The 288,358-nt window shown below is 36.0% G+C and overlaps 10 protein-coding genes and 3 long non-coding RNA genes across 19 annotated transcripts; 7 read left to right on the plus strand and 6 right to left on the minus strand.

Annotated features, from left to right (window-relative positions):
* Window positions 1-5,052: 5,052 nt before the first annotated feature.
* Window positions 5,053-8,112, minus strand: LOC128226625 (uncharacterized). Its single transcript, XR_008259707.1, has 3 exons — window positions 8,044-8,112; window positions 5,651-5,765; window positions 5,053-5,099 (listed from the first exon to the last, which is right to left on the minus strand). It is a non-coding gene; the product is annotated as an uncharacterized LOC128226625 (long non-coding RNA).
* Window positions 8,113-15,120: 7,008 nt separating this feature from the next.
* LOC128228033 (Bardet-Biedl syndrome 7 protein homolog) lies at window positions 15,121-63,026 on the minus strand. 2 transcript variants are annotated; one of them, XM_052939066.1, is made up of 18 exons: window positions 62,935-63,026; window positions 56,954-57,013; window positions 56,026-56,088; window positions 55,493-55,668; window positions 54,809-54,995; window positions 54,479-54,551; window positions 48,544-48,610; window positions 47,287-47,467; window positions 46,861-46,945; window positions 42,697-42,796; window positions 41,894-42,086; window positions 41,329-41,403; window positions 40,642-40,844; window positions 33,738-33,902; window positions 33,296-33,405; window positions 32,826-32,929; window positions 29,795-29,918; window positions 15,121-15,954 (listed from the first exon to the last, which is right to left on the minus strand). In XM_052939066.1, exons 1-18 carry the CDS (start codon window positions 62,971-62,973, stop codon window positions 15,821-15,823), a joined length of 2,139 nt encoding a protein of 712 aa, XP_052795026.1. In that variant the 5' UTR covers window positions 62,974-63,026; the 3' UTR covers window positions 15,121-15,820. The 2 variants fall into 2 exon arrangements, with proteins under 2 accessions (XP_052795026.1, XP_052795027.1); XM_052939067.1 differs by lacking the exon at window positions 42,697-42,796 and adding an exon at window positions 44,645-44,744.
* A 4,866-nt stretch (window positions 63,027-67,892) lies between these two features.
* Window positions 67,893-85,675, plus strand: LOC128226004 (uncharacterized). The gene is made up of 18 exons (XM_052935895.1): window positions 67,893-68,029; window positions 73,519-73,705; window positions 74,451-74,554; window positions 75,017-75,142; window positions 75,655-75,843; window positions 76,096-76,214; window positions 76,720-76,840; window positions 77,602-77,610; window positions 78,131-78,915; window positions 80,131-80,360; window positions 80,541-80,641; window positions 81,185-81,307; window positions 81,651-81,818; window positions 81,997-82,109; window positions 82,367-82,484; window positions 82,763-83,091; window positions 83,291-83,827; window positions 84,515-85,675. Exons 1-18 carry the CDS (start codon window positions 67,933-67,935, stop codon window positions 85,259-85,261), a joined length of 4,203 nt encoding a protein of 1,400 aa, XP_052791855.1. The 5' UTR covers window positions 67,893-67,932; the 3' UTR covers window positions 85,262-85,675.
* On the plus strand, window positions 77,915-79,744 carry LOC128229422 (transcriptional regulator ATRX homolog). The gene has a single exon (XM_052941338.1). The coding sequence runs from the start codon at window positions 78,025-78,027 to the stop codon at window positions 79,273-79,275; it is 1,251 nt and encodes a 416-aa protein (XP_052797298.1). The 5' UTR covers window positions 77,915-78,024; the 3' UTR covers window positions 79,276-79,744.
* Window positions 85,676-85,740: 65 nt separating the features above from the next.
* Window positions 85,741-88,119, plus strand: LOC128229423 (uncharacterized). Its single transcript, XM_052941339.1, has 3 exons — window positions 85,741-86,044; window positions 86,335-86,421; window positions 87,484-88,119. Exons 1-3 carry the CDS (start codon window positions 85,895-85,897, stop codon window positions 88,024-88,026), a joined length of 780 nt encoding a protein of 259 aa, XP_052797299.1. The 5' UTR covers window positions 85,741-85,894; the 3' UTR covers window positions 88,027-88,119.
* A 1,248-nt stretch (window positions 88,120-89,367) lies between these two features.
* On the minus strand, window positions 89,368-150,257 carry LOC128228051 (translation factor Guf1, mitochondrial-like). Of its 2 annotated transcripts, none has more exons than XM_052939094.1 (18): window positions 149,978-150,257; window positions 144,852-144,963; window positions 141,833-141,947; window positions 141,297-141,328; window positions 140,861-140,941; window positions 138,988-139,149; window positions 133,749-133,813; window positions 129,007-129,119; window positions 114,945-115,035; window positions 113,141-113,270; window positions 106,767-106,876; window positions 106,308-106,435; window positions 105,709-105,779; window positions 104,632-104,733; window positions 97,386-97,519; window positions 95,950-95,995; window positions 93,412-93,624; window positions 89,368-89,554 (listed from the first exon to the last, which is right to left on the minus strand). In XM_052939094.1, the coding sequence occupies exons 1-18, from the start codon at window positions 150,031-150,033 to the stop codon at window positions 89,429-89,431; spliced, it is 1,887 nt and encodes a 628-aa protein (XP_052795054.1). In that variant the 5' UTR covers window positions 150,034-150,257; the 3' UTR covers window positions 89,368-89,428. The 2 variants fall into 2 exon arrangements, with proteins under 2 accessions (XP_052795054.1, XP_052795053.1); XM_052939093.1 differs by having other exon boundaries at window positions 141,180-141,328; window positions 149,978-150,256.
* Window positions 150,258-156,521: 6,264 nt separating this feature from the next.
* LOC128226005 (uncharacterized) lies at window positions 156,522-165,473 on the plus strand. The gene is made up of 2 exons (XM_052935896.1): window positions 156,522-156,619; window positions 165,237-165,473. The coding sequence occupies exons 1-2, from the start codon at window positions 156,539-156,541 to the stop codon at window positions 165,471-165,473; spliced, it is 318 nt and encodes a 105-aa protein (XP_052791856.1). The 5' UTR covers window positions 156,522-156,538.
* On the minus strand, window positions 158,304-159,246 carry LOC128228052 (uncharacterized). Its single transcript, XR_008259883.1, has 3 exons — window positions 159,205-159,246; window positions 158,925-158,993; window positions 158,304-158,392 (listed from the first exon to the last, which is right to left on the minus strand). It is a non-coding gene; the product is annotated as an uncharacterized LOC128228052 (long non-coding RNA).
* Window positions 165,474-175,837: 10,364 nt separating the features above from the next.
* On the minus strand, window positions 175,838-183,927 carry LOC128227360 (uncharacterized). Its single transcript, XM_052937809.1, has 9 exons — window positions 183,439-183,927; window positions 180,554-180,851; window positions 180,232-180,340; window positions 179,947-180,068; window positions 179,555-179,652; window positions 178,959-179,093; window positions 177,180-178,749; window positions 176,846-177,027; window positions 175,838-176,699 (listed from the first exon to the last, which is right to left on the minus strand). Exons 1-9 carry the CDS (start codon window positions 183,538-183,540, stop codon window positions 176,412-176,414), a joined length of 2,904 nt encoding a protein of 967 aa, XP_052793769.1. The 5' UTR covers window positions 183,541-183,927; the 3' UTR covers window positions 175,838-176,411.
* Window positions 183,928-184,075: 148 nt separating this feature from the next.
* On the plus strand, window positions 184,076-199,021 carry LOC128227361 (heat shock 70 kDa protein 12A-like). 5 transcript variants are annotated; one of them, XM_052937812.1, is made up of 7 exons: window positions 184,076-184,209; window positions 184,450-185,233; window positions 195,037-195,258; window positions 195,646-195,805; window positions 196,046-196,208; window positions 196,543-196,695; window positions 196,991-199,021. In XM_052937812.1, the coding sequence occupies exons 2-7, from the start codon at window positions 184,898-184,900 to the stop codon at window positions 197,739-197,741; spliced, it is 1,785 nt and encodes a 594-aa protein (XP_052793772.1). In that variant the 5' UTR covers window positions 184,076-184,209; window positions 184,450-184,897; the 3' UTR covers window positions 197,742-199,021. The 5 variants fall into 5 exon arrangements, with proteins under 5 accessions (XP_052793772.1, XP_052793774.1, XP_052793773.1 ...); XM_052937814.1 differs by having other exon boundaries at window positions 184,099-184,209; window positions 184,869-185,233; XM_052937813.1 differs by lacking the exon at window positions 184,076-184,209 and having other exon boundaries at window positions 184,252-184,557; window positions 184,838-185,233.
* Window positions 188,909-194,347, minus strand: LOC128227363 (uncharacterized). Its single transcript, XR_008259802.1, has 3 exons — window positions 193,915-194,347; window positions 191,742-191,815; window positions 188,909-190,458 (listed from the first exon to the last, which is right to left on the minus strand). It is a non-coding gene; the product is annotated as an uncharacterized LOC128227363 (long non-coding RNA).
* Window positions 199,022-271,640: 72,619 nt separating the features above from the next.
* On the plus strand, window positions 271,641-272,174 carry LOC128226007 (saposin-like protein 11). The gene has a single exon (XM_052935902.1). It carries the CDS (start codon window positions 271,641-271,643, stop codon window positions 272,172-272,174), a length of 534 nt encoding a protein of 177 aa, XP_052791862.1.
* Window positions 272,175-278,443: 6,269 nt separating this feature from the next.
* On the plus strand, window positions 278,444-279,184 carry LOC128226008 (uncharacterized). The gene has a single exon (XM_052935903.1). The coding sequence runs from the start codon at window positions 278,444-278,446 to the stop codon at window positions 279,182-279,184; it is 741 nt and encodes a 246-aa protein (XP_052791863.1).
* The last annotated feature ends 9,174 nt before the right edge of the window (window positions 279,185-288,358 follow it).

Here is a 288,358-nt window from a genome sequence, read left to right on the forward strand (position 1 = left end):
AAATAATCAAGTTTAATTTTTCTACGCTAGTTTTCGTGTTTTTGTAAAGGGAAGTTACCGATGCGTAGAGTTTTTATACTGTATATAGATCGGTTTAGCGTGGGTTTCATAAATTCAATCAAAATGGCCGCTTCCGGTATAAACAATGGCTACCAGACAAATCGGCCCCTTACCAAATCGGCCCCTAGCTCAAACGGTTACTTTTTCGGCCCCTTACCAAATCGTCCCCATCCCGTAGACGTTTCGGCCCCTGATTACCGATTTTTTTTTATTTCTAAATATAAGTAAAAAAACATGTCATTTCATTTTTTTATTTTAATAGATAGAAGCTATATACATACATACATACAAAGGTATAGATAAAAATAGATTTAAAGAAAATATCTGTACACTTGAAAACATGCAAAGATTTATTCATGAGATATTTTTATAAAACGAAATAGAGTTGAAGAAAAAAAATTAAACTTCCTTTTTTTTTTTTAAATAATCTTTAAATATTATACATGTTGCTAATATTATGTATAATGACATGTCCATTGTCTAACATCAGTCTTGACCAAACACCTATCGCCCGCCGTAGATGGCAAAAAACATTTTTCAGGAACTCCTCGCAGGTGACATCATGCGAATCGTATGAGTCCCACTCATCCATGATCCTGGCGTCTAGAGCGGATACCTCATTTGAAGTTTCATCAAGGCACGATTCCGCAGTGGCGAACTGCGAAACATCTGAATTGATGGATAATGATTTATGAAAAGAACTAATATACAGTACATCTTCTTATTAACTACAATTTAATAATAAATAAACAAACACATGGTAAGACATAAGTTATACATTTTATGAATTTATATTTTAAATCAGGTAAGGATGAAAAAAAAAACTATTATTAATCTTATATTAAATACGTATGCAAAACCATACTGGCTGAAAAGGTGTTTTTAGACAGACGGTCTTATGGCGAATTGTCACATTCCACAGGGGTATCAGGCGTTGGAATTATGACACTTTGTGTCTACAAGCTTATAAATACGTGTACAAGGTTTGTTCCGACTTTCCCAACCGCTAATTCTCACACTTACAGAATAAAACCAATTATCTCTTCGCACCTCAAACAGAATATTATTATTTTATTACGGATATATTGTTTTACTCTTTTTAAAATGCATATTTGTTGTAGAATATCTGTAGAACTATCAAGTTGTCACTTGTTTGCAAGTCATATCTATAAAAACAAACATTATTTCCTAATTATGTATAGATAAAACACTAATTGTCAAAAACAATAATTTATAATTATTCTGGAGCAATAGTATACCACATACATAACAAATTAATGGTTGAAACGTAAAGGCATTTTTAAAAACCTTGCTTAATAACATAATGTTCTATTCTATCATAAGTTTGATAAAAAATATTGTGAGAATGTTATCGATATTAAGGTATAATATGAAAAGGTAATGATTTCGGTGATATACATACCGCAAGGTATATACAACACAAAAGAAACAAGAATATGTACATCGCGTATGTCCTAAGGATCTACAGAATTATGTTTAAACACTACCGTTTTTGATACAATAAACATAACAAAGAAACATAGCAAAAAAATTATACTAGGGAATCACAAGTCAGACACGCGTGTAATCAGGAATGATTGCAAAATAAAAATCAAAGCGCTGAAAGCGCTGCAAGACTGTCGGTGACGTAACTGAAGCAAGCAAACACTACCGCAAAGTTCTTTCAAATGAAACGTGATCAAATGAATTCATACAAATGATGAACACTCTTTAAGGTAGATGAAGAAGGATAAATGTGATTATAATAAGCTCAAATATATTGGCCCTACTTAATCATGTTTCCAATGGCCTACAAGATTCTTAATTCAAATTTCCTAATTTTGAACCGCTTTAAATTAGTTAAATGCATATTCATTATGTTAAAATTGCTTCAATTTATGACGTCGCTTATAACAGTTTCAGTAAGCAATTACATTCCTTCATTTCATTAAAATAAATATATCAACCTGCCCTAAAATTTTAACCTAAGTTCCATAGTCAATCAGGGGCCATTATGTGAATAAAATATGATATGGAGTTATCTTACCTAATTATGTGATGGCACTGACATTGGACTTATTAGTGAAAATCCCAACTTGTTCTAAAACTTTAACCTGCCCTAAACCTTTAACCTAAGTCAATCAGGGGCTATAACTTGTATTGAGGATAATACAGAGTTATGTAACCTCATTGTGTGATGGTCCTGAACAAATGTGTCAAGTATTAAGTTAAATGAACGAATGGTAGAGAAGTTATTAATAAATATCCCAACCTGCCCTAAAACTTTAACCTAAGTTTGATAGTCAATCAGGGGCCATAACTTGTATAAAGGAGTTATCTATTCCCATTATATTATTATTATTATTATTATTATTATCATTATATACCATATTTCTATAGCACTCTTTTCATACATAAAGTATGTTCAAAAGTGCTTTACAATGTAATATAAAACAATAGACAAACTAAAATGCTTATAACAATATTAAAGCTAGTCAATTAAAACAAAGTGTTTATGCATAGTACATATGTACAAAATTAATATAATATAAAATGTTTGAAATAACTATAAAATAATAGAATAATAATTTCAGAGTTAGTGAAAACCAATAAAATTTAAAGATAAAGTAACAACAAGCAGTTAAATCCCGAATAGATCCATGCACTCGTCCATAATACTGTATAAAATAGTGGGTTTTCAGAGCCTTCTTAAAACTTTGCAAGGTGTTACAGTCTCTGATGTCAGTTGGGAGGGTATTCCATAACTTAGCTGATGCTGACTGGAAACTTCTGTCACCATAACGCGCCGTCCGACATTTAGGCACAACTAACGTCAGTGACTTATTTTTCGACCTCAGATTTCTGGATGCTCTGTATATTTCTAACATGTCCACAATGTACGCAGGCGATTGGTCATGGAGCGCTTTAAATGTGTGTGTTAGAATTTTGTACTCTACTCTGCATTGCACAGGGAGCCAATGTAGTTCCTGTAGCATGGCCCTGAACAACTGTGTGAGGTATTAAGTCAATTGAATGAAGGGTATTGGACTTATAAGTGAAAATCCCAACTTGCCCTAAAACTTGAACCGGACACCGACACCAGAGCGAATAGTATAGCCCACCTTATTCTTAAAATAGTCGAGCTAAAAAACACAAATGTGATAATATATTTATAACATGTGTTTTCTCTTCAAAAACAGTGAAACAAGGTTATGACATCACCACAAAATATATGTATCACTTTATCGAAAATACTTAAGGCTTGCTATTTCATCGATGTTATGAATCAAGACTCATTTTCCTTTTTTTAGCCAAAATAACCTTGACATTGATCTTACCTACACTACACACAATATGTATAACTTTAACAAATACTCTTTTATTATGTTCAAATATTCAAGAATAATTTAGGTTACTGATCATACAACTTGTATTTCTATATTCTTGACCAGTGGTTGTGTACAATTTTGATCAGATTCAACATACCGGTCAGGTTGCGAGAAAAACAAATTGCCTTGTGTTGACTTGATGTATTGTCAACTAAAGCATTGAGGCAGGTTGTTTCGTTAAGAATCAATTGGTCTTTTCACGCTTGCAATGACAAGTTTTCCATTTTCAAACTTTCCTCTAGCGTTTATAGGGAAGAGCACTGTGAGGTAGAAGTGAAGTGCAGGATCGTCACCGATTGTTTTCAGTTCAGGTATTGTGATGAGGAGTAACTCAACTGTTGAAGATCAAGTTGGAACAGTTTCCGCATTTCATACCTACTGCTGCATTTGATAACAACCTCAGCTGTGCAAAAGTAGGCCACTTGTGTAAGGGACTGGCTCTAACATAGAGGACATTTGTCAAGGTCCATTAACTTGTTGCCACACTCAAAAGATATGAAAGGAGTGTGTTATGATATCATGATAAGTGAATGTAGCACTGAAGACCTGGCCCTGATTTCTCGAAACTTCTTAAGCCCCTTATAACAGGATTAAGCTAAGCTCACTTTTTTTGGTTTTCAATAATTTGCGTAATGTTAACTTCTTTAAATGTTTTTACCCTTGAGATGGGAATTATAATCATGATTATCAGAATAAACAATTATTCATTTATCAAAATTCTCTTTAAGTATGTATTTTGGCTAGTTGAAATTAGCTACTTAAGCCTGTTAAGCTTAAGAAGTTTTGAGAAATTTGGGCCAGATAACATGAAACACGAGAAATAAAATAACTCTAAACATTAAACTGAGGTGAATTTGTTAGGTTTCAAGGTTGATTTCATAAGCTTTATTCGAAATGTGAATTGACAGGTAATTTGCAATTTGATGTCAATTCTGAATCAGGTTAAATACAAATCAAACATTGATGCATGAATTGCAGAATAATAATTAAGATTAAGTATTTATATACAAGTAATGATTTCATTCCTTTATTCAGCTATTGAGTTAAGCAATTTTGTTAGAAAAAGTGAAAAAATGTTATTAATTTTTAGGAAGGCTTGTTTATAGGTCATGTATTTTCTATTTTGTGCGAAATAAATATCAAAATGATGTCTAAAAAAAGATTATATTGTGAAATAATGTAAGCTTGTAGAGTTATTTTTTTTTAAACATTATATGAAATTGTGAATAATTGTAAATACATTCAATTATTTATTGAAATGCATTGAAACATCCATATGTTTTTGTTTTATTAAAGGTTGAATGTTAATACCAAAAGCAATGCTATTTAAAGTTGCAGTTAAAAACTTAGCAAAATATTTGCCTAGCTTTAGTTGTGTTACATAACAACATAAAATGCAGAAGGTTTGGGATTTCATTTTTAATATGAATGCTGGCTATTGTTCTGAAACCATAAAGTTAACAGGAAACTAAGAAAGAGAACAAACCTGGTTTTGGGCAGCGGGGCAGCACTGATATTTGTGGACTGAAGATAACTCATTTCTTGGAACTCCTCAGTCCTGGCCCATTATTGTTGGTGGCCATTTTTTGCAGTTTTCATCTTGAAGATGAAGCCCTTTGTGTTCAATATTTACAACTCTTGTGGTAGAAACTGGAATGTAGGATGATAAATATACATTTTATTGAGACAGAATCCCGTAATTGAGACACAATCCTGTAAAACATGTTTATTATTTTAAACTAATGCACCAGTCAATTGTAACCACGACCCCAAAGGTCCGGGGGTATACCGGGGATAGCCGGGGAAATGGACCATGTTTTTAACTTTCAGGTGGCCCTGCATTGCCGGGTGAATGGAATGGTTATGTCTCGCTTTAAATATAGCAGGGAATGGGCCTTACCTAGGGCCCCTGGGGTGCGGGGGCATTTGGCGAGATTAAACAATCTGTTCATCCCCGCAGGACGTGATTTTAGCCAAGATTGGCTGGACCTATGGTCAGGGTCCTCGCTATTCTCCTGACCGGGGGGGGGGGCGTGGTTTCAATTGACTGATGCATTAGTCTAAAATAATAACTGGTGCATAATGAAAACGATGCAAAATTGAATTACTACGAAAAAAATCACCTTAAACTCGTTACATACAGACTGACATGCAAACTTTGCGCATGCATTACGAAGAAGGGCTTGAAATATCATCCCTACCATTATGACTCATTCAGTTAGACACGTTAATGTCCAAATCGAACGTTTTTGTTGCGGTATTTCACTTCGAATCACCCTCTCGCAATTTTGACCTTGACCGCACACTCGCCTATATCTGAAATGCAAGAAGCGTTTTCATTGGACGGCTATCATTTCTGGTTTTAATGACGCAATTTGGAAAAGCCTTCAAATGTTGTCCAAAATGAAAGTAGGAATACCGCAAAAAAACCGTGCTACTGTTTAAATCGAAAGACACGAAACCTGCTTTTAAAATGATAAATATAAAATAACAATAGTTTTTCAGTTCACTACGTAAAAAGAAAATGAAAATACCTTCCCCAACCGCCAGCGTGTTGACCTCGATATCCCTAGTGTACTGGACGCTTGCATCTGACCCGTACGTGTCATAACCGGGTAATCAGATAATAGACTGGTTTACCGATTTTCTAAGATTATTGTAAGATACATTCTGCGCATTCGTGGTTTATTCCTTTATGTAAAAATATTTAAATAAAAAACAGAAGTTTTCTCAACAACTGTGCATTTATGATATTTTTTCTCTAAAAGAGTTATTTAAAAAAATCTCTGGTTTTAATTTGCCTTATATTTTCAAAGCTTCACATATTAGAAGATTACCAATCTTCTATTGCAAAATCGAACAGGAACCAGTCTAATGGCGAACTGCTTCGGAATTATCCGAGAGCGGACGGTAAGAAACGGCGCATGCGCGATCAAAACAATGAAAACGCCGCATGCGCAAGCCCATTGCACCAGGGACACCATTCGGAACTCCTCGGCCATTTTATCGAAAACAACCTCGGATGTATGCAGGTACATCAGTTGAAGTAGTTCGTAAAATTTTGAATTATATCATAAATTAAATGTAGTGTTTTAGAGTTGTATTTATTGATCTAAGTCGAAATTGATTGCCATTGAATTGTATTATTGCAAACATAATTAAGAATCCCATGAGTTAAGTCACAAAGTTTAACTGCTAAATAAAATTACTACGCGATCTACTTGCAGCGGACTTAAACGTACCACTTTTCGAGTATGTAAACCGTCCAAATACATCCGAGGTTGTTTTTGAAAAAAATGGCCGAGGAGTTCCGAATGCAGGGACACTTCTAAAACAATCAATATATGCGCCGGGCGATGCGCCCGCGCAATAATGTTATTTTATATAAATTCCGTAACCAAAAAGTAATATCAAGCAAATAATTATGAGTTTGACGGTTTTTTCTTCCTTTCATTCTGTTAAAACATAACAATATATACATGAAGGGCACCTGCAAGGCTGCAGTTCACAATTTTACAACAATCGGAACATTTCGGCCATCAATTGTAACAACTCGCCATCTTTGGTAAGCTTCGAGATCCGTCAATCCCTGTTGGATACTGGCTGAGGTGTTCAGATTGTTCGGCCAAGGCCGAGTTGTTACGATTGTATTATCTCGAAGCTTGTCGGAGGTGGCCGAATTATTATGATTGGGTCAAGTTGTTCCACTTGGCATAATTGTTGTCTGTGTCAGTCAACTTTCCTTTTAATGGTAAAATATGAATATAAATCTTTACTTTATTATCCATTTCAACCATAAAATACTTCACTTAATACAATTTCAATATTTTTCAAACAACCCCGCTTTTTGCACAAAACCGTTTAGACGTTAGGGATTGGAAGAATCCCGTATAACACGTCTACTATTTCAGACTTATGTACATGTAGCTAAAGATCTTCAGCGAACACGTTATATATTACCTTTTTGGATGTGTTCGCTGAAGAGAACGCCGTATCCAAACCCTACCAGAATTCGTGACATTTTTATGTCACGCTGTTATTTCACTTGTATGCATTGTACAGACAAAATAGCTGTATCCTTAGGTTAATGAAGTAAAATGTAGTTCACAAACTCATTTTCAAAACCAAAAAATGCTTTAAAGATAGTTGATTTAGCATTTTAATACATCCTATTACAAGCATTCCTTATCTAGGTCATAGTTGTGTTCAAATTTAATCACGTAACACCAAGATTTTCAGAAAATACCCATGTGACCTAGTGTTTATTTTGCTGTTATTTTTTCTATTTCGAATAATTAATAAATAACTGATAACAAATTTGGAATAAATAAATTGTTTTTACTTATCAAAAGGTATTTACAGCCTTACTGCAATTGGATTCAACTAAATGAACAATATGAACCGATGCTATAAATAGAATCCATCGACGTCATCATGGTGATGTGATTGCATTGCATCATCACACTCAGTTGATTCTGGTTGACTTTACTATGGGGGGGGGGGGGGGGTACGCCATAACTTTAATGTGTTGTAAACATCAAAAAAATAAATATCAACATTAAAGTTATGGAAGCCAGAACTAATGTACATGTACCTTCGTGTCCGAAATCGATCACTTCCTGGCAGCATTTCTGGATTGTCTCCATCTAAATTTAACATTTTTAGACGCATACATTGATGCCATTTTTGCTTCGATTGATGTTAAAGCAATAGCACTAAATACAGGTCCGTTATTTTGTAGAAGAACGTGTTCGAAGTAACATTCAATTTCATTTCCGCATAATCGCCGCAATATTGTGTATGACTTTAAAAACTACACCCTATAGTCCAAAATAACAATAGGCATACCGTTGACACACTGTGAGAGGTATAATCCAAATAATTTACGCAAACAAATACAATAGTTCGATTGCTGCTGAAAAAAATCATTTGAAACATAAAAGCTATTTCACAAAATATTACATGACATGAACTCTTTAACCGCGTATGATTTATTTCTTAAAAGCTTTCATTCATAAAATAAGTTCTTTGCCGGGGTTTGCCGGGTCAGTCTTGAATGCCGGGATATGTGTGACGTCACACGGGGTGCAAACATGTGGTGTAGCTTACTATTGGATGTAGGGTAAAATGACTTCGTATGTAAATGCTATACTTTCATTATTTTTCATTATTTTGTTCAATAAAACTCACCAAATTGCAACGGTACAACTATACTAAGAGTAACACGCAATGTTTGTCATAAAAAAAGGCAATAACGCGTTAAATACACATAAGCAGGTACTTGACGCCCCACATTCACGTAAGTAGTTCTGTTGCTACGCAGGTGGTGTGTATTAATATATTCATGTTCAATATGTCGTGTCAGGCGACTAGTCGCGTTTCTGAAATACCGCTCTCTAAAGACTGTCGGCTTGCAGCCGACAGTCTAACCACGAAAGCCAGTCCAGTGTCAATGACAACAGCTTTGATATACCTTTGGCGGTACGTGCATTTTAATCTAAATTACGTAAGTTATGGGAGTACTTAGGGGTAAACATAGCCATACCTGGATAGTGTTATACATTTATATACGTTTTTTTTTGTGTCTATAAAACATATTACTTCTACCTACCTGTATCGCAGACTCGATGCTGCCAACGGTCTCACAACCTTATCTCACTCAATACAAAATCCGAATCAGACATTACAATTTTTAACAAAATTCCATTACACAATAAAATAAAAGTAGAACAACAACGCGTTAATGATGTCCAATACACGAAAATTTAACAGTAGCACAGCAACACGTTTAAAACAAATATTTTAGGAACGATTTAATATATATACTTACGGTGTTTATATTACTCAAATCTTCTTTAATCAACTGTAAATAACATTAAAAAAATAAAGACTATTATTCATTCACACGTCTTTGAATGTCTTTTTCACACCCATAACACTTACCGTTTGCCTTGTAAAGAACGCATGGTTCAAAGACACATTTTCTTTGAAGTCTTTAATGATCAATTAATAATTAACAGTTATAACAAATAAACTTTCTTAGATTTTCTAACATTTTATATTAAAAATCAGGGTTAATAGTTATTTAGATTTTAATTATATTTTTTATATCAGTCATATCAATGTTTTTTCATGCATATTTGTAAATTTAAAGATGTTATTTACAACTTATTTACAGATCTCATTTACATTTATAAGACGACCTACAATGTTTTTCTTTATACTCAAGATAAGAAAAAAAATAAAATTAAGGAGCCGAAATGTCTCTGTTGAAATCACTAAGGGGCCGAAACGTCTCGAGTCATTTTAATTAACGGGACGAAATGGCAGGGCCGAAACGTCTTAGGGGCCGATTTGGTAGTAGGCCGATTTGTCTTGCTCCCTAAACAATGTGGCTCGAAGTTTGGAAATTAAATCTTATTTTTGACAATAAATATGTTTTGAGCATGCTTGAAGTCATTGTTGATCGTCTCATGCACTTAAGGATCATTATTTAAAGCAATCATTATGAAATAAAGTATGTATCTGAGACCGGTAGCGATTATATTGTGTAATTAGTGACTCGTTTTGAATGGAAATCGGAATGATCAACTTATAGTCTAAAATAATAGACGTGTTATACGGGATTCTTCCAATCCCTAAGGATTTGCCATATCAAAAATCTAAAAAAAATCCGTCAACGTACAATTATTTGGACTAGATCAACTTAGTACCATTTTATACAAGTCATAATACAAGGGACCAACATCATACCTCGTTACGACGATGCTGAAGATGTCACAGGTCAACTTAACTGGAACATGAGTCATTGTTTGGTCCAAAGCTCATTTTTGATCAAATTCTGACAAAGCAACAGTTTTTGAACACACATCTTTTCACAAAAAGCGATATAAACACTGGTCTGGATATACCTCAACATAAGTAAGCCTAAATTTATCACCTTATATTTTGTTTTTATTTGCAACATAATCCGGGATTGTAATGCACTTGTCAATTGTAACCACTGCCCCGCCCACCCCTCGCCCTTGTTCCAGGGGTATACCAGGGACAGCAGAGGCATATTAAAAATAGTCGGGAATGGGCCTCATATAGGTATTCGGGGTTGCGGGGCCATTTGGCAGGGATTTTACCAGCAGTGTGTCCCTGCAGGTCGGGTATTTTACCCGGGTTTTGAGAGACCGGAAGTCAAAGTCCCCGCTATTCTGGACTTGGGGGGGGGGCATATACAATTGGCTGGTGCATAAAAACATCTAAATAACTAAAATAAGTACTCTGAAAAATACCCTTGTTCTTTTTGTTTCAATAAGCACATGTCATTGCATTTCCTGTGATAATAAAAACAAAATTTAGTCTTATGTTATATGGAGTCTGATGTTTGATGATGCCAGTGTGTAAGTGATCATTTTTTACAAATCCAAAATCAATCCTAAGTTATGTCTAAATACAGTTGCATATTATGTTAAACTGATTCAGGTAGATTTATATAAGTCGTTTCAAACTTTACTAAAAGCAGGGTTATTTATTATTATGAATGATCGTCTTATTAAAGTATGTTTTAATTATAAAAGAAATTAGATTTATCCATATAATGTTTGTACTAAACACGGATGAATAAATAGTTTTCCGACATTTTCCCAATGTCCATTAGAGGCTCAGTTCAAGATGGCATTAAAATGGCTTTAAGGGCAATTATTTTGAACAATCTCAAATTCTTATTTATATTGAATATAAGGAAAAATATATTTTTCGCTCTTCGCTCGCTTCAGTTTTTATGAAAACTGACAAAAAAATTTTTTTTTTTTTTATCCGTCGCTCGCTCCAATTTTTTTTGGCAAAAATCCGAGGAACTAAACATTAATTTGGAGTGGCCTAAATGTGAACAAGTATGCTTGGGATTGAACACTAAGAAAAACATATTTCAATGAAATTAAATGAAGCACAAAATATACAAAAATTGAAACTTTTTAGACTTTCAAAACTTTAACATACTAAATACGGTTACATAAAATGATGAATACATTTGTAGGATTTGATATCCCACTAAATGTAACCGTCGGCTTCGTTCATTCTAAACTTTCTCTCAGTGATAAGGAATAAATTTTATTCACTGCAGTTGTTTTCTAACTTTATGAAAATAAGAACAATGGAAACAATGCATTTACTGTTGATCAGTGCAGATTGTGGGAGGTCATGGTTGATTTCACTGAACCACCAATAAGCCCTGCCGAAATTGGATTCTAATTGGTCAGTCAGGTGTTTTTGGTAGCCATGATTAGTATGAATCTTAATTTTAACCATCATTTATGAACGTTTACCAAATCATTGAATATTGAAATAACAAGCGAAATGTTATTTTGAATGATGAAAGCCATGAAATATGTGAAGTATTAAAAAAGAGACCATTTTCCAGCTTGTGTAAGTATCGAGAAAACTATTAAGTAAACTTATTTATTGTTTATCTGGAAAATGTTGAAATCTCATGTTTAGGCTTGATTGCTATGTTATTGCAATATGTTTTATTCATTGCAATATTTATGTAAAACATTTTTATGTTGACTTAAGTTTGTAGATAAAAATTAATGGTATTGGTGATATGAGAATGATCTCGTTAGTCTTTAAAATCCCTTTTGGTATTGTGAGGATTTTGCTCCAGTCTTGATCAGTTTAGCTTTTGGAGATTTTCAAAGTAACTGCAAAACAAGTCCAGCTGCCTAAAAAGACTATGTCAAACCCTGACCAGATAAAATTTCTAGTGTTTTCAAATTACCACCTTGGCAATGGTTTTATCATAACATAGGATATTAATGCTAGTGATTTTAAAGAAAATGCTAGTGTTTTTGTATTCGGAATGATATATCATAAGTGGCACTAAATTGAACATAATTTATAGTTCTCATTGATAAAACGCATAGCCCCAAGACTTGGGCCAAGTACATGTTGATCTAAGATTTAAGGCTTGGATGGAGTCAGGTCAAGAAAATTGCATGTAACATTGTCAATACATTGTACTTTCCAACGCAAAAACTGTTTGTTTATTCAAGTATATAATGCAATCCCCACACCAAGGAAATGCAGTATTAAACGTGTATATGTGTAAGTACGCTTGCATGCAGGTGCCGGTGCTTTGGTTCACCGACCAGACATGTGTCAAGCTTGTTGTGTCATGTGTATAAATGTACGCTTGCATGCAGGTGCCAGTGCTCTGGTTCACTGGCCTGCCATGTGTCAAGCTAGTTTCCGTGTCAGTCCCAAGACTTGCATGTGGCAGAAAATCGCGTGGTGTTTTTCTGCCCATTCAAAACATGTGTCAAGTCAGGGACGTCTGTTTGTTTTACTGTACGTGTATGCATGGCGAAAAAAAATCACTTTCGATACACATAAGTTGTTCAACTGGCGCCGGGATTTTACGTCACAAGCCACATGACCATTTACGCCACTCTGATGATCTCTTTTCTATATATATGTATATTGCCATGCTATGGACAATCACATTGCTGGTGTTGTTTCGTTTTGTTACATAATAAACAATAAGTTATTGTATGGTTTGTCTGATTTATTCAAATCCATTTAATAATAAAAATTATTTACATATGGAAATAATTTCATTTATTAAGACGGAATAAATTGTTTTCTGTTTATATCTACGATTTCTCGGAAATACTTCCTAGATACGGGTAAACACACGTGGTTGCCCGGAAATCAACATGCGGAACGCTCCGGTCATCCGATTACTTGACCACGTGACTAGCCCATCACGTTCTTTTCTCGCTAACCTTCGAAGGAGTAACACATGGGAAAAGTACCGAAAAAATATTATTTACCCACCCACCACACCCGATTAAAATCTTAATATAATATGAATAATAGTATGGAACATCATATTGTGTACATGTTAATCATTCATAATGCCGTTTCATTCAAAATGCTGCTGGTTAGTTCTTTATAATTGCAGTTTTCGGCAGCTTGCGTTCTGAGAGACAGTACATCACTCGTAGCAACATCAGCAAGCAAGCCATGCCTAATATGTCCTTATAATGTCATATGGCACTCGGTGGTGTGTTATATTTGTTAAATAGATGTTGTGAAATCATTGTTTATCTCCATCGACATTTCCGAGATTGCAATGCCAATTATCAGATGAATTGCATTAAATATTCATAACTAATTATATATTTTAAAAAATATAACAGTATCTTAATACTAGTTTTAAATACAGAACTTCAACTATTCCAAATATGCCCATGTTGAGTGCATTATTATACAGCGTATTGGCTCAGCCTCCACGCTTTGGCTCCAGCTCCCTGTCTTTTGGCTCCAGCTCAACCCAGAAAAGGAGTATAAACATGCTTATTCCGGTAAACAGGCGGTCATTTTTATTCCCGACAAAATAAAAGCACTCGGTAATACTGGTTTTATCTTAAATGTATGCTTCTTGAGTCAAAATCGGCTAAATATTGATGAAAATGTTCTACTTTCGTTTGTAAACATGCATGTGTTTGATGGGAGAACCGGTTTTATAACGCCATAAACAATATGTTTACAAAATAACCGAAATACGTGTGAAGATTAAACATATTTATATGGCACTGCATCCCCCGATTTCTCAAATAAGCCCTCATAATAGTGATATTAGATAAAATAACGAGTCATACTTATGTTTTATGATGATATCCGTTCATTTGCTCTCGCTCGGAAGTGACATTGGCTCTTTTTTATACACAGCTCCTAAAAGAGCTGGAGCCACTGTTTCACAGCCGTGCGGTAGCCACGGCAGCCCCGTTTGCCCGAAACGTATTGCGTCGTGGGATTTTGGCCATTTTTGTCTCCATAAACAAGTTTTGTTAGGTTGTGCTAAGTTTCCTCACGTTTTATCGAGGTAACCGTGACAAGCCGTAGGGGCGAAAAAGTGGTTCGTCCAAGGCGCACTAAGGTCCGGGCGCGGTCTACCAGGGATGCATGAACGTTGCGTCCCGGTCCGATACGTTCTGATAGGATCCCTCACGTTGTTCACGTCTTCATCCAGGTCTGATGCGTTTTCCACGTTTTGTCAAGGCCTCCTATGCATCGAACGCGAACACCACAGAGCTTTGGATTACGTTTGTGTCCACGGTATAAAGAAAATCCCCCAAGCAACAGCAATAACTGTATCAGAATACTTAGTAAACATGAATTCCCAAGGTGAAGAAGATTTTGTGTTTTCACCGCAAATGAAACGTAACGAAACGGCTATCATCCACCCTAGCTTGCCGTGAAAACCGTGACAAAATGAAGCACAACGTGACAAAGCTGGAAAGGAACTTCAGATGCCGGGTATTACATATGATTCCCGCCCCCCTACGAACGATTTATAAGTTGTGTAATGGCCTATTACGTACTGTCACGAACTGTCACGTACTGTCACGTGTCATTGCGTTTACCCCGTTTTACTACGACCTACTAAGTTTCTCATCCACACCGTGGCTGCCGTGGCAATTTTTTTCACAGTTTAAAATTCTGGCCCGGCATGCACGGCAATAACGGTCTGTCACGTTTGCATATCTCGTTCCCCAGCGCTGTCTCACGTTTATCCCGTTTTCTCCACGGTGGTCTGAAACGGGGCTGCCGTGGCCACCAGGAACATAGTGTAAACGTAGCCTAACAAGTTCCCACTGCATTACAATACTGTTTTTCATTCAATGATTTATTCTTGCATCACAGTGTAATCACAATACAACATATATTTCAATATAATGTAATTTAAAGACCTAACTTAAACCTTTTACACAAAGTTAATATTAATAAATAGGTTAGTAGGAAAAATGAATAAACCACAATTTGTTGAACATATTGAAAACTAGTAGATATAATGGTAATGAAATCTTTGAAATATATATATTTTTTTATACAGTGTTGTTAATGATAACATACATTTACGTTAATGTTTATTATCACATTAACAGTAACATCTTACATAAGAGCTTGGGAAGTATTCTCATATAAAATAAATAGGTATGGTAAATAATTATCTTGACCATTCTTTTAAATAATGACAATTCACTCACAACAAAATATTTCCTATGAATTAAGCACTTATAACAAGGACAGAAACTCAAGAAGTACAAGTAAATGTGGATATCATGTTACACTAGAAATAAGTTTTTGAACAGGCTAAGATATTATAATCGAGTAAGTTTGTAATGTTTATTGTTGATGTTTTTTCAAAGTTTTTCCCAAATTTGTATACCATTTACTTACATGTAAACAGAGAGCAAATACAAAACAACTGTAGCATAAGACTTCCAGATAAGACTATGTCATTATTTAGTCTTCCACTATTTCTAGCCTCAAAGAAAGTTTGTTCAAATTCACATCAGAGTGTCCTTTTTCTTTCCCTAGTTCTGCTCAAAGAACTGTACAAGGGTCTGCAGATCATAGTTGTCAAGGACCTCCAGCAGAGCTGGCACACGTCCTTTCATGTTCTGACCCTTGAACTTGAACTTGTCAATAAACAGGTCTGTGATCATTCCTGAAATGGTGATATTTGGTTTCTAAAGTATTTTTAGATGGAAATTCTTTATCTTACAAAATTTTGTTGTATGCATGTTGATCTAACAATATTTTGTTGAACACATGTTGATCTTACGATATTTTGTTGTATGCATGCTGATATTATGATATTTTGTTGTACGCATGCTGATCTTACGATATTTTGTTGTCACATGCTGATATTACGATACTTTGTTGTACGCATGCTGATCTTACGATACTTTGTTGTAAGCATGCTGATATTACGATACTTTGTTGTATGCATGCTGATATTACGATACTTTGTTTTACGCATGCTGATCTTACGATATTTTGTTGTATGCATGCTGATATTACGATACTTTGTTGTACGCATGCTGATATTACGATATTTTGTTGTATGCATGCTGATATTCCGATACTTTGTTGTATGCATGCTGATATTCCGATACATTGTTGTACGCATGCTGATATTACGATACTTTGTTGTAGGCATGCTGATATTACGATACTTTGTTGTATGCATGCTGATATTACGATACTTTGTTGTATGCATGCTGATATTACGATACTTTGTTGTATGCATGCTGATATTACGATACTTTGTTGTATGCATGCTGATATTACGATACTTTGTTGTACGCATGCTGATATTACGATACTTTGTTGTACGCATGCTGATATTACGATACTTTGTTGTACGCATGCTGATATTACGATACTTTGTTGTACGCATGCTGATATTACGATACTTTGTTGTACGCATGTTGATCTTACGATACTTTGTTGTATGCATGTTGATCTTAAAGGGGCTGTCTCACATATGATAAAATAGTGAAAAAAAAAGAAAATTGTCGAAAACTGACATAAACTTGGCATCGATGTGTACAATGCATTGAAACTTACTAACTGAAGTACCACATAGTTTACAATTTATTTAAGTTTAGCAGTTATTTCGTATTTTTCCAATAAAAAAAGATTACTGGGTATGTCTACCAGGTAGAATTCATTCCTTATGCGTGATTGGCTAGTCGGTGTTATCACGTGATATTACCGAGGTAGGTGTATATAGCTTATTTATGTCACCCGATGAGAATAAGTCTTTGTAGCTCAGTGAGTAAGACGTTGGACTATAATTTTGGCGACGTGGGTTTCGAACCCGGTCTCCGACACAATTTTTTTTTACATTTTGGTACTTTTTTACAATTATGATATCAAAGCGTAACATTCTATTAGATAATTGTTCTGAGATTCGTTACAGAAAAAAACTTTTTTTGGTGCCAATCTGTGACACAGTCCCTTTAAGATACTTTGTTGTACGCATGCTGATCTTACGATATGTTGTTGTGCGCATGCTGATCTTACAATACTTTGTTGTAAGCATGTTGATCTTACGATATTTTGTTATACGTTGATTGATCTTACTATATATTGTTGTACGCATGTTGATCTTACAATATATTGTTGTACGCATGTTGACCTTATGATAATTTGTTGCATGCATGTTGAAATTACGCTATTTTGTTGTATGCATGTTGATCTTACGATATTTTGTTGTATGCATGTTGATCTTAAGATATTTTATCTTACGATATTTTGTTGTACGTTTGGTGATCTTAAGATAGATAGTTATTTGCATGTTGATAATACGATATTTTGTTGTACGCATGTCGATCTTATGATATTTCCTTGTACGCATGTGGATCTTATGATATTTCATTATACACATGTCAATTTTAAGTTATTTTGGTGTACACATGTGGATCTTAGATATCTGGTTGTTTACATGTCGTTCTTAGGATATTTTGTTGTTTGCATGTTGTTCTTATGATATTGAGTTGTACACATGTTGATCTTATTATACCCCCGACAAACGAAGTTAGAAGGGGGTATATTGGAGACACCCTGTGGTCGGTCAGTCGGTCGGTCGGTCGGTCCGTTGCAATTTACCTTGTCAGGAGCATAACTTAAAAACTACTCGATGGAATTGGATTAAACTTCATACAATGGTAGAGCATAATGAGAGGAAGTGCAGTGTACAATAACCATAACTCTATTCTTGCTTATTACTGAGTTATTGCCCTTTGTTACTTTTTTTGTCCGGAGTATAACTTGAAAAGTACTGGATGGAATTCATTGGAACTTCATACAATGGTAAAGCACAATGAGAGGAAGTGCAGTGTTCAAGAACCATAACTCTACTTCAGCTAATTACTGAGTTATTGCCCTTTATTTGTTTTTTGCTGTCAATTTTTTTTTCCAGACATTAACTTGCAAACTACTAGATGGAATTTATTGAAACTTCATACAATGGTAAAGCACAATGAGAGGAAGTGCAGTGCACAAGAACCATAACTCTATTTTAGCTAATTACAGAGTTATGGCCATTAATACTTTTTCTTGTCCGGAGCATAACTTGAAAACTATTGGATGGAATATATAAAGCTTCATACAGTGATAGATCATAATGAGTGGAAGTGCATTATACAGGAACCGCGATTCTAATTCAGCTAATTACAAAGTTACTGCCCTTTGTTACTTTTTCTTGTCCGGAGCATAACTTGAAAACTATTGGATGGAATTTAATAAAACATCATACAGTGATAGATTATAATGAGAGGAAGTGCAGCGTACAAGAACCGCAATTCTATTTCAGAAAATTACAGAGTTATTGCCCTTTGTTACTTTTTTCCTGTCGGGAGCATAACTTGAAAAAAAGTAACTTAACTCATTTATAGATGATCATAGGCAATCGTATATTCTGTGCTTTAGAACAACAAATATATCAGTATTAACATCTCAGTATTAGCATCACTGATATTGTTTAAAGCCTTTTTTCTATCTTTTAAAAACATAATCAAAAAATGAATAACTGACGATAGTCCCTAAAATAAAGTTGTCATTTATAGGTTGGCTTTCCTAACAGTTGACTGCAATTTCATATCAGGGTGGCGCTCGGGGGTATTAATCACCTTCAGTGATAGCTCTAATTTACTTTGTTGTACGCATGTTGATCTTATGATATTGGGTAGTACACATGTTGATCTTATTTACTTTGTTGTACACATGTCGATCTTACGATACTTTGTCATACGCTTACTGATCTTACGATACTTTGTTGTATGCATTTTGATCTTATTTAATTTGTTGTATGCATGTTGATCTTTTGATATTGCGTAGTACACATGTTGATCTTATTTACTTAGTTGTACGCATGTTGAACTTATGATACTTTGTTGTACACATGCTGATCTTATGCTATTTTGTTATATGCATGCTTACCTTATGCTATTTTGTTGAATGCATGTTGATTTTACGATATTTTGTTATACGTTAGTTGACCTTACGATATTATGTTGTACGGATGTTGATCTTACAATATATTGTTGTACGCATGTTGATCTTATGATAATTTGTTGTATGCATGTTGATATTACGCTATTTTGTTGTATGCATGTTGATCTTACGATATTTTATCTTACAGTATTTTGTTGTACACTTGTTGATCTCACAGTATTTTGTTGTACGCATGTTGATCTTACGATATTTTGTTGTCACATGCAGATATAACGATACTTTGTTGTAGGCATGCTGATCTTACGATATTTTGTTGTAAGCTTGTTGATCTTACGATATGTTGTTGTACGCATGCTGATCTTACCATACTTTGTTGTAAGCATGTTGATCTTACGATATTTTGTTATAGGTTGGTTGACCTTACGATATTTTGTTGTACGGATGTTGATTTTACAATATATTGTTGTAAGCATGTTGATCTTATGATAATTTGTTGTATGCATGTTGATATTACGCTATTTTGTTGTATGCATGTTGATCTTATGATATTTTATTTAACAGTATTTTGTTGTACACTTGTTGATCTCACAGTATTGTGTTGTACGCATGTTGATCTTACGGTATGTTGTTGTACGCATGCTGATATTACGATATTTTGTTGTATGCATGCTGATCTTACGATACTTTGTTGTATGCATGCTGATATTACGATACTTTGTTGTACGCATGTTGATCTTACGATACTTTGTTGTATGCATGCTGATATTACGATACTTTGTTGTCACATGCTGATATTACCATACTTTGTTGTACGCATGCTGATCTTACGATATTTTGTTGTATGCATGCTGATCTTACGATACTTTGTTGTACGCATGCTGATCTTACAATATTTTGTTGTACGCATGCTGATCTACGATATTTTGTTGTACGCATGCTGATATTATGATATTTTGTTGTACGCATGCTGATCTTACGATATTTTGTTGTATGCATGCTGATCTTATGATACTTTGTTGTATGCATGCTGATATTACGATACTTTGTAGTACGATACTTTGTAGTATGCATGCTGATCTTACCATACTTTGTTGTACGCATGCTGATATTACGATACTTTGTTGTACGCATGCTGATCTTACGATACTTTGTTGTATGCATGCTGATCTTACGATACTTTGTTGTACACATGCTGATCTTACGATATTTTGTTGTACGCATGCTGATCTTACGATATTTTGTTGTACGCATGCTGATATTACGATATTTTGTTGTACGCATGCTGATCTTACGATATTTTGTTGTATGCATGCTGATCTTACGATACTTTGTTGTACGCATGCTGATCTTACAATATTTTGTTGTACGCATGCTGATCTTACGATATTTTGTTGTACGCATGCTGATATTATGATATTTTGTTGTACGCATGCTGATCTTACGATATTTTGTTGTATGCATGCTGATCTTATGATACTTTGTTGTATGCATGCTGATATTAGGATACTTTGTAGTACGCTACTTTGTAGTACGCATGCTGATCTTACCATACTTTGTTGTACGCATGCTGATATTACGATACTTTGTTGTACGCATGCTGATCTTACGATACTTTGTTGTACGCATGCTGATCTTACGATACTTTGTTGTACGCATGCTGATCTTACGATACTTTGTTGTACGCATGCTGATATTACGATATTTTGTTGTACGCATGCTGATATTACGATATTTTGTTGTACGCATGCTGATCTTACGATATTTTGTTGTACGCATGCTGATCTTACGATACTTTGTTGTATGCATGCTGATATTACGATACTTTGTAGTACGCATGCTGATCATACGATACTTTGTTGTATGCATGCTGATATTACGATACTTTGTTGTACGCATGCTGATCTTACGATACTTTGTTGTATGCATGCTGATATTACGATACTTTGTTGTACGCATGTTGATCTTACGATACTTTGTTGTATGCATGCTGATATAACGATACTTTGTTGTATGCATGCTGATCTTACGATACTTTGTTGTATGCATGCTGATATTACGATACTTTGTTGTATGCATGCTGATATTACGATACTTTGTTGTAGGCATGCTGATCTTACCATATTTTGTTGTTTGCATGTTGATCTTAAGATACTTTGTTGTACACATGCTGATCTTACGGTATTTTGTTGTACGCTTGTTGATCTTACGATATGTTGTTGCACGCATGCTGATCTTACGATATTTTGTTGTATGCATGCTGATCTTATGATACTTTGTTGTATGCATGCTGATATTACGATACTTTGTAGTACGATACTTTGTAGAACGCATGCTGATCTTACCATACTTTGTTGTACGCATGCTGATATTACGATACTTTGTTGTACGCATGCTGATCTTACGATACTTTGTTGTATGCATGCTGATCTTACGATACTTTGTTGTACGCATGCTGATCTTACGATATTTTGTTGTACGCATGCTGATCTTACGATATTTTGTTGTACGCATGCTGATATTACGATATTTTGTTGTACGCATGCTGATCTTACGATATTTTGTTGTACGCATGCTGATCTTACGATACTTTGTTGTATGCATGCTGATATTACGATACTTTGTAGTACGCATGCTGATCTTACGATACTTTGTTGTATGCATGCTGATATTACGATACTTTGTTGTACGCATGCTGATCTTACGATATTTTGTTGTATGCATGCTGATATTACGATACTTTGTTGTACGCATGTTGATCTTACGATACTTTGTTGTATGCATGCTGATCTTATGATACTTTGTTGTATGCATGCTGATCTTACGATACTTTGTTGTACGCATGTTGATCTTACGATACTTTGTTGTATGCATGCTGATATTACGATACTTTGTTGTATGCATGCTGATCTTACGATACTTTGTTGTATGCATGCTGATATTACGATACTTTGTTGTATGCATGTTGATCTTACGATACTTTGTTGTACACATGCTGATCTTACGGTATTTTGTTGTACGCTTGTTGATTTTACGATATGTTGTTGCACGCATGCTGATCTTACAATACTTTGTTGTAAGCATGTTGATCTTACGATATTTTATTATACGTTGGTTGACCTTACGATATTTTGTTGTACGCATGTTGATCTTACAATATATTGTTTGAAGTATGTTGATCTTATGATAATTTGTTTTATGCATGTTGATATTACGTAATTTTGTTGTATGCATGTTGATCTTACGATATTTTCTTGTATGCATGTTGATCTTAAGATATTTTATCTTACAATATTTTGTTGTACGTTTGCTGATTTTATGATAGTTTGTTGTTTGCATGTTGATCTTATGATATTTCATTTTACACACATGTCGATCTTACGTTATTTAGGTGTACACATGTCGATCTTGGATATTTGGTTGTTTACATGTCGTTCTTTGGATATTTTGTTTTAAGCATGTTGTTCTTACGATATTTCGTTGTACACATGTCGATCATACGATATTTTCTTGTATGCATGTTGATCTTAAGATATTTTATCTTACAATATTTTGTTGTACGTTTGCTGATTTTATGATAGTTTGTTGTTTGCATGTTGATCTTATGATATTTCATTTTACACACATGTCGATCTTACGTTATTTAGGTGTACACATGTCGATCTTGGATATTTGGTTGTTTACATGTCGTTCTTAGAATATTTTGTTTTAAGCATGTTGTTCTTACGATATTTCGTTGTACACATGTCGATCATACGATATTTTGTTGTGAGCATGTTTATCTGACCATATTTGGTTGTACGCATGTTGATCACAATATTTTGTTGTTTGCATGTTGTTCTTATGATATTGCGTTGTACACATGTTGATGTTATTTACTTTGTTGTACGCATGTTGATCTTATGATATTGGGTAGAACACATGTCGATCTTACGATACTTTGTCGTACGCTTAACTGATCTTACGATACTTTTTTGTATACTTGTTGATCTTATTAACTTTGTTGTACGCATCTTATTCTTATGATATTGCGTAGTACACAATAACAACAGTGCAAGAACGCAATATCTGCTTCTTCTTCTATATGTAGTTATTGAGTTATTGCACTAAGGTGACATCATGTTAATTTTATTTACTTTGTTGTATCCATGATGATCTTACGATACTTTGTTGTATGCATGTTGATCTAACGATACTTTGTTGTACTCATGTTGATTTAATTTACTTTGTTGTATGCATGTTGATCTTATTTACTTTGTTGTACACATGTTGATCTTATTAACTTTGTTGTACACATGTTGAACTTATGAAACTTTGTTGTACAACTGCTAATCTTATGCTATTTTGTTGTTCGCATGCTGACCTTATGCTATTTTGTTGAATGCATGTTGATCTTACAATTTTTTGTTTTAGGCATGTTGATCTTAGGGTATTTTGTTGTATGCATGTTGATTTTATGATATTTTGTTGAACGCTTGTTGATCTCACGATCTTTTATCTTACAATATTTTGTTGTACACTTGTTGATCTCACAGTATTTTGTTGTACCCATGTTGATCTTACGATATGTTGTTGTATGCATGCTGATCTTACAATATTTTGATGTGCGCTTTCTAATCTTACAATTCTTTGTTGTACGCATGCTGCTCTTACAATACTTTTTGGTATGCATGCTAATCTTATGCTATTTGTTGAATGCATGTTTATCTTATGATATTTTGTTGTTTGCATGTTTGTCTTATGCTATTTTGTTCTATGCATGTTGATCTTACGCTATTTTGTTGTACGCATGCTGATCTTATGATTATTTGTTGTACACATGTTGATCTTACGACATTTTGTTGTACGCATGCTGATTTTATGATTCTTTGATGTACGCATGCTGATCTTATTAGTCGGGAGTCCATCAGAGGAAAATGTGACGAGCCATGGCATCGGAGAGTAGAATGTGGCATGCGTGCTATATCTTAACTTTGATATGTTAGCAATCTGAAACTGCCCCATGCCACTCGAGATTTTGCCCTATATGCTCAGAATTAGGTCAAAGGTCAACTGAGTGCACTTTATATACATGGTAATTGAAAAAACACCATATCTTTGTCAATTTTAGGTTTACAATAACCCACATGGTATCAAAATGGAGCTTAGGATTTGGCCTTCATTTACCATTTACTAAATTTTATATACCTTATTTGTATACTTATGAATATTAATGAGAATGTCCGAAAAAAGGGTTTTTTTTTAAGAAAATAATAATTTATGGACACTAGTTTGGCAATATCTTCGTTATTTATGTTATTTATATAGCCAGACTTTACCAAAATAAGGATGAGATATTCCTCTATCAGAAAACATATACTTTTTAATATTTTGATGTATCGTTTACATGCACAATTACTGCTTAAAGTGGGTGGGGTAACTTGACACCAACATCTTGAAAAATCCAAATGTTATAAAATTAAAAATTCAGATGTTGTTTTCTATTAAATATGGTTTATGTTTATAATGTGTATTAATAACCAGTATTTGTACATTGATCAATAACAATTAAATAGGTCAAAGGTCATTCAAGTGCAATAATAAGTAAATTTAAGTCATTTATTAAAGTATGCATGTATTAATGCAAAGACATACATAAAACACTAGCAGTCATAACTATTATGTTTTGCACTGTTAACCAAACTAAGTTAACAATGTTTAGTGTGTTATTAATGATTTTTCTACACAGAAATGCCCTTATCGCCACATTTGTAATGACTGTTAAAATCACAGTAGAAGATGAATCGTTTGCTTAATTGTTTCGAGCAAAATCTGTATTTGCTGAAATGATTTCAATACACTTAAAACAGGTCTATGTTAACATATTTTTCATCAGACACTTTCCTTATCGGCAAATCTTGATTGTGTTAAAATGAACATGTTAACATTTTACAATTTTCTACGAAGGCTTTTGTAAGAATGATCCACAAGTTAAACTCAAATGAAAACTATGAATATATTGGCATTACAAATTATTTGTTTTCTTATTTATTGAAACCATTTAAGGATATAGAGCGTTTGCTCGAGCAATCATTTATGTCCTACAATGTTTTCAATGTTATCCAATGTTGAGGCATTAATAGACGGCGCTTCTGTGTGAGAAAGCTCTATAACATATTACTGGTACAATCTTAATGCGTCTGATATGACGCGGCATAGGATTAAACATGTAGCCACTAACATTCCCTTTTTTCATCAGATACTTTCATTGTTGGTAAGTCTGAACATAGCTCGTCGAGGAAATGTTTAGTGTTTAACCATTTACTCATCAAGCTATGCTTAGACCTATCTGTGATGAAAAACTCAAATAAAAATACTAACAGTTAGGCAACTGAAACTTCATTTCTTGTTTACTGTAATTAAATCATTTTAAGAAATGAAGCGTTTGCTCGCAACTAGCAAATGCTTCATATCATACAATGTTGTCAATACATGTAGTCTCAAATATAATGGCACTTTACAGTACTTATTTGGAAGAAATACCTTTTAGATATTACTGTTAGCATATTAATGCATCTTTACTGAGATGCGGCCATTAGTTCAATACTCATCCACACTCATTATTCTTTATCAGATGATTTCCTTGTTGGTAAATCTAAACATAGCTTGCCGAGGATAGTATGAACAGTTAATGTATTGCCCACAATCTATGTAAAGAGTATCCACTAGGAAAACTTGATAAAAATCAAGGCAAAATATAATTTCCTTGTTTAATTGCATTGCAATCACTGTTGGAAATTGAGCATTTGCTTGTCAAGAGCAGTTGATTCATTCCCTACAATGCTGTCAATAGGCGTTGACTACAATTGCCTATGTGTAGGACATGTGTAAATTCAAATGCATATGCAGAGTTTTCCAACTTCTTACTTAAAGGTGCATAGTTAATAGACTCAAGTGTCAATTGGATTAGCGCAATTGATGCCATCACACCCACATGCTGGTGTACATTTCAATGACGCTTTAAAGCATTTGCAGCGGATAGATTTGCACTTGGTTTTACACCCACAACTTGTCAGTTCAATACAAGCATCAGGTACTGTTGGTAATCGTTTCCAGACAACTTCTAATCCATCAGGACCATCTTGCCATGCCTTAGTATCTACAGATCTGATCTCTGTATCAACAATTGGTACATCAGCTGTGATCCAAATTGCTGCTTGATAATTTGCTCTTGCAATGTGCAATTCAAGAGCATCAGTTGTTGGTGGGAGCATTTCAAGCGTTTTCTTAGCTTTAACAAATAGCGAATGCCTTGCATTATCAACAGAGGTTTCATTGGTCCCATAAAGCAAGCATACAAACTTCTCTGCCTTATCTGACTTTCTGTCTCTTCCAACATCCGAAAGTAGGTCAGGACAAGTAACATAAGTCTTCCAACAGGTCTTCTTACTAATGCCACTAAAGGCCGAAGTTGTGTCGCATCCAGTCAACGCATGAAATCCCAAAATGTTAAGGTGCACATCTCTGGGTATTTTCTGAGCGATACTATGCACGGGGTATAGTTTGGTTTTCTTTGAAGTCCCAGCCATCATCCATATTTCGATGTTTAGATACCCAAGATGGTATATCAGTAGGAGCAGTACATCTGTATCTTGACATTTGACCACTATTCTCTCATAACCTTCTCTTACAGCATCTAAGGCATGTATAATGATCCTCGTGTCTGCCTCTTCCTGGTTCGATGACAGTTGTGGTACTTCACGTCTGTTGGATGTAGCTTTGAGTACATTTTGGTAACCTCCTCCTGTTACAAGCTCTTGATCTCTCGGTAACGAGTCTGCCCTTGTTGCCAAATTCTCGGAAAGAAACCTCGCAATATCTGCTTTGTTCTCATCCATTGCTAGGAAGGTATCCCATGACTGCGGCAGTGGTACATCTGGACCAGTAATCATTCTACGAATACCAAACAGCATAACAAAGGCAAATAATTCTTGATAACACATAGATGTTGTTTTATTTCCTAATTTCCGTGTTTGACCTCGAAAGTACATTGACCTTGACCTTATTTGACTTTAAAAGTTGGCCTCACAAAAGCTATATGTTCATAGAACTGATATATATTTTTAATAAAAAAAACATATTTTATTAAATAAAACAGATATAAGATATGCAAAACATAAGTCATTGAATCAGCAAACCTGGGCAATGTTTTGTGCTTTGTTGGTAACCATAGTAACCGACATCATTCTAGTGCCCAATTTTGCTGAAACCAAAGATTATACAATGGGCTGTTTTGTATTACCTTTAAACACCAATATAAAGATGCATAAAGCTAAATAAAAAGAAAACATATTATGTATACTAAAATTTTCGAGTATGTTTCGCTTGTTGACCTTTAAATGACCTTAACCCTACCTTTTGGAAACATTGTTGGAGAATTTACTAGAAAGCTATATATACAATGATAATATAGAACAAAATATAAGTTGATAAATATAAGCGTTTTAAAGTTAAACGACATCGAGTAAGACAGGTAGAGTTTCAATAAATTTTGCACTTACTTGACCCTTGACCTAGTTTCTCACCTTCACATTCGATTTTGTCAGTGGCATTGTGTGGAGTCACACACAGCTGATATTGGGCAATACGATTATGGAATTGAATCAGTTATACTCTATGATGCCATGGGCCGTCAAAAATGAGCGACTTTTCCGCTTATGGTCTCCCGACGTAACACATTGACTTGAATTGACTTATTATTGCACTTGAATGACCTTTGACCTATATAATTGTTATTGATCCATGTACAAATACTGGTAATTAATACACATTATATACATAAACCATATGTAAAAGAAAACAACATCGGATTTTTTTAATTTTACAACATTTGGATTTTTCAAGATTTTGGTGTCAAGTTACCCCACCCACTTTAAGCAGTAATTGTGCATGTAAATGATGCATCAAAATATTAAAAAGTATATATTTACTGATAGAGGAATATCTCATCCTTATTTTGGTAAAGTCTGACTGTATAAATAACATAAATAACGAAGATATTGCAAAACTATTGTCCATAAATTATTATATTTTTTAAAAAATCACCCTTTTTTGGACATTCTCATTAATATTCATGAGTATACAAATTAGGTATATAAAATTTAGTAAGTGGCAAATAAAGGCCAAAGCCTAAGCTTCATTTTGATACCAGTTGGGTTATTGTAAACCTAAAACTGACAAAGATATGATGTTTTTTTCAATTACCATGTACATAAAGTGCACTCAGTTGACCTTTGACCTAATTCTGAGCATATAGGGCCAAATCTCGGATGGCATGGGGCAGTTTCAGATTACTAACATATCAAAGTTAAGATATAGCATGCATGCCAAATTCTACTCTCCGATGCCATGGACCGTCAAAAATAAGCGACTTTTCCCCTTATGGACTCCCGACTATATGCTATTTTGTTGTATGCATGCTGATCTTACGATACTTTGTTCAACCCATGCAGATCTCATGCTATTTTGTTGTACGCATGTTGATCTTACGATATCTTGTTGTACGCATGCTGACCTTACGATATTTTGTTGTACGCATGTTGATCTTATGATATTTTGTTGTTCGCATGCTAATCTTTCGATAGTTTATTGTTTGCATGTTGATCTTACTATATTTTGTTGTTTGCATGCTGATCTTACGATATTTTGTTATTTGCATGTTGATCTTACTATATTTTGTTGTTTGCATGTTGATCTTATGTTATTTTGTTGTACGCATGTTGATCTTACGATATTTTGTTGTTTGCATGTTGATCTTACGATATTTTGTTGTTTGCCTGTTGATTTTGTTATTTGCATGTTGATCTTACGATATTTTGTTGTAGGCATGTTGATCTTACAATATGTTGTTGTTTGCATGTTGATTTTACAATATTTTGTTGTACGCATGTGGATCTTATAATATTTTGTTGTTTGCATGTTGATCTTACGATATTTTGTTGAACGCATGTCAATCTTAAGATACTTTGTTGTATGCATGTTGATCTTACGATATTGTTGTTTGCATGTTGTTCTTACGATTTTTTGTTGTATTCATGCTGATCTTATGCTATTTTGTTGTAGGCTTGTAGATAAGGTGGCTCCTTACTGTTTATGTTAATGTTTTTACCAAAGGGTTGCTGGGCGAATTCTGACTGAAAAAACTTCTGACAAAAAACAACAGCCAACAGTCATTCACTGATAATATGAAGTTGTTCACTTAGCATTTTATGAGTGAATAATGGCCGGTATAGAGATGTTAGCATCAACACTAAAAAAGCTTTACAAATGTTACACTTACTGAGTGGTTAAGTAAAGCATTTACAATACATGTACCAACAATTGTTCAAATACAGGTAACATGGATGGTGTTTATATACTAGCTTGAGCTGTGTACCATACAGTCATCTACCATATAGCCTTTCCAAGTGACACAGCTGGTGTTTAAAAAATAGCTTGAGCTGGTACATATTCAACAAGATCTGCCTGTGCTATGTCTTACATTAATTTCTCTAATCATAGTCACATACCATAGAGTCTTTCCAAGTGACAGGGCTGGCGCTTATATTCTAGTTTAAGTTGGTCTGAGTCTGATAGGATCTGACGATACTCCGGTGACAAGAAATCTGTACTGTTCTCATGTACACTAAGCTCCTGTAATAAAACATGTAAAACCATGTTTCTCACTCTAGTATCAACAATAGGGACGACACTGTAAGCTTTCTTGAATGTTAAACCACCATTATCATTGGACATCATTATTAATTGCATTGTTACAAAATGTCCTCACAATACAAGAAATATTTTGCAATTTGGTCATTACTCTAACTTGCTGTTTGTTCATTACTCTACCTTGCTATTTGTTCATTACTCTAACTTGCTATTCATTCATTACTCTAACTTACTCTTTGTTCATTACTATAACTTGCTATTTGTTCATTACTCTCATATGCTATTCATTCATTTCTCTTTCTTGCTATTTATTCATTACTCTTACTTGCTATTTGTTCATTACCGTAATTCACCTAAGAGTTCAGACACTCTAAATATTCGGACACCCATAATTATTTTCCAAAATAATTTATTTTGCGTACCTAATTTTCGGACACCCAAAGGACATCAATAATAACTTTCACAGTTACCAAGTTTCACAGACGAAGATTATTGATTTGGCTAGATTACCTAACCGTTAACACCACTGTGACAAGTTAATTAGTTACTACCCATCCTAAACGATTTATTGCCTGTTGAAAAGGATGTGTGATATATTTATTGGAGGATTAAAGAAACAACAAGGGCAATCAAGGGATTAAGAAAACATAGACATGACATGTTTGTAAAACGATCTGCCAATAAACTTTCAAACTTGTACCACATTAATAGACTGTATGAAGCAATAATCGTACAGTTATACATTAATCCTGCATAGCAATGTCCATGCTCTCCACAGATCCTTGTGGGTATAACTGTAAGTTATGTGACTCTTTGATCTGAAGCCGATAGAATGTGTTTATTCAGTTCAATGCATGTATAAAATGGTGTTTTAATTAACTTGATGAAGGATTTACACTTATAGGCGTAATAAATAAGTTTATGACCATTGTTTACTACGGATAAATTAATAAGTGGTAAAATGCAAACATGAAGAAAAAGGCGGGTTAAACAAACATTTAAATAAAATGTAAAAATGGCAATTTTCTATGTATTCGGACAGCGAAAAAAATAATTAATTTAAGGTGTCCGATCTCTTAGGTGAATTACGGTACTCTAACTTACTATTTGTTCATTACTCTAATATGCTATTCATTCATTACTCTAATTTGGTATTTGTTCATTACTCTTACTTGCTATTTGTTCATTACTCTAACTTGCTATTTATTCATTACTCTAACTTACTATTTGTTCATTATTCTAACTTGCTATTTATTCATTACTCTTATATGCTATTTGTTCATTACTCTAACTTGCTATTCATTCATTACTCTAACTTGCTATTTGTTCATTACTCTAACTTGCTATCCGTTCATTACTCTAACATAACTATAACTTCTTTCTCATTACCCTAACTTGCTATTGGGTCATTACTCTAACTTACTATTTGTTCATTAGTATAACTTACTATTTGTTCATTACTCTTATATGCTATTCATTCATTACTCTTACTTGCAATGTGTTCATTACTATAACTTACTATTCGTTCATTACTCTAATATGTTATTCATTAATTACTCTTACTTGCTATTTGTTCATTACTCTACATTGCTATTTGTTTATTACTCTAATATGCTATTCAGTCATAACTCTAACTTGCTTTTGTGTCATTACTTTAACTTGCTATCCGTAACTATAACTTCCTTCTCATTACCCTAACTTGCTACAATGTATAGGGTCATATGTATACATTTAATATAATTGTTTCTGACTTTTTGTTACTATTTTCATGTTCTGCTTATTGCCAACATTAAGTTTTTTTATGGCATCAACACCAAGGCTGTAACAATACCTTAACTATTTTTTCTTTGAATAAGAGTCGTCAAAGGAATGTGACACATGACCCTAAATTTGCCCTGTCAGTGTGATAGCTAATTGACCTCCAAGTGTAACCTTGACCTTTGAGGCAAGAGCATGATTGCTATGCCTGACATATTCCCATGTAGCTGAACTTTTCTGTGAAGTTGGCTCAAATTTTGCATGAAACTGAGACATGATTTTAAAGGACGTACAAACAGACTGCAATCGTGGACATAAAAACAGACAAGCTAACACCATCACCTTGCACATTTTATCACTACAGATACCATCATGAGTACCATAAATGACTGGTTATAAGACACACTTTTTTCCCTCAGATTTCAATGTAAAAAATGCCTGCGTCTTACAAAAACTAACAAGCTTTTGACATTTTTTTCTAATATCGATTTCCGGTCAAAATTGGCTCTTCAGAGAAATAAATGGTGAAACAAAAACTAGTTTGTTTGGATTTTTGTAAAAAGGGATGTCGCTCACATCATCTCGATGTAGTTTATATGGGTTAAAACGGCTGTTGAAGATAGGAATACGTTGTATCTTTAGACGTTTATTATTTTAATTTTTCATTATTGTACGAATAAAATTATTCAATATTATTTTTAAAAAAACAACAATTATTAAACATGCATATAAAGAAGCAATTAGCTGTGCACTGTCGAAATATTTGTTGTCAGTGGTATAATTAGGTGTGAAAAAACTCCCACTGCCTTTAAGCAGTTAAACATACCAAAAGTACAAACTGTTGTGATAATAGTCTTGTTTTTTCGCACTTTGTCACATTCTTTATACTTTCCTGTAGGTGTTGACATTTTGAAAACAAACACGTACAATATAAGGTTTTTGCTTTACAAAACTTCATTCTCAACAAGTTATCATTCAAGATACACCGTCAGAAAGAATATTTTGCTTTGAATTAGTATTGCATGGTTTAAAATAACCATCGCCATTTTCACGGATTTTTTGCCTGCTTCTTATAATCACTATCGTCTTATAACCAGTAATTTACGATATATTAATCCTCCTCCATATTACCTTGAGAGCATCAATGAGCTGGACCTTCTTGGCCAGGAGAAGCTGGTACTCCAGTTTGGGATGAATCAGGTTCAGAGTGTAGGGAATAGAGTCATCATTTACTTCTGTAAATAATGATCATATTATAATATGTGTAAGTAAGACCAAGGTTAGCTCAGTCAGTAAAGCTTCTTCATTGGTTCAAGTTTTGATTGACCCAGTAAGTATCATTCAAATTACTTTATAATTAACTCATTTAATTTTACAACAATTCTGAAACAAGATGCTACAACATCATATTAATCATGTTGGCATTGTTATCGGAATACCCAGTGGTAACCCACTTTTTTGGTTTGGTGACTACCAACCAAACTCACATACTCCCAGGCTGTGACACAAACCAAGGGCACTTTGGTGAGAAGCTAGTGCGCTAACCAATTTGCTAACCTGGTACAACCAGTCCTCCAATTCAAATTGTCATAATATCTTACCATAAGTGATGTCAAGCCTGACTTTCTTCTTAGTAGCCTCCTTGGTGAGGACATCTTTCAGGATGGAGATAGTGGAGATGTTGTCAGACCGGAACTTTGCCAAACCCTTACTGGAGGCGTGAATCAAAGCAATTATAAATAATGACATTGATAGGAAAGATACATGTTCTTACATGAACTTGTATATTTAATGTTGTCAAATCTGAGTTATTGGTAATATTAAGTACAAAGTTGATAATGTACAGATAGTGATGTTTGTGGCAACTTTCTTAAATTGCTTACGACATCAAGAAAACATATCAGTACAATGTATGTATGAAGTTCAATTGCAATACAAGTACTTACAGCACAATTTTTTTAAATTGCTGAAAACAAACATGTCTTTCAAAAAGCCCATTTCATTCCACATACAGTACAATAATATTTAACTCCATCAAATCACCTGTAAGAGCATTCCAGCTGTGTGTCAAGGAACGTAGATGTAAAGTGAAACTGAACCTCATCACCAGGCGGCGTTTTCTCTGGGAGCTCTGGGAGACAGAAGCACACCCAGGAATGCATCTCTGCTTGGCTGAACTGACCTGTCAATGTCAGCGTGTTGTGGGGCCTGAAATGGGATAATGGTGGACATATAATTTCGCAGATTTTTGGCATTGGTTTTATTTCATCAAAAAGGTAAACACATCAGTACAAATACTATATATGAAGCTGTGAGAGCCTACAAAACATGAAATATAAAACATACATCTACTACATTGTTTTTCTCATTAATATCTGAGTCATATCGTGTAGACAGGAAACAAATAAATAAATGAAATTAACTTTTACCAGTTGACAAATCTATTTTATCTGTTAAACTTTGTCATTTTGCAACACAATGAAACTCACAACTTTTACAGAATGTTTGAGTAACAACACTACTTGTCTCAATATCAAAAAACATACTTAAGGCCTTATTTAGATATTTAACACTAGTTTTCACTAGAGTTTATATTTCCTTTCCTTCTACATTTTAAACATGACTTAAATATAGTTGAGATAAGACTTAATTTTTTCATGTTATTGGAGCCTGCAGCCTTATTCACAAAGAATCTAAGTAAAAAATTAAACTTAGTACAAAACAGCATTTTTAACCATGTTTTCAACGAATCGTGTGTGTCACAAGGCTGCAGGCAGTCGGGTGGGTGGTTGTCAAACCAGGGGTTTCCCCTGTAAATAACTTTAGTTTTGTTCATCATATGGACACCAAACTTGGTGTAAGAACAGTAAGAACATGTGGAGAGCTCACTTGGCATTGCTTTTCGGTCTGTTCTGTCCAAGGTCAAGGTCACCATTACAAAAAATAGAAATTTAGTTTCTCTCAATTAATTTGAGTTTGGTTCATCATATGGATAACAAACTTGGTGTATAGTAAGAACATGTGGAGAGCTTTTTTGGGATTGCTTTTGGGTCTGTTCCGTCAAATATCAAGTTCACTGTAATTAAATATAGAAATTTTCTTTCCAGCAAAAACTACTGTTGCCTTTATCATATGGACAGAAAACTTGGGTGTATAGTAAAAACATGTGGAGAGCTTGCTTGGGATTTTTTCGGGCTCTGTTCTGTTGAAGTCAAGGTCACTGTTTACAAAGATTTTGTGCCACTTACGGCACCTTTGCAGCTTTGATAATCATCATGTATTCATTTTACAAATACAGTCTTGGTTTTATTAAACTTATACAGCTATATACAGCTAACCATAGGAAATTATTCTAGACTTTTTAAGTTTAGAGATATACAAGACTAAAATTAAAAACTAGAAGCGCCGCAATGCGACGAAAAAAGGTTTTTGTTATGGGCAATCAGAAATTATAGCCAATGAATTTGTTGTATGACTTTATCTTTACTTTTATCAAAAAGAGACGTAACTGAAAATTACTGTTGGCGGAAACCATTTTTCTATTTTTAGTAATAGTGACCTTGACCTTAGCCCCTCCCAACTCAAAAGCAATTCAAACCTAGCTCTTCACATAAGCTACCTACACACTAAGTTTCATCAATATCTATCAATGCTAACTTATGTTATTGGGCAGAAACCATTTTTCTATTTTTAGTAACAGGCGACCTTGACCTTAGCCCCACCCCCCTCAAAAGCAATCCCAAGCTAGCTCTGTACATAAGCTACCTACACACCAAGTTTCATCGATATCGGTCAATGCTAACTAAAGTTATTGGGAAGAAACCATTTTTCTATTTTAAGTTACAGTGACCTTGACCATTTTTCTATTTTAAGTAATAGTGACCTTGACCTTAGCCCCTCCCCGCTCAAAAGCAATCCCAAGCTAGCTCTTCACATAAGCAACTTACACACCAAGTTTCATCAATATCGGTCAATGCTAACTAAAGTTATTGGGCAAAAACATTTTTCTATTTTAAGTAACAGTGACCTTGACCATAGCCCCTCCCCCCTCAATAGCAATCCCAAGCTAGCTCTTCACATAAGCTACCTACACACCAACTTTCGTCAATATCTATCAGTCCTAACTGAAGTTATTGGGCAGAAACCATTTTTCTATTTTTAGTAACAGGCGACCTTGACCTTAGCCCCTCCCAACTCAAAAGCAATCCCAAGCTAGCTCTGTACATAAGCTACCTTCACACCAAGTTTCATCGATATCGGTCAATGCTAACTAAAGTTATTGGGCAGAAACCATTTTTCTATTTTAAGTTACAGTGACCTTGACCATTTTTATATTTTAAGTAATAGTGACCTTGACCTTAGCCCCTCCCCGCTCAAAAGCAATCCCAAGCTAGCTCTTCACATAAGCAACTTACACACCAAGTTTCATCAATATCGGTCAATGCTAACTAAAGTTATTGGGCAGAAAACATTTTTCTATTTAAAGTAACAGTGACCTTGACCATAGCCCCTCCCCCCTCAATAGCAATCCCAAGCTAGCTCTTCACATAAGCTACCTACACACCAACTTTCGTCAATATCTATCAGTCCTAACTAAAGTTATTGGGCAGAAACCATTTTTCTATTTTTTAGTAACAGGCGACCTTGAACTTAGCCCCACCCCCCTCAAAAGCAATCCCAAGCTAGCTCTTCACATAAGCTACCTACACAGCAAGTTTCATCAATATCTGTCAATGCTAACTAAAGTTATTGGGCAGAAACCATTTTTCTATTTTAAGTAACAGTGACCTTGACCATTTTTCTATTTTAAGTAATAGTGACCTTGACCTTAGTCCCTCCCCACTCAAAAGCAATCCCAACCTAGCTCTTCACATAAGCAACTTACACACCAAGTTTCGTCAATATCTATCAATGCTAACTAAAGTTATTGGGCAGAAACCATTTTTCTATTTTTAGTAACAGTGACCTTGACCTTAGCCCCACCCCCCTCAAAAGCAATCCCAAGCTAGCTCTTCCCATAAGCTACCTACACACCAAGTTTCATCAATATCTATCAATGCTAACTTAAGTTATTGAACAGAAACCAATGTTTGACGCCCGCCCGCCCAACGACAACCTCAATCTAATAACCCGGTTTTCGTTGAAAACCTGGTTAATAAAGTCATCCTCCATGCTGCAAGTAGACTCTGACTACTTTAGGCGGTGCTGGAAACTAAACCACTTGACTGAAGCCTTGGGGCCACTAGGGTCAAGGTAAAGGTCACTTTTACTCAAAATAAAACAAGAGCTGTCAAAGAGACGGCGGCCACTTTTAGTTAAAGGATTGCAAAGTTTAGTGAAACGTGCATGGATCACTGCAAAATTAGATTAAATGCAAAACCTTAACCAGAATTTCTAAGACAAAAAATAAAGAGGCAACATTTGCATATTATATGCAAGATAGATTTACCATACTTGATTGATTAAAGTTTCAATAAAGCATCATGTATTTACTGAATTATTGACTTGTATGTGCTTACATGCAAAACCTTAACTAGAATTTCTAAGTTGAATAGTAAAGGGGCAGGATTTAAATAACATGCAAAATAGAGTTATTTTACTTTATTAAATAAGAAGTTTGAATGGTTGGGAGCCTGTGTATAAAGACTTCTGAGACCCCTCTTCCACCATACCGCTTTTCCATTGAAATCTACCTATTGAACGCTTTTTTTAAAAACTCAAAATTATATCAAATTGGCCTTAAAATTTCTTTTAAAAATCTCAAAATCCTATCAACCACGCTAAAATCCCTTTTAATCTGTCACTTTAAAGAACATGGTGCAATAAACAACTTGTCAAATCACTTTACACTTCGGCCGAGGTCATTGCTAAGTTACCAGTATGGTACAAAAAAACACTAATCAGCATTCTTTGTTTGATAAGGTGATTAGTTTCATCAAACACTTTGACAAACCTGTTTCCAAAATAATGTTTTGTCAGTGCTCTGTCAGACTGCCCTATTGTGAAAAGGTTTGTCGAAATGTTTGAAGAAACTAAACTCTAAATCAAACTCTGGTTAAAGACCGAAGGCAGGGCTCCATAAGAGGCATAGACTGTGCTATGTTTCATCTAAAATGGTGAAGAAATAGTGAAGTTATCTTTGTTTTAAGTCTTCATTCGAAGCAAAATATTGTCTTCCGACTTAGCATTTATGACGCAATTTATCACGTGGTATACACACTGATTATTTTGGCGGGAAAATTAACATACACAATTCTGCAGTCGTCTGCATTTACACTCCAACCTGTTTTGACAGTCTTATTTGATTTATTAGCAGCTCTGTTGAATATAAACAAGATTTTACAAGTCAGAGGTAATATTCCTTCTGTTTCTCAACAAAAACACAGACATTTGACAAAACTCTTAACCATGACATATTTTATGCATATTTTCGGAAAATCAAAAATAGTAACAAATATCAAGTTTTTGTTTACATTGTTTCCATCATTGTTTTTGACTGAAAATTAAAGGAATAAGAAATTCTACCACTTTTGAACTTAATCTACAGCTTTTGAGCCCTAAATCTACCTCTCTGTCATTGCCAAAGGTTCACATGTCTGCAAAATCTTAACTAGAATCGCTAAGTGCAAAATACATTTTTCTTACTTGGTTATTCAAGTAGGTTGGGTGGTTGAGTACCATTGTATAAAGTCTCAATGCAAAACAACAAAAAGTTGCTGAGACATAAACCTTATTGTGCTTACATGCAAAGCCTTAACCAGAATGTCTATCTTCTACAACAAATAGCAATTGTTTGCATTATATGCATGATAGAGTTATCTAACTTGATTAATTAGGGAAGTTGGATAGTTGGGAACACATGTCTAAAGTTTCAATGTTGACTTAAATGTGGTTACTTGCAAAATCTAACCAGAAATTATACGTCAAATAATCAAGGGCCATTATTTGCATTTAATGAAAAATAGAGTTATCTCACTTGGTTATTTGGGTAGTTGGACGGTTGAGTACCATTGTATAAAGTCTCAAAGCAATACATCAAGTAGTTGCTGAGATTTTAACCTATATGTGCTTAAAACAGTCAAAGAAGAAAGGCCCATAATTTGCATTATTTTCAAATTAGTGTTATCTTACATTAATTAAGTAGGCTCGATAGTTGGAAATTCATATGTTAGGCTTCAAGATTATGTATTTGGTGAGATAATGACTTGAAGGTGCTTACATGCAAAACCTTAACCAAGATGTGACCCCCCCCCCCCCCCCCCCCCCCCCGACGCTAAGGTGAGAAGTAAAGTTCTCCTTTTTCTTCAAGCAGTTGAGATAAAAACAGTTGAAACTGAATCTCACAACGATTGGCTCAAGTTTTTCAGTCAATCATTGAAAACCTGTTTTTGTCACATTGCAGTGTTTCTTGTTTCTTTTTAGTTAAATTTAATGAAAACTGACACAATTTGTACATCAAATTTATGAAATATAAGCAAGAAAATGCTCTTAAAGATAATTGCATATAAATATATTTTATGAAAATTAGAGTGTTTTTAAAATAATGGTTGTGAAAAATTTGTACATTTTCATTTAGTTGAAATTTTTCACAAAGAAACTTTATGAATATGTCCCCTGAGGTATTCATTAAACATCTTTAGTCATTCCTAACTGAAGTATCTTAAATACTTTATATTTTCATTTATTATATGTAATATACATTTTTTTATATTAGAAACACTTGTACTTTTCTTTAAATTTGATAATGATCATTTTAGGAAATCAACACTAGCTATATGTTTTATGATTAAGTCACTTTCCTAATTTACATACCGTAAATGACTGGGTATAAGACGATAGGGAGTATTAGACGCAGGCAAAAAAATCCGTGAAAATCTGAGAAAAAAACTTTTAATCTATGTTTTGGGTTAAAGGACGCATAGAAAAATGTCAAAATCGTCTGCCAATTCGGCCACCATGTTTGTTGACAGTGAAGAATTTTTTTTTTTCGTGAAAATGGCGATGGTTATCTTTAAAACCATACAATGATAATGCAAAATATGTTTCATTTTAATTCGTTTCATGTCAGGATAGGCACTGAAAAGTACTGAGTGTGACAATTTGTTTCTGGATGGCACTGAGAAGTACCTTTTATGACAATTTGTAAGATTTCTTTCTGACAGTATATCGTAAACGATAACCTGTCGAGAATGAAAAGTTAAGTCATGCAAAAACCTTATATTGTACGGGTTTGTTCTCAAAATGTCAACACCTACAGAAAAGAATAAAGAACGCGGAAAAGTGCGAAAAAACAAAACCATTATCGCATCAGTTTGTAGTATTGGTATGTTAAACAGGTCTTAGGCAGTGCAAGTTTTTCACACCTTATCGTACAACTGAAAAAAATTATTTTGACAGTGCCCAACATTGCTTTTTTATATGCATGTTTAATTATTGTTATATTCAAAATAATATTTAATAATTTTAATCGTACAACATTTTTTTTTTTTATTATAAACGTCTTACAATATACCGTATCCCGATCTTCAACTGCCGCTTTAACCCAAATATACTCGATCGATATGACGTGAGTAACATCCCTTTCTACATAAATCTAAACAAACTCTCAGCCTGACATCGACTTCAGAAAAAAAGTTTAAAAGCTTGTTACTGGTTATTAGACACAGGCATTTTTTTACATTGAAATCTGAGGGAAAAAAGTGCGTCTAATACCCAATCATTAATGGTATCTCATCGGTCATATGATATAAAAACTTCATGATTTCTGAAAAACATTACTTTTATTAATCATTTTGATAAAAAACATTCTTTCATGTTAAAAGAGTTTTACCTTCTTTTAATTTGAATATGCATATTTTAAGAAATCAACTTGAATTAGGAAATGACTTAAGATAGTTTATGAATATGGTCCCTGGTCTATTTTACACATCTTTAGCAAACCACAAACCTCTGGTCATCAAACACATGTGTTCGTTGGTGGAGAGACAGTGGTTTGATCTGGTATTGCTCAGCTTTGCATGTTTTTGGTTGGACGCGGGGAGTCACATAGGCCTGTATGGTCCCGTATTGGCCCTCGATAGAGCGGATCTTAAGTTCTAGCCGAGTTGTGTTGGCCTGGCAACGGTATGTTGCTAACAGGAAGTTCCCTTCCTGAATATGTACATACATTACAAAAATTTGTAATGTCATGAAGCATAATGTTAAAATATCTTTATACATTCAAATATACAAAAAATATATGTCATACAGATTTAATGACAAAAAAAACACAATTACTGCAACAAAAATAGAGTTATCTAAATAAGTTACACTTAATCAAAGACTTCTCATAATATTCTTACACTCCAAGAGCTTATGTTTATTAACATGGCCAAACTACCCGTATATAAATATTTATAACAGTTTCTGTGAAACCTAAGGATAGATTTATTGTCATGTGATAACCTTGACAAACAATTATACATGGACTTGCATTCAATAGATTCTTTTGTTAAACAAAGTAGTTAATTAATGAAAGCGGTCTTACCTTGCTTACCTGTTACATCAATTCAACACAACACAACTGTGTTGTAAGACTAATGAAATAACCCTCTCAATATTTATAAATACAGTTAACTTAGTTAATACAACTCACCTCAGGGGAGCATGCACTGTAGCTGACCACAGCAGAGTTCTTTTCCACATCCAGTAGATCAATGGGTACATCACTCTGTGGTGAGCACACAGTTGACATTATTATTAAATTGTTATTGAAGTTGAACCGTAACAACGCTTCTGTTCAAATTATAATAAAATATGGAATATAAACAACTCTTCCTTTCAAATAACATTAAAATACAAAAATAGTAATAATACTACTTCTTTTCAGATTACATCAAAATATGGAATATTAAAAACACTTGTTTTTCAGATTACATTGAAAACTAGTAACACTTTATTTAGAAATTAGAATATATTAAAATATGGAAATATGGAGAGCAGAGATAATCGTTGTGCCTAGTGTAAAATCTGCTGAAGTGAGTTTATATGAGCTTTTGAAAGGTATATGACCATTTTAGTTATATGAAGAAAATTTTAATTATTAATTAATGAAATGACAAATAAACAAGACTACCAATCATTTTCTTAGTAGGAGTTAAAAGCATAACACATCATTCTAACTTTGTTCAGCCTATTATCAAATAAGAGGTCATTCAAACCTGCAGAAGGACATTATCAATCGGCATCTGCAACTCAAGACTAAGTGTGTAGCTTGCGTCCTCCCGATTGAGTACAAACTTGTCATTTATATTGAAAGTCGGTACTGCGGATATTGCAGTGTTACTCTGAGCCGTGTGTTGGTATTTCTCTCGTTCCTCCATAACCTTGTTTTGTAGTTGCTCTAGGTCTGTCCTGTTGGGGTTGGGGAAAATATATCGAGGGTTTATTATAAGTAGAGGTTGGGTTAGGATTGAAACAGCATCTAAGTAAGTTTGCTTATTTATGAAATTGTTATAGTAAATTAATGATAGTATTCAAGAATCAATAAAAGTTTAATCTTATAGCAAATATATTTATGGGAGTTCAGAAAAATAAGACTAAGAGCTCTAGTTACATTAATCTTTGTTTCAATGTTACATATTCACTGCAGAATTTACATTTAATTTAGTTTTAAGCCAGCACTGAATACTTGTTAGATTTACATGCATCAGATGGCAAATCCAGAACAAACATTGTTTATGACCTTAAAAAGGTTAAAAAATCTTCTATATATAACTTATTTTATACATATATATATAATCTTATTATCAAATACAATTCAAACAAAAGTATAAAGAAAAACATACATGGGTGCATGAAGAAGATATATCATTACTTAAATAGTGTTTACAATGTCATCAGAAATATTAGTAAATGCATGTACAATTGAACATGGACTTTTATTGCATAATGCAAACATGAAATCATGCATGCACTTATTGAGTCATGACAATATAACACATATATTTAAGCCGTGACCTACTTGAGCCCTGAGATTTTCTGAACGGCTACCGCAGATGTGATCACCTCGGTTGGTCCCATTGCCTTTGTAAGCTGCTCTGTCGTCAGCCCAAGTACCCAACCTGGCCCGAAAACATGACACATGGTCACTGTATGGCCCTAAACATGTAACGATATAGCCCCCAAACATGGCTCATGGTCACTGTACGACCCCAGAACATGGCTTAGTCATTAGTTGCTATGTTATGCCTCTAATTATGGACCAGAGTCAGCATTTATGGCATAGATAAGTAAGTCACAATAAATGACGTAGTTTCACAATATATATGACTCCAAACATGGCTCAAGGGCCATTATATATGGGCATAAAAAAATGGCCCCAAGCAGGGCAAACAGACACGCTATATATGACCCAAAAAATGGTGAAACAAGGCAGGTGGTGTGTAAGTTTATTTATACTCCCACTCGGGTTTTGCTTATTCCGGTAAGATTGTTAGTCATTTTAGTTTTTTGGAGCATAGTGCACAGACAAAGTGTAACCCTGGTTAGAGCTGTAACCCTGGTTCTTTAACATGCACTAGTGTATAACACTGTTGTACGGGACCCTCATTAAACATTCCTCCCAGAAGACAATTAGTATTATTTCAGTGTTGTGGTGGGATTTGAACCTTGACACCTGGGTTGACAGTCAAGTTTGTTACAACTAGACCACGGATCCATATATACCCCCAAAACAAGGAACAGAGGCACTTTCAATACCTCAATCATTGCTTATTGTCACCTTGACCTGAGTAAGGCAAAGTGATAACTTTGCTGTAAATCAACCGCTTTATAATACCCCCAACCCTTTGAAAAAGGAACTGTGTCACTGACAGTCAATCTGCAACCACCTGTATGATATGAACTTTATTACCCAAATCATGCAACAAGGGCACTATTCTCATGCAAATAAAAGTAAGAATACCAACACCAAGTATTTCAATCTTATTCTGGGAAAACAAAAATGCAAAGCTATACTTGGAGTTTGACAATCAAATTCTATGGATGCAAAGTCTGGGACTTCGAAAACATTGAACTGTTTGTGTGACTTCAATGTATTTTTTTTAAACTGACCTGACTACCTCCAAGTCCTCATTTACATTAATTAAATGTGCATGCTTATTTGGTAATACATGGGTTAATATATACATGTATGTATATACCTAGGGTAGGAATATATATCTAATAGTATCATAAGTGCAATGGTGATTGGCAGAAAAATGTATATGAAAGTTGAAAGGGAATAAAATTAGTGTGCAAAAAAGGCAGAAAATTGTGATCAGATTAAGTTCATGAAAATTAGTTTCAAAGTTCGAAAACTCTAATCCTTGGTGGAATAATATTTCCATAAAAAATGGAAGTATCTCAAGAAACCAATCACCACATCAATAAATAACATGACTAAAGCCTTTATACAAGATACATGGATGGCCCAATTTCATTCTTTGTAAGACCTGGCAACTGCTGTTTTGAAGTACAAAAATTTAGCATCAAACCATGATATGATAAATATGACTCATTCATTTGATAGAAGCATTAACTCTTAATATGACAGTCAACTAAGAGTCATGGGAAGATAAGCTCATTTTTTCTTTTCAAGGCCTCAAGAACCCCAATATCTGGAACAACCTTAAGTCCCTTGGACAGGATCAAGCTAAGCTTACTATCTTTGTTTTGGTATAAATTGTGTGAATTTATACTTTTAAAGACAATCATGATAAACTATGAATTGGTTCATAAAATCAAGTTTCAGCAAGTAACGAAAAATATGGTACTTAAACATGTTATGCTTAAGATATTTTGAGGCCCATACAAAATCAAGGGGACCAATGAGTCTTGAACACAATTTTAAAATCCTGTTGCCAAGTCTTTTTAAAAGGAAAAACTACCAAAGCCTTTGAGTAGGTTATTAGGGCCAGCATAGGGGCTACCTCATGGCAATGATCTTCTGTTTGCCGTTGGCTGTTAGAATGGTGGAGTCCGGACCAACTTGTTTCTGCTTACTCTCCGAGGTCAGACCAAATACCCAGCCTTTACAGAGTGGTAATAATGTTTTCAATGAAGTTCTTATATATGGGTGTCTATATATTTGTCTCTTAAATGGACCTGTTCACATTATAAATTTGAGTATTTAAGTGAAATATATTTTTTCTTTTCCAAAATGTTGTAAGGCAAATTGTTTGAAGTGTTAAATCCAAGTTATTGACAGCTTGCAATCTTACCTTTGAAATTGTTGTTTTTAAAAAATATTATTGACACAATTGGAATAAAAATAAAATGAGATATATATATACAGGGCTTCTAAAAACCGGCAATTTGCCGGTCTGGACCGAATTTGGCCAAGCCAGACCGATTTCAGTTTCAAAAAGTGTAAAAAAAATCGGTCCGAAATTTTCTCTTTTTTTTAATTTCGGTCCTAAACGACTAAGTCAGTAAAAATTGTAGAAATTGTGATACACAAACATTTTTGGGTCATTCACACATTCAAAATAACCCCCAATAAAAGTGTGCTAGTTACCATCGGACCGATGCTACCAGCTGCTTTTCCGCTACGCTGAACATTCGGTATCTGTTAATTAGCAGGTGCTTGCAATCAGTCCAATCACGTGTATTGGTAGGTCGCGGAAGACACAATTAAACAAATTATGTGTTAATTATGTGCTTGCAGCTATCCTGATTAAGTGTTAAAACCGGTCCATATTTTCACATGGCAATATGCTATGTCGTCGTCGATCATTACATGATATATCCGTTTGTTGATTAATACCAAACTGTTAAATTTTAATTGTAATAAAGAAGCAATGCTGGTTAAAAACGGTTTTAAAGATAAATGCAATTGACATTGTTAATCCGCGAAAGCATTAAAATTCCGAATTAATTAACTTAATGCACCAGTCAATTGTAACCACGCCCCCCCCCCAGGTCCGGCTAATAGCGGGGACTTTGACTTTTGGTCCAGCTAACCCCGGGTAAATATATGGTAAAATCCCCGCCAAATGACCCCACACCCCATGGACCCTAGGTAAGGCCCATTTCCCGCTATATTTTGCGCGAAGACAAAACCACCGCATTCACCCGGCACTGCGGGGCCACCTGAAAGGTAAAAACATAGCCCATTTCCCTGGCTATCCCCGGTATACCCCCGGACCTGGGGGGCCGTGGTTACAATTGACTAGTGCATAATCATATAGGATATCAACAGCGACATGCTTGATTAACTACAGAGTCTGATAGCTGAGTGCGCCGCTTACGTCATTTAATCCACAGTAATGAAAAATTTGTTGTTGATATCAAACTTATAGCTTGAAGCCCCGATTATAAATCTGGATATATATTATTATTCAAGATTATCAGTTGAATGTTGACCCACTGTAGAAGCATTAAGCAAATAAATCATAATACTGTTTCACTTGTTTGTCATCTGACAGCTTCCCGCAGGCCGCAGTTAATTACGATCGCAGTCGTTCTTGTTAGAAACGCTGCAGAACTCGATGAGAATCTCATTTGAATTAAGCTTGTTTCAATGACTATCTAAATCGGTTTTGATGGTTCAAGAACCCTCTTACGAATTGCCACATCGCGAAAAAATATTGACAGAATACACGTCGCGAAAATGTGTGACATTTCTATATAATCAGACTTTTTAACAGGCCTTTTTTTTAAGGGGGGGGGGGGGGGGGTGGATTTTTTTTTGGGGGGGGGGTGGGGGGTTGTTGCCGGGTTCGGACTGGGATCGGATTGGCGTTCCAAACTTTTAGAAGCCCTGTATATATATATTAGGGATGGCAATGAGTAGTAAAATTGGTACTCGAGTGATCGGACAATCTTCCGATCAAGCACTCGGGTACTCGATTACTCGGATAACTGCTGTCGAAGTTTGATAGGCCAAGAGAACGTGGTGAGTATCAAACCCAAGACCTCTTGCATTAGAAACCTATACATGTACATGATCATCTAGTACAACTATAACTGCATCCAAAGCAGACATGGAGAATTTGTTTCTGCCTGAACATCACCAGTTCAAACAATAAACAAGCAAAACAGGTTACTCATAAATCTTAACTCCTTTATACAAATTTAAAGGTGTATCCAACAAATGACAATTTTCGCAACATTTGTGTGTTTTTACAGCAGCAATTATCCCTACCTGCATACGTGGTGCAGACTATCTCGTCATATCCGGCACTACCCAGGATGCCTCCCTGTACAGATGTGACACTCTCTGAACAGGTCTAAAGTATAAACAATTCATAGGAATTATTCTATGATATTATCAAGGTATAAAATAGAAATTAACTTAAAGCTTATTTTTAAGCAATCAGACTGAATGTTCAGATAATTAAAGCAAGAGTTCTAGGCAACATTGAAAATAGAAGCACTAAGAGCCCTTTTCTGTTTTAATAATATATAATAAATTATGGTTAAATGAAAAAATATGTTTTTGACATGTCATAGTTTCGAATATGTTGAGCAGTTTTGACTTAATGGACTTTAATGAAAGTTTCAAGCATATAAATCTGATAAGGAATTGTTAAAAAACTATATTAATATACACAATAAAAGTAAACCATACATGTGTGTGTCTGTGTATTGGCTCATCTGAGTCATCATAGCTGTAAACTTCGACAAGACCATCGTCCCGACCTACGATGAGGTCAAGGACACCATCCGCAGTAATGTCATAGTTGTCAATACACAGAACCCCTCCATTGCGTTTCTCGTTGGGAAGTTCCCAGCGGTGAGAGGGGCAATCCCTGAATGTAAAGGAAAACATGTACCAATCAATATGAAACGCAACAAGTAGAAGTGGGTCTAGAGGAAATTATGACAACAGTAGGGAATATGACATAGTTTTCATGGACTAGAAATTGAATGGCGATGCTCAATGCGTGACATGTGTTAAATGTCCATGGTGATTAATGGGTAGCTTAGATTTTTATAAATAAAATGTTTGATGATGAAAATGAACTGATATTTAAACTAAAATTGTGTCCATAGAACACAGATACCTCCACTTGCCACATGTGACACCAGGAAAGGTTCACACCAGTTCAAATTTATTTCCAATCAAAATGAAAGTTTATAAAACATGTTAATAGAACTGTCAATACCACCAATTGCAAGGACCATAAATCTCTCCTAACTATGTGCAGCTGCAAACAACAACCCAGGTGCACAACTTATTTATCTTGATTGAGGGACCCACAGACGAACAAGGGTAAATCTATATGCCTCATCCTCCAATATCTGAGGGCATTAAAATGTTCAACAAGGTTGATTTTAGCTATTTGTGGTCCATTATAATCATCAAAAATACTAGTGCCGGATCTGTACACCAAAACAGCAATAAATATTTTAACATAAATTGATTTGGTCAGCTTCAAAACTATGTCCAATTAACCAAAATTTAAAATCAATATGAAAAAGTTACGTAAATTTATAACTTGAGCTTGATAAGATTCTAATGGTTCAAAATCTCTTATCACAGTGTGTGAAACTATCCATAGCCCAATTGCAAATGGCAATGAAAATGGGTAAAAATAATTTCCCACAGCCTGATTGGCTATAAAGTAATTTTGGAGGTTTTTCATATTGTTTTAATTGAGTATATTTTAGTATTTTTTAAGTATTTTCTCTAAATAATGCAATTCATTACTGGTAAATCAATGGGCGTTTCAATTATTGATAGTGTTGTTTATGCAAAACATTTTGCGGCAATGAAACTTTTGCGGTGACTATGAAAAATATAAAGCCCAGGCAAGTGAAGCACGATATGCTATGGCATTGCTAAGAATAATTTTGCCTACTCCTATCAGTCTCAATATCTCACCTTCCAATCTGGACTAATCCCACTCGTCCATCTGATGTCCCAAACAGCAGCTCAGTTCCATCCTCACCTGAAGTTTACATTGGAACTTTCCTTATGAATAGTTTGTGTGGCCTTACCAGACCCTCATTCTGGTAGGTACCCTTCATATTCTTACTTCTTATTTCTTTAATAGAAAAAAATGCAACGGCTTTAAAGAAAGAAATTGGGTCAATGGTGAGTCGGTTGGTTTAGGCAAAAAAAAACCCAACTATTTATTTACTGGAAATTTATGCTTGTGCAGCATATAAGGCCATACCAATATATGAATATATAATTATTTAATGTCAGGTTTCTATTTCAAAATCCACCTACCCAACAAAGTGCCATAGAAACAACAAATATTGTTATTTTTGAACAAATTTTTATACAAAATGAATTTTGAGGTTTTTTTTCAATTTTTCTTTGCTTTTAGATTTTGGATTTTTTTATTTATTCTGAAGGCTATAAACTTACCCATCCGATGACATTATACATAAGATCAATTGGTCGTGGCCCAATCACATAGGACGAACTTACTGACCTCAGTATAAATATGTACATGTTCATTTGAAACATTCATGCAAGGTGCAAACACACAATTTTAAGATTTCAGTTAAAAATTAAAAAAACAGTTTCACCCATATAAATACGTTTTTTTCCTATGAAAAAACACAATTTTTTCTGTAGTTAAATCACATATATTGAAAACCTTTAACACCAATGCTCATCTGTTGTTTTTCAGTCTAAAAGGGGGCATAACTCATCAGTTTGTAATTGTGTGTACTATCTTTGGCAACATGTCTACCAAGATTCATTTGAATATCTTCAAACAAGTCTAAGGTAAATGATTTTGCAATGATGTGAAGGATAGGACAATACGTGGACTCTTTTCTTCGAATTACAGATAAGCTTTACCCATTTCATTTGGAAAAATATGCCCTGAATTGAGCATATTCGCCGAAATTCAGGATGAGTCAACCAGATAAAAATATTCAGTTTTACAAAACGAAAATTGTCTTAGAGATTTCAATAAAATATTTCTTGCGCAATTGACATCTCGATGAGTTTTGTATTCACACTTCACACACTGAAATGTCTTGTTACCACCGAGTCCCTTATTGTTTTTTCCGCAGTGTCCGCAATATTTGGAAGTATTTTCCTCATTCTGAAGGACATAAATTCTGTTGGTATCAGTGGCTCTTATTTTAATTCTCTTGCGAAAGTAAGAATGTCGCCAAACCAGAAGGTCATTTTTAGCTTTTTTTTATGATTCCTTTCCCTTTCTCTTTTTGGCAACACACTGAGTCACGTTCAAGTAAGGCAATGCGATATATTGGTAATTTTGAATGAGATGGGAGCTCAATTTTAAGTAGGGATGGCAACGAGTAGTAAAATTAATACTCGAGTACTCGGACGATCGTTCGATCGAGTACTCGGGTACTCGATTACTCGGAAAAATTGAATATGTGTTCGTGAAGACAAGATTGTGTATACATGTATCGTTAATGGCGTATATTGTGCGTTGGTCATTTTCACCTTTAAAGTAAACTTTCATTACGTATTTTAACAAAAAATGAAATTCAAAGAACGGAAATTAATAGCATACATAAAAAAGTGACCGAAATTCAGTATGAAGTTCAGTTTGTTAGTTGTTTACTCTACAGATTATCTTTTTCAAATGATAGTTTTTCGTACTGTGTAATTGTTGTTTACCTCATTAATATTCATAATTCTTGATTTAAAATATCAACCAATCAATTGTGATAATCATTGCAAAAATAATTAAAATACGCCCATCAATTCTCGTAACGGTCGATACTCTTTCGCTCGTTAGCGTCCATTGTTTGTTGAAAGGTCTCTAATTGGTATTTGGTTGTCCGGTTAGCGCAGTGGTTAGCGCACTAACTTCTCACCAAGGCGACCCGGGTACGATTCCCGGCCTGGGCGCATGTGAGTTTGGTTAGTGGTCACCAAGCCGGACAAGTGGGTTTTCTCCGGTTACTCCGGTTTCCCCCACAACACAAGGCCACACTCTCGCGCAACATCGTGCCAACGAGAGTGACTCAGTACAAGCTATCATAGCTTTCTTCACAATCGTTGTAAAATATATAATGTTTAAACTAATTGGTATACAATAGAATTGTGTAGATGAAAGTACCGCTATCAAAACTTCGCTAATTGATATCAGTGCTAATTTGAAATAGGGGTCCTTTGTTGACAGTTTGCAACTATCACAACAACTGTCAACTAATTGATTGAGGTCAATTGTATACACAGCGAGTATTAGAGGGACCGTACATTGTCCTTTTGGCAACTAACCAGATCTGATATTTTGTCTGTAAATCGTGTATTTGGTGATTTTTATAGATTTTTTTTTCGAGTACTCGAGTAGTGGTTTGGTACTCGAGTACTCGGACGTTCGATCGAGTACTCGAATACTCGTTGCCATCCCTAATTTTAAGTGAATATCGTCAATAAATGTTTTTTTGGCGTGCTGAAGTTGGGCAATCTGATTGTGTCTTTCCCACTGTGGCTTTATTGTGTTTGCTGACCAGAGATCTTACATTCTTGATTTTATCATTGATCTTGTGAATGTCATATCGTTTGTCTTCTTGTTAGCCTACTTGGAAAACTGAAAGGTTTGTTAGGTCATATACAGTGGCAAATGTTCTTCCTCCTGGATCAACACTGCATATGGCTTCGGTGTCTTTCAGTGGACGCTGTGTATATTTAGGATCACATGGAATTTGCAAAACAAATTTTCCATTCCCTCTCTTTGTGATCTTTACGGCATGTTTACTATTGGTGGTAGCTTATGTACAGGTTTTGATATTTTGATAAAGCGCTCTCGTTTTCGGTCTTTCTGTGCATTTGGTAGATTTCTTGTGAATGCATAATCCATGAACGTAAGACAACTCCGTAAAATTTTAGCATTTTGTGTATCCTTAACTTCTAACGGTCTAACTTTTTTTAACTTGAAAGCTTCCTTCATGAGAATATAGCTTGTCTTTTAATTTGACATTTCCACGTCTTTGGTTGCTGCGCGTTGTCTTATGCATCCCAGAATACTGTATACATGAGTTATAATGCCTTTATTATACTCATTTTGCTTGCAAAGTACCAGTCATCAGAGGGCATTCTCATTTCAATAGGAACCTTTTCTGGCTTATACATTGCGACATACTTCTGCAACTTACGGTGTAAATGTTTAAAGTTTCTTTCTCTGACAAGAAAATTGCAATAGTTGTAAGCATGATTGCTCACTTTAAACATATGGTTAAGTGTAGATTTTTGTTGTTTTTTCAGCTTTATACCAACCATATAAGTACCGATAGTCAAAAACTTGGCTGCTGATTCTGTTCTCTCGTGTTTGTGAGATTCATTAATTCCTGGGAATGTGGTCTTTTCAACAAAGTCCATATTATTACTTTGTAAATCTGTTCTTCTAATACTCTGCCACCAATGCCACATAGTTTTATGATTGGTAACATTAGCGGCAACCAAAAGGGTGAATGTATCATCTCGTTTTCCTTTCATTGTTACTGGTGTTATCTTTTTGCGTTATCTTATAATTATACTTTTTTGTTTTCCATATGCTCAAACTTTTATAATACTCCAAAAAGTGTTTCCCTAATGAAAAGGGTTCAAATACCTTCTGCCTTTGCATGTCACCAGATCAAATAAATGTGTGTAAACAATACCTGAAAAAAACTTTTTCTCTGAAACAATATTGGCAAAACATGCTCGTCAATCATTAAAACAAAAAAACGTTTTCAATACCATTATATTTATAAACTAGAAGCACCACAATGCGACGAAACCAGGTTTTTGTTATGGGCAATCAGAAATTATAGCCAATTAATTTGTTGTATGAGCAAGTTCAATCTGCAGCTTCATATAAGCTATATTCACACTAAGATTCATCACTATCCATCAATTCTAACTAAGTTGTTGGGCAGAAAAACATTTTTCTATTTTTAGGAACAGTGACCTTGACCCCACCTCCCAAGCTAGCTCTTCACATAAGCTACCTTCGCTCTAAGTTTCATCAATATCTATCAATGCTAACTAAAGTTATTGGGCAGAAACCATTTTTCTATTTTTAGTAGCAGTGACCTTGACCCCACCCCCCTCAAAAGAAATTCCAAGCTTGCTCTTCACATAAGCTACTACAGTGGAAACTCACTAAACCGGATCTCCACAAAACCGGAATCCTCGGGATACCGGACTTTTTTCAGAGTCCCGGTTTTCCCCTTCTATTTTCAATGTAAAAAAATCCCTACAAAACCGGAACCCCGGAATTCCGGATACCGGACAAAAAAATCGAGAAATTTGTTAGTTGTCAACGTAATTTTACCTCACAAAACCGGACGTTTATTTGTTCAAACATGTCAAAATAATTTTGTGTATTAGGAATTCGCGAATCACGTGTCAGTTTGTTTTGACAGTCGGTGCGTCGTTAAATATAACTCCTGTGATGTTGTGTTAACTCGATAATCGATATAATGATGATTGCGCTGTGGACTGACTGTCGTGTGATAATCAAACTTGTGAAAAGAAAATTGATTGAAACATTAATTTGTTTGTTGCAGAAAATAAAGAACTAGAAACGGTTATTTAGTGATCATTTTGGAGGGTTGTTTTATCTAAAGACTTCTATGATTGAATCAAATTAGAGCGGTGCGTTAATTAAACTATCAAACATACTAAACAAGCATTAAATTACAAGAGTTGTTTTATTTCAAGACTTGGAAAAAAGATGATTATAAAAACGCAGAAATTTTAAATTATGCTTATCACTTTTGCAAGTGCTTTAATCATGTCTCAACCTCCGCCTAAACGTCGGAGAATTGAACTGTCCCTAGAGGACAAAAGCCTTTAAAGGTTAACTCAGTTAATATTTTGTGTAAATTTATTCCGTACATCAAATCCTCACTAAACCGGAATCCTCACTAAACCGGAAATTTTGCCCAGTCCGGACCTTGTCCGGTTTAGTGAGTTTCCACTGTAGTACCTATACACAAAATTTCGTCAATATCTATCAATCCAAACTAAAGTTATTGGGCAGAAACCATTTTTCTATTTTAAGTAACAGTGACCTTGACCTTAGCCCCTCCCCCCTCAATAGTAATCCCAAGCTAGCTCTTCACATAAGCTACCTACACACCAACTTTCGTCAATATCTATCAATCCTAACTAAAGTTATTGAACAGAAACCAATGTTTGACGCCCGCCCGCCCGCCTGACCGCCCGCCCGCCCGTTCGCCCGCCCAACGACAACCTCATTCTAATAACCCGGTTTTGTTTGGAAACCTGTTTAAAAATGCACTACAGAGAAAGCCAATAAGTATTGCCTCAAAGGCGTCTTTTGAAAGTTATTTTAAACTCTTCAAAGAGTTTGTTTGTGACCTGATTGTTCAAACAAGAAAAATGGAAGGCTACGATGTAATTGGCTTGTTAATATAATTCAATGCAAAATTGTACTTGTATGGATTTTGCGGGATAATGACACCGCCTCTTCAGTAGTAAGTTCCACATGAAACGTACAAGAATACACCAGATTGCTGGTTGAATTTTTTTCTTTGATAAGTGTTCAAAGTTCATTGACATGTCGTAGATGTAGCTCTTGTTTCAAATTTCACTTGGTGGTTATGGGCGGAACAAAAACCATGATCTCATGATTCAATACTTTGCATTGCTTTATATGTGTATGTTCATATTGTCTCTGGCATTGACATGTGTAGCAAGTTTAATATGCACAATTTTTTAATCGTTGCCAAGTTTAAAGTTAATTTGCACAACAATTACACCAACAATAACAAAAATGCTAAGACAATATCTGGACATTTTCACATTGAAAAAATGACCTTAAACAGTACATTTCTGTTTTATACAGCATTCCATTTTTTTAACCCACCAGCATCATTTCCATACAGTGACAGAGTGACAGGGGGACCTGGGACCTCAACCTCGTATAACAACTCGGAATCCTGAAATTGGACAAAATGTAAAACCTGTCAACAAAATAGACTTTTGGATGAACAATTGACAATCCTTGCTATATGAAATGATTAAAATACTTGGTTGCTGCTCAATCAACCTTTATCATAATTTATATTCAGATAACAAATAAATACCAGCTAACCCTGAGAACATGTAGGACCCTATTTTTGCATGCTATAACAGGGATGAGGGTGGACACTTGCTGACTGGTAAGACATATGGTGTCATTAAACTAGTAGTTTACCTGGAGAACACGAAGAACCCTATCTTGGCATGCCAGAACAGGTGTTAGTGGGGACACTAGCAGACTGGGCAAACAGATGACATCATTCACTTGGTCTCCACTCAAGAAGAAGTTTGTATCCTTACAGTCATGGTAGTGGTTGTACATAAACTTCCCGCAACAGAATAGGTCTGCTCCCTCCACATAACTGCAACAGAAAAATAGCTTTACAGTGTATCACAAATTTATTTTGTTTATAGTAGCCCATTGAGTAGCTACAAGATTTACGGGCTTGCCACAACTTACATCTTCAGATCCAGGACTACCAATCTTTAATTTAGCACAAGCCCAGGCAATGAAAAAAGTAGACAAAATTTCAATAGCCTGAAAACTGAGCATCAGTAATATGTGAGCATGTCTGCTCAATATCTATAATTCTGTACATGTGTATGGGCTTGTTACGATGATGAAAACTGTAAAGTAAGTATTCAGGCTCCAAATTACTTATACTGACAAAACAAATTTGTATTGCTGTGGTTAAAAAAGACAAATGAGAATGTTAAGATACATCAGTGGCATTCCTCTTTTTAAATGGAATCTGTCATGGAACATGAATCATAACATTCCTAAGCCATTGAGTAAAACAAAATTATTTAAACACTGAAAATGGTGTTTAATTAAACTGAAAAATCAAATGTAACTAACATGGACTCAATTCCCTCTGACATGTTTGAGTCAAACGTGAGAAAGTTTTTCCCTTTCTTGGTATATCCCTTCACCTCTGGTCCAGAAGCTGTGAAGATCCTCTCCCTGACCCCATCCACTGGCCCTCCTAGCTCCAAACGGCTTATCTTCAGTCCAGGGTTGGTCTTGAATACTTGCTGAAATCAAGCATATTATTCTTTTTATAAAGCTGTGATAGAAGGTGAGGTTGAGTAAACTGTAATGCAAGAACATATTAATTTACAAAGCCTTAAGTGCCTCAAGCCTGGAAATGGATTAAAAAGCAGGAGAAATGCGTGAAATAATAAAGAAGAACTGTTGATTTCAGTGCAATATCATATTTCATAACACTCATGGTCATAAAACAAAATCTTTGGTCACATACGAAATAAATTATGATCTTACACTGAAAGCAAGATATATCCTAGATATATAAGGCTCAATAGTATTTACCGTAGTGTATGTTATGTAGGAAATATTTTGTAGGAAACCTTGAGAAAAAATAATCAGTGTACTTGCACTTCTCCTTTTCGCACACCAAACAGCTGCAACACTCCTTTGTGGTCGGCAACAGCTGCCTATAATTAAATAGAAGTAGTATTTTTATTCGTGCCATGATGTCAATATGTCATAAATAGAACAGTACATGTTACATCAATACAACAAATATCAGCTTGTACTTCAAACAAACACCTAAAAAAAAGTTTAACTTTTTAACACATGTATTGAAATGCGTTGTATGTGTCAGCCGCAGATCAAACAGTACACTTTGTGACGTCAGAGCACCAATGGTGTAGAGATTAAAGTCGTATAGCAATGTCTTGTATTAAAACTGGTCATTCCAATACCGTATGGTCCTGTTTAACTCTAGGCTGGTTAACCAACTACCGTGTTTACCATGTTTGCATCTAGGCTGGTAAGAATGTACCATACGATCGCAAATATGTTAATCAATAATCATCAACAGAGATTCTTCAAATCTTGGCCAAAATGTTTGAATTCACTCAACTTATGAATGACATTTGGGTGAACGAAAATAAGGTACACAAAATGAATTAATTTTGAAAATATTTTGTTGGTGTCCAAGTATAAGTTTCCAAACTTTTAGATTTTCTTGTGTGTGTGTGTGTTGGTTTTTTTGGTGGGGGGCATGGGGGGGGGGGGGGGGGGGGGGCATGGGGTGCCTGTTCCATGTGTGCCCGGACCAATTTAGGTTTCAAACTTTTAGAAGCCCTGCATATACATGTATGATATATTTTTTCAACATTTATAGAATTGTAACACATACATCATGTATGATGTTATATTGAATGATGTTTCGGGTGTATTATTATTTGTAAATACTAAAGATAAGCATGGAATTCTTGAATATGAACTCAACAGTTATTAATAATAATTTTAAGAGGGCCATTTGATAACATAAAACATGTAAAGTTCACCTACCTTTTGTGTTTTACCAGCAATTGGAAGAAGGCGCAAACTCTTTCGAGAGGTTACTCCCACCTGTAATTTATAAAGAACTTTTGAGCCATACTGACCAACATACCTGTATCAGGGAGTTTTCACCTTTTTTGCAAGGGGCTGAATTTCGGCTACTTCACAATTGTGGAAAATGGCATTTTTTCCCAATTTACAGATAATTTTTCCTTAAAAGGAGGTTCTAACATCACAAATTTACAATAAAAAAATATTATGTTTGCGAGAAATTTCATTTTAGGATAACATTTAAGGCATTCCTAAAATTTTTGGTCATTTCCGATACTTCTGTTCAATTGATCTTGAGCAGTGTTCATTGATTAGATATTAAAAACATATTTATTTTACAACGATTGTGGAACAAGTTATTACAACATTTTATTTATTGCTCATGTTTGCACGATTTTACACAAGAGTGTGGTCTTGTGTTGATGGGGAAATCGGAGAACCCGGAGAAAACCCACTTGACCACCTTGGTGACCACAAACCAAACTCACAATGCGCCCAAGCTGGGAATCCAACCCAGATCGCCTAGGTAAGAAGCGAGTGCACTAACCACTGCACTAACCAGACAACCAGACATTTATATTTGGCCCCACAGAAAAGGCCAGAAATTGTCTACACGCAATAGGGCATCATTTTTAGGCTTCAGCTTTAGCTCAAGACTTTTGTAATAGACCACAAAAAGTGAGTGAGTGTGTGGGGGCGGCAGATGTGTCGGCATGTTGGGTGTGTGGACAGACAAGCCTGAGAGCTAGCAAGCGAGTGCCATTGTATCATTCATATGATCTTTTTTGTTTACCAAATAGAAGGAATCATCACTCAAGCCCTTCAGCACTATCAGTGCTTTGATTTACATCAGCCTTGACCTTGTTAATGAAATGCTGTCTAGAAATGGTAAATATTATGTGAAATCACTTAACCCTTTAGCACATAGACAAGTGGCCAGATTGCACCTCCCAGTCAATAGCCAACTTACTGATAAGCAGTCCTTATCTGCATAGGTACTTTTCATAATATTTGAAAATGAGAAAATGAATACAGCAGTATGACCTTAAAATCAATATAAATAATTGTTTCTAAATCTTTTTTATGTGAATACATTTTTATAGATAATTAAATTATCTAATAAATGGTGTCAATAATGAAATATAAAATCATTTTATTTCATCTGTAAATGCATTTCCAAGATGGAATTGTAACATTTCTTTGAAATGTCATAATTGCATTAAATCAAAGGGTAATAAAATGCTGGGATCGATCTAAATTTTATTACCCCTATCATAAAAAAGACCCATATGGATTAAAAAGCCGACAATTGATGTTCTTGTGTATAATACACAGAAATGTGGCAGGAATATCCGGTGTCATCCAGCTGAGAGATCCAGTCCAGAGTGTCTGTTTAACTAAATTATTACCCCCTCATAAAATTCTTTACAAAAAGAAATCCCGAGAAATGTTTTCAAAGTAATGAATAAAAAGATCTAGATCATGAAACGCTTGCACAAATGTGTTTACTTGACCTATTTTACAACCGGAACCATGCTGGCCATCGATTAGCTCAGCAGAAAATTTACTCATCATTTTCTCGGCTACTTATTGTTTCTATTGTTTGTAACACAACATATTATCTTCAAATAATAATAATCTTTATTGATTTCAATGGTTAATTCAACTGACATAATATATTCAATGATTTATGCATCAATGTTTTTGGGGAAATTCCATACTGTACAGTACTGCTATTCCTCGAGGTTTTATTACGTCACATTGGGATCTCACACCTGTGATTGGCAGTATAAATAATAACCTTCAAGTTTTAGCAGACAACATTTTCGATGGAAAATCAATACACAAAAGGTTAAGCTTTAGCTTTATAAACATCCGGGATATTGTTTACAAAAAGAAAGATGCAAAATTGAAGTATTGAAATGACCCTATTGAAATATGCGGGAGATGCGTATACATCCAGTAGTGGATAGGGTCGGCCAGATGCGTTTACATCTGCTAATGAGTTATGTCGGCCTATCTCGTATACATGCGCTAAAGGGTTAAAGGAAAGGCACTGCAATAACAATCATTGTCTGATTGTGGGGAAGTGAAAAAATCAAGTTTGAACTTTTGAAGAATACTTGTCAAAAAGTTTTCCTGGATGTACCAACTACCGGTGTATTAAGAAACTATCCAATGAAATTTTGGCCAGGTTACATGCAAGCTTCTTTAAATTACACTCATATTTAAGAAAAATCATTTTGCCATCAGTATCAGTAAGTTTTGTATACCAGAGAACACCATTAACAATTTCTAGTTTCCTTTTGTTTACCGACCGTGGCCGCCATTTTGGATTTTTCAGTTACCAATTACCGGTGGAATCATGGGAAATGTAGCTACTGCATTAAACTTCCAGTCAGTAAGCTAAAATTATTACGTCAGCAATGTTGGCAGGTCTGGGTATAAAATTGTAGTACACCTTGCAAAAATAAAGTGTATATTAAACAAAATATTCCCTTAAATATTTTATTAGAAGCATAGACCACTTTATCTAATCGTTATCTAATGTAGCAATACAGTGCCATTCATGAGAATTTCGATGGGTAAATTAAATAAAAACTATGGATAAAAAGTTAACAATAAATAAATTATGCTATTATTTCCCCCATTTTTACCAAATACAATGTTATTTTACCCTTATCAAAGGAGCCCACCAGCATTTTCTGGAATTCAATTTTGGCATCTTTATTTAACATTAAAAAGTCAGAAGTTTAGTCGAGTAGCAGTGCTCCGAAAAAGCACATGCTCAGTGATGACGTAATCAACAGGATGGATGCCGACTGTCATTTTTTTTGTGTGAATTATTCAAAATTTATTCATTGATTGGAACATATATCAATAGAAAAAGTTCAAAAATTGTTTCCAATGAACTTTGATATAATAAAAGTGGTTTTTTTTACCCTTAAAATCTACATATTTATTGAAACTTTCATTTTGACATATACCAAGAGATATTGTAAACAAAAGATACCGGAAGGGCCTTTCATACGTTGGCGATATTAAACCAATTTTATTTGTTTGATAATGTTGTAATACTTGTTTATAGATACAATATGCTTTAAAGCGGAATCCCGATCGGAATAACTACCCACTTTTGGTAAAAAAACTATTTTGAACGTGAAGGATTTGCCATATCAAAAATCGTAAAAAAAATCCGTCAAAGGCCAATTCAGGTACTCTTGCGTTTTACTTCTGATACTAGTCTAGAATAATAGACGTGTTATACGGGATTCTTCCAATCCCTAATGTCTAAATGGGTTTGTGCAAAAACCAGGGGTGTTTGAAAAATATTGAAGTTGTATAAAGTGAAGTATTTTATGGCTGAAATTGATCATAAAGGTTTATATTCATATTTTACCATCTAAGTGAAAAGTTATTTTGCACACAACAAGCATTTAATGCATTAAAACACATTGTTTACCTTTCCAATAAAACGAAAGTTGACTGACACACTCTGACAGCAATTATGCCAAGCGGAACAACTTGATCCAATCGTAATAACTCAGCCACGTCTGACAAGCTTCCAGATAGACCTCGTAAATACAACCGTAACAACTTGGCCATGGCCGAAATGTTCCGATTGTTTTAAAAGTGTGCTCTGAAGCCTTGCAGGTGCCCTTCATGTATATATCGTTATGTTTTGACAGAATGAAAAGAAGAAAACCTGTCAATCTCATAATTATTCGTTGGATATTAATTTTTTTGTGTACGGAACTAATATAAAATAACATTATCTAGTATTATATTTCTTGTTTATATGATATTTTATAGACGCAATATGCTTTAACCCGATCGGAATAACTACCCACTTTTCGTACAAAACAATTTGTATGTGAAGCATTTGCCATATCAAAAATCGTAAAAAAAATCCGTCAACGTATGGTATGACTTAAATACAAAAATAGGCTATTTTTGCGAAAATAGCTTTTTTGACTAAAATATCAAAATAAGGTTATTTTTTATGAAAATAAGTTATTTTCGCGAAAATAACATTTTTGACAAAAATTTAGTTAGTTTTTGGATAAAATATATATATATTTTTTGGGGGGGAATAAGTTTTGGTAAAACTCTGAAAATAGGGTAAGTTTTGGCGAAAATAACATTTCGGAAAAAAATGTAGTTAGTTTTTGGATAAAATAAAGTTATTTCTTCCCGGAAATAAGTTTTGGTAAAAATCTGAAAATAAGGTTAGTTTTGGCGAAAATAACATCATTGACATTCATGTAGTTAGTTTATGGCTAAAATAAGGTATTTTCACGAAAATAAGATTTTGGTAAAAATCTGGAAAGTTTTGGCGAAAATAACATTTTTTTGAAAATTATGTACTTAGTTTGGGCTAAAATAAGTTATTTTCGCGAAAATAAGATTTTGATAAAAATCTGGTAAGTTTTGGCGAAAATACCATTTTTGACAAAAATCATCTGAAAATAGGGTTAGTTTGGGCGAGAATAACATTTTGGACATGTCGGCATCCCCTTTAATATTTATGCAAAAAGCAACAGAAACAAGCTCAGTAGCAAAAGTTTAAACATAAACCTGGTTTAGTGGCACTGGGCAAACGCTAAAGAACACAATATCACAAACAAGAAACATAGTACAGCACAAAACTCTACAAACTTGGTATGTTTATCAAGAATAAATAGCATCATTGTACTAAAACTGGGAACAAATAAAGAAAAACATTATTAAAAATAAAAGCGACTTGTATTTGCTAATCTAAATGATTTGAAAATGTAAAAGATTTGAAGAAAATGAAGTCACATGCCAAAACACTTGGAGTCAGCCAAATGTTCGCCAAATACGGTTTTAAAGATAACATGCACATTTCGGACGGAGGTGTGATCAACAGAAACATGTCAAAATACTATCAATAATCATTGTTCAATTTTCTTAAAAACACAATGCACCTGTCATATGTGTTATGTAGACCGAATAATTTTTTTTTAATATTTTGGATAAAAAATTGTCATTTACGGTAACAGAAGAAGATATTTTTCCCATTTTTTTTAAAAATCTTATTTTCGCGAATAGAACTTTATTTTTGCCGAAAACTTACTATATTTTGGTCAAAAATGTTATTTTCGCCAAAACTAACTCTAATTTCATATTTCGCGAAAATAACTTTTTTTCATCAAAAATAACCTTATTTTCGTATTTTAGTCAAAAAAGCTATCTTCGCGAAAATAGCTTATTTTCGTATTTTAGTCATACCGTCCACAGGGGCAGGTTGCATTGTTTTGACACACCACGCCCCCTCTATGGGATGATATTTGACTTCCATTTCACCTGTATCGTGATAGATATATTGTTTCTCTTAAGCACACGTGTTGAATTTATGATGTCCGGGATAATGCATTTTAGTCTGGAAAATTTCGGTGAAATTTGCGGGTAGTTGGTTCGTCGAGTAACATGTTTTAGGAAATTCGGGTTTGAAATTGCATTTGTTTTCGTTAAAACTGTACATTTTCTTAAAGATTGACACTAACTCTACAAGGAAAGTCCAAAAATGTAGAGTTTGGTTAAGATTTGATAAAGTTATGGCCTCTTAAACAGGGTCATGTCGGCAAATACATGGAAATTCAGGGTCAAGTCGTCACCCTTTACAAAGATAATAAAATAAAGAATTTAAAAAAATATTTTTTTGCCAATTTTCACAAGTTACAGTTACCACATCATATTCTTACTAAAATTTGATAAAAAAAAAATTGATAAAAAAAAAACAACAACAAAAAAACGGACGGGGGCGTGGTATGTCAAAACAACGCAACCTGCCCCTGTGATACCGTCAACGTACAATTATTTGGACTTCTTCTGATACCAGTTAATTAAACCTGTGAGAAAAAGGATTGCTGTATAAGGAAAAAACAGTATTAATGAACACATTATATGCAGTTTACCTGAGTATAGTCAACACGAGTAAGGTTTATTTCCATCATCTTTGCAAATTTTTCGTGTTGACAGAAACCGGAAATCAACCAAAAATGCACGGCAGGACCGCAGTGAATCTCGGTGATAATTACTTCGCGGCTCCTCAATATCCGTCAGTCAAAACCGGTAATTCACTCCCTTACGCAGTGGTCTCCCCTAACAAATATCGAGGAGCTGCTGTGACAAACATTTCGTCGACATTTTCATGAACTATGCCTTCTCTGTATTTCATTAACAAATGGTGCATTTTTATATCTGAATGTAGAAAAGGTGAGAAAAATAATCAGCATTTGTGTAATTATTTCTTACTGTAAACCTGGGACCAATAATACAATGTAATCTTACTCCCAGTGTATACACGTATAATTTTATTTACTATTGTTTATTTATGAAAAATATCTGAATGTAAAAAAATAAAATAAAATAATATAATCGACATTTGTGTCATAATTTCTTACTGTATACACGTATTATTTTTCATTTGTAAGATAATTATTATAACACTATGCACCATAGTAATATTCTGATTTCAAAAAGACTGCAATTACTAAAGGACTTCTTAAGAAACCCATTTACCTTTTAGAAGTAACCGAGCTACTGTTGGTCCCAGCTACTATGCAGTGTCATGACAACACATATATACGTTACACCTAGAATAGTTTCCTCACTATGACAAATACATATAACAACTGCCTTCGTTCAAATGTCTTATTTTATGATAAATTTTCCATGTCCCTGTTGTTTCATTTCCATGCGTCATACCGCGGGAAAGGTTTGCATCTTTTATTGAAATGGCTGAACGAAAGTAGTTATCACTGTATTTATATAATACTATTATAAGAATATCATATATTTTGCAAAACACAAAGAATATAAAATTAGAAAGCTCTGTACTGTTGTTACAGAATAAAGAAGTGAAATTAGTTGTTTACAACATGTACATTTTAAGTGAACACTATTTCTTTTATTCATTAACTTATAATGTCACAACAGTCTGCTAATTCATGATACCCCTGACTTTTTGAAAATGGCATTCACTCTTGGGAATTCGCTTGTTGCCATCTCTAAGAGCCGCCGCTCGTACGTGTGGTCGTCCATGGTTCGAGGTACGTCTTTTCAACTCTGTAGTTGTTGTATCAATGTCTTTAAGTTACGTTTTGTATAGAAATATATTAAAGTGCTAGCACGGCATTCATTTTTGAAATCCCAATGTCCAATGTCGTGCCAGCAGGACATTCATTTTCGAAATCCCAACGTCCAATGTCGTGCTGGCACGACATTCATTTTTTGAATGTCCAATGTACAATGTCGTGCCAGCACGACTTTCACTTTTTAATGTCCAATGTCCAATGTCGTGCCAACACAACGTTCGATTTTGAATGTACAATGTCCAATGTCGTGCCAGCACGGCATTCGATTTTGAATGTCCAATATCCAATGTCGTGCTAGCACGACATTCATTTTTTAAATCCCAATGTCCAATGTCGTGCTGGCACGACACTCATTTTTGAATGTCCAATGTCCAATGTCGTGCCAGCACGACTTTCAATTTTGAATGTCCAATGTCATGCCAGCACAACATTCGATTTTGAATGTCCAATGTCGTGCCAGCACAACATTCACGACATTCATTTTTGAATGTCCAATGTCCAATTCGTGCCAGCACGACTTTCACTTTTGAATCTCCAATGTCCAATGTCGTGCCAGCACAACATTCGATTTTGAAGGTCCAATGTCCAATGTCGTGCCAGCACAGCATTCCATTTTGAATGTCAAATGTCGTGCTAGCACGACATTCATTTTTGAAACCCCAATGTCCAATGTCGTGCCAGCACGACATTCATTTTCGAAATCCCAATGTCCAATGTCGTGCTGGCACGACATTCATTTTTGAATGTCCAATGTACAACGTCGTGCCAGCACGACTTTCACTTTTTAATGTCCAATGTCCAATGTCGTGCCAACACAACGTTCGATTTTGAATGTACAATGTCCAATGTCGTGCCAGCACGGCATTCGATTTTGAATGTCCAATATCCAATGTCGTGCGATTTTTTATATCCCAATGTCCAATGTCGTGCTGGCACGACATTCATTTTTGAATGTCCAATGTCCAATGTCGTGCCAGCACGACTTTCAATTTTGAATGTCAATTGTCGTGCCAGCACAACATTCGATTTTGAATGTCCAATGTCCTATGTCGTGCCAGCACAACATTCGATTTTGAATGTCCAATGTCCAATGTCGTGCCAGCACAGCATTCGATTTTGAATGTCCAATGTCCAAAAGTGATTGCCAATGTTACTTTATTTTAGCTGCACGGGACTGTATGTATGAACGACAAGATTGTTAATAAACAGTTGATATTAATATAACGGGTGAGAGAACGAACGTATTTTAGAACACGCAGAAACATTATATTCGTTTATAAAAACATGATTAAGCATTCAAAGTAATGCTAAATAGACTTGTGCACGGTTGCATTTTGGCTGTCCAATTTGCAGCAATCCAAGTCCCATCCTAAATACCGCCCTGCTTGGAAGATCGAGTCCTTCAGTCAGATTGAGAATTGACATGGCGCCTTCATTTTTGTAAAATCCCTTCCAATTACATATCTAAAGTCACGATTCTGCCAAGGAAATGGTATCACTTGGTATCACGTGCTGTATATACATTTTGAAATTTTATGATAGGTTTCGATTATCCAGGCAAAACGTTTTTATTATGAATAAATATGATTTCATTTGAAAGGCCCTGATTGTTTAAGAGTATGGATTGGTTACTGATTTTTTATCGCCATACTTCTACACTTTATATACATTTTTCACATGATAAAAATTTGGCAATGATGCACTTTTTGACGTTATCTACGTCACTCTATCATTGCTTAAGAGTGCTTGATAACAGCAGAAAGGGTTGATTGAAGGTATTTTCAACACATGTATATCTGCTTTCTGATAAGAACTTGGCACACTCCATACATACAATGAGTTGAAAACCAGGCCGAATTTAGTTACTTTCGTGCGACCGCTCCTTATTTTTCACAAAAAAACTGAAAGAGTGAAATAATTTTATATAAAAATTGAATATTTCCATAAACTTTCTCTAAAAAGGGTGACTAATGTTGAATAATATATATATAATATTACATAGTGTTAAAATGAATTCGCCTTCGCCCTCTCATTGTTTTTTTAACAAAATGGAAAACAATGAATTTTATTGCGAGCGCTCGGTCCAATTGTTCGCCGCCCAAATCCATCGAACAAGAAAATTAGATTTGTGTTGCCTAAATAGTGCTGTATATTCTTTACGGTTTTGGACGTATTCATCATACAAAATATACACTCTTTTGTGACAAAATGCCAAATAAACTTAGACATTGAAATTGACAAAAAAACAAGTATGTAACAAATTGCCTACAATAAAAGAAACAACTTGGCAGAAAGCAACGGGTAATACGTACGAGCAAATAGTTTTTCACGCTCACGCGCGACGAATTGCTTGATAAAGGAGGCCCTGGAGTATTACTTTTATTACTAAACTTCGTCCACATTTAAGAAAGTAATGTGCAAATAAAAGTGTTTAAATATATATATTGTAGTAAATAAAGTTTTAAAATCACCTGCCATGCTTGAATAGCAATATTTTAGGTAACAACCTTTAACCAATAGTTTCAATCGAAACAGATGAAAGACTCACCATAATCGTTCTGGGTAATTCTTAATTATCTACCATACTTTTAGAATGCCTAAGTCCTAAATTATCTAAATGATGATAATCATGTAATCTTGTTTATACTTTGTATTGATCTGGATTGTTGTATCGTTGATATGCGTAATACATCTTGGTTAAAACAGTCCATGAAATATAACTATACACGTATAAAAAGCGGATTCTATTATAAACTTTTTATTTTGACTGAAATCAAGATGATTTATTACTCCAGTCATTGTATAATTTGAATGGGATTTCTTGTTATGAAATGGGAGTATTTTCTATACAAACACATGTTCTTCACACACACGCACGCACTCACGCACGCACGCCCGCACGCCCGGCGCGCACACACACACACACGCGCGCGAGCACGCACGCACGCAAGCACCCACACACTCGCGCGCGCGCACACACACACGCGCGCACACACACGCGCACACCCATCAGCAAGTTTAAGAATTGTCAATATAAAGTGAGTTCAGTCCAGTCTAATTATATTCATAAAAACCCACAAAAACATGTCATATGTTTATTGGATATAATTGTTTGATTACAAACATTTGCGGAAGAGAGCGTACATTGCTATACATGATTAGTGACATTAACATTGTCAGGTTTAAACAACCCAAAACTATTTTTTAATTAATATATAACAATATGAACTATTTTGATTTATTTTATAATTTATGTAGCTGCTGTTTATGCTTATTCGATATTTGTGCTTATTTGTTTAATTTTGTAATATATAAGCATTGAATCATCTGAAGGTTGAAATACCCTTGACGAGCCTCACATATTTAGACTGCTGATGTTGATTAACTTTATAATCAATTAAGTACAATTAACTCTTTAGATATATAACATTTAAGCTCTCCACTTTCATATTAATACGAACTTGAAACCGTTTAATGTTTTGTTAACGAAACTGATGCTGTAACTATGGGAAGTTTGAATTATTGATGTTTGGACCAGAAACAGACTTATTCTGAATGCGTAATAAGAGTCATTTGTTAGAGCAGAATTTCGTTTGAAAAGGGACAGTATTATTACATAAAAGAAATATAATGAAAAGCTTTACAAGTTTCAGCGAAATAAAAGATTTATGAATGATTTTTGAGACTGTCTTTTGATTGCATCGGGTTCGACGCACAAACGTTTGCGCATTTAAATAATTTCGATACAATAACCCATAGAATGCCGTTTGAGCGCAATGGGTTGAGAAAATAGAGAAGAATTTGTGATGAGTGTTGATGTGTACTATGCTTAGATGTGATCTAAATCGTATCACGATGCGGGGAGGATTAATGCTAGATTATTTGTTTTGTGTCTATGTACTGTTATTACCAGGTAAGTGCACTTTTTGACACTTTTATCTTAGATCAATATGAAAAATGGGCGGACAAAAGGAATACTACTTTTATTGATAAAAGAGGTGTTTATTAAAGATGCCCACATAAATGAGAACTATTTGGAACTTAAATGTGTTTATGTCATAAGCGCGGCAATGGAGCCATTGAAGTGAACAGAACGAAACAGCGTTTGTTTCAACTTACGTTGTTTTATACAATTTTGCATCGTTACATCAATTAGAAACAAATGATATATCATACGTATCATATTCTATAGGCAACAAAAATTGAGTAGACTTGTCGAAATGAGAAAAAAAAAATACTTGTGTAAAAATGTGTTTTTTTTTGTTGTTTTTTTTGTGGAGGTTATGCATAGAAATAGATCACTACACGTGAGGGTAAAATCATTAACTAGGTACATCATACACACACAAATACATAAAAAATAATGCAATCTTGAACTCCACCTCTAAGCTCCCAAAATCTACCTGTCTGCAGACCTAATGCTACCTCTATGGTACCAAAATCTACCTATCTGGAGACTTAAATCTACCTCTATGGAACCATAAATCTACCTCTATGAAAACACAAATCTAAATCTCTAGAGACCCAAATTTACATATATGGAAACCCAATTCTACCTCTATGGAAACCCAATTCTACCTCTATGGAAACCCAAATTTACTTCTATGGTAACTCAAATATACCTATCTGGAAATCTAAATCTACCTCTATGGAAACCCAATTCTACCTCTATGGAAACCCAAATCAACCTCTATGAAAACCCGAATCTACCTCTCTGGAAACCCAGATCTACCTCTATGGAAACTCAAATCTACCTCTATAGAAAATAAAATCTACCTCTCTGGAGACCCAAATGAACCTCTCCGGAACCAAAATCTACCTCTATGGAAACCCAAATCTACCTCTATGGAAAATCAAATCTACCTCTCTGGAGACCGAATTGTACCTCTCTGGGACCCAAATCTACCTTTATGGAAACCAGAATCTACCTCTCTGGAGACCCAAATCTAACTCGCATGGGATCCAAAACTGCCCCTATGGAGACCCAAATGTACCTCTCTGGGACTCAAATCTACCTCTATGGAAACCCAAATCTACCTCTATTGAAACCCAAATTTACTTCTATGGTAACTCAAATATACCTATCTGGAAATCTAAATCTACCTCTATGGAAACCCAATTCTACCTCTATGGAAACCCAAATCAACCTCTATGGAAACCTAAATATACCTCTATGGAAAATCAAAACTACCTCTCTGGAGACCCAATTGAACCTCTCTGGGACCCAATTCTACCTCTATGGAAACCCAAATATACCTCTATGGAAACCCAAATATACCTCTATGGAAAATCAAAACTACCTCTCTGGAGACCCAATTGAACCTCTCTGGGACCCAAATCTACCTCTATGGAAACCCAAATCTACCTGTATGTAAACTCAAATCTACCTCTCTGGAGACCCAAATCTACCTCTCTGGAGACCCAAATCTACCTCTCTTGAGATCCAAAAACTGCCCATATGTAGACTCAAATCTACCTCTATGGGACTCAAATCTACCTCTATGGAAACCCAAATCTACCTTTATGTAAACTCAAATCTACCTCTCTGGAGACCCAAATCTACCTCTATTAAGATCCAAAACTGCCCATATGGAGACTCAAAACTACCTCTCTGGGACTCAAATCTACCTCTATGTAAACTCAAATCTACCTCTCTGGAGACCCAAATCTACCTCTATCAAGATCCAAAACTGCCCATATGGAGACTCAAATCTACCTCTCTGGGACTCAAATCTACTTCTATGAAAACCCAAATCTACCTTTATGGAAAATCAAATCTACCTCTCTGGAGACCCAAATGAACCTCTCTGGAACCCAAATCTACCTCTATGGAAACCCAAATGAACCTCTCTGGAACCCAAATCTACCTCTATGGAAACTCAAATCTACCTCTATGGAAACCCAAATCTACCTCTATGGAAACCCAAATCTACCTCTATGGAAACCGAAATCTACCTCTATGGAAACTCAAATCTACCTCTCTGGAGACCCAAATCTACCTCTCTTGAGATCCAAAACTGCCCCTATGGAGACCCAAATGTACCTCTCTGGGACCCTAATCTACCTCTCTGGCACTATCTGAGGTTAACATGTCTGAAATAACAAATAAATAAAAAAAAAAATTCAATTTTATAATTATGGTATATGTAACGTCAAATAGTTTATTACTAAAACATCTCATTCCATTCATATTGTGTTATTAAGTATGTATTTTTCTCCAATTACACAAGTAACGGAATTGTTAAGAAATATCGATTTTGTTCTCGCTTTAATGCTATTGAAGACTAATATTCTAATGCATCGTTTATTTATGCAAAGCAAACATATAGAGCACAACACAGAAACATCATAGCGACAAATGCTCAGCAAAAAACCCTCATACACGTACTTTTGTTCAAATATAATACATGATCATATAATGATAAATTTGGCATGTAACAATAAAAAATCTGATATCATTAATGCCAAGTCCAGAAAAAAACTCCAAAAAAAGATGTGGTGGGTTTATTGATAGGACCACATTTTGAGTTGAATAATCTATTACTAAATTAGTTTAGAGTAGCCTCAGTTTGACTGGGAATTGGAGTCACTTATAAATTGGGGCATGTACGTCTTATTTACGAAGTCACCCATCGGACAAAGTGAGAGTATCAGTCTTGTTAAGATGTTGGCCATAGTAAGTTCACAGACAGGATGTAACGCTGGTTAGAGATACTCTGGTTCTTTAACGTGCACCAGTGTATAGCACTGCCACACTTGACCCCCACTCCAACGGTTATATAGCTCGTGTCCCTTTTGGCATTTGAAAACACGTACTGTATATAAAGTCGTGATGGGACTCACGGTGGGGTCAAGCCGTTCAACTGTGAAGTGGGCGAGGGCAGATCTTTATAAACTCATAAACAATAACAACAACAACACCATGCTGCGAAAAACCCCACCTCAATGGTCCTGAGTAACCATCCATGACGTTGCTCAAATCTATGAAATGAAAATATGAGAAACTTTAGTTAAAAACAGAAAGATGGATTCGAAACTAAGTAATCGTACTTCGCAACTCGAGGTGCAAGTGAATAATTCCTAGGGGATCGGGGGGGGGGGGGCATCCAGAGCCCCTCTACCACCTCTCCCACCTAAAATCGTTTAAAGTTTACTTTTTATTTCAACATAGAAAAAAAGAGTAATTTAATACGCCCCAAATGCATCATTTCGGACTAGAGATAGCTAAAATATATATTAATGGGGGATTACCCCCAAACACCCCTGGGGCCAACACTTCAAAACATATATTTTTTGGTTCTGGTGGAGCGCGCAAGTCAAAAGGTTACGCCCAAAAGTTACACCCACTCTAAATTCATATCCTGGATCCGACCCCGAAGTGACAGTCATGAACGATGCATAAAAACGTGAGGTTGAAATTTACAAACGTATGTTGTAATCAGCAAGTCGCTGTTCAGTGTTTGTTAAAAGTAGGTAAAATAAATCAATTTTAACAAAGTTTGAAAACGATTGTCGCCAATAAAAAAAACATGTAAACGATTCCTGTTAGAGCAAACAGAATAAAGCTTGTCAGCGTTATCATGTTATCAAGATTCAAAGCTGGATCATATTTCAACTAATGGCAATTGAATAGGACATGAATAATAATTGAAAGTTATAGTGATTTCGGCGGACAATTATTACAAAATGGATGGATGACAAAGGACTGTCACGAACAAAGATGAAATATGGCCACACTTTTCCATTTACGCTATTTTGTCTGTAGAATTATAGCATGAACTTACGAAATAAACATTATATTTAGTCCCCCCTGTCATGCATGTTGATAAATAAAAATCTGAATGTGTTTTAGAATAACTTTTCTATTAATTTACCGTCGTCATTTCCCTATAAATGTTAATCTGAAATATATCGTGTTTCCCTCAGTCATGATTAATGGACAGTTAATGACAACATCTTGAAGTTCGAATCGTTTCTTATGTCCGTAGGTAATCATCTACTACATTTATTCAGAATTCAATAATGGTACTCTTTTAAGGGGCAGATTGTTGAGAACTTTGTTAAAGTTTACAGAGTTGTTAACGTCATCGTTGTTAACTTGCAATTCGTTACTGCCCTGTACACGTGTGTGCCCTGTTCACTTGTGTGCCCTGTTCACTTGTGTGCCCTGTACACTTGTGATCCCCTCTATTTCTATCAAGATTTGAAATAACTGTTTCAGTTGTAAACACATGTGCACATCATCAAATAGCTCATGTTGAAAAGGTAACGACGATGTCGTTAATCACGCTGTTAGCTTTAACGAAGTATTGAACAATCGGCCAAACTGATCAACAAATAACCTTATCCTTTATGCACCCATTATCCCCCCGCCTGTTCATAATTATAGAACGAACGATTTTAAGAGACATTTGCATTCATCATCTTTTTGTTAAAATCAAACAAAGAAAATACATATTTCAACCTATAAGCATTACAGGGCCAGCTCAATTATACAATATACTATTCATTGGTTCCAAATATAAATGAAATTTATTTTATTTGGATTTCAATTTAATCAATGTCTCTTTTAAATGAGATCGTTTTATGTTTCCCTCTTGTATAAATAAGTTGTGCATCTAACACTCAAAATAGTAAGCTATTCTATGGAAGCGTCTATCGTTTATACTGATAATGTGATCATGTATGTATTATTGTCGACTTGGACATAAGACCACTTGACGAGTTATAACATCACACTTGATATGTTGACATATGTTTTATCGAAATATCAGGTTAACTCGTTATGAATATGTCAACTTCGTAAGATATAAAGGTAGTCGACATTGCATTTTCAACTAGTTTTTTTTTTTACAAAAAAACTTACCAACATTTCGATATAACTTTGGCAATATGCCGTGGTATAACTCATCAAGGCGACAAACGTAAATATATACGATATACGCTTCCATACTATTTCTTTCATTTTGGCAATATATCAATACCAATGTTTCAACTTCGTCTATGTTCTTTCATTACAAAAAACGAAATTAAGATTCATGGGACATTTAATCATGTATCAGCTTTAACAGCAGTGATGCCAAAACAAACGAAAACACATACTGTTGCAATATTTGCACATTGGTTCTCTTTCATTAAAGGGTTTTCATGTATTGCGCCTAAATTCAATATGATACGAATGCTATTAGTGTTTAATATTACTAGATATGAAACAATATACATTAAATATGTTAACTTGTTTTCGAAAATTCTTTTTTCCTGTATTTCAAATTTTGATTTGATATTGCTTATGTATAGGGGACACCATCTGAGATGTTTAGGAATACCTTAAAATGTCATATGCACAGTTATGTTGGAAGAGTCACTACTCCATCGAGGAATCGGTGCTCGTTTATTTTCCAGTCCCAGTAATTAGCCAGTGCACATTACCGGCCTCCCTACGCGGTACCTGGGTTAGCTCAGAGCTGGGCGCGCTCAACTACACAGATGACACGATTGTTGCCTACCCCTACGTTATTCCTGGTACGGTCGAATCGCTCGACTTTCAGTGCCAGACACACAACGCCACATCATTCAGATATCTATTGAAGTGAGTATTATACTAAATTATGGTATTTTATCCTTTGTGTTGTATTTCGAAAGCATTCGTTTATCTAGTACCTAGTATTTAATAGAGTAAAGAATGCTAGTTAATCCTTTATATTGTATTATGACAACATTGATATACCTATGTAAGTGAGTATTAGAGTAAATAATGCTTGTTAATCCTTTATGTTGTATTTTGACAACATTCATATATCTATGTAAGTGAGTATAGGTGACATTTTTTTTCCCAATTAACTATAGGAGGAATTTTGCCAACCATTATAGAAAACCTTTTGAACTAGCCTGTGTGTTCAACTAACTAACTAGTCAAAGCCTTAGTTGTGGACTGGAGTCGAGTATTTGTACATAGTTCCTCAAATATTTCAGCAAGACCATTTCGAACCCAAATGAACCGCAACTCAACTAATGCTAAGTCCATGAACCAAAATAATGTCTACCACATCAACATGCCCAAAACTACATTATATCTTATGTTAGAAGCCCCTTATAACCTCACGATTTCAGTCTCAGTATCAAATGTTGGGATGTTAAAGAACATTATTTTAATGATACTCATGATAAACTATGATAACAACTTTAGCAAGTAATTTGGCAAAATGGAATTTTATACTTAAAGCTGTCAGTCTTAAGACGTTTCGAGTAATTGGGATCCGCCAATCAGCTAACATTTAATCAAATAAGAAACAACAATGCAATAATTCTTCCCAAATATCTTCCTATATTCTCAGGGCAACCGAGACATTTGAGACATTCGGCATTACCTTTGACGCGTACCTATGTTTGGAGCTGCACCAGATCTCGAGCTACAAGTTCTGGTATCATCTAGGATCAAGTAAGTGACCCGGGCATACACTGGTAAACAGTTTTGTTGTTTTTAGGCTATTTTTAAAAAAAATTTTTTTTAATTTTAATGTCTTGGGTCAAATCCCCATTGGAAGATGTTAACTACTAGTATATTTTTTTAAATGTTTTAAATAGACAGCTGTTTTAAATGTTTGCAATTGTTTCAACTGCTAGAGCACCGCTAGAACCGAACATGAGTTAGGTAAAGGCTAACATTCACTTACATCAACTAACTTTAGCAAACTGTTTGTTTCGTATCCTTGTCACAGTGCATACTCTACAAGCGGAGAACCGAATTCCAAACGTTAGCAGCAAACAATTTTTCTGAACGCAGGGCAGCTCTTGATTACAATCCGCTTTAAGCTTTTCTAGTGTAGTAGCTCAAATCGCTTCAAGTAACATTTACAGCTTAAGACAACCGTTTACTTGGCAATGTCATTTTTTTCTTTAGAGCACGAGCCAATAGCTAAGAAAAGAGTGCACGTTGTTGCCTCTGGTGGGACGGTGGATCTGGACATCGCGTGCACGAGGGACGAACCATATGCAACTGGAACATTTAACACATTGATTAAAGAAGGTGGGCGTCTTCGTTCACAGTGTAGTCGTCGTAAAACATATTATATCTTAATAATCAAAAGGGCGGATGAGCGGGCCCTTCCTAGCTAATAGCATAATATGTTCTAGCTGTATTACATTTTAACATGTATTCAGCAGGCGGGAAATACAATTATGACGTCATGTTAGTAACATTTCTTAACGATTAAGAGTGGTACTTATTAAAGGTCAAAAGGCGACTTCATCGGCTGGAAATATAGGAAAGAGATTACATTGCCAATCGTGTCATTGAACAGTTTTGCCATTTATTTTAATTTATCTTGTGATCATCTTGTATTTCTGTGCTCCAAAGAAATCAATTTTCAGGTGCAAGATTGATATTTTGGTATGCTGATGGATATTTAAAACTAGTAGTCATTGACACAAGCAATGGTTTTACAAGTCAAAATACCATTAGTGTACATTTTCAAGAAAGCTAGATGACCAGTTGTACACTGCAAATTTATTACAGCCAGTTCTACTTTTACTTTTTAGATGCTATGGACAGCCATCTGGCAGAGGCAACATGCCCTTTCGAGCTGCTTCATGAGTTTGCAAATGGCAGTCTGACGTCGGCAGACGGAACAAAGGCATGCTCTAATAACAGCCTTGACATCTGCACGGATAGAACAGATTTTCGACACGTCTACGACGACTCTTGCGATTCATCGTTGATGATTGCTGGTAAGTAACAGTAAAATACATGTAGTAACTCTTTAATAAAAACATTCAAAGGAATGAAACGAATCTAAAAAATAAAACATATACACAGTTAAAACAACAGTAATGAAATGTATAATTAATAAAACAAGAACTGACATTGCAAAGCAAGATCCAAACAACGGATTCTTCTTATTATATATAATATTCCGTGGCGCTTGGATATACCTCATTGCAGTGTATGTATGATTTCTTCATTATTTCATTTAAATGCAGCGGACGGTAGCAGCACATGTCTGTTATATTTCACCAACGAAACAGCAAAAACAACGTACCTACATGTTTGGAATAACGACGTTACCTTGAAAACCGGCTTTAATAGAATAAACTGTTATGTGAGTCAGATAATACATTTGCATAATGCGTTTATAAAATGCATGATTAAAAAAACAACTCATGGAAGCACAAATGTAACAGAAGTTAAAGCTTGATGGCTGTTGACCAAATATAAGTATGGTTTCGTTTAAACGAGTTTTGATTGCTGAATACTTATATGTAAAAGTAATTGATCGAAAATACAATACATCTAGGGATATTTCATTATGCATTTTTGTTCAAATATTTCAATTAAAATGGTACACCAATTGCCTATTTAGCAATATTTCAAGGCCAAAAAAGGGTGTCTTTCATATTTGTTTTCGGTATAAGTTGTATATATTATTGTACTTAACATAAATGATACCAAACTATTATACACAATTAACATTCACAAAACTAAGTATCGGTCATTTTCGAGTCTATGATTTCATTGATTGCGATGACTTTCTACCAAACTTGAATGAGACACTTCCTTCGTCGAATGAATATGATAGTTTGACTGTTTCCATCCTCTCTATGTAGGCCTATAAAAAGACGGGGGACAATGTCGAAGCCACCGTATATCCCGGGTCTTGTCAGGAGGAACAAACTTCTACAACCATAAGTAGCCCGGGAATTGTGGTAACATACAACTCTATATCAGGTATTATAAATAATATAGGTCCACATTTGAAGTTATGATTAAGACTGTAACACCTGATACAATGTATATATGCCCACCTCGTAAACTCATATTTCACAGAACATCTGTTTATTTATTGACGAAGCTAGTTAATTGATATTGATAGGATTGTATGTATGTATGTATGCACGTACGTACGTACGCACGCACGCACGCACGCACGCACGCACGCACTTATGGTATGTATGTATGTCTATCTGTCTGTCTATCTGTCTGTCTGTCTGCATGCCTGCATGTCTGGTATGTATGTGTGTGTGTGTATGTTTGTGTGTGTGTGTGTGTGTGTGTGTGTGTGTGTGTGTGTGTGTGTGTAATGTGTGTGTGTGTGTGTGTGCGTGCGTGCGTGCGTGCGTGCGTGCGTGCGTGCGTGTGCGTGTGCGCGTGTATGTGTGTGTGTGTATGTGTGTGCGGACGCGCGCGTGTGTGTGTGTGTGTGTGTGTGTGTGTGTCCCTTTATTTCCATTTAATTTGTGATCTAACTCAACACGATTAAATTATTTCGGCTTCTGTACACGTCTCATTGCGGTATATTTATAACATTCAAACTGATCGCATGTATACTTATGTTTTGATTTTATTACTTATCATGTATAAAAGGTTTGTATTTGATACTTTTTCGTAATTTCAATGCTATTCTAGTGTTTTACCTGCTGTATTAAATTCTGATTTAATTACACTGTTTGTTCTAAAATAAGTTTAACTCTACTCCTTTTCCATTTCAGAAACGTGTCGTAAGTACATTTTTTGTGTGTCGTTTACGTACAAAACGGGTTTCCTATCGATATTGGTATCATATGCTTTATGAGTGAGAACATGTTTGTTTAAATATTTTTGCAGTACATTCATGTGTCAGTGTAGATTGTACGAGCGCTCGAAATATGTAAGACGACACATTTTAATTTTTCAAGAGCGGCGATTTGCATAGGAATAGCGCTACTAAAAATATCAGAGCCCTCTTACATAAGCATCAACCTGCTTCAGTACAACACTATCCGGCTAGAAATAGAATAAGTTATCTACATGAAAAGAGCAGGAAAGGTTCAGCCCTTCCTCCAGGTTTTTTTTTATCATGCAGATTTTCTATCCAGCATATCACGATCCGCTAGGCTGAAAAAATCTAGATACGGAGACCTATGTGGTGATCTATGCTGATGTACCGTTTCATAGCATTTGGTTGTATGATGCTCAATAACAAACAGATTAAGCAACGCACCCCAATATCAAATATTTGGTATTATATATTTTTTGCAGAGGATGGGGTGCAATCAGGATCACAGACTATGTTTTTTGTTGCAATTATCCTTGGTGCCCTGGGATTTATAGCGTGCATTATCATTGTCGTCTGCGTGATCCATAAAACACGCTGTCGCTGTTTAAGGCGGACAAAAATCGCCAGTGCAAGTACTGAATCATCCACCGTTACTTTGTCAATCGACGAACTCGAATCTTGCGATGAGAACTACTATCAGAAGAACATTACAAAAGATGGAATACCACTTGTTGTTGACACAAAAGATACACGGCCAACGGGTGGAAAACGCAGTCTGAAGAAAAATATATTGGATAAAAATAATGAAAACGTTATCACAATAGAAGAAAGCGAAGATGATCGTGCTAGAAAATGCAACAAACGGCGAGCAAAGAAGAAATCAAAAGGTGCAAACAACGAAGCAATTGAAGACCAAACTCAGATAAAAGGTAAAGGACACAAGCGTTTACAGAAAGGAGTTTTATCGGTAAATGATGAAGAACAAACTCCGGAGAGTGAGCGGGATGATATCAAAAATGATGGATCTGGAAAAAAGAAAAGTGGTGCAAAAAAGACAGCTGATAACAAACAAAGACAAGGCAAAAGTGTTGCTGCAAAAATGAAAGGTAAAGCGGGGAATGTTGCACGAGAGCAAGGACAGGAAGTGGAAGGTGATAGCGATAGTGGGATGGGTGATTTAACAATCGAAAGCAATACAGGAATAACATCAGACGAGGATGCCAGTAACCGATCAGGTAAAGGTGGTAAGGGAGATGTTAAAGGTTTGGTCAAAAATGGTAAGATATCAAAGTTCGGGTCGTGTTTAAGTAAACAATCACAAGGAAATGTAAAAGACCGAAGTAGCGCGGACTCTGCTTATTTAAGCGGAAATGTTGTAGACAACAATTTGACAAATGCTGAATATATTGGAAAATCTGAAACAAAACCTGATTTCTTAGATCATTCATTCATTGCGAGAAAGCCTAAAATTCTTAAGCACGCTGTTGAACCAATTCTTGAACCTCCAGCTAAAGTAGAACTGTTATATGAAGTGGAACCAAGACCAACGAGTAGTCGATTGATCTTTAATAAGTCGATGTTCTTGAGCAAAGCAAGTCTTCGGGTTGATGAGGTTTTTAGAGAGTGATGTCATGTTCGTGATGCCATATTCGAGGTGCATTGCTCGTTGTTTATGTTCCATTTGTGGTGTTTAATTTTGTTTCTGTGGAGTGTTTTTATCTCTCTCTATATATAAGCCTTTTGTTATTTCGTTGTTTCCGAATTATTCAATTGTTAATTGTTGAACAAATACGTTACTCGATATCAGTAATGCTTTTGTGTTTTTCTCCATATATGAAGGCAATCAGAATTTCACACTCTCAGTGCAAATGGACATGATGCTTTACTAGACCCTTTGTCTTAAATATTTCAGTTTTCACTTTATTGCATTTCTAATTCATAAAGTATAATTATGCAAGTAACGCATGGTATTTGTGTGCCGTTGATACTAAAGTGTGCTGTGATACAATATTTTCTGTAATATCTTCTGAAGACTGCCTGAATTTGCCATGGATATTTTTAGTTCTTGTTGTCGAATAAAACATATTTAAAACCATGTTTGATTGTCCTTGATTTCTTTATCATGTGGTATGCAGTAAAACCAGATATCCATTGTTTGGTGTGATTTATATACCACTTAAAATTGAAAGGATTCATTAATATATATGGTTTAAAGTCCTGGCTAGGCTTTACCTTTGTCTTAATTTAACGCTTCATTTATCATGAGATATGGGTATCGAACGAATATTACTAAAAGGTGTTTAAAAAATTATTCATTGAATTTCTGTAGATGTGTGTTTTAAATAAACAATGGTGTTATAGGAATTTATACAAATTGTCCGTCTTCCAAAATGTAAGAAAGATGTCAGTTAAACTGTAGACAAAACATAGGTATAAATGATGATATTTGAATAACTAATATCACTACTGCAGTATGCTATAGTCAATGATTAAAATGGCTTTTGCGTTGGGGTCATTATGTTGTCTGGCGTTAGTCCATCTGTGCTACGGTGCATGCAACTTTCCGGCGGATCTGTTGGGAGACTGGTACAGCACCAGTTACGGCACGTTGACGTTCAACTCAACGTCGTTTACAGGGTTTACGTCCGGACTATCCATAACGCCTTTGGATTTTACATGCTTTGAATCTTCAGGAAGTCAATATGTAGCTTCGTAAGTACATTTTTTTTTAAATAAAAGATTTAGAACCACTGACTGTTGTCCTGAATTGTAATGGTTTATATTTTTCGCAAAATCTTACACGAGAAGAATATAATTTGTTTCCAATAATTGAATGTTCAATTTTAACTGTTTTTATACGGGTATTTTACTGTTTTCTTCCGATTTGTCTAGGTCCTCTTATGACGTTTTAAGCCAAGTATCAATTACTGTGTATCTATGCATGGATCTTACCAAAATTTCGACGGTGAAATACGTTTTAACGCTGGACGGAAGTAAGTCATTATGTATTGTTTATACGTGTATGCCTCCTGCTCACTGTCGTTTGAGACCATGCCTTGTGTTCGAAACAGGGTCTATTTTTTATTATCAACTTCTTGGCTTGTCCCTGCAGTTTTCACTGTATTAATGATACATGCTATGTTGTTTGTGTAGATAAACTGTAACGGTCCGCTGTAGGCGGCGGATGTGCTGTAACGGTCCGCTGTAGGCGGCGGATGTTCGTTCATAATATAGCATTCCGTTATAGACGGAAGTACGTTCATAGTATGTATGTTTACATGGTTGGTAATATGCAAATTAGCAAAGTCCGGAACCTGTGTAGATTGAGAATTAACTGTATATAAAGACCAGCGGACCCCTTCAAGATCGAGCATGCTTTTCTCTAAAGGGATCTGTTGGTGTTTGTTAACGTCGCACGTTACACTTTGTAACGGTTTTAGGAATACGTTTAATATACAAAAGTTAATATGCATGCACACTAGCCAGCAAAGTCAGAAGATAGTTTTGAATTCCTTTTATATTTTCATATTTCTTAGATCTGGATGAGAATTCTGGGGTGCGAGTTTACAGCAGTGCGGCAAGTACGTTTACTATGGATGAGGTATGCGCACGATCTGACAACAGGTCCAGTGGCGAATACGATCTACTAATCAAAGCAGGTACTGACATGGTAAACAACATGTAATACTCTAACAGAATTTGTATACGAAACTAAATAGGGAAATTCATTTAAAAGAGTCAAGTTGAATAAGTTTTTAAATTACTTAAGTTAATCTGACTTTTGCAATAGTTTCGTTTTTAATAAAAAGAAACGTTACCAACACATAAACTAGGCCTTTTATACACGAAGTTAATTTTAAAAAGCGATAGATGTTCTTCGAAAATAACATTTGACAAACGAAAAATGCTGACCCCAGTAATTTATCAAGGTCGTGTGTTGAGTTTTTTTAAATATCGCAGAATATTACATTTTGACCATTTTCATGTTTAATACTATTTTAGATTCTGTTTCGAGCGCATTCACATCATGTCCAGGAGGTTTGCAATCTCTGTTCAATGTTGACATTGACAGCAGTGCCATTACCAACTGTTCTAACTCTACATTAGATGGACGAACGTCAGCTTGGCTTGTCTTTAACTACTCCTCCTGCGCAAGTGGCATTCTCAATTGTGAGGCTTGACTTCAGTTTATTCTACCTTGTCAGTATTGTTAGTGTACATAAAATGACCAATGCAATTCAGGATAAGTTCAAATAAATCATTAATTATAATAACCAATGCGTGTAAAGAGTGCGAGTTTATGTTTTTTATTTCACAATTTAAGAGTTTCGCTCATTTTATATTTTAGCCGGCGGTTTACTTCAATGTCTGTATTCAACTACGTTGGACTACACCTACGTCACCCTATACAACAACGACACGATTGTGGACGAGATATCAACCTTCAGGTTTACTTGCATGGTAATTATTATAAAGTCCCATTTTAATTGTCGCAGCAATCGATCATTTATTTAAAATAACACGTAATCCAACCCCTAACCTCAGTAGTATCGTTGAAATTTCTTTTTTAAACCTAAACTATGAGAATTCGTTTCGAATTCAATTCGTAAAATATATTTTTCGGCAATACGCACGAACTTTCCGGTAACAACTGCCGACTATTTGAGTAAACTTATATTCCTGTATGTACTTTGATGCAACATCGTTTAAAATGCCAGGTCGTTAGTAAAGATGGGGCTATACTTAAAGCAACAGAATATCCAAAGTCCTGTCATACCTGGCAAACTCCGACGAGTGTAGATCCCCCAGGAGTTACCTACTACATGGAAGACAAATGTAAACATTGCTTTGAGTGTCTGTTAGGCATTAGCATTGTGCCTTTAAACAGTTTTTAAAGCTTTGGCTGCTGGGTTTGTCTCTGTAGTTTCAATTGTATTACTAGAAATACTTTTTATACTATAGAACGCCGTTAAAATTTTCTATGGTTGTTTTTCGAAGTGACTTTAGTGTCCAGCATCGTGTATTAAAGAGTCAATGCTTTTCTGTATGTATAATGCTGCTGTTCTTTTTTTGGTTCAGAAACATCCGAGACACGTATTTGCTCTTCATTGCAGTGTATCAGGAAGAAAAGAAGACCGACTACACATTTGTCATTATCGTAGTTTGCGTGATCATTGGCATACTAATAATCGCCATTATCATCATTATCCTGTACCTCAAAGTTTTCCGAAAGTCTCAAGAGGCACCGAAGGCCAAGAAACGAATAAAAAAGAAACCATCAGTAACAGAGTACACGCCTCGTTCACTAGGCCATGCAAGCTCGGCTGAAAAGGTTGATCACGTGATAAACAAGCAAAGCACTGGTGAGGTACTAACTGGCTTGATGAACGGGAATAAGAACAAGGCAGTAGTTGGAGATATGTACGAGCCACCAAAGAAAGCAGTATGTAGACTATGTTAAGTATCGAGTTCAATTGCTTTACTACGAGAGTGAAAGTGTAAGCTACCGCGACTAAGACTGCTAACGGGAGAAGTTTTAAGGCTTAAGTACATCGTAACTTTTTTTGTTTATTAAGATATGCTCATACCGACACTTAATAAATAATTTAATCAAGTTAATATTTTATTATGCTATTTTAAAGGCCTGGCAGAAGAAGTGGGAAAAATCCCCACGATGGGACGATTCACTGAGCCGCAGCAAGAAATATCCGAGTACAGGCAGTGTTGCCATAGATATCCCTCTAATGGAACTTGACAAAGCATACACACTATCATCTTCACTTCCGGAGAGTATCGACATACCGTTTGCAAGTTCGCCTTGCCCGAGGGCGAACCATAACTTCCCAAAGGATCAAACGGCCGAACAGAGAGAAGACGTCCCTAGTACGCGAGCAAATGTTTTGCCTCGATCTCATGCTTCACCAAAGATACCTGAAAGCACAGGGAAATTTGGAGACAGTCAAACAAGTCCGGTTTCAGTTGAACCACCTTTGCCACTGCTAGAAAAACGGCTTGATACAATTACTGAAAATCCACTATCCAGAGAAAACACCTCATCGCGAATTTCAAACAAAACAGGACATTCAAAACGGTTACAGCTTTATCCTGACTCAAACCGATTGTCGAGTCGTGAAATGTCCGTGTATACTCTACGACCTTTCACCAGAAGCACGGCCTCGGTAGGTGATATTAGGTTACAAAACTCACTGCATAATGTTAGTAGAATTAGTCACCTTAGCGCTTCAAATGCAAGCATATTCGACGATCCAACTTGGTTGGTGGAAAATTTGAAACCTCCCGAGGAAACGTTACAGACATTTAAAAATCTGATTCCGGGATTACCAAAGCAGAAGGATACAAAATGGTTTCTCAAAGCATCAAAAGTGACAAGTGACGCAAGAGAAGACCTGAATTATCTAAAATACAGAGCTAGGCCTATAGGTGTTGGGTTGAACAACACTGATGACTTTGGTGTAACGAAATCAACCAGCTTGGAAATTATAAACCGAGCAAAGAAACAAAGGAGGAAAAAACACAAAAAAGACAAAGTAAAATTAGTACGACCGGCAGAACCTCATTTCGATGATTAATGTGAAATGGTACATAACACAAATCCACGAGTGGCTAAATATATTTTGCAGTGATTTTCGTTCTTTTCTTTTACTATATTGAAACTGTAACATATCTTTTATAATGTCTCACAATTGCTTTGGTGAACGGTTTCTTTGCGTGCAATGCGAACTTGATATTTCCATGGTTTTAGATTGCTTTCTTTTAATAAATTTTGTAATTAGAGAACATAAACATTCATTTACTCGTAGAAAAAACAACGTCTTGCAACAAATTCCATTTATTGTGATTTTCAGGCTTGGCAACAAAAATGGGAGATCACGATGCGACCGAAAACGCCGCCACTATTTGCAACAAGGAAACGTTCCAAATCACCTGTCAAACTGTTTCAAAACACATTCAATTTCTCCATTGATCCTGTTACGCAAAATCCTGAAACACAAGGTATTGCTCATGAAACCCCTAACGAGTCAGACAGTCCTAGGGTCGCTTTATCGGAAATCAAGAAAGAGACAGAAGAAGGTTTGTCAACAGTTCACATTTATGTACAGCCGGGACAGCCCGTATATAATATTGCTGGTGACACAAAACAAGATCGAAAAATAAAGCAAGTCACGATACTTGGAGGGGTCATCCATGACGCAGAAAACAATCGCGGTAATTTCGAAGAAACAGTCCCACTTGATAGTTTAAGCATGAACAGTTACCTGGATGAACGAGTTGTAGAGACCACGTCAAATAAAACTGAACTTTCTCAAGTATCGTATTCGAAGGAAAATGAAAACAGCTTTGAAACTGTCAGTCTTCATTCCCTGTTTTATCCGGAGAACTGGATATATTACGACGAATCTAACGACGATGATATTTGGAGACTAGGTGCGCAATCCGTCATCGGAAAAAGTAAACGCGAGTTGAAACAATTCATGCACATTGAGAATGAAAGTGTTCAGAAAACCGGGATAGCAACGATTAACTATGCAAAAATGGCCCTTAAAGAGAGACGTGGAAAGAGAAAACGTATTTCATACGTTTCAATAAACTAATCATTTCATATTTGTTTTGACTAATAATTTATTTGTGCTATGCGCTGTGTAAGTTATTTTGATACGATTGCGATACAGGTGTTTGATAATTAAAGTGAGTATTTATTGATGTATGTATTTATGAACGCGAAAATAATGCATGACATTACTGTGTATCATTTAAGTACAGAATGAACTATAACAAATGCTCACATTCTTTTTGTTCATTTACTAAAAATGAATAAACGCGTTCAATTTAAATGGTGGTACCTATAAATCAATAAATCAATTGTTTAATCCGAAAGGCATAAGTTTTTGTTACATGTAAGCAATTTTATTTAAATTCACCAGGCAATCAAAAACAAAAGACGCCGTTAAACAATATGTCTGTTGAAACCTAGTCATTAGTAACAAGTATTCCATTATGAAGTGAAAATTGAGACGTACATATATACATGAACATTCACTTGTGAATTGTATTTAAATATCATATCAAAATACACGAAGCATTCTTTTTTCAAGCAAGTTGCTAACATAGAAAATTCATTTAAGCATACATTTCGGTGAGGTTTCTTATTAATTTAATGAAGTGTTTCATATAATAATTCCAAAATCCAATTCCGTATTAAATTAAGGTAAACGTATAAAATAACTATGGGTAACATGATGGGACGGAAAGCAGCTAAGGCTAAGCGGATAAGAACCAGCGGGCATGTGCACGAATATTTACTGGATCCTGTACGAAAACGCCCTCGAACGTCACAGAGCTCACGGGATGCCAGATACATAATGAGTCTTTGTCAAGTAATGTTTATTTAAACATATTGTTTATTTATACATATTGTTTATTTTTACATTTACATCTGTTAAATTTATATAATTTTAAACTGAAACATAATTGTTTCAAAAGTTGTTTAAGAACTTGTATGCTAAAACTTATTGTATTTTATGTAAACACACTATTTGAGAAACCTTAGTATCCTTCCGATATACACAAATATATCACGATATACATGTATCGTATTGATTACGTATGAGATACAACAATCTATTAGATAAACAGTATATTAACCAGAACATATCCGTCTTTACAGCAAGGCCGCAGCGCAACAATGCAGGATTTGAACAAGGCTGGTCAGGAGGAGGAGGAGCCGCCACCCTTTCCAGACGCTCCTTTACCGGTATATAGTTTTCACTGACCGTTCCAAGGCGATAACCCCAACATTTGCTAAGACATACATGTCGATACATATGTGGTATGCCATTATTGTTTGTAAGTGGTATGTCATTGCTGTTTGTAAGTGGTATGTCATTGCTGTTTGTAAGTGGTATGTCATTGTTGTTTGTAAGTGGTATGTCATTGGTGTTTGTAAGTGGTAAGTCATTGGTGCTTGTAAGTAGTTTATCTGGGTTGTTTGTAAGTGAAATGCCTGTATTGTTTGAAATAGGGTGTCTGTGTTGTTTGTAAGTGGTATGTCTGTGTTTTTGTAAGTGGTATGTCTGTGTTGTTTGTTAATGAGATGTCAGTGTTTTTGTAAATATTCTGTCTATGTTAGTTTTAAATAGTATGACTGTTTTGTCTGTCATTTAAGAGTCTGTGTTGTTTGTAAGTGGGATATATCTGTGTTGTTTCTGAGTGGGATATCTGTGTTGATGTAAATAGGATATCTGTCTTGTTTGTAAGTGGGATGTCCGTGTTGTTTGTAAGTGGGATATCTGTGATGTTTGTGAGTGGAATATCTGTGTTGATGTAAATGGGATATCTGTCTTGTTTGTAATTGGGATGTACATGTTGTTTGAAAGTGGAATATGTGTGCTGTTTGTAGGTGGGATATCTGTTGTTTGTCAGTGGGATATCTGTGTTGTTTTGTACGTTTGGTGTATCTTGCTTATTGTATGTTGGGCTTTGACATTGTGCCTTTAAACTGAGTCACCGTAAAATGTTTGGTTACTGGGCTTGCCTCTGTAGTTTTAAATGTTTTATTGATTTGAGGAGTACTAAATACATTCCAGTAATAGTTAATACTGCATGATGTACGAGTAACATAAAAATAAAATATTAATATATATTAATATTATATTTTATTTTTTATTTTGAATGAGTAATTATTGTAACTGTATGTAATTATAACTGTAATTATAACTATTTAGTTTAAATATTTTACTGAGTTCAGTTTTTGCTTATAATCAAATCGTTGAAGTATCTTGCTGTCTTAATGATATTTTCTTTATTATTTCGACAGAGATGGCAGAGCAGATGGGAGGTGGAAATGCGGCCTGACCCGCGAGATGTAACAACAATGTTAAAGAGCAAGACGACGTTGAAACCATGGAAAAGTATGCCCCTTCCCACTACAGAGGAAGCAGCGTCGACGAGGAAAACAACGCCTACGAATTCCAGAAACGTCAGTCGACGTGGTCGTCGCAGGAAGACAAGGAACGATCGAAGAGCGGGTATCGGGTCGGCACGTACATTTTTGACCGATGTAGAGGACTCGGAGAAATTTGAACGCATTAGTGTAACTTCGTGCTCCATAGATGGTTTCAAGATGCTGTACAAAAATGACGCTCGCATGGAGAGCATGTTTGATATGACCTCGAAGCTGTGGCACATAGAGCCGAAAAAGAGAAACATGAAATGGTTTCTTGCTGATACTCATCATATGAAGGAGCAAAACCCGAGCGAAGTCGTTCCTAGAAGTGTCAAACCGTACACTTCAATAATTAAAACTATTGGGCACCATCGACCGACCGCAATACAGCAAACAATCATTGAGGAAGAATAGCTTATTAAAACACTTGAGTGGCAGAGTGAGCGTAATGTGTGTCTTTGATAATTTGTCATGTAATTGAATATCAAAAGGTAACACCAGCATGAACATTGTTGTTTGATTTATCTGAGTCCCAGACCTCAATTGCATATTGACACACGTACGTCCTTCAAAGATGCAGAAATTCATTTAAAATCGTATACCTACCTACCTACCTACCTACCTACCTAAACCTACCTACCTACCTACCTACCTAAACCAACCTACCTACCTACCTAAACCTACCTACCTAAACCTACCTACCTACACCTACCTCTACCTACCTACCTACCTACCTACCTACCTACCTACCTACCTACCTACCTACCTCTACCTACCTACCTACCTCTACCTACCTACCTAAACCTACCTACCTACCTAAACCTACCTACCTACCTACCTACCTAAACCTACCTACCTACCTAAACCTACCTACCTAAACCAACCTACCTACCTAAACCTACCTACCTACCTAAACCTACCTACCTACCTAAACCTACCTACCTACCTACCTACCTACCTAAACCTACCTACCTACCTAAACCTACCTACCTACCTACCTAAACCTACCTAAACCTACCTACCTACCTACCTACCTACCTACCTACCTACCTACCTACCTACCTACCTACCTACCTACCTACCTACCTACCTAAACCTACCTACCTACCTAACTACCTACCTAAACCTACCTACCTACCTACCTACCTAAACCAACCTACCTACCTACCTAAACCTACCTACCTAAACCTACCTACCTCTACCTACCTCTACCTACCTACCTACTTACCTACCTACCTACCTACCTACCTCTACCTACCTACCTACCTCTACCTACCTACCTCTACCTACCTACCTACCTCTACCTCTACCTACCTACCTACCTACCTACCTACCTACCTCTACCTCTACCTCTACCTCTACCTACCTACCTACCTACCTACCTACCTACCTACCTACCTACCTACCTACCTACCTACCTACCTACTCTATTCTGTAAATAGGACGACCCGACTGTTACCGGAAACATTTTTTTTCCAATGACGTCACAATAATGTGGGAAAAGATCAACCACTGGAAATCACTTTTAAACGTAAAACTGAAACACTTTCGGCAACAAAACGTTTCAAATATAATAAATTAGCACTTTCTAAAATGCTGATTTATATTTTACGGGACCTGCTGACACAATACAAACAATAACAAGATCAATAGTTTTCATGTATATTGTTATGCGATGAATTGCGATCCGAAGATGTTGCGTTCATCGATTGATGAACGCAATTGCCGAAAGGCAGTTCATTTAAGGAATCGAAATTGAGGTGTAAATATTTTATTATAAATAACAATAATATTTCAATCACAGACAATTTAGGCCTCATTTCTTTAGGGCATTGATGAAAGCGTCTCTTGGGACCTCCACTTTCCCGATCATGCGCATTTTCTTCTTCCCTGCTGCTTGTTGCTTCAACAACTTGGTCTTTCTTGACACGTCTCCACCATACTTTGTAGGAATGAAAAATATTTTAAATAAAGCCATCACATATTTGAAAAGGGGGGGGGGGTGCAATTTGAAGGCATGTTATTAGGTATATAACAAAGAATCAATTTGTAAATCGTCATATACATGCACTCTTAAGATGATGTTACTTCTACTAAAATTCATGTAGAGATGACACATAATTAATGATATATTTCGTTCAGTAAGATAAAAAAAAAAAAGAGATGTCACAGAAAACATCACAAATGCCCCCAGATGGCCTTGTTGGACATATAGCCATTAGTGTTTTGATATTTCTGTACCGATAGCCTTTGGTATCTAGCATATTTTCATGATGTCATATTATACCTTCCAATGGATATTGTAATATTTATAAATCAAAAAAGGGTCACAGTTGTACTTAAGATCATTTAAAGATTATGAGTAAAAATCCCAACTTGAGCTAAAACTTTAAGCGAAATACAACATGCAGCATTTAATTGGGTGTCTTTTTTTTAATTGTATAAAAATATTCCCAAACAGAGATCTGTAATAACAAGAGCTGTCGTAAGACAGTGCGCTCGACTAAGCCGCTTTGACTTAAAAGTGAATACAATAATGATGCATTATGTGCCTGTCAAAAGCAATAAAACAATCAAATTAAAAAGTGAACAAGAATCGCGATGTGACAAAACCAGGTTTTTAATGATTGGGATTCAGTTTCAACTGCTTTCTTCTATTTTTTGTAACAGTGACCTTGATCCTAAGGGCCCCAAACACAATCCCATGGAAGTCGTCCATAAACTCTTCCTACATATCAAGTTTGGTCACAGTATGTCAACCATACTGAAACAGTAATTTATTTTTAGCAACAGTGACCTTGACCCTAGGGGGCCAAAAGGCAATCCATGAAAGCTCTGCATAAACTTGTCCTATATACCAAGTTTGGTCACACTATGTCAACCCTTACTTGAGTTATTCAGTACTAACCATATTTCTATTTTTAGCAACAGTGACCTTGACCTAGACCATAACTCTCGGGGCCAAAAACACAATTTTAGGAAAGGTCTCTATAAACTTTTACTATATACCAAGTTTGGTCACAATATGTAGACCCTTACTAAGTTATTCAATACCAACCCTTTTTCTATTAAAAGTAACCTTGACCTTGATCATAGGGGCCTCAAATGCATTCCCATAAAAGGTCTCCATAACTCTTCGTATATACCAAGTTTGGTCTCTTTATGTCAAACCTTCGATACATAAGGTGACTTTGACGCTGCCCTCCCACCAGCCTGCCCCAACAATGATGCAAGTCTCTCAATAACTTCTTTTCCCTTTATGAAAATGTGGTTAAGAATATAAAAATGTGCCTTTCAAAAGAAATTAAAAGAAAAATTAAAAAAAAAAATCATTCAAGGGCCAAAATTTGTATTTAGGGTTAAATGTTGTTGTCAATAATGCGAAGTATTAAGTGCATTGAATGAAGGGTATAGAAGTTTTTTTATTAAAATCTCAACTTGGCCAAAAACTTGAACCTGCCCTAAAACTTTAACCTAAGTCAATCAGGGGCCATAACCTGTATTAAGGATAATATGGAGTTATGTAACCTCATTGTGTGATGGTCCTGAACAATTGTGTGCAGTATTAAGTCAATTGAATGAAGGGTATAGAAGTTATCAATAAATATCCCAACCTGCACTAAAACTTTAACCTAAACTCCATAGTCAATCAGGGGCCATAATTTGTACAAAGATAATATGGAGTTATCTAACCTCATTATGTGATGGCCCTGAACAACTGTGTGAAGTATTAAGTCAACTGAATGAAGGGTATTGGACTTATAAGTGAAAATCCCTGCTTGCCCTAAAACTTTAACCTGCCCTAAAACTTTAACCTAAGTCAATCAGGGGCCATAATTTGTATAAAGGATAATATGGAGTTATGTAACCTTATTGTGTGATGGTCCTGAACAACTGTGTAAAGTATTAAGTCAATTGAACAAAGAGTATAGAAGTTATTAATAAATATCCCAACCTGCCCTAAACTTTAACCGAAGTTCCATAGTCAATCAGGGGCCATAATTTGTATAAAGGATAATATGTAGTAATCTTACCTCATTATGTGATGGCCCTGAACAACTGTGTGAAGTATTAAGTCAATTGAATGAAGGGTATTGGACTTATAAGTGAAAATCTCTATTTGCCCTAAAACTTTAACCGGACTCTGACGTCGACGCTGACGCTGGGGCGAGCAGTATAGCCCTCCTTATTCTTTGAAAAGTCCAGCTAAAAATACATAGTCTTATCAGTCAAATAATAAACATATGTTCAAACCATAATCAATATTTGGAAGTCTAGAAATTATGCAAATATGCTGTCAATATGATGAAACAATTTAAATCTTAATTAAATTGATTAATTATTAAAATGATTAATAATTATCAAATAAGAATGATATTTAATTGTATCAAACATTCATTTAAATATACAATTATCATAACAAAATCTAAAATTTACCCAATTTTAGTTACAAAATTTATTAAAAAACTTCCAGGAGTTTTCAACAAAACAATTATATTTCCAAAACTCATCTTATGATTGCATTCACCACTGGAGTATATATTATACATTTATCAGATATGCTATCTCCAAACACCATGAACAGTGGACATGTCAAATTTAAGGAACACCATATTGTTAACTCTTGAATGCATCGGTTCTTTAGCCATCACACCAGCATTCAGTGTTGAAAGATGAATGTTCAATAACGTGATATTGCTTAGTCCCTTTTGAAATGTTTAAAATATTGTAAATTTCTCAGTACAAGGAACAGACTGAACATTAAGTTTTCTGAAATCACATATTCCCAGCTTAAGGTCACCATAACCTTGACCTTTGATTCACTGACCTCAAAATCAATAGTGTTCACCTGCTGGTTATGGCCAACCTATCTACCAAGGTTGAGGTCCCAGAGCTTTTAGTAACAGTGACCCTGACCTTGACCCCACACCCCTCAAAAGCAACCACAATCAAGCTCTTCAAATAAGTTACCTACACAACTTTCATTACCATCTATAAATTCTAACTTAAATTATTGGGTGGAAGCCATTTTCTATTTTTGGTAACAGTGACCTTGACCCCCTCAAAAGCAATCCCATGCTAGCTCTTAACATAAGCTATCTACATACCAAATTACATTACTATCCGTCAATTATTATTTCAGTTATTTAGCGGAAAACATTATTAGTAACAGTGACCTTGACCCAACCTACTCAAAAGCATTCTAAAGCTAGCTCTTCACATAGCTACAAACTCACCAACTCTCATCACAATCAATCATCTCTTACTTAAGTTAATGGATGTAAACCATTTTTCTACTTTTAGTAACAGTGACCTTGACCTTGAGATCACCTCCTCAAAAGCAATCCAAAGCAAGCTCTTCATATAAGCTACCTACACACCAACTTTCATCACTATCCATCAATTCTTACTTAAGTTATTGGATGGAAACCAATTTTCTACTTTTAGTAACAGTGACTTTGACATTGAGAAGACCTCCTTAAAAGCAATCCACACAAGCTCTTCATATACGCTACCTACACACCAATTGTCATCACTAGCCATCAATTCTGATATAAGTTTTTAGTTAAGTTATGTCTATTTTCAGAAACAGTGACCTTGACCTCACTCTCATAAAAAATAATCTCTTCATATCAGCTACCTTCACCTAAGAGAAGCATAAATTTAAAAAAAAATCACTTCATGAGCAACTATTTGCCGTAACCTTGTAAGTTATTAATTTTTAATTGTACATGTTTAAAAAAAAATGGGAACATATATAAATACGCAAGTAATATATACTGGCCGAAATTAACGTACACATTTTGCAGTGACGTCCTTCCTGTAGGGCCTTATGTCCTCCCGGGAAAGTATTTTCTGGCCAACCTTCGCCTGTAACGTTATGAGGAATTGTTGACGTGAAATACTCTCTTTCAGACGGCCAATGACTCGTTCTGCCAATGCTCGAGCCCGACTTCGATGTACTAGCATTACCATCTCTTCCACTGGATTCCCATTGATAAGGAATTCTAACTAGAAATAAAATGCCAATCAGAAATTACTTATTTATTTTCTGTTATGACAGGAAATAAACTTCTTATTACGATGTGGCCTTTATTTTAAATGTTTAATAACGGAAAATGCAATCCGTCAAGATGACTAATAGTCTTGGTTCCAAGGCTGAAAAAAAAGGAAAATTAACTGCACTTCTCTGCTATACAAAATATCTTTATATCATAATTTGTAGGTAAAAGAGTGGCAACTTTGCAGCTCTTGTGAAAAGGAAATATCCAAGATGGTGTGCAAGATGGCCGCCATAAATTGCTATTTCAGTAAAAAAAACTATGTTTGAATATGGCTATTTTTATTGAGTGGATATCACTTCTCTCATAGTGTACTTAAAATTGAGATATTACATTAAGCACTAAAGGTCAAGGTCTTTTCAAGGTCAAAGTTTGAAAAATTCCCCAAAACTTTTTAGCTGTTTACTTTTCTTCTTTTAACATTTATTAATGTTTAGTATGTGTCAAAAGGTGGTGGCAGAATTGAAAATTGTATGTTCCTTTGAATATGCCACAGGTTCATTCAAATACAGCATCCAAGGGTGGTCGCAAGCCTGAAGTATCGTTTTTAAAATCCATCCAGTGTTTTGCCATCCTAAAGTGTTGATATTCTAATACCAAGGAACCAAAAGGTCTAATCTGTGTTTAGCAAACCATGAAGTGTTTCTGTATAAGCCCACCCAGTGCCCGAAAACCCATAAGGGCTCATTGTGTGCCCTTCCATGCACTAAGAAAATTCAACATAGCACTAAAGGTTCTCAACAACTCTCTGAATGATTGCAATAAAGCAACTCTTTTTATCTTTCTTACTATAGAGGGGTTCCTCATAAGCTCTAAAATCCATATAATGGTTACAGCAAACCCCATTTATTATGAAACAAACCCCAGACGGGCTCTACAAAAGCCAAGCCAGGGCTTATTCAACCGCAATTTGGCTGTAACCAACTCAATTCTTCCAGACAGTCAGCACACTCTGGCTCTTCTCAACCATTTTTCTTTTTTAGTCATAGCGACCTTGAACCTACAGGCCCCAAAACGCAATCTCATGAAAGTACTCCATAAACTCTTCATATATACCAAGTTAAGTCACAATACATGCATGTCAACTCTTATTAAAGTTATTCAGTACCAACTGTTTTTCTATTTTTAGTAATACTGACATTGACCTTGACCCTAGGGGCCCAAAACGAAATCTCATGAAAGGTCTCCATAAACTGATCCTATATACTAAGTTTGGTCACTATGTGTCAAACCTAACTAATATAATTTGATAAGTTTAATGCCACCCCACCCACCCCAAGGCAAACCTGTCCACCATAACAATGACATACATCATTCTAATACCGAGGTTTAATATTGTAAAAACCTGGTCAAAAACAACAGTATAACACTCTGGAAAAATCAAATTTCGGGTAAATTTTGTTATTTGCCAAAACATGCTTATTTTTAATCTTGACTGTTTATATGCCATTTTGAATATCTCCATGGTAACAGCATACAAGGTGCATTCTAAATAACTTACAGAATGCTAATATGTAGCACTTCATTTTGGTATATATATATATATATACTGTAAGCTGGAAACACATTATAATTTTGAAATAATAAAAGAAAGAAGCTAATCCGGTAGTGTATATTTCTCAAAATCAACCTTTTGACCTCAAAAATGAGCTTGACCATGAAAATATAAAATGTTTATGAACATGAATCTTAAGATTGTTCAATGTCAATCTTTATTTAAAGGGCTTTTTGGTTTACTAATTACTTTCAAAATATCATTACAGCACATTAATTTATAATTTCTCATATAACAAAATTTGGCGGCCATCTTGGACACCGCCTTGGATGTAGTAAATTTGACATTCTCCTAACACAACAATATTGAAAATAGTTTGGATAAAATTCTGGATATTTTTTTCTCAACAATGAGGACTTAGAAACCAGACTATAAGTGGAAAGGTATGTTAAATCACTCAGTTTAAATTTATTCAGTTCTGCTAGATTGTGATGGAAGCTATCAGCTGATATAATTCACAATTGAGTCCATTTCCTTGGAGGAAACAAATACTGGTGTCCATTTTGAGAAGCAAAGAAAATGTGTCCCATGATATCTTGGGTATCTACGTGTCCTATACAATAAGACAACTCTTGCTTGTTTAGCAAGTTACTCTGGATAAGTAAAACTACACCTATGTGCAGAATGCACTTAAGACTTCATTCTAGAACACTGTAAAACAGATTAATAAGTCTAAATCTTTTTTTCAAATAGTGTACTTTCATTTCACAGACAATTTACCTTGAGAAGATCTGAAGGTTGATACCCAATATCTTCATAATCGAAACTGTGAACAGAAAATAATATCATATTACATATACATGTGAGTATTAAAACAGCAAGGTTTGTAACAAGAGCATATTAAATGGATATCAACGCTTGTCCATTTTTCCTAGGTCGTTGAAAGCCATAACTTATTATTTTAGGTAGAGGCTAGGAGCAATCGCCTTGTTAACCATATACATTTCTATAATTGTATATATGTGTACCAAGTTCCACACTAAATCCTTTAATGCTTGTAGTGATGGCCACTATCTAGGTCCATGGGCTACACTTATGGCCACAACACGAGGCTATCACAATACCTAAACTTTTTTCATCACAAACAGACAAGCTAGAGATAAAACCTTGTTGAAATTATACACAAAGAAAATTCTAGCTGACAAAATGCTTTTGTATAAACAAACACGCACACCAGAGCTATCACATAAGCAATGAATATTCCCAGGCTTCACCCAGGCTTCATCCAGGACACAGCAATTGTATTTTTCAGACTGTTAGTTTTTACTAAATCAAGGACCAAAAATCCTATCCTGTTACAGTTGAACACCGTTAATCCGAAATCGTAGGGACCCAACAAATTACTTCTGAAAAGCGGTGTTTCGGATTAACAATTTTCTGCATATGACAGCGCTCGTGAATTAAAGATGACGTGAAACACCTGCAATGTCGGTTATACAATACCAATACGATACACTCGGTTTGAGTTATCTTTTGTATACAAAAATATTTGTTGATTTACTGTTTTAAAACAAAATGACAGCACATGTATGCATTCGCAAACATAGCACAGTTTATAAAAAGCATGTATAAATAGCACTGAAATTACATGTTGTTTTCTCAGTATCGTTCGGTCTATTTTTTAAAGAATGATGTGATGTTTCACTGAACTCTCATTTTCTGACATCGAGGTTTGTAACATACGCGTGCTCAATGTCATTCTTTAACAAGCCCTAATTGTGCTCCATTGTCACCTCGAGCCGATGCCCGAGTGCATTCGCAATATGGTGTGAAAAACTATGACATGATCTAGTTTGAAATAAGAATTGATAAATAGGTGTGAAATACCATATCAGGACTGTAATTTTTACTTCGGAATAGTGATTATTTCGGAATAGCAATTTCGGATTAAAGACCAAAAATTTGGTTAAGCAAAGAAGGAGTAAAATCCGGACCGAAAAATAATTTAGAAATGGCGATAATTTCGGATAAACGGTGTTCGGAATAGTGGTGTTCAACTGTATAATGATTTATCACACAAACTTTAAAGTTTTATGAGTCTAAGAGCAATTCTTATGGAGCTAAATGCAACATGATTGTTCATGGAAGCAACAGATGCAACTTCTATATAATTATCAGGTTGTAAAGTTTTTCAAAGATTTGCAATAAAAGATAACCTTGCATATCCAGAAGTTATACTCTTGAGCTCATCAAAGAAGTCGACTAGAATCTCGTTAAGCGGTAGGTTAGAGATGCTCATGATTCGTGTATCATCAATGTAGGACTGTTCTGGAACAGTGCCACGTCGACTCTGAAAGAAAGCAAACTTTAATTTATATAATTTAATAAAAGACAAGAACACCACAGGCAAATGCAAACGATAGTCAGTCGTTGTTGGTGTTGTTTCAGTCAAAAATGGGGCATCACTTGGTAATTATCTAAGACAGAGGTATTGGCCTAATGTTATTAATATTTTTAATGTTTTTTTAGTGATGGCTATGGTTTTTGCACAATGATGTGGATGAGGACATCAAGGTTATGGAAATAGTTCGTCTTTCTTTCATCTAAAACAGACAATCAAACAATATTTAAGATAGTCTTGAAAAAGATGTTATTCAGGTATTCGATTATCAATATCAATAATATATCTGTTCCAACAAGTGTTTAATTAATTTTCTTTAAACAGACATATGACCAAAATTTGATTACAATATGTCACCCTTTATAAATGGTTTACTAAACAACATTGCAATATGTCATTTTCATATTAATTTGAAATATATCAGGGGTTTTATTTTCAAACCAGACATATCATCCCATATTCTTCATAAAATTTTCATACATCTTAAGGCCTCCTCACACATAGGCGAATCCTTTAATCCAGTTTGGCGAATAAGGTAAATTTGTCAATTCTGGCGAATTTTGACCGAAACTTTTTCAAAATTTGTTACATAATTTGAAATATAACGAAAGGTAAACGTAGGGGAACTATCTGTTGTTATGTGGTTACGAACGATTATTGTTTTTCGCTAAAGTGCATTGGGTCGCACGAACAAACTTTGTTCTTTCCGTTAGCGATTACGAACGCAAACATGTGAACCAAAGCGCAACTTTGCGCATGCTTCTGAAGCCTCCAAAGCTTTCCGAAAGCGTCTTTTCCGCATCAACCAATTGTCACAGTTCGCTTTAATTTGTCATGAAATTTCAGATGCAGTTAGCTACCACACATTCGCTACATTTCGTACAATTTAGATTCTTCATGGGATCGTCCTCGATCACTTGATATGCAAATTAGCTGATGGCGATCTGATAACATGCAAACTCTAATGCCAGTTGACGAACGCTATGTGAAGACATTCCAAATAACGTATTGAAACAAATTTTAACGAATGATGGACAAAACATTTCATCACCATAAATTTTACAACATGCTCAAAATTTTCCGACGAACAAGACTTATCGCAATAGACGCAAAATCTCACAAACCCATCCATACAAACACCATCAACAATGTACAGCGTATATACATATATTAATGGGAACAAATTTAACTCAAGTCCCATTCGCCAGTACACGCAAGTTGACGTCGGGGTTATTTGCCTATGTGTGATGAGGCTTTTACCAGTAATTCTAAAAAGTAGTCTTGTACATAAAATTTTGTTTTTATCTATGGCAGATTTCACAAAAAAGGCAATTATATGGCCCATTTAATTTCATTTATTGTTATTGCATGTCAACGTCATTTATACAGCAATTGCCTAATAAGGTAAAATAAATATTAATTAATATAATATAAATTAATTGTTAAATAAGGTAAAAATATGCCGATATTTAGGACAAAAAAGACAGAAAATCTTCCCGGTACCAATATACCACTTTTTTGAGGATGCTTTTCAGTAACATCTGGTGAGTATTTTATTCTTGACTGTTGAATAATGTTTGCAAGAAATGCTAATTAAAACAATAATATATCTAAAATGATTGTATTTCGTTCGTAATATACTTAAATTTTCGGTAATTGCGCATGGTGAATACGTTACGGTAATCTGCCCTCCAATTGTTGTGTAACATTAGCAGACATGATCCACTGCTAACTGTTTTAAGCCTAAACACACCTTTATTAAATCACTGAAAACAAAGACTACGTGTCGGATAAAAACAGTATTGCATGTAACAAGAAATTGGTCATTCCCGATCATAAAGTTTTTTAGGTCTAAAAAAGTGTTATTGTTACGCAAAATCGATTCTGTCCCATTTTAGCATGACCATAGCACCTTTTCTATTCGTGAATAATTTAAACCAACTGAGGGTTAGGTAACACACCACCATTGTTAGTCCCTATATAATTCAATGTAAAATTATAATTTTTAGACAACATTTAAAGGCATTTCGAGCGAATGCAGGCCATGATAACCACATATATTCTTAAAGTACAAGCTTTAAATTACCTTTTGAGCCAATAAAAAAGGGGGGTCAAGTTATTCCTAAGAAAACTCACTCCACTTGAAAAACAAACTCTAAAAATTGCACCATCCGCCATGACAGTTCTTCCAAAATGACCTTTCAACTATAGGGCAGCGGTTTATGCTTTAATCTCTACTCTAAATGATAAATCAAGCAAGAATATATACTTAATGTATAAAAGTTTCAGGAATAATGAGATTTTTTATTTACAGTGTATTGAGCATGTGAAAACATGTCTATCAATCATAAGAACATTTTTTTTTATTGAGAATTTTCCACACAACGGAAGTACATAATTTTATGACGTAATGGTGACGTCATTCCTTAACATCCGGGTAGCGATTACTTTCATATTGGACTGGTTCACAGTTGACATTGAAATGATAAAAATAGTGGTGAATACTGTTGATCAAAACTTAATCAAAGTTTGGCTCATTCTGTCCTTCGATGTAACGTTAACATTATGTCACGCTAGCATTAAGACAAGCGCGTAATAAAGCGAGAAAATCGTTGAAATTTGATGACTTTCCCAGAGTCAATTATTCGAACATAACAATGTCATCTGTAAACTATTGTTTGTAAGTATTCATTCATAAGGTACATAGTTTATATTGAATTCATATCGCTTTTGTGTTTGGTATCGTTATTTATTGGACAGAATTAAGAATGCAAACGTAATAAAATGGACAGAAATATAGATGATAACGTGACAAATGGACATAACTGCAAATGTTACATTGGACAGAACCCTTCTTTTTTTTATAAAACACATATTTATGTTTTGTTTTTTGTGATCCATTGTATGCTTTTGCTACAAGCTTAACTGTTTAATACTTAATCTGAATTTGATTAAGTAAACTGAATGCTTATGTTATAATTGGGACAGAAATATGTTTGCTAATGTGACAAAAGGACTTTTCCCCTAATGTTACATAGGACAGAAGCAGAGTTTGACATCAACAAGAGAGAATGCTTGAGATGAAAGTCAATATTTGTATGCTCATTTTGTGATTCATTGTGTTTCTTATAAGACAAATCTTATTTTTGACACAAACTTGTGTTATATATTTTATCTTTACCTTATTTTAGTCACCTGAATGCTTGTGTTACATTTTGGACAGAACAATGTGTGCTATTGCATGACAAAAGGACGTCTCCCCTGGTGTTACTTTGGGATTCCTGATTGACCCCCCCCCCCCCCACCTCCTAGAGCATATACAAGTTGAAGGGAACATTGTTTCTGTGCTTCAAAAACTGTTCAATCTAGTGACTGACTGTTTTTTATTCAATTTTAAACTGTCCCAGATTAAATTAACTGAATGCCAGTGTTATATATATATATATATATATATATATATATATATATATATATATACAATAAAAAATACAATAAATTAGTTAAAGGCCTAGTTTAGGTCCATTTTCATAATAAAACATTGAAAACTGCACAGCAGGTCTTATCAGATTTGAGATCTGATAAGACCTTTTCTATTTTCCCTGAACCCCACCTCTGGAGATCTGATAAGACCTTTTCTATTTTCCCTGAACCCCACCCCTGGACCTAGGGTGTGTGGTTACAATTGACTGGTGCATTATGACCAGTGGTATTGTGGCGCAAGTTGACGAACTAAATGTTGTTCCATGTGGAAGGAGTCTGATGAATAGATTTACAAATAATAAATTGACGTTGTATTCTTGTAGTATTTCAAACAAAACTGTTTTTTGAATGTAGCGAAACAATAAGAAGTGTTAGTAAAAGTAGTATATAAAATGATCTGTTGCTAAAAATTTAAAATGTTTGAATTTATGGCATTTACGTTTGAGTGTTTTGTTTTAGTTTGTAAGATTGTGAAGACAGCTCTGTGAATTTAATCTATCAAATCTGCTCCTTTGGTAGAAAACATTATGTATTGTGTTAGTTTTGTGAGGCACTGAGAAAGTACCCCTGGTGGGGCTCAAACCAAACCCACGACTTCTTGTGTTAGAGGCAGACATATATAACTTAGAACACTCTCATATCTCAACAGAAAGTATGTAATAATTTAATTTCTTTTTTCAGAACCATACCCTTGAAGACAAGAAGATGATGTGTAAATCGTTTGAATTGTTTGACTGTTGCAATTTACTTACATTAAACATTATTTTATAAGAATTGTCTTTGGCTGTGTCGGGTTGGATTCTATGCAAGGTTACTGCAGGTGGAGTGATTCTTGTTACAGGTTTTAAAGTTCTGGATGTTTGTTTGCCATTTTTATGATAAGATCTTTTGATCAGTGTCCATGTCACTGTGTAGGCATATACAGTTCGGGGTAAAGATTTCTGATCAATCTCTTATGACACTGTGAATTTGTACACAACCTCTGTAAATGGATCTTAATCTAATGCACCAGTCAATTGTAACCACGCCCCCCCCCCCCCCCCCCCCCCAGGTCTGGTGAATTTCGGAGCGGGGACATTGACTTTCGGTCCAGCCAACCCGGGTAAAATCTCCGCTCTGCGGGGACGAACTGATGGTAAAACCCCGGCCAAATGCCCCCGCACCCCAGAGACTCTATATAAGTCCATATCTCCGCTAAATTTGGCACTAAGACAAAACCTCCGCACTCATATGGCCCTGCGGGGCCACCTGGAAAGTAAAAACACAGCCCTTTTCCCTGGCTATCCCCAGTATACCCCTGGACCTGGGGGTCGTGGTTACAATTGATTTGTGCATAATTTCCTAATTGTCTTATCAGATCTCTGATCCGAGTATCCTGCTGCGCAGTATGGGATATTTTAAGATAGAAATGGACCCTAAATGGCCCTGAGCCGATAAACCTACCGGTAAACACAGGAAATTGGCCCCTACTGTCAAACCAGTGTGATGAGAAGGAGATGCACAGCAGGGGATTATCATGCCAAATATTCCTTAAACTAGGCCTTAAAAGGGGGAGGGTCACTTTTAAAAGGCTTAAACTAGGTCTTTAAGACACACAACACAGTGTTTCAAGGATTCGTCATTCAGACTGACACCATATAAACTTAGGTCAACAGTGTATATATAAATCAACATGAACAAAACTAGTAGGAACTATATGAGAAGCAATATAATTATATTGAAACAAAAGGTTATTAAAATCTCAAATGAGTAAAACATTAAAACAAAATTTAAACTAAATGAAGAGTCAAAGAAACTATTTTCAACTGTAGAAGCTCATAAAATGTGTACGTCTGTCACACTGCATCTTCGTCAAATCTTGTATGATTATTATGATTTTTATGTGATTATCAATTGACTGTGTTTATCAATCATTTATCAATCATTTATATAGTTTGTTTTATACTGTATCAAGCTCAAAGAGTCTGTGGTAGGTCTGTAGTTTATTCTGTTGTGAAACATTCTGCTAATGTGACATAGTGCTAATGTTACTCATTCTGTCTTGTGGTAACACTAGCACATACTTGCAATTAGCATTTTATAATATATATGTTTAATATCAAAGGTAGTGACAATTGCACCGTACTAGAGACATTTATATCACCACAACAAAACGTTTATGTTTATAGCTTATATCACCACAACAAAACGTTTATGTTTATAGCTTATATCACCACAACAAAACGTTTATGTTTATAGCTTATATCACCACAACAAAACGTTTATGTTTATAGCTTATATCACCACAACAAAACGTTTATGTTTATAGCTTATATCACAACAACAAAACGTTTATGTTTATAGCTTATATCACCACAACAAAACGTTTATGTTTATAGCTTATCTAATCTGATATAAAAAGCAAACCTATGTTTGCAGAAAATATTTTCTGTCTTGTTGTCCAATTTGGGTTTGTTTCAATAAATTTATTTGAGAAAAACAAAACAATCTTTATTTTTTGTCTGTACAATCTGTTTTATAGATAAATGAACCATTTAGTGCAAGGATCAAAATATTAAAAAAAAACAAGTTTTTACCGGCAATATTGTAACACTAGCACAAATGGTATGGTGATACAAAATTCTTTTTTTTATAAAAATGCATGAATAAATCATTGCAAATGTTCTAAAATATGATAGATAAGAAATTGCTGTAAAAGATCATGTTGAAATGACAAATCTGCAATAAATTTTAAAAATCAATATTCGCCGGGAACTTTATGGTCACCCTTTTGTGAAATCTGCCCTATACAAAAGATTCATGTAGAATAGAATGATAAACTAGGACACTGCACACTTGTTGTTTTCAGTTAGAAAAGGGCATTGCATTACAATGATTTTGGAGATGGGCATTGTCATATTTGTGTGTATGTCTCTCCCAACATGTGTTACAAGAATTTTGCTGGAAGCTATGGATGCTTCCCATTCACCCATTTCCTATGAATAGGCAGAAATTGTAATACAATGTGCTGGTAAAGGTGAATGGTTGTAGCATTATTATACACAAGTTGGAAAAATTCATAACATGGAAAGCAGGTTTCAGAATTAATATTTAAAGTAAATATTAAGCAATGCAATTAAAAAGCAGCAATTGAAATTCACAAATATCAGTAGAAGAGGAATGTTGCATGATAGCCTAATGTGGATCTTTTTTTAACATTGAACATTTAATAATGCCATTACCATCTATCTAAATACCAAATTTCATTTCAATCCCTGAAGATAATTCTGAAGATATGGCCTGAACAAGCACCAGTTATGGAAAAATATATTAGGTAATGGGGAGATGACTAAATAAATATGCTGGATACGATTATTATTCTTCTGTACTTTACTTCCTGTCACTCCCATTTATTTCTGTACCAAGTTTCATCTAAACCCCTCGAGTACCTAGACAAGCACCCATATATGCAGGGTAGGATTATGATTCTTGGGTATTACACTTCCTCTTATTTCCATCTATCTACATTCAAAATTTCATTTCAAAGATAACTAAAAACATATGCAGGGCAGGATAAAAGCATTGCCTATAGTTAAACCCACCAAACACAAGTTAAGAATTTGGGTGTGGTACTCTTCTGGTGCAAGAATGGTTCCCTTGACCATAGGTTCTCGATATTCCAAAATCACATTAACGTCCGGAAGCTGCAACAGAATGGAGTCCTTGTTTATTTTAACTACAATGACCTATTATAATACTTTTACAACAAAATAAAGTGTTTATATGCAGATTGATATAAAGTCTTTGTATTTAATTCAATTATCATTACATTGGTATTTATTTTACTCTCTACAAGTCATTTTACTGTCAAAAATGTGTGCCATCTTCTACAGTTCATGTGTTTTGTGTGTTTATCATGTATTCTAGGTATCAAGGGTACAAACAGCCAGACTGGCAAAAAAAATCAAGGAGTTTTCAAGAAGAATTCAAGGACACTTATTCGATTTTCAAGGATAATCTTCATAACAAATATTGACACATATTTTCAAAGACTATCATTAATATCAAACTATGAAAATAACACATATTTGTGACATAGTAACCTGTAGTTTTCTTTAAAGTTTTTTCCTTCTTTACGTAGGATTTCAGTGCAGACTTGCACATTGAACTGATATCAATAACTTTCATGTGTGTGCTTTGTGTTCATTTTTGTGCTTAACCAGCCAAGGAAAAGCTAGTCACTTTTGATGAAAACGCAAGACATTTACAGCATAATGAAACCGGAAATGGAAACTGATGCTCATGTTAATTGTACCGCTGGTCCCAATTTCTCAAAACTTTTTAATGTTATCAGGTGTAAGTAGCTTATTTCAATAAGCCAAAATACATACTTCAATTTGATTCTGATAAATGAAAAATGGTTTATTGTAAATATCATAAAGTTTATTACTTTTTAAAGTCTAAAAAATCTTATAGAAGTAAATATAACCAACAGATATTGAATAGCAAAGAGTTACTAGCGTTTTTAATAACAGACACACCATTTGGAGAAGAACATGGAAATATAAGGATTTAAATAAAAATCTAAGCAGTTTGAAAGAGTTTTTTGCAAATTTAAGGACTTTTCATCTTGCAGCCTAAAATTCAAGTACTTTTCAAATCAAATTACTAACTAGTACCTTTGATGGATTCAAGACTGTTACAATTTCTCCTCCATACTGTTTTATTGCCTTTGTACCCTTAACTGTAACTGAAATAAATATCGTCTTTACAATTATCTACAGTTAATGTATAACAGCGGAAAAAAGGAAATGTGCATGATAATAAATCTATCTTTAATGGTCTGAAAACATCTGATGATTTTATGTAGTTTACTCAGTCCATTTAGCATACCAATGCAACTTTTATACAGTAGGTCATTCTTACTCAGCAACTGCCAGTTTTAAGAATAACCTTCTAATCAAAATTCGTTATTTCTTAAAAGAAACAATTTGGCATGCAGTTACATTAAATATATTTTTGATGAACCCATCCAAATAAAAGAGACTCAAGAATCCTAGAACCTATCCTCTGAAAGATATGATAGAAGCTTTTATATGGCTTACTGATCTCATCTTTTTTTACCACATATAGGCACTTAGTTGCTGTGACTATAGTGGAGAGGAAGAACACCTGGTGAAGGCCTGTTGTAAACACATCCATGAAATCCCAGCACCCAGCCTTTCACAGAATTTGATGATACTACATGGTAATAATTTATGCTTACCAGCCTACTTACCCTGGTAGGGAACGTTAGGTGCAGTGACTATTGTGGAGAGTTGAAACTCTTGATCAAGCCGAGTAATGAACACATCCATGTGAAGTAGACCTAGAAATCCCAGCACCCAGCCCTGACCCAACACTGCACTGGAATTGAAAACCAGAACACTGCAAGCGGATGCCAACATTTGTAATGTTGTTTTCAGTAAATAAGGGGGAATAACTGGGACAGAGTTAGGGGCCTTGTATCAAAAGCGCAAGATGGAACAACATCAAGTGAAACTTAAAAGAACAAATAACATTCTGAATTTGAAGATGAATCCAGAAAATGCTGTATTGAAAGTTGTATTCTTGCATAACTTCTGGAAATTGGTTTATATTTAAACAGGAAACAAATTAAGTTTAGATTTGTGTTTGACATGATGAGCATGGGATAAAACTGTCATCATTTGGACATGATACAGACTGAGTACAGTACCTGGTATTTATATGGACTTCAACACTGCTGTCGTTAAGAGTAAGCTTATCCATGGCAACTTTGAGCAAGGCTAACTGTGACTGGTCTATAGGATACACACCTGCATACACCTTAGGGAAAGATACATTATTGAAGGTTTTTTTCTAGAGTAAAAGTTCACTTTCTTGTATTTATTTAAAGCAAAACAATCTTTGAATTGCATCAAAAGTTGCACACTTAGGCACCATATGATCAAGAAACAAAGTGTATGATTGCTTTTTGAAAAAAAAAAATTCTAAGTAGTAATAAATAATATTCTATTTCAGATAAAATCATTGATTATCAGTTTAAAAAAGTTTATTTGACAAAACGTTAAATGTTCTATTTAAATTATGTTGTTGTCTTAATCATTAACAAACGCTCTTGATATTATGATATTTTGCAAGTACATTTGTTGATAAGAACTTAACTAAGTAAGCCATATTTCCATCTGTTCTGAAATGAGTAAGTATTGACATTCATTTCATCAATGACTACTGCCATTTATTTACAAACTCTAAAAAGAATAATAACAGTAAAACACACACAATTCTTTTGTATTTACCAGTGGTTTTGGCAAGTTCTAAGTTGGGCAATGGTTCCATTTGAAGTCATACCATTGGTTTGGCAGGTTTAAAGTTGAGCAATGGTTCCATTTGAAGTCATACCATTGGTTTGGCAGGTTTAAAGTTGGGCGATGGTTCCATTTGAAGTCATACCATTGGTTTGGCAGGTTTAAAGTTGGGCAATGGTTCCATTTGAAGTCATACCATTGGTTTGGCAGGTTTAAAGTTGGGCAATGGTTCCATTTGAAGTCATACCATTGGTTTGGAAGGTTTAAAGTTGGGCAATGGTTCCATTTGAAGTCATACCATTGGTTTGGCAGGTTTAAAGTTGGGCAATGGTTCCATTTGAAGTCATACCATTGGTTTGGCAGGTTTAAAGTTGGGCAATGGTTCCATTTGAAGTCATACCATTGGTTTGGCAAGTTTAAAGTTGGGCAATGGTTCCATTTGAAGTCATACAATTGGTTTGGCAGGTTTAAAGTTGGGCAATGGTTCCATTTGAAGTCATACCATTGGTTTGGCAGGTTAAAAGTTGGGCAATGGTTCCATTTGAAGTCATACCATTGGTTTGGCAGGTTTAAAGTTGGGCAATGGTTCCATTTGAAGTCATACCATTGGTTTGGCAGGTTTAAAGTTGGGCAATGGTTCCATTTGAAATCATACCATTGGTTTGGCAGGTTTAAAGTTGGGCAATGGTTCCATTTGAAGTCATACCATTGGTTTGGCAGGTTTAAAGTTGGGCAATGGTTCCATTTGAAGTCATACCATTGGTTTGGCAGGTTTAAAGTTGGGCAATGGTTCCATTTGAAATTATACCATTGGTTTGGCAGGTTTAAAGTTGGGCAATGGTTCCATTTGAAGTCATACCATTGGTTTGGCAGGTTTAAAGTTGGGCAATGGTTCCATTTGAAATTATACCATTGGTTTGGCAGGTTTTAAGGTGGGCAATGGTTCCATTTGAAATCATAACATTAATTTGGTAGGTTTAAAGTTGGGCAATGGGTTCTATTTGAAATTATATAATTGGTTTGGCAGGTTTAAAGTTGGGCAATTGTTCCATTTGAAATCATACCATTGGCTTGGCAGGTTTAAAGTTGGGCAATGGTTCCATTTGAATTCATACCATTGGCTTGGCAGGTTTAAAGTTGGGCAATGATTCCATTTGAAATCATACCATTGGCTTGGCAGGTTTGAAGGTGGGCAATGGTTCCATTTGAAATCATAACATTAATTTGGTAGGTTTAAAGTTGGGCAATGGGTACTATTTGAAATTATACCATTGGTTTGGCAGGTTTAAAGTTGGGCAATGGTTCTATTTGAAATCATACCATTGGTTTGGCAGGTTTAAAGTTGGGCAATTGTTCCATTTGAAATCATACCATTGGTTTGGCAGGTTTAAAGTTGGGCAATGGGTTCTATTTGAAATCATACCATTGGTTTGGCAGGTTTTAAGTTGGGCAATGGGTTCTATTTGAAATCATACCATTTGTTTGGCAGGTTTTAAGTTGGGCAATGGTTCTATTTGAAATCATACCATTGGTTTGGCAGATTTTTTAAGTTGGGCAATGGTTCTATTTGAAATCATACCATTGGTTTGGCAGGTTTTAAGTTGGGCAATGGGTTCTATTTGAAATCATACCATTGGTCTGGCAGGTTTAAAGTTGGGCAATGGTTCTATTTGATATCATACCATTAGGTTGGCAGGTTTTAAGTTGGGCAATGGGTTCTATTTGAAATCTTACCATTTGGTTGGCAGGTTTAAAGCCAGGAAAAGGGTTCTATATGTATTTATTACCATTGGTTTGGCAGGTTTAAAGTCTGGGAAGGGTTCTATAAGTATTTACCCTTGGTTTTGCAGGTTTAAAGTTGGGCAATGGTTCCATTTGAAGTCATACCATTGGTTTGGCAGGTTTAAAGTTGGGCAATGGTTCCATTTGAAGTCATACCATTGGTTTGGCAGGTTTAAAGTTGGGCAATGGTTCCATTTGAAGTCATACCATTGGTTTGGCAGGTTTAAAGTTGGGCAATGGTTCCATTTGAAATTATACCATTGGTTTGGCAGGTTTAAAGTTGGGCAATGGTTCCATTTGAAGTCATACCATTGGTTTGGCAGGTTTAAAGTTGGGCAATGGTTCCATTTGAAGTCATACCATTGGTTTGGCAGGTTTAAAGTTGGGCAATGGTTCCATTTGAAGTCATACCATTGGTTTGGCAGGTTTAAAGTTGGGCAATGGTTCCATTTGAAGTCATACCATTGGTTTGGCAGGTTTAAAGTTGGGCAATGGTTCCATTTGAAGTCATACCATTGGTTTGGCAGGTTTAAAGTTGGGCAATGGTTCCATTTGAAGTCATACCATTGGTTTGGCAGGTTTAAAGTTGGGCAATGGTTCCATTTGAAATTATACCATTGGTTTGGCAGGTTTAAAGTTGGGCAATGGTTCCATTTGAAGTCATACCATTGGTTTGGCAGGTTTAAAGTTGGGCAATGGTTCCATTTGAAATTATACCATTGGTTTGGCAGGTTTTAAGGTGGGCAATGGTTCCATTTGAAATCATAACATTAATTTGGTAGGTTTAAAGTTGGGCAATGGGTTCTATTTGAAATTATATAATTGGTTTGGCAGGTTTAAAGTTGGGCAATTGTTCCATTTGAAATCATACCATTGGCTTGGCAGGTTTAAAGTTGGGCAATGGTTCCATTTGAAGTCATACCATTGGCTTGGCAGGTTTAAAGTTGGGCAATGATTCCATTTGAAATCATACCATTGGCTTGGCAGGTTTGAAGGTGGGCAATGGTTCCATTTGAAATCATAACATTAATTTGGTAGGTTTAAAGTTGGGCAATGGGTACTATTTGAAATTATACCATTGGTTTGGCAGGTTTAAAGTTGGGCAATGGTTCTATTTGAAATCATACCATTGGTTTGGCAGGTTTAAAGCTGGGCAATTGTTCCATTTGAAATCATACCATTGGTTTGGCAGGTTTAAAGTTGGGCAATGGGTTCTATTTGAAATCATACCATTGGTTTGGCAGGTTTTAAGTTGGGCAATGGGTTCTATTTGAAATCATACCATTTGTTTGGCAGGTTTTAAGTTGGGCAATGGTTCTATTTGAAATCATACCATTGGTTTGGCAGATTTTTTAAGTTGGGCAATGGTTTTATTTGAAATCATACCATTGGTTTGGCAGGTTTTAAGTTGGGCAATGGGTTCTATTTGAAATCATAACATTGGTCTGGCAGGTTTAAAGTTGGGCAATGGTTCTATCTGATATCATACCATTAGGTTGGCAGGTTTTAAGTTGGGCAATGGGTTCTATTTGAAATCATACCATTGGGTTGGCAGGTTTAAAGCCAGGAAAAGGGTTCTATATGTATTTATTACCATTGGTTTGGCAGGTTTAAAGTCTGGGAAGGGTTCTATAAGTATTTACCCTTGGTTTTGCAGGTTAAAAGTTGGGCAATGGTTCCATTTGAAGTCATACCATTGGTTTGGCAGGTTTAAAGTTGGGCAATGGTTCCATTTGAAGTCATACCATTGGTTTGGCAGGTTTAAAGTTGGGCAATGGTTCCATTTGAAATTATACCATTGGTTTGGCAGGTTTAAAGTTGGGCAATGGTTCCATTTGAAGTCATACCATTGGTTTGGCAGGTTTAAAGTTGGGCAATGATTCCATTTGAAATCATACCATTGGTTTGGCAGGTTTAAAGGTGGGCAATGGTTCCATTTGAAATCATAACATTAATTTGGTAGGTTTAAAGTTGGGCAATGGGTTCTATTTGAAATTATATAATTGGTTTGGCAGGTTTAAAGTTGGGCAATTGTTCCATTTGAAATCATACCATTGGCTTGGCAGGTTTGAAGGTGGGCAATGGTTCCATTTGAAATCATAACATTAATTTGGTAGGTTTAAAGTTGGGCAATGGGTACTATTTGAAATTATACCATTGGTTTGGCAGGTTTAAAGTTGGGCAATGGTTCTATTTGAAATCATACCATTGGTTTGGCAGGTTTAAAGTTGGGCAATTGTTCCATTTGAAATCATACCATTGGTTTGGCAGGTTTAAAGTTGGGCAATGGGTTCTATTTGAAATCATACCATTGGTTTGGCAGGTTTTAAGTTGGGCAATGGGTTCTATTTGAAATCATACCATTTGTTTGGCAGGTTTTAAGTTGGGCAATGGTTCTATTTGAAATCATACCATTGGTTTGGCAGATTTTTTAAGTTGGGCAATGGTTTTATTTGAAATCATACCATTGGTTTGGCAGGTTTTAAGTTGGGCAATGGGTTCTATTTGAAATCATAACATTGGTCTGGCAGGTTTAAAGTTGGGCAATGGTTCTATCTGATATCATACCATTAGGTTGGCAGGTTTTAAGTTGGGCAATGGGTTCTATTTGAAATCATACCATTGGGTTGGCAGGTTTAAAGCCAGGAAAAGGGTTCTATATGTATTTATTACCATTGGTTTGGCAGGTTTAAAGTCTGGGAAGGGTTCTATAAGTATTTACCCTTGGTTTTGCAGGTTAAAAGTTGGGCAATGGTTCCATTTGAAGTCATACCATTGGTTTGGCAGGTTTAAAGTTGGGCAATGGTTCCATTTGAAGTCATACCATTGGTTTGGCAGGTTTAAAGTTGGGCAATGGTTCCATTTGAAATTATACCATTGGTTTGGCAGGTTTAAAGTTGGGCAATGGTTCCATTTGAAGTCATACCATTGGTTTGGCAGGTTTAAAGTTGGGCAATGATTCCATTTGAAATCATACCATTGGTTTGGCAGGTTTAAAGGTGGGCAATGGTTCCATTTGAAATCATAACATTAATTTGGTAGGTTTAAAGTTGGGCAATGGGTTCTATTTGAAATTATATAATTGGTTTGGCAGGTTTAAAGTTGGGCAATTGTTCCATTTGAAATCATACCATTGGCTTGGCAGGTTTAAAGTTGGGCAATGGTTCCATTTGAAGTCATACCATTGGCTTGGCAGGTTTAAAGTTGGGCAATGATTCCATTTGAAATCATACCATTGGCTTGGCTGGTTTGAAGGTGGGCAATGGTTCCATTTGAAATCATAACATTAATTTGGTAGGTTTAAAGTTGGGCAATGGGTACTATTTGAAATTATACCATTGGTTTGGCAGGTTTAAAGTTGGGCAATGGTTCTATTTGAAATCATACCATTGGTTTGGCAGGTTTAAAGTTGGGCAATTGTTCCATTTGAAATCATACCATTGGTTTGGCAGGTTTAAAGTTGGGCAATGGGTTCTATTTGAAATCATACCATTGGTTTGGCGGGTTTTAAGTTGGGCAATGGGTTCTATTTGAAATCATACCATTTGTTTGGCAGGTTTTAAGTTGGGCAATGGTTCTATTTGAAATCATACCATTGGTTTGGCAGATTTTTTAAGTTGGGCAATGGTTCTATTTGAAATCATACCATTGGTTTGGCAGGTTTTAAGTTGGGCAATGGGTTCTATTTGAAATCATACCATTGGTCTGGCAGGTTTAAAGTTGGGCAATGGTTCTATTTGATATCATACCATTAGGTTGGCAGGTTTTAAGTTGGGCAATGGGTTCTATTTGAAATCTTACCATTGGGTTGGCAGGTTTAAAGCCAGGAAAAGGGTTCTATATGTATTTATTACCATTGGTTTGGCAGGTTTAAAGTCTGGGAAGGGTTCTATAAGTATTTACCCTTGGTTTTGCAGGTTTAAAGTTGGGCAAGGGTTCTATATGTATTACCATTGGTTTGGCAGGTTTATGGCCTGGGAAGGGTTCTACATGTATTTACCATTGGTTTGGCAGGTTTAAAGCCGGGCAGAGGCTCTACAGGCTCATTAGCATGATAGATTGTCTCTCCAACCAGGACTTCTTTGATGTTCTTAATGTTCGCTGTCACGTACCCCACCTGGCCCGCATATCTAGAAAAAATAGTATTAAGTTTACCCTGACCCTATCTCTGGAAAATGTTTAAGGGTAAAACGCTTATAAATTCAGCCAAATTACTTACTTAAACTTTACTAACAAGTTAAGTTATTATGCATATTATACCAAAAGCAAAAATGGTATGCTTAGCTTGATCCTGCTACAAGGGACTGTGGATTGTTCATGAAATTGGGGCCAGTAAAGAGAAAATAGCTGAGGGCTTTGACTTAAACATTTCAGTCCATTTCCTTGGTAGAAACCAATCCTTGTTTCCATTTTAAACCAACAAGAGGGTACCGTATTTTCTCGACTATAAGACGGGGAAATTGGGTCCCGATTTTTACCCCCAAAGTAGGGGACCCGTCTTATAAGCGAGTCGATAAAATATTAAAAAAAGATTCAAGTCAAAATCAGTAAAATTTTACATAGGGTATTCGTCTATCCAGTATATCGTCTGCTGATACAAGTATGGGGCAATTAAGTAAACAACAACACGAAATATCTTCACCGCGCGTGCTCTGACGTCACACAGTGTACCGTTATATCTGCATTTTTTCTCATGGCGCGTGTCAGTATAATTAGTTTGACAGATATATCAAATCAATAAATTGGAATCTTAATATGATGTAGGTACCTAACTGTCAATTTGATTAAGCAAACAAATGACAATGCGAATATGAATCCTTTATGTTCGTCGCCAATCAAGGGACAATATTGCCTGAAGCATTATTGCTAAACAAACACCTATTTATGCCGCGGCTTTTCGCAGTTATGTTATTAAAGCCATTTATTTTGCCGAAGAACTTCATTGGTGTCTTCAATAAAAAAACAAAAAAAACATATGTTGTTATTGATTAATTATTACAATTCCGATAAGTAACGACCTGTCCTGCAAACTTATGTACTCATTTTTAACCTACCTCCAAATAGAGAGCTCACAGTTGACTGCCATTTTCTTTGAGGAAAACAAAAACAGTTACCGCGAAAGTCGATAATTGTCCGTTGAGCTTGAACATTTTTACACATTAGGAAGAATTTTAGCATTTTAGATTTGCTTAAAAATTGACCCCGTCTTATAAGCGAGTCGAAACAAAAAGCACCAGATTTCATGGGCAAAGTTAGGGGGCCGTCTTATAAGCGAATCGCCTTATAGTCGAGAAAATACGGTAAGCTACTTAAACCAATGACCTCATGGGTGGGCGCTGGAAACCTCTACAGTCTACCAACGCTTTTATCATAGCAAAAGAGTAACACAAACCATGCATAGCAAATGCTCTTCTGTTGTTTTTCAGTCAAAAAGGGCATTACTCAACAATCATAAAGCCAGAGTTATGGGTCTTGCTGTACATGTGTGTAGTGTCTTTGGCAACTGATGAACCCAGTTTGGTTGTTTTTATGTTATGGCCATGGCTATGGTATTTGCACATCGACGCTAAAGCTATGAGAATTCCTCAAAATAAATTCTCATAAAAACAGACCAGCTTAAAGAGATATACTAAAGACTCCGAATTACTCCACATTTCACTTACAGTACAGCTAACAAAAAATGCCACAATGTGATGAAACCAGGTTTAAATTATTAAGTGAATTGAATGAAGGGTATTGGAGTGAATGTACTAGTTATCTAGTAACCAATAATACTAAATACACTGTCTATCAATTCAACTTACAAGATATCTGTTGGAACTTCAGTTGCCTGCATAATGCCTATTTCCTGCACCTCGTATGTTTTCTGTGTCTGGTGAGGCATAATCTTGTCACCTAAAAACAACATGTAAGAAAACGTGTATAAACGATGCTTCCGAACTCTCTTTTAGTGTACTCATCTGGTAAATACTACTACCTTAAAATTGAATATAGTGTCTTTAAAATAATGAATTTTCTTGTCAGGGGTGATAACAGACTGAAATCTCAAATCTTAAAAAAAAAACAGTTTCATGTAAAATAAGGTTTCAAGCAAAACCATTTAAATATATCCATTTCAAGATACTTCTTACTTTTCTTAATAAAATGTGGAGCTAAAAACAAACTTGACAAATATACCGCAGTCTTTCCTTGAATTCCTTATTCAGAATAAGTCCTCATCTTACTCCTTCCTGATATGGACGTCAGTAGATATTTTTTAGCAAAAGTTTGAAATTTAGACAAATGTTGATGGTTCAGCTCTTTGTGTTTCTATGTGTTTTCATTGAACAAAACCAGTCCTTGCTATACTAACCATACAGGATTTTATGATGAAACAAGTCATTGCAGTACTATGCATGTATAGTATTTCCATAACAACACTAATCATTGCAAGAATACAGGATGTCATGTCAAAACAAGTCATTGCAATACTTAGCAAACAGGATTCTATGACAAACCAGTCATTGCAATACTAAGCATACAGAATGTCATAACAAAACCAGCCATTGAAAGCCATTTAAATGCAATTCTTAGGTACATGTAAAGAGTTTGAAAATCAAAAGCAAAGGGCTATACATCTTTAGCTGACTTACATGTATGGCTAGAGAAAATAATTTCATAGTGTTATCGCTATGTAACTGTATGGAGACCACCCCAACATTATTATAAGGGATGGCACCCTTCTCAAAAAAAATACACTTTTTACCAAAACCCGCTTAAAACGCACTAAAAAGTGTATTTTTCCTGCGTTTTTCTGAAAAAAGAGTATTTTTTCTGCGTATTTTTATGATTAACTGCGTTATAAGTGTATCTTTTCTAAAAAAGTGTATTTTTTCTGCGTCTTTTGTTAACTGAAGTGCGTTTTGTGTGTGAATAAGCGCGTCTTTTCTAACAGAAGTGCGTTAAAGTGTATTTTTTCTGTCAATAAGTGCGCTTTTTATACAGAAGTGCGTTAAAAGTGAATCTTATAGGTTTTCGTTTTCAGCAGAGTGCGTTTTAAGTGGATCTTTTAAGGGAAAAGTGCGTCTTTTATTTTGTTTCTTTTTTTACCACCAATAAGTGCGTTTTAAGTGCGTCTTTTATTTTGATATTTTTCTGACCACCAGTAAGTGCGTTTTAAGTGCGTCTTTTTGTTAAGAAGTGAATCTTTTACTTTTTTTAATGTGAATTATGCCCTTCTCAAAAAAAAAACATTTATGAAATACACACATAAATACAAGAATATGAATGAATGAATAAATCAACCAGTAAATAAGCATTTTATTATTGATCAATATGCCTTCAAAATAAAAAAAATAAAATAATGAAATAAAAAGAAAGATTATTTTAAAAATCAAAAATATATTATCATTTCTTATTTATTGTGTAATCAAAAGAACACATTTTACTTATAGGCAAGAATCAATTGCATGTAATTACAACATTTATAGAATTATTATTCCTTAAGTTTCTTGTTATGACTACCAAATTCTTTGTCATTTCCTTTCCTATTTTACAACATGCATGATAAGCCTGATCTTATCTGATTGTACCAAGGACCAATTAAATCTCAGCATTTAGGGAGCCAATTTCAAATCAAAGCTACTGGTAGCCATTTTGTTGGGATTTCATTAAAAAAATATTGATGATGTTTTAATTAATAAATGGATTTACACCAATTAAAACAAATTAATATTAAAGGGATTAGTGAAGTAAAATAATGATCATTAGATCAGGTGAATATGAACTATTATTATAAACATGACAATACCACTATTGGATGGTTTGTGATAAACTGACATGTGAAAGCACTCAGGTCATGGTATGTATTCTTTATTTCAGTTGTTAATTTAACTGTTATGACACTTGACTACTTGTGGGACTTTTGTTTGTCGACTTTCAATCTAGTGCACATATTTTAATAAATAACAATACTGTTGTAGATAGTAGCTGGAAGTAGGATTATTGGTCCCAGATAGTAAATGTAGTTTTAAAACTCTATAAAGATGCACTTGTTTTATCCTTATATATGTTAATATAATATTAACATACTAAGCTGAAATTGCCATGTTTCCATAAATATGCACACTAGCACCTTTAAAGTTACACAAATGATTACAGTGTTGGTTTTTGGAGGGGTCATAAAACGGTCATCTTCCACATGGCTTACCAGTTATTGGAAACTGGCCAAATTGGGTCAATCAATTTAAGTACTAATAATTAAAAGTCATTACTTATTTAAAATATGATACCCTGTTTTATTCCAGAGCTGTCAGGAATCTCTAGATTTGACAAAAATATAACAAAAGATCCTTGAGACTGTCATTTTCCAATTTGTACCTTACAGTTTCATAATTTTCTATCAATTATTTTTGCCACTGATTAAAAGGTTATTTTATTATTGCTAAATTTGACAAATATGTACTTGTTTGTCTGACTGTAAAAACATTATGTCCAGTTACAAGGTGTCATGTTAACTTAATTATGAGATAATTTTTTTTTTATATATGTAACACAATCTCATGTTTAGGAATGGAAATTTTGGGAGAAGTGACTTCTCCCTTCAGCCAATTTAGGGAGAAGTGGGGAGACTTTAGGGAGAAGTGATACTTTTCGTAACACCTGATACAAAAACTATGCCATACCACTCACCTAAGTTTATATTCACATTAAAATTGATTGCTATAACTATATAAAATGTTCATTACATAATGTATCATTTTTGGCTCAGCAAAAGTGTATTTGTCAATGTCACATAGTTTATCTCAAAAAAGCATCTAAAATGAAACAAACAAAAAAAGACAGCTAAGGTTTTGAAATAATCAAAATGACCTTATAAATGAACTGTCAATATAGTAGTGGAACGAATGTTGTTTTGGTACGTTCGGGATAGGGTACGAATGTCGCATTCAGCTATGCTGTTATTTACTTGTCTCTTGCTAAATAATTTTAAATATACTGACATTTAAAAAAAAAAGACATTTAAATCAGTGTCCTTGATAAAAAAAAATACCAATACATAATGGAAGGGTTGAAAAATTAACTCGGAAAATTGTTTTGACAAAATGGCGATCTCGCCGATTTTTTTTGACATCGTAACTGTGACAGGAGAAAATCACTGTAAGTAAACATTACATAAAGCAAAAAAAATATTTTTTTATGTTTACAAATCAATTTTTATCATGGACATTTCACTAAAACCAATCAAATATTTGGTGATACGTTTGATACGTTGATTTTCTTAGCCTACCGCTTGCCGAGATGGCTATATGACCGTCTGCTTCAAAAGCAACAATGTTTAAATGTCTTGCATTGTTTGTTCAATACATATATTAATTACTTTTTAACTTCATTAATGCTTGACACGATTTTTCATAATTATGTCGCCTTTTTATTATCTCCTTTTAACGAACTTATATCATTTGATCAGGGTCTTCTCAATGTACATTCTTATTGGTTAACTTTCAATAGCTCCGTCTTCTGGCGATGTTTTGGTAATTGGATGACACGGCCCAATTATCGGATTAGGAGATGACCAATTTGTACGAATGACTTAATTATTGTGATGTTTTGACTAATGTGACAGTGGCCAAATACTCGCTGATTGACAGATTTACAATGTGCTAAAATTTTCGGCGAAGTGAATGTCGCTTTGATGATACAAATGGGCGAAGTCTGGGAATTTTAGGCGACCACTTCGCCCAAGTCGCCCCCTCGCGAGATATATATAAACAAATATTTTCTTTTTACCTCCAAAAAGCGCACTAAAAACGCACTATCGCACTAAGAAGTGCGTATTCTTTCTCAAAAAACGCACTTAAATGCGTTTTAACTGTGCTTTTTGGTGGTAAAAAATGCACTTTCAGAAAAGACGCACTCAACTGCGTTTTAAGTGCGCATTTTGGGGTTAAAAACGCAGTTAAACGCACTTCTTTGTGAAGAGGTTTTTTTTCCGCACTTTTAAGTGCGTTTTTTGCACAGAAGTGCGTTTTGAGTGCATTTTTTACCCCAAAAAAACGTGGTTTAAACACACTTAGTGCGTTCTTTTTGTGTAAGTTCGTTTTAAGTGTATTTCTTTGTTAAAAAACGCACTTAAAATACACTCAAGTGCGTTTTTCGAGCGTTTTTTGTAAAAAGCGCATAAAAAACGCTTAGGCCACAACAAATTGATCATTTGTTCGTCGGATTTGCCGCACTTACTATTTGGCCGCGCATATTATTTTTTTTGTTTACTTCTGAATTTCCTCTATTTTCTGAAGTTCTTTTACTAAGAATTTAATCCTTCAACGTCAACTTCGCCTTTTTTGAAGGTATTTCCATGCTTTACATTCTTCGCGAGCAAAATTTCCTCGTGTCAGGACAAAATCAGGTCCGGGTAACCGCAAAACAGCCGATTTTTGTTGACAGTCTTTTTTGTCGGGAATATTTTGCAGGACGCACCGTTGTTATTTATTTCCGGTATCAATTTTCGGGTTACTTTCAGTTTTCGTAATGTAAAATACACGTTTTAAATGAAAATCAGTGTCAAAGTCAATGGATTACAGTCTTTAGTAAACAACAACAGTTTCACAGCGTCGAAGGCAATAATTATCTATGTGTGTTTTAAGTAATTCATTGTTTTGTACTCAAAATTTTGTGTTAAATAATAACTAAATCGGATTTTGAGTGCAAAACTTATATTAAAATACACGGACACACGACTTAACACAATTGAACATGTTTTGGTGAGTTATTTTTTAAATTTTCTAAAATGCATTTCTCAGTTTTCATATAATCATAATCGTTATAAACAGATAAAAATAGTAGGACTTGTAAATGTTTTAGAAACAGCCTGTACATTGAATTTATGAACCAGTCAATCCACGCCCCCTTCCCCCCAGGTCCTGGGGTATACCAGGGATAGTCGGGGAAATGGGCCAAGTTTTTACCTTCAAGGTGGCCCCACAGTGCCGGGTTAATGCAGTGGATATACCCGGGGTTGGCTGGACTGAAAATCAAAGTCCCCGCTATTCCCCGGACCTTGGGGCATGGTTACAATTGACTACTGCATTACATACACATGGAAAGTATAAAAAACATCAGTAAAATCAGAAAATAAAACCTTTTATATGTAAAATGACTGTTTTAATTTTCTCAATTCTTCGTTTTTATCCACTTGTTTTCTTTGATCCATTTGTATAAAATGGCCTGTAATTAAAGTGGCCTGTTTCTTATGGGCATTGAAGCTATGGAGGCCGACATGATATTCTTTTTCAAGGCACGGACCTATAAACCATAGGTTCGGGGTAAAGGCGGGTTCTTTAAAGGGAAATATCTTTATTCCACCACCTGCTCTAATATAATGACTGGTGCCACATTTGCAGATTTGTTTGATACTGCTTCATTTATGTTGTCCCGCAATTTAATCCACAGTGTCTTTTTTAGATATGTTCTCTGTGTTATTTACATTTTCAATCTTCTGAAATGTCAAAGTCACTAGTAGTTGACACCATTTTAATCATGTGCTTCAAGAGGGTCAAATTTAGACCTGACCCAATATTTAGAAATGCTCAAATCATGAATAACTCTTACAAGTCTAAAATGTCATTTTGTAATAGTAAGTTGCGGAATGAATACAATAGTTTTCTTTTTGGTCTTCGAATAAATGTATGTTACTATGAGGAATGTTGTCTTTACAATAAATCCACGTTTAAATTGAAGTTAATAGTAAAGCACTGGACCTTATTGCCATTTGTTAAATATTGAGACAGATTTACATGTCACTGTGATACAATCAAAACCTTATCATTAATAACTGAACATATTTTTGCAATTAAAAAGCATTTCTTGACATAATTGTATGATAAATTTGGTAACAAATATGCTTTTTTTTTTTTTTTAATTTTTCGCCTTGCGCTCGCCTCTGATTTGCCTTAAATTTAAAAAAAAGTATTTTTTTTTTTTTTTCGCTCGCTCGCTCCTACTTTTTTTGGGCAAAATCCGTAGAACAAATGATCAATTTGTTGTGGCCTTAAGTGCGCTTTTCTGTTCAATTTTATTCACTTTTTACGCACTCGGTAAGAAAAATACGCTTAAAACGCAGTGCCAATACCGCTGCGTTTAACGTGCGTTTTCCGAACTTTTTTGAGAAGGGGGTGCACCGAGTACCCGAGTACTCAATCAATCCGCCGAGTACTCGAGTACTTATTCACTTCTCTATTACTCGGAAAAAAATGTTTAAAGTTCATGATATACAGACAATGTAGCAGTACTGGTGTGTTGCCAATAACACAACGTACGGTCCCTGTAATCCCCTCTATGTACACAATTGTCCCTAAAAATTAAATGACAGTTGTTGTGAGAGTATACAAACTGTCAACCAAGGGCCCTTATTTGCAATTGGCGAAGTTTTGAAAGTGGTCTATCTCCTACACAATTATATTGTGCCAATTAGTAACAATCAATTAGTAGTTATCACCAAACAATGCACGTTGACCAGCGAATTAGGAAGGACAGTTATGAGCATTGATTCTTTAAGCAGCGTATTTTTGGGAATTATTAGTGGACACAGCTTTGGGCTTTTTAAGAAAAAATCAGAAACTGGACAAAAAACATTTTTTGACAAGAGGCCCATGAGGGCCTATGATTTACTGGCATTGCTTGTTTGGTCATTTTATATCTTGAGCATGTACATATGGGTAATAGGCAACATAATGATAGGTCACTTGGAACACTTTGTATTAGTAAATGGGCGCTGTAACCATTAAAGTCTTGTTACCTATAGCATGCGATGTGAACATGGAGGCTATATAGACTACTGATATATTGCCAATTTCAAGGGGCCATAGCCCAGTCAAGCATGGGCAGATCTGACTGGTATTCAAAGAATTCAAGGCCTACAATAAATCATCACTGTCAAAGTTTTGTGAAGATTAATTAAAAACTGGAGGCTCTATTCTGTTCGCTCAATTATAGCAATTTTGACAATTTCAAGGGGCCATAACCCAGTCAGGCATGTACTTATCTGGCTGGTTTTTGAAAGAAACCATACTGGCTGAGAAGCAGTTTCCGACAGTTATTGTACGTTTTTATTGAATTATTTATACGTGTTTAAATACCTACTAAAATTGTTCACATTTTAGAAAACTACAGCTCAAGCTGCTATTATCGATATATTGTTCATATGTGTGACGTCACATATAGTGTATCTAATAGGGGCGCAAAGAGGGAACTTACGCTGTTCAGATTAGTTACACCAATTAAAACAAATTAATATTAAAGGGATTAGTGAAGTAAAATAATGATCATTAGATCAGGTGAATATGAACTATTATTATAAACATGACAATACCACTATTGGATGGTTTGTGATAAACTGACATGTGAAAGCACTCAGGTCATGGTATGTATTCTTTATTTCAGTTGTTAATTTAACTGTTATGACACTTGACTACTTGTGGGACTTTTGTTTGTCGACTTTCAATCTAGTGCACATATTTTAATAAATAACAATACTGTTGTAGATAGTAGCTGGAAGTAGGATTATTGGTCCCAGATAGTAAATGTAGTTTTAAAACTCTATAAAGATGCACTTGTTTTATCCTTATATATGTTAATATAATATTAACATACTAAGCTGAAATTGCCATGTTTCCATAAATATGCACACTAGCACCTTTAAAGTTACACAAATGATTACAGTGTTGGTTTTTGGAGGGGTCATAAAACGGTCATCTTCCACATGGCTTACCAGTTATTGGAAACTGGCCAAATTGGGTCAATCAATTTAAGTACTAATAATTAAAAGTCATTACTTATTTAAAATATGATACCCTGTTTTATTCCAGAGCTGTCAGGAATCTCTAGATTTGACAAAAATATAACAAAAGATCCTTGAGACTGTCATTTTCCAATTTGTACCTTACAGTTTCATAATTTTCTATCAATTATTTTTGCCACTGATTAAAAGGTTATTTTATTATTGCTAAATTTGACAAATATGTACTTGTTTGTCTGACTGTAAAAACATTATGTCCAGTTACAAGGTGTCATGTTAACTTAATTATGAGATAATTTTTTTTTTATATATGTAACACAATCTCATGTTTAGGAATGGAAATTTTGGGAGAAGTGACTTCTCCCTTCAGCCAATTTAGGGAGAAGTGGGGAGACTTTAGGGAGAAGTGATACTTTTCGTAACACCTGATACAAAAACTATGCCATACCACTCACCTAAGTTTATATTCACATTAAAATTGATTGCTATAACTATATAAAATGTTCATTACATAATGTATCATTTTTGGCTCAGCAAAAGTGTATTTGTCAATGTCACATAGTTTATCTCAAAAAAGCATCTAAAATGAAACAAACAAAAAAAGACAGCTAAGGTTTTGAAATAATCAAAATGACCTTATAAATGAACTGTCAATATAGTAGTGGAACGAATGTTGTTTTGGTACGTTCGGGATAGGGTACGAATGTCGCATTCAGCTATGCTGTTATTTACTTGTCTCTTGCTAAATAATTTTAAATATACTGACATTTAAAAAAAAAAGACATTTAAATCAGTGTCCTTGATAAAAAAAAATACCAATACATAATGGAAGGGTTGAAAAATTAACTCGGAAAATTGTTTTGACAAAATGGCGATCTCGCCGATTTTTTTTGACATCGTAACTGTGACAGGAGAAAATCACTGTAAGTAAACATTACATAAAGCAAAAAAAATATTTTTTTATGTTTACAAATCAATTTTTATCATGGACATTTCACTAAAACCAATCAAATATTTGGTGATACGTTTGATACGTTGATTTTCTTAGCCTACCGCTTGCCGAGATGGCTATATGACCGTCTGCTTCAAAAGCAACAATGTTTAAATGTCTTGCATTGTTTGTTCAATACATATATTAATTACTTTTTAACTTCATTAATGCTTGACACGATTTTTCATAATTATGTCGCCTTTTTATTATCTCCTTTTAACGAACTTATATCATTTGATCAGGGTCTTCTCAATGTACATTCTTATTGGTTAACTTTCAATAGCTCCGTCTTCTGGCGATGTTTTGGTAATTGGATGACACGGCCCAATTATCGGATTAGGAGATGACCAATTTGTACGAATGACTTAATTATTGTGATGTTTTGACTAATGTGACAGTGGCCAAATACTCGCTGATTGACAGATTTACAATGTGCTAAAATTTTCGGCGAAGTGAATGTCGCTTTGATGATACAAATGGGCGAAGTCTGGGAATTTTAGGCGACCACTTCGCCCAAGTCGCCCCCTCGCGAGATATATATAAACAAATATTTTCTTTTTACCTCCAAAAAGCGCACTAAAAACGCACTATCGCACTAAGAAGTGCGTATTCTTTCTCAAAAAACGCACTTAAATGCGTTTTAACTGTGCTTTTTGGTGGTAAAAAATGCACTTTCAGAAAAGACGCACTCAACTGCGTTTTAAGTGCGCATTTTGGGGTTAAAAACGCAGTTAAACGCACTTCTTTGTGAAGAGGTTTTTTTTCCGCACTTTTAAGTGCGTTTTTGCACAGAAGTGCGTTTTGAGTGCATTTTTTACCCCAAAAAAACGTGGTTTAAACACACTTAGTGCGTTCTTTTTGTGTAAGTTCGTTTTAAGTGTATTTCTTTGTTAAAAAACGCACTTAAAATACACTCAAGTGCGTTTTTCGAGCGTTTTTTGTAAAAAGCGCATAAAAAACGCTTAGGCCACAACAAATTGATCATTTGTTCGTCGGATTTGCCGCACTTACTATTTGGCCGCGCATATTATTTTTTTTGTTTACTTCTGAATTTCCTCTATTTTCTGAAGTTCTTTTACTAAGAATTTAATCCTTCAACGTCAACTTCGCCTTTTTTGAAGGTATTTCCATGCTTTACATTCTTCGCGAGCAAAATTTCCTCGTGTCAGGACAAAATCAGGTCCGGGTAACCGCAAAACAGCCGATTTTTGTTGACAGTCTTTTTTGTCGGGAATATTTTGCAGGACGCACCGTTGTTATTTATTTCCGGTATCAATTTTCGGGTTACTTTCAGTTTTCGTAATGTAAAATACACGTTTTAAATGAAAATCAGTGTCAAAGTCAATGGATTACAGTCTTTAGTAAACAACAACAGTTTCACAGCGTCGAAGGCAATAATTATCTATGTGTGTTTTAAGTAATTCATTGTTTTGTACTCAAAATTTTGTGTTAAATAATAACTAAATCGGATTTTGAGTGCAAAACTTATATTAAAATACACGGACACACGACTTAACACAATTGAACATGTTTTGGTGAGTTATTTTTTAAATTTTCTAAAATGCATTTCTCAGTTTTCATATAATCATAATCGTTATAAACAGATAAAAATAGTAGGACTTGTAAATGTTTTAGAAACAGCCTGTACATTGAATTTATGAACCAGTCAATCCACGCCCCCTTCCCCCCAGGTCCTGGGGTATACCAGGGATAGTCGGGGAAATGGGCCAAGTTTTTACCTTCAAGGTGGCCCCACAGTGCCGGGTTAATGCAGTGGATATACCCGGGGTTGGCTGGACTGAAAATCAAAGTCCCCGCTATTCCCCGGACCTTGGGGCATGGTTACAATTGACTACTGCATTACATACACATGGAAAGTATAAAAAACATCAGTAAAATCAGAAAATAAAACCTTTTATATGTAAAATGACTGTTTTAATTTTCTCAATTCTTCGTTTTTATCCACTTGTTTTCTTTGATCCATTTGTATAAAATGGCCTGTAATTAAAGTGGCCTGTTTCTTATGGGCATTGAAGCTATGGAGGCCGACATGATATTCTTTTTCAAGGCACGGACCTATAAACCATAGGTTCGGGGTAAAGGCGGGTTCTTTAAAGGGAAATATCTTTATTCCACCACCTGCTCTAATATAATGACTGGTGCCACATTTGCAGATTTGTTTGATACTGCTTCATTTATGTTGTCCCGCAATTTAATCCACAGTGTCTTTTTTAGATATGTTCTCTGTGTTATTTACATTTTCAATCTTCTGAAATGTCAAAGTCACTAGTAGTTGACACCATTTTAATCATGTGCTTCAAGAGGGTCAAATTTAGACCTGACCCAATATTTAGAAATGCTCAAATCATGAATAACTCTTACAAGTCTAAAATGTCATTTTGTAATAGTAAGTTGCGGAATGAATACAATAGTTTTCTTTTTGGTCTTCGAATAAATGTATGTTACTATGAGGAATGTTGTCTTTACAATAAATCCACGTTTAAATTGAAGTTAATAGTAAAGCACTGGACCTTATTGCCATTTGTTAAATATTGAGACAGATTTACATGTCACTGTGATACAATCAAAACCTTATCATTAATAACTGAACATATTTTTGCAATTAAAAAGCATTTCTTGACATAATTGTATGATAAATTTGGTAACAAATATGCTTTTTTTTTTTTTTTAATTTTTCGCCTTGCGCTCGCCTCTGATTTGCCTTAAATTTAAAAAAAAGTATTTTTTTTTTTTTTTCGCTCGCTCGCTCCTACTTTTTTTGGGCAAAATCCGTAGAACAAATGATCAATTTGTTGTGGCCTTAAGTGCGCTTTTCTGTTCAATTTTATTCACTTTTTACGCACTCGGTAAGAAAAATACGCTTAAAACGCAGTGCCAATACCGCTGCGTTTAACGTGCGTTTTCCGAACTTTTTTGAGAAGGGGGTGCACCGAGTACCCGAGTACTCAATCAATCCGCCGAGTACTCGAGTACTTATTCACTTCTCTATTACTCGGAAAAAAATGTTTAAAGTTCATGATATACAGACAATGTAGCAGTACTGGTGTGTTGCCAATAACACAACGTACGGTCCCTGTAATCCCCTCTATGTACACAATTGTCCCTAAAAATTAAATGACAGTTGTTGTGAGAGTATACAAACTGTCAACCAAGGGCCCTTATTTGCAATTGGCGAAGTTTTGAAAGTGGTCTATCTCCTACACAATTATATTGTGCCAATTAGTAACAATCAATTAGTAGTTATCACCAAACAATGCACGTTGACCAGCGAATTAGGAAGGACAGTTATGAGCATTGATTCTTTAAGCAGCGTATTTTTGGGAATTATTAGTGGACACAGCTTTGGGCTTTTTAAGAAAAAATCAGAAACTGGACAAAAAACATTTTTTGACAAGAGGCCCATGAGGGCCTATGATTTACTGGCATTGCTTGTTTGGTCATTTTATATCTTGAGCATGTACATATGGGTAATAGGCAACATAATGATAGGTCACTTGGAACACTTTGTATTAGTAAATGGGCGCTGTAACCATTAAAGTCTTGTTACCTATAGCATGCGATGTGAACATGGAGGCTATATAGACTACTGATATATTGCCAATTTCAAGGGGCCATAGCCCAGTCAAGCATGGGCAGATCTGACTGGTATTCAAAGAATTCAAGGCCTACAATAAATCATCACTGTCAAAGTTTTGTGAAGATTAATTAAAAACTGGAGGCTCTATTCTGTTCGCTCAATTATAGCAATTTTGACAATTTCAAGGGGCCATAACCCAGTCAGGCATGTACTTATCTGGCTGGTTTTTGAAAGAAACCATACTGGCTGAGAAGCAGTTTCCGACAGTTATTGTACGTTTTTATTGAATTATTTATACGTGTTTAAATACCTACTAAAATTGTTCACATTTTAGAAAACTACAGCTCAAGCTGCTATTATCGATATATTGTTCATATGTGTGACGTCACATATAGTGTATCTAATAGGGGCGCAAAGAGGGAACTTACGCTGTTCAGATTAGTTTGTGATGAGAAGCAGTTTCCGACAATCGAGTGCGGGGCAGATTTAAAGTGCCTATTATGTGTTTTTATTATTCGTTTATTTAATATACTTAATATAAAACTGTATTAAGAGAAATTTTAATTAATTTTTCAGCATGAACGAAAAATTTAAACCTTAAAATTTACGACAATCAGTGCATACTCAAAATTAGGCAGACACTGAATATCAATGATATTTTGATTCATCTCTGATAGAAACTTGTGTTTGTACACATTTAAGTGAATGTGGGTGCGAAATATGCATGACATCAGTGTTCACAAATATGTACACAATGATCGTCGATTGTATAAGTCAATTTAGGAAAACCTTGTAGCTATTCATATATATGCAAATTAGGTTTACACGCATGCGTAATACGATGCGCGTGCCGATCCCCCACGTGCAAGTTTGTGTACAAAATGAAAAATAAACATTAAACATCAAATAATAATAAAAGTTTCTTACGTGTCTCGGTAAGAATTTCAACTTTTGATTGCCTAGTTACCATATAGTTGAATTGCAGTACCTTCTTTATGAAGATCTAAAGAAAGTACGCGAAAAAGCGATTTTTCGGAAACTGCTTTCCGTCGGAAACTGCTTCTCAACCAGTACTTCAGTCAATATCTAACTACTCTATAAGTTTACTGAACATCGTTCATTAATGGAAACTCTAATATGTTCACAAGCTCAAGTATAGCAATTTTGACAATTTCAAGAGCCATAATCAAGTCATGCATTGGTGGATTGGTCTGGTTTACAAGAGAAACTGAGCTCTCATGGATATATAACCATTGTATAAGTTTGATTGAGATACAATCAAATCAAAAGACTTTATCATGTTCACATGCAACTGTTTTCGGACGCATTGATGAGGGACACCACACCATCGCGTAAGCCAGAAGAGCTTAAAACCTGACAACCTTTTGCTTGGGCTAAACAAAAACCATTGTTTGGAAAAAAACAATTTCATTCAATGCTTAAACTGCAATACTAGTTGGTACCTGAAACATGTACAAGAAAAAAAGCAACAAATACATTTACCTTTTCTTATTACTCCATCAACAACAGCCACATTTGCTATCACTCCTTTATATGGAGCATACCAGGAATCGAACATCAAACATTTCAGTGGTTTATCCTTGTCTGCAGTAGGCCTACACAAAGAAAAGTCAGTCTTAAACCCAGGACAGTATGGTAGAATTACGAAAATTTGTAAATTATCATACATAAAAACTAGAGATTGGTTTTTTGAAAAAGCGCTCGTCTCCCTCATTTTTTTTGTGGTCGTAGCTTAGATAAACTCAATGATGGACATGAAATTTGTACTTTTGGACAGGAGACGAAACCAACATAGGATTCATCTACTGGTCATGACCAACCAGGGCCAAAGTATGAAGTTCCGGATCCAAGCATTCTATAGTTATTGAGTGGAAATGAAGTGTGATGTACAGACTGGTGACCTACAGATCAATGTGACCTTGACCTAGTGACCTCAAAGTCAATCAGGGTCATCTTCTCATCATTTACAACTAGCATACCAAGTATGAAGTTCATAGGCCTAAGTGTTCTTTCATTATTGCAGGAAACTGTTTTTTTTACCTCAAGGTCACCACGACTTTGACCTACTGATCTCTAAATTAGTAGGGCTCATCTACTGGTCATGACATATCTGCATACAAAGCATGATGTTCCTGGGTGCAAGGGCTCTTAAGCTATTGAGCAGAAACCGTTTTTTCACCTCAGTCAACACAACTTTGACCTTGACTTTTGACCTCAAAATCAATAGGGGTCATCTTCTAGTCATGACCAACTGACATATCAAGTCTGAAGTTCCTGTGGGCAAGCATTTTGAAGTATTTGAGCAGAAACCATTTTTCATCTTAAGGTTACTGCAAACATCGTTTTCACCTGATGATCATAGCAACCTTGACCTTTGACCTACTGCTCAAAAGCAATATGATCTACTAGTCATGACCAACTCACATACCAAGTATAAAGTTTATGGACCCTAAGGATCTCTAGTTGTTGAGCGTTTTTTTTTAACCTCAACATCACTGCCACCTTGACCAACTGATCTCAAAATCATTAGGGGCCATCTACTGGGCATGTCCAACCTGCATACCAAGTATAAAGTTCCTGGGTCCAAGCGGTCTATAGTTATTGAGGGGAAATGAAGTGTGACATACACACAGACTGACGATCTATGTCTCCAATGAATAGGGGAGACATAATGATCAGATGTAGAAATGGTACAAAATATATCAACTAGAGATTGCTTTTTTGAAAAAGCGCTTGTCTCCCCTATTGTGTGGTCGTAGCTGAGAAAAAATAAATGATGGACATGAAATTTGTAACTTTGGACTGGAGACAAACCAACAGTGAAGTTTGGTTTATTCGATTATATTAAATAGTGAAGAGAAGAAAGTGTTGTTGATTAATCATGGAAAATGTAAACGAAGTTTGCATTGTATGAAGTTCCTGGGCGCAAGCGTTATTCAATTATTGATCGGAAACCATTTTTCAGCTCACAGTCATCGTGACCATGACCTTTTACCTACTGATCACAACATCAATAGGGATCATCTACATAACCAACTTGCATACCAAGTATTAAGTTCTTGGGTGCAAGTGTTCTTTAGTTACTGAGCGGTAACCATTTCTTCAACTCAAGGTCATGGCAACCTTGACCTTTGACCTACTGATCTCAAAATCAATAGGGGTCATCTACTAGTCATGACCGACTAGCGTACCAAGAATGAAGTTCCTGGGTACAAGCGTTCTTAAGTTATTGAGCAGAAACCATTTTTAAGCTTAAGGTCACCGCCAACGTATCATTTTTTACCTGAAGGTAACCTTGACCTTTGACCTTTTGATCTCAAAATCAATAGGGGTCATCTTCTAGTCATGAACAACTAGCTTACCAAGTATGAAGTTCCTGAAACCAAAGGATCTTTAGTTATTGAGCGGAAACTTTTTCTTCACTTCAAGGTCATGGCAACCTTGACCTTTGACCTAGTGATCTCAAAATCAATATGGGTCATCTTCTAGTCATGACCAACTAGCATACCAAGTATGAAATTCCTGGTTGCAAGCGTTCTCTAGTTATTGAGCGGAAACAGTTTCTTCACCTCAAGGTCACGGTGACCTTGACCATTGACCTACTGATCTCAAAATCAATAGGAGTCATCTACTAGTCATGAACAACTATGAAGTTCCTGGGTACAAGCTTTCTTTAGTTATTGAGCAAAAACCATTTTTAAGCTTAAGGTCACTGCCAACATAACATTTTTTACCTGAAGGTAACCTTGACCTTTGACCTTTTGATCTCAAAATCAATAGGAGTCATCTAATAGTCATGAACAACTAGCATACCAAGTATGAAGTTCCTGGACCCAAAGGATCTTTAGTTATTGAGTGGAAACCGTTTCTTCACCTCAAGGTCACGTTGACCCTGATCTTTGACCTAGTGACCCCAAATTCAATAGGGGTCATCTACTAGTCATGACCAACTAGCATACCAAGTTTGGTGAACCTAGGTCAAACCGTTCTCAAGATTTTGAGCAGAAATGTTTTTTATATTGGGGGTCGCCGCGACCTTGACCTTTGACCTAGTGATAATTAACTACAGTCAAAACTTTTGGCTCGATATCGCTTGACTCGATATCCTCGTTGGCTGGATATGAAAAAAAGGACTGATTTTTTACTATAAGTTCATCTAAAAATTGATCGGATGGCTCAAACTTGAGTGTCAATTTTTTTCATGCTCGATGTCATTTTCACGTTTCCCTGTAAGAGTTTCACACTTTATTCTGTTTGTTTGGCTCAATGTCATTTATGCGGTTCATTAGATAAGAATTTTACACTTTGATTTGTTTGCTTGGCCCCCTTTTGCTCAAGGCGCTGATCAATTAAATTTGCTTGATTGTTAACATAATTTTGAAATCAAATGAAACTGGCTTAACAGTTTTAGCAAACATGCCATCACTTTTATTTCTGTCTTTATTTGGCACCAATACAAGAACATGGAAATTATGTCATAACATGTATAAATTTAAATGCATTTTGAGATGGCGTTAATTACATAAATTATTGGGCTGTATGCTTTTCCAAATTGAAGAATGCATTTTGAGAAGGCGTTATTTACATAAAATATCGGGCTGAATGCTTTTCCAAATTGAAGAATTTATACAAGTGTCTAATGCTGAGCTTATGTGATACTCTCAGTATGAAATATGCCTGTTTATTGTTTTCATACTGGGTGAGAAGCAGTTTCCGACAGTTTTTATACGTTTTTATTGAATTATTTATATGTGTTTAAATACCTACTAAAATTGTTCACATTTTAGATAACTACAGCTAAAGCTGCTATTGTCGATATATTTTTCACATGTGTGACGTCACATATAGTGTATCTAATAGGGCGCAAAGAGGGTACTTATACTGTTCTGATTAGCTTGTGATGAGAAGCAGTTTCCGACAAATCGAATGCGGGGCAGATTTAAGGTGCCCTTTGTGTGTTTTTATCATCTGTTTATTAAATATACTAAATATAAGGCTGCAAGAGAAATATTTATTTTTTTCAGCATTTACGAAAAATTTTAACCATTAAATTTATGACAGTCAATTCATACTCAAAATCAGGCAGACACTGAATATCAATGATTTTTTTATTCATTTCTGATAGAAACTTGTGTATGAATACATTTATGTGGGTGCGAACCAAGCATGACACCAGTGTTTACAAATATGTACCGAATGATCATCGCTTGTATAAGTCAATTTCGGAAAACCATGTAGCTATTCATAGATATGCAAATTATGTTCACACGCATGCGCAATACGCTGCGCGTGCCGATCCCCCACATGCAAGTTTGTGTACAAAATGAAAAATACACATTAAACATTAAATAATATTGAAAGTTACTTACGTGTCCCGGTATGAATTTCAACTTTTGATTGCCTAGTTACCATATAGTTGAATTACAGTACCTTCTTTATGAACATCTAAAGAAAGTATGCTAAAAAGCAATTTGTCGGAAACTGCTTTCCGTCGGAAACTGCTTCTCTACCAGTATACATGTAGATGTTCATATATTTTTTTTATTGCGTAAATAAATCACAAAAAATTATTTGGTATTGTCATAGTATTGAATGTGTCATCTTACAAACAGTATGATGTGGGTATGGAGTCCAATTCTTTAGCGGAGATAACGCAGGAAAATAACAAACAAAACAATCATTACTCTATTTAAAGTATCAAAAAAAAAACACACTCAGTAAGCATTCCCACCGGGTTCGATATTCTCGATGCTATAAGTATTTTGGCCAGTCTCTGGAGTATCGAGCCAACAGGTTTTGACTGAAGTGTAATGCACTTCAATGAATAATGTTGCAAAATGTGCACATTATATGTTAATATTTTATAAATATTTGGTGCTATAAGTCATTAAATTAATATTTACAATTTCAATAGAATATTGTATTTGTGGTTATTGACATTTAAATGACCAGACATGTGATATCCTCCATGGGACATCTTATCAATGATCATCAATTTCCACGTCCTTTGTTCTTGGTTGTCAGTCTAGGCTTATTTAGATTGAAAAGTTAAACCTTTAATTAACTTCTTGCCTTTTTTTGTGTGTTCAATTGAAAATTGTGTTCTTCTGACTTTGTTTTGTATGCTGTTAATAAGATGGCCTCATGATTTTTATCCAAACATATGCTGTTAATAAGATGGCCTCATGATTTCCATCCAAACAAACAACTTTCATTCAACTTACGGAGGAATCCTTTCAACAATTGCGTCTAACACTTCTTTTATTCCTATTCCTAATTTTGCTGAAACCTGAAAAAGAAAACAAATAATTTTTCGATGTTAAACAAATAAAACATGTTTATTCACTTTTTTTTTATTACAATCTTGAAAACATGTAAATGCATTTTATTTACTTTTGTGTTAAATTGATTCGAGTGTATGATACAAATCAATTCCCTTTTTTGTCCAGGTCATGTAGATCTGGCAATCAAATATATTCCAGGAATTTCCTGGAATTTGCTTATAAACAAATCATTTTGAATATACTGGTAATTGTGAAAAAGAGAAATAATTTGAAAATTTAATATGCATGTGTAAATTGTAGGAAAAACTTGAACCATGATGGGTTTTACAGTGAAGACATTTTCACTAAAAATATATTGACGACAACCATGGTGTGACCATTATTAAGCTTACATGTATGGTACATATCAGGTAGTTTAAGCTTATATTTATAAAAAACTTATTTCATGTGATTTAAAAAACTGATATTTTGAAGAATTAGACCAGTTTCTGCTTGTTGCTTTTCACAGAGAATTACGCTTAACCCACTGTTCACGGAGTATTACCCTTAACCCACTGTTCACGGAGTATTACCCTTAACCAAATGTTCACAGAGTATTACCTTTAACCCACTGTTCATGGACTATTACCCTTAAACAACTATTTATGACATATTACCCCTTAACCCACTGTTCAAGGAGTATTACCCTTAACCAACTATTCATGGAGTGTTACCCTTAACCCACTGTTCAAGGAGTATAACCCTTAACCCACTATTCACAGAGTATAACCCTTAACCCATTGTTCAAGGAGTATTACCCTTAACCAACTATTCACAACGTACAACCCTTAACCCACTGTTCAAGGAGTATAACCCTTAACCCACTATTCACAGAGTATAACCCTTAACCCACTGTTCATGGAGTATTGCCCTTAACCCACTGTTCCTGGAGTATTACCCTTAACCAACTAATCACGGAGTATAACCCTTAACCAACAGAGTATAACCCCTAACCCACTGTTCAGGGAATATTGCCCTTAACCAACTGTTCAGGGAGTAATAGCCTTAACCCACTGTTCAAGGAGTATAACCCCTAAACCCACTGTTCACGGCATATTACCCTTAACCCACTGTTCACCAAGTTTTACCTCTAAATCCTATTTTCACAGAGTATAACCCTTAACCCTCTGTTCAGGGAGTATTACCCTTAACCCACTATTAACAGAGTATTACCCCTTAACCCACTATTCACAGAGTATAACCCTTAACCCACTGTTCAAGGAGTATTATCCTCAACCCACTATTCATGAGTATAACCCTTAACCCACTGTTTATGGACTATTACCCTTAACCCACTATTCACAGAGTATAACCCTTAACCCACTGTTCAGGGAGTATTGCCCTTAACCAACTGTTCAGGGAGTAATAGCCTTAACCCACTGTTCAAGGAGTATTACCCCTTAACCCACTGATCACAAGGTATTACCCTTAACCCACGGTTCACCGAGCATTACCTCTAAACCCACTATTCACAGAGTTCAGGGAGTATTACCCTTAACCCACTTTTCACAGAGTACTACCCCTTAACCATACATGTGATAACGTCCCGGACGTCCGGGATTGTCCCGGAAATCGTATCTCTGTCACGGAGTCACGGAGGGTGCATGTTTGTCCCGGAAAGTCATAAAAAAAAACGAAAAAAAAAATCTCGGAATCGGAATCGATTATCTTAATTTTACCAATGTAAGTCAGCTATTTTGCCTGTCCGGGACACTGGTCGTAAAACACAGGACATGTTGACACTAATCCGTTAATTGGTACGTGTGTCGTCGAGGTCATCGTCAATCACCCGATAATTGATCTATCGGCCTATTGTTGTGCTTAACGAGTGGGGGAGGGTTCTTGTATACAAATTCATTGTTTTCATATGGATTTGTTTGGTCTTACGAATGATAGCTTTTAATTGATGAATTGATATTTTTCACACATTTTACCAACAAACGAGCATGAAGGTAAGTTCAAAGAAAGTGACAAAATGAGTAAAAAAACAAAATTAAAACACGGAAAACATCCCATATTCCTTTCAAATTTCAAAGTCGATACGTCGTTATACTTTAAACAACTTTAAACAACTTACGCGTCCATAAGGAATTTTAGTGTTTTGACCTTTTTTCCGAACTATTGTGTGTATTTTTACGCCGAAATAAAACTGACGATATGGGGTTTACAGGTGGTTATATAGAGTGCTTTAATCACGTGACCATGGTAAGTCACATGATCGCTTTATACAGCCGATTGTTGACACGTCTCTATCAAAATTATATGCATCTCCAAACGGAAAAAAGCTCATCGACTGGAAAATCTTCTTTATCGTCTGGAAAATATTGTGTCATAAATTGCAAACGTTTTAAATGTGATAAAAAAATAAATATTTTGTAACGCATGTTCTCAAAAGCGCGGGAAAACAGGTGCCCGTATAGTTGTTTATTTCCTGTTTTGATGAAACCGAAAGTAGACTGCATATCCTCCTGGTTAGCACTTCATTTAAAGCCTGGGAAAATATCTGGTGGTTTTATTTTTTCAAGAAAATGCAGAAAAAAAACAACCATGTCAAGTAAAAATACGTCTTGGCAGTCAAAATAGGTACATTTTCCCGACGTTAAAAACGACTAAAATAGCCCCAGATATGCTATAGAATGCACCACAGACGTTCCCCATTTAAAAAAATTTCCGGGGGGACCCCCCTAGTGTGCGTTGACATTACGACGAGTGTCCCGGAATCGACCCAAGAAATTATCACATGTATGCCTTAACCCACTATTCACGGAGTATAACCCTTAATCCACTGGTCAGGGAGTATTACCTTTAACCCACAATTCAAGAAGTATAACTCTTAACCCACTGTTCAGGTAGTATTCCCTTAAACCACTGTTCACAGAGTATAACTCTTAACCCACTGTTCAGGGAGTATTACCCTTAACCCACTGTTCACAGAGGAGTATAACCTTTAACGCACTATTCACGGGGTATAACCTTTAACCCACTTTTCACGGAGTATTCCATCTTCCGATCTTGTACTGCTGATCATGGTTATAAGCCTTAACCTCCGATAAGATAATAACAAGAGATGTTTGTCAAACATTATGCCCCCCCTGAGCGCCATGTTGTCAGGATTATATGGACAATTGAATGAAATATGCATGGACCGAAATGACAGCTGATTTGTTGCTGTTTTAAGATTATGACCATTAAAGTGTGAGGATAAAGTGTGTTATGACCGTCATGACCTTTGACTCTATGAACTCAAAATCCAGAGTCATCAGCTGGTCACCAGAAACCTAAATGTCAAGTTTGAGGGCCATGGGTGCAGGCATTGTCAAGTTATCACAAGACAAGTTTTTTTCGTTCAAGGTCACTGTGACCTTGACCTTTGACCCGATGACCCCTTAAATCATAAGGGGTCATCTACAAGTCAGATGCAACTCCAAGTCAAGTTTGAAGGCCATGGGTTCAGGCATTGTTGAGTTATCACTCGGACAACCTTTTACCATTCAAGATCACTGTGACCTTGACCTTTCGCTCTATGAATCCTAAAATCAATAAGGGTGATCTACTGGTCAGGCTTAACATCCATGTCAAGTTTAATGATCATAGGTTCAGGCATTGTTGAGATATCAGTGGGGGGAGATTTGTTAACTTTTTTGCGTTAAAGGTTACTGTGACATTGACCTTGGCCTGAAGACCCCCAAAGTCGATAAGGGTCATCTACTGGGCAGGCCCAACCTTCATGTCAAGTTTGATGACCATAGGTCCAAGAATTGTCGAGTTTGCTTTCAAGGTCACTGTGACCTTGACCTTTGACCCCTAAAATCAATAGGGGTCATCTACTGGTCAGGCCCAACCTCCATGTCAAGTTTGATGACCATAGGTCCAAGAATTGTCGAGTTTGCTTTCAAGGTCACTGTGACCTTGACCTTTGACCCCTAAAATCAATAGGGGTCATCTACTGGTCAGGCCCAACCTCCATGTCAAGTTTGAGGGCCATGGGTGCAGGCATTGTTGAGTTATCACTTGGACAACCTTTTATCATTCAAGGTCACTGTGACCTTGACCTTTGGCCCAATGACCCCTAAAATTAATAGGGACAATCTCCTGGCCAGGCTCAACCTCCATATCAAGTTTGAGGGCCATGGGTGCAGCCATTGTCAAGTTATCACTCGGATAACCTTTTACCATTCCAGGTCACTGTGACCTTGACCTTTGGCCCAATGACCCCTTAAATCAATAGGGACCATCTTCTGGCCAGGCCCAACCTCCAAAGTCAAGTTTGAGGGCCATGGGTGCAGGCATTGTCAAGTTATCACTCGGACAACCTTTTATCATTCCAGGTCACTGTGACCTTGACCTTTGGCCAGATGACCCCCAAAAACCATAGGGGTTATCTCCTGGTCAGGCCAATTCTCCAAGTCAAGTTTGAGGGCCATGGGTGCAGGTGTTGTTGAGTTATCAATCGGACAACCTTTTACCATTCAAGGTCACTGTGACCTTGACCTTTGGCCCAATGACCCCCAAAAACAATAGGGTTCATCTACTGGTCAGGCCCAACCTCCAAGTCAAGTTTGAGGGCCATGGGTGCAGGCATTGTTGAGTTATCACTTGAACAACCTTTTACCATTCAAGGTCACTGTGACCTTGACCTTTGACCCATTGAGCCCAAAAAACAATAGGGGTCAGCTACTGGTCAGGCCCAACCTCCAAGTCAAGTTTGAGGGCCATGGGTGCAGGCATTTTCACGTTATCTCTCGGAAACCTTTTACCATTCAAGGCCACTGTGACCTTGACCTTTGGCCTGATGACCCCCCAAAACAATAGGGGTCATCTACTGGTCAGGCCCAACCTCCATGTCAAGTTTGAGGGCCATGGGTGCAGGCATTGTTGAGTTATCACTCGGACAAGCTTTAAAATTATTTTACCATCAAAGGTCACTGTGACCTTGACCTTTGACCCGATGACCCCCAAAATCAATAGGGGTCATCTACTGGTCAGGCCCAACCTTCATGTGAAGTTTGATGACCATACGTCCAGGAATTATTCAGTTATCACTCGGACAAGCTTTGGTCTACCGACGGACCGACCGACATACCGACATGCCTGTGCAAAGCAATATACCCCTCTTCTTCGAAGGGGGGCATAATAATACCTGTAGGATTTCTTCTGGTTTGATATCAAACAACTTATAAAGCTGTTGCATGACAACGTCAGGTTGGGCATTGGGCAAGTCTATCTTGTTCAACACAGGTATGACACTTAGGTTACGCTCAAATGCCAGGTAAAAGTTAGCCACAGTCTGAGCCTGAACACCCTGAAACACAGTAAAAGGTTCTTCACTTGGATTGACAAAATTCAGATTACAACCGTCTTCGATAATTATCATTTTTGTATAACAAATCAACAAGCATTTGTTTGTCCTGGGTTATCACGTGGCAAGTGAATCTCTCCATTGGTTTAACTGTTATGAATATTTATATCAGGGTAGTTCAACATCATATAAGTTGATGTGATGCTAATATCGGATTATTGAAAGTTATGCAGAATCACTTAATACTTATTAATGTAAGTTCACAAACATTTGTTGGTATAGGGCTCTTTCATAACCTTCTCAGTCATTGGTTTAACACAAATTAATAATAGAACTCGGACAATTTGGCGGTAATGCAATTGTATAAAGGTTATTTCCATGGTTTGGATACAGTTGGCTTGAATGTTCAGTAATTGGTCTGAATTAAAGCAATCATTAATATTAAATTACCAATCAAACTACAAATTAACCAAAAGATAATCCAAGAGTCACTACACTATATCTAGAGTTATACATATATATATATATATATATATATATATATATATATATATATATATATTTATATTTAGTTACTTATAAGGCCTTTTAGAGGGCTCGAGAACCTGTTTTAATTGCGCCATGATCAGAAGCAAGTGTTAGTAATTCTTTTTGCATTATATTTTGTTAATGTCTTAAGTATAATAAAAATTCAACTTTAAATTTTAGATCAACCCATCATATTCGGTATAGAAATGATTGTCTACTGATCTAGAATTGACTCAGATAACTTATAATATTATGACTTGATTAATAAGTCTAAACATTATATTATATATTTTGTATTTTGTCTTCATATTTGCAACTTGCATAACCTTAGTAATTTCTTAAGCCAAAACTTAATTTTACATTTGACTGTTGTCACTATAATTAACATCTGTATTGTTCTACGGTTTGGCTAATCATAAGAATTAGGCTTAAACACCTATACAAGCCAGACAAGTTGTGATAAATACATGTATATATATACTATATCAAAGAGACATAGATTATTACAAAGGAAACTCTAATTCTAAGCCGAGTAAAACTCTTAAGATGACAATGTCAGTTGTTGGCAACTAAGCCTAGTAATTAAACCCATGACTTCTCAGTCAAGGTTGTCATTTAACCTTGGACAATAAATGTTATAAGTCTTATTTGAGTACTTGTCATCTTTTTTCACAGGTATGTGGTTTTACTCTGTTCTTAGGATTGTTATTTTTTTCTACTTAAAAGCTTGAAATTAAATTAAGTTCATTAAATAGGTTTAAGTTAGTTACGAATATTGTTGTTACAATTATGTTGCAAGTACATAATGTTGACTTTATAATTCATTAGTACTTCATAAGTCATACAAGTTGTTTCTTTATCAAATACATTCATATTGATTACATGAAGTACCTTTTACATTGCTAAGCGTTGTTATTATCAATTTCCCAAAATATTGTTAATATTCATAGTTGTCACATATAAATGCATTTACATCATTATGCTGATTCACTTTAATATTTAGTTTATTATAATTTATTAAGTTGTCATTTAACCTTGGACAATAAACACCGGAAGTCTTATTTGGGTACTCTTTGGGTCTTTTTTATCCACATGACGACCCCCTCCCTATCTTCGCCGTGCCTGAATTTGGATATCTTGCGCATACAGTTTTTAGCGACATAATAATAACAAGGAGTTGACTTACCTGATTAGCATCAACAAGCAAAATAACCCCTTGACAAGCTGCCAGTGATCGTGAAACTTCAAAGTTGAAATCTACATGACCCTAAAAAAGGTAATTGTCCAGTTCAGAGTGATTTCCAGATGCAATTTGTTATACAACACTAGAATTTAGTGAATGTTGCCTGTCAAGAGCCCTGTGTGTCAGCCATGCTTTAGGTGACACAAAAATAGAAATAAAAATTATCAGTCAATAAGTATATACCGGTATATGAACAATAAAGTCTTATTAGCTAAAACCTATTATTTCAAGATAGGTATGTGTGAACGTTTGTCAAACCCACTGGTGTGTCTATAAGATTGAGGAGGTAGGGCCGCTCATTATAGGTGTGACAGATGGATGCTGTCTGAGCTTTCACTGTGATACCTCTCTCTTTCTCAACCTGGAGTTTGTCCAATACCTGCATGTTCTTTTCTGTGTCGGATATCACACCTGGAAATGATACAGAAAACTTGTTTTATCTCCTGAGATAAAACATCTGTATGGAATATATAGAGAAAATTGTTATATTTCTTGATTTATCACACCTTTTTCTGAGAGATCACCAGTGTTTAAGGAGAATTGTATCATGAAGCATTCTGGGTTCGAAATCCGGCCTTAGCATATGCGTTAGATTTGTGACCACCTGAGGCAGAGTTCCAAGGGGAACATCGGTTTCCACTTCACCTTGATCCACCGGTTCTAATGAAATGAAATCATGAATTTGACAAAAAATGTTAAAAATGTGTTTAATTGAAGCAGTTTAAGGTTTCAACTTACAGATATAAGTTTGTAGGTATTTATAACCATATACTAAGCTTTTAATCAAAGCAAAGTACATAATTGATTATCTAAAGCATTACACTCTTAAGAAGGCAGAAGGCTGTAAGGTGCCACCAAAAAAGGACAGGGTGGAGCACCCTCCTATAATTCTCCAGCCCTTTTCTACAACAATACCTGTATACTCCAAGAACCTATCCGCCAATGTGCTCTTTCCATGATCCACATGGGCTATAATACTAAAGTTCCGAATATTTTCTGGGGGAAATTCTGACAGTTCTATTTTTTGTTTCTGAAAATACAAAAACCACAGGTTTTTCTTTCAACACGTAGCCTTAAAACATGAACAAATATGTTAATAGTTAATAGTTCAAACATTCACAGTTTTTTTAAATGTCACTTTATCCCTGATCAAGGGTAAATAAAAAAGAAATGCACTGTTACTTTACACTACATGTATGTAGATCAGAATATAGCATATTGATGCAACTTCACTCAACATAATCTGGCCTAAAGAACCTTGTTCACTTTCTGATCATCTTGCCTATCATAAATATGAATAATGAACTAAAATACATAAGTAAATATGGTAGGTTAATTAAACTTCACATGTGACATCTAACAAAAAACACTGCAATGAGACAAAACCAGGTTTTCAATGATTGACAGCAGAACTTCAGCCTGTGTTGTGAGAATTATATGTAAGCTGATTTGTAGCGTGCTGTGTGTTTGTTAACCCCATCCAATGAAAGGTCTTCATAAACTCTTCCCACATACCAAGTTTTAGTGACAATAAGTAACCATAACTGAATATATTGAGTTTCAACCATTTTTCTATTTTTAGCAAAAGTGACCTTGACCCTAGGGGTCCCAAACCGAATCCCATAAAAGGTTTCCGAAAACTTTCCCTTTATAACAAGATATTCAGTCATTGTTGTACTTTAAGTTACAGTGACCTTGACCTTGACTCAAGGGCCACCAAATGCAATCCCATGAAAGGTCGCCTTTAACTCTTTCTATATACAAAGTTTGGTCACTACAGTATACAATGTATGTTAATCCAAACGAAAGGCATTCAGTAAAACGTTTTTTCTATTTTCTGTAATAGTTAACTGAACCTTGATCCTATGCACCCCAAACAGAACCTGATGAAGGGTCGGCATATAAACTCTTCCTATATACAAAGTTTGGTCACAACTAGTCAACCCTAATTAAATATATTCAGTTTTACCTGTTTCTCTATTTTTAGTAACAGTGACCTTGACCTTGACACTAGGGGTCCCAAAAGCTATCCCATGAAAAGTATCCATAAACCCTTCATAAGTACCAAGTTTGGTCACATGTCAACCCTGAAGTTATTCAGTTCAAACCCTTTTTTTATTTTTAGTTTAAGTGACCTCACCCTTGACCCTTTTGCATTTGTGTGTATTTTATAAAAATGTGAAAATATTTTTTTGATACAAGGAAAACTTCAAATTTGTGTAATCATGTATATTTGTGTAATCAAATAAATGGATAAATGATCAACCAGATTTAATATATACAGTTATCAAAACAGTGAGAATCAATACATTTTCTTCAAGCTTAAAAGTATCTATGACTGACCACTGTAATACATGTAGAATGGTAATTTTTCGGATATTTCATTGCATTTTAGGCCAATCCAAGGTGTCTGGTAACTTTTTTAATTGATGCAGATTTATTTTAGCTGTGGGACAATCTAGATGTCATTCATTGCAGGTCATTTTGGGGCAAAAATTACTCTTTTGGTGAATACCAAACCAAAAGTGTCTCCTTTGACTTCAACATTTGTTTAAGTCACACAACTGGATGTGACATGAAAAAGCTATAATGCAGCCATTATAAGGCACGGGCAGACCTTTATGCACATTTGTGTTTTATGTCAGAAACTTAAAAGGCTACTGTGAAAGCATTAATGTTCGTGGGGCATTAATGTTCGTTGTTTTCGTGGGCTGGGTGATCCACGAATTCAAGATCCCACGAAATATAGACCCTTTGTTCACTTTTTCAATTGCCTTGTTACGTACATACTCTAGTATATTCTTTACAGAGGCCGCAGTATACAGCGTAAATACCGAGCTCACTGTATATCTTACTATCATTGTTTTGGTAATATATTATATCTGCCTTTAACAAATAATCATTTCATTGTTTTTTATTAACCAAGTGACGAACACATGCTGTAGTGTGTGCTGAAAATCTCCAGGTTTACAAGATGTGCGTGTTGAGTGTCGGTTCTCGAATTTATTTCTTTAAAGAAATATTTAATCGATTGTTTGTACACAAGTATACGCACCTTCTCGGTGTTTTCACAGTTTGCAAAATTCTAAATTGATATTCAATGGCTTCGCCTTCCTTTATCTTTTATCAGGGTCAATCTTATTTTATGACCGTAATTTTCAATTAAATCGATAATTGACATGGGTATATGCTCTAATTGGCATGTTGTACCACTAAAGTGAGTGTCATAAACCGTGTGACGGAAATCACGTGCCCAGCGCGTGGAGATTATGCAGACAATTTAGGACGATCGCAGTTTCGTTTTTTTTTTCAAAAATGAAAAACCACGAATTCAAGTACCCACAGAAATGTAAATTTTCAGAAAACCACGAAATTTCATGCCAACCAATATAAATGATTTCACAGTATTTCTTTTAAAACCGGAAATATTCAACAGTGTGATGATACTAAATAAAATATAAGGTTGTTTTTGAAGGACAAGAAGTCTAAAAGTGCACTTTGCATAGCCAGAACATGAATTAAGGTAAAATTAACTTAAATTTCACAAATTTGGACTGAACTACATGTATTGGAGTAATGTGCACTGACAAATTGGCTGATTCATACAGAAAGTGACTCGTCAATCCTTCACAACATGTACATGTACAATATGAAGGAGGGAAATTCCTAACAAATTGGTATGAAAAGTGGAAAAAAAACTTTTAAAGACATTCCCTATGTCAGGATTCGGCCTTAAAGCTGTTCTTTTTGTTTAATCAGCCAATGCACCCACACTGTAGGCTTCTTTTACAGGTACATGTAAAATAAAGTGGACAATCTGGTGGACACTTATTAGTCAAAAGTTTTTATTTCTAAATTCAAAATGATGTTTCTACACCAATCCTCGGCCTGGAAGCTCTATAACAAAATTAAGTAAAACTAAAAGACAGCATACCTTCTTGTTTTTAAGACTCTGAGTGGTATATATTGATCTACTTCTGGAAGAAACATTGGTATCAATACAATGCTGCAATCTTGATAACCTTTTCCTGAGTCGGTGAATATGCCTGCAATTAAAGGTTAAACAATAACATTTAAAAAAATACATGAACAATTAGGTTACAAAACTGCACAAATTGCTGTGTGCATCTGGTGAAGATCAAACCCATGACATCTTGCTCCGTTACCACACTACCAGTAGCTAGGTCCCTATAAAAACTAGCTCAATACTGAGTCAGTATAAGTGCAACTATATAAAATTCAAATACACAGTTACACTCCCCCTCCTTTTAAAAAAGGAGGGTTTCAAAATGACTTGAACAGCAGGTTAACCCTCCAGGATATCCATGTCTAACCATCAGGTCATCAAAATTAGCCTTTTAGGTGAACAAGCCTGAATACTTATATGCTTGACATCAATTTAGCTAGATGGAGCTTCGACGAAGTGGTGAAAAAAATTATTGGCATTTTGATGGATTAGACGGTCGAAATTTAATAATTGTTGCTTATGTGTGTTTTTTGTGCATAACTTAGTGATCAGACAATATAATATGTACAGGTCTTGGAATGACAAGTTTTTTCAATTTTGTCTTTTATAGCTTCTCGTATCAGGTACACATTTTTATATTGCATAATTAATAATTACTTTGAGGCTCGAATGATGAACAATGACTTCCAGCATGGTCACAACACATTTTTTGTCAATAATAACATTAAATTTCCAAAATTTAAGCCAGTGTGGGGAATTATGGTCATTTCATAACCTTTCCATTTCCTAACCAATCAATGTTGGTTATTCTTTGTATCCATTCTGTCACTTAGTAACCCTTAACTTAAAGATATCAAATGGTCATATCATAACCGTTGGTTAATATGTTGCAAGCATGATATAATGTCTTGATGTGAGTTTCTAATTTTGCTACTTGCATTTGGTATTAGATTAGTCAATCTAAAATGCCGTCCAGGCTTCATTTTTAATGATGTTTAGCCTGGACCAGACATTGTGTGGTCACAATTGACTGGTGCATTAAATCTATGATTATGATTGGCGCCGCACTGAAGTGCGTGCCTATTGTTGGATGGGAATGTTTTTTAATAAGCGGTAGGAGCGGTTGTTAATCTGATTGACAGGTGGTTTTTATTGTTATTTTATTATGATTTAAAAAATGCAAATGGATGGCCATAGCATGGATGTTAATAATGTTATTGATGGTTAAAAAGATTGTCTTCAATTTATCTTCAAAACATTATTTCAGAAGAACGACAAATAAGTTTAATAACTGTTCCCGATTCGTTTACGTTTTCCGATTGGTTACCTGTAATCATGTTCTGAAAATGTTAAATGGGTGGACCAGTAATTACGTGATTGCGAATAATTATGTTCTATTTTGTTTTGTTATGTTTACTGAATTAGTAAACCATAAGCTAAGATTCTTTTTTTTAAATTTTATCGATATCGGAATTAAATGTTCACCTTACTTTATTTGTTAATGTGTTGAAGGTGACATTAGTAAAATTTCATAACGATTGTCCCGATTTGTTTTAAGAACAGTACACAGTCAGTGCACAAAATGATTGGTCAAGTCAGTCATGTGATATGATGTTATCCCTGGAACTTCATAAATCTTACACTTTGAAAATAACATTTTTCCCTTAGCTTGTTTGCGTCATAATATGCTCGTTGACAGTAGCTATTCATTGTTTTTAAACATATAACAAATGCATAAACTATTTAACGGCGCCCTTTGATACTTTGCATCAATGGTCTTTTTTGTTATAAAGGTATGATAAAACAATGGAAATAGAAACGGAGTAAGTGACAACATTAATTGCAGTTAATTAATGTTTGTGCTTGTTGAGCGATTGCACCTTGGAGGTAACTTCCTTCTGAACATGCATGTGACGTATACAGTTGTTTTATCGAAAAATTCTTGTAGATCTGAGCTCGTTTCCACACATATGTCTCAACCTGAAATCTGCTAACCTTCATACTAGGCAGTTGCCTAATTCCGGATTTGCCTAAATATTCGGAAATCGTTTGAAAAGCGTTTCGGCGACCGTGATCCATATAGAATGATCACAGTCTACGCAACTGACCTCCATAGCAACAGAAACAACGCAAAAGTGCAGCTATTCGAGTATAACCCCAAAATAAATACCTCTAAACTTTCGCTTTCCTAAATGTCAATATTTAGTTACGTGGGGGATGACGTCACACAGCGCAAGCTTTTATATTAAGGTTCGACAGGGTTATCTTTAAACACTAGACCTACTATACGATGTTTATGACTTATCGTCAATCACGAAATACAATGCCAATTACATATAAAGTAAATAAATTGATGATATCAGTGTTGTGCAGCATTTGATATGAAAACGAAGCAAAAATGAAGCAGATTCGTACTTTCAACATTTTGCAAATTCGGACAAATTAGTAGTTCGGATACGCCGTAAATACACATACAAATACTTCAGAGATGTATAAAATTTATATTCAGGTTAAACATTTAATACATGATGTTCATTTAAGTAGCATTTAAATATTTGTATATTGACATGATAATGTTTACTTTGTTCTTTGAAAAAATCCGAATATTTAGGCACTGAATGCAGGTTTTTGGACGTCGTTTTTGCCCTTATTTGTACTGAATATTATAATTAATTGTTTTTTTCTTTTATTCTTTTTCCATTTTGGTTGATATAGGACCTTAAGTCCACCTAAATGGCCATCAACGAGTCTTTTAACGATTTTTTTAATATGGCAGACTCGTGACGTCCACCATCCCAGCAAAAAGTAGCAAGCGGTCCTTGCGCAGAGAATCCTCGCGGCCACAATTTTGAAATTATCTCCGTTATAAATTCAAATTTCTACGAAAATATTATTGCCTTCTATTAAACACATATTAAGTTATGTCAGTATGCCCAAAAAAACATGTTAAGTTATCATAAAACACTTACAAGTGTCGATTGTTTATCAAGTATCCAGATATCGGTAAATCTGGGACAAATCTGACTGGTTGTGTACATGTATAACGGTATTTGTGACCCATAATATATTAATGTGAAAATGACAACTCTAATGACAAATTTAATCCATTTCAGATCACTGTCGGATAAAAATTGAACAACTTTGTCATTATTTTTCAACATCAATGCATATTATTTCAGTATATCATTTCGCCCGTTGTTAAATGGTAGAGAGTTGTAGCGTTACAGGGTAGTCCAAATAATTGTACGTTGACGGATTTTTTTTTAGATTTTTGATATGGCAAATCCTTCACGTACAAATTGTTTAGTATCAAAAGTGGGTAGTTGTTCCGATCAGGATTCCGGGTTAAAGCATATAGCGTCTATAAAATATCATAAAAACAAGAAATATTACCAGATAATGTTATTTTATATTAGTTCCGTACACAAAAAAATAAATATCCAACTTATAATTATGAGTTTGAGGGCTTTTTTTCATTTCATTCTGTCAAAACATAACGATATATACATGAAGGGCACCTGCAAGGCTTTAGGGCACAGTTTTAAATCGCTCGGAACATTTCGGCCATGGCCGAGTTGTTACGATTGTATAACGAGGTCTATCTCGAAGCTTTGTCGGAGGAGGCAGAGCTATTACGATTGTATCGAGTTGTTCCCCTTCGCATAATTGTTGTCTGTGTCAGTCAGCTTTCGTTTTATTGGAAAGGTAAACAACTTGTTTTAATGCACTAAATGCTTGTTTTGTGCAAAATAACATTTCACTTACATGGTAAAATATGAATATAACTCTTTATGATCAATTTCAACCATAAAATACTTCACTTAAAACAATTTCAATATTTTTAAAACACCCCCCTTATTTGCACATTCCCGTTTAGACGTTAGGGATTGGAAGAATCCCGTATAACACGTCTATTATTTTAGACTATGTTACAGGGATACATAAGAAATGTCAAAATAATAAAAAAAAGTATCCCTGATCGCTCATTATTGTAGCTAATATAGGACCTAGTCTAAAATAATAGACGTGTTATACGGGATTCTTCCAATCCCTAACGTTTAAACGGGAATGTGCAAAAAACGGGGGTGTTTTAAAAATATTGAAATTGTTTTAAGTGAAGTATTTTATGGTTGAAATTGATCATAAAGAGTTTTATTCATATTTTACCATGTAAGTGAAATGTTATTTTGCACTAAACAAGCATTTAATGCATTAAAACAAGTTGTTTACCTTTCCAATAAAACGAAAGCTGACTGACACAGACAACAATTATGCGAAGGGGAACAACTCGATACAATCGTAATAGCTCTGCCTCCTCCGACAAAGCTTCGAGATAAGACCTCGTTATACAACCGTAACAACTCGGCCATGGCCGAAATGTACCGAGCGATTTAAAACTGTGCCCTAAAGCCTTGCAGGTGCCCTTCATGTATATATCGTTATGTTTTGACAGAATGAAATGAAAAAAAGCCGTCAAACTCATAATTATAAGTTGGATATTTATTTTTTTGTGTACGGAACTAATATAAAATAACATTATCTGGTAATATTTCTTGTTTTTATGATATTTTATAGACGCTATATGCTTTAACCTGGAATCCTGATCGGAACAACTACCCACTTTTGATACTAAACAATTTGTACGTGAAGGATTTGCCATATCAAAAATCTAAAAAAAATCCGTCAACGTACAATTATTTGGACTAATATAGGACCAAACATTTTTCTATTAAAATTTTATGCACTTATATTCAGTAATTATGACAATAGTTTAAGAAAATTTCAAAATTGATCCGGAATTAGGCAACTGCCCAGTAACTTTTGAATGATAAAGAATGTATAAAATTTCAAAATATTTAATGTACAAAAATAAACGACCAAAAGATGATTATTTGTTTATTATGTCTATCATAGAGTACTAAAACACATTTTTTTATGATTCTCAGTCCAAGAGATCACCCTACAGTATGGACCAATCGCTCGACTGGCCAAAAAATGCAGTCCAAATACCAAGTAACTATGATATGCACTGCAAATTTGCTATTTAGTTATTTTATTTATGATCCGAAAATTCAAGAGGAACAAAGGCTTACCTATTAAGACTGTACCAACTTGACTTGTACACCAGCATTTTAAGGCAAATTATCATATGTTTTCATGAAATATAAATGAATGCGATTTCCAAGTAGTTTTTATGATGGGCGCAGACATATTGTATTTTACTTTTCGAATATTTAGTTCGTTATCAAGCAAAGGTGTGTTACAATTATAATCTCATACGCTTTGAGTATCGGGAGTATTTATTGTAGAATAATTTGAAAAATCTAAGTATGTACCATTAAAATGAGCTAATAGTCAGTGTATACGTGTGTGTGTGTGTGTGTGTGTGTGTGTGTGTGCGTGCGTGCGTGCGTGCGTGCGTGCGTGTGTGTGTGTTTTCTTTGCCCTTAGGTTTAAAATTGTCTGATATCAAGGGCAGTCCAGGTTTCATGGTTCATTGTTTTGTCAAAACGGCCCACTTCTTAAAAGGCCCGGCCCAGAAAGGCCCAGTTCGTATAACTAGATATGTCTTATCTTTGACAAATGTTGTTGTCATAAATCTTTAGAAGTGAACTATTGATTATAAAAAAACAACAGCATTCGTGCCTTCTCTTACTCCTTTCTTTTATTACGCTCAACACATTATACATCTTTTGTACTTCAGCAAAGCTTTTGATAAGGTAAATCATCTCAAACTTCTATTCAAACTACAGGATTATGGTGTTTGTCCACGGGTTAAGTGGTCTGAGGCATTTCTCCTTCATAGAAGTCAGACTTGGATGGCGATCATTCTGAAGAAGTACCCGTAACATCTGATGTACTTCAGGGCTCTGTACTGGGTCCCTTGTTTTTCTTGATTAACATAAATACCCCCCCCCCCCCCCCCCCTTCTATTATCAAATCACAAGTTCGACTTTTTGCAGATGATACTGCTGTTTACCTTACCATCAATTCTCCCTCTGACTGTGCTATCCTTCAAAATGATCTCAAACAACTGGAATTATGGGGAAATGATTGGGATATGGAGTTTAATCCCTCCAACTGTCAAGTTTTGCACATAACAAAGAATAAGCATATCATCAGAAATCGATACATTCTCCATGGCCAGATCTTAGAGCCAGTCAGAAGTGCTAAATATCTTGGTGTTGACATATCAGCAGACCTCACCTGGAACACTCAATACCTCGAGAATTACCACCAATGGAAATAATACTCTCAACTTCATTAAAAGAAATATAAAACGAAAACAGAAAGTGTCAGGACTTAAGCTTACAAAACACTTGTCCGTCCACAGTTAGAATATGCAAGCACAATTTGGCACCCACACGCAAAATCAAACACCAATAAAATTGAAATGGTTCAACGTCGGGCTATCCGTTGGGTTAAACATGACTTCTCTCCTCTCTTCAGTGTTACAAACATGCAGGAAAGTCTTGGTTGGCGCTCACTTGAACAACGTAGACTAGATTCCCGACTTGTAATGTTTTACAACATATACCATCATCATGTTGGTATTACGCTGCCATCTTATATTCAAACACCAATAAGATTTACCAGACTAATGTACCCACTATGTTTCAGACAAATTCAAGTAAAAACTGACTATCACAAATTTTCATTCTATCCTCACTCGGTTGTACTTTGGAACAGTTTGCCAAATCATATTGTCACTATCCCCACCCCTGACACATTCAAGGTGGCTGTGGCAACCATTAAGCATTAGATAAGCGAGCAGCGTTTTTATCCTTTTACCAGTTCACCAATCACTTTTAATCATGTTACCTAAATTGTGTTCTCTTTTATACACTAGTTCTCACTTTTCTGATTTGATTTGCCTCATCAGTGTTTATTTTTTTCACTAACAAGCCGGCGCGCACCGTTCATGTCAGTAACACTCGGAAGAGGAGTTGACATTAAACATAGATGGATGGATGGATGGATGGATGGATGGATGGATAGGATAGGATAGGATAGGATAGGATAGTAGGATAGGGTAGGGTAGGGTAGGGTAGGGTAGGGTAGGGTAGGACGGGACGGGACGGGACGGGACGGGACGGGACAAGATAGATGGATGGATGGATGGATGGATGGATGGGATGGGATGGGATGGATGGATGGATGGATGGATGGATGGATAATTTTCGTCTATTTGAGTATCTATAGTATGAATTTATCGTTCAAAATTATCCGAATCATATGAAAAATCGTCAGGAGAAGATGTCCTAGCGTTGAGATCGCCAATGTCTGAAATCTTACCAATATTACTATAATGAGATCTGTCATTTTATTTTGACGGTTTTATAGTAAATCGAGACACGGTTGCGAATCTAAATAGATCAAGACATTGTTAGACCCGTTTAACATTTCTTTACTAATGATCGTGCATTCAATACGCTTATCAGAAACAGCAGGTTTTTTTCTGATCAATTTCCAATGCTAAAACATGTAAGTTTTTCTAAATGTGAAATTCCCGACTTTTTATTACCTTTCTTGTAATAGAACACATTGGACCGCCACAGCGGTATGTTAGAGGCCTTTTCATGCATATAAGAGGATGCATTGCACGAGCAAGATGAAAATTGAAAATTGCTTAACACTTATACATTGTTATGCATACAAACCCTATTATTCATTCGAACGTCAATATTTGGCCCCTCTCCAGATCTATATAGTTACTATTTAATGGTGCGATTTTACCTTAAATCTTGGAAAATAAAGAGCTTAAAATCGCAGCCCCCCCCCCTCCCCCAACACACGCGCGCCTCTTACTATGTCGCTTTATTGAAGAACTGCCTAATTCAGACTGATTTATAGGCAAGATATATCAGCGCAAAATTTTCTCTCAAATCCTTCATTTATTTTAAAGTATTCATTCGTTTTGGAGATCGAATTCATTGCTCTGAATATATTTTGTAAATACTTATTAACTTTGATCACGTCATGTATCATGTAAATGAAATGCTTGGTATAACTTTTTCAATAATTCGTTTCATTTATTAAAATAGCTACAAACAGCATAATGTGTTTGTTAAAACACCTTTGTAAAACATGTATTATATATTTACAATAAACATTGGCAATGGGCATGGATACATAATTTTGCCATTTAGCACGTTTCATTGGGATTTTGCATACAGTTTATTTCAGGTAAACTATAATTGTTTGATGTTTTTGATTTAGACCATTAAATGTTGCCACAATACTTATTTCTACAAAAATGGACATGGAGGAGTTTCTAAAATGAGCATTAAATACTGAAAGAAATGAAATACAACACATTTGATCACATGTCAACTAATTTCGCTTAGTAAAGTAAATGTTGACATAGAAATGTAGAGAGAGACAGTAGTGTTTATTTTGTACTTGGACTTGTACATAGAACATATACATATATTGGCTATTTAGAATTTAACTAGAAGACGAAGTTGGGGTTAAGAAAAATGAATCAACAAAATGATAAAGAATCACATTCTCAGTCATAATTAAGACAGTTTGCATATTATATTTTTGCCTTTAAAAGGATTATTGTCATGCTAAAAACAATTTAACGGTTATGAATACGTACAAAATAAAGTCACGCTTATTAAATTTCGCTCGCTTTAATTTGATGCAATTTAAGATTCTGAATGCATGTTTAGTTCAATAAATACACTTTAACTAAAATAGAGTACCTCTTTATGATATTTGTGATAAATTTAGGCTAGAAAATATTATCTCTGAATCTTCATGTCCTATGAAAAACTACAGGCCCACACTTATTGATGTCATCTTTACCAATGCAGTCTTTTACGTGTAAAACTGTCGACTTAAATTGCGGTCTTGGCGACTGTCACAACCTCATAGCAACCACTATTAGATGACAATGTGAGCCATTTATGAACATGAAAGTCATACAAGAGCTTTGACAACAACACTTTTAATGAGCATCTTACCCATGTACCTTCCATCTCGTCAACATATTTGAGGACATAGATGATATATAGTGGACTCACGAACACATAAATTGGAACGGGTCATTGGTGAACATGCCTATTCAACATCAACTTTGGATGTGCAGGTAGATCCTTTGGATGTGCAGGTAGACCCTTTGGATGTGCAGGTAAACCCTTTGGTTTTGCAGGTTGGTGCAGGTAGAACCTTTGGTTGTGCAGGTAGACCCTTTGGATGTGCAGGTAGACCCTTTGGTTGTGCAGGTAGAGCCTTTGGTTGTGCAGGTAGTACCTATGGAATATTAGGTAGACTCTTTGGTTGTGCAGGTAGACCATTATAGGTGACCTATGTGCCCTTGGTTGTTGATTCACCATCACAAGTATCAAGCCTCTCTGTTAAAATATTTTCGCATTGTTTATGTTTCTTTCCAAGTTGGTCTTTTTCTTACATTGTTCAAAGGTAACGAAAAACAAGGACATCCAATTGAAAGTGTTTTGGTATAACTCACAATTAAAACTATGGTGACTCTGTTTCTCTGCACATTTAGATCGACCCAAAATGATGCATAAATGGCAATCGCTTCTTTTGAGGTAGAAAACAATTGTGCATGCAGCACCCAGACGAGCATGGCGAGTCCTGGTTCAAAAAGTAGTCTGCAGCTCCCTTTAAAGCAACCACTGCTTGTTCGCCATTTCTGTGCAAAAGTATTCTTTATCATAGTGTTTTCCTCCTCGTTTGCATGCTGGTCAAGGTTGGACATGTCATCTCTCTTTACGGCAAAGACATGGTTCATTCAAATGCAATGTACGTAGGTAAAATGTGGCTGATAGTGAAAGACAACAGAGAAAATCGAATACATTTAAACAAAACTAAACTTATTGATTGAACAATTCCACCATTATGTCGCTTAACGTTAAGAGAAATGCTAACGGATAAAAACAATGAAGGTAACCAAGAATCGCATTTGTTTTTATCATAGGGCAAACAAAATCATCAAAAAAATACTTGCAACATCCAATATATTTACACTTTCTATATGAACCACACAAATACGAGAGTTGTACTTCATGTGGTTTTGTTTGTCAAACAAATGTAAACCAATAATTTGATATGATTCACATTCTCAATTCTTTAATTATAAGCACAGATAATATTTGATTTTTTAGGATGCCAAAATATATACATACGTCAAAGGAAAACAATAAAATTAATATTTTTGAAATGACAACAAACAAACCTGTATGTGCACGTTTGTTGTATTAAGGCGCTGACAAAATCAAGCATCATATTGATTAAACCTTGAACTTTGAACGTTTATTTATGTCATGGCATAACGTATGCATGTCATAAAAACAGTTTAGAACAATAATGAAACAGTCAATAAAATAAAATTCATATACATACATTTGAAGTCGTGAAAACAATTAACAGCAGGTAAAAGCAGCCGCATGACTACAGATTAGATCAAGTATAATGAGATAAAATATGAAGCACAATTTCGCAGTTTTAGTTATCATAATACGTTTATCAGATAAAACTGGATTTAAACACATACAAGAATAAAGTTCTAAGTTATAAAACCATTAAGTTTGTTTAAAGCAAGATGTTTACATTTGCGTTTTGGAATGAACTTTTTTCTTCATTGAAATGATGTAACTCAACTGACAATGGAATTCGTCACAAATGATATCTATTTTACAGAGAGTGCATACTCTTTGATAACTTCCAATGCCAAAATGGCCTAAAGGCAATATATCTCGATTGTCTTCTAAACAATAATCCGTTAAACGTATACATATACGATATAAAGGCATTCGGGAACAACATCTACAGTGCTCTTCCAGTCCTGACAAAATTATTCATGCACGATTTACAATAGTTCTTTGGTTTATGAAATATTCCGATATACCTTAAATATATTTAACAAATGTTTAAAACCCCAAATTTCACATCCATATAATGAGAATAGGGACAATCATTGCACAAAATAGAACTAAATGTGATCAAAGCTTTTGAGATTTATGAATCACAGAGAACATGACTCAGCTAGCCTGTTCTACAAGCCTTGCTTTGGTTTTACCAAATGGGATCTGAATTGAGATAATAGTAGACTTACATAAATTGAAAGACAATTTGTTTAGATAATGTGGAGGTAAAAAGGTAAATGTTTATTTTGAGTACTAACGCATTAATAGAAAAAAGTTTTAATAAACATGTTAAGTTGGGTATTTTTTTTCTAAATGTATAACATTATTTTGAAACACCATTTGTCACTTGAAAACCTGTAGGATTAGCCTCACCTATACAAGGCACATTGGAATTTAGCATCGGAAAAAGCACACTCCACTGTTCGACTATTCCCTAAAACATAAGCTTCATACACGTGGGACATACCACACATCTCACAAACCTCTTTAATATGCCATCGTAAAGTACTTATCCAACACTTATAATAATTCTAATACCTTTCAAGAGCTTAACTGAAAAATATTATTTTCCAGCGCAAAGATAAGATCATGTTTTCACACAACTTCGAACGTCAGCATCAGCTCTTAAAACACGAGGAGTCAAGCGATCGGAAGCTACATATAGCGACAACAGAATGGCCGACCCTCGTCGAAATGAACGTTCCCTCCTCGCGGCTGCAGCCGACGCGCGATCCGGACACATGGGGACGCTGGCGCATGGCGCTTAACTCGGAACTCTGTGACAGCGTCACTTCTGCGAAGACGTCTGAGGATCGTCAATCCTACAATACTAATAAAGTAATATTTTTGTTGTTATTTACAAGTACCTTGACTGCTATTGTAGCATACAACTCGTTTGCTTTTCTGATATGGTTTTATCGTAACTTCATTTCCAGGCACTTGCTGATGCATACATATTATGGAAGGGCAGAAGGGTCAAAATTCTAAACCGCGTATTGATTATGTTAATTTTGTTGTCGGACATTTGTTTGTGCCAACATTGCCTTTTAATTTTCCCGTCATTATATTGTGAAATAAAAACGCGTCTTCCAATTTTAAACACTTCAATTTGCGGTAATTTAGTTTCACCTTACCATACCACGTAACGGAGCGTTATATGATGAATTTTGTTCTATCTATCAACACGAACAATCAGATAGTCATGTTTTCAAACTCGAAAAATTCCTTCACAATACAATAGTTCTTTTGAAAAACACGCCTATCAATGAGGCAGAATGCTAAAATGTATAGTTTGAAAACATCTACACCACTATTTTCATGTGAAAATGAAATTGAAATTGTGGTTAAACATTTAAATCAACAAAAGGACGGATAGCTTGATAAAGTGACCAAACCCGTACGCAATTTTTCGCCCGGAATCGACGCGTAATTTTACTATAAGTTCCGGGCGGATAACTTTTCCAGGCGTACTTTTAATAATATAAATTTTAGTGTTTGAGGCGGAACCCGGCCGGATCCGGTTCTCGGGGCGAAATATGTAAATGAGGTGGGACGGAATCCAAATTCCGGGCAGAATTTTAGGCTACGGGCGGATTTTCATATTAAGCTTGAATTTTAGTTACGGGCGGAATTTCAAGTTACGGGCGGAATTTCAGAAGTAGACGGAATTTCAGTTACGGGCGGAATTTAAGTTAACGTGCGGATTTTCATACAGATGTCACATGAAGTTTAATTTATTTTAATGTTATGCGCGCAATGATTTATAGGCGAAAAAATATTTAAAAAAATGGAATTAAAAAGACAATGTGAATAACCATACTAAAGCCTGCTCAATTTATTCTGCATTTCAAATATTAATACCATTGCATGTATAATAAAAGTTACACAATATAACATATTGGGTATAAAATATAATTCCAGTCACTAGAACACTTCACAGTAGAATGAGTACTTCCCTATTGTTCATCAACCTATTGTGTTCAACCGTTATCGCGCATCCGTGTTCCTTTCAGTGGTGGCCTGATTTAATTCTACTTCAGGGAACGTCATGGCAGCATCTTCCGTCATAGCACATACTCTGAAAACAAAACATATTTTTGTTATTCAACGGAAACCACAAAATTTCTTATCATAAGAAAACCGGAAGTATTTAAAAAAGAAAAGAAAACACCGTTATTAAAGGCAGAGTTATGAGAAGAGTGCTATAATGCTGAACTCTGTGTATGATAAAGTCTGAACTCTGTGTATGATAAAGTCTTAGGTAGATTATTTTGCACAATGACTTGTGAAAGGGTAACCATGAGTTTTGACTTCTGTCTAATGCATATATTTTAGGCAGTCATACCTAAAATGGTATTTAATCTATTTACAGTAACATGTACTTGTAATACAGTATCTACCCTCAAGTATTGCCAGTGGTCTAGCATTATTCTTTGTTTCCTCTCCAGGGCGGAGCTGTCCAATACCTATCTCCCATGGAGTTCGCCAGTTTAATATTGGTGAACACTTGGTCAAGGAGGTCGTACATCATATAGTCTCTTTTTGTCCCTTTTCGGAGAGCATTAGTGCATATTTCGTTCCATACACCCCACTGTGAGGTAATAGCCTCACCTGTAAATAAGTTGAAACCTTGGAGTGTTTGCTAATACTGTATATTGAAAACTAGTTTAAATGGTATCCTTTTATTGAAATTGTATGTTTCAGGTCATACGTAACATGCCGTATTACAAAGCTGGCTGAATTGTTTTTCAAATAGATGCTTTTTTAAGTAAGTTTTGTGAAGAAAATATTTTTTTAATTTTTACTTAGTCACAAACTTCTGGGCTTGAGCATATATATGCCATTAGCGTATCATTACCATATGAACAGGTATAAATAATAATAAAATTGTTTCTTACAGCACACACATTTAAATAGTTAAGCGTTGAATGCGGGGTTAATTTTTTTCTGATAAATATTGTTCATAAAACATTTCGTTAGTAACTGAAATTTCATGGATGGACTCATTAATGTTACACCGACTCCTGTAACAACCGTTTGATTAACATTCTGTTATCTGTATGACAATAAAAAGTTAAGAACATGCTTATGTTTTGGGAAGACGTGATGACAGAAGGTCAAACATATTGAAATGTATTCTTACCACATTAGAGTTGCATGCGGTTACAGGAGTGGAGATGGCTGACATAAGTTTTCTTGCGAAGTTGACCTTCTAGGTTGCCCGATAAATGTAAAAAAGTTTGATTAATTGCAACAATTACCTTATAACAGTTAAATGATGATGTATCTTTAGTTGTTTACACAATCCATATTATTTTAATATAACTGTGTTCTCATTTCTACCCTTAACTTTATATAATATCTATGGTACATGTACACTATTTAAGCACTTTAGAGGTTTAATCGAGAAAGCCATTTAATACCTTTGCTGCCAAATCTGTTGTTGGAGATGCAGTCGAATTCTGCGTGTGAAAGTGGCTGCAAGAATATCAAGAATAACGCATGTATATGCAGTTATTTCCATTTCATAAATTTATTAGTTTGAATACTTTTTTTTTTAAATTACGACCAAAACCCTACATTCAGCATACTGTAGAACTTTTATTATGATTATCCGAACATATCAAAATAAAGATAATAATTGTAGTCGGCAGAGTACGGCAATTAAGTTTCATTCTGGTATCACCGACAGCAATAGAGAGGTTGCACCTGTGGGTGATTTTTACCCACGCACCGTTTGGCCGCCATCTTGGAGGGACAGATGAATGTAGCGTACAAGTAAACAAGTTATTATTATTAAGATTTGAAGTGATAGCAGAGTTGCAGTATGACAAACAGCCATTCAACTACCTTACTACAGAAACACACAATATTCAGATTGATCAAGTCTTGCAGGAAATGTGCCATATGTGTGTATGCATATATATGATAACTTATATAATTAAGGAAGACAATTACGTGTGAACATTCTTCCTCATGTGTTTCATTAATCCAAATTAAATTAAATTTAAATGCAGCGACCAGCTGTGAACCTGATTCCACTTAAGAGAGTCCAAAAAAGAGATAGGGGAAATACTGTAAAACAAAGAGAATATATATCGTTTGAGCAGCTTATGAATGATGTTGATCTGTTTAAATTTTACACCACCATTCATCAATTTCGTCATTTATACCAATCCCTTACACAGAGTTTACATTTTTCGGTGAAGGAATCTGTATTCTTTGTACACAAATAAGGCAACTTTGAAAGGGCATTCCAGTTCTGGTGCTATAACATTTCTGTCGGATGTGGATAAAGGGAGCAAAAGTGACAGTGACATAGCCTCACAGTTTGCGCACATCTTAGAGCCTGGCGAATTAGTAATTGCTTATGGGGTATTTAAGACATCCTTCAGTAAAACAAAGTGCAATTGCACATTTTACATTTTCAAGCGGCATGCAGAGACATATTGAAATTAAATACATACACTATAACTAAACACATGAATGTATTTAGTATCATATTTTAATATCTGTATTGACAACACATCGATGTATATATATATATTTATTTGTACTATGTGTGAACCAGATATGTTACACACTTTCCTGTATAAATCATGACATTGTCTACTGTTTTTCATTGATTCATTTTAAGTTCAAATGGCATAATCCGTCATCAACTGGCACTATGATGACCTTGTCCTCCCCAGCTTTAATACAGGCACTGCATCTGAAAAAAATAAATGCAATTAATTTCTTAATTATAAAACATCGAAACCTATTTTATACATTTAGTACCTGGTTAGATGTCATCTATTCACAAATACACATTAGGACATACAGACAAGATCAGCTGTATGATAAGACAGAGAAAGTGTACCTGTTTCTGAGCAACTGATATATATCCATTTCAAATGCATTTTACCTCAATTCTGGGCTAGAAACAATATTACAATATGTGAAATAATTCCAAATGCAGCTGTTAGACTAAATCTTATATGTTAAACCTACAGCATACTATATCATCACAATATTATACGTTTTCTTAAATGTAAACATATATACATGGATTGCATAATTTGCTTACCTGTTAATTAGTTCTGGTCTTTTCCCAGATGAAGTTAAACCTCAGCAGCACTGTGCCCATTACTTATCTCAACAACTGAATTCTGAGAGAAACTTTGCACCAGGAAGATCATTTCCAGTGAATGTTACTGCAAAAACCTTATCAGAAGTAGCCATTGTTTACATTTCTTGTACTACCTTCCTGGAAATTGTGTACCACGTGGTACACATAGCAGAAAGCAATGACGTAGTTGTAAACCCCTCCTATATGAACATTTATAGTGTGAAGTATGAAGTAACTTCTCGGAAACTTTCGCGGAAAGCCGAGGTTAAATGCTGATAGTTTTTTCCTTGCTCATATAAATTATTTTGTGAAGTTTAATGATTGCGTGATATCACAGAAGGAAATGATAAACTAATGTTTTTCGGGTGAAAAATTATGTAACAATGCAGAATATAAGGTAGAATGGTCGTAAGAAACATGATATTGATACCCAACAAAATATTTTGTAAAACATAAAGCATTCTTAATCGCATAGAACTATATTACTTGATGCAAATCAAACAAAATAGTTGTAAAAGTTATCCTTTGTTAATGACGGATTGAAAGCGCGGTACATGTATGTCTATCAGTAATGGTTTCCGTGTGGGCATCTTGAGAAACACATGACCGGAATAAATACATGTTAGGTTCGCAGAGGGAAATCTGACAAGATTGGCGCAAGATAAGGCGAGTTTTTATTAACAGCTGGTTCTTGTACCCCATTGATAGCCCTTTAGGCTTATCAGTGAGTCAAATATTGTAGCACAGTATTTTACACGATGGCCTCGAATCGAGTGGAATTTAATTATTTATAGTCGACTGGGCCGAGGTTAGCTCAATATTGCCAAAAGTGATTAATGTTGAAATATTCCAACATGTGGCATAAGTAACATTTAAAGTGGACTTAAAAGTTCATAAAAAAATAGCGTAAATTTAAATCATGGGTTCATGTTTTTTTTCTTCATGTTTTTGGCTTCCCTTTGTAGTTTTATATTTTTGTTGTATCTTTTATTATAAAACAATAAATGTATGTGAGTATGCAGTGTAAAGAAAATGACATGGAATATGTTTACCTTTTACCTCGCTATGTGAAATGTAAATGATAAAGGGAACACAAACAATTCAATAATTTCTCATGACATTCGAATGATTTTGGCATTGTTGGCTGAAAACATTACGCTAAGTTCGAAATTACGCTCCACTAAAATGTTTAAGTAGGATATTTCGCCCCAAAGATTGCATAGAAAAACAGAAGTACGAAATTCCTTGTCACACAAATGTTAAAGTATATAAATACGCCCGTAATTTGTTTACACCTGGAACTTCCAATATTTTTACGCCCAGAATCTACCAGAAACATTAATTGATATCAGGCGGAATAATTACCGTACATACTCCAGGCGGAATTCACTGATTCCGTGCCAATTCCGCCTCGATTCCGCCCGGAATCCGCCCCTTTATTTCGTACGGGAATCCAGCCGGGGAGTACAAACAAGGCGGTGAAATATAAACATACAGAACGTAGATTACATAGATCAAACACCGGTTCATCATTGTTTTTGAATTCATCAACCATTCAGCTTTAATATTATAATAAAAGCGTTGAATGACTTTCGGCCTGCAACGTTTTGTGGGTATAGTCATGTAATTGTAAGACATAATTAACATAAACATCTTAAGAAAGTATATTCTCCCACCTCAGATAAATAGATTTAAAAATTTAACCTTGCTAGAAATTCTTATCTTGCCCACGGACAAAGATAAAACAAGTACCCGTATTTATCTCCTTTTTAATGGTCATTAGATTGTAATTACCTACCTTATTGAATATATATATATATACACACACACACACACACACATTTTCATATGCATTTTATATCATATTTGTAATATTTGTTCATGTACGTTTGTGTCTTGGCTATATCGATATTTATGCAATGTGTAAATGGCCAAAGGCAAGATGCCGATTTGCCAATAAAAAACTTGTAACTTGTTGAAAACTGTCGTCTGTAGCATCATAGAAACCTTGTCTTGTGGCAATATTTAGAATGCTTATTAATTATTTCTCGCTTCAAATGTCACCATAAAAAAGTTTTCACGCACCTTTCAAGAAATAATGCTTCACTCTCCTCAGAACTATTTAAAGACCGATTTGACTATTAACATAATCTGAATCACTGCGCGCATATCCATGCCAACCACGAATGATCACATATCCATACGCATTTATTTTATCTACGCACCAAAGAGTTCCAGCAAAAATACATTTTTACTTAATTTGGTTTAACTGAGGTGGGAGAAAAAGTATCTACCTTAAACGCTCGTGTAAGATAGGTTCATCCCGACCCGAGCGTAGGGTGTTTTGCGGAAACGAGGTTTACCGAGGAAACCTCGTTTCCGCAAAACACTCTACGCTCGGGTCGGGATGAACCTATCTTACACTCTCGGCCATGGAAGATACTTATATGCTCGGCTGCTCGCTCATAATTTCCTTCGCGAAAACTTTTAGAGTTTAATGTTGACTCTCAATGAGATCATGAAGTATGTCACTTGAAATGTGGAATACGCCAAATAGTTACTAATAAGGTATGGAGTAATTTTCAATATCATATAAAACCTTATCTGGAGCTTTGGATTCATAAACAATGCAATGCCACGGGAAAAGCATTAAGAAATTTTAGTAAAATCTACTCTAAACTTGACTTAAGCGTATTTAATTTACTACCAGGGTATGCCAGCTAAACCAAATGCATCCCAACAAAATGCATTGGATATATTAATTAGGTTTATGTTTATGGCTTCTTTCTACAACGCCAAATACTTCTGGATCGAATCACCACATACTATTTATTCCCTGTATGTTTGACGTACATATATCTTAATAATGCCCTCAACATATATTATGTCACTCGTGGACAAAATGAACAGATGTATATCAGTTTTTTTTTTAAAAATATGCATATGCATTATGCTACATGTTCAAGACATTGGACTGAAATTACGTAGACAAACTGAGAAATATTCACAAACTTTCCGTTTCATTCTGCATTACATGACTTTGTCACAAATTGTAGCAGGTCAATAGTCGATTTAGGCAATTTAAAACATAGACAATAAATTATAGTCATGAACGAACTACAGTCACCAAAAAAACTGATTGTAGGATAAAATGAAGTATTATAATTTCATTTAACACATTATGAATTGATATTTTTTCCGGGTTTTAACGACTTCTCAGAGATTATTTCCGGGGAATAAACCTGTCCGAATGCGATGATCCACATTCTATTCTTAACTACAATGTACATGTAGATATTATCGGTCCTCGGCCGAAGCAAAATCTAAACACAGGTATATAGGTTTCTGCTTTTTATATTGCGTTCGGTAAGTCGCCGATATTAAAATAACTGCCTTTTGTACAATTTCAATAGCGTTATATTACGCAAAACGCAGCTTATTCGAACTATATTAACCGCATAACATAGATTAAAAACTCATTACAGCGCATTTATAGCAAGCTAATTAATATGCAGAACGCAGTGCGTAGCTATTAGAGCAGATTGCTTACTAGGTATTTTCGATGTAAAAATTAATGTAAATTAGGTCGGTGACCACCGCAGTTCTAACGGCGCTGGGGTTGATACACCCGTGCGCGCATTAATTCGCCAAAAGTTAAAAATGTTATGTCGATCTGCCGATGCGATTTCCGAGATACAGTTATAAAAGTGGAAAGTAGCCCATGGTCTGATAACGTGTATCCACACTTCGATTAACTGCGAAGAAACAACAACAAAAAGTTACATAATGATTAGTCTCTTCTCGTCGTAATATGCCATGCATTAGATGAATACTCAGGAACTTTCAGGAATGCGATTGATAACATTAAAATTAAATACGAATGTCAAACAATTGTATTGCTACGCAATCAAGAATGTCATATACATTTCTAAAATTGTAAGTATAATTATTTTACTGCTAGAAAATTGAATCCTTTAACTTTGTGGATATTATAAAAGAACATATAATATAAAAAAATAAGAACATGTTTCATATAACATTAAACTATTCTATGCTACTAGACCTATTATACGCGCGTTTTTAGGGGAGTCTGGCCTTCTTAGGGTGACGAGAGTGTCTCAAGCGTGGATAAAGGAAGAAACGAGGGAAATTAATGGAAAAATGGTGTTTAACTCATCGTTAAATAAAATACGATCTAGGAATGAAATCAACAAAGATCATTTATATCACTTTCACCCATCGATATTGAACTCCTAATTATTCAGGATATACCAAAATACACAAATATATGGATTTTCCCCACAATTGTCATAATAGTATCTTGTCATTATTGGTTTCTTGCAGATACCCAAAGGTTATACTACCGATCCGAGGATGCTTCTTATGATGTCATCGCGTGACTTCACCAACATCAGTCCACTTCCAGAATCCCAATTCCTGTACTACGGCATTCCCCGCATTGACAGCCGCGCCGCGCCCTGCCGGAAGTGGTCGGTACGCAGCGGCACCTCATTCATCCGTCGATCGGACAGTGCTAGCTACCAAGTTCTCTACTGTAACCGTGGAGATCATCGGAAATAATAATAATATCTTTATTTCATGAAGATAACACATAAGATAAGCACAACATCTACAATGTTCAAAATTATGAAAGACAAAAATAAATCGCATTTAAACGATGAGTTTAAACAAACAATCATTCCCTATATCAATGTTTTGTCATAAGGGGTTTCTTTGAATTGCAAATAAAGATGTTGATTCCCGAATAAAAAGTTGTATAGAACTCCATACAGAGTTAGCAAAATAAGTAAATGACTTCTTACCATAGTAAGTCTTGTAGCAACGGAAACTTAAATCATTATGGGTGACAGACCGCAATGAGTAGTTTGTGTTATTGGTAAATTAAATAACTTCACTTAACAATTCAGGCACGAGACCATGCAAAAACTTATAGATAATAAGTCCAACATTAGATGAACATTTTTTTTAAACGATAATTAACACAAGTTCTTGAACAATGGACTGGATGACGTTTTAACAGGTTTTCTTAAAATAATTTTTGCAGCTTTTTTTTCAGAATAATAGATATTTTACATGTGTGTTAATGTTTACATCTGCTCCATATAGAACAACAATAGTCCATTGTGGATAAAATATACGCATTGTTGTTTGTGCATGTCATTGCTCAAGAGGTGATTAATTCGTTTTAGAAGTCAGTGGCGGGTCCAGGACTTTCTAAATGTGGGGCACAACTAGTTATAAACATATCAAACTTTTTTGAATCCATTATTTTAATCATATAATGACATGTAATTAACATTTGTCATCACCGTCAATGATGTTTGGCAGATCAATTGAATCAAAAAACAACAACGATATATTGCCGGTTTGGGGAATCGAACCAGGATCGACGGATTAACAGGCTAAAACGTTAACCACTCATCCATCCGAGACACACATATATATGCAGTAGAATAAATGCTATATAAACCTACAGTATATTGATTGCACTCAACAATACTGTAGGTACTTCGTATGTCATTGTTCTTAAAGTTAACTGAAGTAAAAAAAAAACTTGACAACAAATTCCAAAAAGGGTTTCAAATAAATTATTATGTTTTTTTTACTAAGGCCCTAGCATAATTACGAGAACTAGACGATAATAAAGGCTGAAATGGAAAGTTTCAAGGCGGCAACGTTTTGTATTTAAACTTTTGTTAAATGCACGTCATGCACACACATATCTTGTTGACACTAGATGACATTATTAAAAGCAATGACGAACATATAATGTGCACGTGTTAACAGTTTAAAACAACTTATATTTCTGATATGTTCTGAAAACAGTAAACTAACGTGTATAACTGCAGCTGTATTTGTCTACTTTTGCTCAGCTGTCTATGTAAAATGCGACGCCGATTTTTCATTATCGAATGTTCGGGCCCCGATATCATTTTCAAGAGTCTTTTTCGTGTCGTACACTATAATTATTATACTCGACAATCAGGTTCAACTGTTTATTTGCTTAAATGCTTATATAAAATTTAAATTGTGACAAAACAACTTATTTGTACAATTAAATCAATAAAGATGTGCCCCAAAAAACCTTACTTGCCGTCCGCTGGTGGGTCCGCCACTGGAAGTGTTATTTCATAATTCAGTTTCCTACACACATTGAACACTTACACTTTCCAATTTTATTGGTTATTTATAATAACGCCAAGAACTGTATGGCTTGTAACTTGTTCAAAAGTCGTATTTTTAATAGCACTATCAGGGAGGTGGGTTTTGATTTGTCACCATTGTTAATCAACATGCATTTTGATTTTTCTGAATGAATTAACATGTTATTGTTAAAGTACCAAGAAGCTACTGAATCCAAATAATTTTGTAATGTTTTTTGAATATCTGTCACTCTATAACCCGATGTGTGCAAAGTGGAATCAACCGCGAAGAGGTCAATACAGGAATTATTGGGTGAAAAGTATAAATCATTGATGTAAATCAAAAAGAGGAGAGGTCCTAGAATGGAGTCTTGTAAAACACCTCTTTTAACAAATTGAAATGTAGATCTTCTACTTTTACGCATTGACGACGCATTAGTAAGTATGAAGTTATAAGCTTAAGGCTGGAATCAGAGAAATGATATAGTCTCAATGCATGTAGAAGAATATCGTGATCCACCAAATCGAAAGCTTTACGAAGATCTAGAAAAAATGTTCCAACTACCGTACCAGAATCAATTTCTTTCAAACAGGAATCAACTAATCGTATAAGAGTTGTTTGACATGAGTGATTCTGACGAAAACCGTATTGGAGATCATTGTTTTTTGGCGCCGCAGCAGTGGACACAACTTCCGGCTAACCACTTCCGACTGCAACTGCTGCTGTATATAGTTGTGCTGTTGATGTAGTTCTCAACTTTTTCTTGAGAGACTTGAATGTGTTTCATACTGTCCGATATTGAGTCCCGTACGAAATGATCAGGCGTCAACCAGCTGGTTGACGGGCGTCAAAGAGGCGTCAACCAACTGGTTTTTGCCTCGACGTGTTTAAAACCAACTGGACAAGAGCAGGACACGTCAAATTCTTGCCAAACCAGGCGTCATTTTTCTCAGTAAATGAGGCGTCATTTACAAACCAAGCGTCAAAAGGAACTATAACAATTTTTCAGCCTCTAAGTTTTGAGGCGTCAATATCAAACCAAGCGTCAAAAGGAACTTAGGAAAAATTAAAGCCTCCAAGAAACTTAAACAACTATGGAATTATCTTTAGTGGTACATAAGTACAAGTTTGATCCAAATTTTTTTTCATTTTTTTTATAATTTTCCACGGGAATACAGAAAGAAATTGACACTCAAGGTGACTTAAGTCTAATAATTGTTTCCCAATGTGATAAAATTAGAATTCTATACAGGCAATAAAAAATGAAAGTGGAAAATCATTGAAAAAATACTGTTCTCTACTGTATGTAGGCATTATGCATTAGAATTTCTTTCGAAAATTATTCATTTCAAAGTAAACATTCACATTAAAACCATATTCTGCATTTCAAACTCTTTTTAATTTGACTTAAATTGCACAAAAAAATAAATCATTATTAATATATATTTATAATAATATATATTTTTTGTTGTAATGTTTCTAAATTTATAGATTTATTTTGTTATGTTAAAAGTAGCAAATCAAATTCATAGCAATAAACATTTATATTTAAATGAACAGTAAGCATTATACTGCTTAAAAGTTTAATACTGGTACTGCTTCCAAATTTCTCCCTCCATAAGTCCAGGTATATAACAGCCTGGGCTCATCAGTCCATTCAAAAGTCAGGCAATAAAGCTTCCTGAAGGGTTTTAGGAATGACGTCACCATTACGTCATATGTACTGCCGTTGTGTGGAAAATTCTCAATAAAAAAAATGTTCTTATGATTGACAGACATGTTTTCACATGCTCAATACACTGTAAATCAAAAATTTCATTATTCCTGAAACTTTTATACCTTAAGTATCTATTCTTGCTTGATTTATCATTTAGAGTAGAGATTAAAGCATAAACCGCTGCCCTATAGTTGAAAGGTCATTTTGGAAGAACTGTCATGGCGGACGGTGCAATTTTTAGAGTTTGTTTTTCAAGTGGAGTGATTTTTCTTCGGAATAACTTGACCCCCCTTTTTATTGGCTTAAAAGTTAATTTAAAGCTTGTACTTTAAGAATATATGTGGTTATCACAGCCTGCATTCGCTCTAAATGCCTTTAAATGTTGTCTAAAAATTATAATTTTACATTGAATTATATAGGGAATAACAATGGTGATGTGTAACTTTTATCTAAGCCAATCAGCATCAAGTAAACATTCATCTGTGTAGGAAATTTAAATGTATGGAGAAGAATCATGTAACAATATGGCGGTTTCTGAAGCTCATATTTTGTGTGGATAAACCTTTTTCCTTATCATTTGAAAGGTAAGAACAGTTTCAACATGTATCTTTAATACTATTACACAGTAAAAAGAACATAAATACAAAATGGTTAGTTATTAAGTATAATGTTTTTGCAATTATTTATCTGGCTGCATTTAATCATTCTGTATATTGCTCCCTGAACCTCCATTTAAGATAATGTCCCAATGGGATGTTTTGAAGCCTGGTGATTGTTACAAATACAATGTGTTTAAGAATATGGATATAATTTTATGCATAATTTCTATTACATGAAAGTATAAGCTGCATTTAACTTTATATATACTCTTCTTGTTAAGCCTGAGCATGATCTTCACTTATTTATTGATGATCATGTGGGTGTGTATGTATGTGCCTAATGATCCTATTTAATTACCATAGATGACCAATATTGTGTCTGTGACAAAGATGAGGATCCTGTGACCAACAAGATTTGATGGGAAAGTTGGAAAGCTAAAGAACATGCTGAAAATGGTGGGTTGCTTACTGTTATTTCATTTAGTTTCCCCTTTGAAACTTTATCTTTTTATGATTTACAAATATAAATCCATGTAGGAATGAGGTAAAACTATGAATTATCTTATAACAATTACATCCTTCTTGTAATTATAGATCCGTAAATCATCATTTGAATAAATACATTTAAATTTATTTTAAAAGATTACGTTCCCAGATGGTGCAGAAAGAATGAAGCGGAATCACCAACAGCAGCAGAACTAAATAGGGCGATAACGGAACAAGGTTCATTCTGTCGAAAACAAATTAAACACAGAATATGAACTCTTAAAACAATAAGTGAGAGTAAAAATGTGTAAAAAATAACATTTTCAGCTGTGCCTTTTTTAAGAAAATATATTAAACAATGTTTTGTTGTCCTGTTTTCCGAACTATAAATTGTTCTTAACTCAAACTGGTTGTGTTCAAGTAATGCCAATTTTTGACGCCTGTTAGTTTTTTGACGTCTTTTTTGTTTTACGTCTGTTTTTTTGACGCTTGGTTTTTGACGCCTGGTTTTTCAAAAACCAGCTGGAATTTAAAACCAGCTCATTTGCATAATGTTCGCATATAGACGCCTCTTTTCCGCTTGGTTGACGCTTGGTTTTAAATTTGACGCTTGGTTATCCATATGAGTGCTAGATTATTTATTTTTAAAACCAACTGGTTTTAGTCTGATTTTGACGCCTGGTTTCCTGCTCACAACCAGGCGGTTAATTTCGTACAGGGTGCAATCTTCGCACTAATATGTCTGACGATTTTTTACTGGTTTCTTCAAGCTTCGCCGTCTTCAATTAAATATCTTCTAATTTCGACTCTATTGTATTTGAACATACAATTTTTTATTCCTGTCATCTCATCGCGAATATGTGTCAAACTACTTGCAGTTGAAATGATCCGGTTGCTCAGCGATGACCTTATTTCAAGTAAGGAAGACATAATATCCTTAAGCATGGAATTTGTGGATCGGCATTCATCTTCACTTGCTAAGGTCACTTCCGGATCCGGTTGAGTTGCGCTTTTGCTAGCTATGACGTTAGGCTCCTGTATGGACGGGTGTCCATATGTGTCGTTTTGCGCGCTTTTTAATATTCTCGCAATTGTCGAGTTGACGGCACCAAGAGAAGTTATCACTTATGAAGTAGTAATGTTGCCAAAAACAATACTTTGATATTAAAAAAGGTTGTATATGTTTAAATAAAGACATTTTGGGAAATACACACAAGCGTTTATGAGAAGATTGGTTATCCAGTTTTTCAAGCGTTTTCTTGAAGCTGATTGTTCGAACACTTGCTTTCGTACACTACAAATTATAGACGAAAACAACTAATCAAACAAAACTTCGATGATATAGTATCTATCAAATGTGGTAAACACACATTGTGTTAGTAGCTGACGTAACACCCTCAGTGGTATCTGAGACAAATGTATTGTACCACACGTGTGATTTGAGGCCATTGAGGCTGATAATACTATACGCTCTCAGCTACACACCATTGTAACTTATATTGTATCACCTCCTTTATAATAAATGACGCAATCCGGTCACATGATGAATGTGTATATCTCATACACCGCGGATAAATTTCAATACCTCTCGTAATGTTGAACAATTCAAACAATTTTAGATATTAACCTCGAGATTACTTTTTAAAATTCATATTGATTAACAAAGGGAGGTATTAAACAGTAGCAGAACTTTGCTCTGCGACTCAACCAAACGAGGCGAGCTAGAGAATTGGTATTAAAGAGAGGCGCTTTTCAACCTGTTGTGTTCTGGAATTTTTTTCATCTACTGGTTAGTGAGTTCAAAATAGTATATATATATGCTTGTGAATAAAGAGTATAATGAGTTGCACGTTATAAAATGACACTAAATTGTTCTGCCTTATTCAGCCGATGGAAAGGGAATGAAGAAACACTCAACTCAATATGAGTTCCTTGAACTAGCTTTACGATGTACAACTGTGTTCTATGGATAAGAGGCATTTGGAAAAGCTGGATTTTCTATTTTAAGTATAATTATGATTTACATGGATTTGTATAATGCAACACTTAGGATAAGGATTTTGGCCCACATATTGGCTCAAAAACGACCATCGTAATAGTTTTTCGTCCACAAAACAGAACAATGTGTACAAGGAGTTTTTCTATGTGGTTAAGCTGTACTGTGTACTTTAACAACTTGATTCATTGATGTTGTAACAGCGTTCAAATTCCTGGACATTTTAGTAAGAACAAAATGTCCTGTTTATGATAAATTAAGGTTGCTATTGATATTATTTTCCTTCATTTACCTTTCTACTATAATGCATGTATATAATGAATGTTCAGTTAAGTCCCTTAAACAAGGAAATTCACGTAGTAGAATATTATATAGAAGGAAGCAGATGCTTGTCATAGCGTACACAAGAAGTATCATACATGTAAATGACCAGGACAGTTACTGCAGTTGCCCTTTCTTAATACACATGAATACTACAGTGCAAGCAGCGCTTTGATTTTATTGTTGTTGGGGTCAAAACTGGTTTGCGGGCATTTTCTGTATAAACTTTTTTTATTTTAAGATCAAGGAATTAAATAATTTATTTGTAAGTTTTAGTTAAAACGGACCAAAGCGTGCTCGTAATGACGGGCCCTCTCGTATTTTTGTCCACGAGTAGCACCAAACGCTAAAGTTGCCCCGACACTTTTCGGAAGGATTTCCCCCTGTTATAGCAACAGAAGATTTAATTTGGTTCATGATTGACACGAATTGTATTTCCGCTCAATCTATTTAAACCTGCTTCATTCCGTCCACGTCCCAGCTTTTGCCCCATGTTCTATACTCTTTGCATTTAATATATATTACAGATATTTAGTATTTGCCAGTTATTTGTATACCACGGCCGCTTTCAAGACATTGACAAACACTCTTGAAAGTACTTGTATAGCTTTTGAATACACATACGTTTTAAAATATATACACTTAACCGAATAAACATGTACTGTTAACCTTTGTCCGTACATAGCTGCTAAACATAGAGATTTTTCTAAAAAGTAGTGAATGCATGATTGTAAAATAGTCTGTACTGCCTTAAGAATCGCATTTTTTTCGTATCAATTTTATATAACAAAAAGACAAAAACACATGTTTGATACATTTTTTCTATCACAATACTTATGTGAAAAACTACAAAAACAAGCTTATGAGAAACCTGAGTATGTCACATGATCTAAAATGTGTGTATGCCACGTGTTCCAGTAAAAGGAGGCGGCTTTCACAGAGTCCATAGAGTCCCTGTGCTGTATGGTGAACAAAACTTACAACGCCATGAAAACCCGTGACTATGTCCTTTACAAGGTAAGAACTTCATATGAAATTTGTGCTTATTTTTGCATATAATTCAAAGCTGGCGGATTAGGTTCATAATTACAATAAATATATTTTTTCTTTATTATTATTGTGTTACACAATCTCCAGCAGGTCAGGAACGTCTTGGCCTTTCGGTCAAACCAAAGAGAAAAAAAGCGTTACCCTGGTTTACAATTACCTAGCTATACCACAACCTCAGGTAATGAAACCCGATTCAATACAATATCACAGTACTAATATTGCAGTTCCCAGTAAGTTATTTTACGTTTTTTTTCATCAGAACACCACCGACAAGTGGATGGGATGAAAGGCGATGAGATGGAGAGCTGGTCTGATCAGGAGAAGTCGGACTATCCGCTGATCATGCTCATGGCCGATTCGCATACATACGGCGAGCTCTTTTTAAGGTAGTCTGCCACTCTTGTTATTTATGCGGTAAAATAAGTTGGCCTTTACTTGGACAAACATGTAATGATGACCGATCCAGATAGACGATGCTATGATTAGGACCGACAAGCACTTTTTAAGCTAAGCTCAAAACTACGCTGTCAACATACTGATTCATTTAGTACTCAGAACGTCCGACTAGTCAACTTACGGAGAGAAACCCTGCAGGTTTGCCCGGTCTCTACCACGAGGTATATGTTAGAGTTCACCTTTGCAATCTCGATGCCGCAGGCCGAGAAAGCTTTCACCATTTTCTGTAGATCGCCAAAATGAACCCTACCTTATTTTGTGTTCGCACATTTAACTTTATATCTCCTCCGTGTGTGTAGTCACGTGGTATTTTGGCGCGAAAGTTAAATCCCACAGGCGTCAATTTCATTAAACTAGTATCTGGCGATTGTGATTTGTCGCGGCTTTGTGAATAGGTCATTAAAGCAAATAAAATGGATTGATTTTCATACAAAACAAATGAAAAAAACACCAAAACATGAACGTTTATGGTACTTTTAGTTTAAAAATAAAAAAAGTATTGGTATTTATACTATAAGAATAACTAATGGTATGTTTGCATAGTAAAGCACTTTACTGGGATGACCTCGTTAAGGTTGTTTTATTCATAATGATCAACACAAGAGTACACATTTTGGTACTAAATTTGCTTGATTGGTAATGCTTAATTTGTATTTGAATATTGTCACATACAAATTTTAACTGTGCCCTGAAAAGGTGTTAGTACGCATAATATAGACGTTACTTATTGCTCAATTCATGATTAATTAATTGCTTTTACCGCGCATGCGCATTTATCTGGTACAATATCTGTCACAATATCTGGGTGGGTCGTATTGTTTTCCTAAACAAACGCAAACGTGGTTTCGAAAACGAAACTAAACATTTATCATTTTTATTATCGCTTTTTAAAGCTCCCGTTTTCAATGTCCTGACCGCTCTCTAGTGTGTCTTAACGAAGAATGAACCAGTAAAACTGTTTAGAATAATCCACATTTAATATTCATCGGAAATCCATTGTTGCTTGAATGAAAGAGCAGTTTTACGCTACCTGACCGCCCCGTACTAAAGGAGATCTGCCATTTTGCTATCGCATCGTCCCGCCATGCAGTGATTGACAGGTCTTTTTGACAGGCGCACGGCTTTATTTTAAACCAGCTGGTAGTTATTTCTTCGTAAATATAAATCACGGTCCCTTCGCTGCGCTCCGCTCCCTAGGTTACTTATTCACGAAGAAATTACTAAATAAACTCGAATTTATACATATTGAATAAACTATCGATCGCAGGGCTATTGTTGATTACGAAACTGATAAGAGCCCCGGGGATATTATCATTTTTGATGACTATGGCACCGGAGCGCGGATATTTTTCAATGTTTACAACGCAAAATGTTACTTTAAGATATAACAAGCCTAATTTTGTTGCAATGCATCAAAGACACCGCGGATAGTTTTTGCTACATGACTCAAAGGAAGCAGATGCAGTTCACCAGCATACCAAGTTTGAGGAACATTGATACACTAATTCTTCATTTATTGAACGACACCGGATATTCAGCTCAAGGTCACCTTGCGCTTTGACCAATTGACGTCAAAATAGTTAGGGTGATGGTCATGTTCGAGGTCTCTTGGCTTTACCATTTTCCATTATTGATATGAATCTTTTGTATTTTCATCTTACGGTCTCAACGACCTTGACTTTTGACCCACTGACCTCAAAAGCAATTATAGGTTTAAGTTCATCACCAACTTGACTTTTAATCCACTGACATCAATATTGATTTTAAACCGAGTTTATACCATGGTCATGACCAAACTACATAGAACGTTTAAGGACCCTAGGCCTAAGCGTTCTTCATTTATTGATTGGAAACCGATTTTCAGCTGAATGTTATCTTAAGGTCACCATGACACTGACCCTTGAACATCTGACCTCAAAATCAAAAGGCCTTACCTGCTGGTCATTACCAACCTGCCTACAGTGTTAAAGAGCACTGGGCCTAAGCGTTCTTTAGATATTGATCGGAAACCGGACGTGAGAGGTTCAAGAAGTTCATAAATTCAGCTATAACTTCTATATTTTACGACGTATTTTACATTTTTTTGATAGCATCAGCATCGATATGTTTTTTTTATCACCTAGAATGTGCAAAATTCTAAAATTTCACAGGTTGTATGTAAGATAAACAATCAGTGAAGTCATGTGACGCTAGGTTGGCTCAAACCACATGCTTTAAAAGTACCCTACATACTTAAGTTATAAATGATAGATAGGATTCTCTTCCATATTTTGTCCCCTATTACCCAGGTGATACGTATAACAAGTAAAATACCAGAAAGATATACTCATACAGAAGAAACCATTGATGAATTAATGATTGAAACATGGTTCTCTGCTACGAACCTAATGTCGTCGTTTTAAAATCAAAATGTTCAGTGTTTTAAAAAACAACAACTATTATTTATAGAGTACATTGATTTATGAACATTAAAGAATAGTAGAATTTATATTAATACTAAATTATCGACTTGAAGCTCTAAATCTTATCTAGCTTATCAGTTCCGCCATAAGAACGGTAAACTGATGTTAAGGTACATTGAAGCAAATAATACAGACTGTAAACATGTATGAATCACAAGTCTACAACTTTCTTCAGTATGACAAACCGCTTCTTGCAATATGTATAATATAAGTTGCATTAAAATTAATGCAACAAATAATATGACAGTTGATACACTTCAATCGTATTTAGCTATCGCTATCATCAGAGGAAGACATTCGTCGTTTGGGAGGTCTTTGGACAATTATCCCTTTGACACTCTTCTCCTGTAAATATTGGTTCTGTAAATGTTGACTAAGGAATAGGGTGTCTTTATTTTCTTTATATAAAGGTATGTTCGGCGATGTTGAAGTAATGGGAATTTCCATTTCCTCAAGACCACTGTCTGAGTTTCTTTCGGATTCTGTTGACGAATCTGATTTCGATGAAGTTTCCGACGAAGAGGACGAATCAAAAGACTCGTTTGATTCATACCTCTAAAAAGATATGTGTGCAAATTACACGTCTCTCATTTTTATGCAAGTTGAAAAGAGAAATAAAGAAATTTGAAGGACATATTACTATGTGTAAAATCAATAGTAAATTTACTTTAAATGTAATAATTATACTAAAAAATAATTACCAAACAAAATGCCTCAATTTCCCTTTTTCGTACAGATGGCATTGATTTTGCAACTGAACGGAAATCAGCAATATAATCCAGTTTCACACTTTCCTCGAGTTTCCCCGAGCGACCATTAATAATGCAATCTTCGACCTTTTCAAAACATTCTAATGCCTTTTTTATAGCCGTTTTGAAATGAGCTGCAATTATAAAATATGATTGGTCACGTTTATATGTTTATTTGAAACAGTAATCATAACTATTAAATACAGCAATATTGTCCATGTGCTCGCGTCAATTCAACCGACCTTATAACGGAAGAACATTAAACACAAAAGAAATAATGTCTAACCTTTTCCTCTTTCGAAAAGTTTGCTCTGCTGTAAATGTGTTCCTCCTTTCTTAATTAGTGCTTTAAGATAACTATTCTGACTATAATTTGAGTCATCATTTACTGACAGAAATTTAAATAGCGCCAAAGCTTCCTCCCTGTCATGCAATGCATCGTCAAACTTAGACAGCTTTTCATACACTTTTGCACGGTATGACAACTTGTCACCATACTGTGGTAGTCTGTCTCTACCAATATCTTTGTCGCGCAACATTGAAAAGTTAAAGCATCGCAGCGCTTCCAAATAGTACTGATTTGCCTTTTCGTCGATATGGTCGTTCAGTTTTAATTGATACTCAGCCTTTGCCAATGCAACTGTGCCCGTGTTAAATTCGTAAAGGGTCAGATACGGGTGTTTTTCGTTTTGTGTGTACTCTCTTATAGTTTTCGCAGCATTTTCGTGCATCATGTAGGCTTTATCAACATCATGCTCGTCAAAGTATACATTTCCCATGGCATTTAAAATAAGCGACAATTCTATTCCATAACTCTTCTCAGGTGAAGATAAGTGTGTATACAGATCAAGGGATCGTCTAAAATTACTTAACACCTGTGTAGTGTTATACTGACTAGCCGATATATTCTGCGTTCGCTCAAGACGTCCTTGTAGATAAAACAGACTAGCACTTAGTCGCATTTTACCGGTTTCATCAGAAATTGTTTCGACAATATTTCTAACAGCGTCAATTAGTTCTGCTGCGCGGTCAAGATCTACTGGGTCTTTAGAGTTTATGAAGCCTTTAATCATTTCAATTTTCCAAAAACAACATGAATATACATCCTTTTGAAATGATTCTGATATACGTTCGAAAAGAGACTGTCTCTCAGCAAAACTGTGCACCGAAGTTTCCAGTGCCTTTCCAATGAAATTGTTTTCACTTTCACTGAGCGCAACAGTGTTAATCTCTGTCAAAACTTTGGTAACCAGTAAAATTATGTCCCGATTCTGTTGAATGGTGTGAATAGCCTTCTCATAATCTCTATCTTGAACGGCCGTTAATGGCTCCACTTTGCGTTGCATATACGAACAAAAACGTTGTTTTGCTTTTGATAACGTTTCCGTTGGTATGCGTACACACTGGCTTATATACTGAGCTATAAACGGATGAAATGAATAACAGAAATTCTCCAACGTCACATGAAAGGAAAGTTGTCCACACTTTGGAGATTCTCTCTGAACAATGTGTTTAGTTGTCAATAACATCATAAGCATCAACGCCCCGTTCTCTCCATCAATACGCACATCAAGTATGTATGATACACACTCTACATCAAATGTGACAGTTCCAAGAAATGAAAGTTTTGCCACTGTTATTTGGTCTGCAGCGTCAAGTCGGTCAAAGGCGTACTTTAAACAACCTTGCATTCCCTGAGTGACAGATGGTAGCAAATATCTTTCAAGAAAGCTTCTCGTTAATTGTGATTCTGTATCGCAGAAATCCGCCAAGGTCTTGCCAATCAAGCAAATTGCAAGTGGGATATTGGAACACTTCTTCAGCAAGTATTGAACTGTCTCACCGTTTGGACAAACCTTTTGACAGAAAAGTACATTGTTTGATAACTATTAAATAACACTGTTTAGTGAAACATTACTTAAGTGCTACTGAAGTTAAATTTACACTAAGATTATCCTTTTTGTCTATATATCAATGAATAAATAGAATAGCCACAAAAGGTTGAAAATTGTAGAAATTCATTTCAGTGATACACTGATTAGGTATCAATATATTGTTTACTTACTGGACGACAAGACTGTATTAGTAATTTAGCTGCAGCATTATCATTCAGTGCCTTTAACTCGAACTCTTTCAATTTAGTCGTATTACATAAATCACCAAATACAAACTTTTCTCTTGAAGTAACGACCCATTTAACCTGAATTTTATGAAAATAACAGTATAAGTATGGTTATTTTGTTTTAAAAACTAGCGCGCTTTGTTAGTTTATACTTTCGGTTTTGTTGCATTTTGTAATTGGGATAAATATACAGCCTCGTGGTTAAAGTAATGTCAAAAAGGTTAAGAGAAGTTATCTGGATATACATACAAAAACTTACTAAAACATACTGGGACTTTAAACGCACGCTATTTACATTATCCTTTAACGAAAAGTTACAGGATTTTACCTTTTATTGAATTGAACAGGGCTATGCGTAAAAGCACATCTGTGTTTTCCATGGGCGAAATCCAAAAACATCAAACACATGTTACATAGTAAGAAAATTGTGAACAAAGTCGCAAGAAAAGTGTTCCTTTATATGGTTTAAAGTAATGAAACGTAGCTGGGTTCAATCATTTTAATCTGAAGGTAACCCATCACATGCATTAATGCTGTACCTTATGATTAAATTCTTCTAGTCTACCAAGAACTTGTCCTAGCTCATTTGGCATAGCGTCATATACGTGTTCCATGTTGTCCAGATGAAACAATGTTTCTACAAAAATGCAATTATAAACACAATCAAGACATATTCTTCGCGCCATCATCATCATCATCATCATCATCACCATCACCACCACACCACCACCACCACCACTACCATCATCATCACCACCATCATCATCATCAATTGAAGGAGTCTTACTCGTTATATTCAGTATATGTTCAAGATTGAACTTTACGAAATATATTCACTAAGCATGAATGTAAAAAAAGCACATACACAATAGTGTTTGGTTTTGTAATGGATATTTTGATTGTGAGTTTCAAGAAACATGTTTTTACCTACCGTTCTGTAACCCTTTCAGCCTGTACCACACTTCGTTTTGTAGTTCCTTATTATCACCATCCAATACAATGTTCTGAACTTCCAGAATCCCTTTAAATAGGTCGTTGATGGATCGTGATTGCCTGTTTGAAAAATTCAAAAAAAAAAAAAAAAAGAAACAGTGAAAATATGCATGAGCAATCTCTTTTAAAATTAAGTCTGCATAGAATAAAGATATAACATTCAAAAGTATATCCGACTTTACTTCGTCTTCTAGTGTCTAACTAAACGTTCTACTAAAAGTACCTCATATCCACAACAAACGTATCAGCCTTGTTGTGAAAAGCGCATCTTGCACAAAGTTCGTTTGCAAAGGTAGTCTTTCCATACCCACCCGGCCCGTAGATCAAAACACCTGTAAAACATTGACACATACTGTGACAACAGTATGGTTCAGTATTTTGTTTATTGACTGCCTCATATTGCGTCGAGTATGAAGTCAATTCCGGATAATGTTCATGTAGATACGGTGTCATTCGTATGTTCACAACGCTTAATTTGCAATGTTTTGTAAATGGAATTTGTACAAAATAATCATAAGCACATATAAGTTGTAAACGGTGGTTACCTTTATTGTTCTGAAGCAACGACAGCGCATTTTCAATTTCGTCATCTCTTCCAACAACAAATGCGCGTGACCGGCCATGACATGTCATCCGAGATTTCTGGTAGGAAGCAATATATTCAGCAATGTTTTTGTTTTCCACATGGTACTTCATAGTGGCAAGAACATGGAAAGCGACCGACATAACGTCATCCTCGGGCATGTTGTTCTCTAAGAAATTGAGTAATTCACTCGGTCGTTTTGAGTCAGCCAACATCTTAACGTAGGCGCTTCCTAATTTGCTTTTCATCAGTCCAATCATCTGCAAACGTTTATATAAGGAGGCTCAATATCACTATTTTGACTTTGTCATATACATCATATCATATAAAAGTAAAGAATGCTCAGTTGCCACGGCAACATTAATAACAAGTAAATCATTTATGCATTGCATCAAGTCGGTGCGATACTCATAGAAGCTAAATAACATGCATCCAGTCTAGATAACCACAAACAGATTTCGTGAACTTCAATAATACAATATTTCATATACATGTATTCGATAGATATAATTCTGCAATGAGTAAATGAATGGAAAAGAAAAAAGATAATACATTATTGAGGAAACAGTCTTTATTTTTAAATGCCAAAACAAACAATTAAGCATAATGCTAGTTTTTCCTTTGTCGCGGCTCGCAAAGGGAGGTTAATGCGTAGGGGAATGAGAAACCTTTAATACAATAGTAATGAGCCATGAATGTACTTTTAGATTTATATATTTTTTAATAATCCATTGTTTAGGTAAATCAATTATTATATACGATATATTATTGAAAAAACTAATTCCGTATTCGACAAAGGACAGGGTGATCGTGGCGATATTTATAACCGCCAATACTTTCAGTTTTTCGAATACAGAATATGTATATTCTTATTAATTGATGCTGCTTTTTTTGTTTTTATAAAACTGAAATAGAATGATATCAAAATATACCCTTGAAGACCGGCAGCGAACTTAAAGTTACTTTTGCAAACCATTTGAGCGAAGCAGACCAGTTTGTTCTGGTGAGGTCCTACATCAGACATTGTTAGAACATTTCGTTATTGACAGTCTGAAGTCTTATTCAGACACAAGACAGACACATCCTTATAGAATGCAGTTCAAAAAGGTTTGTATTAAATGTAATGCACTAAGGTTTAAAAAAAACTGTGCTCGAAAGAGCAAGAAACTCGTAAAGGACAATAACGCAAAATGACATACTTTACCTATAAAGGTATGATATAATAGAATAGTCTAAAAGGTCACAGCATACGAGTCAAAGTCGGACTAAACCGTGTAACCTTCAGCTATTCAGGGAAATGTTGGTAATTTTAAATATTTTCAAACACAAACAAACAGGGCCGTTATAATTCTAAACCTTTAGACTACGCCATCAATTAAATAATACCATTTTAAAACACATCGTCTATCACATTGTTTCGTGTAAAAATGTCAACTTTAAAATATATACAGCGTTAATCTTCTGCAATTTATGAACTGGTCCCGGTGCCCTGGTCCCGGTGTTAAGCTATCTTTTGGACAATACCAAATATAGTAATTAAATTGTAGTAACTAATTGATATACGGTTTGTATCCCCTAGTAAAGATCAACATTCATTGCAACGTTAAGGTGACCTCTTTTCTGTTCCTCCAAAACAGGGCGAATGTATCTCAAACGAACGTCGAGGTAAAGGCAATAACTTACGGAAGGCCGTTAGGGCCATCGCCCCATGGATGTGTTGATCTGAAACGCAATACTCGATAGAACGATGATGAAAACGCGAAATCACGAAATTACGATGGTGAAAACGCGACAGTACGATAACGAAAACGCGATATTACGACAGTACGACGATGATAATGAGATATATACTATCGCGTTTTCATCATCGTACTGTCGTGTTTTCATCATCGTACTGTCGTGTTTTCATCATCGTACTGTCGTGTTTTCATCATCGTACTGTTGAAATGATGAAGACACGACAGTACGATGGTGAAAACGCGATAGTACGATGATGAAAACACGACAGTACGATGGTGAAAACGCGATAGTACGATGATGAAAACACGACAGTACGATGATGAAAACGCGACAGTACGATGATGAAAACGCGACAGTACGATGATGAAAACACGACAGTATATATCGCATTATCATCGTCGTACTGTTGTATTATCGCGTTTTCGTTATCGTACTGTTGCGTTTTCACCATCGTAATTTCCTGATTGCCCGTTTTCATCATCGTACGATAAAGTATCGTGTTTTAGATCAATGCGATGGCCCTAACGGCATTCCGTAATAACTTGCATTGTATTGACCCATTAACAAATATTGTAGTTATCGCCCTACAATTAAATCACTAAACACAAAACTATGTATGACAACAAGCAAACACATGGCATCAATTTAGTGAGAGGCATACTTCATTAACATTAAAACTACTGTTTTTTAAGGTAAGGTAATATTTCAATGTCTCATAGTTTATCACAAAAGCATAAATGCCTCAGGCTCATGAGCATTCATTAATGGAGTATACAGGGCCGGTGCAGGCTTTGAGGTTAAACTTCTCTAAAACCCTCACAATAGGCTCTACATATGGCAATTCGGGGTGGGTTGGGTAGTTTCTCCCTTTAGAACATCTTGGACATTTCAGGGTGGGGAGCGTGCCGGTAACACCCCCCCCCCCCGATCTGCTAAAACTATATATACATATATATATATTTATTTCACAAATAATAATTACCATAGTAAAGAGACCTATTACTTATAAATGTATACGATATACATTAATTAATATATTTAGGTTCCCAATACTTTAATCGTAATGCATAACAATAATTTAAAACCACACATAGTAATGTAAGGTACCTGTGCAGTATCTTCCTGTAGCATTTCATCATCCAATGTCTTCTTAAGGTGTTCCAGGGCTGACATTCCGAACTCCATTGTCGTTTTTGGAAGTGTTGACATATGCTTTTATGTACGATGTCTTCTTTTGTTTCAAAGGTGCCTTATCTCCTTCAATGTGTATTGCATTTAACAAGGCACACGGTCAATAAGCTATTGTTTCATCTAGCCTCTCTGACTTTCCGTACGCAAGTAAGCACTTATTCCACAATCCATAGTCAGTTTGGTGCAGGTCGCACGTTCTAATCCATTTTTCTGAAATTATTCGTCGCATACAACCGCGAAGATATCTAATACCGTTTGTCCCATCGTCAGCCTTTATATATATGTCTATTGCAGTATGATTCATTACACCTCGGGTAGGCGTTTCATTTTTTGTTCATTGTCAAATACATGTTTTTTTAACTGATCGTCTAATGATAACAGTCCTATGGTTTAACCATATCATGATCGCAACTCATAAACATGTGTTATTTATAAACCTTTGAGATATGAAATGGGACTGTTCATGTAATACGAGCTTAACACTTCATAGCCTGCTGGGTGTTATCAATGGTTTGTTTTACATGTCATTGACGTAGGCTTGGCTTTTATTATGCTTGCTTGAATTTTTTGTAAAATGATTCAGATAATGCTTTTTCTGTTGCAAATAAAATTGTGAGAGAAGGATTTGTATGGTACAGTACAGGAACGTATTTGCATCAAAATCAGATGTCGTCTTTTCAAGATAAAGTACACTTATAAAGCCATTGGTTTATAGAAATTGAATATATAAATCATTTCATTTTCTCTATATATTTTCATTAACACATTGATGATTAAATTGTTCTAAGAGGTTGTGAAACGCCCGTCCTCAAAAATGTAGTACAACGCTATCGACCTTAGACTATACATGTTTGTTTGACATTGTGTTTCATTATCGACCCGTATATAGTCGACCCGGACGTTCATCTATATTATTTATATATTCAGAGGAGAGCCTCGTTATGAATTTTATTAAAATCGAAACAAGATAAACGTATTCAGTGAAATCGAAAGTGGCATCTGGAATGAAAAATAGAGTCTTCATATTTTGAATAAGTATGATTATTTTATTGCACATTTTATTTGAAATGGCTAAATTGAAGGACGCGTAGTAAACTAGTGTTTATTATTTTGAAAAACTTTTTAAATAAACACAACCATGTACGACTCCTACCTATAAATATAAACTGCTACATAAAACTAGGATGGAGTTCTAAAAACACGATGAAATACTTAATTTTGAACTGTGGAGTACAACTGTTTAAATTCATGGCGTGAGCTATTTACCTCTTATGATTTACAATGATCTAAAATACGACTCATATTTTTAATATAGGAAAGTGGTAGTTTTACATGACTATTTATAGCGCGCAATTGGAAGGCTGCCAAGTAAACCATGACGGCGGCACTTCCGGTTTTAGCTACGGCCGTCCAGGAGCGGCTGCAGGTGGCGGCCATCGACTTCGGGACGACGTACAGCGGCTACGCATTCTCCTTTCGAGCTGAGTTTCTGGAGAATCCGCTCAAGATTCTTACCAACAAGTGGGAGGCTAGGGGCGGCAGTGCCCTCGTGTCTATGAAAGCACCCTCTTGTGTCCTTTTTACACCGGAAAGGAAATTTCATAGTTTTGGTTACGAAGCGGAAAAGGAGTATTCCCGGCTCGCTATGGAGGATGAACACAAACACTGGTTCTTCTTTCGCCGGTTCAAAATGCTTCTTTATAAATCTAAGGTAAGAAGACACCTTTATATAATTAAATATCTTTCGATAAAGTGTTCTAATCTATTTAAAGGGACTCGTTTACGGTTTATAAAATGCATGTTTTATGGATTTTTTTCATTACGAAATTGAGTAGAAATATAGTTTGACAAATTACTAGAAGTTAAGATACTGACAGCTGGAAACCTTCAACAAATGTTATTATATGTTCAAATATTTCTTTTACGGCCACGACATTAAAAAAACGGTAGTAACGTCATTCAACAAATGGCTGTATCGTGATTGGTTGATTTACATTACTACTTGATGCAAAAATGTTTTCAAAAAGCTTAAACTATCCATCAGCTTACTTTGAGTCTCTGTGGACGACTGTATACAACATTGGTTTTCTATTTTTTTCTGCACAATTATGTCAGAGAAAGAACAGTCCAAGACACGCAGTTTGAAGCGTTTCACTTAAAACATAAACAACGAGGCCTAAATCATGATTTTCATGGCGGTATTGTCAACTTATTGGATACTGTCACACCCATTGAAAATATACTAATCACGTGAGTCTCTTGGGCAAATCAAAACAATTTTGCGCTGAAATCCATACAAATTGTGCATAATTGTTATCATTTAAACTGATTAAATGATAATCATCTTTTACGGATATATAACAAGTGCAGAATGTGTTACCATAGTGCATTAATCGCTTACTATGGAATTATATTGTTTTCTTCTGTTTCTGCTGTGTAAGGGACGTACAACACATAAACAATTTATTCCCGAACGCAAACCTCAGCCACATCTTATTTTGGTAACTCATTGCTTCACATTAATCAAAGCACTGAAAGTGCTGAATGACGGTGCCTCTGGTGTATGTGCAAAACATTATACAGGGGGAGCTGCCTGGTTTCAAAATCGTCGTTGTTATCAACTATTGACAGTTTGGTTATTTCAAGAGCCAACTTTCGTCATGCATAACTATTTTTTATGAATGCATGTTAAGCAAGCGATCACTTCGTACGATGTTGCGTACGATGATTTCTGCGACCGTTTTATTAACGCTTTCGTACGTAATTACTTTTCAAAAGGGGGAAGAATCGGACTAAAAATGTAAACAAACCGTAGATGTGAGTATACTAAAAAAAATCGCAAATAGTGATTTGATCTGCTTCGCTTTTCGAATAATCAAAATGGATATTTACTAATTTTATTTTAATAAATATAGTGGGTGGTAACCTTTTGTCGACTACGGTTGCTACGGCAAGGTTTGACCCGTTTAAACAGCTGTTCCTGTGTCACATTGCAATGTTTTCAGGTAATCACACATTTCGATACCAACTTTTTCATTTCTTATCGCTTGTACTGTGTATAATAATTGTTATGGCGTTAACATGTTAAATAATCACATCCCAAAAGGTAAATGTACTATTACGTTCGTTAATTCTTTGTTCTATTCGATTGAAAACCCCAGAAGTACAAATTTAAGAAAGAGTTTAGTTAGCGAATATTATTTGAACTGTATCTTAAGGTATGTAAGTTGACACACTCAAATATGTTTTAATATACAATTCTATATACTAACCAGTATACAAATGACATTTGTCATTACAAATAGGTATACCTATTGTCAATTACAGTATCCTCTTTGTTTGTTGTTGATTGCAATCTTTTGAAAGAAAAGCTCAGTCATCTGAGATGCAGTGTTGCATCACTGAAAAGCATTGGGTATGACTGTATATCTCAGCGTATGATTAAACCAACTATTGCAAAAACTATGCAAACAGTAATCGGGGAGTATGATTATTATTAGATTTTTTATTGTTATTAGACCCAGTCTTTCAAAAACAGAAACAATTGCCATTAAAACATTGTATGAAATAAGAAAATACTTGCTACTGCTTCTTGCAAACTACCGATTTTTTACCAATATATGTAATCATAATACAAAATATCACTGTCAAGGCAGGCATTTCATTTGAATTTGAGAAATGGCTTTTACAAAACAAATTTGTTCTGTAGTGTTTTTTTTATCTCTTAAGATAAATGTGTACTTTTACAAGAAATATTATCAAGAATTGTATTTGAAAAAAATGGTAGACCATTTCTTTTTTTATTTTACTAACAACTTTCACGTTTTATGCATAATAGTAAATATTTATGTATCTTCTATTTTACAGGTGCCCATGTGTTTCTCTTTGCCTGCAATCAGGATACATCAACTGATCTTTGAACTGTGTTTTCCAACTTGGGATTCAAACACATGCCCTCTTGGGTAGGAGAAAGTCAGACAAACACCTGTGGCTATATCACTATACTTCTTCAAGTCTCGCTCTATGAGTGATCATGATGTGAAATAAAACAAAATGCAGTCATCTTTTTGTCATATTAAATAAGTTATGAACAAATAAAATATTTCAAACATTTTATTCATTCGTTATTTTGACAAACAGTATGAATAAACATACATGTAAACCAATAGACAAACAAATAAGTGGCAAAGAATGGGCACAAAAATATGAGAATATTGAAGTTGGAGATTTATTGCTAATATTGATTTGAATGTGACAGAAAATGCCCCAATTTGCCAAATAGCATTGAATATCAAATGACAATGCTTGCATTTACAAAATTCTGCCCAAATGAGCATAGATCTGTGAGTTGCTGTTTGGTATTTGTTTATAAAAGTCATGGTATATAAATCAAAGTTTAAAACAAAAATGTTGCAAACATAAAACAGTGGAGGATCTGGTGTTATGTTGAAATGATATACTTGTATAAGCTATTTAAACTGTATATGAGCAGATTCTTATGGAAATATGAGCTTTAAGTATTACTTTATTCCAAAATGGTTACCTAGAAGGTTTAGTTCCTTGTATTGGTCAATGTTATATTGTTCACTTAACAGCTTGAGGTAAATGCAAGATATAATACAGTCAAGTTCAGGAACTGCTCAACAGTTATAATAATAAACCCTTCCTCTGAATATGGTGTACATTTGTGGGAAGTTATATCAAATCCTTCAAAAGGTTAAAGAGACATGGAGCAGACACAATTTGTTACAGACAGACAACTCGAGCTAAAAGAATTAGTCTATTTCAGGAGGAGACATACTTAGCCAAATGGTTCTTGAGAAAAAGTCATTGAAAATAATTTATAAAAAGTACAATAAACAGGCAGTCATAAAAGTTAACATGAACACTAACTTAGGCTTAGATGAGCTGGATGAAAAATGTCTTGAACAAAATAATTGAGAAGTTGCCCAAAATGTTACAGCTACATGTAAGAAATGAGCCAAGTATCAACAAGAGATGTTTGTCAAACATTATGCCCCCACCTGAGCGCCGTGTTGTCAGGATTATATGAACAATTGAATGAAATAAGCATGGACCGAAATGACAGCTGATTAGTCACTGGGCCTAAAAAAAAAAATTGTTTGGTTAGGGTTACATCCTTTTCAAAAATAGGTAGGGTAGGAAGGCTTTTTTTTTTTTATTTTTTTTTTATTAGGCTTTATATAAGAATATCATTTTCATCATTGGAGAATGGTGTTAAAGCTATCTTCTGTATAAGCGTTTAAGGTTTAAACTACATATTGAAAAGCAATTAAAATAAACGAATTTTTTTTATTTTTTTTTAGTTTTTCAATTTTTTTTTTTAAAACTGACTATAAAAACGGTAGGGTCGGGTAACCCGAACCAAATGTATTTTTTTTTTGGCCCTGACATTGGATGCCGTTGAGGCAGTTTTAAGATTATGACCATTCAAAGTGTGAGGATAGAGTGTGTAATGACCATGACCTTTGACTCTATGACCTCAAAATCCATATGAGTCATCAGCTGGTCTACAAAATATAAATGTCAAGTTTGAGGGACATGGGTTCAGGCATTGACAAGTTATCACACAGACAAGCTTTTTTCAATCAATGTCACTGTGACCTTGACGTTTGACCCAATGACTCCTAAAATCAATAAGCGTCATCTCCTTGTCAGACCCAACTTCCATGTCAAGTTTGATGATCATAGGTTCAGGCATTGTTGAGATATCACTGGGAGAAGATTTTTATTTTTTTTGCATTAAAGGTTATTGTGACCTTGACCTTGGCTCGATGACTGGTCAGGCCCAACCTTTATGTCAAGTTTGATGACCATTGGTCCAGGAATTGTCGAGTTTGCTTTCAAGATCACTGTGACCTTGGCCTTTGACGCCTAAGATCAATAGGGGTCATCTACTGGTAAAGCCCAACCTCCAAGTCAAGTTTGAGGGCCATGGGTGCAGGCATTGTTGATTTATCACTTGGACAACCTTTTACCATTCAAGGTCACTGTGACCTTGATCTTTGGCTCGATGATCCCCAAAAACAATAGGGGTCATCTACTTATGAGGCCCAACTTCCATATCAAGTTTGATGACCATAGGTCTAGGCATTGTTAAGTTATCACTTGGACAAGCTTTAAAATTAGTTTACCGTTCAAGGTCACTGTGACCTTGACCTTTGACCCGATGAGCCCTAAAATCATCTACTGGTCAGGCCCAACCTTCATGTCAAGTTTGATGACCATACGTCCAGGAATGGTTGAGTTATCACTCGGACAAGCTTTGGTCTACAGACGGTAGACGGTACCGACCGACCGACCGACATGTGCAAAGCAATATACCCCTCTTCTTCGAAGGGGGCATAATAAAAAATGTCTTATTATGCACAACAGTAATTACATTGACAGAGACATTTTTTCCTTTGAAGTATTTATAAATTGAGTCAGTAGCTGAGTCCTTGGATGACATAACAGTGCAGTATGTTGGTTATAAAATTTGTTTCCTTTTTAAATGATATGCCAGCATGTATAAAGATGGTCTCTTCTTCCTGTATAGAGTCAACATCAAAGTCCACAGTAAATAGATTCATGTGAGTTGTAAGAAGACATAATTTTCAAGTTTAAACAATTTACAATGTTGAACTGATGTAAATAGTTGCTCAGATCACAGCAAGAGTAAACTGAATCAGAATGAATCCATTGAAGGTGTTGAAACAGTTTCTGTTTGAAGGCTGTTCAACTCAAGCACAATCCTTTGATATGAGATGGTGGCATAAACTGTTTTGTGAATTCTGTCCTTGAAAAGTCTTTGGTAGTCTCAAGTATCACCTTGAAGAACAGTTAAGATGAATTTTGTAGAGATTGGAAAGTCTATTGCTCTTTCAGTAACTTTCATTCTAGGTTCTGAAGTATTTGTGACATGGCGCTGAGTCTCTGAAACGAAAAACAAAAATTATTTAAGAGCAAAAAAAAAACAATGTTAAAAAAAAATAATTGAGTACATATACAAGATATTTTAAATTTACACCTTTTAACAGTCACAGAATATTTCACAGAGCCACTTGTAAAATATGTATAATAAAACATCTGTTGTTTTCTCAGTTAGATAAAGGGCACAACTCAAAATCTCTTAAAGATGCACTCTTACTCCCAAATAAGATTTACCAAAATAAATACAAATATTAAAATATACCAAGAAGGATGGATAAATGTCGAAGACAATGGTTTTTATGAAGGAAACCAAGTTTAATTGGAAAGAAAGGTGCAGAATACACGGTATTTCTTCCTTATAAGACGATAGTAAATCACAGTAAATCTTTTAGCATTCACCAATCATTTAATATATTTGCGTTTTCAGCTAATAAATACACGGTTACAGTTTTGTTATCAGTAAATAATATTTACCGTAAATGCATTATTTAGTAAGTAGTTCAAGGCTTATCACTCAAAAAATATGTTTGTTATACATGTGCATGTATTGATTTTGAATAAGAGTGTCACTTTAAAGCCAGATTTATATACCTAATAATTAGGACCTATACATCATATACAAATATAATACAATAACATTAGTGTATTGTCTCTGACATGACGGACGGCTATAATGATACCTTGAATTTGGTTCTTTGACAACAGACTTATCTGCTAGAAATCATTAAAAACCCTTTTTATTTCTTTTGTTTTCTTTAAAGCTGCACTATTCAGATTAACAGTTTTGATAATATTTTATCTTTTGTCCAGGAATGAGCCAATTTTGTGTAAACATCTGAAAACCAGTGATACAAAAATGCTGAATGATTTTATCGCAGTTTTTCATATTTCTGTCGCAAATTAATGTTTTTGAAAAATGCATAAAACATCAATTTTTGAAAATAAATATGAAAACTTGCAATGTGATTTTTTCAGCAGTCTTATATCACTTGTTGCTATGCATTTTCACATGCAATGTTACATATATACAGTATCCAGTGATGTGGATCATTCCATATATATGCTGCACATCTTTAATATTATAATTATAGAATGTGCATCAAACTATATGCATGATAAGCTTAAAAGTTTTTATAAAATTGAGATTTGGTAAAAAAAAATGCTACAAACTGACTGTAAATACATACATAATGCACGATTTCCACTTGATTAGCTCTTGTGGTGTATTAACTTTTATCTTGATTATAAATAACACAAGTAAACCGGAAATATGGAAATTTAGTTACCCATCCAGAAACCTGCAGTTCTGTGAAACAATCCGTCCTGCCTAGTTACCAGCATCTTGGATCCATGTCAAGATCTGAAATAAAAAATGAATAATCTATTTATTTATAAACAGGTTGTTTTCTTTCTGAAGCTTAAAATATGGTTGACATTTTTCTTTAAATGCAAGGTGGTTTCTGTTTTAATAAAGCCATTGCTTGAGCTCAAGTATTCATCAGTCGTGGGGTTCAAGATCTGAACCTGTCCCACTTTTGCACCCAGGTTTACCGTACTAATATTATACGGTTCATGAGTGTGTCCCAGTACTTACCCACACAGGTCAGATTGTTTGCAAATTAAGTTATCAGGAACAGTTTGTAGAGCTGGTTGAACAATTCAACTGCAAGCTTTAAGTTATTTTAAGTTCTAAGGGCCTTTGAGCCAAGTTGATAGAGCAAAAACTTGCAAACAGGGAGTCCCCAGTCCAAGACTGAAAAAAAAATGTAGTTTGGGACAAACAAGTCTCCCAACTGTGACCAATAGAGCTTATGCTTACCTTCTGGCTGCTCTGGATATTTTAAAAATAATTTTGACTAGCTACAATAATGAGCAATCAACGATACTTTTTTTATTATTTTGACATTTCTTATGTATCCCTGTAACGCTAAAACTCTCTACCATTTAACACTGAGCGAAAGAATAACTAGTTATATTATGCATCTATGTTGAATAATAATGACAAAGTTGTTCAATATATACCCGACAGTGATCTAAACTGGATTTAATTTGTCATTAGAGTCGTTATTTTCACATAAATATATTCTTGGTCACGAATACCGTCATACATGTTCACAACCTGTCAGATTTGTCCCAGATTTACAGATATCGGGACACTTGATAAAAAAAATCGACACAATGTACTGGTTGGAGAGCAGTAGCCAGCAGTTTTTGCATGTTTTTGAAGATTTTCTCGGTAGATCGAAATGTAACAGAAATAATACTTACATTTTATTAAACTAGGGGTCAAGGTCTACTAACTTTACAATATTAAAATTTGTGTCGTCACGAAGCGCGTGCCTAATTGTGGCCACAAAGGGGGTAATCAATTAGTGCCAATTTACGGATTATGAGAAGCAGTACCCAGCAGTTTTATTTCAGTACCGCTTCTTGACTATAAAACCGATATTTATCGGCTTATTAAGTATAATTTCCCCATGGGGCGCCTCTATTGAACAGGGAAGTAATACTAGTAACCAAGCGCTGGAGTAGTCTCCCTTTAACAACGCGTCTAAAACCACACCATGGATACATAAAATTTTGAATATGTCTCAATATTGTTTGAAAGCGATTGACGGGCAATATGAAAATATCATTTCAACAGGCTTTTTTAAAAATACATTTTGCTGTGATTCATCGACGAATAATCGTTCATAACCAACACTTGACTGTCGGTAAATGCTAGTGCTATAATTAGATATGCAAATTTATTCAATTGCGCATGCGCAGTAACATTCACGTGATCATCCCCCACGAGAAAGTTGGAAAACTTTTTGACATTTCCAATACTTTTTGTAAATAAAATGTTTAAACGTAACGCTTTGTGTTGGATTCGATGCAAATGTCGTAGCTTGGATTTACCATTCTCACCTTTTTTAAGAAGATTTAAAAAAAAACACGAATAAAAAGCGATTGCCGGATACTGCTTTCTGCCTGCTACTGCTTTCCAACCAATATGCCTGAACATGTTTTTTTTGGCATAGTGACATAAATAAATATGTGTTTAAAAGTAGGCAATAATATTTTCGTAGACATTTGAATTTATAACGGAGATAATTTCAAAATTGTGACCGCGAAGATTCTCTGCGCAAGGACCGTTCGGTACTTTTTGTTGGGATGGTGGACGTCACGAATCTGCCATAGTAAAACAACATCGTCAAAGGCTCGTTGACCGCTATTTAGGTGGACTAACTTTTTGACCCCCCCCCCCACCCCCACCCCCAGGCAACTATTAAATTTATAAGCTTCAATGTTGATTTAGAATTTCTGAACACTATTAGAGACATGATAATCTTGTAAATATAAGTCAAAGCAAGTTATAGAAAAATGATAAAAACTTTGACAGATAAAAACACTGTCATAAAATCAGTCTGTTTTTAGCTTGTTTGTTTTACTTAAAACACCGTAAAATTCATATACCATGAGTCTAATGGTTGGATAGTATTTCAGTCTATATTCCAGTGATTTTATCACAACAAAACTCTTGAAATGCGTCGAAATAAGAGCATTTTGTTTTTCAAAACATTTTGACAGTTGGCGCGAGGTTGCGTCCCCTGAAAATTTAGTCAAAACGGCGTCGTAACGATTTGTTAATTTACTCACCGGGTTGCAGATTCCACAGAGTCGTCTTCTGTAAATACTAAAATACGCCATAATAAATGAAAGATCGCCAATATAGAATATTTGTGTTGTTGTGGCGGCCATTTTTTAGTTTACGAAGTTCGTACGCCACCCTAAGAGCTTTCGTAGAAATTTTCGTAGATCTACTGTACGAAGAAACAGATGCTTGTTCGTACGAAAATCTTAATAAAACGGCTAAACAGCCTGAGATACATCGTACGAAGTTCGTACGCAAAACAGACTTCGTACGAAGTTTAATAAAACTGTCCTGACTTCAATTTTGGCGACGCGGGTTCGAACCCGGGCTCCGACACATTTTTTTAAAACATTTTGCTACTTTTTTTTATACAATTTTGACATCAAAGCGTATCAAATTATATTGATAATTGTCAGGAGAGTCTTTACAAAAAATAATTTTTTGGTGCCAATCTGTGAGACAGTCCCCTTAAGCAATCAGCCAAAATATAGAGTTAAACAAAACAATAACGTTGTTTACTAACTTTTATCATTAGGTTGATTTGTTTGCAGTGGGGGCAGTAGATTGTATCCACAAGTCTGAGTACTCTGACTGTGTAGTATTTAAGGTGTGTCCAGTGATTACACGGCCTACCCTTCTCAATTCCATCATACCTGCCCCACTTAACAAATCACTTGAAGTCTGATGCACACGGTTAATATATGAGGGCCAAGCACGAGGACTTTCTGTCATTGTTTTTCTTCTTGATTATGTCTTCGCGGTTTTTCCTTTCCTCGCCTTTCACTTCCTTGAAATGGGTGTTTTGGAAGATTTGGGTCCCCTTTTCTGTGTCAGTAGATGTTATTCAAATGCAACAATCACTTGGTCACTTGTGACTTTTTGCAGCGAAGACTATTACATGCTTAATGGAATTTAACCATAAACTTTGAACTCTTTCTCCAAAGAAACTGAAGCGGACCGCCATGCTAGATGACGAACTCGGGAAAAAGATGTCGGCCATGGACGTCTTCGCCGCCTGCATTCGTTACCTCCGGGAACACTTGATGTTCCTGTGCCAGGAGAAAAGCGGTGCCAGATTCCTGGAGCGGGATGTCCACTGGGTGCTCACAGTGCCCGCCATCTGGGACGATTCCGCTAAACAGTTTATGCGGGAGGCAGCTGTAGAGGTTGGTAATGGAGATGCAAAATCACAGTTGTTTCTCTTGTATTGTATGGTCGACGAGCACAATAAAACATAATTGAAAGAGACGAATAAGTAAAAGTGAATGTAACTATTCTGTATTTCAGTATCAGAGTTGCAATATATAAAGTCAAATCGAAGTTAAAGAACATCGTAATATTCCTTGTAACGAAAGGCTCATAATGCACATTAACCTTTTAGCGTGTAAATGTTTCTGAATGAATGTGGAACATCATTTAAAAACCAACAACAAATTGCATCCAAGTACGCAATATTCATTTTGTTTGAAAACTGGTGTTGATCTATTGTTTGTGTGACCATAAAACTACATTTATCCTCCTGAAATGGTATTTAACCTACTGTTTATCGACAGGCGGGTATCAAGTCCGAACATTTATCACTTGCCCTTGAACCGGAGGCAGCGTCACTGTTTTGCCGCTATCTGCCCGTAAGCAAGGTTTGTGGTGCAGACGGTACCACTGCCATCCAGAACTTTGCGCCTGGGAAGAGATACCTGGTCTTGGACGCAGGAGGTACATATGGAATGCTTCAGTTTTTGGTTAGCTTCATTAATACATATTTTTTTCAGTCCATATGTTAGTCGACCATAAAGCTCATAAACTGAGCTTATATATTCATGGAAACCTTGTTCTGTGGTGCAAAAGCAACATTGAAAATAGTCCGTCGTACCCAATGCGTATACCATGTGATATGTTGGAGGTTTTACTGATAATTTGAGAATCATTACACAAACTGTTAATGAACGCTTGTAGGTGGCACAGTTGACATCACGGTGCACGAGACGCTTTCAGACGGCACAGTGAAGGAGGTCTACAAGGCGAACGGTGGACCCTGGGGAGGCACAACAGTGGACGCTGCCTTCTTTAAATTTCTCGAGAAAATCACGGGCACAAATGTTATGGAAATATTCAAGAGGTGTTATTTATAAGTATTTAATATCTGTATGGTTTTCTGTATAACGCCGGTCGGACGTCTTCATTTATATTCTAGTGTGATCTTTTTCAGGATTATGAGTGGTGGTACTGGTAACTTGAACCGTTTCTGACTGATTTTAAAGGTTTAGAACTAGTATAACTATAAATAATACAGCACGCTGGTGCTATGTTCAGAATGCTTGCCTAAATAAAGGACTATCACCAGATCAGAATAATACATGAAACTCGACTAGACACGACGGGAGAATATGCTCAAGCAATGTAGTAGATCATGGCATACAAAATTGAAATTAAAATAGACGTTTCTTTTTCAGAGATTATAAAGACGACGAACTGGACCTTATGCGGGATTTTGAAATAAAGAAGAAAACCATTGAGTCGAGCATGGACCCCAGCTTAAGGTTCGTCTTCCGAATGCCAGTGGCCATACATGATGTTTTCAAGACGTGCAACGGAACGGACTTCAGGTAAGGTCATGTTAGTATATGTTATTATTAAATTTGTAAGTAGTATTAAAGTATCGAAAACCTTTTTTGTCGACCAAATTTGAAATGCTTATGGAGTATGAACTTGATTAATTTTAACATTTCCCTGCGTTTTTTTGGCCAACCAAATTATTCCCATGTGCTAATTGGAACCAAAGTGAGGCCTCACAAGACCTGTTTTTAACATTTTAGACGTTGACGTTGCTTTAATATTTTGGGTGATTGTGCAGATTTTTTGTTTGATTTTCATACGATTCTTACGTATTTATGTTTACAGACAAAGTCTGATGATGCAACAGGACCTAAAGGACAATGTTACCTTTTCTGGAGATAAACTCCGAGTTAAGCCTGAGCATGCCCAGAATATCTTCAAGGAAACCTGCGACCATATTGTAGAGCATTTGAAAGATATCTTCGCTAAACCTGCAGTACAAGGAACTGAAACCATTCTGATGGTTGGTGGGTTTTCCGAGTCCAAAATGCTTCAACATTCCATAGGAAGCAATTTTCCAAACAAGCGGATTATCATTCCAGAAGATGCCGGGCTCGCCGTCTTGAAAGGAGCAGTCATATTTGGGCACAACCCCACTGCTATAGTTTCAAGGGTTGCAAAATTCACATACGGCGTAAAGGTTTACAGAAATTTCGACCCCTCTATTCACCCATTGTCACGCAAAGTGATTTTAGACGGCGAAGAAAGATGCCAAGGATGCTTTGATAAGCATGTGGAGATGAATCAAGATGTACAAGCTGGCATGGCGTTTGAAGAGAAAGTTTACTACCCTCCTAGTAGGCACAGCAAAAATGCAGCCGTTAAAATCTTCACGAGCAAGAATAAACATCCGAAATATACAAACGACCATGGTTGTGAGTTTTTGGGCTCTTTGGTTGTTGAACTCCCAGAAGGGGGTAAAAGAGATAAGAAGATCTCTGTCAAAATGATTTACGGTATGACAGAGCTTGGTTTGGAGGCTACAAAACTAAAAACAGGGGAAACTTTGAACGTGTCATTCAACTTTCTTGGATGAAGAAGACAAGATCGGACTGCTGCGCTTCAAATAGACACACATTTGGTGGAAGTATTTTTCATAATATATTTATTGTTGGTACTTGAAGTTATACAATCAGTGGTGTTTGTGTAAATGATGAACACACATTGGACATATTGACTATGACAAGGTAAATTCAGATCAAATAATACAGTGAGAAGCAATGCTTTTGTTTTATGTTTTGTAGTAAACTATGTTATAACGGTATAACTATGTTAAATTCGTAAATATAAAGCCTCCAGCCCCAAATACATATCATACTACATGAAACCAAATAATGATAACTTGTGTCACGGGAAGGAATCAGTACGATAATGTTACATAAAATGAACAAGATTATTCCTTTTAAATAACTGTTAATGTTCAATAAAATATGATGTATACATTAAAAATTACTTGTAATTTTTCTGAAATGTTCAATTTCAATATAGTGTATAGAAAGCTTTTAAGTTTCTTCCAATAGACGACCAAATGAATAAGTATTGTGTACGTACGATATTTTTACATATGGACAAAAGCTGAACAGAAAGTGACAAGTGACAAGAAAGTGCTATCCAGTTCAATGGATTTTGAAATAACCAATGTGCTTCCGATTATGAAAATTTATCATAAACTTTAAGCATATTCCAGACATCTTGATGGTTGACATCAAGTAGGAAGTTATAAAGTAAGAGGTAGGAACGTGAATCCTGCAAGCGACACGACAACGTTATGTACTGACATGTGTCAAGTAATTTAAAACAACAACAACTCGGTGCATGACTAAGTTACATCTCCAACACGACCAACTTTACTCTTTATATGTGCATATGTGCAGCATTCCACACATGTACAAATTATTTTTTTAAATCTCTCCGTACATGGCAAAATCAAAATCCGCAAACGGGCAGCATTCGATAAATAAGATTTAGATTTAAGTGTAACGTTCGGACGCATAAAAAATGTATTGCATGATTTCACAGTCGACCACAGTCGTAACAATACACTTACATGCGATCGTCCCTTGGGCTACATAGGACTATTATGTTGGCCAATCACAGCTTAAACATTTACAAAATGCAATCTTTCATGCAAAAATTAAGATACTCTAATCGAAAATGACGTTCAACATTTAGCAAAGGATTAAAATGTTGAGTATATATAATGAAAATCTTGACTTACTGTTTATAGATTGATAAATCTTTTCAATATGTCTGCATAAATATATTAAGAAATATATTTACCTCAACAACGTCTTGAAATATATGTACAAAACCATACATTAAAAAGGTGTACTTATTATTTGCATATTGTGCGTCTTCATAAGATGAATTCTATTCAACAACCCACCAATTCAAAACTGTTTTAATCTTAGCTAAAAGGCAATTTATATTTTGATGTTTCAAAACAAGAGTTATTTCAACTCTCTAAAATGTGATTGCAACAATTAGTTTTACATCATATGAAACCCTAGGCCACTCCACAAAGTCGTTACCTTTGTTTCTACTCGTGATACCTTGGTCCTTACGCCTTGATATATTGGTTCTTATCCCTTGATACTTTGGCCCTTATCCTTTGATACATTGGCCCTTATCCTTTGATACATTGACTCTTATCCCTTGATACATTGACTCTTATCCTTTGATACATTGACTCTTATCCCTTGATACATTGACCCTATTCCCTTGATACTTTGGCCCTTATCCATTGATACTTTGGCCCTTATCCATTGATACCTTGCCCCTTATCCCTTAATACATTGACCCTTATCCTTTGATACATTGACCCTTATCCCTTGATACTTTGGCCCTTGTCCTTTGATACATTGGCCCTTATCCTTTGATACATTGACCCTTATCCCTTGATACATTGACCCTTATCCCATGATACCTTGGGCCTTATCCTTTGATACATTGACCCTTATCCCTTGATACTTTGGCCCTTATCCATTGATACCTTGGCCCTTACCCCATGATACCTTGGCCCTTATCCTTTGATACATTGACCCTTATCCCTTGATACATTGACCCTTATCCCTTGATACTTTGGGCCTTATCCTTTCATACATTGACCCTTATCCCTTGATACTTTGGCCCTTATCCATTGATACCTTGGCCCTTACCCCATGATGCCTTGGCCCTTATCCTTTGATGCATTGACCCTTATCCCTTGATACATTGACCCTTATCCCTTGATACTTTGGCCATTATCCCTTGATACCTTGGCCCTTACCCCATGATTCCTGGCCCTTATCCCTTGATACCTTGGTCCTTACAACTTGATACCTTGGCCCTTATCCTTTGATACTTTGACTCTAACCCCTCGATACATTGACCCTTATCCCTTGATACTTTGGCCATTATCCCTTGATACATTGGCCTCTATTCCTTGAAACATTGAACCCTATCCCTTGACAAATTGGCCCTTATCCATTGATACATTGGCCCTTATCCCGTGATACATTGACCCTTATCCCTTGATACACTGGCCCTTATCCCCTGATACATTGGCCCTTGTCTCTTGATATATTCGCCCTTATACTGGGCCTTATCCCGTTATACATTAGCCCTTATCCATTGATATATTGGCCTTTATCCCTTGATACATTGACCCTTATTCCTTGATACATTGACCCTTATTCCTTGATACATAGGCCATTATACAGTGATACCTTACATTGGCCCTTATTCCTTGATACATCGGCCCTTATCCCTTGATACATTGGCAGTTATCCATTGACACATTGCAACTTATCCTGCGATACATTGGCGATTATCTCGTGATCCTTATCCCTTATCCATTGATACATTGACCCTTATCTGGTGATGCATTAGCCCTTATCCCGTAATACATTGACCCTTATCCTTTATTACATTGGCAGTTATCCCTTGATACATTGACCCTTATTCCTTAATACATTGGCTCTTATCCATTGATACATTGATCCTTATTCCGTGATACATTGACCCTTATCCTTTGATACAATGGCCCTTATTCTTTGATAATTCGACTCTTACCTCTTAATAAATTGGCCCTTATCCCGTTATGACTTGGCCCTTATCTCTTGATGCTTTGACTCTTACAACGTGATACATTTGTCCTTAATTCCTTGAATCATTAGCCCTTATCCCTTGATACATTGATACATTGGGCCATGTCTCTTGATACATTGACCCTTATCCCTTGATACATTGGCCCTTATCCCTTGATACATTTACCCTTATCCCGTTATTAATTTGCCCTTATCCATTGATACATTGGCTCATATTGATATGCCCCGGTATATTATAATATTTATTATTGGAAGTCGGTTTAGGCAAATCAGAATATGAAAAAGGTGTAGTTGCAGGGCTTCTGCATACATACCAGGACAGATTTTCAAAGTCAGAGTGGGACCTTGGACTTACTGATTTGGCTGAGCATGCAATTAACACCGATAACGCCCCACCTATTAAACAGCGACCGAGACGAGTTCCACTAGCTTATGCTGAAGAAGAAAAGAAGGCCGTTGAAAACCTTTTGCAAAAGGGTGTGATCCAGAAAAGCACGTCGCCGTGGGGTTCGCCAATTGTATTAGTACGGAAAAAAACGGCTCGATCCGCTCACGTGTAGATTACCGGCAGGTGAATGCATTTGTTAAACCGGACGGGTTTCCACTGATTGCTTGGATGCTGTTGCCGGTTCCACATTTCGATCTTACAAGTGGTTACTTCAGATCCCCCTCAAGAAAGAAGATGTTCCGAAAAGCGCATTTTGCTGCAAGTTCTGAAATGACCCGTATGCCATTTGGTCTGAATAATGCAGCTAGTACTTTTCAAAGAACAATGGAGTTGGCGTTGGAAGGATTTCAATGGGTAACCTGTCTTGTCTACATAGATGACATAATTGTTTTTGGGGCAACGTTCGAACAACATATGCTTAGAGTGGAACAAGTACTTGATCGAATGCAACAGGCGGGACTGAAATTTAAACCGGAAAAATGCAACATGCTACAAACTGAGGTTGTATTCCTAGGGCATATAGTGTCTAAAGACGGTGTGCGACCAGATCCGACAAATATAAGCAAAATATTGGACTGGCCGGTACCGAGCAACGCGAAGCAGGTTAAGCAATTTGTTGCTACAGGATCGTACTACCGCTTTGTGAAAGACTTTGCCACCATGGCGAGGCCCCTTACTGAAATGACAAGAAAAGACCAGAAATTTGTCTGGACAGAAGCAGGTCAGCGCGCTTTTGGTAGTGTGAAGAAAGTGTTTACCGGACCAGAAGTAATCCTTTTAACGAAGGGGGCACGTTTTATCTTGATACTGACGCGTCTGGCGTTGGTATTGGGACAGTGCTATCGCAGATGCAATCAGGACGGGAGCGAGTGATAGCATACGCCAGCAGGCGCATGAACAAAGCTGAAAGAAATTACTGTATCACAGAACAAGAACTTTTAGCGATAGTCTTCTTCATTCAATACTTTCGACAATACTTGCTTGGTTGACGTTTCATGGTACGTACCGACCATCAAGCTCTCAAATGGTTGTTCAAACTTTGGGAGCCTAGTGGAAAGGTTGCGAGATGGATTGAGATACTGGCACTTTATGATTTCGGCATCGAGTACCGGAAAGGGCAACAACAAGGGAACGCAGATGGACTTAGATGCGAAGACCCGAGGAAATGCAATTACGGTGACGTTGACACAAGCGAACCACTTAAGTGCGGTCCATGTACCAAATGTCGGCGTTGGGCTGAACTAATGAAACTTGCTGGATGCACCACAGTTCCGGAAATGGAAATACCGGAAATGGAACCATCTGCCGATGTGGGATCTCCAGAAATAACACGGGTAGTGACGGCACAGGATAATGAAATAGCAGGTCCATCAAATGTGATATCAGGTCCACCTAAAGGATCATGGACCGAAATGTACACACCGCAACAACTAGCAGCATTGCAAGAAGGAGACGTGCACATCGGACCCATTTTGAAAGCGAAGCGTAATAACGTTAAACCAGAAGCGGAACGATCGGCTACAATGAGTCCGGAAACACGGCCTTACCCTATGATATTGGAATTTGTGCCTTATCGAATCCGTGTTATACAGAAAGTTTGCAAAACTGGACCAAACAGATGAATATGTGCAGTTCATAGTGGCACATTCTCTACGAAATAAGGTAATCAAGGATGCACATGATCCACCTACAGCAGGTCATTTGGGGGTGAAGAGAACAAAGGGCAAGCTTTCACAAACTACATATTGGTTCGAGATGAAACAAGACATTACCCTATATATTCGATGTTGCGATACTTGCAAATCTGACAAAAAGCCGTCAAAACCACCAAAAGCACCAATGGGTCACGTGCGGTCCGGAGCACCTTGGGATATCGTTGCGATGGATTTTATGGGGCCATTTCCGGTGACCAGTCGGGGAAATCGCCACATACTGGTGTTAACCGACCTCTTCTCCAAATACATACCAGTCGTTCCACTCCCAGCGCAGACAGCTGTAGAATGCGCACGTGCAGTGGTGGAACGCATCGTGAGTCATTGGGGCACACCGCTTGTGCTACATACAGACCAAGGATCGGCATTTGAGAGTAGCCTTTTCAAGTCTCGTACCAGTGTGCGGAACCCAAGAGTCAGGTAGAAAGAGTAAACAGAACTCTGATAAGAATGATAAAGGCATATCTTAACAAGGAACAATATGATTGGGATGAAAACCTTTGTTGTATTGCTAACACGTATTGTGCAACGCCCCAGCAAGCAACAAAGCTGACACCAAACATACTTGTCCTCGGGAGAGAAGTGAGAATGCCGGCAAACGTTCAGTTTCCTAACGTTAGTGGTAAGACCAAACCTGCAGGTAACGAGGGTATGCGACTTTGCTCAAGCAGAACATGTTACAAGCCCATGAAGTAGCTAGAGCTCACCTAGACAAAGAAGCACAACGGAGTAAGGAGCTATATGGCAGTAAGTTGTCCTATAACCAGTACAGTGTAGGGGATGTAGTGTGATGCCTGCATGAGACACGTAAGGTTGGTGTAACTACAAAGTTGCAAAAGGCGTACGATGGCCCTTATTTAGTCAAGGTTAGACGGCCTGCAGTTAACTTCATAATACAGCTGGACAAACGAGGCACTGAGCGATTAATACACCACAATAAGCTCAAACCGTACCGCGGAAGTTCCATACCGAAATGGATTCGAGAAGCACGCGTGTCGTAAATAAAATCCGTTTATATCGAGATCGCAGAAAACGCGAATAGGCGCAATGAGACAAAAGGGCTTCTGACACGGTAAAGGTGTAACGAATGTTTTTCTTTTACTTAACATATAAATGGATCATACATTACAGATGATGAATGTTGAGCCATCCCGAAAGAAGTGGCAGTGCATAAGATGTGGGAAGCGAGACCGGAGGGACAGGACGCTGAGGGACCACATCCAAAGGTATGCCAGACACCGGGAATCAAAAGAAAGGTCGGTCTTCCCTGTTGACTATCGACAGATTTTGGTGAAATCTGCTCAACCCATGTATGTAAGCGAAAGTGACATGATTCGCCTTAATGCAAAGCCGACGGCTGTACTGGAGGTAGGGCTGGACGACATCCAGGATGAGTCGCCATTTCCGGATTGGCTGGGTCAACTCGGTGGACCAAGCACTAACGACCCACCTGTGCCAGAGTACACCCCAACAAATAAGGCACTTTTGAGTGACGCTAATGGCCTCTTTGATGCCATTACCTTTGGGGGTTATACTAGCAGCTACAGTGGGGACCTTCCAGTGTTGGGCGTATCAAACTCCGATCAAACCACAATGGCGAATTCAGCTTCGGGTTACATTAGCAGCACCCGTTTTGACCTTTCCTTCGTCTAGTTCTGCCCCTGAAGCACACATAAGTAACCATACAGTTCCAACAGCAGCACCCGTATTGAGCCTGACTTCATATAGTTCTGTCCCTGTAGCACCCTTTGTTAACCAATCCGTTTCCACAGCAGCACCGGCATTCGGATTTACTTCATTTAGTTCCGCCCCTACAACACCCATGGCGAGCGTAGATTATACAGCCAATAAACTGCCTCCCGCGTTGAGGACCCCGGTTTTACCAAGGACACCCAGACAGCTAACAGTCAACACTCCGGTGATGCCTACTTCGTCGTCTACACCCATGTCAAAAACACAAACAAACGAGGTTGTCGGGGTGTTGCCTACCCAAGAAGACCGGATGGACCCATTATTTGGGGATATATCAAGCCGAACGCGGCCGTCAATACCGCCACCAAGGCTAGAATTACCCAAGGGTTTGGCTGGCAGAGAAGAGGGAGTTCAAGTCGGAAGTAGCAGACGAACGGATACCCGGATACCGGGACACAGACGTTAATGGAGGATCGCATTACTCAGGCCATTGAGGAGTGGTCAGAACGGATCATAAAAGCTTTTAATGAGAGCGTTAAGGCCACTAACGCTTCGGCCAGGGCCATGAAGGACAGCCTGAGTGAGTTGAAGGCCATCGAGATGAAGGTGACACGCATATGCCATAGCATAGAGGACCGGTACCAGGATAAGAACCAGGAGCCGAGAGTGAGGAGCGTGGTCATAAAGCAAACGGGAGAGGCACTAAGCGATCGCAACGTGAAGAGGAACAAGAAAGGGGATTACTAAAGAAGAAGATTGATGTGTTCATTAGTTTATTCAAATGTTTATACATTATAAGATTAATTTCATGTAAAGCAAATGTTTTTTATGAACAATTCAAGGCACTGTCTGTTTAATGTTAAAGATGAATCATTTAAATTTTAATGCATTTGTTTTATTGTTAAGGCAGCATGAGCTTTGCCTCCTCTGGCCGCGGGTAATGATATGCCCCGGCGTATTATAATATTTATTATTGTTAAGAGTTTATCTTACCTGTAAACGTCCTATATATTTTTATCTGAGTGACTTTGTCGTTAGCGAAAACAAAATAGAACTAGCCACGCCCCTAAGATATAGGCGCGCTAGCCCTGGTTGAGCTTCGCCCCGACTGTTAGCATATCCATTGTAAGGCACTTAAGATGACTATGTTTGCCTTCCTCGAATATAAATTGTTTATTGTTAATCAGATGATTAGATTCTACTAGTAATGTTATTGTGTGTTGTCATGATTAAGACATGAGATAACATTTTACTTAATTCAAACCTTTTTATAGCGGTATTTCACAGCAAAACAACGACTTATATCCACGAATATTCAGTAATTCATATTTAAACACTGGCACTTCCTTGTTTGGGTCGCCATTTTTGCTAAGATTCTCGGGAGTTCTGGTGCCAGTAGTGACCTCAATACGCTCTAGCTAGCATACTTTCACTTTCGAAAAATCACACTTTAAGGATGTTTTCACGGCAGGTGATGATGGTTTTCATTCTTTCTTATGTTTGGTGTCATTACCGATGAAATATCTCGCCTTTATACTGTTTCATTAAGTAGAAACTTCGATTCCAAAATATTCCAAAGTTGTCGATTCATTTTGGCCGCCATCTTGGATTTCACTTGGCTGTCAGCCGATTGCCCAACCTTCTGACCGCGTGCCCCCAATTTGTGGGACGTCGCCCAAATTTGCCCACTTTTGCCCATAAATGCACTATTATTCGGGTACGCCCATCTGAGACAGTATATAAGGGCCGGGTTTTTCATATAGGAAAAAAGGGCAATCCAGAATAACTCAACTGTAAGACCGTCACGCTCCATTTCTTGACGTTTCCTAAAAATAAAGATAGAAAAGCATTTTAAAACAATAAGTTCACATTGGAGCAACACTTTTATATAAGAATAAAAGCAATAATTATTATAAACAAGTAAAATACCACATTTTACAAAGAATAATGAATACATAAAGTCATATTTACCTGATGCTGTTGTACATGTAACATATATCGTTTGCCGTGCCAAAGAAGCCTGCCTTATAAACGATTGTTTTGCTGTGACCGCGTTATTTTCATACTGTTTCCATCCGATGTTTGATACTGTACACGTTGATTCAACTGTAACTGCATTGTGGTTTAATCCAGTACAAAATACACAATATTAAACATTCGTTAAACCGTTCATCGTGTCCTTTTATTTATCACTGAGTTATACACATGTACATGAGCAGAAAGTACACAGCGGTTTGACTAAAAGCCGGAAAGTAAGGCACGAAAGGATACTTAAATCCTCGTTTTAAACACTACTGAGAAGAACAAAAGGAGTTGCTTGCTCAGCCCATCCCCAGCATAGCGGCCGGGGGCGTAACAATATCCTTTGATACATTGACCCTTTTCCCGTGATACATTGGCCCTTATCCCTTGATACATTGGCAGTTATCCTTTGATACATTGGCACTTATCCCTTGCTACATTGGCAGTTATCCTTTGATACATTGGCCCTTATCTATTGATACAATGACCCTTATCTCGTTATACGTTGACCCTTATCCCATGATACACTGACCCTTGTCCCTTGATACGTTGGCCCTTATTCCTGGCATTTATCCCTTGATATATTGACCCTTATCCAATGATGCTTTGGCCCTTATCCCGTGATACATTGACCCTTACACCGAGCCTTATCCCGCAATACATTGGCCGTTATCTCGTCATTCATTTGCCCATATTCATTGATACATTGATCCTTATTCCGTGATACATTGAACCTTATCCTTTGATACATTGGCACTTATTCTTTGATATATTGACCCTTTTCCATTGATAATTCGACTCGTACCCCTTAATACATTTACCCTTATCCCGTGATACATTTGCCCTTATCCATTGATACATTGTCTCATATCCTTTGATACATAAACCCTTATCCCGTGATACATTTGCCGTTATCCCTTGCTACTTTGGCGGTTATCCTTTGATACATTGACCCTTATTCTTTAATACAATGACCCATATCCATTGATACAATGACCTTTATCCCGTGATACATTGACCGTTATACCATGATACATTGACACTTATCCCTTGATACATTGGCCCTTATTTCTTGCTATATTGGACCTTATCCCTTGATACAGTGGTCCTTATCCATTGATACATTGGCCCTTGTCCATTGATATATTGGCCTTTATCCAGTGATACATTGATCCTTATCCCTTTATACATTGGCCGTTATCCATTGAAACATTGGCCGTTATACCTTGATACATTGGCACTATCCCTTAATACATGGTCCTCATTCCTTGAAATATTGGCCCTTATATATTGATACATAAGCCCTTATCCCTTGATACATTGGCCCTTATCCCTTGATACATTTGGTCTTATCCCTTGATACATTGGCCCTAATCCCATGATACATTTGGTCTTATCCCTTGATACATTGGCCCTAATCCCATGATACATTGACTCTTATCCATTAAACATTGGCCCTTATCCCTTGATACATTGGCCATTATCCCGTGATACATTGGCCCTTATATCTTGATACATAGACCCTTATCCCTTGATACATCGGCCCTTATTCCTTAATACATTGGCCCTTATCCCTTGATACATTGACCATTATCCCTTGATACATTGGCCCTTATCCTGTGATACATTGACCCTTATCCCGTGATACATTGACCCTTATCACGTGATACATTGACCCTTATCACGTGATACATTGACCCTTATCACGTGATACATTGACCCTTAAACCTTGAAACATTGACCCTTATCTATTAATTCATTGACCCTTATCCCGTGATGCAGTGACCCATATCCATTGATACATAGACCCTTATCACGTGATAAATTGACCCTTATACCTTGATACATTGACGCTTATCTATTGATACATTGACTCTTATCCCTTGATACACTGACCCTTATCCCATTATACATTGACCCTTATCCCGTGATACATTGACCCTTATCCCATTATACATTGACACTTATCCCGTGATACATTGATCCTTATCCCATTATACATTGACCCTTATCCCGTGATACATTGACCCTTAAACCTTGATACATTGACGCTTATCTATTGATACATTGTCTCTTATTCCGTGATACACTGACCCTTATCCCATTATACATTGACCCTTATCCCGTGATACATTGACCCTTATCCCATTATACATTGACCCTTATCCTGTGATACATTGACCCTTATCCCGTCATACATTGACCGTTATCCCATGATATATTGACCCTTATCCCGTGATATATTGACCCTTATCTATTGATAAATTGACTCTTATCCCGTGATACATTGACCCTTATCACATGATACATTGACCCTTATCCCGTGTTATATTTACCCTTATCCTTACATACATTGAACATTATCCCGTGATACATTGACCCTTATCCCGTGATATATTGACCCTTATCTATTGATACATTGACTCTTATCCCGTGATACATTGACCCTTATCACATGATACATTGACCCTTATCCCGTGTTATATTTACCCTTATCCTTACATACATTGAACATTATCCCGTGATACATTGACCCTTATCCCGTGATACTTTGACCCTTATCCCGTGATATTTTGACCCTTATACCGTGATACTTTGACCCTTTTCCATTGATCCATTGGCCTTAATCTTTTGATATATTGACCGTTATCCCTTGATACATTGACCCTTATCCATTGATACATTGGCCCTTATCTCGTTAATCATTGGCCCTTATCCCTTGAAATATTGACCCTTATCCATTGATACCTTAACCCTTATCCATTGATACATTAGCCCTTATCCCGTTATGCATTGACCCCTATCCCGTGAGACATTGGTCCTTATCCATTGATACATTGACCCTTATACCGTGATACATTGACTCTTATCCTGTAATACATTGACCCTTATCCTGTGATTCATTGGCCCTTATCCCGTGATACAGTGACCCTTATCCCTTGATACATTGACCTTTATCCATTGATACATTGGCTAATATCCCATGATACATTGACCCTTATCCCTTGATATATTGGCCGTTATCCCTTGCTACAATGGCGGTTATCCTTTGATACATTGACCCTTATTCTTTAGTACATTGGCCCATATCCATTCATGCAATGACCTTTATCCCGTGATACATAGACCGTTATCCCATGATACATCGGCCCTTATCCCTTTATATATTGGCAGTTATCCATTGACAAATTGATACTTATCCCGTGGTCCTTATCCATTGATACATTGGCCCTTGTCCATTGATATATTGGCCTTTATCCCGTGATACATTGACCGTTATCCCTTTATACATTGGCCGTTATCCATTGAAACATTGGCCCTTATACCTTGATACATTGGCCCTATCCCTTAATACATTGGTCCTCATTCTTTGAAATATTGGCCCTTATATCTTGATATATTAGCCCTTATCCCATGATACATTGACCCTTTTCCATTAAACATTGGCCATTATCCCTTGATACATTGCCCCTTATATCTTGATACATAGACCCTTATCCCTTGATACATCGGCCCTTATTCCTTAATACATTGGCCCTTATCACTTGATACATTGACCCTTATCCTGTGATACATTGACCCTTATCACGTGATACATTGACCCTTAAACCTTGAAACATTGACCCTTATCAATTGATAAATTGACCCTTATCCCGTGATACAGTGACCCTTATCCTTTGATACATTGACCCTTATCACGTGATAAATTGACCCTTATACCTTGATACATTGACCCTTATCTATTGATACATTGACCCTTATCCCGTGATACATTGACCCTTATACCTTGATACATTGACCCTTATCTATTGATACGTTGTCTCTTATCTCATTATACATTGACCCTTATCCCGTGATACATCGGCCCTAATGCCGTGATACATTGGCCCTTATGCCGTGATACATTGATCGTTTTGCCGTGATACATTGACCCTTATCCCGTGATACATTTGCCATTATCCCGTGATAGCTTCGCAAGTATACCGTGATATACCTTGACATTTATCAGAACAGAACAGAACAGATAATTTATTAAGACTTGTACAAAGTACATCATCTCCTTAACCATATACATATAATAATTGAACACATGGTGAGAACACAGGTAATACAATAATGAGTAAATTAGAATACAGATGTATGGACATATTCAAATTAGGTGAGGATGAACAAAAATATAACAAAAAATGAATCATTGTTATAATTCAATATTAAGAGTTGTTCGTCTCATACATAACGCTTCTTTGACAAATAAAGATAGTTTTATAAGTTCTTGTCTATTTGTTGAATTTAACAGTTCAATAAATTTTAGTACAGACGGACGTATATAATGATTACGTTTGATGTATTTCTTTCTAATAAGATTAAAACATGGACAAATAAAAAATAAAATGGAACTCGTCTTCTATATCTCTTCTATTACAACATAAACAATATCTTTCATCAAGTTGAATTCGATTACGGTTATATCTACCCGTTTGAATTCTTAAAGGGTGAACAGAAAGTCTAAGTCTACAAAAGAATAGGCGTAAGCTTTTAGGTAAAATGTCTAAATAATGTTCATAACCAAAAGTGGTTTTAAAGTCTTTATACAAAAACAAGACTGGACTATCAAGAGAGCGATACCACTCTTGCCTAAAACAATCAATTATTCTAGTTTTTAACTCACACAAAAAATACTTTTCATTTGGTACACTGGCATTATCAAATACATATCCAAAGCCAAACTCGCTCAAAAGCTTTCTAACATTTGATACCCAATTATTCTTTCCTATTACACAGTCTGATAATGCATACCTATATACAGTGCGCATTATGATATTATCACTTCTTACAACCTTAAGCCAATATTGTATAATTCTAACAAATCTATGTACATAAAGAGGATATCTGCCAAGCTCACCGTAAACACTTGCTGTACGTGTATTTTTTCTAACATTTAATAGACGTTTACAAAATTTTAAATGAATTCTTTCAATTTCTTTAGACTTGGTATAACCCCATATTTCCGAAGCATAATTTAGAACAGGAGCTACAAAAGCATCAAATAGTTGACATAGAATCTTTGGTTTCAGGTCATATTCCCTACATTTACATAATAATACATTTAGTGCTTTTAAAGCTTTACCAGTTAAATGTTCTTGGTTTAAAGCATAATTACCAGTATAGTTGAAAACAGTTCCTAAGTAATTAAAATCATTCACAACTTCAATAGACTGGCCATTGTAGGTCCAATGTTCTGATGGCAATAGCCCTCCCCTTTTACGAAAAACCATAATTTTTGTTTTAAGTATATTTACAGATAAACCCCAGTTATTACAGTATTCTAAAAGTCTATCCAAATGTTGTTGTATTTCTTCAGGTGATTTTCCTACGATAGCCATGTCATCTGCAAATAAAACAATATAAGGACAATATCATCAATTAGAAGTCCAGAATCTACATCATTCTGTAAAAATAATTCTAAGTCTTCAACAAAGAGAGAAAATAGTAAAGGGGACATAACTTCTCCTTGACGGAGGCCTACAGCATAGTCGAAGTAATCAGAATATGTAAAACATGATTTAACACAAGATTTAACTTTTTGATACATATCTCGTACTATTCTAAGTAGTTTTCCTTGAATACCGCATTTGTACAGTTTCAACCATAAAGCATTTCTATAAATAGAATCAAAACATTTCATCATATCAACATAAACAACATAAAGTCTTTTATTGTCATTCAAATTTTTTTGCACTAATGACGTAAGAATAAAAATAGCATCTACAGTTGATCGCCCTTTCCGAAATCCGAACTGAGCGTCCGAAATTATGTTATGTTTATTACAAAATGTATCAATGCGTTTATTTAGTACAGTTGTAAAAAGCTTAGACAGGCAACTAACGAGTGTAATCCCCTATAATTATTAACGTCATCTAAATTTCCCTTTTTATGCAATGGTATAATAACACCTTCCATCCACTTATCGGGAAAAAATCCTGAGTTTAAAATACCGTTAAAAATATCACATACATGCGAAGGCAAAATATCGAACGTCTCTATAAAGTATTCATTCATCAGAATGTCACTCCCAGAAGATTTATTACGCTTCAATGATTTAATAGCAATATGTATTTCATTGACAGTTATAGGCTGATCTAATTCGGAAAATGAAACATCAACATTATCAAAATCATGCGTGTTGCAAAAAATTTCAGACTCTTCGTTAAAACATTCAAAGACACTACTACCTAATGCTGAAAAATATTCCCTAAATGTTTCATTTGGTATACTGTCAGCCGTTGGTTTGGATTTTGGTTTAAAATATTTCCAAAAATCTCTAGGCTTACTTTTTTTTAATTGTTCTATTTCTTGCATTTTTAATCTGTATGCATTATTTTTCTTTTTACTAACAATAGTTTTATACACACGTTTATGTTCTACTAATAACACTCTATTTTCATGCGATTTATCGCTATTAAACAAACGTAATGACTGTAAATACACGTTATGCGCTTCAATACATTCAGCGTCAAACCAATCGTTATTTTTAATACATGTGTCCACATGGAAATATGCTTTATTATTGACATCATGACATTTTGAGAATAAAGGGTCAGCAACAGAACGTATAACATTCGTAAATTCATTAACAGATTGTCTAGTGTTATCAATATTATTAACCATGTTATTAAATCGTGGCAAACAGCCAATAATGCCCGTGCGAAACTGTTCTCTATAATCATTACTCCATCTATATTTCATCTCTGATCTTTCTTGGTCATCATAAGTGACATAATTACATAATAGCTTAAATTGCAAGGGGGAGTGGTCACTCCATTGATTGAATGCACAAATATTGAAGTCACTAATCATTGAAAAGTTTCGCTCATGCATCAATAAATAATCTATAACGGAACATCCATAATATAATTATTTGACTGGCCTACTCTACCATTAACAATGCGCATAGATGAGGATTTACACAAATCTAATAATTTAACACCGTGGCTATTATGTACAGTGTCTACAGAGGCCCGCACGGGGGTACTGTCAGGTTCATAATCAGTATCGTTGAACGAAAAATTAACATCATCATGTATAATAAAATCATGTTTTTTGCCAATTCTACTATTTAAATCGCCACATATTGTTACACAGCCTATATTGCTATACATATATATATAATTCTCAAGCGTATCAAATAGATCAACGTTATTAAAATTATTGTATGCTGGCGATTCTTCACCCCATAAATAGACTCCACACAAATAAATATCTTCCTCAGTTTTAAAAAAATTATGGTCTAGCCTTAACCATATAATAGTATCATGATGATTTTTTACTATTTCAATTCCATCTTTCAGGTGTTCTTTATAAAACAATACGATTCCTCCACTACATCTACGTGCATTTCTATGTTGAATTTTTCGATAAAAGTTATGAGAGACAAAGCCATTTAAAGATACATTGCTAGAAGAATTGGTCCATGATTCATACAAAAAACAAATATCAGAACTAGAAATAATATTTAAAAAAACAGAAGATTGTTGTTTTTCATGGGTAAGTCCGTGCACATTCCAAGAGGTAATAGAAAGTTCACCCCCGGCGTGCCCCTAGTCCCTCACCGGTCGTCCGTCCACGTAGAGGGTATCGTACACGAGCCACGCCTTCTTCCCCTTCTCCCTGAACTCCTTCATCTTCTTCACAAGACCCCGCCGCTTATCGGTAACCTCCTTCGGGAATTGTTCAAACATGTGAAACTGCGTCCCCTTTAGGTGTTTCCATTCTCTACGTACCAGTTCACGCTCTTGGAAGAACGTGAACTTGGCCACAATGTTCCTAACTTTTCCCGCGATCGGCTGCCCCGGCGTTCTATGAACGCGTTCAAACCGGATGGATTCCACCGTCTCTTTAGCAATCTTAAGGGCGTCATGCAGATGTTTTCGCAGCTTCCTCTCCGTGACATCAACCGCCTCATTCCCATTGCTGTTGTCCTCTGTGATGTTAGTGAAAACCAGATTGTTTCTCATCGATTGTGACTTCATGTATGTAAGATCGTCACGTAGCTCCTCTCGCTGCTTCTCCAGTGCTGCCACCCTACTGGAGAGCAGCCCCATCCCCATGTCCACCGACTACACACGATCCTCCAACCTCATCACACGTTCGTCCGTTCTCTTCGCCCGATCTTCAAGTGCGACCCACACTTTCCTTAATTCTTTCTCGAAGTCCGTCACTTTTTTTTCAAGCACCTCGATAGTCCCAAGCTTCTTTTCCATTTCACTCAGTTTGCTATTCATAGCCTTCATGCAGTCCATGAGGTCCTTGTTTGTTGGCTGGCGACCTCCCTCCGCCATCTTGGCCGCACCGCCAACAACCTCCCCTTCCGTTTCCTCGCTCACAAATACACTAATATCCCCGTTCTTATCCGCATCACTATTTTCTGCATAAAGAACAGCGTTTGCTTGGCTTAGTATGTCACTAACAGACTGATTTAAATCCTCCGACGGGCCTCTTTGTTTACTCACTTTACTTTTGTTTACATTTTCACTGCTATTTCCACTGCTATTTCGATCTTTCCTTTTAGTACTTTTACTTTTAGTCATTATATATGTGTCATTTATCCCTGAGTCCTTGTCACGTGATTCATTGACCCTTATCCCGGGTTGCTTTTAAAAAAGGTCATAGTCAAGTGTTTTGACCCGTCCCTTCAGCTTCCATTGTCTCACTGGGGTACATTTTTCATATCTTAAAATCTAAAGAAATATCGTTTATGATAAAGCAATTGCAAAATACCACGTTAGGAACGATTTTACTCATTTTGAAACAAAATCGTGAACTGTGTAGAAGTTTTGACTTAATCCATAAACATTGATATATGAATAAATAAAATATCTCAAACATAATTTCATGTTTTTACATGCTTTTAGCGTCTGCGATGTCATTTTGATGTCTGACGGTTTTAGCTAGCATATCGATAAACATATTTTTGTCGTTTTAAGAAACAGTCAAAACCACCTAACGGCCTTTAAGTTGTTTCAGGAAACAAAAACATAAGAAATGTGATAAACCAGTACACGAACAAATACTTAGCGGGCGAGATACTATTGAACCAGAAGCTTTTTAACTAACGTTCGGAATCAATTGTAGCATATTTTAATCAAAGTGCTGAAAGCACTGATGGACTAGGGCTTCATTTAGGGGAATGTTGATAACCATGTTCTAAGCATTAAACAAATCGGCTCACATCACAAGGGGTCACTGTTTAATGGGCTAGCTTAAACTTTAGACTAAAACTGCTTGCAAGCTGCAAAGGAAATTTTAAAAGTGTGGGTAGAGGGAGGAGGGGGGGGGGGGGGGCTAAAGTGTTTAATCAGATAAAGTCATAGTTCTTTTGGAAATCTCAATGTCGTTAAATCAGACCTAAAAAAATAATTTACGTGGTTGGCGTATGTTAACCAAAGTACACATTCTTGTTTAATTTGATTAAATCATTTTATATTTATATAGGTTTGTTATTTGCAGTTTCAGAGAAGATTTTCAATGATGTAATTATATCCTATATAGAAAACCTGTCACCTCTTTATCAGGGGAGCTTTAAACCACAGGGCCATACTTTGGATAATATTTGTAAAAGACATCAATAAATGCAACAGTAGGCCATTCTTGTATTGTCCTCTGTCTCTGTCCTGATAGCTCCCTATCTCAATAGTTGCAAATGGTTGTAGGTTCATGATTCTCCTGGTCATTGGTCATACAGAAAGATGTTGAATGTAGAATCAAGAAGCTTTCATTTCAGGCACTCCGAATTGAATAGAACTGTAACATTTGGAGTGCCTAGAATTTGTAAGATTCCTAGGCAACATGTATCAGGTGTTGCAGTACATTTACTTTATTACAAATACTTTTACCCGTCCTTGTAAATCTAAAAAAGCTTTCATTTCGCAAAAGTAGTTCATATATTAAACTATAATAAGGTTGCTAAATCAGAGTTTGAATAATTCTGATATCTGATGATATAAGATGTGCCTTTAATTGCAGCAATTTAATGTCCAACTCATGATGTCAATTGAGCTGGTTAAGCAATACTGCATTTCCTTTGTGTGGGGATTGCATTATAAACTTGAATAAACAAACAGTTTTTGCGTTGGAAAGTACAATGTATTGACAATGTTACATGCAATTTTCTTGACCTGACTCCATCCAAGCCTTAAATCTTAGATCAACATGTACTTGGGGCTATGCGTTTTATCAATGAGAACTATAAATTATGTTCAATTTAGTGCCACTTATGATATATCATTCCGAATACAAAAACACTAGCATTTTCTTTAAAACCACTAGCATTAATATCCTATGTTACGATAAGACCATTGCCAAGGTGGTAATTTGAAAACACTAAAAAATTTATCTGGTCAGGGTTTGACATAGTCTTTCTAGGTAGCTGGACTTGTTTTGCAGTTACCTTGAACATCTTCAAAAGCTAAACTGATCAAGACTGGAGCAAAATCCTCACAATACCAAAAGGGATTTTAAAGACTAACGAGATCATTCTCATATCACCAATACCATTAGTTTTTATCTACAAACTTAAGTCAACATAAAAATGTTTTACATTAATATTGCAATGAATAAAACATATTGCAATAACATAGCAATCAAGCCTAAACATTAGATTTCAACATTTTCCAGATAAACAATAAATAAGTTTACTTAATAATTTTCTCGATACTTACACAAGCTGGAAAATGGTCTCATTTTGAATACTTCACATATTTCATGGCTTTCATCATTCAAACTAACATTTCGCTTGTTATTTCAATATTCAATGATTTGGTAAACATTCATAAATGATGGTTAAAATTAAGATTCATACTAATCATGCCTACCAAAAACACCTGACTGACCAATTAGAATCCAATTTCGGCAGGGCTTATTGGTGGTTCAGTGAAATCAACCATGACCTCCCACAATCTGCACTGATCAACAGTAAATGCATTGTTTCCATCGTTCTTATTTTCATAAAGTTAGAAAACAACTGCAGTGAATAAAATTTATTCCTTATCACTGAGAGAAAGTTTAGAATGAACGAAGCCGACGGTTACATTTAGTGGGATATCAAATCCTACAAATGTATTCATCATTTTATGTAACCGTATTTAGTATAAATGTTAAAGTTTTGAAAGTCTTAAACGTTTCAATTTTTGTATATTTTGTGCTTCATTTAATTTCATTGAAATTTGTTTTTCTTAGTGTTCAATCCCAAGCATACTTGTTCATATTTAAGTGCGAGAAAAGTCTCTAAATTATGATCTGAATAAATTTTTATATTAATGTTAGGTCACATAAAAGATAAACAATGTATTGTGCTTTTTAAAAATAACAGTTTTTCATCTGTTTAAAATTATTTCAAATGCTGTGCATTGAAATTTGATTATGAGTTTAAACTATGACAGGAATAATTCAAGAGAATGTTTTTTTTGTGATTTCTAGCATTTAAATTGTCTGAATCGCATGAATATTTATAAATTACGTAAGGTACCGGGTATTCTCAAATTGGTCACACTTGTTGAACTTTGTACTGTCTTCTTTTTGTCTGTCTCAAATTTAATACAGCATTGGCTTCACTTGTTGTATATTAAAGGGACTGTACACCAGAATGGCACCAAAAAGTTGGATTTTATTCTTTAACGAATCTAAGGACAATTTTTTAATAAACTATTTTACTCTTTGATATCGTTATTGTAAATAAAATACCAAAATGTAAAAAAAATACAGTGCAGTGTCGAATCCACTATGCTATGAAGACTGGTGGAATTTCCAGATATATACCTAACTCGCTTAAATCACGTAATAACATCAACGGCAGATTACGCATAAGGAATGAATTATACTCGGTAGACATACAATGTACTTAGTAATCTTTTTTTAATGGAAAAAACACGAAATAACTGCTATTAATAAATCATTTGTAAACTATGTGCATCATCAGTTAGTAAGTTTCAATGCATTAATTCGGTACACATCGATACCAAGTTAATATCAGGTTTCTATAAAAAAGAAAGTTTTTTTTCTTTTTCATTATTAACTGAGTACAGCCCATTTAAAATGTACCTTATAATGTCTGTGACTTATCAAATATTTAATAGTAATGGTCTGCAACCAAGATTTGTTTGAATTATCAAGGTTTCAAACTGCATTGTGTATGCGATTGGAAAGCTAATCTTGAAAGCTCCCTTAGTATATTTTTAAAAAAATAACATAGACCCTGCAAGGTACTCATATTTGGATGATTCATAAAGATTTGCACAGTTATTTATGTATAATTGCATTTATTGATACAGGTTACCTTTTTCAAATCTATGATTTAGATTGCAAAGTATAACTTATATAAATAAATATATATTCTTAACTTCTAATAAGTAATTAGTTAATTTTGTCAACTGCGCACCAAAACACTGAATCTGTATGTATACGCAAGATTATGCATCAGTCAATTAATTGTAACCATGCACCCCACCCCGGTCCAGGGAATAGCGGGGACTTTTACTTTCGGTCCAGCCAACCCAAGCTAAAATCCCCGCCCTGCAGGGATGATCTGATGGCAAAGTCCCCACCAAATCCCCCCCAGCACCCAAGGGACATTAGGTTAAGCCACATCCGCACTGTATTTTCCACGAAGACCCGATACTGCGGGGCCACCTGAAAGGTAAAAACACGGCCCATTTCCCCGGTATACCCCCGGATGTGGGGGCCCTGGTTACAATTGATCCATAGTAATCCAATCTCATGCCAAGACGATTTCTGGTCTGACATCTCCAGGTAAGATATTCTTAAGCATAAACAAGCCTGGACAGCATTTGAGAAAGACTGTTGTGAGGTTAAATCTTCACTATGCCACAACATTGGGTGATTACTGATTTTCATTCTTGGCGAGGAAACAAAAAGTGAGCTCAAAGCGTCTTCAGAAAAAGAACTTAATGCACAAGTCAAATGTAACCATGACCGCCCCCCCCCCTCCAGGTCTGGGGAATACTTTGACTTTCAGTCCAACCAATCCCCTATAAAATCCCTGCCCTACCCTGCGGGAACGAACTGGTGGTAAAATCCCTGCCAAATAACCTCGCACCCCAAGGATCTTAGGTAAGGGTAATTCCCCGCTTTATTTTGCGGGAAGACAAAACCACCGCAATCGTCAGGCACTGCGAGGACACCGCTGAAAGGTGAAAACACTGCCCTTTTCCCTAGTATACCCCGAGGGGGTGGTAACAATTGACTGGTGCATAATAAGAGTAGAAATCAAAAGTGAGCAGGCAAATGGCGATGGTTTATCACACAATGTCATTGAACAAAATGTACTTGCACTGAGAATAGCTCCAAGACATTTCTATGCACATAGGTAAACACTCATCATATTCATAAGCCAGATGATATGCACATATTCATACATTTGGCTTCATTTAAAATGAAACTTTATAAATAAGTATGCGCATATTTGATGTTTCTTAACTCCATTTTGCAAAATTGAAATCACATGATTTTATCAAACGAACTTGTATTGCTTGAAATTCTACGTGTCAAATTAAACATGCTATCCACGGTAAGATGACAATAAATCCGTTTGATGGTGGTAATCATTCAATGGCGACTTTATTGATGAATTTTTTCAATATAACACGTATAAAATTCTCATCATCAGCATCCGGAAGTAGTGATAACATGTACATGTGTGAATCATTCGACCGCTCTGATCAGAGTGAATGAGTCAATACAGTAAACTGGTACCCGAATTTACTTTTCCTCAAGAACACAAGTTATAACGTTATACAGGTACGCGGCATATGTTTTTTTATTTTATTTTACATTAATAGTATTTAAACAATCAATACCAAAAATCATGCTGTATTTAAAAAAGTGCTGAGTGACATGCAATGATTAGTTAAAAAATAAACTTTGTATTTAAAAAGAAAATGTCACGGCAACATGCAAATTATGTCGAAAAAAAGAACAGCCCTGTTAATAAATTAATACCAACATTCTATACAAAGGATAACAATACTTTTTTTTAAAAACAACAACAAATATCTTGGTTGTTTACTACTTAGACCGCAAGCTTGATTCGTTTTACGTACCCACAAGACATTTCGAATGCGCGACGGGCACCGTGGTTAGCTGATACTGGTCTCTTTTCGGATAAAAGAGAAAGCGGCTACCAGTCTATCAATCAAGAGCTTTGAACGGAAAATGTCGATGCGTACTTTTCCAATATGTTCATATTCTTATTGCATTTAATCTGACCGTATGCAAGAACATTGATGTAGTTAACCCGATTAACTCACTCGCTACGTACCCATTTCTTGTGCTTCATTAAAAGAACATACAATTAGCTTGTCTTGTTAGGAGAACTATTTTTATTGGATGTTTTCATTGTAATCAGTTCTGGTACTACTTTGATTATTCAAATTTTCTAACGGCAATCCAATCAAAATACAGCCTATGAATACATTACGTCAGTGAACCCCCAGATTCGGCTTGAAAATGCAGACATCGCGATTACGGCTATGAACTAGGCCACAAGTGCCCTAGTCCAAACACTATTTAAGTAATCGTTCGATATTAACAATAGCCCATTAGCTTTCTAAAATGAAAAGCGTTATGTACCAAGCACATAGATCCGGAAGGAGCATAATTCATTGAAACAGAATTTTAGGAAAACAATCGAGAGCTGACGAGTGTTTTGATGCAATACTTCTGCTGAAATCGGACTTGTCCTTTTTGCAGTCTCTGAAACCCTAAAGCTTGTTTGTCATATTTTTAACACGTTCCTAGTGATACCAAACCATATGGGATCAGCTTCACATAATTGTAAAAAGCAAATACCTTATTCAAAGCGATTCCCATGTTCTGTTATAGAAGAAAGTGTCTTTGTGCCAGTCTGACAAAGGCAAATCTTTATGTACATATTATGCGTTATGTAAAGTTGTTTCAATGCTGTCATGCATAGGAAGTTTATTGTTAATAAATGAAAGGAACAATACTGACATGTCATACATTTTATAACAAGTAACATATATCCAACAGAAGTGATGGTACGACTGTAAATAATTTGCCATTGTAAAATTCGGAACGATGGTGCAGAAATGATAGATCCCGTCTGGTACAAAATGAACAAAGCAAGCATTTAAAAAAAAGTATATTGCGGAGATCTGATAGCACCATTGGTTGGATAAACCACGATATAATTTGTTTTAATGTAAATGTACTAGTTACCAATAAATTACAGTAGTTAGCAGAATTTAAAGCAAAAAACGAGATGTAGTTTTTTTAAGATTCACAAAGAACAACACGTATTTAGAGAAATCAATCGCACTATATTTCTTCTGTGTCTTTATATCGTCTGTAAAGCTGCAACATTCAGATACCATCTATCTTGGAGACACATGAGTAAATGCTACTAATACAACGTTGATCTAGACAAGTTTGGATTTCACCTCAAATACAGAATCGGGCAATTTTACAAAGTATCCATTTGAACCTAGACGCCATTTGCAACTTGCAAGTTCTCAAGACACAAGCTATTGAAGTTTGTACACACGTTATTCTTTGTATGCTTGCCAAGATATATATTCAAAAGATTGATGAAATTTCATGAATAAATATTAAGCTAATTATTTCTTCGATTTGACCGAAATGAATGATGATAAATAAAACATACTCATATCTCATATTGTACGATAAAGAGCAATATATATATTTGTTCTGTTCTTTTTTTCTGAGATGAGAAATGACTGTAACTATCGGGTCAAGATGAAATCAACTGTGATAGGTGTTGCGTGCATTGTCAAACCTACTTAAAACAACGTTTGTCCGATTTGGGGGGGTCAAACCTAGCCTTCTACGGAATGTCATTAATAAAATAATAAGGACTATAAGGACGAGTAGGTTTCTTGTACGTACCAAAAGTTTGTCTTTTGTACTACTACTAATCATTTATGACAAATCATTACACTAAATTGGCATTGTGAAATGTAATTTGGTTTTATTCTGGTCTTGATAAAACTTAGCACGCGACATAAGAACACGCCTTTTCATGTAACTAGCATTTCTTTTGGCCTTTGGCGCTGGTTGTTTGTACTTTCCTAAGATAAACTACGTAAACGACACTGACTTCAAGATGACATTTGTGTGATATTTCCGATTTAAACCGATATAATAATTGCTATTGGTATCAAGTTTCTGTTATTTATGACACAGGCCACACTATCCATCAACATTTTGAACTTTTGGAGAGGCAATTGCCTTGGGAAAATGACTTCTTGAGTGCTCAATGAAGTTTCGATTCTTATTCGTTTTGCTTAGGTCACGTTGATTATAAGTCTTTTCCATCTACGATTAAAATGTCTCTGATTTAATATGTTAATGGTTGTTGCCTTTGGTGGTAAAACATATGTCAAGTCGTTTAAAAAGAAACAGTTCAAAATATATTATGGAGCTAATACTCATTTGTAATAATTCGTTTCAAAATGTGTATGACCATTAGGACAGCTCAGACAGACACTCTCGAAATGCTGGTTTATTAAGTAAGTTTTCTATATTTAACAATGTATGAACAAATCACAATTTAAAACATTTCACATGCAAAAATAAAGTCTAAACGGGTTTGTGCAAAACCCGGGGGGATTTGAAAAAATATTGAAATTGTATTTAGTGAAGTATTTTATGTTTGAAATGGATAATAAAGGTGTATATTCCTATTTTACCGCGTAAGTGAAAAGCTATTTTGCACAAAACAGGATTAAAATGCATTAAAACACATGATTTACCTTTTCAATAAAACGAAAATTGACTGACACAGACAACAATTATGCGAAGCGGAACAACTTGACCCTTATCGTAATAACTCGGCCACCTCCGACATTTTTCGAGATAGTCATCATAAACACAATCGTAACGACTCGGCCATGGCCGAAGTGCTCCGATTGTTGTAAAACTGTGAACTGCAGCCTTGCAGGTGCCCTTCATGTATATATCGTTCTGTTTTGACAGAATGAAATGAAGAAAAACACATCAAACTCATAATTATTCGTTGGATATTTATTTTTTTGTATATGGAACTAAAATACTTATGTAAAATAATATTATCTAGTAATATTTCTTGTTTTTTTTTTATGATTTTTTTATGAACACAATATGCTTTAACCCGGAATCCCGATCGTATTAACTACCCACTTTCGTACAAAACGATTTGTACGTGAAGGATTTGCCATATCAAAAACCGTAAAATAAATCCGTCTTCGTACAATTATTTGGACTAATACACGCTTCAACTTCATAGGCGATTGGCTTCATTTTGCAAACCTAAATATACAGCATTGGGTTCCAGTATTAGACGAAATTAGATATCACTTACAGAACAAGAGCTGTCGTAAGACAGCGCGCTCGATTACGCCGCTTTGATTTAGAAGTGAACACAATAACGATGTAATATGTGCCTGTCAAAAGAAATAAAACACTCAAATTGAAAAGTGAACAAGAATCGCAATGTGACAAAACCAGGTTTTTAATGATTGGCGGAAGAGATTCAGTTTCAACTGTTTTTGTAACAGAGACCTTGATCCTAAGACACAATCCCATGGAAGACCTCCATAAACTCTTCCTACACATCAAGTTTGGTCACAGTATGTCAACCATACTGAAACAGTAATCAATTTTTAGTGACCTTGACCCTAGGGGCCAAAAGGCAATCCAGCAAAGCTCTGCATAAACTTGTCCTATATCCTTTCGAATACCGCTACCGTTCATCGACGCGCTACCGTAGCCGCCTAATGCAGACCAATTTTTCAAGGGTGCTGGTTACCGCTACTGTTTTACTGTAGGAATACTGTAGACGACTGAAACGTACCGAAAAAGTAGGTACGTCCAGTTCCACAGCCGCAAAATGCACATTTTCCACAAATTTGTGGTAAGTTTTTCATTAAAATAAGAAGGATTGTGAATTTTAAAAACAGCATTAATACGCTATGGTACTTTGTCTTAGAAACAGTTACTACACTACGGAATTTCTTTCAAATATAATAACCATGCAAAAATAAGCAACGGTATTTCTTTAAAAATAGTCATTCAACATTATTCGCCTCTGGCATTTGTAAATTTGCTTTTATAAAATAGCATGCTTATGCTTTTCCTCTTGTATCAGAAGTACGCTGTGGTATCACTGTTAAATTTAAGAAATGAGCAAAACTGCGCAGTGGTATTGCTGTGATATTTGTTTTACGGACTGTGTGTTAACTTCAATAAGGTAGACATTTCATGTTTGAATTAAACTAAATCAGTCACTTAAGTGCACTTTGGTAGTGTTCTTGAATCTAGAAGCATGCAAAACTACGCAGCGGTATTTCCTGTATAAAATAATACGTAATCAACATAACACAACCCATTTCAAAGGCGACGTTACCTTTGAAGGTCATTAAACGCTAGTTACGCTTCCTTTTAAAACTGTTGAAATATATGCTATAACTTTCTTATAAATCCAACCGGACATCTATTACGTGATCTCTATAAAGTTATCATGGAAGCCATAGTGACTGCAAATGTATCAACAGAACATCCATTACAAAATAGCTGTCACAGTTGCCATGAAAACCACTAAAATAGACAATTAACCAACCGGACAAATATCACAAGGTCGCATCAAGGTTACATTGGAACCACAGTGACTCCTGTTATGAAAGTTGTATGGGAAAGGAGCATGACTTAATAAAACATGCATCAATACATATCTGTTGATGAAGCAATGATCAAATGTCACGGTCATCATTCAAGAATCGTTGGTGCTCCGTGTGTCATGGGGTATATCAGGAATTACCAAGCGTACTTAAGTCGAAAGATAGAAGTAGGGTTTACTCAAACAGTTGTAGAGACCTGAAGGGAACACATCACAGGATGATCATGTTGTATTTGCCAACAAGTTTGAAACATCAGTTCCTCTGGCGTTTGGAAAAAAATCTATACATTCGTGTCACGCATTAAACACCGGAAGGACATATTGGTCAATCGCAAAATCTGTCCACGAAAAGAGATGGCTAAGTTAGGATGCTCAGCAGAGGGGAACACATGGCATGAAATATTTCGGACCGGAAGCTTATGTCCACTGTATGGGAATAATCAAAACATGTGTGAAACCTGATGACATGTTTCAATCCTATTATAAATAGCCGACAGAACAAGGTTTTGGCGGAAGAAGTAAATACAAAAGGAAAGTGGGAAAAACATGCATCAAAGTTATTTTTTAATTAAAAAAGGACATGGGTGTTGTAGACAGTCAACATTTATAGTGTACCAACACAAAGTGCTTATTTGTGGACATAATTTGTGTGGTTTGCCGTGGACATCTCGCTTGTGATTCATCATGTATAAAGCGTCAACCCTCCGGCTACCTATAAGCTGTTTGAGAGAATGGTAATACTTTTTTTACAGTATAATACAAACATGCTGTAGAATGTTAAATAGTAACCATAATCAGGTTTAATAACATATTGATCGTTGCATGTACCAAAATGAAACATGAACAACATCTTTTAAAATCAATCAGCTGTTTAATGTTTTATGTTTCTGATATTAGGTTGCAGAACAACTTATCGGCGGGAATAGCACACGTATAAGGAAATCCAAACAAACAAGCAACATTTTTTAACTTGACCTCTTTGGCAATGTGCAGTGCAGAGTCAGCTTGCACGAGTATAATTCTAATGTTTATAAAATAAAACTCAAATGAAATGTTATTTTATTTAAGGGAATGTTTTATTTCGTATCGTGGCATTACCTCTAGGAAAGGCCGAATGGAGGTCAAGTGCAACAAGACTATGGCTCCAGAAACACAGAGCAACGGAAAACAACAACTCATGTATGTAAAACATTTTCAATAATATATGGGGGTTTTATAATTGCATTTTGAAATGACCCTTAAATCGAAACAATGAACGGGCTCTGAAGTTCATGAAAATGCATACATTAAATTATTTCTACTGTTTAAAGCACATCTTGAATTTCAGAGTCTAGTACAAGAAAGCGCCGTTTAGATCAATCATGTATTAAAATAAATTTTCAATATAGTATTGATGAAATAATCATAACAAAATGTTGTTCAGGTGTCAACCTTTTGTTCCTGAAGGGACGAATAATGTTTGTTTTAATGTTTTTATAGAATTAAACATATCATGCTTAAAATGTGGACATATTTTTCGAAATTACATATATACATTTGCAATTGTCGCTAACAACGTGTCTTTATAACAAATATTCATCAATATGTGATTTCTTTTTACAGACCAATGATATTGCATTGCACCAGAAACTCCACTAGACTCTGTTGCCGTTTCGTTAATCGCATGCTGTGATTATACTGGTGTTGTTTCCCGTGACAAATCTTGCGATATTTTTAGCAATATAGTAGTTACAGTCAAATACTTTGATTTATGTTTTGGTCTATGTTTTTCTATTATATAATTATGTACATGTGTTCTTTGTTGATTGGAGAAAAAAATATTATCATTATTGATTTTCGTCATGTTAGATTTTATCCCTATGTATTCCTCAAGTTCCTATGATGTATATAATTGCTCTATACATTTTATAACCTTGATGTATGAATTAATTGTGAATCCGTATTTGGATTTTAGTCCTATAAGCATACATTTATATAGGAAATGAATGAACATGTGTGTAAAATATCATGATAGAGAATTGTTATTTTAATTCCTTTTTGATTTATATAATAAAAAATATATTGTTTTGTAATCGCTTTATGCATGTGTAAATACTAAAATAAACAAAAATATGTATAATATAATGAAAACTACAGGGACAAGCCCATTAGTTGAACAGTAAAAAATAAGCCCTGTTAAGGGGTACACGTCAAGGACCCAAACAACAATGAACTAGACACACAAACATTGTTAAACCACTTCTTAAATCATAAGTTTCACTTTCTGTTTTATTACTGAATTTTACATAGAATGACACGTGCCTGGAAAACTGATAATGTGATGTCTGCATTAAAATTAAGCATGGCTAAAATAGCGTATTTATACATACATAGTTTAGTTACACATGGCATTCCAGAGAGTGTTTATGTGGATTTTTTTTAATTTACTCAGATTCAAGCACACACATGCATAATATGATTGAAATAATAAAAACGTTTCGCAACGTTGCCTTACAAACATCTTTTTAAGCATCGTACTTTTGAAATATTTTGGAAAACCTTTTTCTACTACTGTAGTACAAAAATGCTGTTTTAGAAATATCAAATACTAGCCGTAGCGTATTTATGAGGAATACAACAGACATAAATATCGAGTTACTACAAAAGTTAAAACTGCCATAGTGTATCTATGCATGCACACGTGGTATAATCATAACATTAAACGTCTCCGGCAATTTTGAAATACATATACCTGAAATGTTTGTACTAGAACTACCAGAGTGTATTAATGCATAATATTACCCTTTATGCACTTTAACAACTTGTTCAAAGAAGTAATTCCTATCTACATAACTCGCCTATAGTAGTTTTAAAAACATTAAAAAGTACTCAACACCGAAGATGAAAATTACCACAACCTACATATCACAGGATTACCATTGCGCTGTTTTGCATGTGCGTTTACCTACTGATGATTGTCTTCAATCAAATTACTACAACACACGTCTACGGTTATTCCTACATTTGTTCAAAATTCATCATATCCGTAGTGTATTAATGAGAGTTTTGTATTTTTCCGAAGTCAACCAGAGCGAAGTTATGCCGAAATGTCATATATATTAATAAGTGAATATTTTAATTGCCGTTACATAATTAAACCAATAAAATCCATTTTATTGTATTAATGTGTCTATTAAAGGGTTTAAGTAAATGGAAAAATGTACATTTTCACTAGAACATTACCTAATTAGGGATAATGTATATGTCACTAATTCGTGAAATGCAAATTTGATTTATAAGGGTGTTATGTTATATAATTTTATGTACTATATAATGTTTGTATTTAATTCCTTTAATTGTGTTATAAATTTATACTGTTACGAAATTGATTAACATTTTACCTAATTGCTAACGCATTTTAATCGGGAGATTTAAGTCTCTGCTTTTAGCAAAACATGTACAAGATTATAAAAATAAGCGGTATTCCCACGCTGTACGATAGCGGTATTCAGAAGCCGAAAATTTTAGTACGGTTTACACTGCTGTGGTAGTGCGCCGGTGTATGATAGAGGTAATGGGGACACCCGAATTTAGGGTCTGCATTAGGCGGCTATGGTAGTGGAAAGGATATACCAAGTTTGGTCACACTATGTCAACCCTTACTTGAGTTATTCAGTACTAACCATATTTATATTTTGACCTTGACCTAGACCATAGCTCTCGGGGGCCAAAACACAATCTCAGGAAAGGTCTCTATAAACCAAAGTTAGTACCAATATGAAGAGCCATACTTAAGTTATTCAATACCAACCCTTTTTCTAATAAAAGGCACCTTGACCTTGATCCTAGGGGCCTCAAACGCATTCCCATAAAAGGTCTCCATAAAGTCTTTATATATACCAAGTTTGGTGTCTTTATGTCAAACCTAGCTAAAATTATTCGATACATAAGGCGACTTTGACGCTCCCTAACACCATCCCACCTGAACAATGACACAAGTCTTTCAAATAACTTTATGAAAATGTGGTAAGGAATATAAGAATGTGCCTTTCAAAAGAAATTAAAAGAAAAAAACAACATTCAAGGGCAATAATTTGTATTTAGGGCTAAAATGGAGTTATGTTCCATGTTGTAAGATGGTCGTCAATAATTCTGCGAAGCATTAAGTGCATTGAATGAAGGGTAAAGAAGTTTTTTATCCCAACTTGCCCTAAAACTGTAACCTGCCCTAAAACTTAAACCTTAGTTAATCAGGGGCATTATTTGTATTAAGGATAATATGGAGTTATGTAACCTCATTGGGTGATGGTCCTGAACAAGTGTGTGAAGTATTAAGTCAATTGAAAGAAGGATATAGAGGTTATCAATAAATATCCCAACCTGCCCTAAAACTTTAACCTAAGTTCTATAGTCAATCAGGGGCCATAATTTGTATAAAATGTAATATCAAGTTATCTAACCTCATCATGTGATGGCCCTGAACAACTGAGTAAATTATTAAGTCAATTGAATGAATGGTATTGGACTTATAAGTTAAAATCCCAACTTGCCCTAAAACTTTAACCTGCCCATAACTTTTACCCAAGTCAATCAGGGGCCATAACTTGTATTATGGATAATATGGAGCTATGTAACCTCATTGTGTGATGGTCCTGAACAACTGTGTGAAGTATTAAGTTAATTGAACGAATGGTATAGAAGTTATTAATAAATATCCCAACCTGCCCTAAAACTTTAACCTAAGTTACTCGACCGAAAGACTGCCTTCTATGATTGGGAATTCCAAGCACCGCAACCATTGACTTGTAAATTCCTAAAGAATTTTGATTGGTCAGAATTCCTATTTCCTAAAATCCAAACCGACTGTCGATTATATATGGCGGCGCGATCGTGCAGTGGATCTTATCTTATATTTTGATCACTCAAAGATTTAACATTCTTAAGCGACAATATCTTAGAGATCCTATCGTATATATAGAATTTGCGTGAGGGGGGTCCCACGGGTAACAGCGTAAAAAATCTTTTCAAAAGGGGGTTATTAAGAGAATTTCCGGTTTTTTGAGAAAAAGTTCTCTGATATTCTTTTTTATAGTTAATATTCGATCGTTTTTAGTGCAAATATTTTATCAGCAGTATTCATTGAAGTTTTAATAATGCATCTATGTTACAAAAAGGTAACGAAAACACTTGGATTTTAAGAGGGGCATAATACATACCCAAATTACTACGCCGCCATTTATTGAATAAACATTTAAAAGGTCGAATGTGTTAGCAGAACAGTTGCGGAATGTCATTAGATATTAAACATTGTTCTTAGTTTTAGAGTGATTTTTATGATACATGGATATTCAGTCATCTTACTGTCAGAGACCAGTCTGTTTTGCCTGAAGACAGGTCGATTTCCAGGTAATGATGAGGACCACGCTAATTAGTTGACACATTTTGAGGAGTTGGTGGGGTAAGAAAATATCAGTAAATCTGTAAGTTGCTGTGTGAATTTTCCGGAAGGTTCGTATTACGTATAACTACGACAAACAGTTCAAAATACATTTGAACGATGATATTTATGTTCGACCCGTTGTTTTCGTCTGTTATTTGTTTGGTATGAAAGCAAATGTTCAAACATTCAGCTTCATGATCTAGAAAACGTTTGAAAAACGGGATAACTATTTTTCTTATAAACGGAAAGTTGCTAATTTCCAAACACATCTTAATTTAAACTTATGTTACATTTCTTTAAACTTTAAATATTTCATTTGACAACTTCATCTGGTAAAAAGTGAAGTGTTCTGTTTGGATCAAGGGGAAGTTACTACAATGGATTTTAAAAGTAGTTCTGAAAGTTGATATTTGCACTCCTTATTTTGCAGTAAAAATATGAAATTGATATTTTCACTGTTGTTATTTCACTGATAAAACTCCATATTTCACCAAAAAGCATGAACAAAATAAAATACATTAGTGTGTAATACATATTTTAATAATCCTTTATTCGCTATTGTCCTTGGAAAAGTGGAGCCAATGGTTGTGAACATATACAGAATGATCGAGAGGTGAGGTGTTATTATTTGTAAGTTTACTTTTATGTGACCTTTATATATTTGATCAGAGATAAATACACATTCATATTCATAATGCATTTCTTCTATCTTTTTTTATGTAATGTTCTAATAGTCTTTCATTTGTATGTAACCATGCGACAAAGGGTTCTCTATGTAAATTTCACTTAATATAACATTTCACTATTTTAGTCACGCCTTCTAAACTTATGAAGCAGGGACGGTAGTTTAAACACAAGATTTCATTATTTGCGCTACAAATAAATTCAGGCATTATTACCTATTTAATCTATTCAGTGAACGTTTTTTGCTGGAAAATGGCAACAACATACTTCAAATAGGCAATACAAATTGTCATTTGACCTAAAATGCGAAAGTCTTTGACAAATTACGCAGGCTACAACAAAACCTTAAGATATATAGAAAACTATGTATGACAGCACATTTTTTATAATCATGTTTCACAAAGGATGCGATATCAGATGTGTATTGACCATTGTCCACCCGCAAGCAAAAACAGTCCATTTACTTACCACCCAACGCACACATCATCTATCAAACATAATCGTTAACAAGATGCGCTTGAGTCCATATTAATCGCAAGGACATATAACAAGGTCTTTATTAATGAGGATCTATCTAGAGCGCGAAGCAACGTGTTCTTTAAAGCTAGGCTCCTCGCACGCAAAGGTCAAATTCAAAGTGCATGGACGTCTGACGGCACTATTTTGCTTCGTGACAACGACATGAACGTCCACAGAGTCACGAAAGCGAACGACCTTCTTAAGTTTGAGAACTCGACAGTGCTTCGCCCAATACCCCAACAACAGTCGTATGCGTCTGTTCTTTCGGCGGGCTCCCAGTGACTAACCATCTCTAGTGTTACGTTTTATTTTATCTGAAGTATATTAGATACATTGCATTAAATTTACCATGTACTTTTATATCGATAAACACTAATAACGGTACTTACTGTTCAACAGTAAGGCTTTCATAGGTCATGAACTAGCACAGGTGCGTACATCGAGGATTTATTTATTTAAACCACTTGGTCAGTAAAAGCACCTAAGTACATGAAATCGTGCTAAACTACTTAACGGTAACATGACCCGTTATAATTTATTGAAACAGTATTTGTACTGAACAAACTAACATGATCATTGTAGTATCTTTACAATTTAGCATGCTTTTACTTAAATATCTTCAATCCATAGTTTATAGTTTTGAATACCCCATCATCTGTTGTATTATTATTAATGATGTGCATATAACCTACATCATATATATTCCGACTTCTTGCTTCAATTTTGTTTTGGAAACAGTATATTTACAAATTGATTTAACACACATGTAGTATATTAAATTAATTCCGTATTTATTTAAATGTTTGCTTTTCTGGTTTATATCGCTTCTTACCAAAACATGTGTACTATAACTTTAAAATATGTGCCTTTAACTTCCTGCATAATTTGAGTTCACTGTATGATTTTATTTATTGAAACAGTATTGTAACGTACCAAATTAATTGTATCATTGTTAACCTTTGATCAAGTTAGTATATAACATATACTAATATTATTTGGATGCACATCATTGCTTCTAATCTGTTGGTTGGTGTGTGCCTATACAAGGTCAATGGTTGACTGAGTCGCATCTAACAATTTATTGTTGTGGGCGCATATGTATAGTTACAACACTTAATCATTACTTTGTCATAGCTATTAAGTGTTTAGAGCCTATTTAATACATATATATACATATGTAACTACTTTGTACTATAACTAATTATGAACCGATCACTCACTGCATATACAGTCCATTTGTTTTTGTTACAAATTATTGAAACTTTTAATTTAGCATATAGGTATATGTAATTCTTTGTACATAATATTGTTGTTTACATCAACATCTGTTAACACTTCAGTTTTTCAGAAATTTGTTATTAATCATCATTTTTAAGGACCAAGGTTTTATTACGCTCTTAGGTTCTTCCACATGACACATCACTTTTTTTGTTTATTCTTACTTTTCACATTTCTAGATCTCCATCATTCTGTAAACTTTTCTTTTCTTCAAACTTTGGTCTTCATACTCCTTGCCTTATGATAGTATATGGGTACTCGCCAGTGACATTTAATGTCGTCAACCGGATATCGGCGGTGACTTTGTTTCTGTTTCTTATCCATTCTGTTTCATGAACGCACTGTGTAATAATTGGTCGTCGGTAGCCGGTTTGACAAAGTTATACGTCGGGGGATATTGGAAAATCAGTATAGTTTTAATATTTTCCATCCCAATCCTATTCAACGTCTTAGCCCTGTTTTCTCCCTGGCATACCACGTTTAATACTCAACGCCAACCACTGGAAAAAAGATCCAGCCTAATGTAATAAAACTCCGTTGTAACGGGTTATGGTTTGTAGCCGTCTACTCAGTTTTCTCTGCCATTGTATTTGAATTATGGATTGTCCAGCTCATATTGTTATCTGGTGATGTTCACCGTAATCCTGGTCCCGATTCATTTTCATCATGTTCAACAGAATCCAGTTCAGATTTATCAAAACTCCTCTTGTCACAACATCACGTCTCATTTATCCATTACAATGTACAAAGCCTGCAAAACAAGGTTGATATACTTTTCTCTGAACTGAATGGATTTGATATTATAGCTTTTTCTGAAACATGGCTTAATGAATCAATCTCTTGCGAAGATATATCTTTCATTGGTTATCACACGGTCGAGAGACGTGATAGACCAGGCGACAGTCATGGTGGTGTTTGTGTATTTATCAAGGATAGTATACACTTCACTCGCCGCCTAGACTTAGAAATCAATTGCCTGGAAAGCATATGGGTCGAAATTACTTTGAAAAGCCGTAAGCGTTTACTATTTGGGACATTTTACAGACCACCAAACTCATCTAGCGCGTATTGTGATTCTATAGAGGACTCTGTGGGACTTGCCATTGATACAGGAATCAGTGATGTCATAATAACTGGTGATTTTAATTACAACTCAAGCAACTCAAGTTCTTCCAGGCGTATTCAAACCTTATGTTCTGTCTATGGACTTTCGCAAGTTATAACCGAGCCGACCCACTTTACTGAAAATACCTCATCCACACTAGATCTGATCTTCGCTTCAAACACTAATAGCTTAATATCTTCGGGTGTTGGGGATCCTTTTCTCCCATCCAATATTCGGTACCATTGTCCTATATTTGGAATACTTAAATTCGCTAAGTGTAAGACAACCTCGTTTCCGAGGCAAGTATGGTTTTACGACAGGGGTAACTACGAGGAGCTACGAGGTCGTCTCGACAATACTGAATGGGACTCTCTTTCTGATGCAAATAATAATACATACACTGACAATGTAACTAACGCAATTTTGAATCACGCCAAAAGATGTTTCCCAACTAAAACAGTCGTTATTCGACCAGACGACGTTCCCTGGATGACTTTGCATTTAAAAAATCTCATTCGCAAGCGTAAACGGTACTATAAAAATGCTAAGAGTGAAAACTCAACTCTACTTTGGGATAAGTCTCGAAGTTTTCGAAACGAAACCACTCTGGCCATTAGGAGTGCAAAGGAAACTTACTATTTTAATCTTTCGGAAAAGATGTGTTCTGGGTCTGTCCAATCTAAAGGCTGGTGGACGATTTTAAAATCTTTTCTTAATCCTCAATCTAAGCCATGTATCAATGCAATTCAAGATCCCACTAACGGAGAACTGTGTCTAGATGACGCTGATAAAGCTGAACTGATCAATACACAGTTTAGAAACCAATCTTTATTAGACGATAGTGGTCATGTCATTCCGCCGGTAAACAATCGCTACGGTAATAATAATCTTGATAATATAACTTTGCTACCAAGTGATATCACCGACATTTTAACCTCCCTCCCCATAAACAAAGCCTCAGGTCCTGATGGAATAAGCAACCGAATACTAAAAGAATGCTCGCACTGTTTAGCTCGCCCGCTGTGTGCCCTTTTTAATACATCTCTTTCTACCGGTCAGTTTCCCAAGCAGTGGAAAGATGCCAATGTATGTGCAGTTTTCAAAAAGGGAGATCCGACACTTCCTGTAAACTATCGTCCTATTTCCCTACTTAATACAATGGAAAAAGTGTTCGAGCGGGCAGTATATAAACATTTTTTTTAACCATCTTCGTGATATAAACTTTCTAACCTCGTTTCAGTCAGGCTTTCGGCCAGGTGACTCCACTGTTAATCAACTTACCTTCCTTTACAACATTTTTTGCAAGGCATTAGATGATGGCCTTGAAGTTCGAACAGTATTTTTTGATATTAGCAAGGCGTTTGATAAAGTTTGGCACAAGGGTTTGCTTGTGAAGCTTCAAGAAACAGGTGTCCATGGGAACTTCTTATCGTGGTTCCGTGACTATCTCAGTAATCGTAGGCAACGCGTAGTTCTCCCTGGCTCCATGTCTAGTTGGGCCCAACTTGAGGCCGGTGTTCCGCAAGGTTCCATTCTAGGTCCCCTTTTATTTCTTATATTCATAAATGACATTGTTGTTAATATTGGTAGTAATATTAGGTTATTCGCAGACGATACCAGTCTGTACATTCTGGTTGATGAGCCCCTGAGGGCCACTGAAATAATCCAGAGGGATATTCATAGCATAAGTACTTGGGCTGATAAATGGTTAGTAACCTTTAACCCTGCAAAAACTATGTCAATTTTGTTTTCCCGAAAACGACAACCTCGTTTCTACCCCGAGTTAACTATGTATGGTCAACAAATTTCAGAAACTAACTCGCACAGACATCTTGGTTTGGTCCTCTCCAGTGACTGTACATGGCACGAGCACTTTGAGTACATTAGAAGTAAGGCCCTCAAACGCATATGCATCATGCGAAAGCTAAAATTCCGTTTGGACAGAAAATGTCTAGAAATTATCTATTTTTCATACATTCGCCCAATTCTTGAATATGCTGATACAGTGTGGGATAATTGTACAGACTATGAAAAAAATGAACTTCAAAAGATTCAAAATGAGGCCGGTAGAATCGTCTGTGGGGCTACAAAGCTAGTATCTATTTCCGTTCTTCACAAGGAACTGAGCTGGCCTACTCTTTCAGAAAGACGACTCAATCACAAACTATGTCTCTTCTATAAATTGGACAACGGCCTTGTACCTGAGTATTTATCATCCCTTACACCCCAAACTGTTGGGTGGCACAAGAGTCAAACTCCAAATAACTAAACGACAACTATAAAGACACATACAATTCAACAGAGGCTAACATTCTTGTACTATGATTATGTTAATTGGCACAAGAGTCAAACTCCAAATAACTAAACGACAACTATAAAGACACATACAATTCAACAGACGCTAACATTCTTGTATTATGATTATGTTAAGTGGCACAAGAGTCAAACTCCAAATAACTAAACGACAACAATAAAGACACATACAATTCAACAGACGCTAACATTCTTGTACTATGATTATGTTAAGTGGCACAAGAGTCAAACTCCAAATAACTAAACGACAACTATAAAGACACATACAATTCAACAGACGCTAACATTCTTGTACTATGATTATATTAAGTGGCACAAGAGTCAAACTCCAAATAACTAAACGACAACAATAAAGACACATACAATTCGACAGACGCTAACATTCTTGTTCTATGATTATGTTAAGTGGCACAAGAGTCAAACTCCAAATAACTAAACGACAACTATAAAGACACATACAATTCAACAGACGCTAACATTCTTGTACTATGATTATGTTAAGTGGCACAAGAGTCAAACTCCAAATAACTAAACGACAACTATAAAGACACATACAATTCAACAGACGCTAACATTCTTGTACTATGATTATGTTAAGTGGCACAAGAGTCAAACTCCAAAACACTAAACGACAACTATAAAGACACATACAATTCAACAGACGCTAACATTCTTGTACTATGATTATGTTAAGTGGCACAAGAGTCAAACTCCAAATAACTAAACGACAACAATAAAGACACATACAATTCAACAGACGCTAACATTCTTGTACTATGATTATGTTAAGTGGCACAAGAGTCAAACTCCAAATAACTAAACGACAACTATAAAGACACATACAATTCAACAGACGCTAACATTCTTGTACTATGATTATGTTAAGTGGCACAAGAGTCAAACTCCAAATAACTAAACGACAACTATAAAGACACATATAATTCAACAGACGCTAACATTCTTGTACTATGATTATGTTAAGTGGCACAAGAGTCAAACTCCAAATAACTAAACGACAACAATAAAGACACATACAATTCAACAGACGCTAACATTCTTGTACTATGATTATGTTAAGTGGCACAAGAGTCAAACTCCAAATAACTAAACGACAACTATAAAGACACATACAATTCAACAGACGCTAACATTCTTGTACTATAATTATGTTAAGTGGCACAAGAGTCAAACTCCAAATAACTAAACGACAACTATAAAGACACATACAATTCAACAGAGGCTAACATTCTTGTACTATGATTATGTTAAGTGGCACAAGAGTCAAACTCCATATAACTAAACGACAACTATAAAGACACATACAATTCAACAGACGCTAACATTCTTGTACTATGATTATGTTAAGTGGCACAAGAGTCAAACTCCAAATAACTAAACGACAACTATAAAGACACATACAATTCAACAGAGGCTAACATTCTTGTACTATGATTATGTTAAGTGGCACAAGAGTCAAACTCCAAATAACTAAACGACAACTATAAAGACACATACAATTCAACAGACGCTAACATTCTTGTACTATGATTATGTTAAGTGGCACAAGAGTCAAACTCCAAATAACTAAACGACAACTATAAAGACACATACAATTCAACAGACGCTAACATTCTTGTACTATGATTATGTTAAGTGGCACAAGAGTCAAACTCCAAATAACTAAACGACAACTATAAAGACACATACAATTCAACAGACGCTTACATTCTTGTACTATGATTATGTTAAGTGGCACAAGAGTCAAACTTCAAATAACTAAACGACAACTATAAAGACACATACAATTCAACAGAGGCTAACATTCTTGTACTATGATTATGTTAAGTGGCACAAGAGTCAAACTCCAAATAACTAAACGACAACTATATAGACACATACAATTCAACAGAGGCTAACATTCTTGTACTATGATTATGTTAAGTGGCACAAGAGTCAAACTCCAAATAACTAAACGACAACTATAAAGACACATACAATTCAACAGACGCTAACATTCTTGTACTATGATTATATTAAGTGGCACAAGAGTCAAACTCCAAATAACTAAACGACAACTATAAAGACACATACAATTCAACAGACGCTAACATTCTTGTACTATGATTATGTTAAGTGGCACAAGAGTCAAACTCCAAATAACTAAACGACAACAATAAAGACACATACAATTCAACAGACGCTAACATTCTTGTACTATGATTATGTTAAGTGGCACAAGAGTCAAACTCCAAATAACTAAACGACAACAATAAAGACACATACAATTCAACAGACGCTAACATTCTTGTACTATGATTATGTTAAGTGGCACAAGAGTCAAACTCCAAATAACTAAACGACAACTATAAAGACACATACAATTCAACAAACGCTAACATTCTTGTACTATGATTATGTTAAGTGGCACAAGAGTCAAACTCCAAATAACTAAACGACAACTATAAAGACACATACAATTCAACAGACGCTAACATTCTTGTACTATGATTATGTTAAGTGGCACAAGAGTCAAACTCCAAATAACTAAACGACAGCAATAAAGACACATACAATTCAACAGACGCTAACATTCTTGTACTATGATTATGTTAAGTGGCACAAGAGTCAAACTCCAAATAACTAAACGACAACTATAAAGACACATACAATTCAACAGACGCTAACATTCTTGTACTATGATTATGTTAAGTGGCACAAGAGTCAAACTCCAAATAACTAAACGACAGCAATAAAGACACATACAATTCAACAGACGCTAACATTCTTGTACTATGATTATGTTAAGTGGCACAAGAGTCAAACTCCAAATAACTAAACGACAACTATAAAGACACATACAATTCAACAGACGCTAACATTCTTGTACTATGATTATGTTAAGAGGCACAAGAGTCAAACTCCAAATAACTAAACGACAACTATAAAGACACATACAATTCAACAGACGCTAACATTCTTGTACTATGATTATGTTAAGTGGCACAAGAGTCAAACTCCAAATAACTAAACGACAACTATAAAGACACATACAATTCAACAGACGCTAACATTCTTGTACTATGATTATATTAAGTGGCACAAGAGTCAAACTCCAAATAACTAAACGACAACTATAAAGACACATACAATTCAACAGACGCTAACATTCTTGTACTATGATTATGTTAAGTGGCACAAGAGTCAAACTCCAAATAACTAAACGACAACTATAAAGACACATACAATTCAACAGACGCTAACATTCTTGTACTATGATTATGTTAAGTGGCACAAGAGTCAAACTCCAAATAACTAAACGACAACAATAAAGACACATACAATTCAACAGACGCTAACATTCTTGTACTATGATTATGTTAAGTGGCACAAGAGTCAAACTCCAAATAACTAAACGACAACAATAAAGACACATACAATTCAACAGAGGCTAACAATCTTGTACTATGATTATGTTAAGTGGCACAAGAGTCAAACTCCAAATAACTAAACGACAACAATAAAGACACATACAATTCAACAGACGCTAACATTCTTGTACTATGATTATGTTAAGTGGCACAAGAGTCAAACTCCAAATAACTAAACGACAACTATAAAGACACATACAATTCAACAGACGCTAACATTCTTGTACTATGATTATGTGAAGTGGCACAAGAGTCAAACTCCAAATAACTAAACGACATCTATAAAGACACAAACAATTCAACAGACGCTAACATTCTTGTACTATGATTATGTTAAGTGGCACAAGAGTCAAACTCCAAATAACTAAACGACAACTATAAAGACACATACAATTCAACAGACGCTAACATTCTTGTACTATGATTATGTTAAGTGGCACAAGAGTCAAACTCCAAATAACTAAACGAAAACTATAAAGACACATACAATTCAACAGAGGCTAACATTCTTGTACTATGATTATGTTAAGTGGCACAAGAGTCAAACTCCAAATAATTAAACGACAACTATAAAGACACATACAATTCAACAGAGGCTAACATTCTTGTACTATGATTATGTTAAGTGGCACAAGAGTCAAACTCCAAATAACTAAACGACAGCAATAAAGACACATACAATTCAACAGACGCTAACATTCTTGTACTATGATTATGTTAAGTGGCACAAGAGTCAAACTCCAAATAACTAAACGACAACTATAAAGACACATACAATTCAACAGACGCTAACATTCTTGTACTATGATTATGTTAAGTGGCACAAGAGTCAAACTCCAAATAACTATTGTACTATGATTATGTTAAGTGGCACAAGAGTCAAACTCCAAATAACTAAACGACAACTATAAAGACACATACAATTCAACAGACGCTAACATTCTTGTACTATGATTATGTTAAGTGGCACAAGAGTCAAACTCCAAATAACTAAACGACAACTATAAAGACACATACAATTCAACAGACGCTAACATTCTTGTACTATGATTATGTTAAGTTGCACAAGAGTCAAACTCCAAATAACTAAACGACAACTATAAAGACACATACAATTCAACAGACGCTAACATTCTTGTACTATGATTATGTTAAGTGGCACAAGAGTCAAACTCCAAATAACTAAACGACATCTATAAAGACACATACAATTCAACAGACGCTAACATTCTTGTACTATGATTATGTTAAGTGGCACAAGAGTCAAACTCCAAATAACTAAACGACAACAATAAAGACACATACAATTCAACAGACGCTAACATTCTTGTACTATGATTATGTTAAGTGGCACAAGAGTCAAACTCCAAATAAATAAACGACAACTATAAAGACACATACAATTCAACAGACGCTAACATTCTTGTACTATGATTATGTTAAGTGGCACAAGAGTCAAACTCCAAATAACTATTGTACTATGATTATGTTAAGTGGCACAAGAGTCAAACTCCAAATAACTAAACGACAACTATAAAGACACATACAATTCAACAGACGCTAACATTCTTGTACTATGATTATGTTAAGTGGCACAAGAGTCAAACTCCAAATAACTAAACGACAACTATAAAGACACATACAATTCAACAGACGCTAACATTCTTGTACTATGATTATGTTAAGTTGCACAAGAGTCAAACTCCAAATAACTAAACGACAACTATAAAGACACATACAATTCAACAGACGCTAACATTCTTGTACTATGATTATGTTAAGTGGCACAAGAGTCAAACTCCAAATAACTAAACGACATCTATAAAGACACATACAATTCAACAGACGCTAACATTCTTGTACTATGATTATGTTAAGTGGCACAAGAGTCAAACTCCAAATAACTAAACGACAACTATAAAGACACATACAATTCAACAGACGCTAACATTCTTGTACTATGATTATGTTAAGTGGCACAAGAGTCAAACTCCAAATAAATAAACGACAACTATAAAGACACATACAATTCAACAGACGCTAACATTCTTGTACTATGATTATGTTAAGTGGCACAAGAGTCAAACTCCAAATAACTAAACGACAACTATAAAGACACATACAATTCAACAGACGCTAACATTCTTGTACTATGATTATGTTAAATGGCACAAGAGTCAAACTCCAAATAACTAAACGACAACAATAAAGACACATACAATTCAACAGACGCTAACATTCTTGTACTATGATTATGTTAAGTGGCACAAGAGTCAAAGTCCAAATAATTATACGACAACTATAAAGACCCATACAATTCAACAGACGCTAGCATTCTTGTACTATGATTATGTTAAGTGGCACAAGAGTCAAACTCCAAATAACTAAACGACAACTATAAAGACACATACAATTCAACAGACGCTAACATTCTTGTACTATGATTATGTTAAGTGGCACAAGAGTCAAACTCCAAATAACTAAACGACAACTATAAAGACACATACAATTCAACAGACGCTAACATTCTTGTACTATGATTATGTTAAGTTGCACAAGAGTCAAACTCCAAATAACTAAACGACAACTATAAAGACACATACAATTCAACAGACGCTAACATTCTAGTACTATGATTATGTTAAGTGGCACAAGAGTCAAACTCCAAATAACTAAACGACATCTATAAAGACACATACAATTCAACAGACGCTAACATTCTTGTACTATGATTATGTTAAGTGGCACAAGAGTCAAACTCCAAATAACTAAACGACATCAATAAAGACACATACAATTCAACAGAGGCTAACATTCTTGTACTATGATTATGTTAAGTGGCACAAGAGTCAAACTCCAAATAATTAAACGACAACTATAAAGACACATACAATTCAACAGACGCTAACATTCTTGTACTATGATTATGTTAAGTGGCGCAAGAGTCAAACTCCAAATAACTAAACGACAGCAATAAAGACACATACAATTCAACAGACGCTAACATTCTTGTACTATAATTATGTTAAGTGGCACAAGAGTCAAACTCCAAATAACTAAACGACAACTATAAAGACACATACAATTCAACAGACGCTAACATTCTTGTACTATGATTATGTTAAGTGGCACAAGAGTCAAACTCCAAATAACTAAACGACAACTATAAAGACACATACAATTCAACAGACGCTAACATTCTTGTACTATGATTATGTTAAGTGGCACAAGAGTCAAACTCCAAATAACTAAACGACATCAATAAAGACACATACAATTCAACAGAGGCTAACATTCTTGTACTATGATTATGTTAAGTGGCACAAGAGTCAAACTCCAAATAATTAAACGACAACTATAAAGACACATACAATTCAACAGACGCTAACATTCTTGTACTATGATTATGTTAAGTGGCGCAAGAGTCAAACTCCAAATAACTAAACGACAGCAATAAAGACACATACAATTCAACAGACGCTAACATTCTTGTACTATGATTATGTTAAGTGGCACAAGAGTCAAACTCCAAATAACTAAACGACAACAATAAAGACACATACAATTCAACAGACGCTAACATTCTTGTACTATGATTATGTTAAGTGGCACAAGAGTCAAACTCCAAATAACTAAACGACAACAATAAAGACACATACAATTCAACAGACGCTAACATTCTTGTACTATGATTATGTTAAGTGGCACAAGAGTCAAACTCCAAATAACTAAACGACAACAATAAAGACACATACAATTCAACAGACGCTAACATTCTTGTACTATGATTATGTTAAGTGGCACAAGAGTCAAACTCCAAATAACTAAACGACAACTATAAAGACACATACAATTCAACAGACGCTAACATTCTTGTACTATGATTATGTTAAGTGGCACAAGAGTCAAACTCCAAATAACTAAACGACATCTATAAAGACACATACAATTCAACAGACGCTAACATTCTTGTACTATGATTATGTTAAGTGGCACAAGAGTCAAACTCCAAATAACTAAACGACAACTATAAAGACACATACAATTCAACAGACGCTAACATTCTTGTACTATGATTATGTTAAGTGGCACAAGAGTCAAACTCCAAATAACTAAACGACAGCAATAAAGACACATACAATTCAACAGACGCTAACATTCTTGTACTATGATTATGTTAAGTGGCACAAGAGTCAAACTCCAAATAACTAAACGACAACTATAAAGACACATACAATTCAACAGACGCTAACATTATTGTACTATGATTATGTTAAATGGCACAAGAGTCAAACTCCAAATAACTAAACGACAACTATAAAGACACATACAATTCAACAGACGCTAACATTCTTGTACTATGATTATGTTAAGTGGCACAAGAGTCAAACTCCAAATACTTAAACGACAACTTTAAAGACACATACAATTCACCAGACGCTAACATTCTTGTACTATGATTATGTTAAGTGGCACAAGAGTCAAACTCCAAATAACTAAACGACAACTATAAAGACACATACAATTCAACAGACGCTAACATTCTTGTACTATGATTATTTAAGTGGCACAAGAGTCAAACTCCAAATAACTAAACGACATCTATAAAGACACATACAATTCAACAGACGCTAACATTCTTGTACTATGATTATGTTAAGTGGCACAAGAGTCAAAGTCCAAATAACTAAACGACATCAATAAAGACATATACAATTCAACAGACGCTAACATTCTTGTACTATGATTATGTTAAGTGGCACAAGAGTCAAACTCCAAATAACTAAACGACAACTATAAAGACACATACAATTCAACAGACGCTAACATTCTTGTACTATGATTATATTAAGTGGCACAAGAGTCAAACTCCAAATAACTAAACGACAACTATAAAGACACATACAATTCAACATACGTTAACATTCTTGTACTATGATTATGTTAAGTGGCACAAGAGTCAAACTCCAAATAACTAAATGACAACAATAAAGACACATACAATTCAACAGACGCTAACATTCTTGTACTATGATTATGTTAAGTGGCACAAGAGTCAAACTCCAAATAATTAAACGACAACAATAAAGACACATACAATTCAACAGACGCTAACATTCTTGTACTATGATTATGTTAAGTGGCACAAGAGTCAAACTCCAAATAACTAAACGACAACAATAAAGACACATACAATTCAACAGAGGCTAACATTCTTGTACTATGATTATGTTAAGTGGCACAAGAGTCAAACTCCAAATAACTAAACGACAACAATAAAGACACATACAATTCAACAGACGCTAACATTCTTGTACTATGATTATGTTAAGTGGCACAAGAGTCAAACTCCAAATAACTAAACGACAACTATAAAGACACATACAATTCAACAGACGCTAACATTCTTGTACTATGATTATGTTAAGTGGCACAAGAGTCAAACTCCAAAGAACTAAACGACATCTATAAAGACACATACAATTCAACAGACGCTAACATTCTTGTACTATGATTATGTTAAGTGGCACAAGAGTCAAACTCCAAATAACTAAACGACAACTATAAAGACACATACAATTCAACAGACGCTAACATTCTTGTACTATGATTATGTTAAGTGGCACAAGAGTCAAACTCCAAATGACTAAACGACAACTATAAAGACACATACAATTCAACAGAGGCTAACATTCTTGTACTATGATTATGTTAAGTGGCACAAGAGTCAAACTCCAAATAACTAAACGACAACTATAAAGACACATACAATTCAACAGACGCTAACATTCTTGTACTATGATTATGTTAAGTGGCACAAGAGTCAAACTCCAAATAACTAAACGACAACTATAAAGACACATACAATTCAACAGACGCTAACATTCTTGTACTATGATTATATTAAGTGGCACAAGAGTCAAACTCCAAATAACTAAACGACAACTATAAAGACACATACAATTCAACAGAGGCTAACATTCTTGTACTATGATTATGTTAAGTGGCACAAGAGTCAAACTCCAAATAACTAAACGACAACAATAAAGACACATACAATTCAACAGACGCTAACATTCTTGTACTATGATTATGTTAAGTGGCACAAGAGTCAAACTCCAAATAACTAAACGACATCTATAAAGACACATACAATTCAACAGACGCTAACATTCTTGTACTATGATTATGTTAAGTGGCACAAGAGTCAAACTCCAAATAACTAAACGACAACTATAAAGACACATACAATTCAACAGACGCTAACATTCTTGTACTATGATTATGTTAAGTGGCACAAGAGTCAAACTCCAAATAACTAAACGACAACTATAAAGACACATACAATTCAACAGACGCTAACATTCTTGTACTATGATTATGTTAAGTGGCACAAGAGTCAAACTCCAAAGAACTAAACGACATCTATAAAGACACATACAATTCAACAAACGCTAACATTCTTGTACTATGATTATGTTAAGTGGCACAAGAGTCAAACTCCAAATAACTAAACGACAACTATAAAGACACATACAATTCAACAGACGCTAACATTCTTGTACTATGATTATGTTAAGTGGCACAAGAGTCAAACTCCAAATAACTAAACGACAACTATAAAGACACATACAATTCAACAGACGCTAACATTCTTGTACTATGATTATGTTAAGTGGCACAAGAGTCAAACTCCAAATAACTAAACGACAACTATAAAGACACATACAATTCAACAGAGGCTAACATTCTTGTACTATGATTATGTTAAGTGGCACAAGAGTCAAACTCCAAATAACTAAACGACAACTATAAAGACACATACAATTCAACAGACGCTAACATTCTTGTACTATGATTAAATTAAGTGGCACAAGAGTCAAACTCCAAATAACTAAACGACAACTATAAAGACACATACAATTCAACAGACGCTAACATTCTTGTACTATGATTATGTTAAGTGGCACAAGAGTCAAACTCCAAATAACTAAACGACAACAATAAAGACACATACAATTCAACAGACGCTAACATTCTTGTACTATGATTATGTTAAGTGGCACAAGAGTCAAACTCCAAATAATTAAACGACAACAATAAAGACACATACAATTCAACAGACGCTAACATTCTTGTACTATGATTATGTTAAGTGGCACAAGAGTCAAACTCCAAATAACTAAACGACAACAATAAAGACACATACAATTCAACAGAGGCTAACATTCTTGTACTATGATTATGTTAAGTGGCACAAGAGTCAAACTCCAAATAACTAAACGACAACAATAAAGACACATACAATTCAACAGACGCTAACATTCTTGTACTATGATTATGTTAAGTGGCACAAGAGTCAAACTCCAAATAACTAAACGACAACTATAAAGACACATACAATTCAACAGACGCTAACATTCTTGTACTATGATTATGTTAAGTGGCACAAGAGTCAAACTCCAAATAACTAAACGACATCTATAAAGACACATACAATTCAACAGACGCTAACATTCTTGTACTATGATTATGTTAAGTGGCACAAGAGTCAAACTCCAAATAACTAAACGACAACTATAAAGACACATACAATTCAACAGACGCTAACATTCTTGTACTATGATTATGTTAAGTGGCACAAGAGTCAAACTCCAAATAACTAAACGACAGCAATAAAGACACATACAATTCAACAGACGCTAACATTCTTGTACTATGATTATGTTAAGTGGCACAAGAGTCAAACTCCAAATAACTAAACGACAACTATAAAGACACATACAATTCAACAGACGCTAACATTATTGTACTATGATTATGTTAAATGGCACAAGAGTCAAACTCCAAATAACTAAACGACAACTATAAAGACACATACAATTCAACAGACGCTAACATTCTTGTACTATGATTATGTTAAGTGGCACAAGAGTCAAACTCCAAATACTTAAACGACAACTTTAAAGACACATACAATTCACCAGACGCTAACATTCTTGTACTATGATTATGTTAAGTGGCACAAGAGTCAAACTCCAAATAACTAAACGACAACTATAAAGACACATACAATTCAACAGACGCTAACATTCTTGTACTATGATTATTTAAGTGGCACAAGAGTCAAACTCCAAATAACTAAACGACATCTATAAAGACACATACAATTCAACAGACGCTAACATTCTTGTACTATGATTATGTTAAGTGGCACAAGAGTCAAAGTCCAAATAACTAAACGACATCAATAAAGACATATACAATTCAACAGACGCTAACATTCTTGTACTATGATTATGTTAAGTGGCACAAGAGTCAAACTCCAAATAACTAAACGACAACTATAAAGACACATACAATTCAACAGACGCTAACATTCTTGTACTATGATTATGTTAAGTGGCACAAGAGTCAAACTCCAAATAACTAAACGACAACTATAAAGACACATACAATTCAACAGACGCTAACATTCTTGTACTATGATTATGTTAAATGGCACAAGAGTCAAACTCCAAATAACTAAACGACAACTATAAAGACACATACAATTCAACAGACGCTAACATTCTTGTACTATGATTATGTTAAATGGCACAAGAGTCAAACTCCAAATAATTAAACGACAACTATAAAGACACATACAATTCAACAGACGCTAACATTCTTGTACTATGATTATGCTAAGTGGCACAAGAGTCAAACTCCAAATAACTAAACGACATCTATAAAGACACATACAATTCAACAGACGCTAACATTCTTGTACTATGATTATTTTAAGTGGCACAAGAGTCAAACTCCAAATTACTAAACGACATCTATAAAGACACATACAATTCAACAGAGGCTAACATTATTGTACTATGATTATGTTAAGTGGCACAAGAGTCAAACTCCAAATAACTAAACGACATCAATAAAGACACATACAATTCAACAGACGCTAACATTCTTGTACTATGATTATGTTAAGTGGCACAAGAGTCAAACTCCAAATAACTAAACGACAACTATAAAGACACATACAATTCAACAGACGCTAACATTCTTGTACTATGATTATGTTAAGTGGCACAAGAGTCAAACTCCAAATAATTAAACGACAACTATAAAGACACATACAATTCAACAGAAGGTAACATGCTTGTACTATGATTATGTTAAGTGGCACAAGAGTCAAACTCCAAATAACTAAACGACAGCAATAAAGACACATACAATTCAACAGACGCTAACATTCTTGTACTATGATTATGTTAAGTGGCACAAGAGTCAAACTCCAAATAACTAAACGACAACTATAAAGACACATACAATTCAACAGACGCTAACATTCTTGTACTATGATTATGTTAAGTGGCACAAGAGTCAAACTCCAAATAACTAAACGACAACTATAAAGACACATACAATTCAACAGACGCTAACATTCTTGTACTATGATTATGTTAAGTGGCACAAGAGTCAAACTCCAAATAACTAAACGACATCTATAAAGACACATACAATTCAACAGACGCTAACATTCTTGTACTATGATTATGTTAAGTGGCACAAGAGTCAAACCCCAAATAACTAAACGACAACAATAAAGACACATACAATTCAACAGACGCTAACATTCTTGTACTATGATTATGTTAAGTGGCACAAGAGTCAAACTCCAAATAACTAAACGACAACTATAAAGACACATACAATTCAACAGAAGGTAACATTCTTGTACTATGATTATGTTAAGTGGCAAAAGAGTCAAACTCCAAATAACTAAACGACAACAATAAAGACACATACAATTCAACAGACGCTAACATTCTTGTACTATGATTATGTTAAGTGGCACAAGAGTCAAACTCCAAATAATTAAACGACAACTTTAAAGACACATACAATTCACCAGACGCTAACATTCTTGTACTATGATTATGTTAAGTGGCACAAGAGTCAAACTCCAAATAACTAAACGACAACTATAAAGACACATACAATTCAACAGACGCTAACATTCTTGTACTATGATTATTTAAGTGGCACAAGAGTCAAACTCCAAATAACTAAACGACATCTATAAAGACACATACAATTCAACAGACGCTAACATTCTTGTACTATGATTATGTTAAGTGGCACAAGAGTCAAACTCCAAATAACTAAACGACATCAATAAAGACATATACAATTCAACAGACGCTAACATTCTTGTACTATGATTATGTTAAGTGGCACAAGAGTCAAACTCCAAATAACTAAACGACAACTATAAAGACACATACAATTCAACAGACGCTAACATTCTTGTACTATGATTATGTTAAGTGGCACAAGAGTCAAACTCCAAATAACTAAACGACAACTATAAAGACACATACAATTCAACAGACGCTAACATTCTTGTACTATGATTATGTTAAGTGGCACAAGAGTCAAACTCCAAATAACTAAACGACAACTATAAAGGACACATACAATTCAACAGACGCTAACATTCTTGTACTATGATTATGTTAAGTGGCACAAGAGTCAAACCCCAAATAACTAAACGACAACAATAAAGACACATACAATTCAACAGACGCTAACATTCTTGTACTATGATTATGTTAAGTGGCACAAGAGTCAAACTCCAAATAACTAAACGACAACTATAAAGACACATACAATTCAACAGAAGGTAACATTCTTGTACTATGATTATGTTAAGTGGCAAAAGAGTCAAACTCCAAATAACTAAACGACAACAATAAAGACACATACAATTCAACAGACGCTAACATTCTTGTACTATGATTATGTTAAGTGGCACAAGAGTCAAACTCCAAATAATTAAACGACAACTTTAAAGACACATACAATTCACCAGACGCTAACATTCTTGTACTATGATTATGTTAAGTGGCACAAGAGTCAAACTCCAAATAACTAAACGACAACTATAAAGACACATACAATTCAACAGACGCTAACATTCTTGTACTATGATTATTTAAGTGGCACAAGAGTCAAACTCCAAATAACTAAACGACATCTATAAAGACACATACAATTCAACAGACGCTAACATTCTTGTACTATGATTATGTTAAGTGGCACAAGAGTCAAACTCCAAATAACTAAACGACATCAATAAAGACATATACAATTCAACAGACGCTAACATTCTTGTACTATGATTATGTTAAGTGGCACAAGAGTCAAACTCCAAATAACTAAACGACAACTATAAAGACACATACAATTCAACAGACGCTAACATTCTTGTACTATGATTATGTTAAGTGGCACAAGAGTCAAACCCCAAATAACTAAACGACAACTATAAAGACACATACAATTCAACAGACGCTAACATTCTTGTACTATGATTATGTTAAATGGCACAAGAGTCAAACTCCAAATAACTAAACGACAACTATAAAGACACATACAATTCAACAGACGCTAACATTCTTGTACTATGATTATGTTAAGTGGCACAAGAGTCAAACTCCAAATAATTAAACGACAACTATAAAGACACATACAATTCAACAGACGCTAACATTATTGTACTATGATTATGTTAAGTGGCACAAGAGTCAAACTCCAAATAACTAAACGACATCTATAAAGACACATACAATTCAACAGAGGCTAACATTCTTGTACTATGATTATGTTAAGTGGCACAAGAGTCAAACTCCAAATAACTAAACGACATCTATAAAGACACATACAATTCAACAGACGCTAACATTCTTGTACTATGATTATGTTAAGTGGCACAAGAGTCAAACTCCAAATAACTAAACGACATCAATAAAGACACATACAATTCAACAGACGCTAACATTCTTGTACTATGATTATGTTAAGTGGCACAAGAGTCAAACTCCAAATAACTAAACGACAACTATAAAGACACATACAATTCAACAGACGCTAACATTCTTGTACTATGATTATGTTAAGTGGCACAAGAGTCAAACTCCAAATAACTAAACGACAACTATAAAGACACATACAATTCAACAGACGCTAACATTCTTGTACTATGATTATGTTAAGTGGCACAAGAGTCAAACTCCAAATAACTAAACGACAACTATAAAGACACATACAATTCAACAGACGCTAACATTCTTGTACTATGATTATGTTAAGTGGCACAAGAGTCAAACTCCAAATAACTAAACGACAACTATAAAGACACATACAATTCAACAGACGCTAACATTCTTGTACTATGATTATGTTAAGTGGCACAAGAGTCAAACTCCAAATAACTAAACGACAACAATAAAGACACATACAATTCAACAGACGCTAACATTCTTGTACTATGATTATGTTAAGTGGCACAAGAGTCAAACTCCAAATAACTAAACGACAACTATAAAGACACATACAATTCAACAGAAGGTAACATTCTTGTACTATGATTATGTTAAGTGGCACAAGAGTCAAACTCCAAATAACTAAACGACAACAATAAAGACACATACAATTCAACAGACGCTAACATTCTTGTACTATGATTATGTTAAATGGCACAAGAGTCAAACTCCAAATAACTAAACGACAACTATAAAGACACATACAATTCAACAGACGCTAACATTCTTGTACTATGATTATGTTAAGTGGCACAAGAGTCAAACTCCAAATAACTAAACGACAACTATAAAGACACATACAATTCAACAGACGCTAACATTCTTGTACTATGATTATGTTAAATGGCACAAGAGTCAAACTCCAAATAACTAAACGACAACTATAAAGACACATACAATTCAACAGACGCTAACATTCTTGTACTATGATTATGTTAAGTGGCACAAGAGTCAAACTCCAAATAACTAAACGACAACTATAAAGACACATACAATTCAACAGAGGCTAACATTCTTGTACTATGATTATGTTAAGTGGCACAAGAGTCAAACTCCAAATAACTAAACGACAACAATAAAGACACATACAATTCAACAGACGCTAACATTTGAATTTCAATACAGGGTACTTTCATGGCGAAGAACGGTCATGGATTCCTCAAAGAACCTCATTCATTTGGGGTTAACTGAATCACACAACCTCCCACTTACATTTATGACAATGAATTTATGTGAGAATCATGATTTAATAACAGTACAAATAAAAATACATTGGCAAGCCCAAAGGCCAATAATTGGATTCAACATGTTTAATAGCGAACAGACTCTTAACAAGAAACACACAAAATAACACAATTAACATCTGTTATATATGCATTGCAATAGCTTAATTAATGAATGTTGGGCTTACCGCGTAGGGATGGTCATTAAACAGGAAACGCATAAAAGTCGTATCAAATTAGTTAAAGAATTCCACATAAACAGTTTACTTTGTCCGCTAACACGAACTGCTAGAAGAAGAAACCCGTTTTACCGGACATGTATGTTTAGTTCTTACCTGAGTGATATGTGTCTGACACTAAAGCTGATTATTGCTCAACAGATTAAACATATTGCTTGTGATATCTAATCATTTTTTAATTGCACACAACAGCAGACGTGTGATTATTACATCTTAATTGCGTGTTAAAATAAACTTCCTACTAGCAATGAAACGCTGAGATGCAGTATCAAACGCATCAAGAACATGGTTTTATTGTTGTCTAACTGTTTTTCTAACTTCTAACTTATATTAGCCGTGATTTTAGCGATTTAACGGCGAAAACTTTTAGCGATTGAAGCAAGACCTCTCAATGAAATAAGCTTATAACCAATTAAACATAGAGGTAAAAGTATTCTGTCTAATAACTTAATTTTGTGCCGAGTTTTAACGAGATTAAAAAAACACTAGAAATGTGTAATTACAACAACGAAAAAACAAACAAAATGTGCTATTTGATGTCGAAACACTTCACCAAAGCTAAAGCCAACGATGGATGAGTTATGAAAAAAAAGATCAACCAATTGCAATTAGTCCCTTTCGCTTCCCTGTCGACCAATGGGAAAGGCGACGTGTTCTTTCCTAACAAAGTCTGTCTCATTTAAATAATTCTACACCTGATCAACAAGTAGACGTAAATACTTACGATACAGTTTATAGTATAAGGGTTATATTGTAAATTGATTACCAAGACATATTCTAGGCTTGTAGTGTCCATTGTGTTGTTGGCGTTGTACCTTTCAACAGGGCCATCGTCAACTGTTATGCGACTGGACTTGTCCCAGTGGTTTGTGTTTTTGAAAATTATGTTCGTTAATGTTAAAGTGTATATTATTCGCCATTCGATGTCGGTTTTCATGTAGTTCCATTGACTATAATAATTTGAATTGTTCGAATTCGATAATTTTTAAATTTAACTTGATATCCAGTTCACACAACACTCTTGCAACCATTGCCTAATATGACGCAAAGCAATCTTTACTGTAGCAAATTGTTTTGCACTGGTTGATCTATTTTGTGGTTTACGATTTCCTATAACACAACAGAATTGTGAAAGCAGCACTTAGTTCAAATCATAAAACCTAATTGCACATGTTGAATGGCTTTAAGGCCAAAAAGAGTACTTTGTTTACACTCAAAAACAAAATAGGGTAGGTAGGTAAGGCCTTACTTTTTTTTTCTTTTTTTGAGAACCGGAATTCTTTACAAAACCTACCTATATCAGGCCTCATCGTTATTGTAAAAGTTTTAAATATAAATGGCCAAATTTGAACATGTTCACTCAAAAAAGGCACATTATTTAGGAAATTGCGAAAAGAAATCCACACTACGGCAAAAAGTGAGAGAGAAATATAGAGGCGTTTGGGTTTGTGGAAACAAACATTGTTTTTTACCCCTAATGAAAACACCAACTCCATTGGAAGTCACATAATTGCGTTTATCAACTGTCTTATTTCCTAACATGATGTAAAGTGGCTTGAGCACTTCAAGATAAAAAACATTTCCTTCATGATGAGCGATACTTCATGTCTCATAAGTGTAGCAGATAAATCAGATACATGTACAACAAAGTCGTGGGTAACCGACAATGTCCAGGGCGGTAATTCAAGCATTTATTGATATACAGTTATTAGAAATTATGAATTGTGTTATTTATTTTTTGTGTGCTACCTGGTTGATGCCATGAGTGTACCCGGTAAGCTGTCACCCCCGAGTTGATGGATGAACATTCAGACAGTTTCATGTGAAAGATGAAAATTGATTGTTTATCCAGTCGGTCAAGCAGGAGAACCCCCGAGTTACCGGCCGTTTGCTAAATGTATTAAAACCAGAAAATTGAACAATAAAGAACACGTGTACAATTATGCACCAGTCAATTGTAACCACGCCCCCCCAGGTCCGGGGGTATACCGGGGAAAGCCGGGGAAATGGGCCGTGTTTTTACCTTTCAGGTGGCACCGCAGTGCCGGGTAAATGCGGTGGTTTTGTCTTCGCTTTAAATATAGCGGGGAATGGGCCTTACCTAGAGTCCCTGGGGTGCGGGGGCATTTGGCAGGGATTTTACCATTTGTTCGTCCCCGCTGGACGGGGATTTTAGCCGAGGTTGGCTGGACCGAAAGTCAAAGTCCCCGCTATTTCCCGGACCTGGGGGGCCGTGGTTAGATTATACACGAGCGCCTTAGCGCGAATTCAATGTAAAAGTTTTTTTATATTATAAATCACTTCCACTGGACAAAAGTGAAAGTTATTTAAAAATAGTTCGTTACATACACAGTAATAACAAGAAATGCAGATGATTGACACCTTTTTGTACTCGCCCTATGGTTAAACATTATGACCATTGTTAAGAAAAATTCCTTTAGTATCAGTATGAAAGAGCCTTATCCATTTCATAAGTTTATCTCCAAGACTTTTTCAATTCTTATGATAAGATATTATGAATCAATTCTTTCAAATATCGGTTCACAGCCGACGAAGATCAGCAGCCTTGCTATATTTGAGTTATTCAAATGTTAAATGACCTATTGTGGGTGTGTGTTTTGTTATCGTTCATTTAATTCCCATAAAGTATTTTTTAATCTACTGGTTGCTACTACCACAGTCTTTCAGTTCATAATTTTAAACTCATGCTGATAAGAATAAGCGATATTTTTTTCAAAACATCTTCGATTTTTTTTTATTTACCACATAAAGAAGACAATATTTGAGAAAAAAATAATGGTTGGATCTTAACCATTTCATCGTTATAAAATATACACTCTTTCTTCCTTTCTTAGTTTGAAACTGACTTGATCACAGTCTCTTTGATCACAGTCTCTTAAATTTCTTTAAGCTCGTCGTTCATGCCCCAGACTTTATGACTTAAATGTCCTTATTTACATATATTCATATGATTTTGCGTATCGTCATTCAAATCACATTGTCATTTCAACTAGTGTAAATTAAATTCTTACCATTTAAATAAATTAACTCGCGCATGTCAACGGACTTTCTAGCATAGCATTAATGGAATGTTAAATACAATTGAATTGCGGCGCTCTGTTAAAGCAACAAAATAAATATATTATGTCTCTCTCATTTAATGCTTTCAGTTTCAAGGGAGTCCTAACATAGCCTTTCTCGTTCGCATGATTGTGTTTGAAACTGGAATCACTGGTTGCATACAGAACATTATAAAACATTCGCTGTCTGTGACCTGATAGATCACTCTGCTTGATTGATTAACAAAATCACTTCAAAGAAAATATTTTTTTGTGATGGTGATGTCGTTTAAGAAAAGGCTTGAAAATCAAAATAAACTCAAAATAGTGCTGCATAGGACATATTAAATCTCTAAATATAGATGAATGTATGCCCGCATTCAATAATATACTAATTTGTTATGAGCAGTGATTCCAGTATCTCAAAACATTTCAGTATTTACTCGTCAACTCACTCAACTTAATATAAGGCCTGGCATGATTAGAATTCTTAACCGTTGTGTCTCTAGAGCAAGCACATTATCCAAGAAATTATGAGCATATTCGAGAAGCTGATGCCGGACGTCCGTTTTGAGATGTTTCATCCCCACCGGCTCGAACCAGCTACTTCTTGGGCTGACACCTACCATCGTATACCATCTTACCCCGTTCTTCACAGGGATGTCAGGAGCTAACACCGCTCTTTCCAAGTATGTCAGTATCTTACCCCTTTCTTCCTAGGGATGTCCAAACTATACCCGTTCTTTCCTAAGCTGTCAGGATCTGACCCCGTTCTTTCAAGTGCTGTCATGATTTTACCCCGTTCTTTCCAATGATGTCAGTATCGGAGCCCGTTCTTCCCAGAGATGTCAGTATCTGTCCCCGTTCTTCCCAGAGATGCCAGTTTCTGACCCCGTTCTTCCTATAGATGTCAGTATCTGACCCCGTTCCTTCCAGAGATGTCAGTATCTGACCCCGTTCTTCCCAGAGATGCCAGTATCTGACTCCGTTCTTTCCAGAGATGACAGTATCTGACCCCGTTCTTCCCAGAGTTGCCAGTATCTAACCCCGTTCTTTCCAGAGATGCCAGTATCTGATCCCGTTCTTCCCAGAGATGTCAGTATCTGTCCCCGTTCTTCCCAGAGATGCCAGTATCTGACCCCGTTCTTCCTAGAGATATCTGTATCTGACCCCGTTCTTTCCAGAGATGTCAGTATCTGACCACGTTCTTTCCAGAGACGTCAGTATCTGACCCCGTTCTTCCCAGAGATGTCAGTATCTGACCCCGTTCTTCCCAGAGATGTCAGTATCTGACCCCGTTCTTCCCAGGGATGTCAGTATCTGACCCCGTTCTTCCCAGAGACGTCAGTATCTGACCCCGTACTTCCCATACATATCAGTATCTGACCACGTTCTTTCCAGAAATGTCAGTATCTGACCCCGTTCTTTCCAGAGACGTTAGCATCTGACCACGTTCTTTCCAGAGACGTTAGTACGTAACCCCGTTCTTCCCATAGATATCAGTATCTGACACCGTTCTTTCCAGAGACGTCAGTATCTGACCCCGTTCTTCCCATAGATGTCAGTATCTGACCACGTTCTTTCCATAGATGTCAGTAACTCAGCCCGTTCTTCCCATAGATGTCAGTATCTGGCCACGATCTTTCCAGAGATGTCAGTATCTCACCGCGTTCTTCCCAGAGATGTCAGTATCTGACCCCGTTCTTCCCAGGGATGTCAGTATCTCACCCCGTTCTTTCCATAGATATCAGTATCTGACCCCGTTATTTCCAGAGACGTCAGTATGTGACCCCGTTCTTCCCATATATATCAGTATCTGACCACGTTCTTCCCAGAGCTGTCAGTATCTGACCCCGTTCTTTCCAGAGATGTCAGTAACTCACCCCGTTCTTTCCAGACATGTCAGTAACTCACCTCGTTCTTCCCAGATATGTCAGTATCTGACCCCGTTCTTCCCAGAGATGTCAGTAACTCACCCCGTTCCTTCCATAGATGTCAGTATCTGACCCCGTTCTTCCCAGAGATGTCAGTATGTGACCCCGTTCTTCCCATAGATGTCAGTATGTGACCCCGTTCTTTCCATAGATATCAGTATCTGACCCCGTTCTTCCCATATATATCAGTATCTGCCCCATTCTCCCCAGGGACGTCAGTATCTGACTCCGTTCTTCCCATAGATATCAGTTTCAAACCCTGTTCTTCCCATAGATATCAGTATCTGACCCCGTTCTTTCCAAAGACGTCAGTATCTGACCCCGTTCTTCCTAGATATATATGTATCTATCCCAGTTCTTCCCACAGATATCAGTATCTGACCCCGTTCTTTCCAGAGATGTTTGTATCTCACCCCGTTCTTCCCACATATATCAGTATCTCTTTCCGTTCTTTCTAGAGATGTAAGTATCTGACCCCGTTCTTTCACGAGATGTCAGTATCTAACCCCGTTCTTTCCACATATATCAGTATTTGACTACCGTTCTTTCAACAGATTTCAGTATTTGACCCCGTTCTTCCCACAGTTGTCAGTATCTGACCCCGTTCTTCCCAGATATGTCAGTATCTGACCCCTTTCTTCCTAGGGATGTCAGTATCTGACCCCGTTGTTTCTAGAGATGTCAGTATCTGACCCCATTCTTCAAAGAGATGCCAGTATCTGACCCCGTTCTTCCTAGAGATGTCAGTATCCGATCCCGTTCTTTCCAGAGATGCCAGGATTTGACCACGTTCTTCCTAGAGATGTCAGTATCTGACCCCGTTCTTTCCAGAGATGTCAGTTTCTGACCCCGTTCTTTCCAGAGATGTCAGTATCTAACCCCGTTCTTCCTAGAGATGTCAGTATCTGACCCCGTTATTTCCAGAGATGCCAGTATTTGACGCCGTTCTTCCCAGAGATGCCAGTATCTGACCCAATTCTTCCCATGGATGCATGGATCTGCCCCGTTTCATCAAGTAAGGACCGAAAAACCAGTAACTTAAAGCTGATGTAAATCTCTTTCCAAATGTTAGTTAATCAAAAAAGCTTATTCAGGTACATTTGCAGTCATAATGCCTGTAATAAGAGACGTGTTTAAAGTGCATGTAACGATATGTACTGTTATAACGTTTATGATGTAGACATATACTTGGGTTAAGATTGCATGCATGACACACAACCTCGATACAGTCCCAACTATCTCTTTGAAGATGATATAAGCCTCTGCACACATAGAAATATGTTCCTGATCTGTTCGAAAGTGAAGCGTTCGTCACCTAAAGAGAAGAGTGTTAAGGGTTGGTGAACATGGGATCTCAATGTCTTGAAATTAGGAACTGTTTGATACAAAGTTCACGAGTCAGATATCACTCCGATCCTGTACCGTGCTCATAAAAAGTCTTGCAATACCCCGATCCTGTACCGTGCTCATAGAAAGTCTTGCAATACCCCGATCCTGTACCGTGCTCATAGAAAGTCTTGCAATACTCCGATCCTGTACCGTGCTCATAGAAAGTCTTGCAATACCCCGATCCTGTACCGTGCTCATAGAAAGTCTTGCAATACCCCGATCCTGTACCGTGCTCATAGAAAGTCTTGCAATACCCCGATCCTGTACCGTGCTCATTTTAAAGTCTTGCAATACCCCGATCCTGTACCGTGCTCATAGAAAGTCTTGCAATACTCCGATCCTGTACCGTGCTCATAGAAAGTCTTGCAATACCCCGATCCTGTACCATGCTCATAGAAAGTCTTGCAATACTACGACAATGGAATGAACCTATGAATCGATATGTTTAAAAGCTATCGGAATAAGATTTCATCACTTTCTAAACTACGCGATGTACTTAAATCCTCTTTTGAATTCAAGATGCTCCTGATGTTATCCCCACGTGGCCCACATGCAATCCATTAGATGGTCCAGAGAAATGCATTCCAGTGAACCAGTTGTGGATCTGCGATCATAACTTGTTAGAAAACTCGACACACATTTTAAAGTTGATCAGGCCTAATTGACAAATTATTCTTAAAACTTGAACCGGTATGTCATACTCGTATGATGAGCTTAAGCTAGTTGGACGTTTATTTAGGAAATCTATGAACACTGATGAACAGTCGACAGTTTAGAGTATAATTCTATCCATTCTTTGGTTTCTACGATTTTAATCACGTAATTACGCAAAAACCGGCTTATTTGCGCTATATTTACTGCCTAACATATTATGAAGCCTCATTACAGCGCTACATTTTGCAAGTGACTCAGCATGCGGAATGCAGCTCCATAACTATTAGAGCAAATTAGTTACTAGGTTATTTAGATGTAAATGTAAATTCGTACGTTGACAACTGCAGTTCTAACAGCGCTGGGGTGCATAGGCCCATGCACGCATTAATTCGTCAAAAGTTAAAAATGGTATGCCGATCTACCGATGGTATTTTCAGATAAACGGTTACAAAAGTATGCAGGCCTAGCGGCCAACAGCCTTAAAATCGAACCGTTTACTCCTTTAACGTAATGGTTCACAACTGCATATACAAAATAAATGATTAAAGTCCATACAACGTATAAGAAAATATGGAAATATATACTTAACTTCGTATTTACTAGTATTGTTCTTTATGGTCTTTGCAGCTCCTCATTGGACTGGGGCTGACCCGTCATAGTCTGGTAAGAAAGACAGTTAAAACTCTTCCTTTCCTTTATTACATAATTTTTCAGATGCGCAAATACTTAATACAATACTTAATATCCGAGACAAACTTCGTACAGAGAATAACATCTGGCATAAGCAAAGGTGTTCACTATGCTGTCAGCAGTAGACACAAGCGTTTTTCAGTAATACGAACTCGTACGGTCTGTGATACAAAAGTTCACTGGAACCCGAGTCTACTCGAACCCGAGTCTACTCGGGACTTACACTAGTTACTAGTTAGTAGTTAGCCTGGCCATACCTTCACATTTATCAGGACACAATAAATTAATAATCATAAGCCTCAACAGAGCACTCATCAACTTGAAACAGTGAAGCAACAATGTGAGGCATAAACTAGAGGTTAATTTCAAGCAAACAACGACCGGGCACCAACATCACCTGTCAACGACTTAATCAAGCCGGAGCACCAGTCATATAATCCGTTACCATTACTCAACGCTTGCTTTTATTTGTTGTTGGTGAAGTGTTTCCGAAAATTAAATGCTGTGCGTTTAGTCGTCGTGGTAATTTTGCATTACTTGTGGGATTTATCTTGAGAAAACACGACACAAAAGCAAGGTAGGAAACAGAACTTAGATGACATAATTATGTATCGCAAGGTGGTTTATCGGTAATAAGCTTTTAACTAATTAGGCATTGAATTTTACGATGCCTAAGCAATAATCGAAACAAAAATTAGCACAAACCATACTACTTATGACAGTTGTATGTTATCTATATAAGAGAACGATAAAATATTGTTCTTGAGTCGTTTTAGCATGCTGCTGAATGCATTTCCTTGATAAAATTACTTGGTGTGATTAGGTATTATTAGCCACCATTATCCAAAATCTGCTTAGAAATAAACACATATCGGTCTCGGATGCATACCAATCTGAAACGTACTCCATGAAATACGCAAAACTGATAAGTAAAACTGGGTTCCTCTAAAGAAGTTTTATTTCACACACAAGTGTTTGCCAGAAAGTGTTAATTTATGATATGTTAAATTTATTGTTGTCGTTACCGTTTCAATTTTACGTTTAAAAAGCATTTGAAGTGATATTTTTACCAGAGTTATTGTAACGTTATATGATAAACTGTTTCCGGTAACGATCGGGTGAAATGTTTATATCATCAATTATCAACTCAGAATTAATACTGTAGTGAGATGCCTACGTCTGTTGTATGAGTCTTGATTCTTTGCATTGAAGCCATTTTGAAACTAGTGCCACTGAACAAAGTAAAGTACTACCATGCTTGCAGTTTATGTCATTTTTCTATACTTTTAAGCATTATCCGGTTAATTTATTTCTCTATTCTTTACAATGATTCTGGACCACTTGTCGTGAGTCGAGTGTCTGTGACAAGATTAAAGTGAGTGTGACATTAGTAATGCACCAGTCAATTGTAACCACGCCCCTCCCCAGGTCCGGGGAATAGCGGGGACTTTGACTTTCGGTCCAGCCAAGCCCGGGCAGAACTGCTCATGAAAACCCCGCCAAATGCACCCGCACCTAAGGGACTCTAGGAAAGACCTATTTCCCGCCATATTTGGCGTAAAGACAAAACCACCGCACTCACCGGCACTGCGGGGCCACCTGGAAGGTAAAAACACGGTCCATTTCCCCGGCTATCCCCGGTATATCCCCGGACCTGGGGGGCCGTGGTTGCAATTGAGTGGTGCATATTTGCTTTTGTTTTTATCAAACTCTGATGAATAAGCTGCCAATCTTTAGAGTTTAAGATACTATGAGGTGTCTAAAACATGAGTTGGCTAGAGCTATAAACAGTTGTTCTGTAAAACAGTATCTTTGTTTGTTTTATGTAATACAAGATGTAACGTAAATCTCAAAGAAATGAAAGATAAGTTTCTCAAACAATAGCAATCATATCTTGTAATCAGACTTCAGACTTTAAACAAATTAAAAAAAGATCATACGCGGACTGAATTTTATGAGAAAATTTGTATTAAGATAAACATACAATCTAAAATTACAAGTATATATTTATTTTTCGTGAACTGTAACATATTTCGTTTCTCAAAATACATATACAATCATACGCAAATCACTCCTTATCAATGAGATGAATATGTTGATGAATATTCCATTTTCAACACTTATTAAAGCAGGAATTTCAAGAGAATATGAATTACAGTAAATATGACAGTACGATTAATTTGTTGGCATTCGATCAAGGCAACATATTGGCTTCTATCAACGGGACGATGGGTATTTGGAATAAAAAAAAACTGATATAAATTATGTTTAACAGATAGGCAGATTATGACGGCCGGCTTCTTTACTAAACGATACAACCAAACTTGTATTTTTGCATTTATTTTTAAATATTCGTAGGATCTAGAAAAGTCATTAGTAGTTTTGTTTCACTATAGAACACTGCTTTTTACTAATTTCAAAACCTAATACTCTTTACACTTCAATCTCATTAGCACCGAATGCCGCTTGATTAAAGGAAAGGATATTAACAAAATTAACAAAAAACTGTATAATTATGCTTTTCCCATGCCTGATAGAAGATTTTTGAATTCAAATTGATCGATTGGCCATCCAAGTAACGACTTCTTGGTTTGTGACGGACACAGTTTCATCGTTTGTTTATCTAAATACCGATACTATGATGTTATACTTTTAAGTAAAGGAAAGACAAATTCCAATTAAAGATAATGAAAATATGTCATGAATATGTAAAGAAATAAACCAGCAGGAGGTTTTTTTTTCTAAATTATTTGAAATGTTAGTGTTACCAATGTGTTATCATTGTGACATTAAGCCTTAATTAAAGGGCATATTGTTCAGAACTTTGTAAAAGTTAACAACGTGATTAACGAGATTGTTGTTAACCTATAAACGTGAAATGTTTGATGATGTGAAAACATATTTAAAAATACACCTAAAATGCTATCCTAATACTTGTTAGAAATACCACAAATCACTTGTGTATCCTGTAAAACTCCCGGAGCAGTAACGATTTGAAACAATGGCGTTGACAACGTTGTTAACTTTAACAAAATTTTGGACAATCGGTCCTAAGTGCAATTATTCGCTTTCCTCAAAATCCTCATGAAAATATGTTAACTATTTGATTTGGTATTTGTTGTCTGCAACATTTTCCTTCCCTTCCGTTTGATGTGTATATAATGGAATATACACTTGTTTTGGACCGGAGAGTGTCGAAATTAATCATAGAAGTTCCAACAAAGGTTATAACGAGAGAAAATGTGTGTGCTTCATGCCGAAATATTTCTTATTTTTGACATTTAATTTCCTCGTGTTTCCCTTTCAGACGAAATTATATGAAGGAAAGAAAGATAATGTATCTGTCTATTTTGTCTAAATGATGTGTGCTACTGGTTGTTCCGAGAGAAAACTCAAGTAAGAATACAAAAGCTGACATATTCCATAAACCAGTCGTAAAGAGGCAACTAAACCACAAACTGGTAGTCCAAAATACCTATATGGTTCATGCCATATATGGTTCATGCCATAATGGCGTGTTGCTTCATATTAGAATAAAGGTTTCGAAAACGAGTTGTTTAACTCCTCTTGGCCATGCATGTGTAGCAACTGATTGTTGAACATAATACATATTACTAAGGAGATTTTGTGTTTTACAGAAATGCCATCAATATACACAATAATTGGTCTTTGACTTGTGATTAATGCATACTTCTTTTTTGAAATAAGTGAAACAAATCGATTTTTTTTTTCTCAGGAAAGTGCACCTTCAATTGATATGCCATTTTTTAATGTTAAAGCTCATTTTAAAGTTAACATAGTTTGAAAACCAAACCAAGTATATTTGTTTTTATATAAATGATTTAAGTATGACCTCGGAGCGAGAGGATTCTGTTGGTTTTACCTCGCTATATAAACCTAGAGAATATATACTCAAAAAAGAAAAAAAAAACTGGCAAAATTAACCACTAGTCTGTTTGTCACTTTTTAAGAATGTAGATTATGTCAGAAAATTGTATAAAGTGATACTTATTAGTATGATGGAATTTTACTGTATGTGTAGATGTGTATAAATTATATGTTAAATTCTGCAGAAATAGAGGAATAAAAGATATATGTATATGAGCGTGCTAATTAAGGTCCCTGATCTACCTCGCTATACAAGCGTGCTGAAGAACGTCCCTGATCTACCTCGCTGTACAAGCGTGCTGGTGAAGGTCCCTGATCTACCTCGCTATATAAGCGTGCTGGTGAAGGTCCCTGATGTACCTCGCTGTATAAACGTGCTGGTGAAGGTCCCTGATCTACCTCGCTATATAAGCGTGCTGTCAAAGTCCCTGATGTACATCGCTATATAAGCGTGCTGTCGAAGGTCCCTGATCTACATCGCTGTATAAGCGTGCTGATGAAGGTCCCTGATCTACCTCGCTGTATAAGCGTGCTGATGAAGGTCCCTGATGTACATCGCTATATAACCGTGCCGGTGAAGGTCCCTGTTGTACCTCGCTGTATAAGCGTGCTGGTGAAGGTCCCCGAAGTACCTCGCTATAAAAGCGTGCTGGTGAAGGTCCCTGATCTACCTCGCTGTACAAGCGTGCTGGTGAAGGTCCCTGATGTACCTCGCTGTACAAGCGTGCTGATGAAGGTCCCTGATGTACCTCGCTATAAAAGCGTGCTGGTGAAGGTCCCTGATCTACCTGGCTGTACAAGCGTGCTGATGAAGGTCCCTGATGTAACTCGCTGTACAAGCGTGCTGGTGAAGGTCCCTAATGTACCTGGCTATATAAGCGCGCTGGTGAAGGTCCCTGATGTACATCGCTATAAAGGCGTGCTGGTGAATGTCCCTGATCTACCTCGCTATAAAGGCGTGGTGGTGAAGGTTCCTGATGTACCTCGCTGATGAAGGTCCCTGATGTACCTCGCTGTACAAGCGTGCTGGTGAAGGTCCCTGATGTACATCGCTATAAAAGCGTGCAAGTGAAGGTCCCTGATGTACCTAGCTGATGAAGGTCCCTGATGTACCTCGCTATAAAAGCGTGCTGGTGAAGGTCACTGATCTACCTCGCTATAAAGGCGTGCTGGTGAAGGTCCCTGAGGTAATTCGCTGATGAAGGTCCCTGATGTACCTCGCTGTATAAGCGTGCTGGTGAAGGTCCCTGATCTACCTTGCTGTACAAGCGTGCTGGTGAAGGTCCCTGATGTACATCGCTATAAAGGCGTGCTGGTGAAGGTCCCTGATGTACCTCGCTATGAAAGGGTGCTGGTGAATTTCCCGGTTCTTCCTCGCTATAAAGGCGTGCTGGTGAAAGTCCCTGATGTACAACGCTATAAAGGCGTGCTGGTGAAGGTCCCTGATGTACATCGCTATAAAGGCGTGCTGGTGAAGGTCCCTGATCTACCTCGCTGTACAAGCGTGCTGGTGAAGGTCCCTGATGTACCTCGCTGATGAAGGTCCCTGATGTACATCGCTCTAAAGGCGTGCTGGTGAAGGTCCCTGATGTACATCGCTATAAAGGCGTGCTGGTGAAGGTCCCTGATGTACATCGCTATAAAGGCGTGCTGGTGAAGGTCCCTGATGTACATCGCTATAAAGGCGTGCTGGTGAAAGTCCCTGATGTACATCGCTATAAAAGCGTGCTGGTGAAGGTCCCTGATGTACATCGCTATAAAAGCGTGCTGGTGAAGGTCCCTGATGTACATCGCTATAAAGGCGTGCTGGTGAAGGTCCCTGATGTACATCGCTATAAAAGCGTGCTGGTGAAGGTCCCTGATGTACATCGCTCTAAAGGCGTGCTGGTGAAGGTCCCTGATGTACATCGCTATAAAAGCGTGCTGGTGAAGGTCCCTGATGTACATCGCTATAAAAGCGTGCTGGTGAAGGTCCCTGATGTACATCGCTATAAAAGCGTGCTGGTGAAGGTCAATGATGTACATCGCTATAAAGGAGTGCTGGTGAAGGTCCCTGATGTACATCGCTATAAAGGCGTGCTGGTGAAGGTCCCTGATGTACATCGCTATAAAGGCGTGCTGGTGAAGGTCCCTGATGTACATCGCTATAAAGGCGTGCTGGTGAAGGTCCCTGATGTACATCGCTATAAAGGCGTGCTGGTGAAGGTCCCTGATCTACCTCGCTATACAAGCGTGCTGAAGAACGTCCCTGATCAACCTCGCTATAAAAGCGTGCTGGTGAAGGTCCCTGATCTACCTCGCTGTAAAAGCGTGCTGGTGAAGGTCCCTGATGTAAATCGCTGTATAAGCGTGCTGGTGAAGGTCCCTGATCTACCTCGCTATATAAGCGTGCTGTCAAAGTCCCTGATGTACCTCGCTATATAAGCGTGATGTCGAAGGTCCCTGATCTACCTCGCTGTATAAGCGTGCTGATGAAGGTCCCTGATCTACCTCGCTGTATAAGCGTGCTGATGAAGGTCCCTGATGTACCTCGCTATATAACCGTGCCGGTGAAGGTCCCTGTTGTACCTCGCTGTATAAGCGTGCTGGTGAAGGTCCCCGATGTACCTCGCTATAAAAGCGTGCTGGTGAAGGTCCCTGATCTACCTCGCTGTACAAGCGTGCTGGTGAAGGTCTCTGATGTACCTCACTGTACAATCGTGCTGATGAAGGTCCCTGGTGAACCTCGCTATAAAAGCGTGCTGGTGAAGGTCCCTGATCGGCCTGGCTGTACAAGCGTGCTGATGAAGGTCCCTGATGTACCTCGCTGTACAAGCGTGCTGGTGAAGGTCCCTCTTGTACCTCGCTATATAAGCGCGCTGGTGAAGGTCCCTGATGTACATCGCTATAAAGGCGTGCTGGTGAATGTCCCTGATCTACCTCGCTATAAAGGCGTGCTGGTGAAGGTTCCTGATGTACCTCGATGATGAAGGTCCCTGATGTACCTCGCTGTACAAGCGTGCTGGTGAAGGTCCCTGATGTACATCGCTATAAAAGCGTGCTGGTAAAGGTCCCTGATGTACCTAGCTGATGAAGGTCCCTGATGTACCTCGCTATAAAAGCGTGCTGGTGAAGGTCACTGATCTACCTCGCTATAAAGGCGTGCTGGTGAAGGTCCCTGATGTAATTCGCTGAAGAAGGTCCCTGATGTACCTCGCTGTATAAGCGTGCTGGTGAAGGTCCCTGATCTACCTTGCTGTAGAAGCGTGCTGGTGAAGGTCCCTGATGTACATCGCTATAAAGGCGTGCTGGTGAAGGTCCCTGATGTACCTCGCTATGAAAGGGTGCTGGTGAATTTCCCGGTTCTTCCTCGCTATAAAGCCGTGCTGGTGAAAGTCCCTGATGTACAACGCTATAAAGGCGTGCTGGTGAAGGTCCCTGATGTACATCGCTATAAAGGCGTGCTGGTGAAGGTCCCTGATGTACATCGATATAAAGGCGTGCTGGTGAAGGTCCCTGATGTACCTCGCTGATGAAGGTCCCTGATGTACATCGCTATAAAGGCGTGCTGGTGAAGGTCCCTGATGTACATCGATATAAAGGCGTGCTGGTGAAGGTCCCTGATGTACATCGCTATAAAGGCGTGCTGGTGAAGGTCCCTGATGTACATCGCTATAAAGGCGTGCTGGTGAAGGTCCCTGATGTACATCGCTATAAAAGCGTGCTGGTGAAGGTCCCTGATGTACATCGCTATAAAGGCGTGCTGGTGAAGGTCCCTGATGCACATCGCTATAAAGGCGTGCTGGTGAAGGTACCTGATGTACATCGCTATAAAAGCGTGCTGGTGAAGGTCCCTGATGTACATCGCTATAAAGGCGTGCTGATGAAGGTCCCTGATGTGCATCGCTCTAAAGGCGTGCTGGTGAAGGACCCTGATGTGCATCGCTATAAAAGCGTGCTGGTGAAGGTCCATGATGTACATCGCTATAAAAGTGTGCTGGTGAAGGTCCCTGATGTACATCGCTATAAAAGCGTGCTGGTGAAGGTCCCTGATGTACATCGCTATAAAGGAGTGCTGGTGAAGGTCCCTGATGTACATCGCTATAAAGGCGTGCTGGTGAAGGTCCCTGATGTACATCGCTATAAAGGCGTGCTGGTGAAGGTCCCTGATCTACCTCGCTATAAAAGCGTGCTGGTGAAGGTCCCTGATCTACCTCGCTATAAAAGCGTGCTGGTGAAGGTCCCTGATCTACCTCGCTGTACAAGCGTGCTGGTGAAGGTCCTTGATCTTCCTCGCTGTATAAGCGTAATGGTGAAGGTCCCCGATGTACCTCGCTATAAAAGCGTGCTGGTGAAGGTCCCTGATCTACCTCGCTGTACAAGCGTGCTGATGAAGGTCCCTGATGTACCTCGCTGTACAAGTGTGCTGATGAAGGTCCCTGATCTACCTCGCTGTACAAGCGGGCTGGTGAAGGTCCCTGATTTACCTCGCTGGTGAAGGTCCCTGATGTACATCGCTGTAAAAGCGTGCTGGTGAAGGTCCCTGATGTACATCGCTATAAAAGCGTGCTGGTGAAGGTCCCTGATGTACATCGCTATAAAGGCGTGCTGGTGAAGGTCCCTGATGTACATCGCTATAAAGGCGTGCTGGTGAAGGTCCCTGATCTACCTCGCTGTACAAGCGTGCTGGTGAAGGTCCCTGATTTACCTCGCTGTATAAGCGTGCTGGTGAAGGTCCCCGATGTACATCGCTATAAAAGCGTGCTGGTGAAGGTCCCTGATCTACCTTGCTGTATAAGCGTGCTGGTGAAGGTCCCTGATGTACATCGCTATAAAGGCGTGCTGGTGAAGGTCCCTTATGTACCTCGCTATAAAAGCGTGCTGGTGAAGTTCCCGGTTCTACCTCGCTATAAAAGCTTGCTGGTGAAGTTTCCTGATCTACCTCGCTGAATAAGCGTGCTGGTGACGGTCCCTGATGTGCATCGCTATAAAAGCGTGCTGGTGATGGTCCCTGATGTACATCGCTCTAAAAGCGTGCTGGCGAAGGTCCCTGATGTACATCGCTCTAAAGGCGTGCTGGTGAAGGTCCCTGATGTACATCGCTCTAAAAGCGTGCTGATGAAGGTCCCTGATGTACATCGCTATAAAAGCGTGCTGGTGAAGGTCCCTGATCTACCTCGCTGTATAAGCGTGCTGGTGATGGTCCCTGATGTACATCGCTATAAAGGCGTGCTGGTGAAGGTCCCTAATGTACATCGCCCTTAAAGCGTGCTGGTGAAGGTCCCTGATGTACATCGCTCTAAAGGCGTGCTGGTGAAGGTCCCTGATGTACATCGCTATAAAGGCGTGCTGGTGAAGGTCCCTGATGTACATCGCTCTAAAGGCGTGCTGATGAAGGTCCCTGATGTACATCGCTCTAAAGGCGTGCTGATGAAGGTCCCTGATGTACATCGCTCTAAAGGCGTGCTGGTGAAGGTCCCTGATGTACATCGCTCTTAAAGCGTGCTGGTGAAGGTCCCTGATGTACATCGCTCTAAAGGCGTGCTGGTGAAGGTCCCTGATGTACATCGCTATAAAGGCGTGCTGGTGAAGGTCCCTGATGTACATCGCTCTAAAGGCGTGCTGATGAAGGTCCCTGATGTACATCGCTCTAAAGGCGTGCTGATGAAGGTCCCTGATGTACATCGCTCTAAAGGCGTGCTGGTGAAGGTCCCTGATGTACCTCGCTATAAAAGCGTGCTGGTGAAGGTCCCTGATGTACATCGCTCTAAAGGCGTGCTGGTGAAGGTCCCTGATGTACATCGCTCTATAGGCGTGCTGGTGAAGGTCCCTGATGTACATCGCTATAAAGGCGTGCTGATGAAGGTCCCTGATGTACATCGCTCTAAAGGCGTGCTGATGAAGGTCCCTGATGTACATCGCTCTAAAGGCGTGCTGGTGAAGGTCCCTGATGCACCTCGCTATAAAAGCGTGCTGGTGAAGGTCCCTGATGTACATCGTTCTAAAGGTGTGCTGGTGAAGGTCACTGATGTACATCGCTCTAAAGGCGTGCTGGTGAAGGTCCCTGATGTACATCGCTATAAAATCGTGCTGGTGAAGGTCCCTGATGTACATCGCTCTAAAGGCGTGCTGGTGAAGGTCCCTGATTTACATCGCTATAAAGGCGTGCTGGTGAAGGTCCCTGATGTGCATCGCTGATGAAGGTCCCTGATGTACATCGCTATAAAGGCGTGCTGGTGAAGGTTCCTGATGTACCTCGCTATAAAAGCGTGCTGGTGAAGGTCCCTGATGTACATCGCTATAAAGGCGTGCTGGTGAAGGTCCCTGATGTACTTCGCTGATAAAGGTCCCTGATGTACATCGCTATAAAGGCGTGCTGGTGAAGGTCCCTGATGTACATCGCTGTACAAGCGTGCTGGTGAAGGTCCCTGGTGTACATCGCTATAAAGGCGTGCTAATTAAGGTCCCTGATGTACCTCGCTGATGAAGGTCCCTGATGTACCTCGCTATAAAAGCGTGCTGGTGAAGGTCCCTGATCTACCTCGCTATAAATGCGTGATGGTGAAGGTCCCTGATGTACCTCGCTGATGAAGGTCCCTAATGCACCTCGCTGTATAAGCGTGCTGGTGAAGGTCCCTGATCTGCCTTGCTGTATAAGCGTGCTGGTGAAGGTCCCTGATGTACATCGCTATAAAGGCGTGCTGGTGAAGGTCCCTTATGTACCTCGCTATAAAAGCGTGCTGGTGAAGTTCCCGGTTCTACCTCGCTATAAAAGCGTGCTGGTGAAGGTCCCTGATCTACCTCCCAATACAAGCGTGCTGGTGAAGGTCCCTGATCTACCTCGCTGTACAAGCGTGTTGGTGAAGGTCCCTGATCTACCTCGCTGTACAAGCGTGCTGGTAAAGGTCCCTTATCTACCACGCTGTAAAAACGTGCTGATGAAGGTCCCTGATCTACCTCTCTGTATAAGTGTGCTGATGAAGGTCCCTGATCTACCTCGCTGTACAAGCGTGCTCTTGAAGGTCCCTGATCTACCTCGCTGTACAAGCGTGCTGGTGAAGGTCCCTGACCTATTTCGCTGCACAAGCGTCCTGATGAAGACCCTTGATGTACCTCGCTGATGAAGGTCACTGATGTACCTCGCTGATGAAGGTCCCTGATCTACCTCGCTGATTGAGGTCCCTGATCTACCTCGCTGTACAAGCGTGCTGGTGAAGGTCCCTGATCTACCACGCTGTACAAACGTGCTGGTGAAGGTTCTGACCTATCTCGCTGTACATGCGTGCTCTTGAAGGTCCCTGATCTACCTCGCTATATAAGCGTGCTGGTGAAGGTCCCTGATCTACCTCGCTGATGAAGGTCCCTGATCTACCTCGCTATATAAGCGTGCTCTTGAAGGTCCCCGATGTACCTCGCTATATAAGCATGCTGGTGAAGGTCCCTGATGTACTTCGCTGTAAAAGCGTGCTGATGAAGGTCCCTGATCTTCCTCGCTGTATAAAAGTGCTGGTGAAAGTCCATGATCTATCTCGCTGTACAAGCGTGCTCTTGAAGGTCCCTGATCTACCTCGCTATATAAGCGTGCTGGGGAAGGTCCTTGATGTACCTCGCTGTACAAGCGTGCTGGTGAAGGTCCTTGATGTACCTCGCTGTACTAGCGTGCTGGTGAAGGTCCCTGATGTACATTGCTATAAAGGCGTGCTGGTGAAGGTCCCTGATGTACCTCGCTGATGAAGGTCCCTGATGTACCTCGCTATAAAAGCGTGCTGGTGAAGAACCCTGATTTACCTCGCTATAAATGCGTGATGGTGAAGGTCCCTGATGTACCTCGCTGATGAAGGTCCCTAATGCACCTCGCTGTATAAGCTTGCTGGTGAAGGTCCCTGATCTGCCTTGCTGTATAAGCGTGCTGGTGAAGGTCCCTGATGTACATCGCTATAAAAGCGTGCTGGTGAAGGTCCCTTATGTACCTCGCTATAAAAGCGTGCTGGTGAAGTTCCCGGTTCTACCTCGCTATACAAGCGTGCTGGTGAAGGTCCCTGATCTACCTCGCTGTACAAGCGTGTTGGTGAAGGTCCCTGATCTACCTCGCTGTACAATCGTGCTGGTGAAGGTCTCTTATCTACCACGCTGTAAAAACGTGCTGATGAAGGTCCCTGATCTACCTCTCTGTATAAGTGTGCTGGTGAAGGTCCCTGATCTACCTCGCTGTACAAGCGTGCTCTTGAAGGTCCCTGATCTACCTCGCTATATAAGCGTGCTGATGAAGGTCCCTGATGTACCTTGCTGTATAGGCGTGCTGATGATTGTCCCTGATCTACCTCGCTGTACAAACGTGCTGGTGAAGGTCTCTGATCTACCTCGCTGTATAAGCGTGCTGGTGAAGGTCCCTGATGTACCTCGCTATATAAGCGTGCTCTTGAAGGTCCCCGATGTACCTCTCTATATAAGCATGCTGGTGAAGGTCCCTGATGTACTTCGCTGTAAAAGCGTGCTGATGAAGGTCCCTGATCTACCTCGCTGTATAAAAGTGCTGGTGAAAGTCCACGATCTATCTCGCTGTACAAGCGTGCTCTTGAAGGTCCCTGATCTACCTCGCTATATAAGCGTGCTGGGGAAGGTCCTTGATGTACCTCGCTGTACAAGCGTGCTGGTGAAGGTCCTTGATGTACCTCGCTGTACTAGCGTGCTGGTGAAGGTCCCTGATGTACTTTGCTGTATAAGCGTGTTGGTGAAGGTCCCTGATGTACCTCGCTGGTGAAGGTCCCTGATCTACCTCGCTGTAGAAGCGTGCTGGTGAAGGTCTCTGATGTACCTCGCTGTACAAGCGTGCTGGTGAAGGTCCCTGATGTACCTTGCTTTATAAGCGTGCTGATGAAGGTCCTTGATGTACCTCGCCGTACAAGCGTGCTCTTGAAGGTCCCTGATCTACCTTGTTATATAAGCATGCTGGTGAAGGTCCTTGATGTACCTCGCTATACAAGCGTGCTGGTGAAGGTCATTGATGTACCTCGCTGTACAAACGTGCTGATGAAGGTCCCTAATCTACCTCGCTGTACCAGCGTGCTGATGAAGGTTCCTGATCTACCTCGTTGTACAAGCGTGCTGATGAAGGTCCCTGATCTACCTCGCTGATGGAGGTCCCTGATCTCTCTCGCTGTACAAGCGTGCTCTTGAAGGTCCCTTTTCTACCTCGCTGTACAAACGTGCTGATGAAGGTCCCTAATCTACCTCGCTGTACCAGCGTGCTGATGAAGGTTCCTGATCTACCTCGTTGTACAAGCGTGCTGATGAAGGTCCCTGATCTACCTCGCTGATGGAGGTCCCTGATCTCTCTCGCTGTACAAGCGTGCTCTTGAAGGTCCCTTTTCTACCTCGTTTTACAAGCGTGCTGGTGAAGGTCCCTGATCTACCTCGCTGTACAAGCGTGCTGATAAAGGTCCCTGATCTACCTCGCTGATGGAAGTCCCTGATCTCTCTCGCTGTACAAGCGTGCTCTTGAAGGTCCCTGATCTACCTCGCTATATAAGCGTGCTGGTGAAGGTCCTTGATGTACTTCGCTGTATAAGCATGCTGGTGGATGTCCCTGATCTACCACTTCATGTTTGGACTTAATCCGCTACAACCTGTTGTTGGGTTCTGTACTTTAGGTGCCTTTGTGTTTTTATTATTGTTTTGTAACTATTACGGTAAATAGGAAGCGCCAATAATAAAGCAGTTTACCATTACCATCTTTTACCATGAAAGACATGTTTTTTACAAGGCAACAAAGATGCGACTCTTTCCACTCTTCCATGGAACAAAATATTGATAATCTCCTAGTTTATTTTCAAATCTTTATTTCTCATCTCAGTTAACATTTGGCTGCCTTCCTAGCTGTCCAGAACATGAACACCCCAATTAAGACAGTGACTGATTTGGCTTCGCAGACTAGAATTAAATACGGCACGGTTCAGAGCAGCTGGGTAATGGGATTCTTAAAAAATGATTTCGAGCAGTTCTCAAAAACTGTGGGCACATATGTCGAATATTGAACAGAGGACGGTGTTACGAAAGTAATTTCCAGCAGATTCACACATGTAAATGGTCAAAATGTTCCAGCAAAAGCAATGTGTCAAATAGCGTGTGTGTGTATGTCTGTAGGTCCAAATAACAGTTGTTCGTACGCCAATTTGAGACGAAAAAGCTAGTACAAGTTGTAAGAGCAATAACAGATATTGATCAGAGTCTAAACAGACAGAGGCTGATTATACAAACTGTTCAATATCTTAATGCGTAAATAATATCAGATGAAACTTGCACCAAACATTCACAACAATGCATTTCAGGATAAACATTTCTCACCTTACTTGAAAGAAATATTAATGCGTTGTATTCTGAAATCGTTCAATAATAACAGAATATGGTCGGTAACGTGCTCATCCTATAGCTAAATTGCCTGGAAGGTTTAATTGTTTGTAAACTAAGATACGTTCTGTCTTTGAAATCAGGAAAAAATCGTCTAAAAATCTTAATGCAAAACTAGTAATACTCATCACAATGTCCGCTAAATGCCACTAAAATTTGCTTCACTATTTGGGTTTGAAACTGATAGATTGAATTCAATGTTTCAAATCATTGATGTTTCACCATTCACGAAACATTGTGCAGAGTTTCATAAATTAGAGTATTATAAAGGATTGTCTAATTGGAATAGGTATGACTTGTTATGAATACAGAACGAAACAGAAAAGAACAGAATGTTTATTTAACGTAAGCATACAGACAGTTATACAATATCATAACACTAAATATAGTGATAACAATAGTGTATGTGAGAACTCTTTAAAGGTGAATTTATACATTTTAGTCTCTTATCTTAAAAGCCTTGAAACATACCCCCCCCCCCCCCCATATAATATTAACAGCGGTTTATAATCAAAATTAATTAATAATTATAAGTATCTTCCATGGCCGAGAGTGTAAGGTAGGTTCATCCTAATCCGAGCGGAGGGTGTTAGGCGGAAACGAGGTTTACCGATTACAATTTGAACGTCCCCTTATCTTCATCATACAATTACAATGATGAATATGTCTCAATGGAAGCACAACAACCTGGGATATAAACAACTCTATATATATCTCTAAAATTGGGAACAAATGCACGAATATTTATATTCTCTGCAAATAGCTACACGTTGGCATAAACTGATGATTGAAGAATCTTTTTTACTTTAGATGACTAGTTTATACTTTATGGTTAATCATTTAAATGTCTGTATTTGTACTCAATACTTGCCCTGGGAACACAATTATCTCGTCTCTCACTGTATAACTTATAAAATACTTGATAGTACGATTGTGTCGCTCAATATATAATTGAAATCTGCCTAGCTCATCATAAGGCGACAAGGAATTTGTAGAGCGTTCCTACTTGCACGTCCCCTTTTAAACACTTTTAAATTAGTGTTTGTGACCTTAAGCGAATTTATTAATGCCTTGCCCGCCAGTGTACTAGTCACCTTCATGAAAGTTCAATCACACCGAGATAGTTAGATGTGAATAGAATGGAATTTAAGTCCATCTTCTAAGACTGTATCAAATGACACCACATAAAGAAATAACAGTTCTTTGAATTTCAACACAAGAAATCATCTCTCATAACATTTGCATATTTTAATTTCGAGTTCATTTGGCAATCTACATAAAATGGAGCGAGCCCAAAATGATCTATATTACTGGGTGATCGCACTTATTTGATCCACTAGTTTCGCCCTTTTTTGTAGTCACATGGTTAAGTTAAACCGCCCAGGCATTAGTCTCATTAAATGAGTGGCGTGATAGTAAATTGTCGCGGCTTTGTGAACATGATAAAAAAAATGAATTTATGTTTGTACAAAAAATGGAAAAACACCAAAACATGAACGTAAATGGTACTTTTCGCATAAAAACCATTTTGTGGCAGATGGGCAAAACATATTCAATACTTACTTTTTGTATTTCTTTATTCAAGTGTAAGGGATACAAAAAACATTGATGGTTTGTCATACAATGTGGTTGTAAATGTTTTGTTGCGAACAATACTCGTTCAGTGATAAATGCGTATCCTTCGCAACGAATAACGCTCGGATAGAACATTATAATCACTTTCAATACGCATGATTTGAAGAGCATTTTATCACATGCATCACGACAATACGATGGTGAAAACGCGAAAGTACGATGATGAAAACACGGCAGTACGATGATGAAAACGCAATAGTACAATGGTGAAAACGTGATAGTACTATGATGAAAGCACGACAGTACGACGATAAAAACGCGATAGTACGATGGTGAAAACGAGATAGTACGATGGTGAAAACGCGAAAGTACGATGATGAAAACACGACAGCACGATGATGAAAACGCGATAGTACGATGGTGAAAACGCGATAGTACGATGATGAAAGCACGACAGTACGACGATAAAAATGCGATAGTACGATGGTGAAAACGCGAAAGTACGATGGTGAAAACACGACAGTACGATGATGAAAGCACGACAGTACGACGATAAAAATGCGAAAGTAAGATGGTGAAAACGCGAAAGTACGATGATGAAAACACGACAGTACGATGATGAAAACACGGCAGTACGATGATGAAAACGCGAAAGTACGATGGTGAAAACGCGATAGTACGATGATGAAAACACGACAATACGATGATGAAAACGCGATAGTACGATGATGAAATCGCGAAATCACAAAACTACGATGGTGAAAACGCGACAGTACGATGCTGAAAACACGATAGTTTATCGCATTATCATCATCGTACTGTCGTATTTTCGCGTTTTCATCATCGTACTATCGCGTTTTCATCATCGTTCTGTCGCGTTTTCACCATCTCAGCTTCGTGATTTCGCGTTTTCATCATCGTACTATCGAGTATCGCGTCAGATCAACACATTCACAAGTCTGGATTTCCGTGTATTAAACCCATTCCGAATATTGTTTCTCCCACCCCAGATTATAAGTATCTTCCATGGCCGAGAGTGTAAGATAGGTTCATTCCGACCCGAGCGTAGGGTGTTTTGCGGAAACGAGGTTTACCGAGTTTCCGCAAAACACCCTACGCGAGGGTCAGGATGAACCTATCTTACACGAGCGGCTATGGTAGATGCTTTTTCTCCCACCTCAGTTAAACAAAATTAAGTAAAAAAAAATTGCTGGAACTCTTTTGTGCTTAGTGAAAATAATTGCGTATGGATATGCGATGATTTATGGTTGTCATGGATATGCACGCAGTGATTCAGATTATGTTTATAGTCAAACCGGTCTTTAAATAGTCCTAAGGAGAGTGAAGCATTATTTCTTAAAAGGTGCGGAAGGATGAAGGATATTCCTACGCATTGTTTGTAAACAAAATGACATCTACTAGGTTAACGGTAGGCGCATCTGTCAACATCGATGGTCGCGGTAAAGGCAAAATAACCATACAGAAAACCAGTGGAAATGACGCAATATATACTGTGTTATTAGAAGGCTGCGATTTTGAGGTTGATCTTCCCGTATCCAGACTAAATTTGGTAAAATGCACGAACGCTGGGAACACTGCTCGTTTTCAGAGCGTCACTGACGACGATCTGCAGGACTTTGTTGTCAAACAGAAAAACAAAAGTACTGTTAATAAAACTTTCTATGACTTGAAAGTACTTTCCTCCTACCTTCACACAGTAAATGAAATGCGTGAAATCAGCGAAATCGCCCCAAATGAGCTTTGCAATCTCATGTGCAAATTCTTTGTCAGTGTCAAAAAACCTGATGGCTCCAACTATGAGCCCACAACTCTCCGCGGATTTCTTGGTAGCTTTGAACGATATTTACGTGATCAAAACTTCGGGTATTCTTTGATTCATGGGCCTGAGTTTGCAAATCTCAAAGAGGTGTTTCAGGCTAAACAGAAACAACTAAAAAGTGAAAGCCTCGGAAACAAACCTAAGAGGACTGACCCCATTACTGATAAGGAAATAAGTCAGCTTTGGGAAACGAAGCAACTGGGAAAAGCATCACCTGAAAGCATCATCAACTCGCCCTGGTTTTTTAACACTGTAAACTTTGGGTTACGGGGAAGTGATGAGCACAGGAGTATGTGCTGGGGGACCTAAAGCTGTATGTAGATCATGCTGGGCAGGAATATTTAGAGTTTGAAGAAAGACAAACTAAAACCAGACAAGGGGCGAATCACAGGGATGTACGATCAGTCAAGCCCAAGATGTGGGCATGTAGCACAGCCAGAACAATGTCATGTCGCTATTAACAAGGAATACGCCAGTAGGAGACCAGCTGACTATAGCAAGCCATCTGACCCATTTTATATTGCAACACACACAGTTCAATCAAATATAAAACCCAGTGACCAATGGTTTAAACGCCAGCCAATTGGACAAAACAAACTTACCTCAATAAAGAAGCGAATGGCCAAAGCTGCAGGACTTCCGGAAGACAAACGGCTAACGAATCATAGTGCCAGAAAGCATCTTGTTCAGTCATTTCTGAGAACAACGTTCCGCCAAACCAGATGATGCAGATCACTGGTCACAGAAATATCCAGTCAGTCAACAATTACATCCACATAAGTGACAAACAACACAAGAACATTTCAAACATCTTGACAAACGCATACAATATGCAACCAATGCCATTTTCTTGCCAGTTTTATCAGCTGTCGTTTACCAAAAACACAAATACAAATTCCACAGCACAGGCTTCTCAGTACACATTCCATGGCGGCTTGAACAACATGTTCGCTGGAAACATTCTTGGTGGAACTTTCAACATCAACATCCAGGAAGTACCGAGTAACGCTTCACCATCACCATCTGCATGTTGCGATACTCCATTTACACCACAAAAACGCCGCAGAATCGTCGTAGAAAGCGACAGCGAATATTATAAATTTTTAAATCCGTGCACACAGTAAAACTTGACAGACCTATGTCGGTCACATAAACCGCGTCAATGCATGGACCCTCAGTGTGACGTCATCAAATTATGATTTATTGTTTTTTGTTAAAATGGTTCGTTATTCATGTTGTTTGATATTTTAATTACTACACATTTTTATCTTTGTAAATTGTTAAGGGCTTAATCAAATGAAAACATTTAACCTTTTTCTTGATATGAATTCTTTACCCCGTTTCAGCCAGGATTTCGATCTTGAGACTCCACTGTTAATCAACTTTCTTTCCTCTTCAACACGTTCTGCAAGGCGTTCGAACGGTATTTTTTTATATCATTAAGGCGTTTGATAAAGTTTGGAAAAAAGGGTTTGCTTGTGTCCGTGGTAGCTTACTATGTCCATGATGTTTTCCCGAAAAGGACAACCTCGTTTCTATTTCGAGTTATCTAAACAGAACATGTCTAGAAATTATCTAATTTTTATACATTCGCCATTCTTTTGAATTTGCTGATCCTCTCTTGGATAGTCATACGGACTACGATGAACTGCAAAAGATCCAAAATGTGGCCGGTAGAATTGTTTCTTGGGCTACACGACTATTATCAATATCGGTTCTTCATAAGGAGATGCGTTGGCCTACACTTTCTCAAAGACGACTCAATCACAAACTATGTCTCCTCTATAAAATGAACAACGGCCTTGTACCTGAGTATCTATCACCCCTTACACCCCAAACTGTTCTGGAATGATCGCCTACGTAATGAATTTGATACAAGAACGGATATGGCACGTACTTATTCTGACTTTTCCTGTTTCCTTCCTTCTTCTGCATGTAATGAACTTCCTCAGAATGTCCAGGTATAACAGCCCTTCTGTTGCTTCTTTCAAGCGTTCTCTTTCTGGTCAATCTTCAGTCTGTCCTACATACTATTACAACGATAGCCGTCGTTTGAATATATTCACACACTTGACTATTCGTACGTGTTGTACTGCCCTACAATATCTCCTGTTTTGCTAAAGAATTTATACATTCTGCTCTATGCGAATGTGATGGAGTTGATGGCAGGTTGCGAAGTCAAAAGCTTTGTACATGGATGTTCGACCAACACTCAGTCGTGATATATCTAAACTCACAGAAGTTAACATTGAACTCGTTCTCAACGGTAATTCCACCCTTAACAAAGAGAGCAACTCCAAAATATTCAGTATTGTTCACAACTACTTAAATGACTTGAAACGCTTCTGATTAAGCTGTATTACCAGACCTTTTCCACCAAATGGTATATACACCCAGCTATCGTTATTCTCACAATCATCAATTGATCTTAACTTTATCACCATTTGGCGTAAGGTATCAAACTAAAATGTTTTAAATAAAAGTATAGCATTTCATTCTCCATTAAATAGTTTTTAATGGGGATGGTAATTAATTCCTTAGTATTTTTTTCTAGGTTAAAAATAGCCTAAATCGGCTCTTGCTTGACTACCTGCCGAGCAATGATGTAACTTATTTCAACTAATGCTGATAACCTGCAGCAAATCAGTTTTCAAAAAATCTTTCAAAGTTTTCAATGTCCAATGAAATAAAGATAATTTGACAAAACACTAATGGTTTGATCGTTTTTCCTGATTAAAAGTTAAAATACAATATAGTATATGTTAGTTTATATAATAATATTTTACAATGAACTGTGAAAGTAGTTATCAGGGCAAATTGGGGAAATTCTGGATTGTTTTAAATTCTGGACTTCAGCGGACCTTTTATAGGGATTCAAATGGAATGATCAGGGAAAAGGGGGATGAGTTGTATCATTAAAGCTAGACTAGTTGTAGAAGTGGTGACTATCGGGAACTTGTTTTTGCACCTTTGATCAGAAATGTACATCCACTGTCGGTGAATATCATGTTGATATAGAATTTTTAGTTTTTTCTTATGAACCCATTACGGAATGGCCAGGAGGTAGGGTCTATGTCATGAAGAATGTTTGAGGACTGAAAATGTTGACGTTTGTTATTTTCTCACTAGTTCAGTTATCAACGAAATGCTATGCTCTCTACAATATAAGTAATGCCAAAGTTTTTCTTGAGTTTAAATTGGAACAGAGTAACTAGATGTCTCTCCAAGTGAATGTTTTCTGTTTCAGGGGATTTATTACATACAAAAAGCCTCATTCACATGATTCAATTTTAAAATGAATTCACTAATCCAATCCGCTGCACATCAGAGTTAAGTGTCTGGAAACAGATATATACAATTGCTTGATCAATGTACGAAACAAGTTGAACTTTTTTGTTCTTTTTATAAGGGATATAATTTAGCCTGTGAAATTTGTGATTGGGTAAGAAAACAATTGGCATGTTAATGCCATTGTCGGGAAAGGCGTATAATGTTCACCAATTTATTTAGAATGATAAACATCATTCCTATTTTTTAACATGAAACACATTTAAATAGGTTAATTGAGTTGAATATTGAAGTATCTTACATGATTGTGTTGAAATTATAACAAAAGGAAATCATTTTGTTCTTTAAATTCATAAACCTGCACAACTGTGGTAATTTTAAATTTCGTTAAGTTTTAAAGATAACAGGGAATATCATTTAACTGAGAACAAATATCTCATACACGATTATAGAAGAGACACTGAGATCTCCAGAGATAGGGCCATGAACTTTTAAAGGTGTTATAAACGTTGCAGGTGTTTTTGAAGAGGAGATATTTTCTAGTAATGTTCAGTTTTGTTTATTCTTTTCTTTGCTCGACTGTACATGTTTCCGGAGAATAAACAAAAGCTTGTGTCGTTTCTCAGAAGTGTCACTGGAGGGACTCGAACCAACTATCGCTTGGATAAGAGCCAGACAACAATACTGGTATACCATTTAATCTCGTTCTCCCCAGAGAGGTCAGGGTACCTCTATGTACACCAGCACTAACTAACACCAAAACGCATGCGCGCAGGTAGTCTTAAGACCGCAAACTCCAAAGAACTACTTCTATTCATGTTTTAACCCATTTTTTTGTCTCAATGCGCTCTATGTTTAGCAGAATGACGTCGAAACCATAACAATAGATTGGTTGTATTGCATTCCGAGTATGAGTTGTTGCTTGTTCGTCTATTTCCGCGCTGTAATTCTGTGTCCCGGCGTTTTATTTTTAGCAGAATATAACTATTTTTAGATCACTATATTTATCAGGTAAGTGCGGGTCAAAATAATGGAGGCTCTGGTAGGAAGGTAACATAACGATATTCACTCAAGATGTTCCAGAAATTATTACCGACCGCAAGTGTCCCATCGCCTGCAGGGTTTGTTATTATAATCTGACGTTACCCTGAAGCACGCTTATTCGTAATGGTGCATTTTTTATTTTACCTTTATGAAATAAGAAACGAAAATGATTGTCTGAGTGTTAAAATAGTTGTATATCAGGTTATGCGTTACTAAAGCTTCAAATACTATAATTTACCTGCTACACAATAACAAGATACTATTCATTTTATGATTTTAGGCGTTTATATTTCTCATGAGATGTTTTCATTTTTAGCATAAAAGTTTCGTTTCGGTATTCTTGGCATTGTTAAAGGCATTAGGCTTTCAATTTATATAAGCACACATGCCCTGATACGACAGTGAGTCATGCATACGTTTGGTGAAGCAAAGTATAGTTCGGATTAAACCTGTAAAACATCCAAAGAGTATGAAAGCATTCAAAACAGCACTAGTTATTATTTCTACACAGATACTTACATAAACATAAATAACATTAAATTTATCAATAAACTTTAAAAAGCACAATCATATTCTCATTCTTAGAACAGACAAGCTCAGATAATCTAATAAAAATAGTTTCAACTACATTAACTGACCGATATTCTAAACATAGTTTCTACATACATTAACTGACCACATGTTTGCCCTCACCGCGGGAAAAGAGACCATCTGATAAGCTCTGCATTATGAAAGGAATTATTACTAAAGTTGTTCGTAAAATAAAATCATTTTCCTTAAACAATTAAAGCGTGTATGTTCATAAAACTTGCCTAACGTATGATATCTAATCAAAGCACCGAAAACCCTTTAGAAACGATTGAAAATGGCATGCATTGTAACATGAAATACATGGGGATGGGGGGTTACGACGTTTAACAAGTGACGTTTACATATACAAAATGACACCAGACGCCATAAGATAGATATAGATATGTTTGTTTCCTCGCCTAACCTGGGCACAAGCTCTCTTGACCCTCGGCACAGTTTTCACTTTTATCTATGTGCCCTTCACCCATTCCCATTGTTCAAATAGAATTTGCAACTCTCACATATTTGCCTGCAGATAGTCTTTCAGCGCATTCGCGCTTTAATTACATTGATAATACCGGTGTTGAAATACACGTTGTGTTTGCAATTAAGCTAGTATCGGTGAAAAAGAAAGTAAAACTGTATTGCTTAATATAATATGTTCGATACATAAAAAAACATCAACTATAGGTTATTGATATATCATTTTCGACTGCGCATGTTCTAAACATTGTTTGAAAGCAGGTATAATGGTACCATGTATATCTATAATCACAGTGTTTGCATTGTTAAATTACATCCATAAATATATATATTTGTTCAAGCAATTGTTTTCAGGATTCAATGTCCATTTTAACATGGCATCTGCTGCATGGAATTTTAAGGCGAAATAATGCAAATAATAATGTTATATCTGTAAGACAATCTGGTTGAGGTGCATATTTCCCTCACCACATTCCTCATCGATGTTTGACATTGCGCCTTACATCGGTGTTTGTCCTATTCCTTTTAAATTTGATGCATTTCATTAATGACTAGAATCAACCCCTAATTGAAATGAACAATAACTACCGTATAGACATAAAACGTATTAATAGTGCCATAAACGACACATAAAATTGCACACACGTCAATTATTTCCTACAAAAAACAGACTCGGTCAATACCTCTAAACGTTTTTGTGAGCTGGGCAAGGAAATAAATCTCAAAACGGGGCGGTAAAGCACGAAGTGAAGCTCGCTCACTCACTAGTGTATTTACAAATTTAAAAAAATGTTTAACGAAAGAATAGCAATGGTTACCATTTCGTTATTATAGAACAGTGCAGGGAAATTGCAGTATTCTCAATCAAACCATTAAACGAACGTTTCATAAAAAACCCAGCTGAATACGCAATACATTCCAAATCAAATTACTCATCCTATCTCATCGAACGATTCATAAAATCAAATAATGCGCCCTATCATATAAAACAGCAATCCAGGGCAAGTTTGATAATAAAGATACCAATTTTGTTGTCTCTCGTATTAAAACAGTATTTATTTTAGGGCCGACAGCGATGCAAAAGTCGATTGAATGACCAAAATTTAAATGTTTAAAAAATTATATTTCTATTTAGTTTTGAGGTTTAATATTAAACAAGCATGATTCATATATCCGTTGCAACAAGAAATCTGTAATCAGGAGTTGAGCATTTTACGAAAGAATATTATATCAGAGCATTTACGTTATCCCGGAAATGTCTTAATACAAAAAGATTATGTTAATGAGTCAAATTTATTGGAACTGCCCAATCAACAATGTCTTGATGCTTTGTGTTGATTGCAACTATTTAAAAAAACCCCAGATATATGCATTTTTGTAACCCAGAAATAAATTTCATCCACTATTTTTCATATTTTTTTTTCTGAATAATTTTCTTATTTGACAAGATATCATCAAGAACTCTCAAGGCATTGTTGAATAGGTAGTTTGGGGCAATATGACATAAAAACAAAGGAATAAAATCGACAGACTTTTCCGAAACAATGAGAATGTTTTTATCGATTTTTTATAAATATCTTTATTTCCTTTCTACCCCCAAAAAATGTCACCAAGATTATATGTTTCACTCCCAAAAATGATTTCTTAAAACTAAATAAATCATGAACCTTTTAAACGATTTAGTTTTTGATCTTTCCCACCCACCTTTGCATTGTGGCCGGCCCTTAAGCAATGACTACGCCTTTTTGCAAATTACGATGTTGAAATGTTTAATACTAGGTTAACGAAGTGTGTATATATACCAAAAGGTATATGACGTCACAATACTACGGCGGCCTGCAGAATGTGGTATTGGCCAAGGTAACATTTGTATTTCTTAACCAATTGTTCTAAAACATGGCGCTTAAATTTGCATTTTTCTGTGAATTTCGTATTAAATTATTAGTTGAAATTATCTGAATACTTAACTGGAGTTTAGAAAATGTTAAAGTAGCAACTTTTAAAGAAGGCAGTACGTATTGATCATCTAGATAAAATACCTTTCTAAGATCTAAAACTACAGTGGAAATATCATCCCAGAATGGACGTCTTCCAAGCAGTTTTCCACGAATGATGTTTGACGAAAACAAAATTGGTGTACATGAACACGCTGCCCCTGTTCTAAATATTTGTTCATACAACAAGCAGCATGTCTTTGATATAGTAGGAAGAATTGAGATTGGCCGGCATTAGCTTGGGTCTTCTATATATGAGCATTTATTGATTGGAAGTATATATGCTGATTTCAGACCCTCGGGAAATTTACTTCTAGAAATATTATGACATGTATTTATTTTTGAATTAACAGGTGCAAAAATACCATAGCATATTCAAATATGACTGCAATGTTTTGCGATACGTCAGTACTAACATTTGACAACCCAAAGTCATCAAAGTCATTATAAATAAGAGACAGATTAAAGAGAGTATGTTGTTAATGGTTTGATTTAAAAGTAATCACCAACTTATAAGCAATAGCTAACAGCCCGTATAAACCGGGTAATATGCAAACATGTAATAATCAAAGTGCTGAAAGCACTGATAGACTAGGGCTTCATTTAGGGGAATGTTGACAACCATGTTCTAAGCAATGTCAAAATCGGCTCACATCACAAGGGGTCACTGTTTGATGGGCTAGCTTAAACTTTAGACTAAAACTGCTTGCAAGCTGCAAAGATAATTTCAAAAATCTAGTTAAGTGTGCGTAGAGTGAGGGGTGTGTGTGTGTGGGGGGGGGGGGGGGGCTAAAGCGTTAAATCGGATAAAGTCATAGTTCTCAATGTCGTTAAATCAGACTTGTACAAATTAATTTACGTGGTTGGCACACATACCTCTTTAATTTGATCAAATCCTTTTATATCAAAGGTCTGTAATTTGCAGTTTCAGAAAAGATTTTCAATGATGTAATTATATACTATATAGAAACCTGTCACCTCTTTTTCAGGAGAGCTTTAAACAACAGGGCCGTACTTTGAACAATCATTGTAAAAGACATCTACATTGTACACCTATGTCAGACTACACAATGCTATTAGGAAGTAGTTTTTATTTAAAAAGTGAAGAATTATTTTCTCCTTCTTAATTTGTGCTTGGTATTCAATTCATACAACATGTTACCCTGATAACTTAGTGCTGTTGATGAATACTAAGCACTGCCTTCTGTCTAATGCTATTCATATTACTGCTGCAGACTTTTGTACATAGCAAAGCAAGTTGAGTAGACTAAGATGAGATGAATATCGTTTTTAAAGTATGAAATATTCAAATGTCTTTTAGATACTTTGACCATCAAATTTCATAACATGGTGTCAGCATTTAATCACACTGCTAGTGAGAATGGAATACCAAACATAATTTTATTCTTTATTATATACCCATCATCAATGCAATACATATCACAAAATACTTTAACCCATATTCCGCTCCAGTGCAATACGGCCATTTATCCTGTCACTTGCATAGAAATCGGTCCAATAACAAGGTGCCGTGTAAATTTTAGTTTATTAGGTCAGTTGACCACGTGATGTCTATCTACAATCAGTTGGTCATGTGACCACGAAAGGGGACTATTTTCTATTCTGAAATGTCAGAGGAAATGCACAAATAGTGTTCTAGTATCTTATCAATAGTCCGCCAACAACCGACCTGAACAATCACTCGCCCATCACTCTGCATAATAATAACACTGACAAACAATCAATCGACCAGAAAATCTACATGTGACGTGAAAATCTAACACCACCCGCACATGCTGGAAAGTGTGCAGCATTCAACGATAGTTAATTCCATTTCTGTGGTGAATGACAAAATCTCACTTACAACAAAAATGTCTTTGCCTGTGCAGTTCTGAACATCCAACACTATCACCATAAATAAAATCCATTTAATATGTGGCCATTGTTTGTAAACACTCGTGATCTTGAACCCTGACCTGTGTACTGTACTCTGTGACTTGCGGAATAATTGTTACATTATCAGATAATGTTTGGTGACTGAACCGTGTTTGTGCACCTTTAAAAGCTTTTTTATGCCTTGAATTGAATTTTTCATATTAAAAGG

Source organism: Mya arenaria, chromosome 3, assembly GCF_026914265.1.
Source record: "Mya arenaria isolate MELC-2E11 chromosome 3, ASM2691426v1".
NCBI lineage: Eukaryota > Metazoa > Mollusca > Bivalvia > Myida > Myidae > Mya > Mya arenaria.

Coding starts and splice junctions, on each gene's coding strand:
- LOC128228033 (XM_052939066.1), bottom strand. CDS start 62,973: ATGATGGAAATAAACCTTACTCGTGTTGACTATACTCAG. Junction 56,089..56,953: donor TTGCTGGTAAAACACAAAAG/GTAGGTGAACTT, acceptor ATTTAATTATAG/GCAGCTGTTGCCGACCACAA. Junction 29,919..32,825: donor AGCTCATTGATGCTCTCAAG/GTAATATGGAGG, acceptor GTTTTATTACAG/GAGCTTAGTGTACATGAGAA.
- LOC128226004 (XM_052935895.1), top strand. CDS start 67,933: ATGTGTACTATGCTTAGATGTGATCTAAATCGTATCACGATGCGGGGA. Junction 73,706..74,450: donor TCATTCAGATATCTATTGAA/GTGAGTATTATA, acceptor CTATATTCTCAG/GGCAACCGAGACATTTGAGA. Junction 81,308..81,650: donor CGATCTACTAATCAAAGCAG/GTACTGACATGG, acceptor ATACTATTTTAG/ATTCTGTTTCGAGCGCATTC.
- LOC128229422 (XM_052941338.1), top strand. CDS start 78,025: ATGCTGATGTACCGTTTCATAGCATTTGGTTGTATGATGCTCAATAAC.
- LOC128229423 (XM_052941339.1), top strand. CDS start 85,895: ATGGGTAACATGATGGGACGGAAAGCAGCTAAGGCTAAGCGGATAAGA. Junction 86,045..86,334: donor ACATAATGAGTCTTTGTCAA/GTAATGTTTATT, acceptor CCGTCTTTACAG/CAAGGCCGCAGCGCAACAAT. Junction 86,422..87,483: donor TTCCAGACGCTCCTTTACCG/GTATATAGTTTT, acceptor TTATTTCGACAG/AGATGGCAGAGCAGATGGGA.
- LOC128228051 (XM_052939093.1), bottom strand. CDS start 150,033: ATGATAATTTGCCTTAAAATGCTGGTGTACAAGTCAAGTTGGTACAGT. Junction 106,877..113,140: donor TTAAACCTGCCAAACCAATG/GTAAATACATGT, acceptor TCTTTCCCTAAG/GTGTATGCAGGTGTGTATCC. Junction 106,436..106,766: donor GAAGTCCATATAAATACCAG/GTACTGTACTCA, acceptor TTTCAATTCCAG/TGCAGTGTTGGGTCAGGGCT.
- LOC128226005 (XM_052935896.1), top strand. CDS start 156,539: ATGGCGCTTAACTCGGAACTCTGTGACAGCGTCACTTCTGCGAAGACG. Junction 156,620..165,236: donor AATCCTACAATACTAATAAA/GTAATATTTTTG, acceptor GGTTTCTTGCAG/ATACCCAAAGGTTATACTAC.
- LOC128227360 (XM_052937809.1), bottom strand. CDS start 183,540: ATGTCAACACTTCCAAAAACGACAATGGAGTTCGGAATGTCAGCCCTG. Junction 180,069..180,231: donor ACGTTTGTTGTGGATATGAG/GTACTTTTAGTA, acceptor TTTTTCAAACAG/GCAATCACGATCCATCAACG. Junction 178,750..178,958: donor TAATACAGTCTTGTCGTCCA/GTAAGTAAACAA, acceptor TTCTGTCAAAAG/GTTTGTCCAAACGGTGAGAC.
- LOC128227361 (XM_052937812.1), top strand. CDS start 184,898: ATGACGGCGGCACTTCCGGTTTTAGCTACGGCCGTCCAGGAGCGGCTG. Junction 185,234..195,036: donor TGCTTCTTTATAAATCTAAG/GTAAGAAGACAC, acceptor CTTTCTCCAAAG/AAACTGAAGCGGACCGCCAT. Junction 196,696..196,990: donor TGCAACGGAACGGACTTCAG/GTAAGGTCATGT, acceptor TTATGTTTACAG/ACAAAGTCTGATGATGCAAC.
- LOC128226007 (XM_052935902.1), top strand. CDS start 271,641: ATGAAGGTCCCTAATGCACCTCGCTGTATAAGCGTGCTGGTGAAGGTC.
- LOC128226008 (XM_052935903.1), top strand. CDS start 278,444: ATGACATCTACTAGGTTAACGGTAGGCGCATCTGTCAACATCGATGGT.